Here is a 275975-nt window from a genome sequence, read left to right on the forward strand (position 1 = left end):
TGTACCATGACCTGGACTGTACTCCTAACTGCAGACAGCTTACTTACAAATGTGTCCGTCCCACCAGTCACAAGAGAGAGGACCGGCAAGTTGGCAAATGGATAAAAACAAAACTATCTTCGCTAATGGGGCGGGGGGGGCGGGTGGGAGGCCCAAACCCCACATATGATGGGTTAATAGAATCTTGCCCATAAAGAAGAAGAATCACATAATTTTTAATCCTGTGTTAAATGTATTTCAAGTCTCAAGTACCGGATGACAGGAATATTTGACTCCTGAATTTTAGAACTAATACATTCTACACAAAACCACATACAGTCAAGATCCTAATTTGTTACCCAACTTGTGTAAAAACTGCTAATTCCATACAAACATCCTTTTACTTCTTTAATATAAATCTATGCACCAGTTTTTAAATATTTGCCATTAGTTATTTGGTTCAGAATATTGTGAAAAATTCAGCTAGGAAATTATTCATAAAACTGTATTCTGTATTCTTTTTTTATTTTTCAAACAGCAAGTGTCCACATTTAAAATGCAGAATTTGCAAATATAAATTAGTCTAATAATTCATTTAAAAATGAAACAAAACAGCTTCCTGTAGTATCACAATACATAAAATGGTATTATAAACCCCCAAGTGGTAAGGTTAACTACATGACAACAATGCCTGAAGCTGTGAAACTCATTAAACCACTTAATGAATAATAGGTCAGTTTGAAGAACATGTCTATGTTCCATGACTATGCATGAAACAAGCTTTCATTGTATTATAAAGGCTCAGCAATTCATTCATATCATAATATGGGGTCAAGCAAGATTTTATTTTTACAATGACAATTTAAAAAATGCATTTAAACAAACAAACAGAAGTCCCCCCGATTGTTTAAAAACAATTCTATTTGGAGGGTAAAATATACTTTAAAACATACCGACTTACCAGATTTCAATTGTCAGGCTGCTGACTACTGATGTGAAAGTTTGTATTTAAAAATATCACAAATATCTTTAACAGTGAAAATTTCAATGTGATAAGTTTCATTGCAAAGCAATTTTCACCTGAGTAGATTTTGAAATTTAGTGCTCATATATTTGGGGGGAGGTGGGGAAGGAAAGACCCACTTGTATAAGATACTGAGTTTACAGCTGATTCTTTCACACAGATAATCCAGGGGGTTGAAGAAACATCTGCTGTGACCTTCCCAGGACACATGATGCCCCTCTTTCTCCTGGAGATTTGTTCTGACATTATGAATTCTCAGTATCCATAATATTTCCACTTAGTTACCCATTCAAGCATAGCAACCCAATTCATTCAGTTTTATACAACAGTGTCTATATTATGTACATGTTTAATTATCAATAGGAAATAGAAAATAAAAATTTACAGTGACTGAGAAAAGGGTCAGAAAACGGGATAGGAAAAGTAATACTGTATAATCAGAATATCCTATATTATCCTACCAGTTTTAATGACAGGGTTTTTCCTTTATTAGTTGAAATACAAAGAAGGCATAGGGGATCCCAGGAAAATAACACTATATATCAGAAAATTCAACGTGCTCCACCATCAGGATTTCCATCACACATTTAATTTCTTCTGTACAATTTTTATAAACGTGTTTGTCTTTTCAAAATCATCAGATTTCCAGATTAAATTCAGCACTACACAGTATGCCCTTGAAGTAAAATGAGGTTACCTGCTTTATTTGGATACCAAGTTCCCTTCCAGACAGCATTAAAATAAAGACAAGACTACACAGATAAAATCCAGTATAATTCAAATCCAACAATGAAAAATTTCCCCCATATTGTTGCAAAATTCGTTCTACTGAAATGCTTTGCTACAATAATAAAAAGCATACATTACATATAAAAGATACCAGTGTACTAAAAAGTGACAGAAGTGGACTAGCAAATCCTTCAAAGCACATTATATAAATGACTAGCATTTAAAAACATTTCTCCTATAAAATGTAGGTCATATACATTTATAAATTGGCGGTTTTATTTCTAAAGCAGTGATGTGTGTGTTCAAATAGTTAGCTGTTCTGTACAGTATAATATCTACTCAATTCAAACTACAATAGGTTTGTCTTTCTTTGTATTGAAGTTGAATAAATTCATCTGATCAGCTGAGAAATCAAGCTTGAAAAATAAGTATCTAAAAATCAAAGTAGAAAGTTGAGAATTATTGAAATGTAGCTATGAAATATGAAGAGAACTATTTCACAATGGAGCTGAAGTCACCTCAAAACTTATGGGCTTGAATCTAAAACAGAAACAAATATTAAAATCCAAAGCAAACCACAAAGTTAGGTAGCAGTACAGAAGCAGGAAAACAAAACAAAACAAAACAACACACCCCCTTCCTTCAGTGTGATGGGCACTAAGTTTTGCGGTCTTCCTCCATCTTGCAGAAGAGTGGTAAGGCCATTCAATGCTTAGTGAGAGTGAGTACAGATGAAGTCAGATTTAGCCTGTCTCCCCTGCAACTTCAATTATGCTGTGTAAACAGTGTTATGTTCCAATAGGAGGAACAATGGAATTTGCTTATAAAAACTGATTAAAGATAATCATTATTAAATGAAATAAGGATAATTAATAACTCTGAAATGTTTTTAGAACTTTCCTGATGCTACTTGTAAAGTTAGCACTGCTATGTATTATTGCTTACATACAGTACAACATCATATGCCTTCTAACATAAAGCAGTACTGTGATTTGTTTGTACATATTTACAGATTCTTAAAAACAAGCTGTAAAAACATTACATACTTTCAGACAATACAAATTAGCACATTGGTACTCACTTCAAAACAAATGGAATGCATAACATTAATAAACATCATAAAGGAAGACTCACATAAAAGTCCTTGATTGTCAAGACACGTTTATATATAAACTCTAACTGTGCAGAATTAAAGATTCAATCATAGGTACATCCTTATTTGATGAACCATATTTACAGCATGGTATTGCATAAAAAAATAAAATAATGTTTACAGGGTTTTACTTTTTTATCCATTGGATTAAAGAAAGCAACAAACACAACAAGAAATGTTTGTCTGCTTTAGTTTTGTTTCCTACCAAAGTTTAAGTGAAAAAAGGAAACATACGGTTTTATTTGCAGAATATAGCAAAAACAACTGGAAAATTATTTCCCTGAAATAAAGCAATTTGAAACGGAAAAAGTTTAAATTAAATTGCAGTGTCAAAAAGTTTCTCATTGATTATAATAGTGCTTCTTCAAGTAATTCTACTGTGAAAAAACAAGTTCTAGTTAAGATGTTCTATGTCTAAGAAATGTAGTACTACAGTAATGCCTACTTTTAAAGTTTCCCGGCTTTTTTTTTTTTTTAAACAGCCCTTTAAAAACTCAAATTGATAAAATGAAAGAAGTGGCAAAAGATCTAACCTAGCTGGCACTTGCAAGTTTCTCTCCCCTGTGGAAATGAAAGCCTACCCTGAGCACAAGACCTCTTTTGCCTCTCAGAAAGAGAAAATTACCCAACCACTGACAGTCCTCAGCCAGAGCTAAAAGGATGGGTTTCTATGGTATCAAGTAGAAAATCTGCAAGTAAATCCAAAAGATTTAAGAGCCACCCAAATATTCTGAACCAAATGAAATATGTATACAATAGTTAAAAGAAAAAAAAAAAACCCACAAGCTTTTAGAAGATGTTCAGCAGATATTACCTCATCTAACACGATCTGTTTCCAATCTTCAAACGTTAAGAGTAGGTCCTAAGTGAAAAAGCATACTTCACTCACATTGACCCGAAGTTTAATGGTGTGTAAGAGCATGTTTTAATAGAACAATTTGCTCACTGATAGAAATGAGAAAAACATATTGCAAAAGGGGATCTCATATCCTCAATATTTTGATCTACGGCAGCACAAAAGGCTACTTACTTGTACTATTAATGCCCAGATAGAAATGAAGGAACTTTCTAAACTGAAGCTGGGGAAACCCAAACTGCTGAGATGTTTATCATATGATGATAATATAAGGTAACTCTGGTAGGCATTTAGAATTTCACAGTAAGAGAGTGATGACTACTATACTTAAATGGTGAGTCAACAAGTTATGCCAAAGTATCACCTTTCTCAAAAATGCTTATAATGTGGTAGAAAAGTCTGCCATTACGTAGATTTAAAGAAATGTGTTGAAGACAGGAATTCAACACCTGAAATTCCGCTTGCATAACTACCATTTTCAGAGGCCTTCCTTCCTTAGCTTACCCTAACTGCTCAGCAATAGAGTCACATTCTAAAAACTGTGCTGGTGATGTTAAAGCAAACATAAAACTGTATACTATACCAAGAACTACATCAAGTTGTTAACAGAACAAAATTTTTGATCAGGCTCAAATAAAAATCAACTCAGGAAATAAATGCCTATTTTCAAATAGTAGTATGAGAAAAATACAAATGCCTATATAGGATGAGCACAGTTCCATCTTTAACATCTCATCTGAATAAAGGCTTCTTGCAATTGCGTGATGTGTAACCCAACACACACCATTCTTAAAAGTCAATAATGGCAGAACTTAAATATCTACTTCAAAGAAGTCTAAAATTCTTGAGAAATCTGGCAGCAAAGAAAGCTGTCAAATAGGAAAATTAATATTTCAAGCAAAGCTTAATAACCAAAGCATAGAGGAAACCACATTAAACATAATTTATACTTATTATCACAAAACACCAAAATATTCAAAATAAATGTAAAAGATGTTAAGGGTGGTGGGTATTTCCTTTGTTCCCTTTCTTTATGAGAACACTCTGGGGATACCATTAAATAAAAGAAAAAAATAACTTAAATGTATAACATTCTATACTGAAATAAAGACTGCAGATCTATATAAGGGCCAATATAAAAGGTTAAAGTGGAAATTAGCAACAATAAAGTTTCACCTTCCAAGGATATTAATTTTAGATTATCATTGGTGCTACATCAGTATGTGCATCATGACAAAGATGTTGGAAATTAAAATAAACAAAAAGTTGGAACAAATTAAAGAGGATAGTAAAATCAACAGAACTAATGTTATTTTCCAAAAATTAAAACTGTCCAATGTGTAACTCAAACCGTCAATTCTTTAGAAAAGTATATATATGTGTTTATATAAAAGCACTATTTATTGTACCATGCTGTATTATTTTAAGACAAAGTATTAAAAAAAAAAAAAACATTCGTGGTATAAGGATAAAGTCTGTAGTTTATTTAGATTTTGAAATGCAACAAAAAGTTTCCGATCACTCATCTAGCTGAAAAAGAAATTGTAGTTACTAGAATTAGTAAACACTTTTGGTTTGTAAAATTGTAATGAGCAGTGTTCATTAAAAAGTAATTCAAGATAAAATAAGCAATTAAAATGCCCATTTCTTTAGTTTCTCTGGATACTGTTTAATTATCCAATCTATCAAGATTCTAGAAAGAGAAGGATTAAACCAGGTTTTACAGTTCCAAAGATACCCAATTTCCTTTTATTGCCAAAATTAAAATAGTCAATTATGAGATGATTATGACACAACCATATCAAACCTAAAAATCTAATTTTTTTTTTACTTTGAGAAATCAAAAATACCAAATAGATTCTAAGTGCTCTATGTTAACTGAAGTGTATATGTAAAGTAAAATACAATTAAGCTTTAAAACGTGGAATATACATTTTGTGTAAGCATTATGTTCTTGGGAATGTAATCTACAGAATATCTTTTTACTAAAACTTCAAAACCTTGATACCTGCACATGAAAAATCATAAAAAATATCTAAGTACAACTGTACAAAGAAACTGACACCAATATGCATACTTCCATAGAGAAGTGAATGCTTCAACAGTTACGTATTTTGGTAAAAGTTTTGAAAGTATGCATATTTTAAAAGTAATTAGGCTTTTAAATAGTGGAGTCTTAGACTATCAGATTTTTATTATTTTTTCTCAAAAAAAAAAAACATGTCAATATAATGCAAAATGAAAATCAAGGGTATATGGCATTATCATTCTTATTAAAAGGTGGTTTCTTGGTTTCTTTTTTTCCCCCTATAGGACACACTAATTTATTTAAGCCATAATCTCTTGACATTTAAACTTTTAAGTTCACTCTGTCTGTAAAGTATACTCAGATTCCCTGCTGAAGTGCAATGACTATGCTGAAAAACTTAGAAACAGTATGAGTAAATTTCACACAATTACTAATCTCCTAAGAATGTACAATGTTATCAGTTAGGAAACAATTGTGCGAAAGTCTTTTTTTTTTCCTTTTAAACTCGGTGTAGGTGGAATAGCAAGTTTCTGCTCTAAAACAAGTAATGCATTGCTTCTATAAAGGTGACAACATGTAAGGCAGTTCAAAGAATGCTGACTAACCAAACAAAATGCAGTTATTGGATTATCTTGCTATTCATATCAGCTTAACTGGTTATAGCTCATTGCTCTTAAATCTGTACAGCACTCCATTTTACACAGAGTAACCCCACTCTTGATTAATCTGTTCTAAAGTGCCAGTATTATTTACACATTTTTTTAGCCAAAAGTCTGGCCGGTTGTGGCATCAGGTGAAGACGTCATCCCAGCTCTATTATCATTTACATTCACCAAGGGAAATTCTGGAAATTCAGCACTTGTCCCTGGTCCCCGCAGGTTCACCTGTCCATTGGCAGTGCTAAACTGAGTAGCTATTCCAGCTCTTGATCCGTGATACGGAGCGCGGAAGGGCTGTTCAAAGGAGCTCATTTGGTAAGCTTGGTGGACAGGCTGAGCCTCAGCTTTTTTCTGAGAAGTCACTTGATCCAAGAAGTCCTGTGTGGAAGTGGCAGAAGCATGGTTTGTCTCATCACCTGAAAAGGGAAACGAGTGCTGTGAATCACCAACTATGAGGCCAAAGTGGGACTTATCTGGAGTTGTTCTTAGTGGAGAGTTCATTCCTGATCGGAAGCTGTTGATGGGCATGGCTGCATAGACTTGCTTGTCTATGGAGGAGAACGCTGGCGGATTTGGAAGGGTCTGGTTGTCAGTCACAAAGTTAAGGCTCGGGCTATTCAAATAGGCATCATTTTGGCTAGTTCTGTCCAAAGCCTGCTGCAGAAACTTTGAGTACTCCTGCAGCATGTTGGCTTTATCTGACGAGGATGCTTGGGAGCTTGATCCAACATTCTCTGCCTGCGTGACCTCGGGGACTTCTGAGGAATTTATGGATATGCTAGAAGTCACCTCAGTGTCCGCAACACTGAACGATATCTCATGCTGTCCGTTAGCTTTATGGGAGTAATGATCCAAGAGAGTCTGCAGTACCTCATCCGGAATAACGTTCTTGTCATGGTTACTCTTAATCTCCACATTCAGCGCCTGTGAATCTAATATGGACGCCGTCGTGCTTTCATCAATGACACTGGCCACCGCCGCTTGTGTTACAGAAGGCTGGGAGGCGATGGTACCCACGTTCAGCGCATACTCCCTACTATTGTTACTTGCTGCCTGAAGATACCGCTTCTTCTTCAAAAACTGCATGGCATCGTCATAGTTGGTGCTGCTGTGCACAGGCTTACTGGGCCCCTCTTGCAAATTGTCGACCTGATCGATGTCAGCATTGCCTTCTGAGTCCAGCAAAGCCTGTTTATCCACAAGTTCAAAAGCGTACTTTGAGACTTTACTCTCTTCGTATGTGGATAAGGGTGAAATGGTTTGATTTTGCTCCAGTGGCTGTTTCAGACTTCTCTTGCTATTGATTTTTTTGAGAACCAACTTAGGTGGATGGATTTCTCCTGATGCATCTTCTAAGTGCGATCCCCCAACCGAAGAATGTGGCATTTCCACGGCGTACTCTGCTACCATGTACTCATCCTTTACTTTAGTACTTGAAGAATAAAGAGGCAAGTAATCATTTTTGTCTTTCTTCAGGTCAGATTTGTCCAAAGCACTCTCTTTGTCCATCCCAGATGACTTTTTCTCAGTTTTTTGCCTTTTCTTTTTTGGCAGTGAGTTATCTTTTGGTGATGTAGAAAAGCCAGAATCTTCCTCAGATGTCAGAAGGCCACCTTTGATGGCACATCTGTTTAGTTTTTTGTCATGATTTTCATGGCACATACGTTTATGTTTCAACACACGATCTGTTCTGGAAAAATACTGTCAAATTCAGATTTTTGGCAGTCAGTTTTTTGTTTTAGTTTGTGTTTTTCGTCAAGCAAGAAAAGAAAAGAAAAAAGTAATTAATATAAAGATAGATAGAGGTAAAATAATATAAGTAATTCCAAACTAACTTGTTGAGCCAGTTGTTTATTAGAAATCTAATCAGAAGCAGCTGGGATGGGAAGTTCTTCAAATAGTTCTAGTAGTCACATTTTCTAATTTAAGAGAATTATTTTATAATTTCATGTAGAAGAATTTCAATGTCCATCATACCTCAACAAAGTGATTTTTAAAAAACCCAAACACCAAAACCAAACATTTCAAATCACTCCTTACCTGTAAACAGTATTCACACTGGTAAGGTTTTTCTCCACTATGAGTTCTCTTATGCCTTTCCATGTGATATTTTTGTATGAATCTCATACCACATTCATCACAGCGAAATGGTTTTTCACCTAGTACATGATATAGAAAGTTTAAAACAAAACAAATATTGTAAAATAATGAATTACTTTACCACAAGAATCTCTAAAGAATAGCTCTTTAAAACTGTCATACTCTCCTCTTTTCAAGTGAAAAAATTCTTCCTATATTAAATACATCTTTCAATTTAACTTGTAAAAAATATTTTGCTTTACAAAAATAAAAGACTGGCACGTGCCACTGGAAAGAAAAGTCTGAAAGCAGGCATACTCAACTTCCCTACCTTTCTATTGTATGTGTACATAACATACTCTTTCCATGGAGAGCAGCAGTACCAGGAATTATAGCAATGTGAACACCGTTTCAGTAGAGTAGCTGACACTTTTAATCTTTTTTATTCAATCATATAAAATAATATTTTAGAATTTTTTTTTGAAAAAAGAAAATGTTACCCATATATAGTCCAACACAATTCTTGAGTACACCTTTTCAATTCTTCATTTCTTTTCAACAAATATTTGTGGTTAAATGAAATCTGAATCCTAGGAAATATTCTTAAAAATCTAATTTATTAAAACATAAAAGAACTCAAATTAGAGACTAAGTTTCAAAAGGTTTGTTTATATTCATCCTTTTTCTTAACTCAAACCAGCATTTCTCATGTCCTTTTGGGGAATGAATCAAACAGTACTGCTAATCAGACACACAACTCCTGCCTCACCTCCTCCATTTTATTTTTAGACATTTCATAAGGTCTTATTAGCTGTAAGGAACCATAACTATGGAGATCTAAAGTAGTTTTTACTGATAAAACCACAGTAAACAGAAAGGTGTGACAGTAAGTTATCTTGAATAACACTTTTTTGGGAAGCTATTGTTTCATACATTCAACAAAATCTCACTGAATACTTCCCCTCTACCCATAACCTTGCTATAGGAGATTGAAAGTGTAAGATTCATTACTTGGCTTCAAAGAGCTTATAATGTAATTTGGGAAAACAAGATATACACATTATAAAGAGACAATTAACAAAACTATGTCCAGCTCCAGTTTACCTTTACAACATTGTATCTCACTACTCTTAAAACTTTTCCTCCAGCCACATCAAAATACCTATCATCATCTTGAGCTATTCTACCTCTGCTGTGGATTCATGCTGCTTCTTCAGTCAAGAATGCCCACCTAGGGTCGCCTGGGTGGCTTAATCAGTTGAGTGTCCAACTCCTCATTTTGGCTCAGGTCATGATCTCAGGGTCGTGATGGAACCCAGGACAGGCTCTACACTCAATGTAGAGTCTGCTTGAGATTCTCTCTCTCCTCTCCCTCTGCCCACCATTCCCTGCGCCCTATGTACTACTCTCTCTCTCTAAAATTAAAAATACATTAAATCTTAAAAACAAAATAAAATAAAAAAAAATCCACCTCTCTGTTCAGGTGCCACATTTCCTTCAAGTATCAACCCATATCCTCTGGGAGCCTTTGCCCTATTCTTCCAGGGAAAAGGTATCTTTATTTTTTCTAAATCTCCACAGAACTTCACCTGTGCCTCTACTATAGCACTCATAAATGTCATCCCTATAATTATTTTGTACATCTCTATTCTACTAGATCACGTTTCTTTTGGTCAGAATTTGAGTCTAAATTGTCTCTACATAGCTCAAAATACTTTGTGCAATTTTTAAATGCCAAATGAATGGCATAAATTATTATTACAGTGATTACTAGGAAAAATGTTACTGAGCCTGGTATGATTTGGAAAAGTTTCTTCCAAGTGTTAGAATTTAAAGTGAATAGCACTTTTAAAGAGACTATCTGCGATTAAAGCCAAAGAAAGAAAATGTAGAGGAAAATAACAAGAAACTGAGAATTTAGTTACTATAAAATGTCCAGGAGAAACGGTACCTAAGAAGAGAATTCAATTGGTGACAATTATTTGAAAATTTTCAAGAATGCAACTTCTGTTAAAAAACAAACAAACAAACAAACAAAAACTTTTATAATTGCTATCAAGTTACCAAATTGTAGGGTTGAAAGAAACTTGTGGTGGTTTTCGAACTGGGTCCCCACAAAGATCGCAAAGGGTGACGCTGGTGTGGCAAATGACTTTAAGCATGCACTCAGATTTCAGGACATAATAATTCCACTTCTGTATACTGGGTTTTAAATAAGCACTCCAAGGATTCAGAGGCTAGATTTAGAGCTTAACACAACTAATTGAGACCAATTCACTTATTTCACAAAAAAATACTAAATTCCAGAAAAGTTAAGGCACTTGGCCAAAGGGTTAATAAGTGAATAACTAACGAAGTAATGGAAGCTGGGAAAGAAGACCACGTATTAAGAAAGTTGGGAAGTGAAAAAAATGAAGAAAAGGAGATGAGAAGTAACAATTAGGAGGCAATCCAATCAAGAGCAAGTATTGATAAGGCTGGGGACATTGATTTATCTGAAGGCAGAAAGGAAGGAGCCAGTGAAAAAGAGAAATGAAATACTAAACTTAAACTGAAATATTATGGTTAATAACCAAAAGAACAAGATCTCAGAAGGTCTAAGATGAAAAGCGAAAGAAAGTACAGGTTATATTTTGGAAAAAAAATAAAGCATATTTCCATATTTCTTTGAAATAAAGAATGTAGATGATAGAGCTTATCAAGGTCAGAAGTTAAAGTCATTTCTCAAAAGTGAAAAATGATAGAGGAGAAAATTAGTGAACTGATTAGAATTCAATTAATTCTGCATAATATTCATGGACTAGTAGATTTAATATTGTTTAAGATGGTTAATAATCTCCAAGTAGATCTATAGATTTCAATGTTTTATTTTTTTTTTTTATTTATTTATGATAGTCACAGAGAGAGAGAGAGAGAGAGAGAGAGAGAGAGAGAGGCAGAGACATAGGCAGAGGGAGAAGCAGGCTCCAGGCACCGGGAGCCTGACGTGGGATTCGATCCTGGGTCTCCAGGATCGCGCCCTGGGCCAAAGGCAGACGCTGAACCGCTGCGCCACCCAGGGATCCCAGATCTATAGATTTCAAAGCAGAAATTGATAACCTGCCTAAAATTCATTTGTAAATGCAAGGGATACAAAATAGCCAATAACAATCTTGAAAACAATCTTGAAAAATTAAGTAAGAAGACTCATACTTCCTAATTTCAAAACCTAATACAAAGCTACAGTAATAAGTTAGATAGTGTGGTAATTGGGTAAGGACAGACATATAAATCAAAGAACCAAACTGAGAGCCCAGAAATAAACCTTTACATTTATGGCCAATTGATTTCCAACACAGGTGCCAATACACTTCAACGGAGGAAAAATACTCTTTTCAACAATGATGCTGGGCCAATTTGATGCCCACATCCAAAAGAACAGAGTTGTACCCCTACATCACATCATATACAAAACTTAACTCAAAGTGGATCATAGACCTATGAGAACTAAAACTATAAAACGTTTAGAAGAAAACATAGAAATATCTTAACCCTGGATTAAGCAATGATTTCTTAAACATGACACCAACAGTCCAATCAACCAAACAAAAATTACAATATATTTCATAAAAATTAAAAATGGTTGTTCTTAAAAAAACACTATCAAGAAAATAAAAGGGAAAATAGGCAGCTGCTGTGGGAAATAGTCTAGCAGCACCTCAAAATGTTAAACACAGAATTATCATAGGACCCAACAATTCTACCCCTATATATATACCCAAAAGAAATGAAAACAGAGACTCACTCAAACAGACCCTTGTGCCCAGATGCTCACAGAAGCAGGATTCATAACAGCCTAAAGATGCAAACAACTCACTGTCCACCAGCAAGCATTATGAATGCATAAATAAAATGCGATATATACACACAATGATATATTATTCAAGTCATAAAAAGAAATGAAATTATGATACATGCTACAACATGGATGAACTGTGAAGAAATTACGCTAAGTGAAAGAAGCCAGGCACAAAAAGGACAAATATTGAATGATTCCACTTAGATGAGGTACCTGGAGTAGGCAAATTCACATAAGTAGAATAGAGGTTACCAGGGACTAGGAGAGGGAGGAAAGGAAATTTATACTGTTTAATGGTTAGAAGGATTTTTTGGTCATACAATATTGTAAATGTACTTCATGTTACTAAATTCTATCCTTAAACATGATTGAAATGATAAACTTCCATGTTATGTTGTCTTGTTTTTAAAGTGAAAAGATAACCCAGGTAATGGGGTAAATTACTTGCCAATTATATATCTCATAAGGGAAGTGCATCCAGTATATGAAATGAACACTTACAAAAAAGACAAATAATCTAATAGGCAATGGATCTGAACAGACACTTCTCAGAAGACAGGCAAATATCCAAGAAGTACATGAAAAGATGCTCAACATCATTACTAATGAAGACTCAAGAAATGCAAATGAAGACCACCATGAGATACCACTTCACACTCAATAGGATAGTTAAAAACAGATAATCAGAAATGTTAGCATGGGTGTAGAGAATCTACCCATATTCTCAAGACACATTTGCAGTTTCATCTTTTACATTAAATCTGATGTACTCCGGGTTCATCCTTAAGTTCATATGACTGACTAGTTTTCCCAACGCCATTTACTGAGAAGTTCTACTTTGTGTGATCACTTTTTTTTTTTTTTAAATAGACACAGGCAAAGGGAGAAGCAGGCTCCATGCAGGGAGCCCAACGTGGGACTCAATCCCAGGTCTCCAGGATCACGCCCTGGGCTGAAGGCGGCGCTAAACCACTGAGCCACCAGGGCTGCCCTTGTGATGGCTTCTTTATCAAAATCGTATACTAGTTCCACAGGTGTCTTTCTAGACCTTCTACTCTATTATGTTCCATTGGTCTGACTATTCATATGCTAGAATGAAAATGTTATGACTTTATAATACTCTTTATCATCTGGTAGGGCTTATCTCCCTCATTGTTCTTGTTTTTGTTTATCCACTTTCTGTATTATTTCATAATTATCTTGTCTAGTATTTGGGGTGGAGGGAAGGGACAGCTGCCTGAAATGTTTATGTTAACTTATAAAAAGAATTGTATCCTTTAGGATGTTGACTTTTCTCATCAAAAAAAACGGGGTGGGTGGGTGGAGGAGTATGCCCTCCTCCCATTTAACCAAATTTTGTTTCGTGTCCTCAACAGTGTTTTAATGATTTCTTCATATGGGGTTTTCTACATTTTGGGGGGATTTTCTACATTTCTTGTGATATATAAACAAGGTACTTTTTTTCTGTTACATCTTCTACTGTGGGTGTATACAAATATATGGTTTTCTATTTTACTGAATTTATTAGTTGGCAATAATTTTTCAGTTGATTCTCATGGGTTTTTCAAGTATAAAATAATATTGGTTGCAAAAATAGGTTTTTTTGCCTCAAATGTTTTTCTTTTGCATACTTTTGCTACCTGTTTTTCTCAAACATTATAATAAAAAGTAATAGTGATTGATAATGTGTTCTCTATCTTATTCCTGACTTTGATACCAAAAGGAAATCTAAGTCAGAATCCAAAATATGGGGCGCCTTGGTAGCACAGTCAGTTAAGCATCCGACTCTTGGTTTCTGATCAGGTCATGATCTCAGGGTCCTGGGATGGAGCCTGTATGAGCCCCTGTACTCAGCGTGGAGTCTACTTGAGATTCTCTCTCCCTCTGCCTCTGCCCTTCCTGTTTGTGATTTCTCTCTAAAATTAATAAATCTTAAAAAAAAAGGAATCTAAAAATGTAAAATAGATTTTAAACAATAGTGAGCCAAGTAAGCACTACCTTGACTTATAAACATTGTAGTCGGATTTTGAACTTATAAACCACCATTATCCAGCTACTTATTGAAAATAAGTGTTCTAGAATAAAAGATCAACAATGGAGATTACATTAAGCACATAAAGACGTTACCAAATCAACTGATTCTATATCAAATCCCATATGCTGCGTTCCATAAAAAGAAAGAAACCCATCATCAGCTTATTTTCTTTCTTATTTATGGCATTAACTTCATATAAGACTGGACAAATGCACATCAGCTTTCTTTTCTTTAAAAGAAATTAGCTAGGGTATCAAATGATGAAGAGCCACTCTCTCAAAAACATATTTTTATCATTAAATTTTTTTTCCTAATTTGCCTTTTTACATTAACTACAACCTACATTTTTATTTCATATACATTTAAGAAATATGATATAGGTGCTCTAATGTGGACAAGGAGCATAACAGAACTTTTAGGCAAAAAACCCAGATAGTGCGACTCAAAATTAGTGAAATTTCAGGTAGTTATCTTTTCTGATTTCAGCTATCAATTAAATAAAGACAAAAAACAAACGCTACAGTTCTAGGAACACAGCATGAAGTAGTCTCCCTCAAGTACTCTATTTTTTAAAGTGTCATCTTAAAAATACATAGGAAATATGCATTCTAACCTAGAATACCTGTCTTATTTATGTCTTCATTCTTAACATTTTACTGAGTCACCTACTACGTGCCAAGCACTTGCTGGGCACTCTTACACTTAAATCAACTCTAGTCTTGTCAATTAAGTACACTGTCCCCATTTGCCAGGCTAGGAAACTTTTGCCCAAAGTCATGGTATTAATAAATCAGGCCCAGGAACAAATCCTGATGGCATTCTTTCATCTCCAAAAAAGCCCATCAGCAACAAATGCATCTACCTCATGGTTTCTCTCAGAGCAATCTCAAACTGTGGATCAATAATATAGTAAGTTGCATCCCAGGCTTTCATCAGTTCATTTAGCAAGTACTAAGTGTCTGTCAGTGTCTGGAAATGATAGGAAAACAAAAGGAGTGGAATGGTTGGGATCTAGGTCTTCTTGTTTTTTTCCCACACTATCTGGTAGTTGGTAAGTTTTTACAAAGGAATATACCACCACAATCAACACAATGAATTCATCTAAAACCACAAAGTTTCCTGTTACTCTGTATAATCCCTTCCTCTCGCCCTTGTCACTCCATTCCCCCTTCTCCAGGCAACTGATTATCTGTATCCTGTCCCTATAGTTTATGTTAATTATTATTAGGAATATTTTCAAACATATACAAAAAGTAGAAAAGAATATACTCATGTGCCCATCACTCAGCTTTAATATAATTACCAACACTCCAGTCAATTTTATCTAACTCTTCCCATTATTTCTTTCTTTCTTCTTTTCTTACTTTAAGCAAGCAAACTTTTTATTGGAGTATAACAGCCACAGAGACATTAAAGAAATCATAATCACAGCTCACTGAATTTTCACAAAGTCCACTGACTCCTTTAACTAGCACCCATAATTAAGAAATAGAACATTACTAACATCTTCTAAGCACCATATGAAGCCTCACCTGGTCACAATCTCTCAAAGATAACCACTAACACCAGAGATTAGTTTTGTCGTTTAATAAACTATTACGGAAATCTTAAAGGGTGCAAAAAAGCACTCAGAAGATACCATTATCATATTCTGAAAAGAGATTTATTGAGCTGTAATATATCCACACAAAAGTATACAAATACATAAATGCAGTTCAATGAATTTTCTCAAAGAGAACATACCTATATAAACAGCATCCCACCCAAGTAACAGAATATTATGAGTACAGAGCCCTTCTATTCCCTATCCATCAGTAATCACTATCCTGATTTCTAGTACATAACTCATTTTGCCTTGTTTATGAACTTCAAGTGATTGGAGTCATGCAATATGTATTCTTTGGAGTCTGGCTTCCTATACTCAACGTTATGCTTTTAAGATTTATCCAGAACACCATGTTCTGGATTCTGGATTCTGTCATAGGAGTGTACTTGGATTTATTGATTCAATTCTTGATGGAAATCTGTGTTGTTTTCAATTTTGGGCTATTAATAGTAATGCTGCTTTAAGGTTCTTGTACTTGCCTCTTGGTATATATATGTACACCATATAAGCATAAAACTAGGAGTGAAAACGACAATGTCTAGGGTTTGTGTATTTGCAGCCTTGGCAGATACAGTTGACTATAGTGGATGTCCCAATCTACATACCTGCCAGCAGTATATAAGAGTTCTAAATGATCCACATCCTTTTAAGTACTTTGAACAGTGTGTATTTTTCATTTTAGCCAATCTAGGGTGGTTCAAGTGATATCAGATTGTAATCTTAATAATCTTTCTTATGGGTAATGAAACTGAGTACCCTTTCGTATGTTTACTAATCATCTGGATATCCTTTTTTGGTGTGTTAAGTGACTGCTCAAGAGTTCTCCCACTCTTAATATTAGCTTATCTTTTCCATAATAGATTAATAGGAATTCTGTACATGTTAAGCTTAGTTTTCACTTTTTTTTGTATTTATTCATGAGAGACAGAGGGGGAGGGGGAGAGACACAGGCAGAGGGAGAAATAGGCTTCATGCGGGTAGCCTGATGTGGGACTTGATACTGGGACGCCAGGATCACGCCCTGAGCCAAAGGCAGACACTCAACAACTGAGCCACCAGGTGTCCCAGTTTTCACTTTCTTAATGTAGCCTTTAATGAAAAGAAAGTCTTAACTAATGTAGCCCAATTTGTCTATTTTTCTATCATGAGTAGCGCTATCTATATCCCAGCTGAAAAAGGTTATAGTCGTGTTTTTTTTCCCCTCTGTGATATTTTCTAGTGGTATCTTCTATTTCACTAACCTTCTCTTTCATTGTCTCTATTCTTCCATTAAGCCTATGTTATATATAGTCTGTATATCAATTATTTTTTTCAGTTCCAGAATTTTCATTTTCTTTTTTTATGGATTGCAATTCTCTGGTAAAAAAATCCCCATCTTTTTTGCCTATTTTCTATGCCTTTTCTACCATTTTCTTAAACATATTAGTCATAGTTTAAAATTTAAAGTCCTGAGGCAGCCCAGGTGGCTCAATGGTTCAGTGCCACCTTCAGCCTGGGGCCTGATTCTGGAGACCCAGGACTGAGTCCCACGTTGGGCTCCCTGCATGGAGCCTGCTTCTTTCTCCCTCTCTGCCTGTGTCTCTGCCCCCCCCACCCCGTGTCTCTCATGAATAAATAAATAAGATCTTTAAAAAAAATAAATAAATAAAATTTAAAGTCCTTCTCAAATAACTATTATTTCAGCCACCCAAGAAATTTTTATGGTTTCTATTTTTCCTCTTACCTTTCTGTGATTCTGTGCTATCATTTGGTATGCACTGAACGCAAAACACTATGTATGAAAAACTATAGAGGCTCTGGATGATGTCAATGTCTTTTAAAGAGGGTTCACCCTTTCTTCTGAGCACTTAATGTAGGGGCTGATAACCTAAATCCCCAAATGGATTAGGCCAGCTTGAGGCTGGGTTATTTTATAGCAAGACCAAGATTCTGGCTTTTCAAAACAAATGCTTTCTTCTCTTCTCCATTTCCTGTCAACTTTTAAAATATGGTCAGTGACAAGCAAACGGTCTTACTACTTTAAAACTTAGTAGCAACTACAATACTTTTACAATAATATTTCTAAAATTTTACATAATCTGTTTTAATAGTACCAAGTCTCTATGAATTTCATTATAGACTTTTAGATTATTCACTGTGAATGAGGATCTTTGCTGAGATTGTGCCATTTATTTAACATATAATGTGGTAAAAGCATTTTAATTGCTGCAAACAAAGCATGAATCTCACTAATTACTTCTATAAAATGAGAATAAACACAAATAAGTTACATGTTAAAAATATTTTCCAAGGTAATTTATTTTCCATGTGATGTAAACTAAATTCTTTTAGTGCTTCAGTCTGGTACTAAAGATTGACTGATATGAAATAAATACAGTTTAATTAGTTTTTAAGATAATAGATACTACATTAGAACACTTATATTATCTGCTGCATACAGAAAACTATTCATAATATTCTTTAAAATATTAAGCTTATGCTCCATATTAATAGGCAGAAAAATGAAGCCTAATATTTCTACCTAATTTTTAGCTTGGATTTCTGTATATTTCAGAAAATAACTAATGTAGATTCATTACCATTTTATTTTTTTCTTATATTAGACTTAGAAATATGAAGTTAATAAAAAAGAAATATGAAGTTAATATTGCATATAAAAATAAAATTAAATGTAACATTTTGAAAAATACCAAGAAGTCTTTCAAGAAAACAAAGAATTTTCCAATCAATTCAAAAAAACAAGTCTATGGGAGAAAAAAACTGCAAATCACATATCTGATATTAAATAAATACATAAAGAACACCCAAAGCTCACAGTAAGAACAAACAATCCAATTTTTTTAATGGGTGAAAGAATCAAAGAAACACTTTAACCACTCCCCCAACTATGTACATTTGCACACAGATGGCAAATAAGCACATGAAAAAATGTTCAACATATTTGGTCCTTAATGAAATGCAAATTAAAACCACAGTGACAGACAAGTGCATGCCTCTTAGAATGACTAAAACAAAGAAATATGACAATGCTAAGTGCTGTCAAGGATACAGATCAAATGGAAGGCTCATAAGTTACTACAGAAAGCAAAATGTGATGTAATACTTGGGAGAACAATTTAATGGTTTCTTAAAAAGTTAAACATACACTTAAAATATGACCCAGAATTCCACTTCCAGGTAGTTTCCCAAGTGAAGTGAACACATGTTCACACAAAAGCTGTAGGCAAATTTTTATAGCAAACATTTATAGAAGCTTCATTCATAAGCACCCAAAACTAGAAACAACCCAAATATACCTCAGTTGGAGAATGAATGAACCAACTGTGGTATAACCATACAATAGAATAGTACTCAGAAGTAAAAAATAATGAAATTCTGATGCATCAACAAAATGGATGACTCAAATGCACTATGGTAAGTGGAAGAAGCCAGACTCAAAGATTATCTCCCATATGATTTAATTTATAGAATATTCTGAAAGAGGCAAAGGATAGGAATTGATGAGGGTTTAACATGAAAAAGATACAAGGAATTTGCAGGAGTGACAGAATTGTTCTATATCTTTTTTTCTCTTTCTTTTTTTGAGAATACAAGCTGGGGGAGGGGGCCCAGGGAGAGGAACAGAATCTTAAGCAGACTCCATGCCCAAAAAAGAACCAAACACAGGCTCAATCTCAAGATCCTGAGATCATGACGTGAGGTGAAATCAACAGTTGGATGTTTTAATCTACTGAGCCACCAGGCACTCCCTCACCCCGCTTTTTTTTTTTTTTTTAAGATTTTATTTATTCATGAGAGACACAGAGAGGCAGAGACATAACATAGGCAGATGGAGAAGCAGGCTCCCTGTAGAGAGCCCGATGTGGGACCCAATCCCAGGACCCGGGGATCACGACCCGAGCCAAAGGCAGATGCTCAACCACAGAGCCACTCAGGTGTCCCTCACCCTGCCTTTTTAAGTAGGCTGCATGCCCAGTGTGAATGAAGCCCAATGCAGGGCTTGAACCCCCCGAGATCAAGACCTGAGCTGAGATCAAGAGTTGGACACTTAAACCAACTGAGGACCTCATGTTCTGTATCTTGACTGTGGTAGTGCTTACACAAATGAATATATTTATACATTTGTATATGTAGTATATACGATAAAAACAGTAAAGCTTATTATATGTAAATTGTACCTTAGTTTAAAATAATTGAAAGAAGTCTGAAGTCAGGAAAACATACTTCCCTTAAGATGAAAAAGGTAATGAAAATTTAAACTATCTAAATGTTTATCTATACAAAACACTGGAAAAATTCTCAGCTATTTTGCAAAATGAAATAAATCACTATTATTAGCCTGTCTTCCTCCAAAAGATCGAAACTTTCCAACTCACTGATGAATACGTAAGGTACTAGGAACTAACTGAAGTTCTCTTTTGATTATTTTTACTTTCTCGGTGAAGTAGGAATCAGGTAATCAACTGAAAGTGAGAGGGTAGGAGGAAATGTTGGGAGGTTTATGAAAATAAAGAAGGTATGGAATATTGTTTGGGAGTAAGGTAGGCAAGCTCTTTCTGTAAAAGATCAGATAATAAATATTTTAGGTTTTGAGAGTCCTCCAATCTCTGTCACAGCTAATCAACGCTGCTACTTGTAGGGAGAAAACAGCCACTGACATTCCATAAAAAAATGAATAGGACTATGTTCCAATACAATTTTAATTACAATTAACAGGCAGCAGGTGGAACTGGCCCAAGAGCTGCAACATGGACTCTATGTAGGTGAGCGGTAGATTGAATGGACTAAGGAAATACATTATTTCAGCAGGCATTAAGGACCCCACTTAACAGTTAAAGTGACCCTAATTCACTATAGCTTTCTGTTTTATTCCTGAGATGGAAAGAGTTAAATTTCCCAAAGCTGTGATTTAGCCAAGTGAGTACTCTGTAGAGAGAGAGCAAAAAGCATGAGTGTAAAGCAAGAGAGTGATTGTGATAAATGAAGATAGAATTTAAACTGGAAAGAGGTGATGAGGAAAAGGAAAGCTACTGAAAAGGGGTAGAATCACCAGAGTGTAGGTCCTAGTAGATATAAAAGATTGTTGAAACCTAAGCACAGAAGGCATCAGCAGAAGTGATAGGAGGTGGTGCCTGGAAAATGAGAAACTCAAATCATGAAGAGATTAAGGTTTTGTAGGCACTAGCCTATGATATGACTAAGAGCGAGACAGAATGAACGACAAGGTCATCAACAAAGCAGAGGTCTAAGAACTGAGATGGTAGGACTTCAAAGAATAAATTTTGACAGCAGTCAGCAAACTAGTCAATAAAGAGCCAGAGAGTAAATATATTAAGCTTTGTGGGCAAAGAGGTAAAAATCAAGGATATTGTATATATATTTATATAACAAAAGAGAAAAAAACCTTCATATTTTTACTGATGAGATTCCACATTTAAATGAGAGTAATAATGATGATAATGATAACATAATAATAATAGAACATAGAATTTTGACCACACAGATGTACTAATGAGAAGACTGGAATTATGTTTTATGGGAAGAGGTAGTCTATCACTGAATTGGGTTTCAAAGTCAGTGTTCCCTACCATCAAAGCTGATGACAAATGTTTATCGGCTAATGTTCATCCGTAATATTTTACATATCCTTTAAAACGGTTTTGTCACAAAAATACTGACATTAATCCATGAAAATGTAATTTTAATTAAAAGAGTCACTCATCACTTGGAAGGCATTTATAGGATTCTGTTAGATTCTTTTCTTGATATCTGCCTTTTGCATGCCATTACATTGCAGCTTAATTACTTCCTACTGAAGATGAGGTAGATGAGGTACGGCTTAATGGTTTGTGAAACACGGAAATTTCTTTTGCATCACATCAAGGTCTAAGATCTGACAAAAACATAGTTTGAGGCTGGAAAACATATCTACCCTGTATCTGTGTAGGAATGGAGATTTTGCTTCTTGTAGCTTGTAGCAGCACGGGAAGTGTACAAAGCAGCATTTTGTGATGCAACATTAGCAGCTGTCAAAACAACTTTACAATAGAAGTTTCACTATAAGCACCGTTTTCCCCTCATAGTATTAGGTTTAATTAAGAAACACTTTCAAGTCTTCAGCAAAAGCTAATTTCCAAAGCCATTTTTTAGTGTGGTTGAGAGCAGTTTTTCTCATTCAGAAAAATTTAACCTTAGATCTATACTCACAAACTCCTAATGAAACGTGATCAAATCTAACATTAAACTGTTATACAGTAGGTTAAGTCAGGATATTTGCTTCTGTATCAGACAAAAATTCATGAGAGCAATAATGGTTAAATCCATTAGAGTAAATGAAGATTGCTGTTGACATTACTGGTTCAAGGACACATAATAAATTCAAATGCTTTCCACAAAGTACTGCTCATGTAATACAATGAGTAGCCCAAAAGCTTTAAATGCTTTACATTTTCTCAAGCTTTGTAAATCAGTCCAACTAAACTTTTTCAGCTCTATATATACTTCTCCCACCATGAGCTGGAACACATCTTAGTGAAGTCCACTTTGGATTATACCAAAATAATATTCACATACCATGCAATTCAACCATTTAAAGTGTATTATTCCATTTTGAAAATATTCTTGCCTATCGTTGTTCCACAAAGGCTAATTCTTCAGTCACTTCAAACTTGACATGTTAAGTTTGGTAACATCTGTCAACTCATCGAGTCAAGGAAACCATTTGAAATCACTTGCCTTGTTTTTTAATTGACTACTGATGTTGCTCCATGTAGGATTTTATTTGAAAACCAGGATAATCCTGGTTTATCACAATAAAAGTTTAAAAACCAATAGCCTTTACTACTATAACTCCGTTAGTTGCTTGTGTTTAAACTGCTATTAAATTTCACTTGTACTTATTATTCTTCCTTTAAAACATCTTTCACATCCATTTCATTCAATTTCTAGTCTTAATGCCTTGTTCATAAGTTCAGGCCCTCATTACTTTGCCAAAGTATGACAGTGGCATTCCTAAGAAATCTCATTATAAAAGCAGTAAGAGAAAAAAGAAAGACTGAGATTAGTTTTAGAAATTATTTCCCTATAGGGGGAAAAAACCTAATAGCTAATTAATTAATCTGAAACTGAAATATTGCTGAACAAATAAATCCAGACTGTTAAAAGAAGCGATAGCTTCAACTTTCAATTCAGCACTGCATTTGATATAATGTAAACTTTCTTTATACACAATATTCAGGAACATATTTACCATTCAACAACTGTCATCCAAAATGTAAAAGCAAAGCAAATGTAACAGATTAGAAATACAAACTATGATATGAAATACAAGAGAAGAAATGACCCCAAATGCTATTATTGTGCTAAAATAGTCTGTTACCATTGTCTGTTTCTTGGCTACAATCTTATCCTTTTTAATATCACAAAGAACCTAAGTAACGTCAGTTAGCCACTGACCAAGTTCTCCTATAAATAATAGTCTAAAAAATTAGTCTCAGTGATTAAGCAGAACATCAGGCAATGTAGGTAGGTAGTCTCTACTCCTCCCTGCAACAATCATTCTCTTCTCCACTCCTGCTTAGCAAATCATTTCCTTAATGAAAGCCCCTAAAATGTCTCCTGCCTAGTCCCTAATTTTTTATACCCATGGCTTCTGCATGAAATACCTTTGTATTTTTCACTAAATCCCTACATTTTAAAATAATAACTTTCATTTCCAGGTTCTCAGGAGCCCATCCCCCATTTCCTCCCAATCCTGGCATTAGAAAAATAAAATGTCTTAACAGGCAGGTTTTTCTAGGGATAAATAAGTTAGACCTCAAAACTCAAAGCGTTACTGATCAGGCTCATGATCTCATGTTCCCTCATCAGACTTAAGTCCCTCCCCTCTATCCAATGATAAAGCACTAAAAGGTGATGTAGACAACAACATACCGGACTGAAACTTAAGGATCAAGACAGTTCTTCATTATATAAGTACAACAGGCCTATATAGAGAATAATATGCAGCTTCAAATAGCAATATGTGTTGCTCCTTTTGTCCTGGTATTCATTTTATTTTTTCATAATTCCATCTGTCTTTTTTTAAATTTTAAATAATTAATCTATAATCTAGTCAATTTCCCCACAATAATTAAGAGTTGACTGAATATATTCTCTAAAATAATTTAAAACACATACTGATCTTGCTCAGCAGTTATTCTTCATGCACCCTTAGAACATCAAAATCAAAACAGATAATGAAAAATAGTTAAAGAAGAATCAGGGGGCCCCCGAGTAACTCAACTCAGTGGTTGAGTATCTGTTTGCCTTTTAGCTTAGGGCGTGATCCCGAGGTCCTGACTCCATCCCACATTGGGCTCCCTGTATGGAGCTTGTTTCTCCCTCTGCCTATGTCTCTCCCTCTCTCTGTGTCTCTCATGAATAAATAAATAAAATTTTTTTAAAAATAAAGAAGAAGAAGTTAAGCCCTGTAGAGAATTTAAAGACAGAGGAAAATACATGGTGGTGGTGGTGGTGGGGGTAAATCAATAAAATTCTATTTAATTTGTCTATCAGCTCCTTTACACAGCTGTGATGAAGAGACAGCAGCAAGTCCTGTAAGAAATAGAGTAGGAAGTACTTTCATCAATAACCAATAACACAAACAACATAAAAGCACTACGGGAGATGAAGCTGGAGAGAAATAACTACCTCCTACTACATTAGGATGTCAATCCTATGATATACAGTTGTTTCTTTTTTTTTTTTTTTATACAGTTGCTTCTTAACAGTGTCACGGAAGCTCAACTCTCTCCAAAAAGATCTACAGAAGAGTAAAACAAGTTATAAAATATGTAGAAGCAGTTACTATTAACACATCTGCCTTCAAAGAATGTCAAAACATTTCCATAAAATTCCAATCAGAGTTGAAAATGATAATAACACTTAAGAATTTTTGAAAAACAAACTCTTCAGAGATAACAACTAAGGATCTTAAAAGTACTCAGAAAATAAGAATGAATGACCTTGATAAGTAAATTTAGATTGCCTTAAATATTCTAAATCCTATTTCTTCATCCTGTACCCATACAGTACATTTCGTCACTCTTCTACCAAAGGCCAAAATAAATTACATGAATTCTGAAACTAAATGTCATTAGAAGTCAGTCAAATGAAAAACTTTATCAACAAATAAAAAAACATTTCTGTCAGCCAATTCAGACATCTGAAAACTTAATGAATTTAGATGTGAAAAGCATGAATGTTGGTCATCCACTCAACTGGTTTCTAGAATACTAAGTAGTAGTTGTTAAAAAGACAGCTTCAAATATTGGAGAATCTTGGAGGTCTCCAAGATTGAATTGTGTTTGAATTCAAGGAAGTAATTGGGTATTATTTTTCCAAAAGAATTTGTAAAACAGCATCAGATCCAGATACAACTGTCTTAATGCTTCATCTTCTGTAGAGTGTGAAATAATAGGGGTACAGGGGGGTTAGGGAAAAGCCCACATTAAAGAAAGGCAAACTAACAAAAAAATAACTTGTCTTGTTCTAGACGGACATTTTCTAAAGTAACTGAAAATGATTTAAAAAATTATCAAAACAAACAAAAAAATCAAAACTGAGAAATCGCTGCCAGAAGTAGCTTTCAAAAAATTTAGGAAGTTCTATGCTATGTGTTAACTTAAATGTGGGGAGTCCTCTTTCAGCTTTTTTCCTGAAAATTAGTGCGTCCTATACTGTTCAAAAATGAAGAGGATCTAAAGTCCAAAACACATAACTTTGTTTCACTGTAATAATCAATGGTTCCCAAGTTTTGTCTACTTCTCACAAACTGGTCAAAACTGAAGCAATATCACATTTCTTGAAGATTAGCAATGTCATTTGTTTTATTTTTATTTTTTTTTTAATATTTTATTTATTATTTATTTATTTAAGTCACAGACAGAGAGAGAGAGAGGCAGAGACACAGGCAGAGAGAGAAGCAGGCTCCATGCACCAGGAGCCCGATGTGGGATTCGATCCCGGGTCTCCAGGATCGCGCCCTGGGCCAAAGGCAGGCGCCAAACCGCTGCGCCACCCAGGGATCCCAATGTCATTTGTTTTAAAAACTTTTTAAAATACCTGAGTATAAACTTAATTAATAAATTTGCAATTTTCTGAATTATTCTTTATATTATTATAGTTAACAAAATATTCTTCCAATATGGCATTTAAATGCCCTGATATTTTAATGCTTACAGGATCATAAATTAGGCACTCCTTAGCCTGGCATCAAAATCAGACAACAGAATTCTAAAATCAAGCTTTCTAGTCTTATCTCTTCATCTCCACTCTTACCTCCCCCTTTTCTGTTCTACTCAGAATGGTTATTTACACACTGTCCATCTTGTCTTTGTTTATTCCTTATCAGGTGGAATGTGTTCTTACTCCTCCTACATCCACAGACTTCATTTCAGGTAGCTGTACCCAATCACATGCAAGCTGTAAGCCTAGGTCCAGGAGTGGGGCTCTGCTCTTAGTAGAAAAAAATAAAAACCTTCACATTTAAAACCAAAAGTTTTTGGGACACCTGGGGCGGGGGGGGGGGGGTGTGTGTGGAATCAGCGGTTTAGCGCCTGCCTTCGGCTCGGGGCCTGATCCTGGAGTCCCTGGATGGAGTCCCGCGTCGGGCTCCCTGCATGGAGACTGCTTCTCCCTCTGCCTGTGTCTCTGCCTCTCTCTGTCTCTCATGAATAAAGGAATAAAATCTTAAAAAAAAAAAAAAAAAAAAAGTTTTGGGGAGCCTAAGTGGCTCAGTCAGTTAAGTGTCCAACTTTTGATTCACCTCAGGTCATGATCTTAGGGTCATAAGATTGAGCCCTGCATCAGAATCCAGGCTGGGCATGAAGCCTGCTTAAGATTCTCTCTCCTCTTCCTTTGCTCCTCTCTGCCTTTTCTCTCCCTTTCTTTAAAAAAAAAAGAAAGAAAAAGAAAAACACCCAAAAGTTTTTGTCAGTCAACTCTAAATTTCCTTCTTCTTTTTTTAAAAGATTTTATTTATTTATTTGAGAGAGCAAGAGACAGAGCATGAGTGAAGCCATAGGGGCAGAGGGAGAGGGAGAAGCAGATTTTCCCCTGAGCAGGAAGCCCAATGCGGGACTCATGATCTGGGATCATGACCTGAGCTGAAGGCAGACTTAACCAACTGTTGGTTCAATAGCCTTTCAATAGCCTAACGGTTAAGGGCATGAACTTTGAAGACCTGGATTGTGTCATTAACCAGTTGCACACACTGGGGCAAGCACTTAAATCATTTTGACCCTTAGTTTCCCTATCCACAAAAAAAAAGAGTAACAGTACCCCCTTCTCATAGGACTGCTGTGAGGATAAGGTGAAATAACTTATGTACTGTGTTAATTCAGTGCTTGGCACAGAACAGGAACTCAAATTTATTTGAGTATTATTAGGGTTATGATACTGAATTCGTAAGAATTTCCAGCTTTTTAACTAAGTTAAAAGTTTCTGGTTCTTTTAACTTAGCATATCTGACACACTGCTTGTTATCCTGTTATCTGGCATCTGAAATTGTCTTGATAGCTGTCAGATTTCTAATTAGCTACTCTCTCTGTTTCTGAATTTATCAACTGCAGATCTGCTTACCTACCCTTGTCCAAACACATTCCCAACTTCAGTACACCCCAGATTTTTCTCCTGGTCCTGGCTTCATCATGTTGGGCTCTACCACCTATAGTTCCCAACGATGACACTTAACTGCCATGTAACACACAGACTACAAAGTCTAAATCCAACCTCGCAGGACTATGTAAGTTCTATGTCTTCCATGAAGCCACCAAACTGAATCCTCACTGGTTTATTTCTTCTGAACACCTAAAGCACACGTTGTCTGTGCTACTTGTATAGGATGTGTCAAATTGTGAGTCATGCAGCTCACATGTTTGTTCATTCAGTAATGGTACATAAATAAGAATGAGACCACTTCAAGAGATTCACAATTTGTTAAACTAGAGACTTGTCAAAACAAATGATAAACTCCTTTTTAAACTACAGACACTTATGTACTAACAATGAACATCTCATATGGATTTGAGAAGGGGTAGTCACATAAAATATAAGCACTTAATGGAAAACCAGGCAACCTTCCTCATACAGCCTCTGGTTCCCTGTATTTTAGCACTAATGTAAAATGTTAAAATGGAGATGATTTTCAGAATAACCTCTCTGATCTTGTGTGTAGATGTATGAGCTGGGTATGTGATTACTTTTGTATCTTTACGGAGATATTCTGTTATACAGTGTTAAGCTTTTACATGTATTTTATGTGTAATCAAAGCTTTTAGTGTGAATTATCAATAGTTTTGCAGAGGAAAAAAAAAACGGTTTCTGAATGCTTTGTTAAATCAGACAATGTCAGTGACAGCAATCTGTAGTTCTCTGCTTAATCTTTCTTGGCAAGCTCTGTCCATGCTAGCACTATCTAGGTTCAACAATCACAATGCCAGCAGCTCCTAGTACCGGCAACATCCTCAGTAGCACAAACAGCATTCACTCAGTCCCTTCATCTCCACGAAGAAGATAACTCTAACTAGGTCTGTAACACTTTCTTTCAGTAAGATCTCCCTATTAAAGCTCATACACTACAGATTAGGGATTCAAATAAGGAGAGGAAAACCGTAAGTTACATTAATAACAAGTATAATGAAGGAAATAGTGTTGAGCTAACTTAGTCAAGGGTGAATCAACATTCTTACTCCACTCCACTAGCCCAACTGGTTTAAAAAAAAAAAAAAAAAGACTATTGTGCAGCTTTTTAACATGATTGTGAATAAAAGTCACAGTCAAGAGGAAAAGCAGATCAACATATGTTTTCAGGCATAAAGAAGTGTTAACTTAGGAGACACATTTTCCAGTGTTTCTTCCTATATTTGTATCTATAGAATTGTATACATTAAGAACTAAAGCATTTTTTAAAAAGGGGGGGAGAAACTAGTGAATATGAGTTAACTATGAATGATTTATTTTCAAAATCCTCTTCATTGTGCAGAGCAAGATCATTCTATAAAATCTTCCTCACATGCAAAGATGGCTCATAACATTTTTACCAATAAAAAATTATGCAAACTGCCATACAATAAAATACAACCATAATTTGCTAAAAGAGTCAGACTATCAAGACAGGTATTCTGTGGCTTACTATTTACAGGAATTTAGAGAACGAATATCAAATTAAAATAAAATACTGAAAATTGTATTAGGTTCTTTACTCCTCAAACCCACACCTCCTCGCCCATGGCAATAAGACTGGCATTTTCTTAGGGTAAAATGGTGACAAGGTGACTAAAAAGAATACAACTGGATATATGTCATTCTAATATGTAGTCTATACGATTGGAAGTTGCAAAGGAACAGGCACCTTAGATAAAATAAAAACACCTGATCACATCATAAATCTGCCAGTGACAATGAATGTTTAATCCCAGTGTGTACCTGACCCTAAACAAAATGATCAATTAGATTTTTATCTTCAGGGACACCTGGGTGGCTCAGCAGATGAGCGTCTGCCTTTGGCTCAAGGCATGATCCAGGGGTCCTGGGATCAAGTCCTGCATCGGGCTCCCCGCATGGAGCCTGCTTTTCCCTCTGCCTGTGTCTCTGCCTCTCTGTGTCTCTCATGAATAAATAAAATCTTAAAAAAATTTTTTATCTTCAACCATGGCTTCAAGTCTTCACCTTCTCACCCATATCCCCAAACATACCATAAGTAAATCTATAATACATTCACAAAAAGATATAAATCTCCCATAGTTGCCAAAAACAGCAGTCCCAAGAATATTTGCCCTTTTCAATGCCTTAGGCTAAAGGAATAAAGCTTTAACCAGAATTTTAGGCATAGCCTCTGGATGCAAAAGTACTCTCCCTTAAAATGACATTTCGGAAAAAAAAATTTTTTTTTCATAGGCTAAGCCAAATTTTGGAAACATAATTGATAACCTGTCCAGGCTGAGTTTTAAAATTTTCTATTTGAAAACCAAATCAAGCTAGGTTCTCAGTTTTCAAAAGCCACAGATTGCTTGACTGCTGGCAAGAGTAGCCAAGTAGGTAATGATTTTTAGTCATGTTGCAAATGGAGCAGAGTACAGGCTTGGGGGCTGGGGAGACTGGAGGAGACAGTACAATATATATAATGAGACCTAAAAGAATGAGGCAGGCAGTTAAGGAAAATGGAAACTGTACGAACTAGCAGTTCTTCTCACAACAACTTTGAGAAGAACTAACTATTGTGATGCATTCTTCTAAACTAAGAACCTACGGAGAGAAAGCCTTAACATGGGTAAACTTTAGAGCACTACGCCCTCTCCAAAAATGAAAGCCATTTAAAACATGAAAGAATAGTAAGGACTGAATAATTAACATTGAAGAACATATACGTGGTTCTAAATATACACACCTTCAGATAGGTATAGGTTCTAGTTATCTTGATTACAAGACAAAAATACCTTACTGTCCATAGACTGAGAGTCCATAAAAGGAACCAAGAAAATGAAGAAGGAAAGCCAATTCCCTTTTTATCAGCTCTACCTGGGGCATTGTGGTGACAGTGAGCAGTGAAGCAAAACTGAGTCTCCATAAGAAACCATCAGTGACCAGTTAAGGAACCACAGTGACCGGTTTGCCCTGGTTCCTCTCAATTTCTTCTCTCCTTCTAACTGTATTGTCTATAACATGAAAACCCCAGCCTTTGCTTCCACCCCTTTTAGATATTCTAAACCTGGTTATGGCTTAGTGGCATAGCAAGAAAAACTCAAAAAGATCAAAAGATACTGTTACGCTCCTAGTCCCATTCTGCAGTTAGTAATTTCACATGTGTACCTGGAGTCACAGATTTAGACTGGAATCTAGCTCCATCATATATATACTAGATTATACACATTTAGAAAAGTTTCTCAACTTTTTGTGTGCTTATTACTTCTTCATCTAAAAAAATGAAGATAGCAATAGCTCCTCTCAAGCTTAATGTGAGAACTAAATGAGATACTAACAAAACATTTAGGACAATATCTGGTCTTAGTAAATCCTCAATAAATATTAACTATACCAATTATAATGTTTATATCCAAGATACCCACCCTGGCTTAGCACTGTTGTTTTTACAGTGAGGTTACAGAATTGTGACCAGCACATTAAAAAAGAATTTACTAGAACAGAACAGAAAATAGCAGAGTGCAATATGGGAAAGTACTGTTTCAAAATCTTTTTTGTCAGACCCACACAAACTCTCTCTCTCCCCTCCTCCTCTCTCACATGCTGCTGTCTTTCTCTCAGCTGAGCATCCTGCAGTCTTCCTGTGTCGCTTTCCCTCTGTAACCTTCAACAGCTAACACATCTGGCTCTTGCTCAAGGGCACAAGAACATGTTGTATAAAACTCTACAACACTCATCACACTGTGCCTGTTTATATGTATGTCTCTCCCATTAGAATATAAATTCCACAGAAACTATTTTTTTTTAAATCTATTTCTGATACCTGAAAAATACTGAAGGCTCAGTAAATTTTTGTTGAATGAATGAGTAAATCATCAAAATCTAATGGTATTAAAAACGTGCAAAAATTTTTAACTGCTTTATCATTATTGGATCAGGTTTTATTACTGTAAAGAAATATAAATTTAGCTGTTAAGTCACATAAAATCAATAAAGTTGGTCTTCCAAAGTGCCTTTCCACCTGGAAGTGATGAATAAACGTTTACTTAAGAAACTGAAATAGGTGTTGTACATAATAATCTTTGAAAAGTAGAACTTTACTTAAAGCACACGGATGTGCTGCACAGTTGAAGTTGTACTTAAGGAGACCAGCCACATTCATGCTTCTTTATTAGGGACAAAGAAAGGAAAGTGATTAGATGGAAGAAGTTGCTTCTTTTACGTGACAAACTGTCTAGGATCCCCTTTCACAGGTACTGTAGGGACCATGAGAACACATCTAAATAACAACAATGGGCAGGTTCTGAAGTACTTAATATAGAGAAATATGAAGAACTTTCATATTTTCAATATTCATATATCACCATCATTCTCAATTCTACTTAAATGTAAGAATCAAAGTAATACAAATACACCAACTCTTCTTTCATTCCATCACAAAAAGGCAAAACACTAGAAGTAAATTCTAAAGAAACACTTTTCACCATGCTTACAAACATCAAAGTCAAAAGCTGACGGTCTACTAAATCAAGGTTACATATAACACTTGGTTATACACTTGTCAAAAAATTTGTCAAAAAATAAAACAAAATAAAAGTCTGCTCTAAAATGAGACTTAACTTTTTAAGGTATGGGTTCCTTTAAAGTGATCTTCTGAAATACCTGTTTCTAAATCAGTACTTAGCTAACACACTAAAAGCTCCAATTTATCAGGATTACAACTTTCTTAACACAGTAAAATATATACATAAAACATTAGCACTTTGCTTCTTCTCCAGACTAATGAAGAAGAATGATAGTTTTACCTAACCCTACACTTATTAAATATCTTAGGAAATAGCTATTTCACAAAAATCTCCTTTTGTCATTTCAAATATATTTTAAGCTGTTAGGAAACTCTATTTGAAAGTAATTTACTGGGCTTGGACATTAAAGCCAAGTCTTAACAGTTGGGACTGATTTATTGAAAGAAAAAATAAGAGTTGTGATACATACTCTTAAGAAATAAAACCGGTAACAGTGGCAACACTCTGCTGCTATTTGTTAACCATTCTCTCCTGTATTTGGAATGGGAATTTTAATGACCCTAGGAAGGGTGGCAACACTCACCAGTATGAATCTTCTCGTGTCTCTGTAGCAGGTACTTCTGTATGAAACGCATGTCACATTGACTACATTGAAATGGTTTTTCACCTTAAAATAATTTCACATCCACAAATTAGTTACTGGATAAAACACAGTTTATAGTGACTATTTCTGAGGAAAGATAAATCTTAGAAGCCCAAATTCTGGAAAATTCCAAATTATCTACACAATATTTTTATACTGTTCGTTAATTTAATACAATTTTGCTCAATTTTCCCCCACAATTATAAAATTCACATTCTCACAATCACACATAGATTAAATCAAATCCGCTCTATATCCAAAAAAAAAAAAGAAAGAGAGAAGACAGGAGAAGAAAGAAAAAAAGAAAGGAAAAGAAAAAAGAAACAATTTAAAACAATGTAAAAATCAGGAGACTAAAAAGGGCTCTGGGTTCTCTACTGTGTTTTAAAAGGCTCCTCTCTCTTTTTATCTGAAAAAAGACCCGCCTACCTTGTTCTCCATGGCTAACTATCCCTTTATATGCCCTTTCAATTATTTTCTCTGGAACCTTCAGAACTTTCGAACATCTTCCTCCCCCTCCCCCCGCCTTTTAAAAAAAATCTTGACATCATTCTTCCTCTGCTAGAACCTTTCCTTCTAAGTATTCTTGAGGTTTGCACTATGCAAACAAACTTTTCAGAGATCCTAAAACATTCTCACCTTATTACTTTTTCTCCTTCCTTTCCAACCATAACTTCTGAAGAGTAGTTTACTTCAGTTCTCAAATTTTCCACCACGTGCCTGTGCTTTAACCCTTATACTCTGCTTTCTTAAAAGCTATGTGATCTCTTTAGTATTTATTCCAATATTTTTTTCCCCCTCAATTCTCTATCTTCCCTGCTGGTTGTGTCATTGCTCATCACACCCTCCCTTGAACTATTCTTTTAGCTTTTGAGACACTCTATTGCCTAGTTCATTAAACCTACCTTACTCCTCTATCTTCCTCACCCCACATCCCTTAATTTAACCTACATGACTAGTCTGTTTCCCCAAGGATCTGTGATTAGTCCTTAGTTCTCTGCTCTCTACAATGTCATGGTCTTAATGATCATTTTTTAATATTTGAAATTCATATTTCTTAAATTCATATTTCGAATTCCATCTGGACGTCTTGTAGAGAAAAATAAATGTTGACAGGCTTTTAATAATACATTCTTTAACTGTTTCTCTAGCTGAAAAGAACACATTAAGCCAGATAAGTGTCCAATTAAGACTAATTAATTTTGCACATCCCTGCTCACTGTTTCCTCATTTAAAGTTTTTCCTGGTTTCCTTCTGACATTCTGGCCTGTGGTAATCTCTGATTTAAAATGCCAGGTTAGCTACAGTCTTAGAAATGAATGACATTTACACGAGAAGGTGAAAATAGCAACAACAATAATCTTAATGGCTATAAACCCATTTTAATTCAAGAAATACCTGTATGAATGAAGACATGTCTCTGTAAGTGATAGTTCGTTCTAAAGGCAGCATTGCAGTGCTCACAAACGTGAGATTTAGGGGTTTTCAAACCAAGTGATCCATCCTCATTTATTGTAAGGATCTAGTTTAAAAAAAAAAAAAAAGGTAAAAACAAAGAAGTTTTAAAAACAATACTAACCTATAAAAAAGGTAATGCCTTTTAATGCAAATAATGGTCACCAGAAATTATGAAAATTTTTTCCCTAATCTTGAAAAGGCTGTTAGAATAATGTTATCATTAACTGTAGAAAAGTACAATGTGACTCAGTAGTCTGTCCCCTCTTCTCCAAAGGTAATCTCTGACAAGAGTCCCTAAATGCTCTCTGCTGGGGTGATGATAATTTTATTTTCAATTTCAAATTCTCACATAGGTAGGACAAAAGTTTTATGCTTTGGATAGACATGCGGTAAATATCAATCAGTACAGGACTGGCTAAATCATGGAAAATGAAAGCCATTTATCATTATGTGGTTATAAAATTAAATGAGAAAGCTCCATATATACTTATATGGGAAAAGCTCCAGGATTTATTAAGTATGAAATGCAAGGTTTAGAATACAGTACATAATTTTGCAAAGTTTTGTGCATAAGAAAGTACATCCAAGGATACACATTTGTATATGCATAAAAACTATTTAAGAAGGACACACATGTAATGCATAAAGCCTCCGTTTGTGATGGCTGGGAAACTTGGCAGAGGGAAGATAAAGTGGAAGGGGGACTCTATATTGTTTATACTTAAACACTTTTCTGAACCATATAAATGCTTACCTATTTTTTTTTTTTTCTGACTAAAGAGAAAAGAGCAACCTAAGTTTTCAAGTCATCTAGCAAAGAATTTGAAATCTGATTCAGTCTAGGATCTCTAAGATTATTCATTCTAGGACTACTAAACTATTGTTGAGCAAATTCCTAAAAACATTTGCTGGATAAATAGAATGGGTATTGGAAGGAAGACAGGTGACGACAAATCGTATCTTCCTGGGCTTCCTGAGGTTAATATTATGGGCCTGGTCAGGATAGTGCCAGAGAGAAGCTCACCTTTGGGTTTCACGTATTCCAATTTCTCAACCATTTGTTCCACATCCAACATTAAATTGTCTCTCTCATCAGGCACATGGCAGAGTAAAAACAATCTTTTTTTTTTTTCTCATTACTGAGGAGACTTACAACATGTCAGAATATGGCGTGAAGATAAGCAGCAAAGAAAACCAGTAGGAGATCAGATCATGAGGAGCATGGCAAGTAAGAGGGAAACAATATTGGAGGTGGGCACATGTAGCACAGGAGCTACGAAACTGTCTCCCACACAGGATAGAAAAATCTAGGGAACATCTCGAGAAATACAAAGGCCTGTGGAAACTGATTAGGGCCTGTAAACACACAGCTATGATCCCCTTCTCAAACCTAGAAAAAAGGAGAGCTAAAAGGGAAAAGTCTTTAATTTTTGAAACATTTTTTTACTTTAAACTCAAGAAGACAACTCAGCCTGTACTGTATGTAAATCAATGGTAATTATTATGCAAATTATACAGGATATTTGGGTTCTGGGCAAACTGCCAATGTGACCAACAATGCTTCAAAGTCTATGCACCAGAGCCATAAAGAGAAACATTTGGCACAAGAATGGAAGTGGGTGTCACAGCTTCCTGATGAGAGTCAGTGAGAATAGAAAGTTCCATCCCTGGCCAGTCGGTTTAAATTTTTTGATCCCTCTAAGTCACAAAATAATATGCAAGTTAACACTGTACAAAACAAAAAAACATAAAATCTTTCCAAAGAAGATTCAAAATACTTCTAACATAAAACAAATCACAAAAAGATGTTAAACATTTTATATAAAACAGAACTAGAACAAGATAGCACCAGGTATTTTTTCACATATGTTGATAACAAATAAGAAGATCCAAGTGCCAAAACACATGGCAGCTCAGTAGCTTTCTGTGGCATAGCAACTGCGAGGAGAGTCTCTGTAAGGAACAAATGTGGCCCAAGTTACTTAATGTGAAACGGATGTTACCCCTGACTGTACAAAGCCCTTTTATGAAGAGTTAAGGAGTTCTAGGTCATTGTTTTCTGGCAGTGGAGGTAATGCTGCCTTTCACTGTGGATTCAAGCCTTAAGTCAAGGTGGATTTTATGGATGAAACAGCTAACACTGGCTTGTGAATAAAAAGACTGAAAAATCTAGCATATTTAAACGTTCAAAGACAGAAAAATCAAATTCTTAGACATTTTATATTTATTTATTTTTAAGATTTTTATTTATTTATTCATGAGAGACACACACAGAGAGGCAGAGACATAGGCAGAGGGAGAAGCAGGCTCCCTGGAGGGAGACTGACAGGGAAGCCCAAGGTGAGACTCAATTCCAGGACCCCAAGGATCACACCTGAGCCAAAAGCAGATATTCAACCACTGAGCCACCCAGGTGTCCCAACATTTTTATATTTACTATTTCTTTCCCTTTCTCTTTTTTTAGGCCAGAAAAACATATATTTGTATTATGGACACTGAATAAAATTCATCTTGTCTCAGAAGAGCACTAGTGGCTCTTCCAATGTGTAATCTGTTTTAAATATAACCACATGATTTTGTCTTTTTTTTTTTTTTAAGATTTTATTTATTTATTCATAAGAGAGAGAGAGGCAGAGACACAGGCAAAGGGAGAAGCAGGCTCCATGCAGGGAGCCCAACATTGGACTCAATCCCGGGTCTCCAGGATCAGGCCCCGGGGCTGAAGGCAGGAGCCAAACCGCTGACCCACCCAGACTGCCCGATTATCTCTGCCTTATTCACCACTATTACTCCCAGTATCCAAAATGGTGTCTGAAACATAGTGAGACTCTATAAAATGTCTAATGATATTGTTGCCTGCTACCTATACCAAATACCGTCACAGCTCACCACTTTCATTCTTTTTAAAGATTTTTGCCAAATGTGATAATTTCTCAAGGTGATAATTCCCAAAACTTCAATTTCTGGAAGCCACTAAATAGTGCTATAGAGATGTGCCTATACAAAGAACAAGGCCCTTAGTGGATAAGAAATGGCACATTAATATAAGCAAAAATTTTTTCCTTGGCATAGCCGTGGTTTCCTTTCTTGTTCACACCCTTTCAAGATCTTTGAGTAGAATGTGATCTACCTGTTAAATGTGTTTGCCTTAGAGATTAGCAATCTCATTTGCTACTAAACCAGTACCATGAAATACTTTTGCTTTTCTTTTTCCTCTCAACACATGAACATTATTACAACTAAAGACTTTAAATTTTAAGGTTTAAATCCTAAGATGCCTGCTATAATATTTCCACATGATTTATCTTACTTCCTCTCATTCCTACTTTTGGAGAAATATGGTATATTATAAAGACCAAGAAATCAGGTTTTATCAAGAGTGCAGAAATTAGTAATAGTCTAAACAGTACTTAACATATTTGATTTTCTTAACAGTTTATAAATTTAAAACACAATTTTTCAGTAAAAAAATTTAAAACCAAATGGAACTCTTCAATTAATGTGCTTTCTTAACTTCATGGTCTATTAGTAGATACATTTTTTGTTCTGAGTCAAATCTATTACCAGCTAGCTACTATATACAGTGATGACTGTCTTAAATAATACATCAATTTTCATAAGGCAAAGCACTAACAAAGCTTTATGAATTTAGAGATTTTTTACTCAAGTGTCACTGCTACTGAAGAACCTAACACCCTTCAGTGAGAAAAAGTTTTGCTGTCTAAAAGGCAGAAATGACTTTCTCCATTCTCTTTGTTACATACTATTAACATTATTAAGGTATATTTTAAGGTAATGATTATTGGTTTTATCATACATTTTCAACCTAAATAATCTAAACCACCAAAACCTAAAAGACAATGTAGAGGAGATGGTTTAAATTTCTCATGTATTCTGAGTCAGCTCACTGCAACTGGGGGTAGAGAATGAGATCTTCAAAAATTCTCTTTATTTTTCAAATCCAATTAGAAATAAAAGAACAAAATAAATAAATAAACAAACAAACAAATAAATAAATAAATAAAAGAACAGTGCCATCCCAAAGACATACAACAAAATAACATAGCCATAACTGTCCACAGCAATAACCAGCACAACATCTGAGCCTCCTGGTCACCTCTAATATCCCACCCTGGCACTGTCAGTTTAATTCTTGAAGATTTTCACTATCTCTCCATACTAGATTTTACACATTACAAATTTCATTTTTAAACAAGCTTTTGACAGTTCCAGAACACAAAAGTCACTCTATTGTAAGCATGGTACAACTACTAATACTCAGCATAATAACCCTGAGTTTTGGAAAAGGTCTTTTAGGTTTCCTATGTATTTGGCAAAAAAAGTATGTGATATTTTTTTAAAAAAGATTTACATCAAAATGTTTTAAGTTAGGATTCAGTTTTGTGAATCCTAATATGTCTTTCTCAATGAGAGATATTAGTAAAACCAACACATGACTTTGTCAAAGTCAAGTTATAGGTAATTTACCCAGAATACATAACTCCCTAAGAAAACCGGAGAAATAAAATACTAATACACTACTTTACTTTTATCTTCTTCATTTTTCTCTTAAGTAGTGTTTTGTACTTCCATTCCCCATATCTTACAATCAGTTCTTCAGCTTCAAAGTTACTTCTTCCACAATCAAGTCAACACACAGAGAAAATATGAAATATGCCTGGTATATCTATTTCTCTATATCCTTTAATTAAGTTTTCCTCATTTATATAGTTCAATTTAAGATCTTTTTGATATCTACATCGCAAATCTTCTCTGGGAACTAATCGTGTATAATATATTGCTAAGAAAGGACTCTATATAATTTATAATCTATTTGATTTGTGGAATACTTTGGTCATTCTTGAGTTCAGCAGAACTCTGAATAATCAATTCCTACTCAGACCGTGTAAAGGGTTAAACAAACTACAGCTCCTTTCTTCCCACCTGATAAGAAATTCTGTACATAATAGGCACCCAAACTGCTGAGGGAATGAAAAAGGAGATACATTTCAAAATAAGAAACAAGGAATTAAAAGTACTCTGCTCGATCTCATGCAATTACTAAGACATTTGAAAAGATCCATACAACGTATACAATACTGGATTAAGGTAATATTGTTATATTTTTCTAAAAAAGATTCTTAAAGTTCATTGATGTTGACTCAATAATCCTCACAGAAACCTTCTGTGGTGAGAAACATTATTTCCTAATTCACCTAACAAGTCAGTATCAAAGTCAAGTGGTAAGAGCCATTCCTTACTTCTTATTCCAGAAACTTCTAGTATTGAGACTTAAAATTCTCGGAGTTCCTGAGTGGCTCAGTCAGTTCAGCAGTTACCTTAGGCTCAGGTCATGATCCCCGGGTCCTGGGATGGAGCCCTACATCAGGCTCCCTCTGTCTCTCTGTCCCCTCCCCCTGCTGTGCGTGTGTGCACACACTCTCAAATAAATAAACTCTTTTTTTTTTTTTTTAAATAAACTCTTAAAAAAAGAAAGAGATTCCAAAACGTAAACGTAAATCACAATTGCCTTGGACGCTTTTCAGGTATAAATGGAAACCCCCTCAATAAGCATCCCCAAGGACAGGACCTCAGTATATGTAACTGAAAAAATTCTATAGGTGACTCTAATGAGAGCCAGGAGGAGACCCACTGACATGAATGCAAGAAGAATGAATTAAGTTTACTAAGACTTTTCACGCATTTCTGATAACTTTAGTTCTCCACAGCACTAATTCACAACAAAACAAGATCTCAAAGGGGCAATGGAACTAGGTACAGCAATGTAAAAAAGAATAGCATGTCATTAAGGAATGAGACAACGAAGCAATTAAGCGTCAAGAAAACACTTAAAGTCTACCAGCCAGGAGTTTTCAAGGTAAGGGGGAAAAGTCCTAATATCTCAGTCCTTCCAAAGGGCGCCATTATAATACATATGATTTTTTTTAAACGTTTACACATAACAGATATCAGACTAGACATTATAGTTCAAATGCACTATATTTAAAAAGAACACATTAAAGATCCCCAACAAAGTTAAAATTAAATTAAATTTGACATTTAAAAGGGATAAGATTTTATTATGCAGAAAATTACTTTCATGTTAGCTTAATCCATAGTACCAAATAATTTGACCTAGCTAATATTCCCTAGCTTCACAACTCTCTTCTTCAGGCATGCTGCCAAATGTATTCTGGCAATTTTCAAATACCGAATTTACCTTTGCCATATTATAGAGGCTTAGAAAGCAATTACTGCTTAAAATCCATGGCAGCTAAAGATGACTTAACATCACAGAACTTTACTACAGAGCTGATCCTGAAAGGAGTTACATGGATCCGTAAGCTCTAATATTTTAACTAGAAGTCTATCACATTAGTTATATTTCCTACACAGACCCCCAATCTAATAGGACACAATGATGGCACACACTCAAAATATTCATAATGGCCAAATTCAAGATGTGGGAAAGGTTATGGGGGAGAGTAGAGTCCTCTAAGCATAATAAATTATAATTCTTAGTGAAACTTAAAAATGTTTTTAAGAAATTTAAAACAAGCAACACACTGATTTATAAATGTGAGATAAGCTTTTCTTTCTCTTTTTACAAAAAGCAGAAACCTGTTACTTTAATGAAAAATATCAAGTGTCAATTCTTCAAAACATGCTTGAGAAAATATAAACTCACTGGTTCTGCCTCAAATTCTAAGACTTCAGACACAAAAACTATTTATCCAAAGATTGTAGACCAATGTTAAAAACCATCCACAACCATTCTGTTACATGTAACATGTCATGACAATTTAAAAATAATTGTTTCTGTTATTCTCACAACCTCATCTTCCATTTTATTCCTAGTTATTTCACTCTCCTAAGAATTCCCTAAAGAGACCTCTGCAAAACATTTTCTTATATATACTTTAAATAGGCCAAATCTTTCATCTAGCAATTATATATATACTTACATAATACCATTAGAAATAGTCTAATACATTATGAGTTTATCTACAAATTAGACAAGCAAAATAGCTTAAGACCTCTAAAAATCTGATCTATATTTAGAAACACCTAGAACATACCACCAACTAAAGATTCCAAGTAACACCCTAGTAGAAAATAATAATCTGAGTTTTAGTCAGAATTTTAGGATACAAAAAAAAAGCAAACAAAAAAAAAAAGAATTTTAGGATACCTTATACTCAAGAATAGCACCAGAAAAAAAAAAAAGGTAATATCAAGAAAACTGCAAAATTTTCCAAATATTGTTTTTTTAAAGACTTTATTCCCCATAGATTGGCAGCAAACCCAAAATAACATAATTACTATCGTAATTTTATAAATTCTTTTCCTCAAAACCTTGTATTGTTCTATATATGAAGAACTTGATTTATTCGTTACTGTAAAAAAAACAAAAATATATAAGTCACTGAGAAAAAAGTTAACCCCAAAGAAACAAAGGGAAGGAGAAAGCCAGGGAGGGATTTTACAAACACAAAATATAAAATATAAAATAATTAAGGAAGAAAAAAAGTTTAGTATGGACAGTAACTAAAAAAATTAATTAAAATTTAAACTATAATGAAATGTGCATCTTAAGCCACAAAAAACGAAGTCTCACACTTGAAAGTACAGAAAGACATGCCCTCTGATTGATTCAGTAGCATATGAAGATCTATACATAAATATTTTAAGTGCAGCATTATTTAAAATGAAGGCAAAGAGAAGACAACTTCCAACAGAGAGCAATCACTGAATATGTGATATATCAAAAAATAATACATTGTGCAGCTAAAAAATCTTCACAGACCATTAATAACTTTAAATGTAAATATCTCTTACACACTTAAAAAAGATCACAACATTCAATCAATCTATATACACAAATTTGAATACAGAAAAGGAATATGGCAGAAAAATTATGTTAGTTATTTCTAGGCAATAGGACTATGGGTTATTTTATTCTCTATATTTTTTAATTTTCTATAACAGGTATAACATATATATCCCAAGAGCTGTAGTACGTTGTTAATGTTTACCAACAGAGTAAGGAATCAGGTGGTGGGAAGTGTTTGCTGATATCCATGGTGTAAATATTCTCACTATGGCTAATTTTAAGTTACCAATGATCTTAGCACTTGCTTGCAAAATTCCTGTAAACTTAGCAATCAGCTCTGGCAAGCCAACCAGCTGGCTCCAGCGTATCACTGGGTCCAAAAATAGACATGTTATATAAATGATGATGACGATCTAAATCACAAATGCAAAAACAGGGAGCCATCAAAATTAAAAGGTCATGTTATATTATCATCTTTAAAAAAATCCTTCATCACTTTACTGAGGGAAAGATGAAAATAACTATAAAGATGTAAACATACTATTCAGGGTTCAGAGATTTCCCAGGAATATCAAAATGCTACTTACACTCAACTATTAACTATACTGAAGAGGAAAAAAAGCAAGCAGTTACTACTAGTATTTACTAGGTCACTTATTTATTAATCTATTCACTTACCCATCAAGTATTTATTAAGAGTCTATAGGCTCTTGGGATACAACTGTGAATAAAATGAAGTCCCTGCCCTCATGGAGCTTACATTCTAGTACAGGTATCCCAACCTTTCCCTGATGAATAACTGGTGCTCTGAATTTTCCTGAAATCCTAATATTAAAATAAATAAAACTAATATGAATGAAATGCAAGGTCAGAAAAGAGAGACGTGGAAAAAGAAAATTTTGTTTTTAGAAAAAAGATGGGTGAAAAAAAGTGGAAAAATTAAAACCAATGGCCCACCACCTCCATGCAAACACGCACCCCGATCCTCCTGGTGATTCTGATACAACATTCCAACTTTACTAAGCCACGTGAGATTTTTGTTTGCCTTATGGTCCAGTCAGGTTCCTGCCCTTAATATTAACCAGTAGTAGTTTGGAATTAGTAGGTTAGGGACTACCGTCTTAATATATTCTCTTACTTTTGCAGGAGAACGTTGTTTCCGTTTCTTCTTTTTCTGTAAGTCTACTGGCTCTCTGATTTGTTTTTTGTCTCTCATCAGTTGCTCAGATACATCAGTAAAAGTAATTTCCTGCTTTACACTTATCTGTTAAAAAAAAGAAGCCAATTTTAGAAATAAACAAAAAGTCCATTGTGACAAAGCCATTGCATGTTTAATCCTTTGCTAAGCCTACATATAGGTGTTTCCAAAATGATTATCTATGTATGTGAGTGCAATAGTGTTGAAGAGTTCATTAATAAGAACTAGGAAAATAAGAATCAAGAGTATATAAACTAAGGAATAGACTAAGATTTTACAAAAATCTATCAGGAAAAGAAGATTAGATATCCTGGGAAAAGATTTTAAAACCAAAGAATAAAGGAGAAGCCAGGACAAAGTAAGATCAATTTCACTGCCACATCTAAGGAAACTGATGCTGAAGTTTTAGAAGCACAAAAAGAAGCTTATACTCCAAAAATCAGTAAAATACTGGGCAAGAGAGGGGTATTCAGACTTCACAGTAGGCTTTCTCTCAATTTATAAAATATCATGAAAACAACACAAAATTCTGAAAGGTAATCACATCAAAAGAAAAGTAAGACAAACAATGAAAATTTAATTATCTTTAAACTCAACACTCAGAGTATCTTAGCTTTAGCCTGTACTTTCCTGGCCTATACATCAAACCATCACCGAATGAAGATGTTTATGCATATGGCTTAAGGTCACTGCTATGTTCAAGACAATACTAAATACACAACAAATAAATGCCACAAGATGCTATCCTATCTTCAGATCTCCGTTTTCACAAATAAGAAAGATGCTTGTCCTAAAACAAAAAGAAAAAAACAAAAATGCACCAAGACACTTAGGTCAGTAATGGTAGTGCCAATTCTCATCACAACTGATCGTAGTCATCTGCTCTTTAATACTACATTTTGCATCTATCCTTGAAATGAAACACAAGAACCTTAAAACTAAAAACCTTTCAAGTCAGGTTGCCCGGGGGACTTAGTGGTTTAGCGCCTGCCTTCAGCTCAGTGTGACCCCGGGGTCCTGGGATCGAGTCCCGCATTGGGCTCAGTGCATGGAGCCTGCTTCTCCCTCTGCCTGTGTCTGCCTCTTTCTCTCTGTGTCTCTCTCATGAGTAAATAAATAAAATCTTAAAAAAAAAAAAAAAAAAAAAAAACTTTTCAAGTTAACAGGCTCTGAAACATATTAAACATCCTTGACCTTTCCACCATGTGAGGTTGCAATGAGAAGTCTGCAACCTGGAAGAGGGCTCTCACTCCACCATGCTGGCATCCTGATTCTAGACTTCTAGCCTCTGAAACCGTGAGAAACAAACCTCTGTTCTTTATAAGCTAGAATAAATAAATAACTTCTCAATAACAATCCAGGAAGTACCATGTACCAGTGGCTACATTTTCCAAAACATACACTAAAGGATGGTGCAAAAGATTATAAATATCTTACAGATTCACAGTGTAAAGGTGGAAGGAAGACAGCTGTGTAAAAAGGATTCAGGAGGAAAATGCGACATAAGGCAAGGATTTCAGGATGACAAAATAATGAATCAGAAGCTTTCATAAATTCCTGAGGTGTAGGCAGTATAAGAATCAGAAATCAAAAAGAACCCTGGTACAAAAACAGGATATAAATGATTACTAGGTTAATCATTCTACCAGGTTATAGAAGAGTAATAGCGAATCTTCTTATGGCTTCTTTTGGTATCATTATTTGCAACATAAAATAAAATGGTAAAATCACCAACAACAAGGCTTTGGAATACAGACATGTTACTACCTCTGAAGTGATGTGTACTGAAATAACAAAACTTAGGCTGGGTGTGAGACAGGAGGGATGATTACAGACTATGTAAGCAGCTGCTGAACTGCTCTGCCCCATTTTGCAAGGGCACCAAGAAGTAATTCCAACATTTCTGTCAGCTTCTAAACTGTAAAAAAAAAAAAAAAAAAAGAAAAAGAAAAGTGAAAAAGAAAATGTAGGCATGAAGCAGTAAGAAATAGAGGGATTCCTTTTAGCAAAAGTGCTGAGTATAAAGCAAATTCTCAATAAATTCTGCATTTAACAGATATTCACAAACCAAGGAAGAGCCTTTATGTGTAAACAGTGAAAAGAATTAATCAATGTATCTAAACTTTTCAGTTATCTCTACATATATAGAAAGTGGTATATGTACTAGCATTTTCAAATGTAAGGCATACTTTTAACATTTGAAAGCACAGCCTCAAACCTAGAAGTATCAATGGATTGAAACACTGTGAAGGTTAGGCACACAGGAAGTTACATTTTCAGAATGTATCAACAGGCTTATTACCCATAAATGGAATAAATTAATCTCTTCTACATATAACATAACCACACACTAAAGTATACACATCCAGCCTAAGGTGCTTAGAAAAGATGGAGGTAGCTCCAAACATAAAGAGATGGATAGGTATGATGATAATAGTAAGTCAGCTGGAAAGAATGAGTCACAAAAAGTCTGAGAAAACCTAAGTCTTCTTTGGCCTTAAGAAGACAACCATAACCACATGTTCTTATAAAAATGTGAAAACTCTTTTTTAAAGTAGGCTCCACAGCAAGCATGGAGCCCAGCATGGGGCTTGAACTCATGATCCTGAGATCCAGACCTGAACTGAGATCAAGAATCAGATGCTTAAACCCACTGAGCCACTCAGGCACCCCAAAACATAAAAACTTCTTAAGCATGATAAAAGAGACCATAATTCATCGATGTTGTTTATTCATTCCTTTGAGAACTATCTTTACTAGAAAATCAAGTTCTCAGTGTTATTTTTCACTTAAAATAAACCAAAGTGTAATTAATCAAAGCAGCATCTACAGATACGTGATATCTGAAAAGACTAGTTTGCTGGATTTTTGAAACATTCATTAGAGCATCAAGGAAATCAACAGACTAGGAAATATGTCAAATTAAAAAAAAAAAAAAAAACAGAAACTTTGGTTTCTTCCTTATCACTTAAGCTTTACCATTCCACCTCATCCCGTGTATAACTTCTTCTCAGATGAGACCTGAATTTCAATGCTATTTTCACTACCAACCCAGACATAGCATCAAACTGTCAATCACCCATCCTCCTATCCTTCTTTCATAAGCTCTGACAAACTCACCTAAAACCTGAAGCCCCCTCTAGACCTCTCCCTTTGAGACTAGGGAAGTGGTCAGGGAGGACTCCTATGTCATACCTACCTTCCATACTCCTCTAACTTCCTCCCCAACACTTTTAGAAGAGGTAGAGTCCTTGCCCCTTGCCACAGCCCAAGCTGGTACGTTCTTGCTACTTCTAAAATATACCTATTAAATTGATGTTTTCCTCATTTTTTATTGCTCTCACTTCATTCTCCTGATCTTAAATATAAAGGCAATCTCTCTACAGGGAAAAAAAATCCTTCCCTCGATTCCTATGATCACTAGTACATCAAGCCCAGAATCCACAATGACTCTTTCAAGACTTTTTTCATTTCTGGCCCCCAAATAAACAAACTATCCTACTTTTATATTTATTTTATGCACTTGTATCTTATCTTGATATCTATAAGAAAGATATTCTTTGGTATTTCCCATAATGGCTTATTTATTCGTGCAACAGCTACTAAGTGCTTGCTATGTGCTAAACTCAGTCTTAATTTTTGTTAATAATTTAACAAAAGCTTTATAAATTTACTAAAATTCTAACACGTACAGAGCATAATTCTAGATACTGAGAATATATTCAAAATATAATAAGGTCTCTTTTTCAAAGGCCTTAAAAATGTACGTGGGGAGTTTTGATGCATTACAAAAACAAAATGAAACAAAACAAAAACAAAAACAAAAATCCCACATCTAGCAATTTAAGATAGTACATGTTAGACTCAAACTAAATGAATGCTACCAGGAATAAGGGCAGGAATCAAAGGGAAAATTAATGAGATTGGAAAGAACCACAAAAGGCTTCATGAATGAAACAAGAGACTTAATCAGAGCTACAAGTGTATCATATATACATACTCCTTTTATTTTTTCCTTCCAAACCTGCTACCCTTCCCAACTTCTTCCTTCCAGATTCAATAATCTTAATAAGTGATATAACAAATGTGAAATATACTAAAATAAATTTGCCAGATATAGTGTGTGATGAATAAATATTTCATTTGGGTTGCACATTTTAATCTACCCTCTACTCACAACTCCCAGGTTAAGAAGGATCATATTGGATTCTTCCTTTTCTTCATTATCAGTTTAACCTACATCCATATCCAGCAACACTCTAACTTTATCAACCTTGTTGTTTTAAGGCATTATCATCTCCCCCATATACTCTCCCATGAAAAAATGGATATAAAATTGTTTTTTGGGGATGCCTGGGTGGCTCAGTCGGTTAAGTGTCTGTCTGCCTTCGGCTCAGATCATGATCTCAGAGTCCTGGGATCCAGTTCTGTGCCAAGCTCCCTGCTAAGTGGGGACTCTGCTTCTCCCTTTCCCTCTGCCACCCCCTCTGCTCATGCTCTTTCCCTCTGTTGTGATAAATAAATAAAATCTTTACACACACACACACACACACACACACACACACACCTGTTTTCCTGTCACCTCCCTAGTGAGGAATCTACAATAGCTCCTTGTTGCCCATGAAATCAATTATACACTCCCCAGCTCAGCTTTCAAGATTCTATATGATCTACTTTACAGAAGAGACTTAGGTCACTTGGCAGAAGTAGGTGGCCTTACCACCTCTCCTATTTCTGGAGCCACATGATTCTTTCCATTTTCAATTTCCTCTCTACTCTGTGCTACTCACTCCATTCTTACCTATCTCCAAAACTCTGCTGCCTTTCTAAAATAATCTCTATCACAGCTACATCTTCTCTGCCCAAAAGCACACTTACATTTCCCCTATAAAATCATTTCTCGTGAACCAAAATTTTTCTCACCCAATTTCCTTCTTCTGGCTAAACTTTTACAAAGAATAATCTCTAATGAGAATATCGACAAGATAACTGCTCCAAATTTAGAGAAATGGTTATTCCTGAGAGTAAAAGTACACATCCATATAAAAAGGATATATTTATTACTAGAAGGGAACTGATTCAAAGTATTACACCCAGGAAGCAAAATCAAGTGTTTGAATGTAAAAAGAAAGATTTAACACAATTAACTGTACTGCAAACATACTGTCTAAAGAATAATGTCAGCAATATTGGGGAATATTCATGGAGTCCGGAAAAAGAGAAAATTAAGACCAAGAGTGTCTGTGTGTGTCTGTGCGTGCACGCGCATGTGTCTATTTCCAAGATAGTTTTGGCAAGAAGAGTTAAGTGTAACTGGTCAATAAGAATATTTCTGACTCCAAGCTCACCAAGTCACAGAATAGGGCAAGGAGGGGAAGCAGCACATGATGGAACAGGCCTGTGTGTGATCCATGAACTATATAACCCTTACTTCTGCCTGACCCAGGATTGCATTCAAAATTTTGAAGGGAGCTATATTTATCAGAGTTTGACAAAGTCCACAGTTATCTTTTGATCTTGAAGGGTTCAGGGATCCACTGTTCACGGCAAATATTCTAATACTTCTTATGATAAATCTACATTTTGGTTGCTATGCTAGCAACTTAAAAGCTACATAACTGTAAGATGAAGTAGATGAAGTGCTCAAATCAAGCTGTCTTACCTAATACAGTGCTGACTACCCCCACCCTACCTGGACATTCCATTCTTTCAAATTCCATTAAATTTCTCTTCCTCATGGAATTTCTTCTCAATCCATCCTTCTAGTATATAACCTTCGTTTTGTAAGAGTTTCAGTAAATCTTTATCAATGGTTCTCAAAGTGTGGTACAGGGACTCCTGAAAGTCCCTGACACCCTTCCAGGTTGTCCAGAAGATCAAAAATACTTCCATAATGATACTGGCTTTTTTCCACTCTCCTCTCATGAATACACACTGGTAGTTTCCAAAAGCTAACATGTGCTGTCACCACAGAGTAAATGTATTAGCAAATATGAGAATCCAGTTATGTTACAATAAGCCAGATAATATACATATTAATAAAACCGCAAAATACATTCTTAACTTTTTGTTTTAGAAAACAAGGTTAAAGTCCACTAGAAATGTTGTATGTTATTTTTCGTAGAACTAGAACATACAGTACTATGTATATGGAACAACAAAAGACCCCGAATATCAAAAAACAATCTTGAGGAAGAACAAAGCCAGAGGCATCACAATCCCAGATTTCAAGATATAATGCAAAGCTATAGTAATTATAACAGTATGGTACTGGCACAAAAACAGACACATAGATCACTGGAACAGAAAAGAGACTCCAGAAATAAAATCACAATTATATGGTTAATTGACCTAGTGACAAAGAAGGCAAGAACACACAATGGGGGAAAAATCAGTCTCTTTAATAAACAGTGCTGTGAAAACTAGACAGCTACATGCAAACAATAAAATTGGACACTTTCTTACATCATACATGAAATTAAATTCAAAACAGACTAAAGACCTAAATGGGAGGTATAATACCATAAAACCCCTAGACAAAAACATAGGCAGTAACCTCTTTGATATCAGCTGGCCAAGGAAACATTTTTCTAGATATGTCCCCTCAGGCAAGGGCAAAAGCAAAAATAAACTATTAGGATTACATCAAAATAAAAGGATTTTGTACAGCAAAAGAAACCATCAACAAAATGAAAAGGTAATGTACTGAATGGGAGAAGACATTTGCAAAGGATTATGTCTGATAAGGGATTAATAACCAAAGTATATAAAGAACTTATACAACTCAACTCAAAAAAAAACAAAACAAAAAGCCCTACAAATAACCCAATTAAAAAGCGGGCAGAGGATCTGAATAAATATTTTTCCAATGAAAACACAGATGGTCAACCGACACAAAAAGGTGTTTGCTAATCATCAGGGAAATCCAAATCAAAACCACAATGAAATATCACATCTGTCAGACTGGCTAGAATCAAAAAGGCAAGAAACAGGAAGTATTGGTGAGGATGTGGAAAAAAACTCTCATGCAGTATTGGTAGAATATAAATTGTCCACTGTGGATAGGAGTGTGGAGGTTCCTCAAAAACCTAGAAAGTGAAATACCTTACAATCCAGTAACTCCACTACTGGCTATTTACCCAAAAAAAGCAAAAACACTAATCTGAAAAAATATATGTACCTCTATGTTTATTGCAGCAGTATTTGTAATAGCCAACATATGGAAGCAACTTAAGCGTCCAATAATAGGTAACTAGATTAAGATGTGCTACATGCACACATAATGGAGTATTTCTCGGCCATAAAAAAGAATGAGATTGTGCCTTTGCAACAATATGCACAGACCTATAGGACAGTATGCTAAGTAATATAAATCAGAGACAGAAATAAAAATACCATATACTTTTACTTCTATGTGGAATCTAAAAAACAAATGTACAAATAAATCAAAAATAGCAGAAACAGATCCATTAATAATAGAGATAAACTGGTGATTGCCAGTGAAGAAGGGGTAGGAGGATGGCAAAATAGGTAAAGGGAGTGGGAGGTACAGGCTTTCTGTTATGGAATGAATAAGTAACAGGGATAGAAGATACACCATAGGGATTATAGTCAGTGGTACTGTAATAGCATTGTATGGTGACAGATGGTAGCTACGCTTGTGTAAAGCACATCATAACACACAGAGCTGTCAAGGATCACTACACTGTACACCTGAAACAATGGTACACAGTATGATACTGTGTGCCAACTACGCTTCAACAAAACAGTAAATTAAAAAAGAAAGATAGCCTTTGTTAGGAAGTAAAAAAATACTGCAATTGGTGGATGGCAGTTAGCTAATGATTTGCCCATATAATCTTTTAAAAGGTTCTATGTTAACTTGCAATGGGATGTTATTTATAAATTAATAAATTAAAATTTTAATTTCTCAAATGATACATAATGATATATATAACCAACATAAGCAAGAGTTGTTAGGAGCATTCAAACGTTTTTAAGAGTCAAAGAGTCGCAAGATCAGAAATTTTGAGAGCTGCTGACCTAGGTACACCTTAACTATATACTTTGTTCCCTTCCTCCTCTCCATTCAATCTCTTTTAATACAGATACCTGGACTCCACCGACATAAGGAAAGTAGTATAGAATGTGTTTGCATGCATGAGGCAGCAGACATACATGTATTTCCTAGTTTTGTCCACTGAGATTACCAAGGAGCAAGGACGTTTAACACACCTAGCACGCAGAATTTAGGTTCTAAACACTATTATCCAAATAAGAGAAACTGAGGCTCCTTGGAAAAGTAACTGACTCCAGAGCTCGGTGGAACAGGAGAAACAGAAGATGACCCTGGAACATCCAGACACTAAAGGGTCAGAAAAAGGATGGACAGGTGTCAAAAGGACATGAACCAATCTGGAGGAGCTCTTGGCCAACAAAGCTGGAACAACTTGAGCAACAAAATAAACACCACAGTACTGGATTGGAACTCATAGAATAAAATGAATATCCATACTGATGTAAATTGAAATAACCGAAAAAAATTAATAGGGGAGAAGGGTTAGCTACCATTAACACAAATACAGCAAGAAGGAAAATACAAGATAACAATTAGGCAAACACCACATTAATAACTACGACCAGCAGGGTCCACTAATGGATGCTTAACATCAGTAGGTAGAAATTTGAGGAGGTATCAGATATTTTTTTAATAATTTTTTAAAAAGATTTTATTTATTTATTCATGAGAGACACAGAGAGAAAGAGGCAGACACACAGGCAGAGGGAGAAGCAGGCTCCATGCAGGGAGCCCCATGCGGGACTCAATCCCAGGACTCCAGGATCATGCCCTGGGCTGAAGGCAGACATTAAACCTCTGAGCCACCCAGGAATCCCAAGATATCAGATATTTAAACAGACTCAAAGATATTTTTTAATTACAAAGGAAAAAATCATGACCTTATAGTGAAAAAAACTGATACTACCTCAACAAAGAATCAATCAACCACCTCAATCAAATAATCAAGATATTATTATTATCGCCAGTAATAAAACATATCAACATTTTGTACCAACAATCCTTTCGGTGGGGTTGTCAAAAATGAAGAGCTTCAATCTGATCATGAGAAAATATCAAACTCGAACTGAGAGACATTTTACAAAATAACTGACCAATACATCAAGTATCAAGTGTCAAGGTTATAGAAGACAAGGAAAGATTGAACTGCTTCAGAATGGAGATTTAAGAAGATGGAAAAACTAAATACAGTGTAGGATCTTGCACTGAATCCTTGAACAGAAAAAGAGCATCTGGAGATAAACAAATGAAATTCAAATAAGGTCTGTAGTTTTACCAACAGTAAGTTCCTGGTTTTGTTAACTGTAATAATGGTTGAATAAGCTTTGATATGAGAGGAAGCTGTGTGATGGGTTTATATGCACTCTACACCATTTCTACAACCTTTTTATATATCTAAAATTATTACAAAATAAAAACTTAAGAAAATTTCAACTTTTCTAACTACAAAAATATTTAACATTCCAAAGTTACATACTGTATACATTAAATACGTATAGGTCTTTTGTATATCAATTATTCCTGAATAATGATGTTTTAAAAAGTCATTAGCATTTACATGGTCTTCTAAATTTGTGGTTCCTCCTCCTCAGCGTGATAAACAAAGATTCATCTACCATTTACTGCGTGCTAGGCACTGTCCACTGTCCTAGGTTCCTAAGTGGTAGGGAGGGCAATGAGGAGGGAGGGCAGCACATGCTCTCTAGCCTGTACAGTCTATTGCAGTTCATCTCACAATTAACACTATTTTCATCCCATTTTAAAAATAAGAAAACTAAGGCCCAGGAAGGCTAAGTTACCTGTCTAAAATCCCCCTAATTAAGAGGGGAAATCAAAATTTATACTTATGTCTTCAAAATCTAGCAACTGAAATCTTAACTGCTGTGATCTGTGAATTAATTATTACCTCATGTTACCAATAAGAAAACTAAAACTTGAGGGAAGTGTCTTACCTAAGCTATTATATATCAACACTAGAACTTAAACCAAAATCTTGTATCTTTTAGTCCAGTGTTAGTTCCATTACTATAACAGCTTCTTAATAAATCAAAATTGTTAAAACTTATTTTAAAATAACTTTTACAAGAACATTTTACTTTTCCAAATATGAGCTACAGTTTGCTTGCTGACAGAATATGGAAAAGATTTTAGCAGTTCTAGAATGGCTACTATGAAAGGGAAAGAAAATGATTTTAACTTTTTGTTAAGTGAACAAAACATCACCAATATTTGGGTAAACCAAATATTTGAGTTTTCAATCCTAACTCTCCAATTACTATCTGGCTGAACTTGGCTTCCGGGAGTAGTATGGAAAAACAAGAAAAGCCTAAGTGGGGAGTTAAAGGAAATACAGACTAATTCCAAAAAATATCACTAGCAGTGTGAGCCTGAACTAAAATTAAGTCACTTGGAACTTTTTTCAACTATAAAATGGAGGAAATAATCCTCACGGAATTCCTGCAGAGTTAAAAGAGATTATGTATGTAAAGTATGAACTACAATACACAGCAGTAGATAGTAGACAAATTCTTGATGCCACTAATTATCATAATCATTTCTTTATCTCTTAATCATGGTAGTAATAATATCCAGCTTATATACAACAGAAAATCAAATGAGATTACATCAAGAGAACCTTGAAAACTTTCAAGTTCTAAACAAACAGTTATGGTTATTAATTATTATCATACAATTACAGATGTCTAACTGCTTAGATACACAAAGGGTTACCAATTTCTACAGAACATCTCCACTTAGACATCCTATTATCTAAATCAGTGTTTCACATCAGAACCTCCTTCCAAATTCTCTGCCTTTCAATACGCTATATTACCTCAGTCTCCTGTTTAAAGACCTCTTTTAATTTTCTTCTCCACTGCCAATCCAAGACCAAGTCCACTTGTTTTTTTCTCCCTCAACATCATTTACAAATCTAGAAAGTATATTTCCCAGTTCCCACTCTAGATCATTTATAAAGATATTAAGTTGGAAATCTCAAAAACTACAAGGAAGAATAACTGGTGAACTATTATGGACTACAAATTGACCAGGATATATCAAGACTCTTAAGAAATCTATACTAAAGAAATAATCTCACATGGCAACAGTGTCTACATATAACATAACAGCATTCTTTATGATAGTAGAAACAAAAGTGCAAACAGTCTAAATATCCAGTAATAAAGACTGAGATATATTAATTACAACACAACTATTTGACATTATACAGTTATAAAAAATTTTAGTTTGGGATAATTTTAATGACATAGTGAAATGCTCATGGTTTGATTACTAACATGTAATTATGTAGTAAGTATATTTTACAATTTTATACCAACACACAAATACATATGCAGCAAATTTTATACAAACACAAATACATACACAGAAAAACAAAGAAAAAGGAAACACTAAAATGCTAACAGGGAAATGTTAGTAGTGATTATCCTAGAGTAGTGACAGTACAGCAATTTTTTGCTATCTTCTTTATAGTTTTAGAATTTTTACATTTCCTCAACAAGTATGTGTTACTTTATAATCTTAAAAAAATTAAGTCCAGTGTTAGTATAAATCCCTAGTATTAACCAAAGAAAACCATCTTTATCATTATCTTAACATATTAAGTTGTTCTAAGAACTAAAATATTAAGCCAGCAAAGTGAAACTGAAAAAAATCTCTACGGGTGAATGGGGGGGTGGGGGGAAAGCCATCAAATAAACCTTGATCCCTATCTCACATCATCAGCAAAAATAAATTCCAAACAGATTATTAAAGCTTCTAGAAGTTAACAAAATAAAGTATCTTTGTGACTTTGGGGTAGGCAAGAATTCTTATAGAAGATACACAAAACACTAACCAAAAGGAAAATTCTTATATATTAGATATTATTCACATTAATTTCTATGTATCAAGAGTAAAAAGGCAAATCAGAGTAGAAAGATAAGAGATATACACGAAGATATATATAAATATCTCCAACAAACAGATAAAGAATTACTACAATTCTGTAAAAGAATAGAAAAATGAACAAAAGATAAACATGTGCCTTACAAAAAAATAATTATCCAAATTGCCAGTAAGTGTGAAACAAAAAAAAATTTGCTACTTTTCAGTGAAACACAACCTGAAATCACACTATAATACTACTACCAAACCAAAATGGCTAAAATTAAAAGGAATGACAATACCAAGTATCAAGAATATGGGCAATTAATATAAATTGGCAAAACTACTTAGAAAATTTTTGCCACTACCTACTAAAGCTGAATATATAAATATCCAAATTCAATCCTAAGTACATAACCAACAAAAATGAGTATATACATGCACCGAAAGACACATCCAAGAATATTCACATCAGTATTTTTAACAATAGCTCACATCCTGAAACAATCTAAATGCCTATTATACTAGAATAGGTAAATTTTGTTATATTCACACAACTGAGGCTTATATAGAAATAAGAATTCCATTACATGCCACAATGTGGATACATCTCACAATCTGAACCACGAAATCAGATACTAGAGAGTGCACACTTCTATTTATAAACGTATAAAATCAGGTAAAACCACCAGGCCATGCTAAAAGTGTTATGGTAGCAGTTATTTTCAAGAATCAGAAAAGGGTTGTGACTAAGATAGATAGAAGACAAGGAGGGCCTCTTAGATGCTAGTAATAATGTTCTATGCCTTGATCTGAGCAGTGGTTACTCAACAATGTTCACTTCTGAGAAAATTCCTCACTTACAATTTCTGTATGTTTCTGTATGTTTTATATTTCAATAAGAAGACATATGCCTAGAGAGAGTGTTACAAATGTGCAGATACATACAAATAGATATAAACACAAGGAACATGCTTATGTATACAGGCATGATCCTTTCACCATTATTACTTCATTCAAACAAATCTAATAGTAACATAAATATCCATCAATATTACCTTAAATAAGGCACACCAATTACTGGTCATTAAAATAAATTTTATATTCAATAACAAAATTTTTATGTGTTTTAAATGAACATAGCTAACCTCAAAAGCATACAAATAGCATCACCTAATATATATAAAACAAAATATATGCATATTTTCATAAGATACTTTAAAAACATATTATATAGAAATAAATATACATACATACACACTCTGCATGTTTGTTTATAAATTAACAATTCCCAGAAGGATATCAAAATAAGTAGGTATCTTTTGGGAATTAAAGTAAGTGTTGGAAACATTTTTTACTCTTTATTGTGTTCTAAATGATTTTAATCTTTACAATGACTATGTTATCATTTATAATAACCTACATCATACTATTATGAAAAAACCAAAGTAGGTATCTCTGAGGCTGATCTAGCAAAGCTGACTCTATAGCCTTGTCCATTATTATTTTCAATTTGGGTACTACTGTTGTAAGCAAGAGAGTATAACGCTCATTCAGTACCACTGTCTCATAATTCCAGATCAATTAGATATCAAAGATCAGACAGGACTATATTAAAAGATGTTATAAAACTGGCTAGGTTATTAAAGTCATCTAGAGGGACGCCTGGGTGGCTCAGTGGGTAAGCGTCTGCCTCGGGCTCAGGGCGTGATCCTGGAGTATCAGGATCGAGTCCCACGTGGGGCTCCCTGCAGGGAGCCTGCTTCTCTCTCTACCTGTCTCTGCCTCTCTCTCTGTGTCTCTTGTGAATAAATAATGAAAAATAAATTAAATCAAATAACTTTAAGAGCATGGGAGGATTCTACAAAATATACCAATGTGAGTTAGCTTCCTAATACAACCTCTTAAAAGAGATACCTTGACTCATCTGCTTATCAAGTAAACTGAAATAATAAATAAGTAGTAGTATGACTCACACTAGAAGAAACTATGAAGTACAATTATTTACACCATGTTTTCTCCTCATATATTGATTCCTATCAAATATGGCATTTTCTAAGATCTATATAGCCTGTGAATAAAATCTCATTAAAAAAAAAACGACATAAATTACCAACTCTTCCCCTTAAAATAAGCTCAATTAATGAATCTATTTATGAAAATGATATCCAAAGAGTATGCTGAAGTAAAAAGTATTTGAATGGGAAGAATAAAAACACTTCTTAAAACATAGAGCCCCAATAGTAGCCAATGCAATCACCTCAAAAGACAAGGATCCCAACAGCCAACGAACATAACAAAACTACTTCTAAATCCCTCAGATGAACTCTAAAAGAAAATGGTAATAAGAACTGGCTACAAGTAATAAATGTTAAAAAAAAAAAAAAAAAGTATACAATGTAATGGGGATAATAAGTGGGGAGTTAGCTAGAAAGAGAAGAAACATATCCTACCAATGACTAAGCAAATAAATATGAAGGCAAACAGATTTGTTACCTCCCGGGATGCTTGTGAAAGAGCATTTGTCACCAATAAAAGCAAGCCAATTCTGGAATTCAACCAGAGTACAAAAAATATGGAAAAATAAAAAGTATCTTAAAATCACTGAAATGGGTTAGTTATTTTTTCTTTTTTTCTTTTTTTAATAAGAGGGAAAAAGGTACCCATTACAAGACAGATACTCAAATTGCTACATCTGCATATTAGGTTTTTATTGACTAGAATAAGAGGCATATGTGAAAATAACTATACAATCCTTCTGAAATAACAGGATTTAAAGGAATTTAAAATCTAAAAAACAAACAAACAAAGGTCTTATACCAATGGCCAAATACATTTTGAGCTTCCCAGGCCATTAAACAAAATAATCATAAATATGAAATGCATGAAAGTATTCCTACAGTTTTGTTCATGCTGTTTTATAGCAGATATTCATGACTAAAATAAAATGCTACACAAATGAAGTATATTTTTTCAGGAGTTATAAATACCTGAAATACTTTACATTTTATTATATCATTCTATGACTAGGACATGATTTTTTTATAGCTCCTCATTTACAAAATCCTCTTGCTCAAGTGATATAATCCAACAGTTTTCTAAAAAACAAATGTGGCATATAGCATTATGAATTACAACTTGCTCCAATTTGTCAACACAAACATGTCTTTAATCTTTATTATGCTTGCCATCAAACTGGAAAAATAGGGGGATCCCTGGGTGGCTCAGCGGTTTAGTGCCTGCCTTTGGCCCAGGGCGTGATTCTGGAGTCCCAGGATCGAGTCCCATATCAGGCTCCCTGCATGGAGCCTGCTTCTCTCTGCCTGTGTCTCTGCCTCTCGCTTTCTCGGTGTCACTCATGGATAAACAAATAAAATCTCAAAAAAAAAGAAAGGAAGAATAAAGACCATAAAGAGCTAAGATTTCTCAATTCCTACTGAATGAATATAAGAATTAAAAGAATGAACCAAATACTTTTTCCACTTTTCTAAAATAAATTTAGTTTGAGTTAAAAAGCTTTCTAGCACAGTGTTTCCACTAAAATTTTCTGCAATGTTAGAAATAACCTAAACTGTTATTAACAATCATTAACATTAATTAACCTAATTAATTAACCTAAACATTAACCTAATGTTAATAACCTAAACTGTTATTAACAATCTAAGAAAACTCAAAATTCAACTTTAGTTTTTAGTTAACAAAACAATATGAAATAAAGTTCTTTGTGGCTTCCAAATGAAGGAACAAATAAAAGAAGAAAATCACTAATACGCTCAATATTTATTTTTACAAGTCTTCAGCACAGAATCTAAAAAGGATGAAACACCTTATAACTTAAGTTTTCACACTTTTGGGGACCTGGGCCATATCATTCTAGATTAATGCCCCCTCTTTAATTCAAAAATATATATTCATGATCCCAAGACCTCCCTTCACCATTATGCCACATTAGTGGGAATGGCTAAGTAAAAATAAGTGATATGACTTCTTGTGTATGTTGTGTTGTGGTCTACTATCAAGCAATGTTATACAAATCCTAAATTCTGCTCTTTGGTATATGGTATGAGACAACTTTTCATTGACTCATTCTCAGAATGGACTCAAATTTACCTAGGAGGAGTAGCAGAACTCAGTTACAAATTATCCGTACATGTGGAATATGAAACAGACATTTAAGAAGTATTAGAAGAATAAGAAGTTAAGAAAAGTTCAAAGTATACTGGTAAATGGAAACAGTAGATAAAACAGCATGATCCTATGTCTGGTGTACATATCAAAAAAGCACAGAAGTAAAAAAAAAAAAAAAAAAAAAAAAAAAAAGGCACAGAAGTACATATACCAAAATGTTAGGAGTGTATAGCTATCTGGTGTTGGGAGTATGATAGGGTATTTATCATATACCTATATTCACACAAAAATCTAATGAATGTTCACAGCAGATTTTTAATAGCCAAAATATGTAAACTAAAATGTCCTTCAGTAAGTGAATGGTTAAACTATGGTACATCAACACCATGGAATACTATTCTGATAATAAAAAGGAACTAAAATAAATAAATAAATAAATAAATAAATAAATAAATAAATAAATGGGAGCAAGTTACTAATAGGCACAAGAACTCAGATGGCACTCAAAGGCATTTGTTAAAGTGAAAAAAGTCAAATCTCTAAAGGTCATACACTACGTGAGTCCACTGATAAAACATTCTCAAAATGCCAAAAACAGAGGTGGAAAATGAATCAGGGAGAGGATAGCCAGGGGTTAGAAATGGTGGAAGAAGTGTGACCACAAAGGGGTAATACCACAGAGATCTTTGTCATGATGGATTGATTCTGACTCCTGACTGTGATGATGGTTATACATACCTACATGTGTGATAAAGTATACAGCATGGACATATTATAGCAAGGTCAGTTTCCTGATTTTGAGACTGTACTATAATTATGTAGAATTTAAGCACTAGAGGAAACTAGGTGAAGGGTACATGGGACCTCTCTACTAATTCTGTAACTTCCTATGAATCTATGTAGTTTCAAAATTAAGTTTAAACCAAGTAAAAGGATAAATCTTTTCCCTTCCTCCCTTCCTCTTCCTGTCCCTCCCTCTTCACCTGCTCTCCATGGACCATTCACTCCTAAAGCCATAAGCTGAAGCATCACTAAGTATGAGATCCTGGACAATATAAACGGGCATGTGCTGCACAAAGCAAGATGTCAAGGTGTAAGCAGGGTGAAGAGGTTCTTCACAGAAGACAACTCAGGATGAAGTGCCAGAACTCAAGCACCATAAGGGTCTACGTTATAGGGGAAAGGTAGCCTGGAGCAAGATGTTGGAAGCTAAGTGAGGCGAAGAAGGTACAAAGTGTGAGCATGGACCAGCACAGTGAATAAGGAGGACTCCATATGGTGATGAGGTCCAGTACAAGTTGTCAAAGCACACGCAGGCAGGAGGGTATGGACTTCCATGGAGTATAGTAACCTTGACAGAGGAAGAGGGCATCTACACAGGAAGATGGAGTGACAAATGGTTTACACAGGGCAGGTGGGGGAGATGAGATCAATAAGGAAATATATTAATGATAAAGAAAGCCAGGTTTCTCACTGTCTGAGAAGAGTTATAAAATATGGAAGAGAGAACCTAAAACGTACTCTCTGGTAATGGGCTGTAATTGGAGGGATCAGAGTGATTCATAGTTTTAGAATACTGATAGATATAGAGATAATTACAGGTAGAAGGGTGTGTGTGTGTGTATATATACACACACACACACACACACACAAATGTATATAACTATATAAATACATATATTCTCTGGCTTTGTTCCCTGACAGGCCTGGAAGCAGCTGTATCTCAACAGCAATGAGCAGCACATTAGGCACCCAGATCTTGCCTTCTAAAAGCCATTCTCCACTAAAATGAACTAGGGCTCCTTAAAAAATGCTGATTCCAGTGGTGAAGCAGGAAACGTGTAAGTCGGGCCTAAAACATCTTATGACAGAAGGTAAGGATGTGCTAAAAAGATTGATGGGACATGTCAAAAGAACATAGAAGTTAGCTTGAAGAAGCTCCAAAGGACCAAATCTTAAGCCAAGCATTAAAATAATCACAGTAATAGAGTTTCACCAAGTTAATAATACTCCTAATCCCATTCTGATACAATAAACAAATTAAAAACTGTAATGAGGAATAAGATTAACTTTACAGTGACAAAATTTGCCAGATGCCACTTTACTCAACTTATCAAAGTGAACCATCACAATGGGGCAAATAAAAATCACATGCCACATATTAGAAATGCAATGCAGAAAAAACACAGCATCACTTTTTGCAATATACGTCCCAAAGATAGTAACTTAAGTACCATTAAGAGGAAAAATCAGATAAACTCAAACTGAGAAACATTCTACAAAAGAAATGGTCTATAATCTTCAAGTATCAGGATCATAAAATTTAAAGTGAGGAACTAATACAGAGTAAAGAAAACTCAAGAAACATGTCACTTAATGCAATATATAGTTTTCAACTGAGTCATTTTACAAAAAAAAACTTTAATAGATGGAACACAACTAGATCAGTAAAGGATAAAAAAGTGTTGAAGACCAATCTAAAATATATAAATAACTTATAAAACTCAACAAAAACCAAATAATCCAAATAAAAAATAGGCAGAAAATATGAACAAACATTTCTCCAAAGAAGACATACAGATGGCCACAGACAAATGAAAACATGTTCAGCATCAGTTACCATGAGGGAAATGCAAATCAAAAATACGAGTTATCACCTCACACAGGTCAGAATGGCTAAAATCAACAACACAAGATACAGGTGTTGGCAAGGCTGTGGAGAAAAAGGAACACTCGTGCACTAGTGGTAGGAATGCAAAATGGTGCAGCCACTGTGGAAAACAGTATGGAGGTTCCTTGAAGTTAAAAACAGAACTACCATCCAGCAATCTCACTACTGGGTATTTACCCGAAGAGTACAAACACACTAAGTCAAAGGGATACATGCTGCCCCCCTATGTTTGCTGCAGCATGATTTACAATAGCTGATTAATGGAAGCAGTCCAAGTGTTCATTGATTGATTGATGAATGGATGAAGAAAAAGTATACATATACAATGGAATGTGATTCTGCCATAAAAAAGAATGAAATCTTGCTATTTGCAACAGCATGGATGATTCTAAAAAGTATAACGCTAAGCAAAATAATTCAGCCAGAGAAAGACAAACACCATCTGATTTTACTCATGCAGAATTAAAGAAAACAAATGAAGAGGAAAAAAAGAAAAAACAAATCAAGTAACAGATTCTTACTTGTATCAATATATTAAGTTACCAGAGGCAGAGGAGTGGAAGAAGGGGTTAAATAAATGATGAGGATTTAAAAGGGTTACTTTGATTACTGATGTATGAATTGTTGAATCACTATACTATATACCCAAACTAATATTAACTGTGTGTTAGTTAACTAGTTGGAATTAAAATAAAAACTTTAAAAGTGTCGAAAACCATAACTAGGACAAAGTGATCTACTTGACATTTATATAATAACCTACCCAATAGTTTCCAAAATACACATTCTTTTCAAGTGAGTATAAAACATTGACCAACTAACCATATATTGAGTCCTAAAACAAGTCTCAATGAATTTAAAAGGACTGAAATCATACACTGCACATTCTCTGACCACAACAGTTAGCTATCAATGACAAAAACTTTGAAACATTACAAGCTAAGCAAAAAACTTCTAATTAATTCATGGGTCAAAATGAAATCACAAAGGAAGTTTATAGCTCAAATGCTTTTATCAACAATGAAGAATGACCTAAAATAGTCCTCTAGCCTACTTTAAAAGGTAGGAAAAGAAGATCAAATTAAAAACAAAGTAAGTAGAAGGAAGGAAATAAGAAAATAATAAAGATGAGTTAAAGCTGAAATGAACAGGGCACCTGGGTAGTTCAGTGTTTGAGCATCTGCCTTTGGCTCAGGACGTGATCCCAGGGTCCTGGGATTGAGTCTCGCATCAGGCTCCCAGAGGGAGCCTGCTTCTCCCTCTGCCTGTGTCTCTGCGCCCCCCCCCCCCCCGCTCTGTGACTATCATAAATAAATAAAAATTTAAAAAAAAATAAAAATAAAAATAAAAATTGAACTTGGAGGGACGCCGGGGTGGCTCAGTGGTTGAGCGTGTGCCTTTGGCTCAGGGTGTGATCCTGGAGTCCTGGGGTCATGTCCCACATTGGGCTCCCTGCATGGAGCCTGCTTCTCCCTCTGCCTGTGTCTCTGTCTCTCTCTCTCTCTGTGTCTCTCATGAATAAATACATAAAATCTCAAAAAAAAAATGAACTTGGAATTTAAAACTTCTCACAAAGAAAACTCAGTACAAGATTAGCTTCGGTGGTGAAGCTATCAAATATGTAAAGTAGAAATGTACAATTCCTACACCAACTCTTTCAGAAAATGCAGTAGGAAATACTTCCTAACCCATTTATAAAGCTTGCACACCCAAAACAAAGATATTGCAAGAAAATTAATATCCCTCATAAATGTACACTTAAAAACTATTTTAAAATGGGCAGCCCTGGTGGAGCAGCGGTTTAGCGCCATCTGCAGCTCGGGGTGTGATCCTGGGGACCCGGGATCGAGTCCCATGTGGGGCTCCCTGTGTAGAGCCTGCTTCTCCCTCTGCCTGTCTCTCTGCCTCTCTCTTTCTCTGGGGCTCTATGAATAAATAAAATCTTAAAAAAAAAAACTACTTTAAAAAATTAGTTAACTGAATCCAGCAATGTATAAAAAAGATGACACATCATGACCCAGTGCAGTTTATCCCAGGAATACAAGGTTGCTTTAATTAATACCATGTAAAAATCAACATTCACCTTAAGATAGTAAGGAGAGAAAAACAAAATCATGATCACTTAATAGATGTAGAAAAAGCATCTGATGAAGTTAAATTATTTTTGTTTTCAAAACAGCAAACTTGAAAATTTCTTCAATGTAACAAAGATCATCTATAAAAAAACCTACAACTCAAATAATTCAGTGAAAAACTGAATGCAGTCCCCTAAAGATAAGGAACAAGGCAAAGATGTCATCAATTCAATATTGTACTGAAGGTCCCAGTCAGTACAACAAAACAAGAAAAAGAAGGTATACTGGTGGTAGGGGTAAAGGTGGGGGTGCGGGAAAATATATTAGAAAGGAAAATGTAAAATGCATGAACAATATGATCAGACATATGACTCTGAATAAACCTAAGGAATCAAGAAAATGACTACTAGAACTTCTATATACATGTAACAGTCACAGGATACATAGTCAATATAAAAAGAATCAACTACATTTCTATATACTAGTCATAAACAATTAAACATTGAAATTTTTTTAAAATGCCATTTACAATAGCATCCAAAACACGAAATACTTAGGGATAAATTTAACAATGTATTTCCAGTAACTCTACATTGAAAAGAACAAGGCTAAGATAAATTATAGATAACCTACACAAACATAACAATATACCATGTTCATGGATTGGAAGCCACTATTATTTAGATGATGTTTTTTATCAAGTCAATATGTAGAATCAATGTAATCTCAATAAAACCCTACTTGGTTCTTTTTACAGAAACTGAAAGGCTGATTCTAAATTTCATATGGCAATACAAACAACCTCGAATGGTCACAAAAGTCTTGCAAGAACAACAAAATCAGAAGACCACAATACCTGACTTCAAGATTTACTATGCAATATTCAGCAATTAAGACAGTGTAATGCAGATGCAAAGACAGACACTAGATCAAGCAAAGAAAATGAAAACCCAAGAAAAATGGCTTAAATTCTATAAAGATGTACCCAAAAGAAACAAAAAAAGGTCTTGTACAAGAATGTTCATCACTCAAGCAGCTTTATCCATAAAGACTGAAAACTAGTCATAACATGAGCATAAAAGGGGAAATGAATAAACAAATTTTAGGACAACAACACAAATAATATTACTCAAAAAAAAAAAAAAAAAAAGGAATAAACTACTTACTGATACACTCAACCAACATGGAAAAACCAAAAACACTGTGCTGAACAAAAGAAGCCAGACCCAAGAATGACATACGATTCTATTTAAAGTTCTCAAGGGTATTGATCTGGAAGAAACAGACAGAAATCCTCTAGGATGACAGAAATATTCTGTATCTGGATGGGCTGTGGGCTATACAAGTCTATGCAGCTGTCCAATACACATACCCACAGACACACATATACATGTTTTTTCACTCAAAAAATATTTGGCTGCCTACTATAACCCAGGTATTGAGAACACAAAGTTAGAAGGCAGGATGTGGAAGAGCAACCTTATAGTCCTGCAAGCAAAGAAATGCAAAATGTTAGTTATCATAATGAAAACCAAACAAAAGAGAAGTCTTTTAAGATGAGAAGTAAAAACCAGTAGATTGCTAATCAAAGAATATTTCAAGTATATACAACATATACAGAAGTAATAGAGGGGATCCCTGGGTGGCTCAGTGGTTTGGCGCCTGCCTTTGGCCCAGGGCGTTATCCTGGAGACCCGGAATCAATTCCCACGTTGGGTTCCCCGCAGGGATCCTGCTTCTACCTCTGCCTGTGTCTCTGCCTCTCTCTCTCTCTCTCTCTCTCTCTGTGTGTCTCTCATGAATAAATAAATAAAATCTTTAAAAAAAAAGAAGAAGAAGTAATAGAAAAACTCATAGTGGAGCTGGGCAACTAAAGTAATTTGATATGCTTAAAGTATGAACGGGGAGAGAAGCTACTGAACTACAACCTAAGGGGTTGTTAGAAGAGATCTGATTATGATTATGCAGGCTCTCTCTGCCTCTGCAATAGGCTGTATTTTAGCTGTTTGGCAACAGGAACCTTTGAAGAAGTATTCATAGGGAAGTGAGAAGTATAAATCTCATTTGGAAAGATCACTACAGAAACTACCTGAAATACAGACTGGACAAGTCAATCTATATTTATAGGACAGTCAGTCCTATTAAAAGACTAATGCAATCTACAAAGGACTTCATCAACAGCAAAACACACAATCTTCTCAAGCTCACGTGGAGCACTCACAGACCACTTTCAGAACCATAAAACACACCTTAACAAATTAAAAAGAACAAAAATCATATGATATATGCTCTTAGACCACAAAAGAATTATTCTCGAAAGTCGTAACAGAAAAATAGCTGGAAAATCCTCTAAACACTTGGGGATTAAACAACACACTTCTAAATAATATGTGGATCAAAGAAGAAATCTGAGGAGAAATTAAAAGATATATTGAATTAAATGAAAATAAAATTACAATTTATCAAAATTTCTGGGAAGCAGTAAAAGCAGTGCTTACAGGGAAATTTATAGCATTGAATGCATATATTTGAAAAGAAGATCTAAAATCAATCATCTAATCTTCCCCCTTAGAAAACTAGAAAAGCAAATTAATCCAAAATAACAGAAGAAATTATAAAAATTAAAGCAGAAATCAGTGAAACTGAAAACTAGAAATCAATAGAGAAAATCAAAAGCTGATTTTTTTTTTAAGATTTTATTTATTATTCATGAGAGACACAGAGAGAGAGAGAGAGGCAGAGACACAGGCAGAGAAGTAGGCTCCATGCAGGGAGCCCAATGTGGGACTCAATCCTGGTCTCCAGGATCAGGCCCTGGGCTGAAGGCAGCACTCAACCGCTGAGCCACCTGGGCTGCCCCAAAACTGACTCTTTTAAAATAGCAGTAGAATCAGAAAGCCTCTACTGGGGTCTGGAGAAAAACAGGGAATTGTTGTCCAACAGGTATAGCGATAACTCAGTTGGTTAAGCATCTGCCTTCAGCTAAGGTCATGATCTCAGGGTCCTGGGATCACAAGCCCTGCATGATGCTCCCTGCTCAGCAGGGAATCTGCTTCTCTCTCTGCCCCTCCGCCCACTCACATTCTCTCTCTTACTCTTTCAAATAAAAAAAAATAATCTTTAAAAATAAAAAATAAAAATATAACAAAGGAATATTATGAACTCTATGCCCACAAATTTGATAATCTAGGTGAAATGGGATCAATTCCTTGAAAGGCACAATCTGTAAAAACTCACACAAGAAGAAATAAACAATCTGAACAGGCCTGTATCTACTAAAGAAATGGAGTCAGTAATTAATAACCTTCTAAAAAAGAAAGTAGCAGGCCATATGTACTCACTGGTGAATTCTATCATACATTTATGGAAGAAATTATACCAATTCTCTACAATCTCTCCCAGAAGTCAAAAGCAGAGAAATACTCCTAGATCATTCTATGAGGCCAGAATTACTCTATTTTAATCAACATCAGATACGAAGATAGTACAAGAAAACTAAACCAATGTACATCATGAACATGGATACAAAAATCCTCAACAACTTATTAGCAAAATGAATCCAACAATATATAGTACGAATTACATACCACAACTGAGTGGGATGTACTACAGGTATGTAAGGGTGGGTCATCATTCAAAAATCAATTATGTAATGCATCACAAGAACAGACTAAAAAAAAGGTAAGGCCACTGCAATAGGCTAGGTAAAAATTGGCGAGCACAGATATTAGAACACAAGTATTATTCATTCATTCACACAATGTGCCAACACCCAGGATGCACTGGAAAATAAGACAAAACTCATGCTCTCCTAGAGCTACAATCTATGAGAGAGACAGACCCTTAACAAGTAACCACAAGTCCCTATTGCAGGAACTCAACCTAGACTGAACAGAAGGGGAAACGTGGATAATGATGAACCACTAACTAGATTAAAAAATACAGAGCAGGTATGGCTGAGGGGAATACTACAAGCAGGATGTATGAAGGTTCTGAAGCAAAAGAAAAAGCAATAGTGTATTAAATATACTGAAAGAAATCCAGGCTTAATATCACAGAAAGAACAGAAGAGGATTACATTATGGTTATGGTTTTGATGGTCATCAGGAAAAAATAAAAACACAAGGATGCAAAAGAGTCATGGGTGCCTACAAGAGAACACATTAGTGATTAAACCATGACATCTAGGATAAACAGGAAAAACTAAAGAGCTGATATAGTTTTTAAAAAGATAATAAAAAAAATACAGACACTAGGAACTGCCAAGTTACAGAATTTGAAGGAAAAAACTCTCGTGTCTTATCTTTTTCTAGTTATGTTCAAGATTCAATCTTTCTACTCTTCAAGGAAACCCAGAACTTAAAACAAAATCTTTAAAATTTAATCACTTAAAATTTAATACATAGTAATCCTGACAGAGAAATAAATTTCATCCTGGAAAAGAGAAGTTTCTAAACTGTATAGAATACAAAAACTTAATTTTGCTTTTTCAAATGTGACTTCTGTCAACATTTAGTATACCTACTCAAGAACACTCATTTGAACTATTAAACCTTTAAACATTTTCTGATATTTCCTCAATGATTTGAAGTATTACTTAACACAAAATTAATTATGATTCTAGCTATAAGTTATATTAATCTTATAAAGGAATTACTTACAGGGACATTAAGTGCATACTGTAGTCCTTGAGGAAGTCTTTCATGTGTTTCCATCTGCTCTTCATCATTTTTCACTGTCTCCTCATGGACCATGAGTTCATCATGTGATATCATATCCTGTTGTCTCATTTCACTTTCTTGTAACACTTCATCTGCAGCAAGGATCTCCTGGTGAGGCATACTCCGGTCTTGAAGTACTGACTCCTGCAGTTCCCCAGACACGGTAGACTGGCCAGACACTCCACCCATTACAACCATTGCCCTGGAAGACTGCATTTCGTCTATGCCGCCACATTTAAGAAATAATCCTTCCAGTTTGTCGTCAATGTTCATGCTTAAGTATAACTGCCTAGAAAGACCAAGTTTGGCAACAAAGCATAATAAATTAGTTTTATATGTCTACTTGATTCTTTTTAAAATTTTAATTATGAAAGGTACACACTTTAATAGAAAAATTTTATTCATGTAATTCAGTATTCATCTCCAATGTTAAAATTACCAAGGTAAGTTTCCAAGGCTGGTAGAGTAAAATGCAAATTTTCATTTTTGACATTAAGGCATAAAATCTTAACCTATATCATTATGAAAAATGAGTATGACATAAAGCAAACTGGAGATAGCTGTAACAAAGGAGTCATATCTTTTAATATAGTAAAATATCTTTTTAAAAATTTTTGAAGTGCATTCATTAATAAATAGACAAATCACCATCAGGCAAATCACTAAATATATAAAATATATAAAATAATAGCCACATACAGTAGTAATAAAAAATGAACATTAAAACAGAACTACCATATTTTATCCACCAAGATGGTAGCGCCTCTCTAAAAAAAATATGTTCAATGTTGAGGTAGGTTAAAGAAAAAAAAGACACTCATTTACTAACAGTAGGAGAATAAATTAGCTCAACTATTTTCAAAGGCAATGAATGCATCAAAAGCCGTAAAATATGAAATATTCTTTGGAAATGGAAATACATTATGTATTCAACAAAATGAAGCTGGTTAAAATATCTTCATTCATACATTATGTTTTAAACTATAGTGATGGCTGTATGACTTGGTAAATTTACTAAAACTCCCTGAATTGAACACTGAAAATGGGTACATTTTAGAACATGTAAATTATATCTCATAGTTTTTCTTAAAAATAGAAATCAGAAGAATAATAGCTACCTTTGGAGGGTTGCTATTGATATTAGGTAGGAAATGGGGGGTATCTGAAAGCTGGCAATATTTTTTGAGTTGAATTCTGACTGCACAGGTGTGCACACTTTGTAAAATTTTCAAGTCGTACATCTGCAATATGTGCAAGTTTCTGTCAATTATACTACAATGAAAAGTTAAAGTCTGCTGAAACTCAAAAAACAATGTATACAGCAATAAAAGTATTCTTGAACAGTATTTGAAAATGTGGGAGGATATCCCAATATATTAAAGGAAATACGTGTGCGTTTGAATGCACATAGGTTTATCTAAAATGCTAACAATATTAACATTACCCCTGGGTAGTGAAATTGTTGGAAGTTTTTTCCATATTTATATTTATCTATATCTATAATTTGAAAACTTACTATAATAGAATTTTATTTTTTATGCATGTTTTTAAATTTGTTAAAATGAAATAAGTGATACTTCCATTACTAATATAATCTTAAATAGAGCATGATTAAATTTAATAGGTCATAAGAACTAGACGTTATCAAATAATAACATTACCTTATTTATTCATTATAGAAAAGACACGCAATATTAAATCTGCCCTTCTAACTCATTGCTGTAAATTCAAATTCCACTGTGTTACCCTAGGAACTAACATAATAATCAGAAATCCAAAGAAATTCATCTTAACAAAGGTGAAAGCACTGTCACAAAGTTTGTTTTCCAAAATCAATTTCTATTGTCAGCCTATGTAAAATTAACACACATACCTACCCAAAGGGAAGGGTCCATAAGTAGTAAATGCATTAACTAGGTTTCAGTTTGGTCACCTCTCTCCTGAATTAATCAGGTAGGTTACGGTTACTATTTTGATCATAGCTTTCAGAGGTAAAAAAAATGATCAGTTACATTCTTATATATTACTGAAATTTAAATACTCTTTCATTTACTAAGGTTATCATTTACTGAGAAACCTGTACTTAAATGAACAACTCAAAAAAACACATAAACAGCTAAGTAAAAACATACAAAAATATAATTCATACTTGCTAATCTTATCTTCCCTGGTACCAGGTAGTATCAGTCTAGAATACATAAAACAAAGAACCTACAATCTGATTTTACTTTTCAAAATACTTAAGTAGAAAACTTGAAAAAGCTATAGGCCAAAGATTTTAAGTAAATCACCAAAAACTTGTTCTTTTCTAAATATTCTATTTATCACAGTTCTTAGAAGATAAACTATCCCACAAGTAAGTGAGACATGAAGTCTTTACAGGGCTAAAATTTACTTATTCTGGCCATTTCTTTGGAGGTTCTTACCAAGTCAATTACATTCTTCTCATCTATTTAACGTTTTCTTAAAGAATGTGGAAAGCAAAAAAAAAAAAAAAAAAAAAAAAGCAAAAGAATGTGGAAAGCCCCTAACTTAAAAGGGAATTATGTATACAAAAAGCCACCCTTAAAAAAAAAAAAAAAAAAAAGCCACCCTTTACTGCAATTCTTCATTGCTGCTATTGTCACATACACCATTATTAAAAACAAAACACAAAAAACTTTTAAGGAATATAGGAGAGGTCAAAGACGTCATTAAAAGGTCAACTTAAAGAAACTGACTTAGTGCAGAACTTAGTTTGAAGAAAAAGTAGCCCGGTTGAAGCTGACCTGTTAACCCCACACAAGGTCTACATTTCCCTAAAGCAAGGGTCCCCAAACTCCACTGTTTTTGATCATGCACCTCATCGCTTTTTATAAATTGAGCATATCCTAGGGATGCCTGGGTGGCTCAGCAGTTGAGTGTCTGCCTTTAGCTCAGGGCATGATCCCAAGATCCGGGACTGAGTCCCACATCGGGCTCCCTGTGAGGAGTCTGCTTCTCCTTCTGCCTATGTCTCTGCCTCTTTCTCTGTGTCTCTCATGAATAAATAAATAAATCTTAAAAAAAAAAAAAAGAAAAATTGAGCAGATCCTAGTATATGCATACTATTTAAAACTATACCTCTAAAATATTAACATAAAATGTACATATGAACACAAACATTATATTTTAATTTTTTTACTAATGTTATCCCTAACATGAGGATAAAAGAGTTAAGTACTGGGCAGCCTGGTGGCTCAGCGGTTTAGCACCACCTTCAGCCCAGGACGTGATCCTGGAGACCCGGGATCAAGTCCCACATCAGGCTCCCTACACGGAGCCTGCTTTTCCCTCTGCCTGTGTCTCTGCCCCTCTCTTTCTCTGTGTCTCTCATGAATAAGTAAATAAAATCTTTAAATAAAATAAAACAATAATATAAAATAAAATAAAATAAATGAAATGAAATGAAAAATAAAACCCTAAGTACTCAAGAAGTCAAAGTACTTTGAGGACAGAGTCTATTTTGAAAAAAAGGCAGGCTTACATTAAGTGCCAGAGTGAGGGACTTGGAACAGGAAGATACCACACTTCAGGATAGAAAAAGTAAATGGAAAAGGGGAAAGATTGTAAATATATGACAAATATGATCTCTTCAAAAAGTTTCTTGAAAAGAGGCTATAGACACAGAAAAAGGAATCTCTCTCCCTTTTTTACATATAGTTTCTTATTACTATGACCCCAAATTAAGCCATACATTTTAAGTAATTGGCTAGCCAAGAAACTGTTTTGAGAAAATTATTTCCTTGAAATACAAGAAGATGCTAAGATACAGATTTCATTATCAGTGAACACTACTCTGACAAAGGTTTAAAGCAAGCCTTGGAAATATCTATCAAAATGAAAACCGCACATACCCTGACCCAGCAACCTCACTGCTAAGAATATACACAATCCTATAAAGTAATTCATCAAAATTAACTAAAGATGTATGTACAAGATATCTGGTGCACTTTTAGTGGGAAAAGACTGGAAACAACCTAAGCATCCACTGACAGATTATCTCTTAATCATGATTCAACCATACAATGAACACACATGGTCATAAACGGAATGAAGACACTGTATGTGCTGGGTGAAAAGTTCTCCGAGGCACATTACGTGAAACAAAATCGAGGAGAAGATAAAGTGGCCCATACTTGTATCACACATCTCAACTAGTAACTGGGCAGTGTAAGCTGGACAGGAAATGAGATAAGGCTCTCATACAATAGTTAATTTCACCAAGTTTATGGTAAAAGGATAAAAGGACAAAGCCACACTAAGAAAAATGATAAGACCTTTTTTTTTTTTTTATTGTCCTTGAAGCTCTCTTACATACACTTATATAATCTTTAACTTTCTCCCTTCTAACTCCTACGTGGTGGTCTCAGGCAAAACTCTCATGTGCTTCACTGCACATTCAACAGCTGGAATACAACAAAAGATCCCATGCTCAAGAGTTAACACAGGCTACTTCCCTTCTCTAATTTCAGCTACTTTCAAGGAGGATCAATCAGGTGTAAAGAAAGGAAACTGATGTAATCAATCTACATTAAAATGCAAATAGTTAAATGTCTCTTCTTCCTGCTAAACTGTCAAAAAGGCCACTGCTTTTTGACCCAAATAGCTACACAATTAATGGAAATTCAGGTGTTAGGGATATTACACAGCAGAGAGGAAGAAAGAAATAATGCTTCCTTTAAATCATGTCACTTACATGAAAGCCTGCTCTGGAAGAAAAAAAAGAAACAATTTTTGTTCCCAGGAGCCTCTGTCCAAGGGGCAAAAAGAACGGCCTGGTGGAGTAATAAAGCAACCAGCCACCCTGAGTTCTTTGCAATGACATATTCTTTTTTAAGGGGCTGTGGGCAGCTGACAAAGTATAAAACGTCACAGCTGTTAAGAACCAAGACAAGACAGACAATGACGTCCTAGGGCTAATTCAGCTAAAGAGCCCTCTTTCTTCTGAAGTTTAGAGTTACCCAGAAAAGGGATCATTAAAAACTAGAATACAGCAAAAGAGAGGGAAAAAGGAAAAGGCCAGCCCACCTTGGGCCAATTTCTCCTAAATTGCACTTTACCAGATTACTTCAAACTGTCTTCTTTTCCCCCTTCTAAGTTTTATTCTTCCCTCATTTCCATCACTCTGTCAAAAAAGCTGACAGATACAGCAATAGGCATATTTAGGGGGCCATAATACAGTTTCTTGCTCCACCCCATGGTCCCTCGCCCATACACTCCTTACCATCCTTTCCTACTGAAAAACGTTTGGTTCAGCTATGTAAAAGTAATTCAAATTGTGGTCAAGTAGGTAACCCCTAGTCATTTAAACCTAATGGCAATGCTCTACTAAAAGAGAACATAAATTACTAGCCATCACTGTCTCCTGTCTTCCAGAAGAGACAGCTGACACTCCTTGTCATCACCTTCTAATTTAATACTTCTAATCAACTGTGTGCAAGCAATTAAAAAGTAAGCTTTATAGATTTATAAGATGAAATAGAGTAAATAAGCTTTGAGTCAGGGTTTTCAGTAAGAAATTAAACACATGGACTTTTAATTCAAGCATCTGTGATCATTATTTCTACTCTAAGCTGAGGGGACTGTTTGGGCTAACTTTCAGAAGACAAAGTTAACAGAAACAAAACATATGGACAAGTTGGCCACTACTACTCATTTTTAATCAACTATGCAAAGCACTTAAAGCAACTACTGATTTAAGGGAGTTCTATACAATTAATAAGAAAAATATCTTTCTAAATTTATTAATAGGTTTGGGTCTATACTATAAAGTTCAGAGATTATCATAACCTGGAGTAGGAAGGGCAACTAGTATGTGTTGAGGATCTACTACATGTAAGACAATGTGCTGAGTATACTTACATACATTTACATCACTTAACATGTGTATAGTAACATTCAGGACAATAATAGTATATCCCTATTTAACCGATAAACTGGGGTTTTCCCCAAGTCACGTAGCTAGGAGGTACACTGGGATTTCAAAACAGGCTTAGCTGGTTTAGTGCACTTTTTGCCACACTATACTAACCTTCGCTACTTGAAAAGGCTCTGAATGCATTAGGAACTCACAGAACTCCTCTTCTCACTCACCTACTCTGAGGCCACTCTGTCACCATTGCTCGGCTTGGTAAAGCAATCCAAGTCTCCTTAGCTGGCTACTCCCACCTCATGGTACCATGGGAGAACTTTGTGACACAAAATAGCTTTTTCTCTTTTGGAAGAAATGGACACTTCCTACATTTGCTACTTTCCCACTTCCATCTATTACTCACATCTTAGTAAATTTCTCTTATTCTTTTTTTCATAGGCTTACATATACCGTCTTAATCCTTCCATTGTCTTCAAATCTTTACCAAGTTACTTCAGGAAACCCTCTTCCTCTTACCTCCCCATTTTCACTTGGAAATCAAACAAAATAATCCTAACCATGGTTGATAAATATATGAGTGGTTCTAAAGATATACCCATATGAAAAGAAAGAGGGTTGTACGTTTTAAGGTGAAACTGATTTGTAAGACTCCTGTCATAATCCTCTAAAATTTTTGAAAGCAGCTAGTTCCCGTTCAGAACATACACAAATATTCATCTGCCACTTTATCACCTTTAATTAAATCTTGCATTCAAACATGAAAGAAATATTTCTCACTTAAAAATACTCCTTTTGTGTTTTATTTATTTAGTTTGGTTGAATTATTATTTTCCATCCAACTTTTACTGAACAATGTAGAGCTTCCAACTTTATGAATTAAAACAGATTATAGTGGGCAAGCTTAGGAATTAAAAATTATTCTTTTCCATGGAAAGAATAATTTCCAACTCAAAATATCCCACCCCCCACGCCCAAATCAACAATATCTCTGCCTTGTACCAGAATCCATTCAACCTATAAACTTCACTTGGAGGCAGAATTACTCAAAGAAACCTATTCTGGAACAGTAGAAAAGCTAGGCTTTACAAATTACTTCTGACCCAAAGCATGTTCAGCAAACTCCTTGTTGTCTGAAGGATGCCAGTTGTATTAATTTGGATTCTAATATTTCTAACCCATGTAAGGGGTCAGTGAGGAATTATACCTTAAAAATAGCATTGGAAATACAGATATCAATCAGCCTCAAGATCAACTGGTTAGACAAAGCAAGAGACAAAGAAAACCATGATCAATATGGAATTAACAATTTGCCCTGATCATTCTTATGAAGTTTCCTATTTTTTCATCCTTCAAAAGAATCATTTTATCTATACAGAGAATGTTTCATCTCTAACTTAAAAACAATGCTTATTTCTTGTGTAAGTATATTCCACATTCTGAAACCCCTTCAGCTACACCTTTATGTAACTACCGTTTTGCATCCATAAAGCATTATCTTGTAAACTATGCTCCTTGATGATTTTTAAATTACTACTTGTTCAAAATATTATAATAGTATCATTTATGACAATGACAATTGGACAAAATGGCCTTTCTGATCAGTGCTAGCAACAATAAGACATTAAATAAGAGAAAGTATAGGCTAAGATCCATCATTTCACACAATATAACAAGAAAAACCCCTGACCCTTTTTTAACCACAGAAAAATAATTTGTAAATATTTAAGTCAAAATTAACAGGCATTTCTATATGCCTGCATCCCCCCTCAAATAAAGTAGAATCTAAGTATATTCTATATTCCAAATACCCATCACTGATGTCTTCTAAAACAATGTTAACAAGAAAACAGTGATGTTTAAAAATATTAAAACATCAAATTTTTGGCAACTCATACTATTTAAGAAACAGCTATAATTTATCTTGAAGGGGGAAGGGGTGGTAAACAAAAAAAAAAAAAAAAAAAAAAAAAAGGTCCAAGCAAAACAGAATCCTACATTCTGTTGGATCTAGTTTTTTCATTCACCACATCTTATGCCAATATCCACAATTCAAACATTAACATTAAAAATACTCTGTTAGGAAACTATGAATTTTCTACAGTCTTGTATAATAAAAGGAGTAGCAAAAAGACTTCTTAAAACAAACTTCCCTGTACACTATGAACATTAAACACCTAAGTTATTTTTATTATGTACTACATAGTAACCAAAACCCATTTCAGAACAGAGAACTGTTAACTATTAATATCAACATGTTTTAAACTTAGATAAATGCTCTCACTTTAATAATACAAACCCTGTTTGTTAAGTACAGAACTATGGATGCATTTTTACCTTCATTACCAAAAACACCTATAACATCTTATACTATTCAGTAATAAACTTAAATCAAGGCCTACTATAAAATGCTGTATACAAGTACAGAAATTTATCAAAACTAGCTGTTATCTCCAGTTTCTTAAAAAGGGTACCAAAGGTAAAATATGCTGACATAAAACATGGTGGCAAACTGACAACTAGTTTCCAATTCTTTAATAAATTCTGTAATAGAATATATAGTATTTGATACTTGTTTCAAAATACAGTATTTAAAGCAAGACAAGAACCATAAAAAACAATGTATGATGAAATATTTGTCATCTAAAAATAACTATCTCAAGTGTGTAATGTCTTAGAGAATAAATTGTTCTAATCTTATCTCAACATTTAGAATAACAGACTCTTTAGAATTAGAAGGAACTAGTTACAGATCATTTTGCTCTACGTGTATCCAAAAAGATCCTCCTAGCCAAGGCCCCCACCCTTGTTTTATTTTTTTAATAATAAATTTATTTTTTATTGGTGTTCAATTCCATCCTTGTTTTAGACTTTAAAATATTAGACACATCATTTCAACCTATTGGCAGTTCAACAAAATGAGGAATTATCTCAAGTCTATTTTAACTTTTAATACCTTCTGCCTAGGTCTCTGCCTCTGTGTCTCTCATGAATAAATAAAATCTTTAAAAAATATATTTTAATGTTAACCTAAACTAGACAAATAGAAAGTAAATCTGATATAAATCCTAGTATAAGAGACAACAAATTCCTCCTTCTTCCCCACCAACCTGTTTTCTCCTTCTTACCTAATAGTATGGCTACCAGGTAAGACTCATTTCCCAGCCTCCCTTACAGCTGATTGTAGTCATGTGACAATGTTATAGCCACTGGAATATGAGTAGAAATAATATATAGAACTCCTCTTAAAGGGAAGGAAATGTACTTCCTTCTCTCTGCTGACAGACATAACAGTAACCATCTTGGACCCCAACAGAGAAGCCACATATTACGAACAGCAGAGCAAGCCGGGGCGCCTGGGTGGCTAGGTCAGTCAAGTGTCTGCCTTTGGCTCAAGTCATGATCCCAGAGCCCTGGAATCAAGCCCCACCTGGAACTCCTTGCTCAGTGGGGAGCCTACTTCTCCCTCTCCCTCAGCTGTCCTCTTGCTTGTGCTTGCTCTCTCTCTCTCAATAAATAAAATCTTTAAAAAAAATTTAAAAAAAGAATATCAGAGCAAGATAAAAATGTCCAGGTCATGATTCTGGAGCTTCTAAAAATCTCAGTACTGTTTACACATGGACTTTTGAGTAAACATATTTCTACCTTTAAAGCCTCTGTCATCACGGCCAAGTCTATATTTTAACTAATACCTCTAATATAAATGATTAATGAATTATCTACGTGACTACTTCCTTAGGGTAGACAAACTTACAATTATGTACAAATGTACAGTATGGTATGTTTTCTTATATTTTAAAAACTGTATGCCAAACACCATTAAATTTTACTAACAGGTCTAATTTCCCCATGTATGAAAACAGAGTTTCCATGGAAATTCTGAAAAATTTAATGTAGGTTTATATGTATTAATGATGGGTGGGTGAAAAATACAATACCCTACTGAGAAAAGGGTTAAAAGAGAAAACAACTTCCCACTTAAATTTCACTTCAGATTACATAATAAGCTACACATATTTTTCTATGCTAAACTTAAAATCTAAAATGATATCATTATTCCTCAATTTTCTCTTTAACACTGTTTTCTCAAGAAAAAAATTTAAAATCCCAAGTTTCTAACAGATACAAACACCAAACCATAAACTATACAAAAATCAACATGAAATTTTATCACCAAAAAATGGTTTCATATTTGAAAAAAATAATTCATTCATAATTATGAAAAACAAGTGGTGACATTACCTGACACTAAGGTAAAAACGAAGACTTCAAGGAAGGGAATGCTGTAGAGTTGAAAAAGAAATCATGGTTGAGTTTCTACCTTTCATAAGTTTCAGGGACCCTCAACACCACCTTAATCACTTATGCCATCCAAGTCCTACAAAAGAAAAGAAAAGAAAAACATACAACAAAATACATTACTTATGAAGGGAAAAAATACTGTAAAAATACAACATGGAGAAACTGGTATGAATAATGAAGTGATCATTCTTTGTAAAAAGGAAGCTAGGTCTGAATGACCAGTACAATAACTTGCTTTTAAGTCTGAAACCAGGAAAATAAAATAGGTAAGTAGTAACTAAAATAACCTTGATCTTATAAAGAATAATTTGCCTAGGTGCACCTGGGTGGCTCAGTCGGATAAGCAGTCAATTCTTGATTTTGCCTCAGGTCATAATCTCAGGGTCCTGGGACTGAGCCTCCCCCCCGCTCCCCCTCAGGCTCCATTGTCAGCAGGGAGTCTGCTTCTCTCCCTCTGCCACTCCCCCTTCTTGTGAAGGTATGCACGTAAGCTCTCTCTCTCTAAATTAGTTGTTTTTAAAAAATTTTTTAAAGAATAATTTGCCTAAATCTGGAGTCTACAGCTTCAGAAATATGTGACATTGAGGAAAGTTCAGAGACATATAAAGTTCAGAACACATATAAAACTAGAAAAGATAGGATCCCTGGGTGGCGCAGCAGTTTGGCGCCTGCCTTTGGCCCAGGGCGCGATCCTGGAGACCCGGGATCGAATCCCACGTCAGGCTCCCGGTGCATGGAGCCTGCTTCTCCCTCTGCCTGTGTCTCTGCCTCTCTCTCTGTGTGTGTGACTATCATAAATAAAAATTTAAAAAATAAAAATAAAAAATAAAACTAGAAAAGAGAAGCAAAAAAAGAAAAAAAAAAAGAAAAGAGAAAGCAAAGATTAAAATACCATTTAATAGTACTACTCATACCTGTTTTGCAAAGTCTATGAAAAGGGAAGCAAACACAATACCAAGCCTTACAAATAACAAATAGAACTAGTCTGTACAGAATATGTATTTATTCACCATAGAAACAAATACAGTTGTAAAATTCTGTTAAATATTTATAGAAACATAATCAGCCAGGTCATCTCTGACAGGAAAAGGTGACAATAAGATGAAGCTACTCAATCAACAATCACGGGGAGATGGTATACCAGATCCAAAAAATAAAAATAGAGAACATGAGCTATACACAATAAATCTTCCTGACAGTATTTCTGAGCACAGTAACAGACACAAGAGTTTATGGAATTTCCTACCATATAGGTCTTTATTAAAAGTTATTAGATTCCTGGGGTGCCTGGGTGGCTCAGTGGGTTAAGCATTTGACTTTTGATTTCCATTCAAGTCATGATCTCAGGGTCATGAGGTCAAGCCCCATGTCAGGCCCTGCACTTAGTGTTCCTTTCCCTTTTGCCCTCCTCCATTAGTGCATAACTCTCTCTCAAGTAAATAAAAATTTAAAAACCAAATAAATAAAAAATAAAAATATTAGGTTCCTATTTGTCCATAAGTTTATAATACTCCACAGGAAGCTTGGAGACCAGATGACATATAAAATATTCTATGACTTGAAATCAGTTTTTACAATAGTGTAAGGCAAGAAGAATGGTCTTTCTCACCTAAAACAAGCCAGTAATATTTCTATCTTTGAACTTCTTGAAAGTATAATATTAATTCATTTTTTAAAAACATTTCAACACTGTATCCATATTTGTTTAAATGTTTACTTATTTGGGGTGCCTGGGTGGCTCAGTCATTTAAGCATCCAATTCTCGATTTAGGCTCAGTTTATGATCTTAGAGTTGAGAGACCAAGCCCCACATAGGGCTCTATACTGGGTGTGAAGCCTGCTTAAGATTCTCTCTCTCTTCCTCTCTCCTTCTCTGCCTCTCCCTCATCCCTCTCTATATATAAATAAGTAGATTTTATTTTGGCCAAAAGCCTATCTGGAAAAATAGACATGAGTATTCAGGAAAATTCTGAAATGGAAGGATACAAAGGGATGAAGAGTCCCATTAGAATTTAAACTTTAAAAAAATATGGATACAGGGGCACCTGAAGGCTCAGTTGGAAAAAGCATTCATTCAACTCTTGATCTCAAGGTTGTGAGTTTGAGCCCCAAAAGTTCAGTGTAGAGATTACTTAAAAAATAAGGAAGGGGCAGCCCGGGTGGCTCAGCAGTTTAGCACCGCCTTCAGCCCAGGGCCTGATCCTGGGAACCGGGATTGAGTCCCACATCGGGCTCCCTGCATGGGGCCTGCTTCTGCCTCTGCCTGTGTCTCTGCCTCTCTCTCTCCCTCTCTCTCTCTCTCTGTCTCTCATGAATAAATAAGTGAAATCTTAAAAAAAAAAAAAAGTAAACTTTATATTTAAAGATTTCAAAACATCTATAATGTGAAAAGAATGCATATTTTAAAATTTTTTAATTATGAAAATAAGAGATTCTCAATAAATGTACGAAAATTACATGGAAGAACAACACTGAAAGAAAACCTGAAATTGAAGAGTATAGTAACTAAAAAAAATATTTTCTAGAAAGGCTCAATGGCAGATTCAAAATGGCAGAAAATCAATGACCTTTAAGATGTATCTACTGAAATTATCCAATATGAAGAACAGAGAGAAAATAAGTTGAAATAAATTGAACAGAGCCTTGAAGACCAATTAATTAACATGCTGGAGTCCCAGAGGAGAGAACAGAAAGGACAAGAAAAAAAGATTTTAATAAAATATTAGCCAAAACTTCCCAGATTTTATTTTAGTAAAAAGACATCAAATCTACAGGTCTGAGAACTTCAGTGAATCTCAGATAAATACAAAAAGATCCACACCTAGACATGTCATAGTCAAACTGCTGAAAGCAAACACGAAGAGAAAATAACACAAGCATAAAGAACCATCAATCTGATTAACAGCAGATATTCAATGAGAAACAATAGAGGCCAGAAGATGGTGGAATGACATATTCAAAGTAATGAAATAAAAAAGCTGTCAACCAAGAAAGTAGCAGAATCATCCTCCTATAACGAAGGCATAACAAAGAGTATCTCAGGCAAAAAAATGCTGAGAGAATTTTTTTGCTAGCAAACCTGCCTAACAAGAAATACTACAGGAAGTTCAGCAAGCTGAAAGTAAAAAGACAACAGATTTAGATACCCAGGAAAAAAAGAAGAGCACCAGAAATGGAAAATATGTGGGTTAAACTAAAGGACTCTATAAATATATTTTTCTCATTTCTTCTCTCAACATCCTTAAAAGACCTAAGAATGTATGGCAACGATTATAATATGGTATTGCTGGATCCACAGTATATATAAATATAAAATATATACAATAATAATGGCACATTAGAGGAGGGAGAAAATGGGGCTGTATTAGAGCAAAGTTTCTGTATTTTACTGACAGTGAATTAAAGTTAATATTAAGCAGATTGTTAAAATGCATAATGTAAACCCCATGGCAGCCACAAAAAAACTATATTTGTATTTATATTGAATAAAGAAAAAAGATCAATGGTACACTAAAAAACATTTAACCTTGGGACACCTGCTTGGGCTCAGCAGTTAAAGCCTCTGCCTTCAGCTCACAGTGTGATCCTGGAGTCCCAGGATCGAGTCCCACATCAGGCTCCCTGCATGGAGCCTGCTTCTCCCTATGCCTGCGTCTCTGCCCCTCTCTCTCTCTCTCTCTCTCTCATTAATAAATAAATAAAATATTTTTAAAAAATTAATGTAAAAGAGAAGCACTAAAGGAGGCACAAGGGAATAAAAATAAGAGACATATTAGAAAAAATGGCAAGGGCAGCCCAGATGGCTCAGCGGTTTAGCGCAGCCTTCAGCCCAGGACATGATCCTGAAGACCCAGGATCGAGTCCCACATCAGGCTCCCTGCATGGAGCCTGTTTCTCCCTCTCCCTGGGTCTCTGTCTCTCTCTCTCTCTCTCTCCCCCTGTGTCTCTCATGAATAAATAAATACAATCTTAAAAAAAAATGGCAAATGACAAATATAAACCCAACCATGTCCATAATTAAATGTGAATGGTCTAAACAGCCCAATGAAAAGGCAAAGGCTGTCAGACCAGACCAAAAAAAAAAAAATGTTGTCACCAAGAGATATACTTTACATTCATGACTGAAAGTTAAAGAGGGATGGGAAAGGATAGACTATAAAAACAGTAACCAGGGATCCCTGGGTGGCGCAGCGGTTTGGCGCCTGCCTTTGGCCCAGGGCGCGATCCTGGAGACCCGGGATCGAATCCCACGTCGGGCTCCCGGTGCATGGAGCCTGATTCTCCCTCTGCCTGTGTCTCTGCCTCTCTCTCTCTCTCTCTCTCTGTTACTATCATACGTAAATCAAAATTAAAAAATAAATAAATAAATAAATAAATAATAAATAAATAAATAAATAAAACAGTAACCATAAAAGAGTTGGAATAGTTCTATTAATACTAGATAAAGCAGGCCTTAAGACAGATATTACTGAAGACAAAGACAAATATTTCATAATGATAAAATATCAGTAAGCCAGGAAGATATAACAATTACAAAGGTGCACCTAAAAACAGAGCTCCAAAACAATGAAGCAGTAACTGTTCCTGAAAAAATAAAAAACTCAACAACAATTTGAAATTTCAATATTCCAGTCTATATAATTGATAGGATAACTAGACAGAATTTTAGAAAAGATATATAAAACTTGAATCACAGTACCAACCAACTAGACCTAACTGGTATATACAAAAAAGTTCATAAACAATGGAATAATATTGTTTTCAAGCACACACGGAACATTCTCCAGGTTAGACCAAATACTAGGCAACATAACAAGTCGTATAAATTTCAAAGAACGGAAGTCATACAAAGGATGTTCTTGAACCAAAACAAAATTAAATTAGATATCAATTAAATTAGAAACTAGAAAATCCTCAAGTGTTCAGGAATTAAATTTCACACTTCTAATAATTTGAGTCAAATACAAAATTAAAAGAGAAAATAGATTATATTTTTAACTGAATGAAAACAAGAATCTCAAAATCTAAAATGCAGCTAAAATAGTATTTAGCAGGAAGTTTATAATTTCATATATTTGAAAAAAATTTCTCAAATCAGTAATATAGGCCTTCACCTTAATAAAACAGAAAAAGAGCAAAACTAAATCCTGAAGTAGACAAAAGGCAATAATAAAGGTCACAGCAGAAATTAAGGAAATACAAAACAGAAAATTAGAGAAAAACTTGGTTCTTTTAAAAGATCAACAAAATTGACTTCACAAAAATTAAGAGTTCTAAGACTGAAACTAAGATTATGTTATTATATGTTATTATACCTCAAAAAAATTTTTAAGAATTATAAAGGAAGGAATATTATAACAATTTAAACCAACAAAATTACACAACTTTTATGTAAAATGGACAAATTCCTAAAAAGACATGTATTATCAAAACTGACTAAAGAAAAAAAAAAAAAAGGGATCCCTGGGTGGCGCAGCGGTTTAGCGCCTGCCTTTGGCCCAGGGCGCGATCCTGGAGACCCGGGATCGAATCCCACGTCGGGCTCCTGGTGCATGGAGCCTGCTTCTCCCTCTGCCTCTCTCTCTCTCTCTCTCTCTGACTACCATAAATAAATAAAAATTAAAAAAAGAAAAAAAAAACTGACTAAAGAGAAAATAGAAAAATCTGAATATAACAAATAAACAAAGTGAATTAGTATTTTAAAATTTCCCACAAAGAAAAGAACAGGCCCAAATGGCTTCACTGATGAATTCCTTCAAATATTTAAGGAAGAAATACCAATCCCTCACAAACTCATTCACAAAACAGAAGAAAACAGTATATTCTAAAACTCAATCCATGAAGCCAGAATTACCCTGATACCAAGTAAAGACATCACATGAAAACTACTCAATGTCTATAATTATAAAATTAGATATAAAAATCCTTATAAAATATTAGCAAACATATAAAAAGGCCTATCTGTCTTGACCAAGTAGGATATATTCCCTGAATGCAAAGGTGGTTTAACATCTGAAAAACAAGTAAGGTTAATACATTATATTATGAGAATACAGGACAAAAACCACATGGTTGTTTCAAGAGACACAGGAAAAAAGTATCTGACAAAATTCAGCACCTATTCATAATAAAAACTCTCAAAAAACGAAGACTAGAGAGAATAAGTGAGTTCAACAAAGTCACAAGGAACAATTTCAGCAAGTCATAAACTATTAAAGCAATAAACAAAAATCAATTTTATTTTTGTAACGAAATTAGTTTAGTATCACAATTTACTACTATAAATTTGAATTGATTCAAATTTTCTTTCTTATCCCTCAGTAGTCTCAAAATGTTCAAGTAGATTGCTCCCAGACATTTTATCTTTTTAGTTATCATGAATGTCTACTTTTCCTTCCATATTAGTCCTAATGCCTATTATTTATATTAAAAAATTACTTGTGTAAATTAATTTCATAAGCAGTTCCTTTACTGAATTCTCTTAATACTAACAGTATACAAACAAGCAAGCAAAAGAAAAAAAGAAATGATTTCAGACGCATGCCCTTCAAAAACATGGAAATTCAGATATAAAAAATGTGGCATTTCAAATACACAAAAGAAATGCATCATTCAATAATTGGAATGGGGACAACTAGTTAGCCAGCTGGAGAAAAAGTAAAGCTAGTATTCTACATTTATTGTTTAAACCAAATATATTCAAAATAATATATTGAGATTTTAAGCAATCTAAACCATAAAAGGCAATAGAAAACCTGTATCTCTTTTCATATCATAGTTCACTGAATCTAAAACTACCAATCTTAAGCTACATGGCTATTTTATGGATTATTAAGAAAAAAAATAATAATGTCAACCCATGACAAACCAGTGATTCATGTCTTTCAGAGATGTGACAACACAGAGGAAAAAGTGAGTCCTGTAACCAATGGTGAAGATCTTTTAAACTGTACACAGAAACCCTCAGCCCCAGCCATAAAAGAAAAGATCACTAAATTTAATCATAAAAAATGAAAACTTCTAAAAAGGCAAAAATAAAATCAAAGGATAAGCAAAAATTTGGTGAAAATAATTTGCCTAACAAATGGCTAGGGGCTCAGCACATAACCAGAGATCACTGAAAATATACATATGGCCAATAATAACGGAAAAATGCTCAAGCTCACTCATGATGAAATTCTGGAAAGCAATACTAAACAACAAAATACTGAAAAATATTAAAAAGTTTGACACTAACTAGTGTTGTCACAGAAATAGATTCCTGATAAAGATTTTCCTGATAGAGATTTCCTATCAATAATCTTTAGTTAAGGGATCCCTGGGTGGCGCAGTGGTTTAGCGCCTGCCTTTGGCCCAGGGCGCGATCCTGGAGACCTGGGATCGAATCCCACGTCGGGCTCCTGGTGCATGGAGCCTGCTTCTCCCTCTGCCTATGTCTCTGCCTCTCTCTCTCTCTCTCTCTCAATCTCTCTCTGTGTGTGTGACTATCATAAATAAATAGACATTAAAAAAAAAGATTAAAAAAAAATAATCTTTAGTTAGCCAATTCATGCACCTAATTATCAAATGTACACACTCTTTGGCCCAACAATTTTTCCCTTAGGAATTTATACTGCAAATTTATTTCATTTAATTTTTTTTTTTTTTTTTTTTAAGAGAGAGAAAGTATATGTGAATGGGAATGGAGGAAGGGCAGAGTGAGAGGGAGAGGATCTTAAGCAGACTTCACACATGTAGCCCAATGTATGGTTTGATTTTATGACCCAAGCCAGAATCAAGAGTCAGACACTTAATTAACTGACTGAGCCACCCAGGCACCCCCTATAATGCAGTTATATTTTAAAATACATGCAAAGACATGCCCAAGAGTATCCAACATACTACCATTATAGCAAAAAAACTAAAAATCTAATTATCCCTAAATAAGTTAGTAGTTCAAAAAAATAATAATAAGTTAATAGTTAATTTGATTATGGTATATCCAAATACTGGAATAGTACACGGAATGAAATGAGAAAGAATGATATGCAAAAATATAAAGTTAACAACAAAAAAGGCATATTGCTTATGTATGGTGTGATCTCATCCATGTAAAGAATGTGTAAATACAGGTATACATATAAATGTCTGCATATATATAGAAAATGTCTGATAGGATACACACATACAACACACACACACACACACACACACACACGTTAACCCTGAGTAGGAATATGGAGGGTCTTTTTAAAAAATCTTGTAACATTCTCTATTGCCTAAGTGTGTAACCTCTTACAATAAACCTGGATAAGGAGAGATGTTGAACATGACAATTACTAAAATATATGGAAAAATAAAGAAATCTTAAAATAGGCCACTGTTAACTATTATTTTCACATTCTCATTTTTAAAAAAGATTTTATTTATTTATTCATGAGAGACAGAGAAGCAGACACAGGCAGAGGGAGAAGCAGGTTCCCTGCAGGGAGCGCAGGACTCGATCCCCGAAGGCAGATGCTCAACCACCGAGCTACCCAGAAGTCCCTTCACATTCTCATTTTTAAGGAATTCTCAAATCAAAGTTTATGAGAAACTTTAGAATTTTTATGATCATTAAAAACCGACATGAGACTATGTGCCATTGACAGATATGTAAATACCCTGAAAACTGTTAAATATTTAATTTTCTTTCATTTATCTGAGGATAAATGCACAGGCCTAACATATGTACCAACATAAGCCAAACAGAAAGGAGAATCATCAATCTTCCTAAAATAAGGGAACTGGGGCCTAAAAAAAAACACATGCAAGTAATCTAGTAAAGTGGGAAAGGATAATGATCTAAATCCTATAAAACCATTAACATTAACTCTTTCAATGTAGATATTCATAATCCATATATAGCAATACCATGCTCGCTCGCTCTCTCTATACACACACATATATATATTATTCATGCTTATATGTAAGTGGGTATAAAAGGAAAAGGGATTGTCCAATAGATACAGAGTACTATCCAACAGTTGTGATCAGTGCAGTTCATAAGCAAGCACATGGGCATCTATCACAAGTAAAAATTAAATATTGAGTAAAACAATGTTGGATTACCCCTATGTTAGACAAATGCCCATCCCACCAGATTACTTGGCTCAAATTCCAAGCTCCTAATTCCACCCTCTATCCCATAAAAGGACAACATACAGGTTACCCTTCAAAACAATCAGGATTAGACATATTCTTAAAGTCAAGTAAAATAGCAGTATCTATATATGCTAAATCTAACAATTTCTTTCCATAGTAGATACTGTTGGAGTAAATAAAATTAGTAGTAAATGATATTCCAAGGAAATGAGGAGACACTAATTGGACTTTTCCTAATTTAATTTCTAGTTGAGGACTAAGATTTCTTTAAAACCCTGGCAATAACCCAGAATTATCTTAAACAATTTGAACAAAGAAAGTACAAGTGGATTGGTGGCTCAGTTGGTTAGGTGTTCGACTCCTGATTTTTACTAAGGTCATGATCTTGGGGTCATGGGATCAAGCCCTGTGTCGGGCTCCACACTTAGCAATAAGTCTGCTTGAGAATCTCTCTCCCTCTCCCCTTGCCCCTTCCCCAGTTTGTGTGTGCATGCATGTGCACACACGCTCACTCCCTCTCTATAAAATACATAAATACAATCTTTAAAAAAATAAAAAATAAGTAAACACAAAATGTGTTTCATTAAAATCTTATGTTGATACTCTACATTATTCAAAGAGTATGTTTCCCAATGAAACCCCAAAGTAATGTTTCCCTCAGCTCAAAAGTCTAACTACATTAATATAGTTTTTAAAAATACGAAAACATTAAGTATTTAAACTTTCAAAGCAAAGGTATTTAATAATGCTGAAATGATCTATATATTTTTTTTAAATGCTATGCTATATAAACCTTTTAACAGAGACTAATAAAGAAAGTTAATACCCTGTGTTGATACTGCACTGATACTGGACACATACAATTTCTTTTATGTAACTGTAGTATTTTTTCCTAGCATATGAAATGAAGATAATGAAGACTGAAAACTGAGATTTAATTAGAAACAAAGAAGAGGCCAAACACAATTTTTTAATTCAGAAGTAATAAAATTTATATAGTAGCCCTAACACATTTTTAGGGATCCATAAATATCAGGCAAATCAATAAAAGCTATAAATGAAAGGCAAAACAATTAAAGAAACTTTAAATCTTTAGAAAATAACCAATATATTCAAAGTTGTGTTTATATCATTTTATCAAGGGATCACAAACATGACAGCATTTTCTAGTCCCTCAGCCAGTCAGTAGCTTTGTTAGTAAAATAGTTACAAGCCAAAAAAATCCATTTAAAAAAAAATTTATTTATACTAAGCTCTTAATGGCTGGCTCAAAGTTTTGTTTCCAAGAATTCAGAAAAGCATATATGCCACCTTCTCGATTATATTAATTTTTTGAATATGTATTTGCCATAAAACTATACTATTGTGGTAGACATTATTAAAAACAAGTAGAGCAAAACTTGTACTACACGGTTATTCACTATTCTATGCTCTTCACTTTTAGAATTTTTAATTCAGAATTAGAATTTCTAAAGCTATAGGAATAGTGTAACTTGAATAGAAAAAGCATGGCAAAGTATATACAGGAAGTAAAAATCTCTTCAAATTATATATTTTAGCATTACATTATGAGTCTCTTTGAAAGTTGATTGGATATATTTACTTCACAATCAAGACATTATTACATACGCCATCATCACAGAATATGGTAAAATCTACAGACTGGACAAATGTTTTCAAAATGTTAATATTCTGTTGAAAACATTTTCACAAAAAGCCTACTCATCTTCTTGCATCACTTTTTATTGAAAGCCCTAAATTAAGTCTCTCATACATCAAAGAACATAACTAGACTTGTTAAAAGAGAATGAAACAAAAAAATAAAACAGTAAAGTGATAAGGAAAAGGAAACAAGTCTCTCTGCCACACATGCATGCACACACACACGTATACACAAAATAATATAACCTCAAAGTCTAAATGTGTAAACAGAAATTTGGAGTATCATTCCCATCACCTTTCCCCTACCACGGAAACATACAATTTCCTCTAATTCACCTACCACAGTCTGTCTCTGGAACCCTAATTCATTTAGCATCATCTACCAATTTCACTTCTCCTTCCAACTCTCTATCATTCCTCCTCCTCTTCCACACCTCTCCTATCAAGCTGAAACTAAGGCCCTGTAAGTACAAAAAGAGATAATAGAATAAAATACAGTTACTTGGACAACCACCTAAAGGTCAGTTATGATCTTCCTCTTCCATGCTTCTCTCCCTCACATCAGGAGTTAGTGAATATTCCTTCATAGCAATTCCTCTGATTTAAGATTTTGCTGGTTAAATATTCTCTAATTATATCACTTGTGCAGATATAAACAGTGAATTAAGACTAAAAAATATGTTTTAAAGCAGGAGCATTATATTTATGCTATCAAGATTTTTTTTTAACTTTTATTTATTTATGATAGTCACACAGAGAGAGAGAGAGAGAGAGAGGGGCAGAGACATAGGCAGAGGGAGAAGCAGGCTCCATGCACCGGGAGCCCAGCGTGGGATTCGATCCCGGGTCTCCAGGATCGCGCCCTGGGCCAAAGGCAGGTGCCAAACCGCTGCGCCACCCAGGGATCCCAAGATATTTATTTTTAACCAGTCAATGACAGATGTTAATAAATCCATACTCTACTGTAAATAAGATTTTTAATTTTACATGCTATGAACCCAAACACTTACTTAAAAATTAAGGTGATTTTTCTACCAATACCAATTTTAATAACTATGGCACAGAAAGAAAAAAAATGAAATACTTTGCAGGAACCATTTAGCTATTGTCCTTCCATTATTTAGTTCTGAAAGACTGGCAACATTCCTATATATCAGCAAGCGGACTGATTCATTAATTAAGCCAACATTTTGTCATTAATTGAGTTGGCATTCAACCACCCGATATGCATGTACAACATGCTACCTAAAATGCATAAGACATGCATAAACATCATGGTCTCCACCCACAGGAGTTCATAATTTAGCGAAGATGGTAAGTATACATACAACAAAGTGTAATAATAACATGATATGGGCTATAAATGATGGTGAAGCAATTTATTATAGAAAAAAATCAAAGCAGAGAGCAATCACAGGTGCCTGGGTGGCTCAGTCAGTTCAACATCCAACTCTTGATTTCAGCTCAGGTAGTGAGATTGAGTTCCATGTCAGGCTCTGCAGTTAACCTCGAGTCTGCTTGAGATCTCTCTCTCACTTTGCCCCTCCCCACCACTCATGCTTGCTTGCTCTCTAAATAAATACATACATACAATCTTTTTTTAAAAAAAGGCAGAGAGCAATCAATTCTCCTTTGTTACCAAATGAAAAAGAAGTAATATTTTAATGATGATTCCACATTTAAAAATGCAATGAATATATGCTTCAGACTTTGCTTAGTCCTAGTTTTTTGTAGGACTTTGCAGGTATTAACTTACTTAATCCAAACAACAAACTTATGAGATTGATACTAGTATCACTCACATTTTAACAAGAGAAAAAACTGAAGGGTTAAATGACTTACCAAAGGTTTTAAAACTAGTTAGTGGCAGAACCAAGATCCTTATAATGATCTGTAAGGCCCTCCACAATCTGTTGTGCTATGGTCTCCTCCTCCTCCTCCTCCTCATCACCACCACCACTACCACTTTCACCGCCTTTCAGACCTCATCTTCTATACTCTCCCCTCTGTTCACTCCACTTGAGCCTCACTAGCCAGACCTCTTTATCTCCATAGATCTTCTAAGCACGCTACTGCCTCTAGGCCTATTGTACTGGCTGTTCTAGGCCTGGTACACTTCCTCCCAGAGATACTCCTAATTAAATCTTTACCTACATCAAGTCTTTGCTTAAACATTATCTTATTTAAGAGGCTTTTTCCTGCCATGCAATTTGAAACTGTAACCTGCCACCACATATACTTACCCAATTTCCCTTTTATCTGTCATATTCTTGCATAGTAGTTACCACCTCTTAACATACTATATGCAATCTATTTGTTTATGATTTTATCATTTTTCTACCCCCAACTATAAGCTCCACAAGGGCAGGAATTTTGTTTTGTTCAATGATCTATCTTAGGTGCCTAAAACAATGCCCTGCACATAGGAGATATTTAGGATTTTTAATGATTATACAAAGTGTAACTCCAACGCAGAAATCAAGCTCCAGAATCTTAACCACCACACGACACTATCATAGGTAACAAAACTAAAACATCTAGAAAAGTCACATTAACCTAATGATGCAGCAGAACTTGGTATCAAAACCAGTCTAGTGAGATTTTGGCAATACTGCCCTTCAACTTGGGAAACATCCCCAAAAGGGCTCGAAGATTCAACCTACTAATGACTGAGTCTACTATAAGCTTTATGAAACCTTGTATCACGTACAAAATAATTCTTAGCAATGTAAAGAACCATTTAATCCTACCTAATTTCCAGTCTTTCTTTTAAAAGAATGCTAATAATGAATTTCAGAAGTACTGTTGGAAAAGCTACAAAAACTGTTTGCACTTTACAATAGAACAGAAGAAACTTTTTTACTTTTTTCATATACTTCACATTTTCCATGCTTAGTTCTACAAACCTAGGCAACTTCTACTCATTAAGTATCTTCAAAGTATATCCGGATGTTGTTTGCTGGTGTATTTCAGCCTACCCAATTGTTTCAACTGTCATCTTTGCCTAGAAAACTAAGATTGCAAAAGATGAGGTTTTATGAATTAATGATCAAAATCCAGAAAGAAACCCCTTAAGAACTGTCAAGAGTATGAATTTCTAAGAAATAAAAATATCAAGAAATATAGTAAAAATTTAGCTCTCTTGTAAGTATTTCATTATATCATGTACCTTAAAGGTTACTTCCAAATATAACCATTCCAGGAAAGCCATTCATTGATAAAAACTATAATTCTTGGTTAATTACCTCTTTTAAACCCCATCTTTTTAAAAAAGATTTTATTTATTCATGAGAGACACAGAGAGAGAGAGGTAGAGGGAGAAGCAGGCTCCATGCAGGGAGCCCGACATGGGACTCAATCCCAGATCTCCAGGATCATGCCCTGGGCTGAAGGCGGCGCTAAACCGCTGAACCACCCAGGCTGCCCCTAAAATTCCATTTTTAGTTTTACTGAAATGTGAATGCTTACAAGATTTTAACTATTGATGCTCCTATATTGTAAACATGGATTTTTAATTTTACATGGTTAGTCAAGTTCTAGTCTTAAATTAGTTCTTTTGTGATTTAATGATACTTTCTGAATGATGTGTTAAAAAAAAAAAAAAAAAAAGCTTGTTCCAGGCAAGAGATTTCTATGAATATGATTAGAATTTCTACACAGTACCAAACCACAGACATATGTGTTTTTAAATTTACACTGGCTGCGTAAAAAATTAAAGTTATTAGAACTCTATGTGAATGATGGTCTAACAGTGTATTTTTCATCACCAGATCTTTCCCCAGTAGGAATGACAGCCCAACAAATTCAAATCAACCATCCTAGAAATTACCCTGTTCAGGTCCTTCTAGAACTTGGACATTTCCATTTCTACTCTCAACAAAAATGAGGCCAATATCTTATAAACTTTGCAATTAATGTAGCTAATCCAGTTAGTTGAGGATGAAAATCCTACAAAGGAGTAATCAAATTCTTAAAAGAAAACTGACCAAAGTGAGTAAAATAAACCCATGAACTGAAAATGTTCACCTGCCCTTGACCTTTTCAAATTACCTAAATAAACACTTGTCAAACAAGAAACCAACTGTCTACGACAAGCATTTTTATAAACTCCTTAGACTATACATCGCTAGAGAGAACTAACCTAAATTACCTGTTGAGGAGAGACACCTCCCAAAAACGATGACAACTATCAAGGAACTATGTAATCTTTTCCCAAATTTTACTAAAAGAAATTCATTTTTAAGATTGGTAAACCACACTCTCAGCCGGTAAAGCCTTCCAACTCTGGGTTTCAGGTCCAGTTGTGATCTCAGGATCCTGAGATGGAGTGGAGTGCTGTGTGTCAGGTTCCATGGTGGGCATGGAGCCTGCTTGGGATTCTCTCTCTCCCCCTCTGCCCTTCCCCCTCCCACACCTGCACAGTCTCTCTCTTAAAAAAAAAAAAAATTAGTAAGTAAAATTACGGGAAAGTTGCTTTACTTTTACTTGTACATAAATTTTTACTAAATGTACATCAATTTGTAAACAATCATATTTTATACAGTGATGATCAAGATCACTCAAGCAAATTTTCAAATGATCTCCTCAAAGATGGTACAAGCATACTCTGGTAAAGTACTTCATGGTATACTAAAGTGCTTTCACTTGTTGCATTTCATCTGACCCCCTATAGTTATCTAGACAGGTATTATTGTTTATCTCCGAGGTTCATGGGATTAAGTACCCAAGTCCTTCCCAAGTTAAAACATATTTAATGTTACCCTAAACAATATCCTGGGAGGGACCCCTAGGTGGCTCAAGCAGTTGAGCGTCTGCCTTTGGTTCAGGGATCGAGTCCCACATGGGGCTCCATGCGGGGAGCCTACTTCTCCCCCTGCCTGTGTCTGCCTCTCTCATGAATAAATAAATCTCTAAAAACAAACAAAAATGTCCTGGGAGTAAAAAAAAAAAAAAAAAAAAAAATGTGTGTGTGTGTGTGTGCACGTGCATGTGTGTGCATACATATAAACACACATGTGAAGTATATAAATGAACATAAAAATTTAAAGTGCTATCTACAATAGTTACCATATAAACAGAAAATTAAATGCATCTGAGTTTTGTAACACAAAAATTATTCCACACTAACTAAAGAAATCCTTAAAAATTATAGTATCCATTTAAAAATTAAAGTTTATTTACATTTGATTTTTTTGTTTTATAAACAAAAACGTTAAAAAATTAAGTCAAAGATAAGAAACTGGAGTTATTACCTCTCATAAGAAATATAATTAAAAACTCTCATTTAAAAACTTGCGAAAGGTCCACAAAAAGCCAGTTCATTCATCTTGACAATTTTCATCTTAACACCACAATCATTTTTATCTCTGTCTAGAATGCATGCCCAGAATTACACTAGACACAATGTAGAGGTATGCCCACACATAAAACAAATGGGTTTTTTGTTTTGTTTTGTTTTAAGATTTTATTTATTTATTCATGAGAAACACAGAGAGAGAGAGGCAGAGACACAGGAGGAGGGAGAAGCAGGCTCCATGCAGGGAGCCCTACTTGGGACTCATCCCCGGTCTCCAGGATCATGACCTGGGCCAAAGGCAGACGCCAATCCGCTGAGCCACCCAGGGATCCCCCTGTTTTGTTTTTTTAAAGGAGAAAGAAGTTTACTGAATACAACACAAGGGAGCAGCAGGCAGGACAGCAGAGGAGAGGCTGTCTGCAACAAATGGTTTTTAATCTGATTAGGAAAACTGATGATTTGCCATCAGAGTCATTCAGAGAATACCTCAAAAAGTGGCTGCAAAGGAGCACAGTGATTTCTCTGTAATTGTAGTAACTATATTAAGTTTGAACAATTCATGAAATATGTTTGTGAGGCTTTTTCTAAATAGAAGTCAATTTAGCAAGTCAACTCATCATTTAGAAACACAGGTTTATGCTAAAGTAGAATGGGCATTTTCTTATTTGGGCCAATTTACTCTCACTTAGAAAAGTCGGAAATTTCTGCCCTTTTCAATCTATGAATCAGAAACAGATTAAACTGGTTGCATAATACAAGATTTTCAGTACTGCTCTGAAAAATGTAATATATATTTAATATAATATACCACTGGAATTATTAAACATCTTAGGTGCAAATAATTTATTAAACAAACACACCTTTGAAGAAAATATTCAGGATTTATAACCTCATTTTAACTAACTACATAACAAAATTCTGTTTATGTGACAGATGCCTAGTAAAATAGCACATATCTATTCCCTGGCACCGTCTTTAACAGGCTAGGGCTGACTTGCCAAAAACTTCTTAGGTGTCTGATATTCTGATTTATAACCAAAGCAAGCTTTAATATAGTGCTTAAAACTTCACAAAGCACATATCCATATACCATTATTTTCAAAACTGATATAACCTGACTGGAGATCATGTAAGTTCACAAAAATTAAGGAACTTGAACTCCCACTCTAGACAAGATGGTGCAAATCTGTTTTTCCCTGCCCCTCCTCACTATGCACAATTATAAACCACTGAAATAATACAAGAGACAACCAGAGGAAAACTGAAAATGGTAAGGAGGCAGTGAACCAGTTTGGGACAGGAAGACAAAAAAAAAAACAAAAAAATAGCAGGGTGTTTTTAGTCCCCACCCCCAACAGAAAAAGGCAATCCAAACTGGCATTTCCCGACCACCAACTTAGCAACAGAAGGCAGACCAGATAGTCACATTCCTCCCCCAAATTAAACTGGAGTCCCTCTACAATATAAGGAGGAGATCCAAACAGAAGTCCAGCCAACAACAAAGACCAGGGGAAGAAATTTTTCCTTATCCACTTGGCCTGAGCAACCGGTTTTCCACCTAGAGATACAGAGACAAGCAGGCAAAACTGAGGAACACAACCAGAGCAAGCAGCTGAGTATAAGCCAAGCCACTCCTCCCTCACCCAGAGACAGGGTGGCAGGGAAGAATGCGGAGACGCTGTATGAATAGTAGAAGGATCCTACCACAATCCTCTCCCATCTCAAGATACCAGAAACCCTGCATGGGGAAAACTCTTTTGCTCCCTTAGGCAGCACCAGCAAGGACTAGTGGGAGCCTAGCAGCATCGGATCAATTAAGGTGACCACAAAGGCTCTGAAAATTAAACTGCCACTGGAAACACAGCCTATAAAAGTAGGCCAAAATCTGTATGCTAAACCTAATAGGGTATGTCTGCTAAAATAAAAATATAAATAGCACCCAGAGCCTCCTAACTAATAGATAAAATAGAAATGACTCAAGACGTCACAAAGTGAGGAAAGATTATCAACTAAGGCCAACACAGAGATGAATCAGACACTGGAATTATTTGACAAGGATTTTTATTTTTTTATTTTTTAAGACTTTTTTTAAAGATTTATTTATTTATTCATAGAGAGAGAGAGGGGGGGGGGGGGCAGAGACGCAGGCAGAGGGAGAAGCAGACTCCATGCAGAGAGCCTGACATGGGACTCGATCCTGGGTCTCCAGGATCACGACCTGGGCTGCAGGCGGTGCTAAACCGCTGCACCACCGGGGCTGCCCTGACAAGGATTTTTAAAAACTGTAATAAAAATGCTTCATCAATCAATTATAAATTTTCCCAAAACAAGTGAGAAAATGGGAAACCGAAGCAGAGAGAGTTTATTTTTTAAAAGCAAAAGAAAATTATACAGCTAAAAAATACAGTAAGAAAAATCTGAAGTCACTGGATAAACTTAGTACAAACGTGGAGATGACAGGGAGAATCATTGAACTTGAGGACAGAAAAACAGAACTTACCCAACGTGAACTATGAAAGAAACAAGAAAAAAAACCACCTAAATCTTGGGTAACTGTAGGTCAATAACAAAAGATCCAACATTCATATCACTGGAGTCTCAGAGATAAAGTAGAGAGAGGAGGTAAAACAGTATCTGAAGAAATGATGGCTGAAAACTTCTCAAATGTGGCAAATACAAACTTACAAATCCAAAAACCTGAGTAAACCCAAGACAGGATAAACACAAAGAAATTTACACTAAGATACACTATAATTAAATGTTCAAAATTAAAAACAAAAAAAACTTTGAAGGCAGCAGACAGAAACAACATACTACTTATAATAGAACAACAATGCAAATGACACCAGATCTCTCATCTGAAATCAGAAAGACCAAGAAAAGAGGCATATACTTTTTGAATACTGGAAAAATAAAGAACTGCCAACCAAGAATTCTATATCTAATGAAACTATTCTTCAGGAATTATTAAACATTTTTTTAAAGATTTTACTTATTTATTCATGAGAGACAGAGAGAAAAAGAGAGAGAGAGAGAGAGAGAGAGAGAGAGACAGGCAGAGGGAGAAGCAGGCTCCATGTAGGAAGCCCGACATGGAACTCCATCCCAGGTCTCCAGGGTCAGGCCCTGGGCCGAAGGCGGTGCTAAACCGCTGAGCCACCCAGGCTGCCCCGGAATTATTAAACATCTGTTTAACAATCCATTTAAGCTGCTACAACAAAATACTACAGAATGGGTGGCTTATACACAACACTAGTTTATTTCTCACAGTTCTGGAGGCTAGAATTCCCAGATCAGGATGTTGGTATAGTTGGGTGAGGCTCTCTTGCAGGTAACGGAATTCTCTTTGTATCCTCACAGGGCAGAAAAGGGCAAAGGAATTACTCTCTGGCTTCTTTTATAACAGCACCAATTCCAATCATGAGGGCCCCTCCCTCATGACCTCATCACCTCCCAAAGGCCCCAACTCCTAATAGAATTTCAGTGTATGAATTTTAGGGAAATGCATTCAGACCACAGCAAGGAACAAATAAACCATTTTTACAAAGCATTCCCAAAACAAGAAAAACTAGAAGAATGTGTCACTTGCAGCCATACTTATAAGGACTGGTTGAAGAAAACATTCCCAACAGGAAGAAAAGAACTATTGGTATACAACAGATTATCTTTTCCATCATTAGTTTTATAAATCATACTTGATGATTGAAACAAAAATTGCAACACCATTTCATACCTAAGACAATTATGTTTAAAACTTGAGAAGGTAAAGGGTAATATAGAAGTTTACACACATCTGTTGACGTTGTAATCTGCTGATATCAGCAGACGGTTATAAATCACCCTGGGTAATAACTACAACAACCACTGCAAAAACTACACCAAGACAGTCTCAAAAACATTGTAAGTAGATCTTCTACACATTATAAAAGATGGGATCCTAAAGAATGTTCCAATAATCTGCAGGAAGGCAAGAAAAGAGAAGCAAAAACCAAAAACCAAAACAAGCAAAAAAAAAAAAAAAATTGCAGCCATAAGTGATGACACATCAATAATCACCTTAAATGCAGATACCCTAAGTAAACTCATCAAAGACAGACTGGCAGAGCAGATTTTTTTAAATGGCCCAACTGTATGTTGCTAACAAGAAATCTGATAACATATGCTGAAAATAAAGTAATGAAAAAGCTGTAACAATACTTTTCAGAAAAGCACAGTGGCTATATTAAAACACAACCAACCAACAGAATATAAATGATATACAGTTGATCCTTGAACAAATCCCTCACCCAGACAAAAATCCATGCTTACCTTTGACTCCCTCCAAAACTTCACTACTAAAGCCTACTTGTTGACTAGAAGTCTTACTGGTAATATAAATAATACATCAACACAGAGTTTTTTATCTTACATGTAGTATATATTCCATTTTTACATAAAACTAGATAAAATGTTAGAGAAAATCATAAAGAAAACACACTTACAGTACTGTAAAAAATCCATATATAAGTAGACCAGCACAACCCAAGCCCATGTCATTCAAAGGTCAACTGTATACAGAATACCCTACCCAATGACAGCCTAACACACTTTTCAAGCACCCAGAGAACATTTACCAAGACAGACCATACCCTGAGCTACAAAACAAACCTCAACAAAATTTTTTTAAAAAACATTTTATTTACTTCTTCATGAGAGACACACAGAGAAAGGCAGAGACACAGGCAGAGTTTGGAGAAGCAGGCTCCCTGCAGGGAGCTTGATGCACAACTGGATCCCAGGACCCCGGGGTCACAACCTGAGCCAAAGGCAGCTTTTCAACCACTGAGCCACCCAGACGTCCCAACCTCAACCAATTTAAAAGAATTAAAATAATAGAGTGAATTCTGTGACCATAATGGACTTAAACTAGAAATCAGTAACAGAAAAACAACAGAAAAACCTCGTAACACACAGGAAAAAACCAAAACACTTCTAAAAAGTTGATACATCAAAGAGGAAATCTCAAAGAAAAATTTAATATACACAGATACATAAAAATGAATGAAAATAAAAACGTCAAAATTTGTGAAATGCAGCAAAGCATTAGTTTAAAGGAAATTCATAGCACTAACTGCTTACATTAGAAATGAAGATCTGGGATCCCTGGGTGGCGCAGCGGTTTGGCGCCTGCCTTTGGCCCAGGGTGCAATCCTGGAGACCTGGGATCAAATCCCACATCGGGCTCCTGGTGCATGGAGCCTGCTTCTCTCTCTGCCTGTGACTATAATTAATAAATAAATAAATAAATAAATAAATAAATAAATAAATAAATAAATAAAATATTAAAAAAAAAAAGAAATGAAGATCTCAAATCAATAACCTCATTACCTACCACAAGAAACTAAAAAAGGGGGGGGGGGACATAAACCCAAAGCATGCAGTAGGAAGGAAATAATAAAGAACAGAAAATGAATGCAACTGAAACAGGAAAATGGAGAAAATCAATGAAGCAAAAATTTTAGGTCCCTAATACGACTAACAAATAAAAACAGAAAAGATACAAATCACCAATATAAGGATTAAAAAGAATTATCATTGGGCCACCTGAGTGGCTGAGTCGGTTGAGTGCCCAATTCTTGGTTTCATCCGACTCTTGGTTTTGACTCAGGTCATGATCTTGGGTCATGGGATCTGGGATTAGACTCCATGCTGGGTGCAGAGCCTGCTTAAGGTTCTATCTCTTTCTCTTCTCTCTGGCCCTCCCTCCATGCACACATGTACTCTTTCTCTATCTCAAAAAAAAAAAAAAAAAAAAATTCCAAAACTGGTTTAACATCTGAAAATCAAGTAATATAAATAATACACCCTATCAACAGAATAGGACAAAACCTTTATCTTTTTGTAGATCATCTCAGCAGATGAAGAAAAATGTGACAAAAATCTAACCTCTTAACAATAAAAACTCCCAGGACATTAGGAATAGAAGAAAATTTCTTCAACCTGATAAAGGTCATCTATAAAAAAATCTAACAACATTATACCTAAGGGTGAAATAATTAATGCTTTCCCCCTACAATTGGAAACAAAATGTCTATTCTCTCTTCTTTGATTCAACACTGTACTAGACATTCTAACAAGGAAAATTAGGCAAGAAAATTAAATAAAATGCATTCACAATGAAAAGGAAGCAGTAAAATGCACCTCTATTTACAGATGACATGATCTTATATACATAAAATCCTAAAGAGTATACTGGGTGGCTCAGCAATTGAGCATCTGCCTTTGGCTCAGGGCGTGATCCTGGAGTCCCGGGATCAGGATCCAATCCCACATTGGGCTCCGGGCAGGGAGCCTGCTTCTCCCTCTGCCTAGGTCTGTGCCTCTCTCTCTCAGTGTTTCTCATGAAGAGATAAATAAAATCTTTAAAAAATAATAATAATACACTAAAAAACTACATTAATCAAGACTGTGGTACTAACAGAGGAACAAACATATAATATAGATCAGCACAACAGAAAATCCAAAACTAGACCAACAGATAATACAATTCAATGGAAGAAAGATAATCTTTCCAACAAATAGTGCTGGAACTACTGGACATCCATCAGCAAAAAAAAGTCTTGACCTAAAATCTCACAACTTTATATAAAAATTAACTCAAAATGGATCATGAATTTAATGTAAACGTAAAACTACACAACTTTAGATGAAAACACAGGAGACATCCTTCAGGACTTAAGGAAAAAGGTTCCTGGACGTGGAACCAAAAGCATGATCTATAAAAGAAACCAGACTTCATCAAAATTAAAAGCATTGCCCCTGTGAAAGAACTTGTGAAGAAGATGAAAAGATGAGCTGAGGACTGAGAAAATGTTTTGCACACCATGTCTGATAAAGTCTTATATCTAGAACATATAAAGAACTCTCAAAACTTACTAATAAAGAAATAAATGTATTTCAATTAGCAAATGAGAAAAAGGCATGAACAGACAACAAGTAAGTTCATATGAAGATGTTCAATATCATTAGCCATTAGGGAAATGCAAAATTAAAGCCACAATAAAGCATCACTATATACCTAATTAGAACAGCTAAAATAAAAAATAATGATAAAAACAAATGTTGGCAAGCATGCAGAATAAGTAGATCTTTCACACATGGCTGATGAGAATGTAAAATGGAACAGCCACTCTGGAAAAATAGTTTGGAACTTTCTTATAAAACTAAATTTGCCCTTGCCATATAACCTAAAAAGCTCACTCGAGCATTTATTTCAGACAACTGTTCACAAAATCCTGTACATGAATGCTCATGATCACTTTATTTCTCAGTAACAAAATAGTAAATATACCCAAAGTCCTTCAAAACATGAGTTTTGGGGGGGGAGGGGGGGAATCCCTGGGTGGCTCCGCGGTTTGGCGCCTCCTTTGGCCCAGGGCACGATCCTGGAGTCCTGGGATCGAGTCTCGCATTGGGCTCCATGCGTGGAGCCTGCTTCTCCCTCTGCCTGTGTCTCTGCCTCTCTCTCTCTCTCTCTATGTCTGTCATGAATAAATAAATAAAATCTTTTAAAAAATGAGTTTTGGTTCAATGAAGTATGTGTTAATATATCATTCTTGAAATAACAAAACTAAAGAGATGGAAAATAAGATTGCAAAGAGACAGAGAGAGGCTTTGGGGTGAGATGCAAACATAAAGGAGTAGCATGAGGGGTTTTCTTTGTGGAGATGAACAGTTCTGTATCCTCACTGTGGTGGTAGTTAAATGAACTTTTATACATGGGGGGAAATGCAGAGAACCACACAGGCACACAAATGAATTCAGGTTAAATAGTGCAAAATGAGTAAATCCGGCAGTTAATAGTAAGATTAATGTATCAATGTCAATTTCCTTGTTTTAATGTCTTACTAGAGCTTTATAAAATTTGTCACCACTGAGGGAAGCTGGGTAAAGGATACATAGGATTCTACTAATTTTGCAACTTCCTGTAAGTCTATAATTACTTCAAAATAAAGTTTTTTTTAACAAATAATATGAAAGGGGAGAAACTGGGTAGAGGTATAGATGAAACAAGAATGGCCATTAATTGCTAATTGTTGAAGCTAGTTATATGGAGGTTCACGATACTGTTTAATTTTTTATTTAAAATTTTCAATTTTAAAAAGTTAATGAAAATATAAAAAGGTCATATATCAAAATATTAACAGCAGCTTCTCCAGTTGATTTTTTCTTTTCATTAATACGGATTTCAATTTTTTTTCTATAAATTTTTTATTTAAAAGTTTTTAAAGAAATCTTTGTTTATAAGATCCTTTGTCGGGACACCCGGGTGGTTCAGTGGTTGAGCGTCTGCCTTTGGCTCAGGGTCGTGATCCTGGGGTCCTGGAATCAGGCTCCCCGCAGGAGCCTGCTTCTCCCTCTACCTATGTCTCTGACTCTCTGTGTCTCTCATGAATGAATAAATAAAATCTTTAAAATAATAATAATGAGGGATCCCTGGGTGGTGCAGCGGTTTGGCGCCTGCCTTCGGCCTGGGGCATGATCCTGGAGACCTGGGATCGAATCCCATGTCGGGCTCCCGGTGCACGGAGCTTGCTTCTCCCTCTGCCTATGTCTCTGCCTCTCTCTCTCTCTCTCTCTCTCTCTCTGTGTGACAATCATAAATAAATAAAAATTAAAAAATAAATAAATAAAAATAAAAAATAAAAAATAAAATAATAATAAGATCTCTTGTCATTTTACTCATTTCAAAAAAACACTACCAAAAAAAATTTTTAAACATAAAAAGAACCCACTGATACATATTCCTCTGACAATACACTGCTCAATTTAAAAATATTTCATCTAAATACTCAATTTATATTTCATCCAATTACATTTCACCTGAAAGTTCCAGTATCTTTTTCTACAATTAAACCAAAGGATCCTGCTAGAACAGATTGACAATTAGCACAATAACTCATAGTTATAGGCAACACTTCAAGACACCCAAAGATGATTCCACTTTGCAATGCTGCCTAAGAGATCATAATTAACTTTGAATTGTTTTAAAACTGTATTTGGTCCTTTTAAATTTTCCAAACACTTTTTTAAAAAGCAGATGCTGCCAAGTTTACAACAGTTACAAAACCATGCTGATGAATTCAACAAACACATGGGAATCTGAAAAAGTAACAATTCACTAACTACTGAGAGTCTCACCATGCAATTATTTTGTAATTCAATTATTTATACGTATTTGTATACCAAGCAGAAATGATCAATACTATTTCTCTCAGTACTAAAATTTTAATTAAATAAATTATAATAAAAACGAGAGACTTGAGCTCTGCTTTATCCATGAGAACGCGTATAGGTCACAATCTCTCTGAAACCCCATTTCCTAATGTACATACCAAGAGTTAAATTTGTTAATCTTGCAGCTCCCAAACCCCAAGTACTGATTACCTAAAATATATCCATAACCTTTGACCCGTGATCATTCTAATGACAACTTTGGAAAAAAGTTTATAACAATGTGATACAGAGATTTCAATCACATTATAAATAACTTTTATAAATTTAAATTATTTGGGAGAATGTTATTCTCAACCTGAAGTCAGGGTTTCCACCTGCTGGATACCAATAGAATCCCCCAGCACTGGCAACCAAAAATGTCTCTAGGGGTTGCCAAAATCACCCCTGGTGAAGAACTATCGTATTAAATTATTAAAAATGTCCAGGTTCTTTGGGAGATGGGAAGGAGGAAGAAGAAAGATGGGTTTTGTTTTTGTGATACAAGAGGAAAGGGATAAGAAAGGTTAGGAACGAACAAAACAAAAAAGCCCAACTGCAACTCCTATACTATGAAAAGGTACTGCTTCGGGGGATCCCAGGGTGGTTCAGAGTTTAGCCCCTGCCTTTGGCCCAGGGCCTGACCCTGGGGTCCCGGGATTGAGTCCTGCATGGGGCTCCCTGCATGGAGCCTGCTTCTCCCTCTGCCTGTGTCTCTGCCTCTGTCTCTCTCTGTGTCTCTCATGAATGAATGAACAAATAAATAAAATCTTAAAAGAAAGAAAAGGTACTGTTTCGTAAAAGGCACACCAAAACACCTGATAACCAAATATTGTTGTGCGAAGCTAATGCAGTAATAGGGAGAATAACAGTATATAAAGCTGAGAAGAAAATCCACAGGTATTCCGTCTCTACCTTTTCAGGCATCTTCAGTAAAAAAAAGAGCCAAAATTTTTTGAACCAGAGAGTAATGAACTTAACCTAATTCCTCTTCTCCCTAGCATTTGTGAGGCTGAACATTCACAAGTTACCTGCTATTCTCCAGCCAGAGAATACCCACGTGAAAAAGTTAATTACAATAAGCATCTATTTTAATCAAGTGTAAATGGGCTACAAACGCCGAGAAAGGTTAGCCTCGAGGAATATCCTAAGGTGCCTTTTGTAATTCAAAGAAAGGCCGAAGACCACGTGGAGAACTACCTTTAAACGTTGCAACAGAAAATCAAACGTTCACACATTCACTTTCCGGCTCTTTAATACTCACTACGAAATCAACTCCGCCTGCATTTTGCACCAAACAGAAAAATACCCAGTTTCCTCAGTCTATTCTCGGATAGGTCACCAGACTGGGAATGAGAGACCCAGAGTCTATTCCCGGTTGCAAAACAGACTGGTAATCTCAAGCAAATTATTCACCCAGGTTAAGGTCCTGCACCCGAATCATGCTGACAATCCTGAAAATCTGCCCAGAAACAAGCACCGCGGAACCCAGGGCTTCCTCCTGCACCAAGGGACAACTGCAAACGTATTTTTAGCTATATTAAATCTAAAAATCTGCATAGGATTTTATTTATAGCAACATTTAACATAGCTGAAATTTCACAACTGAGCGGTGCCTTTACCATTACCCCCTAGAAGATTAATGCTTTAAAAAAAAAAAATCACGCCGTGCCCAATTTTGCAAGACTCCCTCTATATGCAAACTACACAATCATAATTATGTAAAACCAAAAAAAAAAAAAAAAGCTGCTTTTAATGGACGGTCTGGGGACGAGGCTCCAACTGTTGCATTTCCGGAGCGCACCCCGCGGTGGTTCCCGACGCGGCAAGAAGTCCCGGGGGCGGGGCGGGGCGGGGGCGGCCGCCTTACCGCGGCTCGCGGGCCCCCCTCGCGGGCCCCCCTCCCGCTCCCGCCCCCGCTCCCGCTCCCGCCCCCGCTCGCCGTGCGAGTCCCGCCAAGGGCGCCGCGCCGGGCGGGGACCACGGGGACCACGGGGACCGCGAGCCCGAGCCGCCCGCAGAGCACGTGCGGGAAGGGGGCGGGGGGCGGGGGGCGTGAGGGACGCCGCGGCACGCGCCGGCCGCCAGCTCGCAGGGCCGCGACCCGGAAGGCGGGTGTCGCGAGGCTGCCCTGCCCGCGGAGCCCGACGTCCCTGCGCCCCCGCCCCCGCCCCCCGCACGCGGGCGCTCACGCACGCGCACACTCACAACAAAGGGAGCCGGCGAGCCGCGTGCGTGCGTGCGGCGGCGGGGCGCGGGGCGGCGGGGCGCGGGCCGGCCCCCCCCTCAGGCCAGCGCCTCCTCAGGCCGGCGCCCTCCTCCTCCTCCTCCTCCTCCTCCTCCTCCTCCTCCTCCTCCCCCGCCCCCGCCCCGGGAGGCCTCAGCCCCTCCCGCCCCGAACCACCGCCGGGGAGGCCGCGTCCCGCTAAGGCTCCTCACGGTAAGACACGACTCGGGAACTCTTGCTTAGCCCTTCCGCCCGATGCTCCACACCGTACCTCACTCGTCCTAAGTTTTCCCCTGCCTTCCGGTTTTTGACCTATGTCCCCCCCAAAAACACGATCTCCCCCAAACCGCCTCTCCAATGTTACTCTTCAAGTTCACTCTTCTGGTATAAACAAGCTTCCTCACGAATTCCTTCCATGACTTCTCCCACTGACCTACTCAAAACCTCTCCACAATGAACTTTTACAGTTTACATCAGCTCCCACCAAACCGACTCCTGGCTCTCTCAAAACTGCATTTCGTGGCGTTCCCTCATTCCCTCCGAGCTGATGCTCTCCAACTTAACACACAAATTTGCCCCAAACTGCCCTCAAATTTTGTGAACCAATTCCAGAGAGGCTACTAGTCCCTGAAAAATCCATTTCCCAAGCATATACCCCCAATAACCTGACAGTGATCTTTCCAAACATTCTCTACCACGCCAGTTACCACTCCCAACTCAAGACTACCATTTCCATTTCCCCAAATTATAGAATCTAATCAAATTAACACTCTATATCATTAAATGTATCTACACACGCAGGCGTGGATGTGTTGACACACACATAAAGGCCCCTACAAAACATCAAGTGTGTAGTTCATCCTAATCTCTGGGATACCGGCTCTTGTCAAATTTACAAGGAAAACTCCTTGATGCCAACTAAGATTTTCAGGCATCCAACCTCTATCTTGTGAAGTCACTTAATCTGTGAAATTAATACAATTACCAGTAAAACCGTCTCTCTCCATTTCCACTACAATCATGCCCAATACCTTCCTTAAGATATCCATCATTCATCTAATCCGCGAACCCACTCAGATATTCAGAATATACTCTCACTCAGAGGCCAAGCTATGTCAGAGGCAGGTCCTGGTAAACCACTCCAGACCAAATCAGGCAGGTTACAGCAAAAACATGAAATGGTCAAAGTGCCCTCCCTGGACTCTCTTAGGCTTTTCAAAGTTCCTGGTCTCCATAGGTCCTTCATCATTAACTTTGGTGACTGACTAAATGTAGAAGGGATGGAGGGGGAGAGTGATGAATGACCTAGGACTAGATTCTGGAAGGAATCCTGAAGCAAAGCTGCACTTAGGTGGAACAGCAGTAACATGTATTTTGTGTCTTGTCATATTTGTCTCACTACCACTAAATATGCTCTCTCTGAAACGTGCGTAACATCAAAAACAGGGAGGCCCAGAAAGTATTCTTTGTTCAGAGGGTGAAAGCATGACTTAATCACATAAGGAATATAATACAAACGCAAAGAGTTTAAAGAATACAGCATTGGGCCAGTGAATGGTTTAAAATGTCAGCTGCCAGGACCACAGCAAGGCACTGGTGGAGAATCTCAAAAACCACAGTTGGGTCAGCACTGAGAGTCAAGCCTTTGAAAGTACAAGGGAAAAGTTGACAGACAACAAAGTGATAAAAATGAACACTACTGCAGAAGTGGACAAGCAAAAGTTTGAGAGCAAAGACAAAGCCAAAAAATAAAGAGCCTGGTCCAGGTCTTAAATACCATCAATGGAAGATGATGAAGGCTTCAAGCACTGGGATTTAAAAACAAATCAAAACAAAACAGTTTAACTATATTTTGTTTTTGGAATTGGCAATACAGCTCCTTTAAACATGTTCAATCAATAATAACTACAAACAAGCCAGGGAAGCATGTTTAGAACTGTACATCTGGGACTTAACTTCTATATAGGTAGTAAGTGAAATGAGAAAACACAACCAGCCTCCTAAGAACACTAAGAAATATATGGGAACTTTCCAAAATGCTTGGAAATGCGCTCCTTCCCACTCTCCCACACCAGCCTCGGCCCTCTCGCTGGCTGTAGAAAATGGTGAAAGAAACCACTTCCTATGATGTTGGGGGGGGGGGGGGTCAAACCCAATGCCACCCAGGAGGAATTGAAAAAGGCTTATAGGAAATTGGCCTTGAGTACTACCCTGATAAAGAATCCAAATGAAGGAGAGAAGTTAAAACAGATTTCTCAAGCTTATGAAGTGCTCTCTGATGCAAAGAAAAGGAGGAGAAGAGGCAATTAAAGAAGGTGGAGTTGGTACTGGTTTTGGCTCCCCCATGGAGATCTTTGATATGTTTTTTGGAGGAGGAGGAAGGATGCAGAGAGAAAGGAGAGAGAAAAATGTTGTATGTCAGCTCTCAGCAACCTTAGAAGATTTATATAATAGTGCAGCAAGAAAACTAGCTCTGCAAAAGAATGTGATTTGCGATAAATGCGAAGGCCAAGGTGGTAAGAAAGGAGCAGTCGAATGTTGTCCCAATTGCCAATGTACTGGCATGCAAGTAAGAATTCATCAGATAGGACCTGGAATGGTTCACCAAATTCAGTCTGTGTGCATGGAGTGCCATGGGGAACGGATCAGTCCTAAAGATAGATGTAAAAGCTGCGACAGAAGGAAGATAGTTCGAGAGAAGAATCTAGTAGAAGTGCATATTGACAAAGGCATGAAAGATGGCCAGAAGACAACATTCCATGGTGAGGGAGACCAAGAACGAGGACCGGAACCAGGAGATATTATCATTGTTTTAGGTCAAAAGGACCATGCTATTTTTACTCGACCAGGAGAAGATCTTTTCATGTGTATGGATATACAGCTGGTTGAAGCCCTGTGTGGCTTTCAAAAGCCATTATCTACTCTTGACAATCGTCATCAACTCTCATCCAGGTCAGATTGTCAAGCATGGGGATATCAAGCATGTGCTAAACAAAGGCATGCCAATTTATCGTAGGCCATATGAGAAGGGTTGCTTCTTAATCATCGAATTTAAGGTAAACTTCCCTGAGAACGGCTTTCTCTCTCCTGATAAACTTTCTTTGCTGGAAAAACTCCTACCTGAGAGGAAGGAAGTAGAAGAGACTGATGAAATGGACAAGTAGCACTGGTGGACTTCGATCCCAATCAGGAAAGATGGTGCCATTACAATGGGGAAGCATGAGGATGATGATCATCATCCTAGGGGTGGTGTTCAGTGTCAGATCTCTTAATGGGACCAGTGAAGAATAACACTGCTGCTGGCATTTTATATGCAGTAGTGAATGAGTGAAGGACTATAAGGATGCTGAAGTACTTTCTACAACCTGAGCTTCCTCAACTCCTAAAACCTTCAGCCGCACTTCAGCCACCCACACACATAAAAAAAGGAAAATAGAAAAAAAAAAAAAAAAAAGGAAAATAGGTCATCAATTGGAAGTGCAATACCTAGGATTATCATTCAGAGACCTTCTTTTTTGTTGTTTTTTAAACCACAACTACTTTATAGTTCTACACCTGCTCCTTATATCCTTTTGGCTTCCCTAGTCTCCCTTCACAATTTAAATCTGTCCATCAGCCATTTACTACTCCCTTTCAGAATATCATGACCTTCCATTACATTGACCATGCACCTCCCCAATGACAATCTTCACCATCTGTTTTCTTTACATCCGCACACTGGGTGTCAAGTGCTACCAGAAAGCTATGAAATCTTCCATGGCTGATTCATTCTAAATGTAATTCTCTATTTCATTGACTAATCCAAGTCATTTTCATATTTAAATCTTTAATCCCATCAAAAACTCAATCTCTTCCATAAAATTCCTTCAAATCACACCTTCTCCACCTGTAATCAAATCCTCTTTACAGCTTCTAAAATGCTGTATCTTCATCCATCTGTTACTTCTTGCCTCTAGTTTTGGAAAAAGAGCTGTTGTTCCTCCTTCTTAAAATAAACTTAATACAATTCCTACATTCAATGTTTCCATATTCTCCCAACCCACTCAGTCCTTTACCTCCATGCACTGTGGTCTCTGAACTGCTTTCCTGAAGACCAAAAAACAATTGTATGTACCAAATCATATGACCCACCACCCAAGTCCTTATCCCCTCTCTGGCAAGGACATGTGAACGACCTCTTTTGTTTTATGTCACTGTACCACAGTATTCTACTGTAGTCTCTCTAGTTGCTGCTTCTGTCTCCAAGAAGCACTGGTCCTCTACTTAGGCCAAATAGTGGATATTTTCCCCAAGTTCTGTCCGGTAGCTTTCTCTAATTCTCTCCCCCTTCAGCGTCTCATCCCTTAACATTGCTTCTACATTTTCATTCCTCATATGGATATCCTCCCTCAGCTCCCAAAAATAACCTTTAAACCATCCCCCTCTGCTACAACCTAATGTATTCCTTAGGAACTGGAATATGTGATGATTTCTTTTTACCTGTATTCTTCAATCATTGCTTCAATTAATACCTTAATTATTAGTCCAAATAACTTTATTGCCATTATGACGCTACCAAATCCAGAATTAGTGGTAGCTTCAATTACCTAACTCGAGGTACATATTCCCAAGTCTCTACTGGACCTCCTTCCTCAGTTGAATCCGGTATTTCTAACTCTGGCTAAGTCAGTCCCCTTGCATACTTCCACTGGTGCCTCACACACTGGTCATGTGTCTTAAAACCAAAGTAATTATTCTTCCCCACCAAAATAGTTCTGCTAACTGATCCAATAATTTTTATTAATGGCACTACCATCCTCAGTTACCCAAGAAAAGCCCCAAAATTTTCCTTCTCTTTCTCTTTTCCTCTAGTTCCCCAAAAGCCACTTGCCATCAAACCTTCAATTCTTTCTTCTATATATCTCATTTCTTTTATTCCCACTACCACCACCAAAACTTAGGTTTTCAACACTTCACACTTCTGTCATAGCCTTTTGACTTGTCTCCTAGTCACGAGGTTCTCTTCATTGCAAAAACAAAACATAACGAAACAGGTCACCACATATGTCTTCTTAAATCACCTCATTTCCGCATCAAAAATCATCAATGGTTCCCCAATGCAAAGTTAAAAATCCTTAGACTTCCAAAAAATAGAAACTAGCCAACTCTCCAATAATCGTGAAATGAATAAATACACTGTGATATGTTCATAATAGAATCCCACAGAGAAATGAAAAAGAATGAACTACTGCTATATGCATCATGGATGAATCTCACAGACATATGCTGAGCATAAGAAACCAGACACAGATGTATGATACCACTAATAAGAAATTGAAAAACAAAACTACTCTGTTGTGATAGAGATCAGAATAGTACAGCTGACCCTAAACAATGCAGAGGTTGGGGAGCCAACTTCTCCCCACAGTGGTCAAAAATTCAGGCGTAATTTTTGACTCCCAAAAACTTTGCCAATAGCCTACTGTCGACCAGAAGCCTTACTGATAACTATAGATTAATACATATTTTGCATGTTATATGTAATATATACTGCATTCTTATAATAAAGAGAAGAAAATATTAAGAAAATCATAAAGAAAATACAGTACTATGCTGTAATTATCAAAAAAATTCCAGGGCAGCTCTGGTGGCTTAGCGGTTTAGCGCCGCCTTCAGCCCAGGGCATGATCCTGGAGACCCAGGATCAAGTCCCACATCAGGCTCCCTGCATGGAGCCTGCTTCTCCCTCTGCCTGTGTTTCTGCCTCTCTGTCTGCCTGTCTCTCATGAATAAATAAATAAAATCTTAAAAAAAAAAAAAAAATTCCACTTGTAAGTAGACCTGTACAATTCAAACCCATGTTGTTCAAGGGTCACTATAGTTACTTTTCATTGAGCGGGACATCAACTTAGAAGTGACAAACGAGAGAGCCTTCCCAGGTGTTGGAAATGTTGAACTGGATGGCGGTTACATAAAGGTCTACCTACAAAAACTCACTGTCTTGTAACCTTAGGATTTCAGCACTTTATGTAAATAAGGTTGTAACTCAATAAATATTTAAAAACCCATTTAGACTAGATTGTGATGTTTCCTCTACTTTACAGCCTTATTTCCCTCCATTCATAACATGAACCCTAAATTCCAGCTCATCTAGACCACCAAACCCTAAAAGCATCCGCAACTTTTCTGTCACTCATTATCACACTCCCTCTTTTTGGAATACCAACCCTCACCACTTGCCTGCTATAATCCTTTAAGGCCTAAGCTACACACCAACTCCTCTCCAAAGTCGAACCTGCCATAGGTACTTCTGTCATGGACAGATGTGTACACATTTTTGTCCCTGGATAAACTCCTGAAGAAAATGATGTCATTTATAAACATATATCCTTCACAATGCCTACCATGGAACCTTGTGCACAGTATATACAAAAATATTCCCTGAAGAAATTATTGCAATCCCGCAAAAGCACCCTTCAATCTCACCCCTCCTTCTCAAACCAATCCATTACTGTCTCCATTTGCAAATCACTCCTCTGTTTACGTATTTAATCATTCAACAAATAATTGAGGACCTGCTATATGCAATAAACTTTAACTTCCCACTCAAACATCCCCCACTAACCTACCCCAACCTATATTCCATTTTCAGTTGCTGCCTTTTGAATCTTACCACAGCTCTAAATTTCCAGTCATCCTCCCCTCCGCTCACCGTCCAATCACATTCTCCCCCCTCATTTCTAGTCCTACTGCTATCAAACAAATTCAAGCCCTTAAGTTTCTCCAGTGGCCTCCTAACTGCGTTTCTCACCCCCCTCAATCTTACTATACCACCACACTGCCGCCAATCTCCCCTGTACAGTACAGCTATCATCAGATGAAGGTATTTAATATACAGGCTTTTATTCCATTCTCTACTCAAAAAAGTTGAGTAGCTATACGTTAATGATACATGAACGTACTTTAATCCTACGTTAGCATACTTTAATCCTCAAATCGTCACCATAACCCTTGCCAGAAGGTATAATAATTATCAATTTCTTGATGAGAAAGTGGAGTCTCAAAAGGAAGTAATTCTCTCCATAATAATAGCACAGGTAAAACAGAAGGGCCAAGACTACAACCTAGCCTGTTTGCTTACTAAGCACAACATCAGATCAAATACAAACTACTTGGCTTAGCTTCCAAGGCCATCCATTTCCTACCCAACCCCACTGACTCTTCCTACCTTTTATCATATTATGGCCTATTCACGAACTCTGTGTTCCAAGCTATAAGTTGTGATCAATTGTTTAGTCATGAAATCAGTGTGTGAGCGACAGCCACCTTTTTTTATTTTTTACTTTTTTGCCAAACAGAGCAGAATGGGAAACATACGCGTGCATCCAGCATGGTAAGGGATATGGTTATTGAAGCTTTTTGTTTTATACATACACATATTCATACATGCATTTTATTAGCTGAAGATGTGGATCATGGTAAAAAAAAAAAAAAAAAGTTAAACACTAACTCACTATTTCCCATAAATCCTTGGCTTTCTCACCTCTAAGTCTTTGTTTTTGCTAATCCCTCAGACTGGAATGCTCACTTTCCAGATATTTCTACCAGCCAGAATCCTATCCATCTCTTCAAAGACTAGCTAAAATACCACTTGCATGCCATTAAATGTAGTCCCAGGTTTTCCCCTAGTCAAATGTTTTTTCCTACCTTTTAACTTGAGTAACATCGTTTTCCTTCTATGTTGATCATAGTGGAGTTATTTGTGCACAAGTCCAGCTCCACTACTAGACTATAAATCCCAAAGGATTTATTCCTGACTACACTGAACAATGCTTTTACATATAGCAAATGTTCATTATCTGTTGACTGAACTCACCCCATCATTTTCTGAAAACTGTTACAAATCCACATCATAAATAAATTCTGCTACATTCTAAACTCCTGTTTATTCTTATCCTTCAAATTGTCTTACCATCTTCCTCCCAAAAATAACCATTTCAAGTAATCCTTTACACTTTCAATCTTCTTTGCTTTGCACTAAACATAAGCTATCATATATCAATAATCTTGTTCTTCTTTCATAATCATACTTTCCGTGGGATAACACCTTTCCTTCTCCATCTGGTTATCCTCCACTTTATTCCTAGTTTTCTAGCATTCATAATAATAGACCTTATATTTTTTAAACAGATTCTTCTTTCATTTTCTCTTCAACTAGACTTCCTCAATTATTTCAACTCATATTATAGCATACATTTATCTGTCAGCCCCATTAAATCCTTTGCAGAAAAAAGGCAGGTTATGAATAAATAAACTGAAACTATCAGAAACATAGATCATTTAGAGCTCCTGAATTATCTGATATTTTCTCATTCATTCAACAAGCATGTGTCTACTAGACATATGCCCTCAATTCTCTGACTATTCTATTCTGTAATTCAGAAAGCAGATTTGAGAAAAGCACGCAGGAAAATGCCAGGATAGCAGAGCCAAGTTGACTCATGCTCTTCACTCACAGAGACCAAGTAATTTGTGGGGTACAGGCTCATAAAAGGAAAAACTAAAAGTTACACTAGACATAGATGGAAACAGACCCCCTCCCTTCGTTGTTCCAGGGAGCTCAAAATCTACCCAGCAAAGGAGAATTTGAAGAGGAACAAACCAGTAGGAGTAGCTAAAATGAAATAGGCAGAAAGCATTTAGACAAAAATAGATCCAGACTCTAGGTTCATTCTAGGGCTGCAAGAGAAATTTGGAGCAATTTAGTTCCTCTCCTGAGATCCCTAAGGAATCCTTTCAGATATCTAGCTAAAGTATGGTACACTTAAATCCTTTCCCCAAACCTCAGCCAATATTCATTTCTCCATTCCCTGAACTCCTACAGCATTTACTGTCCATAAAACTCATTTGGGATCTTAACCATAAACCATCCTGTTCACAGTAATCAAAGTGTTTGTTAACAAATAAACCCAGAATTTATTTACATATTAAACTCAGTGAGACCCTCTGGGAGGTACCACTAGCCTATTTATTCACTCTAACCATCCAACCATCTGATGCACTTCACCAACATTTATTCGATGTTTGACTACCTACAAGTGAAACGAACACCACTGCTCAACATATTTCCAACTTCCTCTCAGAGTGTTTTCCAAAATCAGTTAAGTCAACCAAGAAAACCATTCCTATTTCTGTGACTAGCTGAATTTAAACCAAAACTATTCTTTATTCACTCTATTTGCTATTGATAGATCTTCAGCATTTTTTTTTTTTTTTTTTTTTTAGGACTTTAGTTATTTATTTGAGAGAGAGTGAATGAGAAAAGAGAGAACACAGGCCTGGAGAAAGGGAGAGGCAGAGGGAGGAGCAGACTCCCCACTGACCAGGAAGTCCCTGTGGGACTCCATTCCAGGGTCTGAGCTGAACCCACTGAGCCACCCAGGGTCCGATCTTCAGCATTTCTAAAAATCAAATCTTTCAGACTAAAAAGATTTGTCACCAATGAGACTATTCAGTGTAACATTATGCCTCCTATTATTTATAACTGTGCCGTTCTGAAGGGATAATGAACTCTGAGGGTAGGGACCATGTTTAACCCACCTTTACAAGTCCAGTCCCCCCACAACACACAACAGGCACTAAATAGATAAATTCATAGAAGGTGCTAGAGGCTCAGAAGGGAATTCAGAAAAAGTGATCCAAAAAAGTTCTGAATGCTACTAGTAAAAATGACTACCAAAATACATAAATTCTCCTCTGGAGGCATACTTTTGATTTGTTTTTTTTTTTTAAATCAACTTTTTGAAATCTTACACTATTACTAAATTACTTCATAACTGTCTTTCTCCGCCTAAAAGAATAAAAATACTATAAATTCCTTAAGGGAAGAAATTTCACCTAACAGTTTTTTATTATCATGCCAAAAATGAATTAAATCAGACATATTCTTAAAACAGCTAAGTCTCTAAGCAGTCATTTAGGTAAGAAAATCCAAATTAAACCAGTCACCAACTCCAGATCCAGATTTCAAATTTACTTCAGATTGGTGTGCCTGGGTGGCTCAGTCAGTTAAGTAAGTGTCCAACTCTTGATTTCCACTTAGGTCGTGATCTCAGGGTCATAAGACTGAGCCCTGTGTGAAGCCTGTTTAAGATTATCTCTGGGGCGTGGGCGCCTGGGTGGCTCAGTCAGTTAAGCATCTGCCTTCAGCTCAGGTCAAGATCCCAGGAGTCCAGGGCTCCCTGCTCAGTGGAGAGTCTGCTTCTGCTCCTCCCTCTACTCCCACATTCCTTCCTTCCCTCTCCCTCCCTCTCTCCCTCTCATCTCTCCCTCATCTTCCCCCCACCTCCTTCGCAGGTATGCACATGCATTCATTCTCTCTCTCAAATAAATAAATAAATAAATAAATAAATAAAATCTCTTTTTTTTTTAGAAAAAGATTCTCTCCCTTCCCTCCCCGCCATGCTCTCTCTCAAAAATAATAACAATAATAATAATTTACTCAGCTTAAACTAGCCTCAGATCAGACAAGAATCTTTGGTCCCACCCCTTCAATGTTTCAGCAGGATTTTTCCAGTCCCATTCTAATCCATTCTCTCTTCTTCCCTTAAATCTAAAGGCTTCAGCAGTCAGCTATCCCCTTTGTCCCTCACTCTCTCAAACACACAACACACACACAATTTCGTCTACAGTACTCCCATGGTACTTAGCAATTTGACACAGTCCCATTATTTTAACTAACAGTGAACACTACTTTCTATCAGTCATTCAACAGGTATTTAATATAAGCACTTAAAAATCAAACTGTTGTGAGTTTCCCCATAGATAAAAGAAAGTCTGGGCTCCAGGGTAGGTTAGTAGCCCTTTCAAAACAAGGAGAGAATAATTCCCATAAGCAAATACAAGATTTAGCAGTATATAATCTGCATGTGAATGCTGTTCTTATCCAAAGTAAGGATTCTCCAGAGGTGAGGTTACTTAAACAAGACTTCTGAAAAGGGGAGCAAGTTTTCTTTCTATTCTCCCCATCTGTCGACAGACTTATTTTGTTGGTGACGTTAAACCTCACACCTAAATTTCAAAAATCGGTATTTTATGAATCAACCCTAAAATATGAGCAGCATACTTTCTTCCACCATTATTCCCACCATATTAGTGACTTAAATATGCAAATTTCCTTGTAACTGCCACAAACCTCAGTCTCACCACTGTAATTTTAAATCTCTTTCACATCAACTATATCCAAATGTCCTCAGAATCCTTCACCCTTTCTTTAGCCTCCTACAAAATTATCACCACCTCCATCATACCCTGACCTTCATCCTCTTCCCCCTTTTATCACATTTCCCCATCCCTCCCTCCCTCCCTCCCTCCCTCCACAAAAAAGGAAACACATTATCCACACCAATTTATTCCTTCCTAAAAACTCCTGTAATAATTGCCACAGAAGCCTGGAAAGAACAATCAAGGGTCATTTTAATCCATTCCCAGATTCCCCACTCTAAAACTCTCCAGAAGACCGTCAAAGAACACTGCACAGTCGACCTGTAACTAATTCCAAGATGAACAACTATCATTGCCGAGCAACTCCTCCTCAGATCTGTAACCAGGAACCCTTATGCGGCAAAGATGTTGTTTCCCACAACCCAATGTTTCTTACAGGTCCATCCCTTAAACTTCACTTTACCTTCTCACCCAGTCTATTTCCAGTCAAATTTTAAATGCTCTCTCTTTAAGCACATTATCTAAAGATGTAAAGAGAGCTAATAAAAAAGGTAAAATAATAACCATCAAAGGCTTGAAAGGAGGAAAATGGGGATAACAACGCCAGCGACACAAATCCTTTCCATTCATAGAAGTCTTCTGACTCCACAATGTCATTTTGATCAATCGAGAAATAACAGTACACGCACATTACCCGCAGACCTGAGGAAAAGCATGATAAGAACTACAAAAATTAAGTAGTAGCCTCTGGAAAGTGGGACCACAATAGACGGGTGAGACAGGGGCTACTGCTTTTCATTATAAGCTCCCTCAGGACAATTTTACTTTTTAATTATGTATGTATATTATTTCATGCAATTTAAAAGGGAATAAAAATAATAATGACATGCTATACTTAAGTCTGTTAAACTTCAAACATTAAGTGATAATATACAGTGCAGGTGAGGGGAAAGAAAACAGACCCTCTCATTCTGTGATGACAATAAAAGTGGTTATATCCTACTATATAATATGCTGAAGCCCTTGAAGAGAGTAAACCTAAATGTACTGACAAAAGTTTTCCAAATAAAAAAAAAAAAATCTTGGATTATTTCCATTAAAATTTTTTTAATAAAAGCCCCTCTCATCTCTAATGCTACATTCTCAACCTCCTTTAGATACATTTGCTAAACAAACGAATCACTGAATTTTCCCATCCCTGTCCCAAATTTCTTTCCATCTTTCCCATTAGTCCCTCCACCCTCTATCTACTTCCAGAAAATGATTTTTTTCATACCACCTTCCCCTCAGTTGAATTAATATCACAGTGTAATGTGTGGTCTTTCTTAATAATAAAAAGTGAATGATTTTTCGGGTAGATCTTAAAAGAGTACGGGTCTAGCCTCTATTTGCCTCTTGAAAATCTGGTCTGGTGGAAGCTCAGCAAATCCAAGAGGCCCTGGTTCAGTTCCTGATGTGGAAATGCTAATACTCCCTGTAACCTGGCTCTAGAATCGTGCAGTCTCTTCAGGTTCCCCTAGACCTCGAGACAACCAGTCCTGACCTCCTTGCAACCCAAGACCCACACAGATATTCTAGATCCTCCACTCTGCAGGCTGATGCATTTTCCTGAACACCACAATGCCCGCCTCAGTGAGAGTACACATTCAGGAGCCGTGAATGGCAGAAGGTCTCCCACCGGCCTCGGAGTTAGGGAACCAATCCATTCGGACTAATCTGAGCTCCAAATGCAGCCTCCAAAGAAAGGCCACCGTGCACCGACCCCCCCCACCCCACCCCCCTCCTCCACCACCACCACCACCACCACCACCACCATTAATTACAAGCCTGGGTACTGCGACCCAGGGCGGATAATATGGCATCAGTTCTCCTGGACCAGATAAGCTGAAGAAGAAAACCGCCAAGTCAAGTAATTTCCATTCCAGCGTTCCCGTTCACCCGGCCTCTAGCAGATGACAATACTTCCAAATTCGCTAAAATCTAAACTCCTCGCTCAGGGAGGGAATCCCCTGCAGGCCAGGCGTCTCCTTACCGTCTGTTTCAGGAATTCTCCCGGTCACCGGCGGCGCAGGTCTGCGAGGTCCCAGACCAAGACCTACGGGCTCACGTCTGATGGTCAGTGACCCCCGAGCACTGCGGGGCCGCAACTTACCAGGTGTCACCTACGGGGGAGCCCCAACAGGTCCAGAGCTAGGCCGCCCTGGCCCGTCTGGGGACGTCCTGGGTCCCCGGGCCAACCTCTGTTAATCCCAGCACTACATCTGTCTACGCTATCAGGCACTCTCCGCATAGTCTCCGGCGCCGAGCACTTCCTCTGGCTTCAATCGCGGTCCTCTCTATGCGCGGAAACTCCTGGGGTCGCCTCCTTCCCTCGCCTCGCGAGCGCCTCGGCTCCTTGCAGGGCGGCAGGCCCGCCGCGGCCGCACAATGAGCGCCCCCGGGCTCCCCGGGGCACCGTCCGCGCCCGCCGCGGCCCGCGGCCCCCGCCCCCGCCCCCCGCGCCCCGCGCCCCGCGCCCCGGGGCACGCTCGGGCTGCACGGCCGCTGCGGCCTGCGGCGCGGAGGGCGCGGAGGGCGCTGCACCAGGCGCGGCGGCCCAGGCCGGCGGCGGCCCCCGGCCCTGCACACCCACGCCCGCAGCCTCGCGCCCCGGCCCGGCCGCCGCGCCGCCCCCCGCCGCCCCCGCCGCCGCCCGCCGCCCCCCGCCGCCCCGGGCCTGGCCGCCCCCCGCCGCGCCCCGCCGCCCCGGCCCGGCCGCCCCCTCCCCTCCCCTCCCCTTCCCCTCCCCTCCCTCCCCCGCCCGGGCCCGGGCCTCCAGGCCCAGCTTTACCGCGGGCGGCCGCCGAGTCGCGCGGTCCCCGCCTGCCAGCGGCCGCAGCTCCAGCCTTCCCCGCGGCCCGGAGAGGAGGGCGAGGGGGGAGGGGAGAGAACTTCGGCTGTGGCAGCTCCGGCGACGGCTCCCACCCCTGCGCCTTTCTCCTCTTCCTCCCCCTCCTCCTCCTCCTCCTCTTCCTCCTTCTCTTCCTCCTCCCAGAGCAGTCGAGACGCAGACATGCCGCGGCTAGAGCGCCGCCGCGGTCGCCGCCGCCGCCGCCCGCGCGGTGCATTGTGGGACGCCTCGCGCCCCGGCCGCGCTCGGCGCGGCGCCCGCCCTCGGCGGCCCTGGGGGCGGGGGGGACCCGGCGGGGAAGCCCCGGCGCCTGCGTGTCACTGCGCCCCAGCCGCGGGGCCGCCGGGCGGGCCGGGAGGGAAGGCGTCCGAGCGACCTCGGCCGGGCCGGGCCGCCTCCTCTCTCCGCTCTCACCTCCCGTCCCCCGGCCCACCTGCGCTCGTGGACCCCGCTCCGCAAACCGGCCAACGCCGTCGGGGCCCGCACCCCGGGAAGCAGGAGGTGAGAACCACCCGGCTCCTGGGCAGGTGCTGCGCAGGGCCCCGCAGGTGTGCATCCCCCCCGGCCCCCCCCCCCGCGCTTCACCTGGGCCCCCTCCCCCGGAGCTTCACCTGGAGCCCCCCCCCGCGCTTCACCTGGGCCCCCCCCCCGCGCTTCACCTGGGCCCCCTCCCCGGAGCTTCACCTGGAGCCCCCCCCGCGCTTCACCTGGGCCTCCCCCCGCGCTTCACCTGGGCCCCCTCCCCCGGAGCTTCACCTGGAGCCCCCCCCGCGCTTCACCTGGGCCCCCTCCCCCGGAGCTTCACCTGGAGCCCCCCCCGCGCTTCACCTGGGCCCCCCCCCCGCGCTTCACCTGGGCCCCCCCCGCGCTTCACCTGGGCCCCCTCCCCCGCGCTTCACCTGGACCCCCCCCGCGCTTCACTTGGGCCCCCCCGCGGCGCTTCACCTGGGCCCCCTCCCCCGCGCTTCACCTGGACCCCCCCCGCGCTTCACTTGGGCCCCCCCGCGGCGCTTCACCTGGGCCCCCTCCCCCGGAGCTTCACCTGGAGCGCCCCCCCCCCCCCGCGCTTCACCTGGGCCCCCCCGCGGCGCTTCACCTGGGCCCCCTCCCCCGGAGCTTCACCTGGAGCCCCCCCGCGCTTCACCTGGGCCCCCACCCTGGCGATTCACCTGCCCCCCCCCGCGCTTCACCTGGGCACCCCCGCGGCGCTTCACCTGGGCACCCCCCTGGCGATTCACCTGGGCCACACACACCCGCGCTTCACCTGGGCCACCTCCTCCCAGCTTCACCTGGGCCCCCTGGCGATTCACCTGGGGCCCCCCCAGCTTCACCTAGGGGCACCCCTCCCCCGCCCTCCCCCGGGGGCCGGCCAGGCAGACGGAGCTGCAATCGCACCGCCGCCCCTCCCCTGGGGGGTCCTTTAAGTGACCTCAGCCAAGCCGTGGCCCTCTCTGAGGACGCCCTCCTTCAGCTGAGGCTGAGCACCCGGCCTGAGCCGGGCCTGAGCTGCTCCGCTCGCCTCGCGGGGACGGCTCCAGCGGCTCCTCTCTGGTCCCCACCTCGGGCAAGGTGGACCAGGCCCGCCGCCTAGACCTTGAGGGATCCGGAGCCTCGGAAACTCACCACGGGACGAGGCGCCTTCCTCGCCGTCTCCTCCGAATCCCCCGAAGATGTGTTCAGCATCCCTCTGCGATCCGTAACCGTAAGGGAAAGGAAAGGGGTCACAGTGTCTGTGCGACCATTTCTGGAGTTCTCCTTCCCTCGTCCACGCCCACCTTCCCACCCCTTTGCCAACTGCACGTTCATTGGAATAGTGCTTTTTGGCGAAACTCCAAACTCCCGCATTCTGCGCTTGAGATGGCACTGAATTAGATTAGTGTCTGCAAGGTTAATGTTCCCCCAGGCCGAGCCTTAGTAAATCGGGAGTTTACAAACAGCGGAGGCCCCCGAGGTTCAGCCTAATTTAGACACAGGTAACTAAGAAGAGCACGGATAAGCCAGAGTTCCAGCATCAGCTCTCCATGTGATTTGTCCAGTCGAAAATACAAATTTTCATAAGATGATGGTGCATCTCGTGAATGCTAATTGCAACAAAGCAGTGACACAAGGTAAGGCAAGAGACAGTTATCTGGAGGACAGCCTTCTGGCAACTTCTAGCATCTGCAATGACATGGAATTCAGATGTTAGAATATAAAGCACCTCTGGCAGCAAAGAAACAGACTGAATATTAGGTAATAGGAAAACTAATAACTGAAAAAGTATTGAAGGCCTGGCAGTCCCACTCAGTGGGTTAAAATTGGTTAGTTTGCCGTGAGGAGTAGATCTAGTTCTCTGCTCAGCACCACAACAGAAACAATAGAGAAACAATTGCCTAACAAGGGCCGACTAAAGAGCACCATAGAGGTATGACATCAGGAGTGATGATGGGGGGACGCCTGGGTGGCAGTGGTTGAGCGTGTGTGCCTTCAGCCCAAGGCATGATCCCTGAGTTGTGGGATCAAGTCCCACATCAGGCTCCCTGCATGGAGCCTGCTTCTCCCTCTGCCTGTGTCTCTGCCTCTCTCTCTCTCTCCCTGTGTCTCTCATGAATAAATGAATAAAATCTTTAAACAAAAAAAAAAAAAGAGTGATAATGGGGACCAAGTTTATGGCTTTTCTAAGTCAAACTTCTGGAAATATTTCTCAGCCCCAATTTGCTTCTCCATGCCCCTCTAGCTCACCTCCCCAAATGCCAGTCTTAGGCATTCAGCCTCCTTCCTTTCCTTTTTTCCTTAAAGTTTGAAAATAATTACAGACTCGCAAGAAGTTGCAAAAATACTACACTCATATTTACCCTTTACCCAGCCTCCCCTAAAAGTGACATAAAGTTCAAATAAGATGTCAAAACCAGGGCAGCCCGGATGGCTCCGTAGTTTAGCACCGCCTTCAGCCCAGGGCGTGATCCTGGCGACCTGGGATGGAGTCCCACGCCGGACTCCCTGTGTGGGGCCTGCTTCTCCCTCTGCCTGTGTCTCTGCCTCTCTCTCTGTGTCTCTCATGAATAAATAAATAAAATCCTTTATTTAAAAAAATGTCAAAACCAGGAAATTGGTGATGGTATATTACCTCAAACTAGACCACAAAACTTACTTACCTTTTTTTCTTTAAGTCTGCATTTGTGTGTGTGTGTGTGTGTGTGTGTGTGTGAAGTCTTATTCCATGTATGGATTTGTGTAACCACCACTACAACCAAGAGCTAGAACTGTTCATCCCCACAAAAGAACTCCCACCTGCTACCTTCTTATATTCACAAATCCACCTCCCCTTCCATACCTCCTATTCCATCCCTGTCCCCTAGTAACTACTGTTTTTCATCTCTATAGCTTTGCTATTTCAAGAGTGTTATATAAATGGAACCACACAGTATATAACCTTTAAGTTTGATGTTTTTACCTAAACAGAATACCCTTGAGGACCAGCCAGACTGTTGCAGATAGCAAACATTCACTTCTTTCTATTGCAAACTAATACCCTATTGTATGTACCAGGGTTTGTTCATTCCCCAGGTGAGGTACAGTTGGGTTGTTTCCAGTTTTTTTGCCATTACAAATAAAACTGCTATGAACATTTGTGTACAGGTTTTTGTGTGAACTTAAGTTTTCATTTTCCTGGCATAAATGCCTTGAGAGTATGATCAGTGGGTCATGAGGTAAGTATGTATTTAATTTTTTAAGAAACTGTCACTATTTCCCAGAGTAGCTATATCATTTTACATCCCCACTAACGATGTATGAGAGATCCAGTTTCTCCCCCATCCTCACCAGTACTTTGTATTATCACCCTTTTTTGTTAACTGTTTTAACTGGTATATAGTTCTCTCTTCCCAAAACTGGCTCCTGAACAGGATGCCAGACATCTCTGTAACTCCTCCTTTCCTTGGTATGCTTTTTTTTTTTTTTTGGTATGCTTTTAAATAAGCATACAAGATCACAGGCCCTTTTTGTTGAAGGATTTCATCATGTATCGCTGTAAAGAAACACAACTCTTAAGGGTAAATTATATTTCTTGAAACACTTAAGTTTATATAGCTTATGTCTCTTTTGACACTCTTTTTGAGATAGCTCCAGGAAACCTCTGTTAAGTGGGCCTAGAAATGTCTTCTGGGAGATGTCCACATTAGACTAAGCTGCTCAGGACACAGTCCACAGGTAGCAAACTTCAATGCCCAACAAGCCAAGCAGGTAACATGAATAGATGACACAAGCCAGATGCAAAGACAATTGACATTGGAGGGACTATGAAGAGCCAGAGCTAATCTGAAGGGCACAGAAACAAACTACTCATTTCCAGCTGATGATTTCCAAGTGGGATGCGAAGATCAGAAAATGAAGAAAAATCAGGAATCTGAATTTTGGGGTGAACTCTCCCAAATATCGGTGTTGGCAACTAATTCCACTTTAAAACAGGGAAGCATGTCAGACAAAACAGGTCTGTGGGTCAGATTCAGCCTACAGCCAGCATTGTATCTTTTTTTTTTTTTAAAGATTTTATTTATTCATGAGAGACACAGAGAGAGAGAGAGAGGCAGAGACACAGGCAGAGGGAGAGGCAGGCTCCATGCAGGGAGCCCGGCGTGGGACTCGATCCTGGAACCCCAGGATCACACCCCGGGCCGAAGGCAGATGCCCAACCGCCGAGCCACCCAGGGATCCCCCACCAGCATTTTATCTTATCTGATGTGGACTAACCCAGAGAAGGCTGGCAGCACTGCCCTGACGGGGAATTCTGAGTGCCTCCCAGGGCCTCTTTCTGTTCCTCTGGTTCTGGAATGGCTTCTTTCAGCCTTGTGCCTCTGGCTTCTCTTGGAAAGGAATGTACCCTCTCTTGTCCCCAAAGACTTCACGAGGTCTTCAAAACCTTCTATACCAACCATCTTCCAAATTTCCTGGACTTCCCAGGCTCAGGAGTATGTGGAAGCACTATCTTCTCTACCCATGTGGTTGCCTGCGGCACAAGCTATTTGTGAAGTCTGTTTCTACCTAATGGGAAAACATGGGCTTCTTTTTTGCAATGCTCTAAATCCATAGCCTTGGGATCCCTGGGTGGCGCGGCAGTTTGGCGCCTGCCTTGGGCCCAGGGCGTGATCCTGGAGACCCGGGATCGAATCCCGCGTCGGGCTCCCGGTGCATGGAGCCTGCTTCTCTCTCTGCCTATGTCTCTGCCTCTCTTTCTCTCTCTCTCTCTCTCTCTCTGTGACTATCATAAATAAATTAAAATTTAAAAAAAATTAAATCCATAGCCTTGTCAGAGATTGGTCCAAAGGAGCCTGCCCCCCACCACCACCACCACCCCGCTACATCTTGTCATTCCTACTAGACCCAGGGAAACGGCTTTTCCTGTTCCCATGGACCATCTTTTCCTGAGACACCTCCCCGAGTTCCTGCTGCAGATCTGAAGGGCACTTCACATCATTGATATGTTCTAAAATTAATGACCAAGATAGGGAAACAAATTAAATGCTCATCAACAGATGAATAGGTAAAGAAAAGGTAGTGTGTATATATGCAATAGAATATTTATTCAGGCTTTAAAAGGAAGGAGATCCTACCATTTGTGACAACATGGATGAACCTAAAGGACATTGTACTAAATGAAATAAGGCAATCACAGAAAGACAGCTACTGCATGATCCCACCTACATCAGCTATCTAAAATAGGTCTCATTGAAAAAAAAATAAAAATAAAAAAAATAGTCTCATTGAAGCAGAGAATACAAAAGTGGTTGCCAGGGGCTGTGGGGCAGGGGAAATATGGACTTGGTATTCAATGGGTATAAAATTTCAGTATGCAAGACAAATAAGTTCTAGGGATCTGCTGTACAACATTGTGCCTGTAGTTAACAATAAGGTATTGTGCATTTCAGAATTTGTTTTCTTAACAAATCTCAAATGTTCGGGGAGGAGGGTGGGGGGTGGGAGTGAATGGGTGACGGGCACTGGGTGTTATTCTGTATGTTAGTAAATTGAACACCAATAAAAAATAAATTAAAAAAAAAACATACTATTGAACAATTCAGAAAAAAAAAAATCTCAAATGTTCTTACTGAAAAAAAAAAAGAGAGAGACAAATAGACAAGGAAACTCTGAGAGGTGTTGGATATGTCTACTCTCTTGAATGTGGTCATGGCACCGGGGTTTGCATGTGTCCAAACCCAGCAAATTGCACTCATCAAATATGTGCAGTTCTCTGAATATTAATCACACTTCAACAAAGCTGTTAAAAAAAACATTTAAAAAACATCATGAATGGCCTACTCTCTCCTACTTAGGATATATAGTTTAGGTGGTAAATCCCTCCACCTCCCTGGAGCATCTGAGTACTGAGTGATGCTAATTTTCATCAGCTGGGAAATAACTATAGTTTTCAGGGATTCAAGGGAAGACATGAGTGAAAAGTCAAGATGCAAAGGAACACAAGAATGAATGAAAAGAAGGCCATAGGGGCGCCTGAGTGGCTCAGTGGTTGAGCGTCTGCCTTCGGCTCAGAGCATGATCCCAGGATCCAGGATCGAGTCCCACATCAGGCTCCCTGCATGGAACCTGCTTCTCCCTCTGCCTATGTCTCTGCCTCTCTCTCCGTGTGTCTTTCATGAATAAATAAATAAAATCTTTAAAAAGAAAAGAAAAGAAGGCCTTGTAACAGAATCATATTGGCAGGAAAGGAAAACATAAAGTCAAACATTATGAGGATAATATCCTATTAGGACCTGGTGGTTAAATCCACAGCTGCAACTAACCCCTCCTGGATTTGAATCCTACCTCTACCATTTACTAGCTTTGCAACCTTAGCAACTTTACTTCTCTGGGCTGTCAAGTGCCCCATCTAGAAAATGGGACTAATAATAGTACCTTCGTCTTAGAGTTGTTAAGAATAGCAAGTATTAATACATGTTTTAGAACAATTTCTGGCGCAGAGTTGAATGTTCTGTATTTTTTCGGATACAGATGGTCCCTGACTTCCAATCACTTGGTTTACGATTTTTCGACCTAATGGTAGTACAAAGGCAATATGTATGCCAGACTTCAAATTGTGCAGTTTGACCTTCTCCCGGGCTAGCAGTGTACAGTGTGATGCTCTCGTGATGCTGGACAGCGGCTCCCGGTCAACCACAAGACCAGGAGAGTAAGCAGCAGGTATGCTTACAACAATTCTGCACCAGGTGACCATTCTGTTTTTCACTTTCCCTACAGTATTCAATAAATTACATGAGATATTCAACATCTTATTATAAAAAAGGCTGTTGTGCTAAACGGTTTTGCCCAACTGTAGACTAATGGAAGTGTTCCAAGCACGTTTAAGGGAGGCTAAGCTACGACGTTCAGTGGATTGGGTGCATTAAACGCAAGTTTCGATTTATAGTATTTTCAACTTACAAAGGGTGTATCAGGACCTAATCCCATCATAAACTGAGGAAGATCAGCGTTATTATTCCTGTTCTTGTCCTTGTTATTGTCACTGCTAAAAGGGACACAAGTATGGTGCTGAACCAAATTTCCTAAAAATAAAATTTAATAGGGAAAAAAAGTCAGTTCCGCAAGTGGATTGAGGCAAGGGAAAAGAGAAACTATACAAGTACTCCCTCAAAGATTATTTCCATGGAGAAGTATTTTACAGAATGTTTAGCATGGGGAATAAAAACGTTATATGATAGCTAGATGGAGCTAGGAAAAAAACTAAGCAATTAAGCTGCAGAGAAAATATGTAACATTATTCAAAGAATTTATTTCTGAGCATAATCTTTGCCTGAATAATTTTATTTATAAGGCTGATGAAATTGGTCTATTGTGAAGATGCTTGCTATTTTCTACTCAGAAAATACCAATAAATTAAGTTCCTACCTCTTCTCTCTCAAAGTTCAAGCAGAATGAAGAAAAATTAACTACTCATATATATTAAAGCTGTGGGTTTTATAAAAAAGAAAGAATGGCAATTGGAAAGTTTTATTATTCTAGAGCTTTCAAAGATTTCATACATTTGCTGACTGCCAGAGTAGTGCAATATAACGCCCAGATGAATTTTTCTTTTTTATTTTTACTATTTTCTTATCATTTATTTTTATTTTTTTAAAAGATTTTATTTATTTATTCATGATAGACATAGAGGGAGAGAGAGGCAGAGACACGGGCAGAAGGAGAAGCAGGCTCCATGCAGGGAGCCCGATGTGGGACTTGATCCCGGGACTCCAGGATTGCGCCCTGGGCCAAAGGCAGGCACTAAACCGCTGAGCCACCCAGGGATCCCCTATTTTCTTATCATTTAAATTAAAAAAACATGTCACAGGGATCCTTGGGTGGCTCAGCGGTTTAGCGCCTGCCTTCAGCCCAGGGCATGATCCTGGAGTCCCAGGATCGAGTCCTGCATGGAGCCTGCTTTTCCCTCTGCCTTGTGTCTCTGCCTCTCTCTCTGTGTCTCTCATGCATAATAAAAAATCATAAATAAATAATAAAAAGCATGTCAGAATTTTGGACTTCCCAGAAAATATTAAAACTACCCTGTCCACTGGAAGGCCTGTGCAATAGAGTGTAGACATTTTCATGTGCTACACTGAACACCTAATACTGTAAACATACTATAATGATAATGTCTCACATGGAAAAAGAGAAAATGCTGGGGTAGCAGTAAGCCATAGCTTTTTAAAATGTTTTTAGTTAAGCTTTGAGGAGAAAAAAGACTTTTCCCCTAAAGTATCATGTATGAACCTACAACACCCTGATCACTTTCTCTCCTTCTGGACTATATGGATAACCTGGATCACCTCTTAGAACTGGTCCTAGGGGCACCTGGGCAGCTCAGTCGGTTGAGCATCCAACTCTTGGTTTTGACTCAGGTCCTGGTCTCAGTGTCATGAGATGCAGCCGGGGTCCTTGCTCAGCTCAGAACCTGCTTGAGACTCTTTCCTTCTCCCTCTCCACTGCCTCCTACTCCTCCCCCCTGCTCAAGTACACACACAGGCTCCCTCCCTCTCTCCCTCTCTTGCTCTCAAATAAATATATAAAATCTTAAAAAAAAAAAAAAAAAAAAACTGGTCTTAAACTTTAGCTGCAGTGGCTGCACTGCTACGTGTGTATACATAGGACATTGCACATTGCACATACCCTTGGATCACCACAGTTTGGCCCCCCTCCCAGCTCCCGCTGTATAGTATGACTAGTTAGCAAGTTGGTGACCTACACAAAAGGAGACACAGCCATTTAATCTCTTGCCAGACATCACCCTCTTAGTGCAATGCTGAACAGGTCTCTCTAAAGAGCTCTTGCTACCTCTGCAGCCAGTCAACTTAATAGTTTGCTTTTTTTTCCCCCTGGGTTTTTGTTTTCCTTTCTTTTCTTTCTAAATGAGGTGTGAAAAAGCTCTAGGTTCAGTTGAAGTTCCTGATGAAGAAACACACCTGAGATTTTTTTTTCAGTGATAAAATCTGCATATTTGTATTTCAAACAATGTTGCCAAAACTTGATGTAAATTCCCTTTTCCTTTTTTCAGCTTAATGAATTCAGCCTAAATCTTTATAACGTGTTCCATGTCTTAAGAATATATGTACATTAACAAACAAACAAACAAACAAACCTGGGCACCTGAGTGGCTCAGTCAGTTAAGCGTCTGTCTTTGGCCCTGGTCCTGATCTCAGGGTCCTGAGATGGAGCCCCACATCAGGTTGCAGCTCAGTGGGGAGCCTGCTTCTCCCCCTCTGCCCTTCCGCCCAGCTCGTGCTCTGTCTCTCAAATAAATAAATAAATTCTTTTAAAAAAAACCAAAAACCTACCCTGTTGCTAAACAATTGTGGACATAACACAGAGAAAGTTTGTTTCCCAAAAAGTGACCATTTTCCTAGCTACCGATGTTCACTATAAACATTTATTACAAACCCACGTATGTGCAAGGCTCAACAAAAGAGGTAAAAAAGGTACAGGGTTACCCTAAAGTTCATCAGCTCTGAGGTAACTATGGTTTGAAGGGATTCAGAGGAAGAAATGAGTGAAGGTCAAGATGCACAAAAGCACAAGAATGAAGTTCTCGGGGGGAAGCTGTGTCACCCTTTCTTTTTTTTTATTTTTTATTTTTTTTTTATTTTATTTATGATAGTCACAGTGAGAGAGAGAGAGAGATAGATACAGGCAGAGGGAGAAGCAGGCTCCATGCACCGGGAGCCCGACGTGGGATTCGATCCCGGGTCTCTAGGATCGTGCCCTGGGCCAAAGGCAGGCGCTAAACCGCTGCGCCACCCAGGGATCCCTGTGTCACCCTTTCTTTGATAGCGATAATTGATGTTGCATAAAGTCAACCATTTTACACTTTCCTGAAGAAAATTATATAGCTATGTAAGCTTCATTCTTCCCTTATGAAAAAGAGGGGAAGGGAGGAGCTCAGAAATCAGCCGATTTGGGCTTTAGTTTTGTTCCTAAGAAAATGTTTCAATGTCACAGCTAAAGTCATTACCCGTTTAGCCTCAGACCCGCTGCCATCTGACTCTGCACGTGTGCCCCGCAGACCTCTAGCAAGGATGGCTCTGGCATCCAAAATCCTGGAGTCCAGGGGGATCCCTGGGTGGCTCAGAGGTTTGGCGCCTGCCTGAGGCCCAGGGCGTGATCCTGCAGTCCCAGGATCGAGTCCCACATCAGGCTCCCTGCATGGAACCTGCTTCTCCCTCTGCCTGTGTCTCTGGCTCTCTCTCTCTCTATGTCTATCGTGAATAAATAAAATAAAATCTTAAAAAAAAAATCCTGGAGTCCAAAGGGAGGGCTCCCAGTCAGCATGGAGCTGGTAATATTTGGGGCATTTTGTTTCAAAGGCCAGAGAAGTGTGCAGCGTATTGGGAAAGTTTTCTTTTTTTTTTTTTTCTTTCTAATGTTTTGGTTGTTTACAAAATTAAACATCAGTTATTTGGAATTTCCATTTATACCAAATATCACAGTCCCCGAGATGCCAGGTAGTAGAGCTATTACAGAAAAGAAATAGTTGGGATGCCTGGGTGTCTTATTTGGTTAGGTGTCTGCCTTCAGCTCAGGTCATACTCTCAGGGTCCTGGAATCAAGCCCTACATCGAGCCCCACATCAACCCAACATCTTCAAGCTCCTTCCTCAGTAGGGAGTCTGCTTCTCCCTCTCCCTCTGCTCCTCCCCCTGTTCATGTGCGCCTCTCTCTCTCTATCTCAAATAAATAAATAAAATCCTTTAAAAAAAAAAAAAGAAAAGAAAAAAGAAAAGAAAAGGCAGCCCAGGTGGCTCAGCAGTTTAGCGCCGCCTTCAGCCCAGGGCGTGATCCTGGAGACCCAGGATCGAGTCCCATGTCGGGCTCCCTGCATGGAGCCTGCTTCTCCCTCCTCCTGTGCTTCTGCCTCTCTCTCTCTCTCTCTCTCTCTCTCTCATAAATAAATAAAATCTTTAACAGAAAAAAAAAACTGCACGTTATACCAACTCTCTTCTATGCAAGACCTACATTAGGACCTGTTCTGGTGACTGAAAGAAATCCAAAGGGGATTTTCGCTTTTACCAAAAAAGGCAAAAAGTGAAAAGAGAGTTCAGGGCTCGTTCTGCAGCGAGCTGTCACCCGGCAGCACGCACCCTTGGCCCCTCAGCCTCCTTCCCTGGGGACTACACCCAACATCTCAGCATCCAGCTGCACAGCTCTGAACTGTGTCTGTGACCACCTGTGCTTTCTCTCGACTTATTCTGTGCATCCGTTAGCAAGATGTGTCCCTAAGATTTCAGAAAGGCCTAAGAGAAGTCATTTTTGGGGGGGTCTGATAATGCTCAAAACTTTTTTCATATACATTTGTGGCAATTGCTTCCTTGCTTTATACCGTTTCAGCTTACAAGTTTTCGAAGGAATGCTCTACTTCCAGATACTGGGGGGAAGAACTGGGCATAATAAAATAACATTAAATGTACTGAAAACACGCATGGGGTATGGATTTTAATATTAATTCAAATATTTGATATTGATCTTATAGCTACTTCACACTGAGTAAGAGAAAGCATGCCCAGATCTGTCTCCCCTCTGTGCTGTAGCTTTCCCTACAAACCCCGTCCTCTGTCACCAGAGGGACCAAAAGTCTCTTAGGCCACAGACAAACATTTTACCTCATTTATGACCTCTTCCTGGGCAGAGAAGAGAGAACAATGTCATGTGAAGCAAAGACATTAGAATTTGAGCCTACCTGTCTCAAATAGCAAAACCAAAGGTAATGTCCCCAGGGCGAGGAACAACCCTCACTGCTGTCACTCAACTATGTTTTCTGAATGGCTGGTATGTGTCAGACTACGTGCTGAGTGTTAGTGACATTCGTTTCCTTGAGAAATTTGTGTATTTGTTTTCCTATTCATTAACCAAATTAATACTGCTTGTCTGGTACCAGACACTTAATACCCGAAGTGCCATGGTAACTACAACACTCCCCCTCCCCAACAGGAGCCGGCAGTCTTCGGTGGGAGCACAAGATATGAAGACGACACTTGCTTCAGGGGGATGCACTCTGAGCCAGGGAAAAGCAGGGGATCCCAGACCCAGCTTCTCGATGGCTTCTCCCAGGTGACATTCATGCTGGACCTGAAAGGAGGTGACTTGGGGGTTCTGGTGGAGTTCTGGACCAAAAAGGACCAAAAGGAAGCAGAATGCAGTAGAGTCCTAGAGCCAGAGAGCTCAGTGCAATAACTGGGACCTGCCAGTTATTCAGAATGAATGAGCGCAGGAAGTGGTAAAGAGAGACAGAGAGAAAGAAGGGGAGACTGGGCTGGTGGAAAGCACCAGAAAGCACCACAGTGGCTCACAGGCCCAGCAGAAGCATCTAACCTTTGTCCTGAGAGCAGGTTTCCCCCAAAGCACGGCTGGGGTGGCAAGGAAGAGGAGTGTAGGCGGTACACAAGCCAACACTTTTTGTTGATGTTGTTGTTGGTAGTTAGTAGATTTAATATGCATTTGAAAAATATATGACTCATGCATCTGACATATCACTTCTCTTAGATTATTGCTTAAGGTGAGGCTGAGTGACAAGAATGATTCAATTCATAGGCAAAATATTAAATATGATCTATTAGAGTTGGTACATGAATAATCATAAATGACTGATGTTGGGGAAAACAGCCTAAGACCAAGAGAGTTCCAGGGGAAGATTTCATGCAGGGAAGCAACCTGAGCCGACTTCCGAGTTGGAAGGAAGACTCTGGCTGTAGAGAATGCTAGAGTAGCATTTGTCAAACCTCCACTTACAGTCCAGACTCTGAAACCAAGTTTAAAGCTGTAACTGGCAGGGAGTTTCTCAGTGAAATATAATGGGATCGAATAAATAATATCACACAATATCACATATAACACGACACACACGGATACACATACTCGCAGTGGTGTGTTCATTTGTTCATTCACTCAAGTACTTTGCACAGAGCATATACCATACGCGAGGCACATAGAATCCAGCTGCTGAACACGATAGCGTCCTTGGGCTCACAGGGTTGACACATTGGTGAAGCGAGGACACAATGAGACGGCAACCAAATACATACATAAGACAATATTCTTTTTGCAGGAAATTTTTTTAAAGATTTTATTTATTTGAGAGAGAGAGAACAAATGGATGAGGAGCAGAGACAGAAGCAGACTTCTTGCTGAGCAGGGAGCCTGATGCATTACAGGCCTCAATCCCAGGACCCCAGGATTATGACCTGAGCCAAAGGCAGACACTTAACCAACTGAGCCACCCAGGCCCCCCTGGTGTGCAGGAAATTTCTACATACAAAAGACAATTTAAAAGATGGTATGCTTTTGGTTTTTTTAATTGAATTTTTTAAATTTAATTTAAATTCAATTTATTAACATATAGTGTATTACTAGTTTCAGAGGTAGAGTTCAGTGATTCATCAGTTGTGTATAACACCCAGTGCTGGGATCCCTGGGTGGCGCAGCGGTTTAGCACCTGCCTTTGGCCCAGGGCACGATCCTGGAGACCCGGGATGGAGTCCCACGTCGGGCTCCCGGTGCATGGAGCCTGCTTCTCCCTCTGCCTATGTCTCTGCCCCTCTCTCTCTCTCTCTCTCTGTATCATAAATAAATAAAAAATTAAAAAAAAATAACACCCAGTGCTTATTCCATCAAGTCTCCTCCTTAATGCCCATCACCCAGTTACTCCACCTTCCCACCCACCTCCCCTCCAGCAACCCTCAGTTGGTTTCCTGGCTAGGAGTCAAAGATGGTAAGATTTTAAAGGCAGTAAATCCAAGAGAGGAATGTCAGCTCCACATAGGGTGTTTCTCACTCTGTGTCTCAAGATTAGAAATAGTGCCCAGAACATAATAGCTGCTCAAATATATCAGTGGAATGAATGAATGAGAGATTTTGTTGGTTCAACTTAAGGAGTAACAATAGAAATTAAGAGAAATAGGGATCCCTGGGTGGCGCAGCGGTTTGGCGCCTGCCTTTGGCCCAGGGCGCGATCCTGGAGACCCGGGATCGAATCCCACATCAGGCTCCCGGTGCATGGAGCCTGCTTCTCCCTCTGCCTATGTCTCTGCCTCTCTCTCTCTCTCTCTCTCTGTGACTATCATAAATAAATAAAAAAAAAAAAATTAAAAAAAAAAAGAAATTAAGAGAAATAGATGGGTTCAGGGCACTAGGGTAGCTCAGTTGGTTAAACATCTAACTCTTGATTTCAGCTCAGGTCATGATCTCACGGTCGTGTGATCAAGCCTGGCATCTGGCTCCACGCTCAGCAGGGAGTCTGCTTGAGATATTCCCTCTCTCTCTCTCCCTCTACCCCTCTCCCTGTTCATGTACTCACTCTTGCTCTCTCTCACTCTCTCAAGTAAATAAAACTTTAAAAGAAGAAATATATGGGCTCAAGGATATATTTAAGAGATAAAATATTTAAGAGATAAAAATATTTAAGAGATAAAATACACAGGGCTTAGTGTGCAAAATAGATTTAGGGGCTGAGAGACAAAAAGAAGAGGAACTGGCCTATTCTAGACATAGTAACCAGAGTGATCATGGGATTTCTCCACTTAAACCCTCCCACGGCTCCCCACTGTCCTCAGAGTAAAACCCAAAACTTTACAATGGCAATCAGGCTATACGTGATCTGACTTGGGTACCTCCCTGACCTCATCTCTAATCATCTCCCCCTCGTTCTCTCTGTTCCAGCCGCACTGGCCAACTTGCTGTTTCTCAAACCCCCTGGACAAGGCTTTGAACTTGCTATCCTCTCTTCTTGAAATGCTATTTTCCCAAATATTCATATAACACAGTCCTCGTCCTTGGAGGTGTCTCCTTCTTCATAAGATCTATTTCTGACCGCCCCCTCTAATACCACAATTCACTCTCCATGGCATTCCTTGGTCCACCTGCTCAGTTCCCCCAACAGCATTTATTGTGATACATATCTCACTCTAACACGGTATATAATTTATTTATTATCTTCATTGTCTGTTTCCCCACAAGACTGTAAACTCTCCTAAAGCCTGTAACACTGCTTGGCACATTGCAGGTGCCCCATAAAATGTTTATTAAATAAAGAAATGAAAGATGACGCTTAGTTTTCTGGTTTGAGTAACCGGGTGGATGGTGACTCACTGAGGCAGGAAACACAGGAAGATGAGGGATTTAGTGGGAAAAAGCAGTTCAGTTTGGGACATGCTGCCTCTAAGTGTCTTTGAGACCAACACCCAGGTGGGAATGACGTTTAGGCAGTTGCATTTATGGGCCTGGCGCTAAAAAGAGGGTCACTGGAATATAAATTCGAGGGTCTCTGGATTACAGATGGCATGTGAATGAGTGTCACTGGCAAGAAAATGTATGTAGAGAAGAGAAGAACTTTGAGAAAAAGTAGGAAGGGAGAGAGACAGCATGGTCGGGAGAACCCGTGAAACAGAGAGAAAGAAGAAACAGGGAATGAGGAGGAAAAACAGGAGTTGTGAAAGTCCGTGGGAAACTCCTTCTAAGAAGGAAGTTATATTAGTTTTCTGCAGCTGAGGAACCATTACCCCAAAACTTAGTGGCTTCAAACAATGCACCTCTAATATCTCACTCTTTCTGTAGGTCACGTGTCCATGTACCACTTAGCTGGGTCCTCCGTTTTAGGGTATCCTACAAGGCCACAATCAGGGTGTTAGCCAAGGCTGTCGTCTCATCTGAAGGGCTGACTGGAAAGGGACCCCCTTCAAACTGTTAGCAAACTGTTCCTATTATTGGCAGGATTCAGCTTTCTGAGAGCCGTTTGGACAAGGGCTCCTCAACTATCTCATCCTTCTCAACTATCTCACAACCCAGGAGCTTGCTTCAACAGAGCAAATGCTCAAGAAGACTCGGGAAAAGTATAAGCAAGTCTTTCATAACTTAACCTCGAAAGTGCCACGTCATCCCATCTCACTTTTGTCTTACTCTCTTCATTAGAACAAAGTTCCCAGGCTCAGCCCACACACCAGGGAAGGGGATTACAAAAGGGAGTGAATACTAGGAGGTGGAGATCACTGGGATCCATTTTCCAAACTGCCTCCTGCAGAAGATATGTCAGCAGTGTTAGGTGTCGAAGAGTAATCAAGTATCCAAGGGATCTGGCAATGAGGGGAAGCCATTTGTTATTTTACAGAGAGCTAGCTTACAGTCCCGTAAGCCAAGGCCAGATCATAATATACTGAGGAATGAATCTGAATAGAAGAAGTAGAGACAGCAATCTGAAACAATTCTTTCAAGATGCTTAGATATGAAGAAAAGGATAGAGATAGGGTGGCAAAAGGAAGGAATGATGGGTTTTTTTTAAAAAAAATTGAAAGAGATTTAAACGTGTTTAAATGTTATTGGGTAGTCATGAATAGAATGGAAGAGATTGTGGTCAGTCAGAGACAAATCACTCAGACAGTTCAATAACGAGTAGAGAAGACCAGTAGTGAGTCTAAGAGAAGATGATGAGGGCCTAGATAATCGCCTTTTATCAAGCCCGTGCTGTGCTGTCCAGGCTTATTGTACTATCTCTATTATCTCACTTAATTCAACTCTCAAAGGTAAGACCTTTATCACCATTGTATAGATCAAGAAACAGGCCTAGAGAAACTAACTCACCCAAGGTCACATAGTAAATAAGAGGAGTAAAATTTTAAATCAACCTGTAAGCCAGTGGCTCTCAAAGTGCAGCCCCAGACAAGCAGCGACAGCTAACAGGAACTTATTAAAAATGCAAATGATCAAGTCCCACCCCAGACCAAGTGAATCCGAAACTCGAAACTCGAGGGGTAGAGACCAGTGACTTGTGTTTTAACATGCTCCAGAGAACTCTGAAGTCTGAGCAGCACTGCTCCAGGTACTACTACCTCTCAAGGCCCAAACTAGGGCGGGTGAGAGAATTAGTCAGGAAGTTAAGGGAGAGTATCAAGGTAAAGAAACCCAGGATGCCTTCTAGGTTTCTAGCTTAGATGACTGACAGAGAAATTACCAGAAGAGGGAGGAGGTCTGGTAGAGAAAGATGGTGAATTTAGTTTTGGACAAGCTGATTCTGAAGTTCCTGTAGCCACAGGTGGAGCTATCTAGCAGACAAATAAATATATGTGTCAAGTGGTTGAAAGACAGGCCATGACAGACAGGCCTGCCCCTAATATTTGCAGGGCCTGGGACAAGAGTAGAAGTTACCATACAGGCATACGAGCATCTAAATATTTAAAAGTTGTAAGTCAAACTAACTTATTGTTAAAATATTTGGTCTCTTGGGATCCCTGGGTGGCGCAGCGGTTTAGCGCCTGCCTTTGGCCCAGGGTGCGATCCTGGAGATCTGGGATCGAATCCCACGTCGGGCTCCCTGCATGGAGCCTGCTTCTCCCTCTGCCTGTGTCTCTGCCTCTCTCTCTCTCTCTCTCTCTCTCTCTCGCTGTGTGCCTATCATAAATAAATAAAATTTTTAAAAAAATAAAAAATAAAATAAAATATTTGGTCTCCTTTTACCCTGACCCACATATCTTCATGATGACAAAAACTGTTAAATCATGCATAAATCAATGGCTTTTATATGACTGAACGTTGGCAAAATGGCCAGGACACCATGAGAGTTCTCTTGATCGGTTGGCAGTTAGGATAAGTCATAATAAAATATATACATAATTCATGAATTGCTGTTTATTTCCTCCGTGAAATTTATTTATTTATTTATTTATTTTTAAATTTATTTTTTCATGTCTTCATTTCAGCAAAATTTTCAATAATGTTATAATGAGGTTTTTCACATAATTTGTGTGCAATTGATAGTGTGATTCAAAAAGTTAAAAAAAATAAATGTAATAATATTCAAAGTACCCAAAATTTTAAATAAGTTGTCATTAAAAATGTAAATCAAAGAAATAGTAGTCTTTAAATATCATCCTTCATATAAGTTTCTCAAAGTTCTTTTCTTCAAAACTATTCAAAACTATTAAAATTAAAAAGCAAAATACAAATTATAATTATTATCAACCATTTAAGTCAAAACTACTGGAAGTTGAAAGTTTTAATTTTCTGACAATTTAAGTCTTACTGAATATTTTTATCAAGATAGACTTATTACCAATTCCAGCAATGTTCATTTTTTAGTTATCTTCTGCTGCATAACAAAGCACCTCAAAACTTAGTGGCTAAAAATAATCTCTTAATTTCTCATCATTCTGTGGATTGGCTGACTGGTTCTTCTTTTAGTCTCTCTTAGGGTGGCTCAGCTGGAGCTGGGGGGTCTAGGATGATCTCATTCACATCTGTGAGGCCTTTGCGGGAATGGCTAGGAGGCTGGGACATCTCTCTCTACATGGTTTCTCATCATTCCATAGTCTGAGTGTGCCTTTCTTATATGATGATCGGATCCCAACAGGAAAGCAGAAGTTGCTAGATCTAAGGCCCTGTCCCCAAACCGACACAGTCTCTTCTGCCCTGTTCTACTGGTCAAAGCAAATCATAAGGTCATCCCAGATTCAAGTGGAGAGAAACAGACTTCTCTCTCTCTCTCTTTTTTTTTTATATTTTATTTATTTATTTATTTATTTACTTATTTATTTATTTATGAGAGAGCACGAAGGAGAGGAAGAAGCAGACTCTGTGCTGAAAATAAGTCAATCAGAGAAAGACAATTATATGATCATATGATCTCACTCATATGTGGACTTTAAGCAACAAAACAGAAGATCATAGGGGAAGAGAGGAAAAAATGAAACAAGATGAAATCAGAGGGAGAAAAACCATAAGAGATTCTTAATCATAGGAAACAGACTGAGGGTCCCTGGGGGGGAGGTGGGGGTGGGGTGGGGCAACTTGGTGGTGGACAGCAAGGAGGGCACCTGGTGTGATGAGCACTGGGTATTATATGCAACTGATGAACCACTGACCTCTACCTCTGAAACCAATAATACGTTATATGTTAATTAATTGAATAATAATAATAATAAAAAGACTACGCTGAGTACAGAACCTAATGTGGGGCTCAATCTCACAACCTTGAGATCTTGACCTGAGCTGAAATCAAAAGCGGGAGGCTTAACACACTAAGCCACCCAGGCACCCCTCCTTTTTTTTAAAGTAGGCTCCATACCCAGCATGGGGCTTGAACTCACAGCCCTGAGGCCAAGAGTCCCATGCTCCATTGACTGAAGCCACCAGACACCACAGATGCCAATTCTTGATGGGAGAAATGGCATGAGTGAACAAAGATGGGAAGAATTCTTGGCAGCTATCTTTGAAAATAATGTACCACAAGCCATCTGGTCGGTTATCTACAAAGCCTCACACATGTTATGCCTAGATCTACATATACACAAATTTAAAATTACTCTATTAAATGATAGGATATACGATTAATAATAATGTTTAATATTGTAAAATTCCTCCGTCACTCTGTGCTACTACTGGGGAATACCAAGAGAATCACAATTTAGAATGTGGAGAGTAGCAAGAAAATGATGTTCAGCACTACTGGGAAACACTTTGTTATGCAATAATCTATTATACTCATGCAGTCTGAGAAGGATTTGACAAATTAATTGTCTAAATACTTACCCTGCTCCAATCCTCTCCAAACTCAGAAGCAGCACGTATCTCCAATGTCAGAAGCATAAGTTTGGAGGCAGTTGCTTTTTATTTGAGGAACACAGGGCAAGCAAGGTGGAGAAGGGTTTCCCTGGGACCTGAACAGTGCTAGTTAGCAGAGAGGATGTTTAGAGATACAGGTGACACCATACCTGTGCTGAGTGCTGGATCCTGAACGATAACGGTGCCTAGGGAGTCCTCAATGAATTTACACTGTCTGTGTTTGCACAATCAGGGGCCATTAAAGTACATAATCTAGGGCAGGACCCTCTCGTCTAAGTGTAACGGAGGTGCTGGGTAGGTCCCATTGGAAAGGGGTAACGGGAGATTGAAAGACAGAGAATCCAGGAAGAGTGGTGGGAGCGAGAAGAGTTGTGGGCCAACAGAGATGAAACTCTGGGGAATAGACACAATGTTTATAGAATAGAGGGGCTGAAAAAACCATCAACAGAGAAAGTGACTAAATTATGGCATATTCATTCTATGAACTATTAAGGAACGCCTTTCTCTCATTCTCTCCATCCCTCTGTCTTTGTTTCTCTCTTTCTATATATGAATGGACCAATTCCTAAAGTAAAACAAAATAAAAACAACCAACAAGGTGTTGAATAATAAGTATAAGATTACTTACATAATATTTATTTTTTTAAGATTTAGTTATTTGTTGGAGAGAGAGCTCAAGCACATGAGTGGGGGGCAGATAGAGGTAGAGGGAGAGGGAGAAGCAGGCTCTCTACTGAGCAGGGAACCTGAGCATCTCGGGGCTCAGTCTCAAGAGCCCAAGATCATGACTTGAGCAGAAGGCAGATGCTTAACCAACTGAGCCACCCAAGCGTCCCAACTTATATTTATACCACACACACACCTGCATAGAAAAAGGACTAGGGACGCCTGGGTGGCTCAGTGGTTGAGCATCTGCCTTTAGCTTAGGTCATGATCCTGGAATCCTGGGATCGAGTCCCACATCGGGCTCCCTGCATGGAGCCTGCTTCTCCCTCTGCCTGTGTCTCTGCCTCTCTCTCTGTGTCTCTCATGAATAAATAAATAAAAGTTAAAAAAAGAAAAGAAAAAAAGAAAGACAGACAGACTAGAAGAAAATACACCAAACTGCCAAGAGTTTGGAAGTGCAAAGGCAAATTTTCACATTTTATTCAGCAACTGAGAATAATTTGTTGCCTCTGAACATGAGTTTTCTTTTATGTAAAGCAGAGATAATAGTCACCTTATGGAGTTCTTTCTTAAAAATTGAGACATAATTCACTCACCACAAAATTCACCCCTTTAAAGGATATCACTCAGGTTTTTAATACATTCACCAAGTTGTGCAGCCATCACTACCATCTAATCCAGAATGTTTCGCCACCCCATAAAGAAGCCCTATACCCATTAGCAGTCATTCCCTACTCCCCCCTTCCTTCTAATCCCTGGTGACCCCTAATCTACTTTCTGCCCCTCTGGATCTGGCTATTATGGACATTTTATATAAATGGAATAATATAATATTTCAAGGCTCAGGGCAGCCCAGGTGGCTCAGCGGTTTAGTGCCGCCTTCGGCCCAGGGTGTGATCCTGGGGACCCCAGATCGAGTCCCACGTCGGGCTCCCTGCATGGAGCCTGCTTCTCCCTCCTTCTGTGTCTCTGCCCCCCCCCCTCTCTCTCTCTCTCATAAATAAACAAAATCTTAAAAATATATATTTCAAGGCTCATCCATGTTATACCATGTAACAGTGCTTTATTCCTTTTTATGGCTAAATAATAGTCCATGGGATGAGTGTATCACAACCTGTTTATCCATTCATCAGCTGACAGGCTTTTGGACTGTTTCCATCCTTTTGCTACTATGAATATTGTTGCCATGAAAGTTCCTGTACAAGGTTTTTTTGTGAGCATGTGTTTTCATTTCTCCTGGGTATATATCTAGGAGTCAAATTGTTGAGTCATATGGTAACTCTATGTTTAACTTTTGAGGAACTGCCAAATTCTCTTTTCTTAAGATGTATTTATTTATTTTAGAGAGAGAACACGAGCAGGGGAAGGCTAGGGGGAGAGGGAAGGGGATCTTAAGCAGACTCTGCACTGAGCACAGAGGTCCACGCAGGGCTCGATCTCACGACCCTCAGATCGATCTCATGACCATGTGCCACCCAGACGTCCCTTGCCAAATTCTTTTCTACAGCAGCAGTACTATTCTACACTCCCATCAACAATGTGTGAAGGTTCCAATTGTTCCACATCTTGTCTACATTTGGAATTGTTGGTCTCTTTGAATCACAGCCATCCTAGTGGGTGTGATGTGGTATCTCAGTGTGGTTTTGATTTGCATGTCTCTGACAGCTAATGATGTTGAGCATCTTTTCACACGCTTATTTTCCATTTGCGTATCTCCTTTGGAGAAATGTGTATTTCTTTTGCCCATTTTATTTATTTTTATTTTTATTTTTTTAAACATTTTATTTATTTATTTATAAGAGACACAGAGAGAGACAGAGAGGCAGAGACACAGACAGAGGGAGAAGCAGGCTCCATGCAGGGATCCTGACGTGGGCCTCGATCCCGGGACTCCAGGATCACGTCCTGGGCTGAAGGCGGTGCTAAACCGCTGAGCCACCCCAGCTGCCCTCTTTTGCCCATTTTAAAATCATATTGTTTTTCTCTCCATTACACACTGGATATTATCATATAGGATATATACTGGATATTAATCCCTCATCAGATATGGGACTTGTGAATATCTTCTCCCATTCAGTGGATCATCATTTCACTTTCTGGATAGCGTTTTTTGAAACACAAAAGCTTTTCATGTTGATGAAATCCAAATTATCTCTTTTTTAAAGCTGCATTGATGTCATAGTCTGAAAAATAATGCCTGAGGTAAGGTACCAAGGATTTACTCCTACGTTTTCTAAGAGTTTTAGCTATAAAACTATATGTTTTAGCTCTTACATTTAGGCTGTTGATCCATTTTGAGTTAATCTTTTTTTAAAAAAAAGATTTTATTTATTTATTCATGAGACACAGAGAGAAAGAATCAGAGATGCAGGCAGAGGGAGAAGCAGGCTCCTCGCAGGGAGCCCGACGCGAGACTCGATCCCAGGACCCCAGGATCACACCCAGAGCCAAAGGCAGACACTCAACCACTGAGCCACCAGGTGTCCCTGAGTTAATCTTTACGTGTGGTGATAGGCCATAGAGTTCTTATGCTGATTCTACAAAATGAATATTGCATACCCCAAGGCATATAGTAAGCTCTCAATGACTGGCAGTTAGTATTATTGTTGTATGATTTGTTTTTAGAAACCACCAAACACACAGTAGTTATTGAACAAAATGCAAAGGAAGAGCAATCTTATTATTCTGTGGTCACACCTTCTTTTTTGAGAAAAAAACAATCACTCACACTGATTGCCCACCTTATTCACCATCTTTGGCAACTGCTGCTTGTTTCTGAAGGATGAAGACTTGCCTTAAGTAGAGACTTCACAGCAGAGGCAGTTCCCAAGGGCGCCCCCAGCACCATCCTGGGAAATGGGCTACCTCTGGCACAAGCACAACCCTTCCCAGGGTGACTGCACAAGAAGGAAAACATGCATTTTGACGTAAGCGTGTGTCATGAAACTTCCCCGTTGCATCCTTGGGTTTCCATTTTCACACGATTGTGTATTTCTTCATAGGAGTTTCATGTAGAATTAATTAACTTTTGAGGATTCACCTACTGCCCAGATGCTCTGATCATCTGTACTCCAGCTACCCAAATACGTCAAATACCTTCTCTGAATTTTCCGTATTCCCAGTGGCTCCACACAGGTCTGTCTTTGGGATAGTCTTGCTGAAACCTCAGTGTCTTTGATGGGAGGGTGGGGTACAGTTAGGGTGGGGTAGGGGAAACTTTGCCCCCAGAGTACATTTGGCAATGTCCAGAGACATTTTTGGTTGGGACAGCTGAGGGAGTACTACTGGCGTCCAGCGGGTAGAGACCAGGGACACTGCAAAATATTCTGCGATGCACAGAACAGCCCTCCAAAACAAAACTTATCCAGCCCCAAATGTCACTTGTGCCAAGGTTGAGAAGCCCCAACTAGCTGAGAGGTGATTAGGCCTCCATGTTGGACTAGGGCAGCAAGATGGGATGGTTCTCGAATCAGACACGTCTGGCTTCAAACCCCAGCTCTACCGCTGAGCACCCCTATGGCCTTGAACAAGCTCCTTAACCTCTTTGAGCCTTAGTTTCCTAATCTAATAACACAGCTGATAAATACAACAGTCATCTAATACATACTTAAAATTTTCTAATATATGGAATCTATGACATAGTAACTGGCACTAGCTCACATTAACACAGGTGACAATATCTTTATAAAAATAATACCTTATTTTTTTTGGTCAGGTTTATTGAGTTAATGTGGTGACAGTAAATTCATTTTTTTAAACTGTATAGTTCAATGAGTTTGGACAAATGTACACAACTGTGTAACCACATACAATCAGGGGATCAGTTCCAGTGTGCCCCCAATTCCCTCTTACCCCTTCATAGAAAAAAATCCTTACTACGTTGATCTACTTTCTGTCCCTGTCCTTTTTTTTTTGTCTTTTTCAAAATGTGACATAAATGGAATCACAGAGCATGCGGCCTTTGAGCCTGGTTCTTTACTTCCATAATGCTTCTGTGATTCCACTCTGATTTTGCATGCATCCCGGTAGCTTTGTTCTTTTTTATTGCTGAGTAGTATTCCATAGTTGAATTGTACCACAGTGTATTCATTTACCAGCTGACAGCCTTTGGTTGTTTCCAGCTTTTTGGCTATTTTGAATAAAGCTGTTATAAACATTAGCATAAAAGTCTTTGTGTGGACAGGTGCTTTTAGTTCTCTTGGAATAAACCCGTTTAACGCCAAGCATGAGACTTCTGGGTGCTATGGTGAGTGTACGTTCAACTTGGTGAGAAACCACCAAACTTTTCCAAAGTGATTGTACCAAGTCCCATCATTGATCTGCAACCTCTACAAGCTAGCTAGCACTTGGTGGTGTTGATTTTTTGTTTTGTTTTGCAACTTAATTTTTGTTATCCTAGAAAGTAGGTGGTGGTATTGTGGTTTTCATTTGCATTTTTCCTAATAACTAGTGGTGTTGAGTTCCTTTGTTTTGATTTCATTTTACAACATACAGACCATTTTGGATGCTTTAAGTCTCACAAAAACTATATTAGGTAGGTAGAAATAAAACAGCATGTTCATCCTGAGCAGAATTAAATGTATGCCTTCTCTCCACCCCACCATCTCCAAAGGGACTGCTTCCTCATTTCCCATAAGAAAAGAAACGTCTGGTTTTGGATACTCTCTAGCAACCTCGAGCTGCGGCCAATCTGCGTCATCCTCACTGTGTAATTAGAGGCTAGGTGCCCACGTGTCTCATTTTTAGGATCCTGTGGGCTACACTTGGCCCAGATTAGGTTATACTTTAGGCATTTTGCTGCATATCTCTTCTTTCTCCCTCCATGTTCCATTTCTCAGAAGGCACTTCAAAGAACAAATAGATCTGGGCTGGAGTGAATGAAGAGTCCCACTCTCTGAGGATGGTGGGGTGATAGAGACCTCCATCGGGCACATTCTCGAAGTAGGGAAGCAAAGAAAAGCAAAACCCACCAGCCCACTAGGGCGCAGGGTCCTGGCCTCAAAGCCAGCAAGAGCAAGCTGCCTTGTACCCTAAGGTCGTCAATCCATGGGGATTCCGCTTGTTTCTCTAGGTTGACATTGGCGTGCCCTCGGTGTCTGTAGTTCCTTCTCCGCCTTTTCACGTAGAACTCCCCCCCCCCCCCCGGTTATGGTTTGCCAGAGAAAAGCCAAGATTTGCAGTTAAATTCCAATTTCAGATAAACAATAGATAATTTTTTGGTGTAAGTATATTCCCTGTGACATTTGGAGCTTTCCTTCACTGCCAGTGTTGGAGAAGTTAGCATATTTTTATGAAGGAAGTCAAGCTCTTACTTGGGGAGAGAGACAAGCCCCTATCTGATTTCTGTTAGACCTATGTTTGTTTCTGTTTTGTTTTGTTTTTTAAAGATTTTATTTATTTATTCATGAGAGACACACACACACAGAGGCAGAGACACAGGCAGAGGGAGAAGCAGGCTCCATGCAGGGAGCCCGATGTGGGACTCGATCCTGGGTCTTCAGGATCACGCCCTGGGCCGAAGGCAGACACTCAACCGCCGAGCCACCCAGACATCCCTTGTTTCTGTTTTGTATTTTCTTCAGGGGCAGGTTCTATAAACAACTACTTATGGTCCCCACCACCGCATCAGTCATGACACTTCAGAAGCAAAAAGGACCAGAGCTGAATAGCAGTGACCTACCTTTCATTAACAATTCCTGTAAAAAGGCAAAAGAGCAAAGCTACTTCTGGGCTGGCTCTGTGTAAAGTCAGATGAACAACTGACTACCCTGCCTGTTCGCCTCACGCGGCCAGGGAGGGAAGCAAGCCGACCTCTCCGAAAGGGTCACTTAAATTCATTCCACCAATCGGCCTGATATACATTCTATTGCTTCAACATTAAACTTTTTGAGTTATTGCACTGCTTGCGTCCCCACTAATAGCGAGCCTCCCCTACAGAGAGGGCACAAGAAAATTCAAGCTCACCAGTGTCTCACACAGGTTAACAGGAGGATAAGTGCAAAGTGCAAAAAAAAAAGCAAATCCGATGAGCATAACTTTTAAAAAAATGTATCCGCTGCCTCCTATGCCCAAGTTCGTCTGTGCATCGTCCAAATGCATCCAATTTTACTGAACATACTTAGGAGTGTGTGTTATACAAGTCTGAATAGTTTAGTAATTCCCCCCAATGCTAGTGGAGTAGCTTGGATTTGAATTAGGATCAGTGTCATTCTTGAATTGGGTCCCCCTCCTAATCTACAAGCTCCTATGCCATAATTAACTAGGGGAAAGAAAAACGTCCTAGTAAAAATGCTCAGCAGTGTTGTAGGAAAGACCTCGGTTGGTCAGCCCCATCGCACAAAGCCCGTGATTCCACCAAGTAGGCAGAGGCCACCTATGTGGCTTTGACAGTGACGTGAAAGATGGGTTCCAGGTGCCACGGCCATGGATTGTTCAAGAGGCAACCCTGGCACTCCCGTCAAGTGTCAGGACTAGATACGAGCGGCCAAAAATCATTAACACAAAGGGAATGAAACTATCCTACAGTTTCCAGAGACCAGAGCAGGGAGGAAATGAGGAATCCAGGCAGGCAGGAAAATCCAATCACGTTTCTAGCCACTATGAGGTGACTGTGACTCTGAGGTAATGTCTGGGCCAGCCACGGCTTGGTCAGGGACCGGGACCCGTGTCCTCAGGTGTGGGTGCCAACAATAACAAGACTTACCGCTTACAAAGCACTCTGCAGGTGCCAGGCTCTGCTGCCAGCACCGAACATCTATTAACCATTTAATCCTCACAACGACCCTTTGAGAGAAGTCCTCTTATTCTCTTCCTTTTGTCCATGAGGAAACTGAGGCAGAGAGAGGTTAAATAATTTGTCCAAGATCCCACAGTAAGTGACAGACCCGGGATTCCAAGAGGATGGTCTGGCTTTAGAAAGTCTACGCTCTTCACCAGTCCCTGCTGCCGTGTGCTACGTATCTGCACCTGGCAGGAGGCGGACCCAGGGGCCCTGAGAAGGTCTGCAGAAAGGGGTGAAACTATGAGTTGGAATCAGCTTAGCAAAGGAGGGCACTGAACATGGAGGAGAAAGTCAGTGGAGAATGGCCGTGGTTAAGGGAGGGATAGAGAACGGGAAGCCACTGAGATAGAGAAGGAACCAGCAGAGGGGTGGGGAGGACATCAGGATTGTGTGCTAGCAGGGGAGCAGGAGGAGGAGGAAGCTTCGGGAAGAACGGGCATCTATGGTGCCCAGTGCTACAGGGAGCTGAAGAACAGTAGGGTGTGAGAAAAGGACCCTGGGATTGGCACTTTGAAGAAGTTTGCATCGACACGATGAGGCTTATTCTGTAAGAATATAGATTTGACAGCTGTCATAAAGGTCAGACGACAGTGTCAACTGTATTTCGTCACACAACAGGCCAGCATAAGGAGTTCAGGGCTGGGGCGCATGGGTGGCTCAGTGGGTGAGCATCTGCCTTTGGCTCAGGGTGTGATCCCAGGGCCCTGGGATCCAGTTTGGTGTTGGGCTCCCCGCAGGGAGCCTGCTTCTCCCTCTGCCTCTCTCTCTGTGTCTTTCATGAATAAATAAATAAAATCTTTAAAAAAAAAAAAAAGAAAGAAACAAGGCTAATAAGGCCATGCCGCCTTCGTGGGGACCCATGCCCCTTCCCACTTGTTTTGCTCTGTCATCTTGAGCAAATGGTTTCTATCTCGGGTCTGAAATGACAGTTCCCACTGTCCCTCCACAGTCTAGCCAGGAGGAAGGTAAAAAGGAAAGGGGGATAGCACGCCCCTTCCTTTCAAGGGGTGACGGAAGAGGAAGACGGCCAGCTCCTGGGACACGAGTCTCTATGACGGAGGTGCTGGGTCACTCCTGCAGTTAGATGCATCTACGGGGGGTTTGCAGGGAGCGGATGGGGTGAACCGATAGAAGAAAGTGCCCCCCGAGGAGCTGGGGCGCCGTGGAACCAGGGCAAGTGAGGGGAGTCTGAGGAAGAGCGGAGAGAGAGGGGGGCTGAACAAAAGGGCCAGAACTAGGTAGTGAGTGGGAAAAGGGGGGGGATCAAGAAAGAAGAGAAAGGCCAGCTGCTGGAGAGGGTGCGGACAGCTGGAGAGGTCACGCGGACTCGCTCTCTCTGAAACCAGAGGGCAGGAGAAGGCCATGAGGGAACACAGAGACATCCTAATGTGGGGAGCAGGGAGGTAGCCCGAGCTGCGGCTCGGGTGGCCCCAATCCCGGGCATGAGGGTCCCGGCATCTGCTGGCATCACGCTCCATGGGCCCGACCACATCTGGTGGCTGGAGCTGCCCCCCCTACCGAGTTAGAGCCCTGAGGGCCCTGCTCCCCCTAACCCGGGCGGCTCGCGGTTGGTCTCAGCTGCTGCCTGCTGAACACGGCACGCGGTGCTCGCCCAACCCGGGAAGACGTGATCCACGCCCGGCCCACGGGCCCACACCTCTTCAGCTTCCCCGACTCCGCGGTTACACTGGTTCAGGGCACGCAAGTTCTCCTCCCAGCAGAGTAATTCCTGGCGGGCGGAGTCTGTCCCGGGAGATTCCACTTCCAGGCCTGCTCCCTTCCTCCCTGAAACCGAAGAGTGCGACGTTGGAGACATTGTGGATTTCGCCGGCTCGATCTAGGTCCTTTGCTATGACAGGATTTGTGAGGACCCACTCGAGGTAGATGTCGGCTCCCTCCAGTGTGATAAATAGCATCGGGGCCCCTGGGTGGCTCAGTGGGTGGGCGTCTGCCTTCGGCTCAGGTCATGATCCCGGGTCCTGGGATCGAGTCCCGCATCAGGCCTCCTGTGTGCTTCTCCCTCTCCCCCTGCCCCTCCGCCCCACTCGTGTGCACGCACTCTCTCTCTCAAATAAATAAATAAAATCTTAAAAAAAAAAAAAGAAATAGCATGAATAATAGGTGCGGGTTTTTTTTCCCCCTAAAAGGAAAATATCCATTCAGGGAAGTCCTTTGTGTGTATTCGTTTCCAAATGCCGTCCGTCCCCACGTTTGAGATGTCAGGCAAGCCAGGACAGAGCTCAGGAATCCAGGTACTGCAGACAGGGAAACCACCTGCCCCAACCCCTGCACCCCCGGTTTATGTGTTCATTGTTTCTTGTCTCTGTATTTCAGGATGATGAAGTTCGAGGAAGAAAATCAAATCAGATGTCCCCTTGTCAGCCGTCGAGCCCCCAAAACCAGAAAGTCTTTTATTATAAGGTGATTTTCTGTGCTGCTGTATTCAGGACCCAACAAGACGACTGGGAACTGGGGCTGCCCTGAGTCGGGTCAGCCTGGGGTCAGAGGCCCCTCCTGGGGGACGCTCGGCCCCACGACCCCGGGGGACCCCGGCCCCCCCAGCCTCTCCCCGACACAGGCCCTTTCTGCGGTGAGATGCAGAAGAACATGCTCGCTGCAGAGAGACGCTCTCCAGGTCCAACTACGCCAACTGCAGAAATCACGTCATTTCTGACCACCCCTCGTCCCTCGGCCCGAGGCCAGGAGGCAACGGCGTGCGGCTCTGCCCCCACCCTCGGACGGACCAAGCCGCCTCGGCCTCTGCCCTCCGTGACCCCTCTGACCTCGCCTCCAAGACAAGGCATCTTGAGAGTACCCGCTAGGCCCCGACCCGCTGGCAGGAGCCGACGACAGGTGTGCGGGCGGCCAGGCCGCCTTCTTCTGGCTTCTCGAAGAAGAGTGACTTCTGAGCCGGTGGCTGGGCCACTGCCTCTGCTGCTCGGGGCCTCCTGCAGCCCCAGGCCCCGCCGCTCTCTGCGGCCACCGACACCCACTATTGGTCTCAATCCCTTCCCGCCTTCCAGAGTGTTCCAGGAGCGCCGGGCCGGACACCCCCCCAGTCGCCCCATGTCACCTCTGTTTGTCGCCAGCCCGCACCGCAGAGGGACCCACGGGGTTCCTTCTGCCCCCTGCAAGGGGAGCACTTTCTTACCTTTGCTCTTCGTTACTTTCCACCGACGGACCCCCCTCCTTTTCCGTATTACAGAGACAAGGCACAGAGCAGACCACCCGTTTTCAGGATGTTGACTAGCAAAACTTACAGGGGCAATTGAACCAAAACTACAAAGTGGTAGTTATGTCTAATCCTTGGTACCAAATTGGCGCTAAATCTCGTCTGTCCTTCTCTGACCGCACAGTTCTGGCCACTGGAGATCCACACCTCCTGCAGGCCCCTGCCAGGGTCTCCGCTGCCCCAGCCTGCACCCTCCCGCTCCCCCCCACCCCCAAATCACAGAGAATCCTTGGTACATCTTGATACTTTGTGATACAACAAGGGGTGTTTCACGGCCCTTGCTTGGCTCTGGGTGTCACGTCGTGAGAAGTACATTGACAAATTTTGATAGTTTTGAGGGATCTGGAAACCATCTTACGCCGAGAATGTCAGAGAAACTGAGGACGTGGGCTAGAGAAGAGGGCACATGGGGAGTGGGCCTGGCCGGCACAAGTGCCCCGACACTGCAACAGGGCAGACGTACAGCTGAAGGGGCGTATTTGCTGTTTTCAGCTCAACCCAAGCGTGTGTACACTAACCAGCCACAGGGGTACAGACTGTTCCAAGAAAAGGTAAGTGCCTCTTTATATAAATTGTCCCAGCAAGATTAGCTGACCCTCCAGCAGAGATGTTCTCGACACCATCCTTTTGTCGGGTGAGGGCTTGGCCTTCCCAATCCATAATTGTTTATTTCTATGAAGAAGATGGAGAGAGGGCAGCCCGGGTGGCTCAGCGGTTTAGCGCCGCCTGCGGCCCAGGGTGTGATCCTGGAGACCCAGGATCGAGTCCCACATGGGCTCCCTGCATGGAGCCTGCTTCTCCCTCTGCCTGTGTCTCTGCCTCTCTCTCTCTGTGTGTCTCTCATGAATAAATAAATAAAATCTTAAAAAAAAAAAAAAAGATGGAGAGAGAATCTGGAGGTTTTGGGGTAACCATGAGCCCGTCAAACCTTGCTGCCTGCTTGCCTCTAGACATCAGTCAGCTTTTACCTATTATTATTATCCTTTGAAAATTCTGACACGCTCTCCAGGAATTTAAAATATTCCTTTCTGCAGGATGACACAGCTTTGCCAGCTTTAAATTTTAAACTTCAAATCTGCTTTGGAGCTAAAAGTTTGCTTTTATAGTTTTTAAAGGTTTCTAGCCACAGGAAAGGTGACTTGAACTTTGGAAATTTGCTTTTGAAACTCAGACCTATCGACCAACGTACTGGTGAGCCTGAACGTCCCCCTGGCATGTACACGTAGCCTGTTTGACTTACCTTTGCCCTCCGACAGACTAGGCCTGCCTCCCACATAGAGCAGTGCTTCCTGAATCTGGCTGCGCATCAGCATCACTGGGATTTAAAAAACAAAACAAAACAAAAAGGTAAAGTAAATGACCAGGACCCCCGTTCAGAGCTACTGGCTTAACTGAGCTGCATTGGACTTGGGTGTGGGTAATTTTTTAAATTCTCTGGCCCATTCTAATGTGCAGCCAGAGGTGAAAAGCCGTTCTCAACAGTTTGGGGGCTGCCATTTGAGCCCATGTTCCTCTCAGACATCCCTTCAGATCAAGCCGGTTTGCCTGGATTCTAGAAGCTTAACAGTGCCGTCATATTCCAAGACACTATCCAGGAATGAATGAATTCCTTAAATCTGTTGCTTTGATCCTTAGTGGACCTCATGCCTCAAGTCCAGCAGACCCAACTATGATGGTGGAGGGACAGTGGGGTGGAGGCTGAGGGATGTTTTTACGTCTCTAATGACAAAATCGATGGGGTCAGCATCAAGCTAAACTCAGCTACCAGTGTTCTGAGAGTTTCTCCTGCGTCCCCCTTTGCCAGCACAGAGTTTCCCGATGCCTGGACGAAAATGTCTTTCTCTGAAGCTTCAAAGTATCAGACAAGAGAAAGCATTCCTTTAAGGAAGCTTTTTGACATGCTGATGCACAGCTGTTTATATTCAAGAATAGCTATCCACTCGGAAAATCACATCTGTGCTGACTATCGGAATAGAGCTGCCCATGGGAGCTGATGAGCCAGCAGGACCCATCCTTTTGGATGGTACTAAATCCATATCATCCCCACACAAAAGTAAGCTCCACAGACCTACAGAACTCACAGGTCTTCCCCACTTTTATAGAACAGCACATGACACAAAGAGGGTGCTCAAGAAATTTATTCAACGGATGAATATGTGAATAAATGAATCAAATCATAGTCAAGGCCCAGAAAGAACTCCAGAAGCTATCAAGATTGCTTAAAAATAAATAAAGTATTGATTTCCAAATTCTGGTTTCCCCAGAGCTTCACGGAAATGCTCAGGTCCCCGCAGAGCAAGACCTGAATGACTTCACATGTTAACTTGGAGAGCAACTGGGTGGCAGGACAAACAGGGGTCAATCCATATGAAGCCTTGGATCTACCTCCAAATGCTCAGCCCAAGCTCTGTCCTTGTCAGAGTTTTCTAGCCCCTATCCCCATTGGCCTGAGTATCACAGAGTCCCCCTCCACAGAGCTGCCTCCCTCACCCCAGGCTCCCTGCTATTAACTATACTAACTAACCCGCTCCACTCCAGGGGTAGCCCCTCTCAAATCTACTTCCTGTGCCCCAGGTCTCAAACCCATACCCCCACACCCTTGCACAATTCCAGTTTTAGCAGGGATAGAACACTCTGCCCTGCCCAGCTGGGTGATGCATCACCAAGCCCTCCTCAGAGAAAGCAGATTAGAAAATCTTTTTTTTTTTTTTTTTTTTTTTTGTACCTCAAAAAATTAGAACTAGGCTTGTCCGGCCCTGGCAGTGTTAGCAATCATGTGCTAGAGAAGCATACAAATTTGAGTAAAAAAAGCCAAGCAGCTGCATTCTCTCAATCCGCGGGGCCCCAGCACACACCCCATAGAGAGTAGAGATCCTTTCCTGGAATATGGAATGTGGGACTCAGTGGAAAGATCCTGACCTAACCACCTTTCTCCTGAGCTTTCACATCATCCACCTAGAAGAGACCTGGGCATAAAGGGAAATGTTCACATCCGGTGCTTTTTAGTTTCCCTGTCGGCCCGGCCGCTGCCCACATGACTGGGCTGAGCCGAGCCGTCCTCTGAGCCTCTGACTGGTACAATAAGGAACCTTCACTTTGAGGCTCGCTCAGCTTTCTGATGAAAGGAAGTCACTCTGTCCCCGTGGAGGTGTTGCCCGTGTCATGTGCAGTTGGAAAAATCAGATGCTTGGGCCCAAGAGTTAACGCACTGAATCTCTTCTTGTCTTCGTCACACTCTCTGTTGAGGTTCAAAACGAGGGACTTAAATGCTGGCGACCTAGGCCCTGGCATTACCGGCTTCCCAGATGTCCCCTCCCCGCCGCACCCGTCACACTGCGAAGGCCTGTGAATCTTAATCGAAGAGGGAAATAGTCCAGCAGCTTGATCCGTAACAATAACCTGCGCTCGCGAACTACAGGTTGTGGCCCACGAGGAGCAACGTTCAGATTTCTACTCAAGGGGCCCTTGTCACTGGGGACCGTCATTCCCTCCCCGCTGGTGCCCCGCTCTGGGCCGCTCGGAGGGAGGACGGGGGAAGCGCCCCTCTGTCTGCGGCATCCTAACCTCGGAGAGGTCGGGGCCCTGGCAGGCACCACATTGAAAGTAGCATCTAGTTAGCAGCCGCCTGAGGTAGCTTTCCCCAACTCTCCCCTAAAATACACACAGACACGGAAAAAGATTAAAACTCTAAGTCATCCAGTCATTTAAAAAATATTCGTCTGGCAAGCACTGAGTAAACAGTCGCTGCTTTCAAGGAATTTCTGGTCCAGTCACTATACCAAACTCTGTCTTCCTAACGATTGCTGTGTAACAAACTACCCCAAAACATAGGGGCTTAAGACAACATGTATTTTCCCACAGTTCCTGTGGGTTGGAGTCCAGGAATGGCTTAGCTGGGTGCTCCGGCCGTAGGTCTCTCACAAAGCTATAGTCACCCCCCCATTTTTTTTAAGATTTATATTTTTCTTTATTTATTTATTTGAGAGAGAGAAAGAGAAAGAAAGCACACAGAGGGAGAGAGAGAAGCATACTCTCCGCTGAGCAGGGAGCCCAACATAAGGCTCAATTCCAGGACCCTGGGATCATGACATAAGCCAAAGGCAGGCACTTAACCAACTGAGCCTTCCAGGAGCCCCAAAGACATAGTTATCTTAAGACTCAACAAGGAAGGACCCACTTCCTCACTCATGGGATTGTTGGAGGGATTTGGCTCCAACAAATGGTCGTTGGACTGAGGATCCCTTGGGTTCTTGAACCAAGGATCCCTTGGGTTCTTGAAACATAAGCTTCTCCACAGAGCATATCACAGCATGGCAGCCTTTGAGGAGTTTAAGATGGAATGGAGTAAACCTGGTGACAAGCAGGAGCACTTCTAGATTCCCCACCCATCCCTGCTCACTGCTGAGATTTAAGGGGGGTCTTTAATATCTCATGCCTACCCATCGGCATCTAGACTTTCTTCTTGTCCCTTCCCTCTCTGATTTTCCCATTCAGGTAATGTCATGGGCCTCTCTCTCTCCGTACCAAGAACTATTGTAGGCAGTGAGTGAACAAAACACATTTCCAATTCTTAAAGAGTTTACATTCCCATAGAGAAGATAGATAATAAATGAAAAATGTGTAGTGGACCAGAGGATAGGCGTTGTAGAAAAAATAAAGCAGAATAAGTGGGGAGAAAGTGCTAAGGAGTGTGTGTGTATGTTATGGGAGGTTTTAATGTGAGAACTGAGCAAAGCAGCACAGGAAGGTGCAGGTCTCGGGGTGGTAGGGTGCTTGGCATGTTCAAGGAACAGCAGTGAAGTCAGCGGGGCTGGAGCCAAGTCAGCGAAACATAATAGACACAAGGTCAGAGGGGTAGGTGGGTCATGGAAAGTAGTGGAGTTCACTGCACAATACTTTGAAAGGCTTCATAAACCACATTAAGACTTTGGATTTTCCTCCGAGATGGGACACAATGGGCAGATTTGGAGAGAAGCAGTAAATGTGATCTATGTAAGACCGCTTGGTTGCTAGGTTTGAGAACAAACAGTAAGTGGGGCAAGAATAGAAGCCAGAAGAGCAGTGGCAAAACTACGGAAATAATCCAGGCAAAAGTGGTAAGAAGTGATTGGATTCTGGATATATTTTAAGGAAGAACAAATAGGGTTTAATGAAAGACTGACTATGGGATGTGAGAGGAAAAGGGGGCATTAAGGACAGCTCTAAAGCTTTTGGCCTGAGCAACTGGTGCCATTTATAGGGAAGAGGAGCACTGGAGGGGGAGCAAGATGGGAAGGATTTAGAAATCAAGAATTCTGTTTCAAATATGTTAATTTGAGATGCTTATTAGACTTCCAGATGGACATGTCAAGTAGGCAATTGGATAAATTAATCTGGCATTCAGGGGAATGATTCTGAGCTAGAGATAGAAATCTGGGAGTCATCAGTTTACAGACATTATTTAAAGAAATAAGGCTTGATGAATTCACTAGGAAGTTAGGGTAGATAGAAATGCAATCTGAGAACTGCTCCCTGGGGCACTCCGACATGGAGAGGAGGATGACGGGAAAGCAGCAAAGAAGTAGCTAGGTGGGAGGAGAATCGAGAAACAGTGGTGTCCTGGAAAACAAGCGGAGAAAGTATTCCAAGTTTTTGGATCTTCCTTTTGTTTTTCAAATCTAATGTGCATAAAAATCACTCTACAGGGTTTGTACACAATGCCTTATTTACTTATTTTGTGGGAAATTTAAAGGATTTTCAAGGCACATTTTGACTTGGCTTGATCTTAGCTTGATCCCCATGTACTGGAAGGGCACAAGCACTGTGTATTAGAGTCAAGTGTCAGGAGGCTAGTTCATTGAATGTCTTTGGATTATTGCAATTTTTTAAACTGTTCACTGAAGAGAATATCAGATGCGGAAAATTAGCAGGCTAGTATAATCATATAAAAGCCTCTAGGGTATTCCTTTTTAAAAAAAATATTTATTTATTCATTCATTCATGAGAGACACAGAGAGAGGCAGAGACATAGAAAGAGAAGCAGGCTCCTCACAGGGAGCCCGATGTGGGACTCGATCCCCTGACCTGGGATCAGGACCTGAGCTAAAGGTAGATGCTCAACGGCTGAGCCACCCAGGCATCCCCCTCTAGGGTGTTCCTATCACCCAGTTCAACAATGATCCATTCACGGCCAATCTTGTTTCTATTATATTCCATTCACTACCCTACCCCCAATACCATTTTTTCCCAAAACCTTTTGAAACAGACTCTCAACAGCCTATCATTTTGCCTATAAATATTTTAGTATGTAACTTTAAAAATAAAGACTTTTTGAAAAAGATTTTATTTATTTGAAAGGGAGAGCACAGTGGGGAGGAGCAGAGGGAGAGAAAGAAGCAGGCTCCCTGCTGAGCAGAGAACCCTACTTCCAGGCTCCCCACCCCATCCCAGGACCCTGGGATCACGACCCGAGCTGAAGGCAGACACCCAACCAACGGAACCACCCAGGCGCCCCCAAAAATACAGACTTTTTTTTCCCCATTAACACAATATCATCATCAGCCAAGCAGTTAATATAATTTCTTAATATTGTAGGAAATCCCATCAGTGCTCAGATTCTCAACCGTCTGATAAATATGACTTTTTAAAACAATTTGACTCAGGATCCAGGCCATACATTGGGGATGTGTCTTTTTAGACCCTATACTTTCTCCCTTTCCCATTATATGTCCTCTGGGAAGTTATTCGTTGAGGGGAGAGGGGAGAGCTTCCCTCAGTCTGGATTTTGATGATCGCATCCTCGTGTTGGTGGTGGTGAGATGTTTAACATGTTTCTGATCTTCTGAATTTCCTGTAAAAAGGGAATTGAATCTAGAGGCTCGATCAGGTTTGTTAGATTTTCTTTTTGGCAAGACTACTTGATAGATGCTGCTGTTTTCGTCCACCAGGAGTCCCTTCAGGTCTGCGGGCATCTCTTTTTATGCGATTGTTAGCAGCTGCTGGTGATTGAAGTCTAGATCCATTATTACATTACGGGTCGCAAAATGATTATAATTCTATCTTTCCTTCTTCATTTATTGACTGTAATGCTTCTATAAAAATAAATTCTCTACAATCTGTATTTGGTTTCTCAGTGATACAGTTCATACAGGAAAGGCAATATAAATGCTTGATTTCCTACCTTGATTTAAAATAATGAGTTGGTCTCTAGCACCCTCCCACAGAGACCAATCAGGGCTTGGAGGGGGCGGTAGTATCGTGAACTCACGGATTTAATTATGTGATGTGTTTCCATCCATTGCAACTATCCTGACAGAGGTTCAAATTATCCGTTACTGGCATTGAAAGCCCCTTCGAATCAGTTCCTGAGTCCTTCGGATGCATATAACCTTCACTATCTGGTATGACGAGAAGTTCAGGTTTATTTTGTATGTTTCCAACCTAGACCTGGAATCAGTGTTTTCCCCTAGAAGCCTTGGTTCCTTTTCATGGAAAAGGAATTGAAGTTGTTATGTACCATATGGGGTCACAGAATCAAAGAGCCAGGCAGTAGGTGTTGAAGATGTCACCTCAGTGAGCAAAGCTGTACTAGAGTCCTCTAGAACTCAGAATTTGACTGGAAACTATTCACACCAACCTCCTCTCAAGCTGTTGATCTAAGAAAAGGATGCTATTATCTCCCAAGCGAGAGATAATTGTTTCATTCAATCCAAGTAAGTAAAAAGAGAAAAAAAATGGAGCCTATGAAAAAATGCTACTGAATAAGAGAAGGGACATATCCCTTCCTCCCTAACTAACGAACAAGAAGAAGGGACAAATTCCTGAAAATGCAGGCTACTGCAGGATGAAAAAGAAAATAGAGGGAAACTGTTTAGCATCCTTGATACAATGGAGGAAGAGCGGTCTTTCACAAAACATGAGCAGACAGCCACAGGATGAAAACAAGCTGAGAAGAAAAATAACAGAATAAATAGAAAGGTAGACGCAAGAGTATAAGAATTCTCAGGGAAAACTAAAAACACAAGAGCAAAACCATGATCAGACTCCCTGTATGCACTACTGTCATCCTCACCTAACAGTGTATGAGAAACATCTTTCCAAATGTCACTGAATATTTTTTTTTACCGTGATATTCCTAATGACTGGACCGCATGGGTAATTCAATATATGAAGGGTCATACTTCATTGAACTTATCCCTTCATGTTAGAAAATTAGGTATTTTCTAGGTTTTTCTGCCATTTTGAGCAATGTGAAGAGGACACATCTTTGCATGTCTTTCCATGTATTCAGTAACTGTTTACCGAGCATCTAATGATGGGCTCAGGGCCAAATGCTAGCGCACATGGTGGTGAAAAAGATAGACATAGTTCCTGTCTCCATGGACCCTGCAGTCCAACAGGGAAACAGGGCAATTAAGAAATTTCAACAGTTTTACAATAAATCATAGAGAAATTTTATAGTCATAACGAAGCACATGGCCAGGATGCCTGAACTACTTTAGATTTTCCTGAGAAAGTGACATTGAATCTGAAAGCTGAATTATGAGAGGAAGTAAGCTAAGGAGAGTGGTGTAAATAATACCTTAGAGCAAAGGAACAGCATGAGTGTAAAGAGAGTAAGGCACACTCGAGACAAAAGAAATTCAGTGGCAGGTCACAAAGGGACTTGTCTCTGAAGGACGTTAGGCAGGGAAGTGTCACGGTCAATGTTTTTGTGATAGAAGCAGCACTCTGGAACACCGTAGACACTGGGTTGTAGTGTAGCGTGACTAATGTAGGGAGGCCATTTCCAAAGCTGCTCGGCAGGCCAGGCAAGAAAGGGCAAGTGGGCTTCCAAAGAAACAAATGGACTTTGGAAAACATTTAGGAGAGGCTGGTCCATTTGATGTGGGTGCTTAAGGGAGAAGGACTCAAAGCTGGATCCCAGATTTCCAACTTTAGCAGCCAGGTGGTACCACTTTCTAGTAGCAGGAAAAAGAAATGGGAGAAATGACAGATTCAGTTGGGCAATGTTGAGTTTGAGAGTCCTACGAAATTCCGAAGTAGAAATGTCCAATATGCAGTTGGACATACAGATCTGGAGCTCAGGATCTCTCCTGAGACCAGGACTGGAATTCTAGATTTGGGATCCATCAGCATGTGAGTGATCATCAAAGCTTTAGGAGTGTTTACAGAAAGAGAGAAAGAAAAATAATCTAGGACAGACCCCCGAGGAAGAGTGCCAACATTTAAGAGATGGGCAAAGGAAAAAGATACTTAGAAAGGGTAGGCAGAGGGATAGGAAGAAAACCAGAAAACATGCAACTTTATATAAGCCTGTGTCAAGAGGAAGGATGCGGCTAATAGCACCAGATAGTTCAAAGAAGTTAAGAAAGACAAGGGCTGAAGAGACTCCATTGGGTTGAGGGACCATCTACACACCACAACAAGGGGAGAGTCTGGGGCGAGTTGGATGTGGGAGCTAGATTTCACAGACATGAGGCAGCTGAAGGTGACGAAGCAGTCAATCTCATGCATGGCTTCTGGCCCAACTTGAGAATCACTGTCTTTTACTCAAGGCAAGCTTAACCCACCCACGTTTATTGTCCTAATGGTTTTGTTTGGGTTTGCATCTTTCATTTTGTTTTATGCTTTCTAGTTCTTATGTTCCCTTGCTATATCGTTTCTATTTTTTTCTGAGTACACCATTGTGTTTACTATTATCTCTCAGAGTAAACTTTTATTTTTTTTTAATATTTTATTTATTTATTCATGAGAGACACAGAGAGAGGCAAAGACACAGGCAGAGGGAGAAGCAGGCTCCAAGTGGGACTCGATCCCAGATCTCCAGGACCCGGGCCGAAGGCAGGCGCTAACCCGCTGAGCCACCCAGGGATCCCCTCAAAGTAAACTTTTAATTCTACTCAGTAGGGGAATGAGGACTTGAAGCCAGCCAGAACCCAGCGGAACCAGAATCTAGGGTCGAGTCCTGGTCACTGTGTTGTTACACTACATCTCTTGTGACCCAAAACATCCTCATACACAATAGCAAATTAATTTGCCCTTGAGAATCGTTACACCAGAAGGGGAATCATTTCACTTCCAGAAATATACGTTCAAGAACAAATCAGAGGTTTATGCACATAGGTATTCATTGCAGCATTGTTTATGATAGCAGAATAAGTGAATGTACATAGATTTTCCTTTTTTTTTTTTTTAAAGATTTTATTTATTTATTCATGAGAGACACAGAGAGAGGGAGGCAGAGACATAGAGGGAGAAGCTGGCTCCATGCAGGAAGCCCGATGTGGGACTTGATCCTGGGACTCCAGGATCACGCCCTGGGCCAAAGGCAGATGCTCAACTGCTGAGCCACCCAGGCATCCCAGATTTTCCTTTTTTAAAAAAGTAATATCCAAAAAAATAAAAAAATAAAAAAAATAAAAAAAATTAAAAAGTAATATCCATCAGCTGTTCCTCTTTAGTGCTTGACTTGTCTTTTAGTCTGTGTTCATGGCTTTTTGGTCTTACACCTGAATTCTGGTTGTAAATTGATCCCATCCTTTTTAAAGCTGATTGAAAAAAAAGATTTTCATTATAATTTGTGCCCCACTCTCTTCCTGAGTAGGCTGTTTCCAACACCAAAACAAGACTTGACGTATAGGACAGGAACAGCTCAGAGTCCATCTGAAGGTGGCAGAAGGAGCAGGCATTTGCTGGCATCAGAGTTGAACATATTATAAGATCTAAGAAATTTGGTTTTAAGATTTCTGGCAATGAAGCAAAAAAGAAACACAATAAGTTACATAATTTTCATTGTCCAGTATGACAAAGAATTCTAACGAATTCTTCTGTGGAGGCAGCTTTCTCTGGGGTCTAAGATCAAGCAGCCATTGATTATGCAAATCCCCAGGTAAAGGGTATCGAAGCACCCTGCAGGCTATCTGTGACGATGTAATTCATAACAGGAAGTGTATATTTGGTCTTCATCCCCATTCCTGGCTCAGAGCTGCCCAAACCTTTGGAATTTCCTGAACTGGAAGAGAAAGAAGAGCATGTTTTGTTGTAATATTTGGTCTCTTGTCCTCAGTTTCTGAAATCACTTCAGTCAGAGCCAAGGGGTGAAACGAGGGTCTTGTTATTCACAACAAGTCCCTTTCAACCACAACCGACTTTATGTTACTGCGGTGACTTTTGGAAATCACCTAAAGATGGGGGGCTGGCTACCAAAGGAGCCAACTATCGGGGGAGAGCTTTTAGTCCCACCTCCCGACCTCGAGGAGGGGAGATGGATGGAGGGTGGAGCAGTTGCCAATGGGCAATGATTTAATCAGCCCTGTCTGTGTAATGAAGCTTCCATAACAGGTCAGAAGGACAGGGTTCGGAGAGCTTCTGAGTTGGTGAACATTTGGGGATCCAGGGAGAGTGGTTTACCCAGAGAGCATGGAAGCTCCATGACCCCTCCCATCCCTTGTCCTCTGCATCTTTTTCTCCTGGCTGCTCCTGTTCTATCCTTTCATAAGTAACCAGTAATCTAGTAAATTAAATGTTTTCCTGAGTTCTGTGAGCCGTTCTAGCAAATTAATTGAATCCAAAGAAATATGGGCAGCCCGGGGGGCTCAGCGGTTGAACGCCTGCCCTCAGCCCAGGGCGTGATCCTGGAGTCCCGGGATCCAGTCCCACATCGGGCTCCCTGCATGGAGCCTGCTTCTCCCTCTGCCTGGGTCTCTGCCTCTCTCTCTCTCTCTCTCTCTCTCATGAATAAATAAAATCTTTAAAAAAAAAAAAAAAGAAAAAAAAAGAAACTAGAAAAGGGGGGATCCCTGGGTGGCTCAGTGGTTTAGCGCCTGCCGTAGGCCCAGGGCATGATCCTGGAGTCCCAGGATCAAGTCCCACATCGGGCTCCCTGCATGGAGCCTGCTTCTCCCTCTGCCTGTGGCTCTGCCTCTCTCTCTCTCTCTCTCGAATGAATAAATAAAATCTTAAGACAAACAAACAAAACAAAAAAAACAAAGAAAGATAGCTGGAACCTCCAATCTATAGCCTGTTGGTCAGAAGCACAGGTAAGAACCTGGACTTAACCTGGGCTAGTGACTGAAGTGACAGGATTGGGGGTGCAGGGTGGAAGGGTTACAGTCTTGTGGGACTGTGCCCTTATCTTATGGGGATCTGACACCATCTCCGGGTAGATAGTGTCAGAACTGGGTTGAATTGTAACACCCCCAGGTGGTGTTGGAGAATTGCTTTTTGGTAGGGGAAACATATCCCCTACACACCCACCCCCCGGAACTGGATGCTCAGATCCCTTACTATCTTTAAACAGTTTATTTTTTTTATAAGATTTTATTTATTTATCCATGAGAGACACACACAGAGAGAGAGGCAGAGATGCAGGCAGAGGGAGAAGCAGGCTCCATGCAGGGACCCCGAAGTGGGACCTGATCCTGAGATCCCAGGACCATGCCTTGGGCCAAAGGCAGGCACCAAACCGCTGAGCCACCCAGGGATTCCCTCTCTAAACAAGTTATAAAGAAATCCTGTTAAGCCCATTTGCCTGAACGGCTCTCTATGAACCTGCCATAAACATACAGGGCAAGAAAGCTGCCCTAACCTCGGGAACGTACTTATGCGAACAGCTGAGAGGCAGGGTGCAGGTGTTTTGTCTTCTGGTCATATTTTGTCTTCCTCCCCAACGTGGAGCTCTACCACCAGCAAGGCACTTGCAGATCCTGTGCTTCTTCAAGCTTTGCCATGAAAGCACCCTCACGTGAAGACGAGCTGGGGGTGGGTGAGAAGAGGTTGTAGCCCAAAAGGGCCAGCTGTAAGCTAAAATTTCTTTGAAGATTTGCAATTTATATTTAAAATTCATGTGAATTTTACAGTCTGTTTCATAATGTGTTATACATAAAAATGTGTTTCCCCCTTAAAAGTTCTAACAAAATTGGTGCTCTGGGAAGATGGGCTATATTTATCCTATTTGAGGATCCCTTGCCATGCTCCCCACCCTGACAGACACACCATTATTTTAATTTGATGTTGGGCCAGTGCTCTGAGAGTCTAGTAAACTGTTTCTTTCCAATATTAGATGTCTCAGAACAGAACATCATAGATTTTTCTCATATACAAAGGGTCTATGTACATTCTACTTGACAGGTGTTTTTTTAAGTTGACAAAACAAACAAACAAGGAGCTCTAACGAGAGGTCTAGGCCTATGTACTAGTTGTAAATTCTTCTCTATTTTTTGAGGGTTGATTGCATCCACCAAAAAGATAGGACCAAAGGGAGGGTCCTAGCCCTCTCAGAGTGTGATCTTATTTGGAAATAGGATTGCTGCAGGTGTAATTAGTTAAAACGAAGTCACGCTGGAGGAGTGTGGGCTCTAATCCAATATGACTGGTGTCCTCATAAGAAAAGGGACACAAAGGGAGGACAACCATGAGAAGATGGAAGCAATTGCGTTGATGCTGTCACAGGCCAAGGAACAGCTGGGTCTCCCAGAAACTGGAAGAGGCAAGGAAGGATCCTCCCCTATAGACTTTAGAGGGAGCACAGCCCTGCCAAGACCTTGATTTTGGACTTCCAGCCACTGGAACTGCTAGAAAACAAATTCCTGTTGCTTTAAGCCACCCAGGGTGTATTACTTTGTTGCAGCAGCCCTTGGAAACCAACCCATCAATTATCCTCAAATTGTCAAGAAAGTTTCATTGAAAGTTTGTAAGAAAGAGCTAACATTACCCTGTGACTATTTATGACTTTTGGACTTCCTATACAACCAGCAGAGCAGGCCAGCGTTGCACACAGTACAAACATCAAGAGTGACCACGCTGGGCAAGAGCCAATACTTACTTCTCAAGAAGGGGTTTTTAATCTCCAGCATTGGTGATTAACCATGACCTATCCGAAGTCCCAAGGAAAGGATGCCTGGGTGGTGGACACTTGGTGGAACTGACCTCACTAGAATAACAAGGCTCTAATGAGAGAGTGGAGATCTCCAGTTGGCATAGGTTTTTTTTTTTTTAAGAATTTATTTATTTATTCATGAGAGACACAGAGAGAGAGAGTGAGAGAGAGAGAGAGAGGCAGAGACACAGACAGAGGGAGAAGCAGGCTCCACGCAGGGAGCCCAACGTGGGACTCGATCCCGGGTCTCCAGGATCACGCCCTAGGCTGAAGGCGGCGCTAAACCGCTGAGCCACCCAGGCTGCCCAGCATAGGTTTTCTGTAAGAGCAAACACAGTTCCAGAACTTTGCAGCGAGTCATGTATCCTGTAATCTCAGTGCTGTTCAATTGGCCCTTTCCCTGGTGAGGACTCCTGGGTAAGCTAAAGCAGCTCTGGAGGAAGGGATGTCGCTGTGCAAATCCTCTAGCTGGATTTAGGACTAGGCCAGGCCATCATATGTGTTTGTGGAAGGATGAGGGCCCAAGATCATTCGGGAAAAGATGTGCTGTCCTGAAATTGGAGACCACAATCCTCATGAGCAAGACTCTTAAGAGTGAGGCCATGAGTAGGCCAATAGGCATCTGAAAGTTCCATCTAACAAGGAAGAAAATTCGTCCTTGTGAAAAAGTAGCTAAGCAGATTCTGTCCATTTTATTTATTTATTTATTTATTTATTTATTTATTTATTTATTTATTTATGATAGTCACACAGAGAGAGAGAGGCAGAGACACAGGCAGAGGGAGAAGCAGGCTCCATGCACCGGGAGCCCAACGTGGGATTCGATCCCGGGTCTCCAGGATCACGCCCTGGGCCAAAGGCAGGCGCCAAACCGCTGCGCCACCCAGGGATCCCCAGATTCTGTCCATTTCTTGCACAGAAGAACTTCAAAATGGCTTCAGCGGTACAGCTCTCCTAAGAAAAATTTCCTCTCAATGAACCATCAAAATGAGTAAGCTACAAATTGCACCCCTAAAGAGCTAAAAGACGGAGCTGTTGGGTACCATTTTTAAAGGGTCATTTAAACAGGGTCGACACCAATCTTGAGCCTACACAGGCTGGCTGGTGGAAAGCCCCAGCAGGAGGGAAGGTTGGATGTTTGGTCTCCAGAGCCCGCCCTGCAGGGCTGTTGGCGACCAGCCGCTGCTTGTCTTTACCAAAGGTTACTGGTCAGGGTCCTATCAAGTAGGCCTCTCCTGCAGCTAGGCCGCTCCCCCAGTTCCGGCAACTACTGCGTCCGCTGCCACTTCAGGTTGGGGCTGGTAAAGCGGGCCTGAGATGCTTCACCCTCCCCTGTTGGTTTCTGCTAAGCAGGAGCAGGAGGAGGTCAGGCCCGTGGCTGGTTCTGTCGCAAAAGTCTCCTCAACGTCTCTTCTGTCTACGTCATCTTTCCCCTGCTGGGCCGCTGACTCCAGGGCAGGCCGATGAGGCTGCCACCAGGTAGAAAGTGACTAGGAAAAAAACCCCACAGAGAACTGTACCTTGTTCTTAGGGCTTCTCCCTGCAAATGACACTTCTGTCCGTCCTTCACAGATCAAAGCAAGTCACAACGTATCAGTCACGTGTTGCTGTATAACAAATAACCCCCAAACTTAGTGGAAAACAAGAAACATTTGTGGTCTCAAACTGTTTGCAGGGGTAGGAATCTGGCAACAGCTTAGCTGGGTTTTTCTGGCCTGAGGTCTCCCACGAGACTGCAGTCAAGACGCCAGGGCTGCAGGTGTCTGGAGGCTGGACAGGGCCTGGGGGATCTAAGGTGACTCACTAACACGCCTGGCATTGGTTGTGGGCGGCACACCATTGTTCCTTGCCACATGGGCCTCTCCGAAGTGCTGCTTGAGTGTTCTCCTAACATGGCAGCTGGCTTCCTCTGGAATGAGCAAGTCAGGAGAGAACCCAAGAAGGAAGCCCACAAGCCTTTGTTGAACTAGTCTCAGAAGTCAGATACCATCGCTTCCAGAATATTCTGTTTATTCTAAGTGAGTCATTAACTCCGGCCCATACCATATGGGCAAAACTAAGCCCTACCTCCCAAAGGGGAGAGTGCCAAAGAACATACGGATGTTTTCAAACCATCACCCATGCCTGCACCTAACTGTGGCCAGATGAAGCACAAAGATTGGGGGAGGGTGCCAATGACTAGAAGCATCCCAGGAGATTTTATTGGCAATTTAAGAGTTAAGAAGAAGGGATCCCTGGATGGCTCAGAGGTTTAGCACCTGCCTTTGGCCCAGGGTGTGACCCTGGAGTCCCGGGATCAAGTCCCACATCAGGCTCCCTGCGTGGAGCCTGCTTCTCCCTCTGCCTGTGTCTCTGCCTCTCTCTTTCTCTCTCTGTGTCTCTCATGAATAAATAAATAAAATCTTAAAAAAAAAAGAGTTAAAAAGAATCTGGATCCAAGCTTTACTGTTATGTTTATATGAATATATGAATCCTTGCTAGATGAATCTTGGGGTTATGGTATTGAAATATCATTTGAACCCGATCTGGACATCCTTCGGAGTGGGGAAAGGGGCAGTGCGACATCCACACTTCCTTGACACGATGTCATTGCCAGGGCGGATCTCCTCTGGGAGGAAGAGGTTCTTCAGCTAAGAAGATGGATTATTAAATGAGGCCCTAGGCAGGAGGAGGGGGGAATCCACTTTTCCCCCAACCAGCCTCATTGTCTTGACCTCAGACTTCGCAGGTAGAGGTGGCCGAGGTGGCCCAGGTGGCATCCACCCTCCCAGCCAGGAGGTCTGGGATCAGAGAGGAACTTCTGGAGAGTCACAGGTCCGCTCTGCCTGGTGAGCCAGATGGCTGCTCCCATATTACTCTGTTCATTTCTCGTGTGTTCGCCCCGAGCTGTCGGCAAGACCCGTTCCAGTGGGCGAGGCGTGTCTCAGCTCCCGGATCGTGAGCGAAGGGTGACGGATGGATCCACAGCGGGGGCATCAAGGGGGAGCTGTGCGCGGGAGGCGGGGGCGCTGCTCCTTCACTGGCAAGAGCGTCTGCTCTCGTGAGGGGACCCTGCAGCTCGGGCTCGCATCGCACTACCGTGGCCGGCCTTCCCGGGCCACCGCTGCCCTCGCTGGCCCCGCGACCGCACCGTCAACCAGAGGCCCGGCCGGGGCCACTGAAGGCCTTGCCCCGGCGCGCAGCCCAAGGCCGGTCGGCGACAGGTGAGCGCCACCGAGACCCAAGGCAGAGAGAGACAGACCTCCGTGCCAGGGCCGCAGGGCCACAGGGTCGGAGGCAGTTTTTTTTTTTTTTTTTAAGATTTTATTTATTTATTCATGAGAGACACAGAGAGAGGCAGAGACACAGGCTCCCTACGGGGAGCCCGACGTGGGATTCGATCCCAGGTCTCCAGGATCAGGCCCTGAGCCAAAGGCAGATGCTCAACGGCTGAGCCACCCAGGGATCCCTGGAGACAGCTTTTTGATCTGATCGATCCCACGCCCGACAGAGAAACAAAAACCCTTTCTACCCCGAAGCCTTGCCCAGGACGCGGGTGAGCTTGCTGGGGAACTGCTCCTCCCCGCCACCCGCTCCCCCCCCAGAGCAAGGTCAGAGGAAGAACCTCCTGCGGGACACTTCGAGCCACGCGGGCCCCGCTGTGGCCTTGGACTGCAGGGTCGTGGCCACGTTCCAGCTGTGGAGCAGCGGTGTAGACCCGCCGTCTACCCTGGGCTCATCGTGGTACCACTCGCTGATTGTATCTGTAGGACGGACAAGCTTGGTTTGTGACTAAACTGGGTTGTTTTTTGGGTTTTTTTGGCCTCCCAGTGCCCTTTAAGCTTCTCTTCTGCTACAGGATGAAAACGGAGCCGCCTGAGCCCCTGTGCGCCCAGGTGTAGGCGAGACCCCGCCTGCAGTCCTTAGCCCTGAAGGGCATCACCAGGAGTTAGAGTCCTCCCCCCTCTCAGCAGCTGGTGCCACTGCCTCTGGGAAAGGCTCCTTCCCTGACCCACTCCGTCGCCCCCACCTCGCCGGGGGGCCCATCAGCAGATGAAGGAGAGGGCGGAGGAGGGAAGCGGCGGTGGCTCGCTGGGCACCCGGGCACCCTGGCCCCCGGCACCCCGGGGCTGGGCTAGAGCAGACCTGCTGCTGCGGGTGCTTCTATGGGTCCTGCAGAGACTCTCACCCCAGGACCCTCCTCCCAGAGTTCCCTTGACCCGCAGGTGCATCTGCACCCTGGGTGGCCTCTTGTGCCATCTCACCTCGAGCCTCCCGCTGGGACCCCGTGGGCTCCCTCCTGCGTGGTCGCTTCTGACCCGCGGGAAACACTCCCGCTCGCCTGGATGATCCTGACGCCAGCAAGCCCCGGGTTCTGCCTCCAAGCCCTGAGCCAGCACGACTGTGTACCCCACTGCAGAGCAGGGGGCAGCTCCAGGCTCCGCACACCCCCTGGGCTCCAGAGGCCTGGTGGTGTGGCCGTGGCCCCGTCTACAAAGATGCCACCATCTGCCTTTGCACGCGGCCCGCTCGCCCATCCAGCAGAGGCACCTGCTCGCCTGCCAGAATCTGAGCTGGCCTGAGACTGCTGCCCCAGCAGCATGTGCTGGAAGGGACCCTGTGGGCTGGGCCCCGAACCGGCCTGGCAGCCCCCTTCCTCCCTGTGGGCGCTCGGCCTCCATGCTGTGAGGAAGCCCAACGCCACACGGAGAAGAACCCGAGCCCCCAGCCGACAACCCGGCTGACCCCCCAGCCAGGGCTCAGCGCCAGCCCACGGCCAGGTCACTGGGTCACTTTGGAGGCGACACCGTGCAGAGCAGACTGTCCCCCCTGAGCCTGGCCCAGGCTGTAGGATCACGCACAAGTCAACGGTCGTCATGGTCCTTCGGAGGCTCTGGTTTTTGCAGCGCTTTGTTTTACAGCGACAGGTACAGAAGCAGCAGGTGACCCCACGGAGCCTTTGTTGGAGGTGAAGTACCCGGCACCCCTGGACCTCCCGGCCAGGATGATGGACTGGAATCCCCCCTCCCCACCCATCCGCCTGGGGAGTCCTGGGAGGTGGGGCCAGTCTTCCAACTTCTTGGTGGATCCCCAGAGGTGGAGAGAGCTTTCCCGTGAAGGCCCCGCGGAGGGAGACGCGCAGCTGGGGGCGCTGCGGCCTCGCGACCCCGGAGCCCGCACCTGGGCACCTGGGCACCTGGGCACCTGGGCACGGCGCTGCGGCCGGCAGTGGTTCCGCCCCGGCCAAGCCTTAGCAGCCCGAGCCCGCTGAGGCCGAGCCACCGTCGGGGAGGGAGTGGGGTCCACGCTGGGGCCCCCCAAAGCCACGCGAGTGCATCTGCCTCTCGGATGCTCACGCCGCTGCGGACCTCACAGGCGATGAGCCGGGCGTACCTGGCGCCCCACAACCGCGCCCCCGCCCCCCGCCCCCCGACTTGCCGGGGAGGGGCCTGCGCGGCGGCCTGGGGGCGGGGCTACGGCCGACGCCCCGCCCCCTCGGGCCGGCCGCCAGGTGGGGGCGGGGCCGCGCTGCCCGGCCGCCAGGTGGGGGCGCCCCCCGCGGCCCCCGGGCTGGGCGCGCCACGGAGCCCACGGGAAGCTCTCGCCGACGGCTTCAGGGCTGGAGACCTGCGGAGCCGAGGGGTGAGCCGGTCGCCTCCCAGCCCGGCCATCGGGACCCCGCGGCGGCACAGGTGTCTCTTCCCAGGTGCAGAGCTCAGCTCCGTAGGGCGCGGGGTCACACGCACTCCAGCAGGAACACAGCACCGGGACGAGAGCCAGGGTGCACCCCCTTGCTCGGGCGCCCCCCGACCCCACCCTGGCCCCGGACACCCAAAGCCAGAGCCGGGACGCGGGCCTGTCTGGGGGAGGTCCCCACGCTCGGCCACAAGCTAGCGCCGTCCCAGGTCTCAGGGCCGAGCCCCTCACCTCAAACGGCTCAGGGTCCCTCGGAAGGTACCAGGCGGGGTGCCACCCCAAGAGCGACAGGTGCACGGAGGGCGCACGGAGGTGCACGGAGGGTGCGCGGAGGGTGCACGGACGATGCACGGAGGGTGCGCGAAGGGTGCACGGACGATGCACGTAGGGTGCGCGGGGGGTGCACGGAGGATGCACGGACGATGCACGGAGGGTGCACGGAGGATGCACGGAGGGTGCGCGGAGGGTGCACGGACGGTGCACGGAAGGTGCACGGAGGGTGCGCGGAGGGTGCACGGACGATGCGCGGAGGGTGCGCGGACGATGCGCGGAGGGTGCGCGGACGATGCACGGAAGGTGCACGGAGGTGCACGGAGGGTGCGCGGAGGGTGCACGGACGGTGCGCGGAGGGTGCACGGACGGTGCGCGGAGGGTGCGCGGAGGGTGCGCGGAGGTGCACGGACGGTGCGCGGAGGGTGCACGGACGATGCGCGGAGGGTGCGCGGAGGGTGCACGGACCGTGCGCGGAAGGTGCGCGGAGGGTGCACGGACGATGCACGGCCGGTGCACGGAGCAACACATTTCTCCCAGGCTTCTTGCCCACGGGCCTGCGGCGAGCGCCCCGGGCAGCTGGGATGCCCCCCAGGAGCCCCAGCCCGGCGCTGATGCCCTCCTTGCTCACCTGCGCCCCCGAGCCCCGCGACGCTACGTGGTCCTGAGCTGCTCCGGGTTTCAATACAGAAGAGCACCCCAGGGCGGGGGCGGCGCGGAGGGGTCCGGCCCAGCCGGCAGCACAGGTGTGACCTCCGGCCTCGGCCCCGCCCCCCAGGGCTGCGGGAGGCCCCGTGCGGCCTGCGCCCAGGCAGCTGCGGGGGATAGAGCGAGACTGTGAAGTTCCCGGGTCCTCGCGCTCCCCGGTTGCGTGATTGTCCCGAGAGCAGTTGCAGACATTTGCGCTAATTAGTTAATTTGATTGTATGCGCGCCTTGTTAGGGCCCAAATTCAATCTACAAATTCCTGGCAGCTCCTATGCAAATGAGCAGAACTCACCCTCCCCAGCCTTCATGGTTTTGCTTTTGGTTTTTAAGCAGCCCCCACAGCCCATGAACCTGCGCGGGGTATTTCCTTCTCATCTTCAAAAAAAAAAAAAAGAAAAGAAAAAGTGCTTCTGATTCATTAAGCACCTAATTGCACAACTCTTGAGGAACTCTTGAGGGAAGTTCCTACTAAAATTGAAAACCAGCATCCAGTGGGCCCCTCATCACTTCCACCCTCATCAACTGCTCACGCAACACTGTGCAGGGCTGACTTAACTGCCCTGCCCTGCCCCCTGCCCCTGCCCTTCGCTCTTCCTTGCAATTTCACTGTTCTCCCTGGGCCCATTGCGTCTGGGGAAGGGGTTCCAGGCTGGGTGTCAGGAGTGTGGGCTCAGCCCGATGGCTGGCGGGAGGGGGGGGGGTAGTGGGCAGCCACTTACCTCCCTCAGGCTTCCCTTCCCTCATCAGAACTTAGAGGCAACAGGACGGCTGTTTCTCCCGAAGGGAATGGGCAGGAATGAGGGTGGCCCTTAGGCCTGGGAGAGCAAGAGCCTCCTCTGCAGTATTAGGGCCCCCACTTGGGTTTTGGGAGGGCAGGGAGCGCTCTGGTGATGCGGGTGAGTTGATCCTGCCTAGAGGAGAGGGGTTCCTAGCATCACTGGGCTCTTTTTTTTTTTTTTCTTCTGCCAGCAGGTGCAGCGAGGGAAAGTCCCAGCCTGGGGGAGGGGGGGGCTTCTCTTCCTGAGCTATGGGGGAGACTAGCACCGGCTGCCCAGGGCCTGTGTGTGGATGAGCTCAACGGCTCAGTCTCCCCAAAACACCGGCCGGCCCACGCTGCCCGGTGCTGCCCGTCCTGCTGCCCGGAGAGGACTCCTCGTCCCAGTCCCGGCCCCAAGAAACCCCTGCGGTGAGGGAGGCAGGCCTCGGTGGCCCACGGCTGCCTGAGGGGACGCAGCCTCACACTCGGCTGCCGGCCACCTCAGCACAGCCACTGAAGGGTGGCCCCTTGGACCTGCTCCCATCTTCTCAGAGGTCAAGTGACCAGGACTGCGAAGCACCCCGGGGTCTCCGATTGGTTTCCTACTATTAGTGTAGGATGCTCTCCTTTTTAAAAGAGTTATTTATTTATTTATTCATTCATTCATTCATTCATTCATTCATGAGAGACACACAGAGAGAGGCAGAGACCCAGGCAGAGGGAGAAGCAGGCTCTCATGCAGGGGCCCGAGGCAGCACTCGATCCCGGGACCCCGGGGTCACGACCTGAGCCGAAGGCAGAGGCTCAACTACTGAGCCACCAACAAGCATCCTTCTTTTTTTTTAATTTTTGATTTAAACATTTACCTCTTGAAAACTTTATTAAAGTACATTAGACAAATAAGGGGAAGGCACTCTTAATACGTAGTGTATTGGCTGCTTGGAATCACTGATTTGCGCCTTAAAAGATAGAGTCTTATTTTCATTCAAGCTGGTAAAGCAAGACATCTAGTTATTTGAGAAAATTAGACTCTCTTCTTCCTTCTGAGCTGGTATAACAAAATACCACAGACTAGGTGGCTTATAAATAACAGAAATTCCTTTCTTACCGTTCTGGGTACCAGCACGGTCAGATGCCTTCAGGGTTGCCAACTGCCAGCTCTTTGCTGCATCCTCGCCTGGCAGAAGGGGCAAGGGAGTTCTGTGGGGTCTCTTATATAAGAACACTAATCCCGGGTCGTCTGGGGGGCTCAGGGGTTTGGCATCTGCCTTAGGCCCAGGGCGTGACCTCGGGGTCCCAGGATCGAGTCCCACGTTGGGCTCCCTGCGAGGAGCCAGCTTCTCCCTCTGCCTGGGTCTCTGCCTCTCTCTCTCGGTCTCTCATGAATAAATAAATAAATAAATAAATAAATAAATAAAATCATAAATAAATAATATATATATACACACACACACATATAATATAAGAGCACTAATCCCTTTCGTGAGGGCCCCAACCTCAGGACCAGCAGTGTCATCTCCTAATTCTGTCCCGTGGGGCATTAGGACTTCGATCTATACATGAGCTGGACACGACACTGAGACCATGGCACAGACTGCGATGCTCTCTGTGGGCGCAGCAGCAGCAGGGGGCCGTGATCTCACGCTCTCCCTGACTCCTTAAACTGAACCACAGCCAACGTTACTGAGCACTGAGGCCGGCGGGCCGGGCACGTCCTAAACATCTGACGTGCGCTACTGTGTCTGATGCGACATCTCTGCACAGTAGGTGCTATATTAGCCACACTCTGCACCGAGAAAGCGGGCTCGGCCCCCTAGATAGATGACCTGAAATCACAGAATTTCTAGAAGGTGGAGCCAGGGGTCAACCCAGGCCTGAAACTCCACTTCAGAACCCCTGGGCTGCAGCCTAGGGCCTGCCCCCGCCCCCCCAGAGCCCCCAGCAGGGACACCCTTCCCCAGGCACGAGGCGGTGGGCCGCTCACAACCAGGGACTCCCCTGGGAGCAGCTGGGTGCCCAACCCTGGACCATCCGGGCAGAACCAGCATGTACTGGAATGTTAACAACATCCCTGTTATGCTCTATTTCTGTTGAAATATAGTACAGTTTGACAATACGAGCGTGTGCTTGTGTTCAAACGGTTTGAAAAATATGCTGCTGATCAAGCGGGGGAAATCAGAGAGCAAAACCCTCAGGCTTGTTCAGGAACTCTAAAAAGAAAAAAATTCAAAAAAAATTTTTTAAGGATGCAGAAAAATCTCAAACTGTAACTGGAAGGCTGGGGAAATGATTAGAGGGGGTTTGTGGGGTCTTAGGTCAGAAAGAGGCAGGTCAGGACGCCCGGGTGGCTCAGGGGTTGAGCACCTGCCTTGGGCCCAGGGCGTGACCCCGGGGTCGTGGGATCGAGTCCCCCTCCCTGCAAGGAGCCTGCTTCTCCCTCTGCTTCTCTCTGCCTCTCTCATGAATAAATAGATAAAATCTTTAAAGAAAAGAAAAAAGAGAGAGGCAGGTCCTTCCTCCCAACCATGGATGTTAGTGCGTGGGGATGGTCTCCCGAGATCTGCGAACCCCCAGGAGGGCCCAGACCAGAGGCCCGGGCCCTAGCCCCCCGCCCAGGTGGGCCCTGCAGCCTCAATTCCCGCCGAGGTGCGTCGGGGTCGGGGTGGGGGGGGGTAGCAAACAGTGGGCAGAAAATTAGGGCGCATCATGCAGGTGCGGATGACTTAGGAGCACTTTCCCCTAAGGGATTTTATTGATGAAATCTGGGCTAGAAGGGTCCAAGTTCAAAGGTCTGTTTATTATATGTTTTTTTTACCCCGAGAAATGTGGCTTCTGGGTTAATGTTTATTCTATTGAATAATCCAGTTTTAAGCATGTCAATAAGAGCCGGTGCTGCTTTGACCGGCTTGGGGGGGGAAAAGGCAGCTTTAGCTTTGCCCTGGGTTCAGGTGGCTGCGAGCGCCTGGCTCGTTGGGCACACTGCCACCTGGCGGCAGGTGCGAGCGGCGCGGGGCGGGGCGGCCCCTTAGGGCTCCTCTCTCTGATTTCCAGTTTCTGCACCTTCACATGGAGACCCTAATACTTACCCTGGGGTGTGGGGGCGGGGGGCGGTGTGTGATGATCAATGAGCTAACAAATGTGTAGTGCATAATGCATAGTACATGGTTTGGGGTTTTTCAAAGATTTTATTTATTTATTCATGAAAGACACAGAGAGAGAGAGAGGCAGAGACACAGGCAGAGGGAGAAGCAGGCTCCATGCAGGGAGCCCGATGTGGGATTCCATCCCAGGACCCCAGGGTCACCACCTGAGCTGAAGGCAGACACCCAACCACTGAGCCCCCCCAGGTGCCCAGTAGATGTTTAATAAACTGTAACTTCTTTAGTCTTATCGGAAAAGAGCTTGATATCCCCATATGAGTCTCTTCTCATCACTTGCATCCTGACTCCAGGGAGAAGCTGCAGAGGCCACGGAGCCCACCTTGGTGGCAGTCGCCGCCAAATCAGAGGCTGAGATATTGGCAAGTTGGAAGGGATGGGCGAGTCTAACAGGCGATGTTTAGCAGAGATCATTAAAGTTCTCAACGACGTATGTTGTCCACTAAGTGCACAGACATGAGGGATGCCCTGTTGTCAAAGACCAAGCCAAACACACTGAGGGATTTTAGGAAAAGATAGTTCAATGAGCGTCCGTTGGGTGATTTTGCCCTGAAAATTCTAATTTGACCCACAGCTGTGAAGAAGCAACACGCATGGTAAGTCATTAAGATGTTCGTATGCCATGACTTGGTAATTCCACTACTAGGAATCTACCCAGGGGCAATAATCAGAAATAACTGTATACAAAGATGCTAATCGCAGTATGATTTATAAAAAGTGAAAAACTGGAAACAGTAAATGTCTAATAATAGTGGACCAGTTCATTAAATTCTGATTTCTCCATATGGAGTATCCATATGTGTCCTCAAAATTTTCCAAGGGAACGTGCTCATTATATAAGTTGAGGGGGAGGGGTAAATCAGGATATAAATGAAAATAGAGGATCATAACGTGTGGATAAACGTTTCAATTCAATGAAACATAAGAATTAAAAGCCTGCCTACGCCTAATGGGATGGCTTATCAACTTGTGTAATATATGAACCGACAAAACTATAAGGATGAGTTGGCAAGTCCCACAGTGAAGTAGATTTTAATACGCCTTTCTCAGAGGTTGACAGATCAAGCAGATTGAAAAAATCAGTAAGGAAAAAGGTTTGAACCCCGCAATTTAAAAGCTTAATAAAATGGTCCTACGTGGTGTACCACACACGACAGCTGAAGAAGGCACGTATGTTCTTTTCAAACGCACCTGGGACATTCCTAAAACTTGGCCACACACACACTGAAACCACTAATTTCAGTGCCTGGTGCTAAATTCTAAGACGGGGGAGGAACAGGCAATTTTAGGAGCCAGAGGCTTTGGGGTTAGAAGCTCAGAGACCTCCCAGAGGTTACGGCTAAGATGGGTTTGCAAGGATGGTTCTCCGGGTGAAGGAGATGGAGCTGGGGCTGAGCCCCCCGCAGTGAGCAGCAGCAGCAGGTCCAAGGGCACCGAGACTGCCCGGAACATCCCTTGCCCTCCACGGAGCCAGGCTCTCTGAGCCCGCTTCCAAGCAGCGGCCCTGGCCTGCATATCCAGGGGCCTCACCAAGAGCTTGGTTCAGTTTCCTTCTCTACCAGGAGGCGGGGGTGGGGGGGCTTCAGTTACCTCCACGCTGGGGCACGTCCCCCGACAGGAACATGAGCTGAACGCGAGAAGAGGCCACCTGGAGCTGGGTGAGCCCACAGCAGGAGGGAAGGTCACCGGACTCCCGAGGCTCTGCCGGCGACGAAGCCCCCCTGGCCCTCCTCCCCGGGTACCCAGCGCGCCTGCCAGGGCTCGAGGCCGGTGTAGCCCTGCTGTGCCACCCGGCGGGCCCGCGGTCCCCGGGCTCAGGCCACCTGTTAAACGCAGGCATCCCTGGCTTCCTGCTTGTCGCACCCAGGTGTCGCATGCCCAGGCTCCTGTTAGGCAGGGACTCCAGCGGTGTCTGCGACAGTAACTGTCCCAAGTCCCTGGATGGTTGACATGCAGCGTTCATCCCAAATCCTCTTTTCTTTCTTTTTTCTTTTTTTTCTTTTCTTTTCTTTTCTCTTTTTCTTTTTTTCTTTTCTTTTCTTTTTCTTTAAAGATTTGTTAGAGACTGAGAGAGCGCCCGGCAGAGGGCAGGGGCCGAGAGAGAAGCGGGGAGCCCCATCAAGACTCCAGGACCCGGGGTCACCCCCCCCCACCGCAGGCGGACACTCCCCGGCTGAGCCCCCCAGGCGCCCCTGGAAACTTCGTTGCAGCCACCTGCGTTCCCAGCCACTCAGGCCCACGGGCTGGGGAGACAGGGCCGGGCCGGGCACGCTCGGGAGGGAGCCCTGCCCCGAGGCTGCAGCCGGCGGCGGTGTGACTGCGAGCACGTCCCTTCCCCTCTCTGGTCCTCTCTCCTCATTTTCAAAATGAGACAAAATCATCTCCAAGCTCATTTCCTTTTTCTTTTTCTCTCTGTAAGTTCATTTCTAACTGAAGATTCTGGGATCCGATCGCTGGAAGACCTGGGTCTGTTCTGAGGGTCAGTGGGCAACACCCTTAGCCAGAGCACCTCCCGCCCTGACCACGGGAAGGAAAGGAGGGCGCGGCCCTGACCTTGCGGAGGCTTCACAAGGGGCCGCCGCCACCTGGAGCAGCAGCCCCCCCCGCCCCCACCAACCAACCAACACAGTGACGCGAAGGGGACACCGGGGTTTCCCTCAGGCTGGACATTTGCGAGATGCGAGGAAGTCCTACTGCGAAGCCAGGCCTCCGGGTGCGTCTATGATGCGCCCACCCGGAGGGAACCCCGACAGGTGTGGAGGGACGTGCACACCTGTAAAGGGCTGTTTCTAGAAGGACACACGGGAAAGCACAGCAGCGGTTCCCTCCGTGGAGAAAACCAGGGAGAGCGAGGGGCGGGAGGTGAGAGGGAAGGACGCAGCTTCTCTATGTAGGCCTGTCGCACGATTTGGAAAACAAATTTTTTTCTTTTTTTACCACTTTAATATATTAACTTAAAAAACATGTTAACACTGTGGAAATGTCGTGAGTACGCATCTCACGATCTGAAAGGGACGGTCAGGGATCCCCGGGTGGTGCAGTGGTTTGGCGCCTGCCTTTGGCCCAGGGTGTGATCCTGGAGACCCGGGATCGAGTCCCACGTCGGGCTCCCTGCCTGGAGCCTGCTTCTCCCTCTGCCTGTGTCTCTGCCTCTCTCTCTCTCTCTCTCTCTCTGTCTGTGACTATCATAAATAAATAAAAAATTTAAAAAAAAAAACAAAAAAACTTTGAAAGGGACGGTGAGCCATGCAGCACATTCTGATTCTCTTCGTGCAAGACGTTTCCCGGGGCCTCCTTGAAGGTGGCAACAGCCTGTTTCCATTGCTCAGTCATCCAGCTGCGGCCGCGCCTGCCCCACTCGCGGGCCCCAGGCGCGGCACCTGCACCACGTTCGCGAGGCCCGGAATTCCTCTTCACCGCACCCTGGGCGTCCTTGTCATCGTCTTTATGTTAGATCTCCTGTATCCCGTACCCCATGGCTTCCTGATCCTCGGTCTGTGTTCCTGTTTTATTTTTATTTTTTTTTAAGATTTTATTTATTCCTGAGAGACACAGAGAGAGAAGCAGGCCCCATGCAGGGAGCCCAACGCAGGACTCGATCCCGGGTCCTCAGGATCAGGCCCTGGGCCGAAGGCGGCACCAAAGCGCCGACCTACGGGCCGCCCCACGTTCCTGTTTCAGTGAAACATCCCTCAGTAGCTTCTTGAGGAAGGGTGCCGAGGGCAGGAGTTGTTTTAAGAGCCCATATTCAGAAGTGTCTTTGTTCCGCCTCCCACTCCACCGACAGTTTGGCCATCGGGTTGGCTACCGTGTGTCCCCAGAACTCTGAAGGCATCACTCTATTCTTTCTTGGTGTCCAGGAAATTTTTCTTTGGAGAAGTCTGATGCGACTCTAGTGGCGATTCTTTGCATCTATTAACTGTTCGCCCGGATCATTTCACTAATGTGGGGTTTCACAGTAATGCGCAGTGGTGGCCCCTCGAGCATACGCAGGAAAGGTCAAGACCTGGACGCACAGCTTGCCGTTTCGTTCCCTAACTGGAAGCCCCTACCCCCCACCCCTTCACCCACCTTGCCCATCACCCCACTCACTTCTCTGACAACCATCAGGCTCTGTTTCTGCTTTTTGCTCACTTATGAGCTTTGCCTCGTAGATGCCACGTATGATCTAATTGCTCCTGCTGCAGACGGCCAGCCAATCCTTTCCTCGCCCTTTTTAACTTCACTCAGATCCTTCTCCCTAGTAGGCCCATTTCCTCTAATTCCTGAGTCTCTCTGGGATTCAGTTGTGTAAATCCGCTTGTTTCTCAGTAGTAGCCTCGGCTGCCGGCACGGAAGTTTCAGTGGCCACCATTTTGCTGAGTCCTTTTATCTTACAACATTTGTGAACACTTATTGTACACACTTGTATTTTCTTCCATTGCCTTGAATGGTACTTTAAAACAAAAAACTTGGGCACCTGGTGGCTCAGGTCATGATCTCGGGATCCTGGGATTGAGCCCTGCTCAGCTTCTCCCTCTCCCTCTGCTGCTCCTCCTGCCTTGTGTTCTGTCAAACAAATAAATAAAATCTTTAAAAACATTAAAAACAAAACAAAACTCCTTACTATCATCTTAGAGAAATTTCAAGAAGGCATGAAGAGAAACTCATGTCTGAATGACTGTATTAATGAGAAGTCTTCCATGATACTTGATGAAAGCCTCTGTAGTACTATGTTGGTTATCACCATATTATTTTCAGTCTTAATTTTTTAAAAATATTTTGTTTATTCAGTCTTAATTTTTTATCATTATTACCCATCTACACATCTTTATATCATTAAGGTTTCACATGTTTTAAATTTAGCTTTTGATATAAACTCCTAAACTTGGAATTAAGAAATCAGTGTTGCCTAATTTTTTTTTATTTTTTTTTCTTTTTTTTTTCTTTTTGTATAACTGCATTTGCTAAATAACTGCACCTAAACAGGTCTGGATTTGGCCAAACCATTAGCTTAATAGCTAGTGATATTTCACATTTTATATCTATCTATCTGTCTCTCTATTTGACAGCTGGCTACTCAAAGTCTGACCAGGAGCACTAACGTTAGCTGGAAGCGTGTTAGAAATGCACACCGAGGCTCCACGCCAAACTACTGAATCAGGAGTCTGCGTTTTACCTAGATTCCCCCAGCGATTCACCAGCACACGGCTTAGGTTGGAGAACTAGTCTAGTATTTCCCCGCAGACTGCCCCATTCTGTTCCCCCCTCCTCTCACACTCCTCGTAGTGCCGAAGGTACTTTCTTGTCAAATATCTTGCAGTTTGAGCATCATGAAAGTTACCTTTCCCGTCCTTCCCCCGCCCCTCATGGGTCTGTCCCAGAGCCTCTCTAGGTTTCTTGACACTAAAGTCCCTTGCTTTTCCAAAAGAGGAAAAAAAAAAAAAAGCTCCAGAAAGTCCAGGCTCTGAATCCATGCTAGTCGGGTTCAAACTCTGGCTCTCCCGGGTACTAGCTGGGGGACCTTAGGGAAGTCACATCACTGCACTGTGCCTCAGTTTCCGCTCTAGTAGTAAGCATTTGATGCATGTTAAGCTGTGTCCTCTGAAATCAAGACCTTACTTAGCAACTGAGTTTTTAAGATTTTCTCCTTGTCTTCTGCTGAGTGGTGCTTCTGTCACATAGTTACATAAAAGGGATGTTTTATGCATTTGGGCTTTTTGCCGCTGAATCAACTAGTTTCACCTTCATCTGGGGATGGTTTTATGATTGTCTTCTGAATCAATAGATGCGCTAAACCTTCTGGACTTGGGATTGCTCACCTGATGAACACAGTCTCTGAGCTTCAACGATGGGGCATCCATCAGCTTCAGAGTTCAACAAATATTGAGGAAAAGGATCAGCAATGAGCATAAGAAGCAACAGGGGATGGGGATAGTTTCAGGAAGGTTGGGGTGAAAGCTGGACAAATGTCAGCAATGATGGGACAGACGGAAACGGGGACATATACCGTGTAGTGCGCTGTCCTGTGATGGACTTGACGTTCCCAACATTATAGATGTTAAACTACAGCTTTTCCACAGGTGCCCTTTATCAGAGTACGTTGCCCTCTATTCCTAGTTTGCTGAGTTTAGTTTTTTTTATTGCAAAAACGATTTTTTTTTCGAATTTTAATCCTTAATCTTTAGTGTAACATTGCTCTTAGTACGATGCTGACGCCAGTTGTGCAGAAAGGGCTCCGGAGAGATGTGCACAGCAGCGCACAGCTGCGGCTCTTCTTCGGTCTGGAGGCTCCAGGGCAGCCCATACGGCTCCGTCAAACACACCCCCTAGGCCTTGTGTGTGAGGGCGGGGCGCTCCGCTCCTTGACGGCCTCAGGCCCCGGGCCAGCTTCTCAGCAGTCTCTGCAGGGACAGGCTTCTGTGTGTTCTTGGCAAGTTTCTCAGTCGTAGAGGGGTCATCTCGGAGATCAATTTGGGTCCCGACAAGCAAGAAAGGAGTCTTTGGACAGTGGCGAGTTACCTCAGGCACCCACTTTTCCTTCACATTTTCAAATGAGGGTGGAGAGGCCCCTGAAGACAGGCTAGAAATACGTGTTTGTGGCTAACTCAGCGGTCGTGGTCTGCCATAATCCTCTTGCCCTGCAGGGTCAAAGTCCAAGGGTACATGGCTCTCACCAATCCTGTGACTGCATAGTTGACAAAAAAAGTCGGTACACACTCAAGACGGAAATTTGCGTGTTGTGTAGGATACCAGGAGACATGTTTTACCAACGGCACCATCGCCCACGACGCACTTAATTGTCTGCATTGCTGGAACAGTTGTGTATCCACTTTAAATATCTCAAATTCGATGATGACCTCAGCTTCTCTGCCGGGGCGTTTGGCAGCACTGCCAGTTTGCTGAGTTTTAAATCATAAATCAGGGTTGAATCATTTTTTCTTACATACATTAAAATGATAAAATACTTCTCTTTATTCTGTTAAGATGGTAGGTCACAGTTATTGACTTTCAATGTTAAACCAACCTTGCATTCTGAGATAAACTCTACTTGATCATGATGTGCGATGCTCCGATTGCTGGGTACAAGTAGCTCATTGTTTAACAATTTCTGTGTCTATGAGGATATTGATGTGTTACTTTCTCTTCTTGAGAAGTTCTTTGGCCAGTTTTGGTACTGTGGTAATAGTGTCCTCATTAAAATAAAAGGGGGGGAGGAAGTATTCCCTTTTCCTTATTTTCTGAAAGTTTGAAGCTTTTCCTTCCCTAAATGTTTGATACAACTCATCAATAAAGCCATCCAGACGTGCACTTTTCTTTCGCAGGAATATTTTTTATAATAAATTTCTTCGGCATAACGTTATTCAGATTTTCTATTTCATTTTGTATCAGTTTTAGTAAGCTGTATTTTTAAAAGGAATTTGTTGGCTTCATCTGATTTGATTTAAAGTTGCCCATAATATTCCTTGTTATTCTTTTAGTGTAAGATCTGTAACATCTCCCATCTCATACTTGATAGGAATAATTTGTGCTTTTTCTTTTTCCATTGAGGTTTGCTAGAGGTTTGATTTTATTAATCTTTTCAAAGAACCACATTTTGGCTTTATAACTATTTTAATGCCTTTAATTTTGCTCTTCCTTTCTTCTATTTACTTTGGATTTAATTTGCTCATTTTTTCAATAGCTTATTCCTTCCTTTTAAATATATAGGCATTTAAAACTATATAATTTAGGAAGAAAGTATAATATCACGGATTTTACCTTTTATTATTTTATTTCTCTGGGCTACTCACCCTTGAAAGAAATTCCCAAATCTTTTTTATAGGGAAAACTTTTTATGAGAAATCAGTAAACTCGACCCAGGGGGAGAGTATGCATATAAATCTAAAGAATGATTATAAGGATATAAAAAGCCTAGCATTCTTGTTACATAACTCTTGGTTTTTCGTTCCATTCCAAGCTGGGTGTGTGTTTATTCTAAAGATGCTTGAATTTTAAGAACCCGCAGTTCCTGTTTTGGATGCTATGTTGTAATTACCAGTGACTCATTCAGACATACTCAAGTTTTGGATGTAAATGAAGGTTAAGTATGACTTCAGTTAATTTTAATGCTTTGACTATACCAACTGCATCACTAGTGCGCTGTCAAAATGAAATCTTCCTCTGTTACTATTTACATTAATGTAATGAGTCATTTTTCTTCAGTCATCGCTTTTATTTTTATATTTAGCTTTGAAGATTTAAAGCTCATCCTTCTTTAATAATTCATTTTAGCATTCTGATTTTTAAATAGTGAAAAGGGTTATTGCAGATTATTTTCTTTATATTTATTCTGCATAGTCCCAAAAATGATCTCCATCATAAAATTTCTTGAAGAGTTTGTTTGGGGGGGTTGCCTGGCTGGATCAGTCGGTAGAGCATGCAATTTTTTTTTTAAAGATTTTATTTATTTATTCATGAGAGAGAGAGAGAGGCAGAGACACAGGTAGAGGGAGAAGCAGGCTCCCTGCAAGAAGCTTGCTGTGGGACTGGATCTGGGATCTTGGGATCGCGCCCTGGGCCGAAGGCAGATGCTCAACTGCTGAGCCACCCAGGCGTCCTGAGCATTCAACTCTTAATCTCAGGGTCATGAGTTCAAGCCCCATGCTGGGCATGGAGCCTACTTAAAAACAAAACAAATAAAAGAACAAAAAACAAGTTTAAGAGAGTTTTTTTAGGTTGTTTTAAAGAATGATTTGTGCTGGGGATCCCTGGGTGGCTCAGCGGTTTAGAGCCTTCCTTTGGCCCAGGGTGTGATCCTCGAGTCCTGGGATCGAGTCCCACGTCGGGTTCCCTGCATGGAGCCTGCTTCTCCCTCTGCCTGTGTCTCTGCCTCTCTATGTCTCTCATAAATAAATAAAATCTTTTTTTAAAAAAAAGAATGATTTGTGTTATCAAAGGAAACTTTTAAAAAAATAAACCCAAGTCAAGGTATTGCTAAATAAACATACAACCCAAGTGAATATTTGCCTGTTTTAGAAAAAATATTTTTCCTAATCCATCTTTTAAAACATAGGTAACAATGGCCTTCTCAAATTAAGTTAGCTAGTAGAAAAAAAACTAATACATTTTACATTTAGTATAAGGTTAGTTTCCGGGAGAAGGCTTTTAATTTTTTATTTCATGAGTTGTGAGATGATATAATTCAATGGAGTGAAATGAGTACCTGCAGATGATCTTTGCTTCTAACAATTTTTTTTTAAAGCAGTAAAATTTTAAAAATTGAATCTCTTTTCAGCATCTTATTTTTTGAAAAACCCAACGTTTTGGCCTAAGATAAATGTACACAACCAAACACTTCAAAATAAAATATGGCATGTATTATTTTCTCACAGGGCATCAGATACTAATATATATAGATCATTTTGTTAAAATAAAAAAATCACATGAAAATCAGCACAATACTTCATTTATTTATTGTATAAGTTTGGCAAACAGCACAAAAATCCAGCAACATTTTAAACGTGTAAAAAAGTCCAATGCTGAACAGTACTGGGGCTTTTTCTTACATAATTAGTAATAATGAGAACCCATTTAAAATACTGCAAAGCTAGCAAAATGAGGCGCTTGGCTTCTGAACATATACCGCAAACATACACACACATACGCACACACATACACAAACAATATAATTTATCTTTACAAAAATTACAGCCAAGCAATAGAAAAGAAGGATGTTAATAATGAAGATACTAACACATATGTTCACTACATATATCTTATACATTGAAATGCTACATCTTGTACCCTGAAATGCCATGTGTAGAGAGCCAAGCAGAGTAAATTTAGGCTCATCACTGAGGTTAAGAATTATTTGAAAAGAATTTAGTGCTTATAGGTAACATATTCAATTAAAACTTTCTATATAGCAATTCCTGGATCATAACAATGTGTTCCACTATATATCTGAGAAGTTGAATCTTCTTTGTTGGCAGTATAAAATTTCTGACCAGTATCAAAATTCTGGTTAAACCCATATTGAAGGCATTTTCTAGTGTATGCAAATGTTATAGGAGGCATCAATGAATGTGGGAGAAAATCTTAGATTTCACACTAAGTTTCTGCTGAGCTTTGTCAAACCAAACAGCTCAACTATAAGGCAAGAAAAAATAACCCCCTATAACAGATTAGTGGGTCTTACCAAGTAAAGATAGGAATTCAATCTTAGGGAAAAACTCCCTACATAAACAGATCAGAAACAATTGGCATTGAAACAAACAAATTACCTAACATCTTAACATTCAGTCATTGGTTCAGAAGCCTGACAAACAATCTATTGGTATATATTATCAAATTAACTTTTTGGAATCAGCACCAGTCCCCAAAACCTCAAATTATAATATTTAATATTCATTAAAATACATCCTTTTTTGTGCTATATGAACACAACTATAATCAAATTAAAGAAAGTTGAATCTATTCAACTTCTATATTTTTGTGTATACTGGGTAGCAACTTAAGTTTTTTTTAATTTACTTGTGCTTCTGTTCTGGGGCACTTTGATTGAAGAGAAATTCGTTTCACAGGATTACATCTTGCTAAAGCATTCCTTAGCATTGGTCCAAACTTGAATTCCCTTTTAAAAAAAATTTAAAATAAATAAGTAAACTTTATTTTATTTTTTAAAAATATTTTATTTATTTATTCATGAGACACACAAAGAGAGAGAGAGAGAGAGAGAGAGGCAGAGACACAGGCAGAGGGAGAAGCAGGCTCCATGCAGGGAGCCTGACATGGGACTCGATCCCGGGACCCGGGGTCAGGGCCTGGGCTGAAGGCGGCACTACACCGCTGAGCCACCCAGGCTCCTCAATAAGTAAACTTTAAAATAGGATTTTGGACGAATTCTGAAAGCCAGAGTATTTGGCTTCCTGGTATAGTAAATTTCACTTTTTGGAGTAACTAACAAGTCCAGCAAAGATGGCACTATTTTTCTGGCAATGGCTAATATAAGTCAATGTCTAATGCTTCTGAAAAAAGTAAGAGAATCACTTGCATAGCCTATCTTCAAAATGAGAAAGAGCTACAACAACTTCTTTTTTGGAAAACTGAGTTTTTCAAGGTTCATAACATAAATTTATTTACTCATATCATGTTTGCATCATTTCTATTTGTAAACCAAACAAGTTCTCAGGCACTTTCCCTATGTAATACTTGAAACAAAAGAAAAAAAAAACATTATTAGTTCAACAATAAAAATGAATAGACTTAAAAAAAATTAATGGCTTATTAAGTTTTTAGTCTAACAACTAATGTTTTGATAAAAACCAGTAACAGATTAACTTATCAAATCCTTCTCAGTGGTCTTAGCAGGCTTTAGCACAAAGTTAATATGATTGATATAATATACCTAATATGCCTCAACAACATAAAATAGTAAAATCTAACGAAGTGGTAGAAACAAAGGTATTTTTTTTAACAAACAAGATTCTCCAATAACTGCTAATTTATGAACAACATTTTAATACTTAAACATTAAAGTACGTCAAGGCTTCAAATATTAGAAAAAAAATCAAGAATGTTTTTATTTTTTTCCTCCTGATGAAATACAAAAAGCAAATTTATAAATGTCTCAGACTGGCTCAAGTACTAATAGAGTATCCGTTGTCAGAAAGGATAAGAGATCTTATGCGCTGCCATAGGAAGACACCCACGAGACATCAAATGAGCAAACGAAAACAACACACTAGCACGTAACACAGTCCTGTTTCGGTGGGGAAGAGAAAAGTGTATATTTTCTAAACGATTGTGAATGTATAGAGGGGAAGAATTTTCACCTAATATGCTTTTGAATTTTTTAAATTTTTGCAATGAGAGTATGTTATTTTTGTGATAATTTTTCTGCTCTTTTCTTCTACTAATCTTGGGCTTTGTTCTTTCTCTAGTCCCTTTTGATGTAGTTAGATTGTTTGAGATTTTTCTTGTTTCTTGAGGTCGGCGTCTAACACCATAAATTTCCTTCTTTGTTTTTTTTTTTTTTTTTTTTTAATTTCCTTCTTTGAACTGCTTTCACTGTGTCTCAGATTTTGGACCACTGTACTTTCCTTTTCATTTGTTTCCATGTATTTTTTAATTAACTCTGTGATTTCTTCACTGACTCACTGGAGGTTTGGTGACATGCTGTTTAGCCTCCACCTATTTTGTGTTTTTCCAGTTTTCTTCTTGTGATTGATTTCTCGTTTCACACAATTGTGGTCAGAAAAAAATGGTATCATTTCAGTCTTCTTAAGTTTTATTGTGCTTATTTTGCGGCCTAATGTGTGATCAATCTATCCTGGAGAATGTTCCATGTGCACTTGGAAAGAATGTGTATTCTGTTGTTTTTAGATGGAATGTTCTATATATATCTGGGGCCAATGTGTCACTCAAAGATACTGTTTCCTTAATTTTCTGCCTCAATGACCTATCCTTTGATTAAGTGGGGTGTTAAAATCTCCTACTACTATTGTATTACCATCAATTTCTCCCTTTACGTCTGTTAATATTTACTTTATGTATTTCAGTGTTCCAGTGTTGGGTAAATACTTAAAATTGTTATTTCCTCTTGTTGGATTGACCCCTTTAACATGATATAGTGTTCTTTTTTGATATAAGTACTGCTACCCTGAGTTTTCTTCCCATTTCCACAGAATATCTTTTTCCATGTGATAATTTTTAAAATTTAAAAAGATAAAATAGCTTAAAAATCAATCAAGTATTTCTTAAAAGCCTCAGTCCTCCTTGATTTAACAAATTAGAAAATCACTATCAAAAAGGTTGATGAAAATAACTTAGAAGTGATCCTGACTTTTAAGTGCTGATAATAATACTTTTTATATAAAATATGTTTTGGTTTACTACTACTACAATACAGCCATTTGATTATATTCAATTACCACTTTGGATAGCTGACATTATAACAAAGTATGGCATATTTTAAAAGTTAATATACAAGTAAAATAAACAGAATATAGATACCCACATTATTCTGAGAAAAACTAATAATCTTATCTTCTTGTACTTAATTTTAAGTTTCTAAAAAATAATAAAAAAAAGAATACTGCAGATTTTCAAATATAAAAATCTTTTCAACTTAAGGAAAAGAATAAACATGATGAAACTTTATAGTATTGTTCTTGGGAAATAAGGTATACACATTTTTCTAATCTCATGTGAGTGAAGTATGGTTTACCATGGTTATCTTAGGACACGAGGAGACAAACAAGACATCCAACAGTATATCCAAATACACCTACAACGGTATTTTTTTATTCAGAAATCAATTTCTAGCACTCTCAACCATCCTACCCTAAGTAAAGTGGGGAGAATAGTTCTTTGAGCCACTACATTCTACTTTGGAAAAGCAGCAAACAGAAGATCACAAGGGACTTAGATCACAAGACTCTTATATAAGAGTCTTTTATAAAAACAAAATAAAAACAACTCTAAAAAAAACTTGTCTTATCTGATCTTTTAGACCTCCTGAGATTAAAAAAGGCAGGTTAGAAAAAAAAGACAAAATGTGGAGCAATCTGTGAATCAGGGAGGCAGCAGGAGTTGGCAGGAAGACAGTAACAGATAAAAACATTATCAAGTTGCGGGGCTCTGGGTGGCTCAGTCGGTTAGGCGTCCGACACTTGATTCTGCCTCAGGTCATGATCTCGGGTAGTGAGATTGAGCCCCACGTCGGGCTCAGCACTGAGCATGCTGTCTGCTTAAGATTCCCTCCTCCCCTGTGCTCTCTCTCCCTCTCCAAAGAAAAAATATGGGGGCACTTGGGTGGCACAGTTAAGCATCCAACTCTTGACTTTGGCTCAGTTCATGATGTCAGGGTCATGGGATCAAGTCGCATGTCAGGCTCTGTGCTCAGCGTGGAGTTGGCCTGGGATTCTCTCTCCCCCTCTGCTTTTCCCCTCCCTGCTTGCACACTCACTCGATCTCTCAAATAAATAAGTAAATAAAATCTTTAAAAAAAAAAAAACACTATTAAGCTGTTACAATTATACTCACCTGTCAGCAAGTACAGACGGATCAGTCATGATTTTAACTTCTCTTAACTAACTCCAAAGATCCACTATGTGAAGTAACTTAAACACTTTAACTGAGGCATAAATATGAATTTGCTCGACACAAAAGGAGCCCACATGACCTAGAGTCTAGTATTTACATCTTAAAATATCTTTGTTCGATATGCTATTGCTGGTGATACCAAGTGGAAAGGGCTAGTAGGGAAGTGATGGTGCCTAACCAGTAAACACACATTTTGGTTGAATTAAATCACAGATTGTTTATAGGAGTATGATTTTTCCCTCTAAGAAGGTCTTCATAACTGAAAGAAATAATCTTGCTATATATGATTTACTGAGATAATGCATGTTAAATCTCTTGGTAAGTTGTGAAGTGCTAGACGTATGTAAAGCACTGGTACTAACGAACAGACACATACAGGCAGATCGTGGGCATAAAAAAGGAATTAGAAAAAGATTTAATTATCGATTGATTGATTGGTTCATCAGAGAGGGAGAGAGAGCAAGAGCGAGAGTGCACGCGCGCACACAAAGGGGGGAGGCAGAGGAAGAGGGAGAAGCAGACTCCCTATTGAGCAGGGAACCTGCCTCAGGACTCGATCCCAAAACCCCAGGGATCATGACAACCTAAGCTGAAGGCAGACACTTAACTGAATGAGCCACGTAGGGGCCCCAAGAAGGAATGTTTTATATTTTGTTCTTACATCAGCATTTTAAAGATTTCAGCATTATCAAAACACATATTGAAACAGGATAAGCCTCCATGTTCTTATCATCTACTACGGATATCAGTCATATGAAAAAGACTTACGATGGCAACAAACCATATCATAACCACATTTTCCCCCAAACAACGTTTAAGGTATTTTCCAATCAAAGTACTACATATCACTGTTAGGACAGTATCTTATGCCCCGTCCAAGAACATCATATAATTTAAGTAATGTTGTTGGTATGTATTTTCAAATACAAGATACAATAAACAGGGCATACAAATTTGGAACGTTAGGTGAATGAAGACTCAGTAATTAACATTCTGGTTGTAATATTCTTTCAAAGTTAAGAAACCAGAAAATATTCCAAAGGATGGGGGAGAATTTTTTTTTTCTTTTGAGAATGGGTTCTAAAACAAAAATAAACACCCTGGTTCAAATAAGAGAAATTAGTTTTAAAGGAATTTGTAAGCACTTTTGAATATACTTGTACCTTCACGTACCTTTTTGCACATACTGATCTGCATGACTGCATAGCTTATGAGGGCTTCCTTTAAATCATGGTTCTTTTGTTCTTTGAAGCGTTCAATATCAGCCCAAGCATTTTTCACAAATTCTCTGAAATAAAATGCATAATTACTATTACTCTTATTCAAATTAAGAGGACTATATATTATAAATTCTAATAACCAGTTCTCATTTGCATTGGCTTTTATTTATCTATATGAAGGAAAAAGCTATCGTTTGTATAAGATAGTTCTATTTTTCCCTTGCTAACAATTATACCACAAGAAGAAGCAGAGAGACAGTCATATATTCATCTACATTTTAATAATCAATATTTTTGCCACAAGAATCCCGGCTTCAAATTATTCCTATAAAACAGCTGTCGATGGCTCTCTGAACCGGCTCACAAGCCCAACAGATGCCATGTGAAGTTGCCTTCCAAGGGTCACTGGAAAATATACTTTTTGACAACACGGATTATGTATCACAATTATTATACATCCGCTTTAAATGATAACTAGAGCTTTAAAAATTGTGAGAGGCATTTATTTGTCTTTTTAATTTCATTCATAAAAGTTTACTTCTACTTATTTGTTGCCAGCAGTTCTAAAACTTAACAAAATTCCTCAAAACCAGTGAAACATTCTTGGTCTGCCTTGACCTACTCATTATCAGATAAAAAAACAACAATAAGAAAAATAAGCCAAACAGTAAATTTCTAAATTCAGAAATGTTTATGGAACAATTACATGCCAAGCCCAATGCAAGATGTTGAAACATAAAGATGAAAAGACACAGCACTGACTTGGAAGGGCTCTTGGGTTAGCCAGGGACAGTCACAGAGAACAAGCCACCACCCACAACAAAACTACCCCATGCTCTTGTAGCATGAATCAAGTGCAAGGCTAGGAGTAAGCCTCACAGAGGAAGTAGCACAAGAGCTGGGCAATGAAGAATGATCAGGCTTTCGTTAGGTGATGGAGAAGAAAGGACGAAGGGAATGTGCAAAGGACAGAAATCAGGAGAAGCGCAGGAAAATAGTATTATAAAGTTGAAATTCTTTCTTCTTACTCTTCCCCCCCATACAAAAACTGTTTTTATATAACATGATTTTTAATAATTGAAATTTCTTAGGATTCAATCACTATATTTATTTTATTTTGTTTTTTTAAGATTTTATTATAATAATTTATTAATAAATAAATAATTAATTATATTCACGAGAAACACAGACAGAGAGAGGCAGAGACACAGGCAGAGGGAGAAGCAGGCTCCACGCAGGGAGCCCGACGTGGGACTCAATCCCGGGACTCCAGGATCACACCCTGGGCTGAACGCAGATGCTCAACCGCTGAGCCACCCGGGCTGCCCGACTATATTTTATTTTAAAAATTGACTGATTGAGAGAGAGAGAGAGACTCAGAAGCAGAATCTGCACTCAGTGCAGAGTCTGATGGTGCTCAATCCCACAACCACAATATCATGACCTGAGATGAAACCACGAGTCTGATGTTTAACTGCATCACTTAGATGTCCCTCAATCACTATGTTTTAGAAGAACCAACAGAGGGGCTCCAGGCTGGCTTAGTCAGTGGAGCCTGTGACTTTTGATACCACGGATTTAAGTTCGGGCCCCACACTGGGCGTAGGGATTCCTTAAAAATAAAACCTTAAAAAAAAGCCCTAGGAGAATAGGCTATAATGCAAAAATGTTAATGAAGATGGGAAATGGTATTAAAAAACAATCTGCCATGTAGTACATATGTGTAGCTTTGTTCAACATCTCAGCATTTTTACCTGCCTTCCAGATTTTTAGACTTTAACTGCTGTTCTCCTTCATTTATTTGTTCTTCTAGCACCTTTATTCTGGCTTCTCTCTGCTCTGGAGTTTCTTGACCAAAGAGCTTAGTGGTCATTCCCTTCAGAGAAAATGTTCTCACAGTCTAAAAAGGAAACAGAAACAGGTGAGTGGATAAATAAAATACGGCACATACATACAAAGAAATATTATTCAGCCTGAAAAAGGAGGAGCATTCTGACACAAGCCACAAGGATGAACCTGAGAACATTATACTAAGTGGAAATACGAAAGTCACAAAAAAACAAATATGATATGATTCTACTTAATTTACGCTTTCTCAAGTCAGAAAGACAGAAAGTAGAATGGTGATTGACAAGGGCTGGAGGGAAGGGACATAGCTGACATCTAATGGTACAGTTTCCGTTTTCAAGATGAAGAGAGTTCTGTAGGTTGGTCGCACAACAACATGAATGTATGTACTACTGAACTGTACCCTTCAAAATGGTTAAGATGACCTTTAGTATAACCATTCATTAACCTACGCCCTCAAAAAATTGCTCTTAATTTATATCAATGTAAATTCAATAGCTATACTAAATTTTTTCCCACTATTTTGTAAGTCTGAAATCGTAAGAGCAAAGATTATTTTTTAAACAGAAAAGTAGGAACACCTGGCTGGGTCAGTTGGTAGAGCATGTGACTTGATCTCGAGGTTGTGAATTTGGACCCTGCAATGGGTGTAGAAATTACTTAAAATCAACATAGATGGATAGATACATATATTCATAAACAGAAGAAGGAAAAGAAAAAAACAGGTTAAAAAATGGTTAAGATGACCAATTTTGTTATGTATATTTAAACCACGATTAAACTTTTTTTTTTTTTAAGGTAACAGAAAACTTTTGCCATTTCCCCCCTACCTCAGATAGAAGCATTGTAAGTCTTAAAACCAGGGGGCTCCTAAAAATGATTACTAACACTGGAATAATATAGAATAGTCAAAAAGAAAAAAGAAATTCTAACCAAACTTCTTAACCAAATGGAAAACTTCTGGGTGAAGTTATTAGGCAAGTTATTTCTTTAGAGGTCATATTTTTTTAAATTTCTCTACAACATTAAAAATAGGTAAAATTCGGGATCCCTGGGTGGCGCAGCGGTTTGGCGCCTGCCTTTGGCCCAGGGCGCGATCCTGGAGACCCGGGATCGAATCCCACATCAGGCTCCCGGTGCATGGAGCCTGCTTCTCCCTCTGCCTATGTCTCTGCCTCTCTCTCTTTCTTTCTCTGTGACTATCATAAATAAATAAAAATAAAAAAAAAAATAGGTAAAATTCAACAGGTCACAAAGGAAATAGACCAAACTAAAATAAACAAAAAAACATTAAAATCTGCATAACACACACTGAAATTTGAGTATCGTTCAATAAAATAGGATGCTTTCCCTTGGAAGGAAGCCTCCAGCATCACTGCCTTACACTTCCTCACTCTCTAGAGTTTACTGAGAGAAACATTTTTCCCTTCACATGTAGGAGTACAGAACCATGCTCTTTGAAAATGGCCTGGAAATTTCCCGAGCTCTAAAAATAAATCAAGCCTAGTGCATACATGTTTTGTGGTCAATGGTCTTTTCCCACATGTATCTGTGACTTTTTAGGCATACCAAAATACTTGTTAACTATGAAGTGACTGATAAATGGTGGCACTGTCACTATTTCATTATTTCCAGATTGTATATTCTTAATATAATAGCTACTTTATTCCAATAAAATGGTTGGACAGTAGAAAGCTGATTATAAAAACAATCTAAGGTTCATACCATAAGATACAGAATTTTCTTCGCAAGGATTCACGGTACACCAAAAGCTCCTTCTTAGGAGAGTTGCACTGATTCTAACTGGGTAAGGCTTTTCAAAGTAAGCCAAAATTTTCATCATATACTTTGTAAAATTAAACCTGACAAAGGTCATTATTTCAATCACAAAGAATGTTTTTTCATCTGGACTTAACATAAATGAAAAGACATTTACTACATAGAGCAATGTTGGCAGAATTGTTTTGCTTTAAGATTTTATTTTTAAGTAATCTGTACACCCCATGTGGGGCTCAAACTCACAACCCCAAAGTCGAGTCACAAGTACCACCAACTGAGCCAGCCAGGTGCCTCGGTAGAATTTCTTCCAATGCTATATAATACAATGTTTACTGGCCTATGTATTTATATAAAGATCACAACCCAAAGAATTATAAATTATTACCCTATAAAAGCTACAGACATCTTGAGTATTACAGCTGCAACTCACTCCTTGTATGGCTTGCTGCAATGATATGCACTGAGACCTAAATGGAAACACTCACCCCTGTTGCCAGTTCCTCACATTGCTGCTTTTTGGATGCTAAGTCCTGAGCAGCCATCTCCAAGTCATACTGCATAAGCTCATGTTTCCTGCATACAGCCCTAGGATGAAAAAAAAGTGCTACCATTTAATTTTTGTGGTTTCTCTTTTAACATATTAAAAAAAAAATTTAGGGATAGAGGGGTAGGATTCACAATGTCTTAACAGGCTGAGAACTTGTGCACACAGGATTTTCAGGTTTAAAATGGAGTAGCCCAATATAAAAATTAAATCTAGCATGATGCCTGGGTGGCTCAATGGTTGAGGGTCTGCCTTCGGCCCAGGGCATGATCCTGGAGACCCGGGATCAAGTCCCACGTCAGGCTCCCTGCATGGAGCCTGCTTCTCCCTCTGCCTGTGTCTGTGCGTGTGTGTGTGTGTGTGTGTGTCTCATGCATAAATAAATAAAATCTTTAAGAAAAAGAACTATATAGAATCCACTGTATTCAGCAACTTTCTTTTGCTTGGTAACTTGAAAATACCTTGGTGAAACTCCTGACTACTCAGAGAATGAACAAGGCTAACAATGTGTGGATGTTTTTACACCAGTTACTAAACAGCTAAAGGAAAACAGGTACTCTGCTGTACTAACAGAATTCTTACATTGCTTTTAAAAGTGACAGGAAAATAACCAAAGTGGCTGTGACCAAAAGCCATCTATTCCAAGAAAATTATTCATTTTTCAAAATTGGGCAGAAAAAGTATACTAATTTCTTCTTAAATAGAACTGTGTACCAGAGAATGTTTGGCTCCGTAGGAGATACCATAAAAAGAGAAGACAAAGTGCTGATATTAAGAACGAATACAACCTTAAGAGGATAAGCAGATGTGGAAAAAACCACAGAATAAAAATGGCAACATATTGCCTAGTGACAGGGCTACATACACTCAATCTGTATTTTGCAATCAATCTTCAAACTTAAAAAAGTAGAAAGAACAACATACAGATAGACCTGGAGACTGACGAGTTTTATCAAAATTATGTTTCAAGAACAGGGCTTGTCTTTTTTTTTTGTTTTTTTTTTAAGATCTTATTTATTTAATTATTAGAGAGACAGAGAGAGAGAACAAGCAGAGGGAGAAGCAGGGGGAGAGGGAAAGACAGACACCCCATTGAGCTTGAAGGAGGGAGGCTCAATCCCAGAACCCCAAGATCATGACCACCCAGATGCCCCAAACAGGGTTTGCTTTAAATATCTATGCTTAGCACTCTGCAATACAGAGGAATACAATGAGACCTCATTCAATACCTGGGGGGTGAATTCACTCAAAAACCACCTTACTATCTTTACTTTCTGGAAATGTATGAAGAGAGTGGTGACCAGCCACAGGGCTGCATCTGAACATTTACTATACTTACCGCAATGCTTCTGCATAAAACAGATACTCCTTTAACTGATCTGCATAATGTTCTTCATCTTCCAAAATATCATCTATAGAAGATGCATACCTATTTAAAAAACGATGCACACAAACTTTTATCACAATACAAAGTATTAATGATCAGAAGAAGTGCTATTCAAAGTGTGGTCCACAGACCATTTGCTACCCATCAGTAACAAAAGTAAGTACACAAAGTGAGAATAGCATTCAGAAATATTCATGGCAATGTTTAATTACCATAAAAATTTTACTGAATTTTACCAAAATGTTTTAATCAGCAATGGCTTGGAAATAAAAAACAAACAAAAAAAGGTCCTTCTTACAGGCAGCTTAAGAAGCACCATAAGACTATACTATCTTTTGTTCAAAGGTATTTTATGAAAGGGCTACAAAACCTGTAGAAAAAATAAGAGTTTAGGATAATTGGTGCTCAAATGTTCCTGGCAGCAACTATATACAGTAATGCCAAAAGCTACAAAAAGGAAAAATAGAGTAAAGAAGATTACAAAAAACTTGAGTAGTCTTATTTTATACTAATTTCCAATAGCAACTTCTGTTTTGACACAGACAAACCCCTCTTTATCATCCCATTCTCGTTCCTGGACTTGACTGAGTTCTTCCTTGTACAGAAAAGTGCAACTCTCCACCCTGCTTCTCCAAATCTTACAAGGACATATCTCAGCACCTCTAGGAAATCTTCCCAGACTACTTAAGTCCTTAGTCATCACTCCACTTTTAATCTTTTATTTTTTAAAGATAGTTTATTTATTTGAGAGAGAAAGAGAGAGCACACACACTCCCATGAGTGGGGGTGAGGGACAGAGGGAAAGGAAGAAGCAGACTCCTTGCTGTGCAGGGAGGGCTCAGGTCTCGATCCCAGGATCATGACCTGAGCCAGAGTCAGCCACTTAACCAACTGAGCTACCAAGGTGCCCCCCACCTTCCGATCTTTTATCAACAATTCAGAACCTAAATTTTATCACATGTCTCATGAGTTAGTTTTATTTCTTCAATCATATTATAAATTCCTTAAGGACATGGGTTATACCATGTACTACTTCTGTATGATATAATAGGCAACTTTTTTTTTTTTTCCAAATTAATTCTGATTTGTTAGCATGGGAAGAAAAGAAAAATATACCCTATGTCTCCACACCTGCTTCATCTTCTCTAACACTAACTCCCCAGGAGTTCTTTTTTTTTTTAAAATATTTTATTTATTTATTCATGAGAGATACAGAGAGAGGGAGAGGCAGAGACACAGGCAGAGGGAGAAGCAGGCTCCATGCAGGGAGCCCAATATGGGACTCGTCTCCAGGATCACACCTCAGGCTGCAGGCGGCGCTAAGCCGCTGCGCCACCGGGGCCGCCCTCCCCAGGAGTTCTTATCTTTTGATAAGCAAAATGTTTAATTTTGATAAAGAACAATTTATCACTTAAAATTTTTTTTCTTTTCATGTTCTCTTTAAGAAATCTTTACTAATTTGAAGGTTGCAACAACATTCTCATGTATTTTCTATTAAAAGCTATACTTTTAGCTTTTATACTTATGTATGTGATTCAAATTGCATTAGTTTTTTTTTAAGATTTTATTTTTATTTATTTGACACAGAGAGAAAGAGCGAGCACACAGTAGGTGGAACGACAGAGAAAGAGAGAGGGAGGGAGAAGCGGGCTCTATAAGCAGAAAGCCCAGTGCAGGGACAGATCCCAGGATCCCGGGATCATGACCTGAACCAAAGGCAGGCACTTAACAGACTAAGCCACCCAGGTGTCCCTAAATTGCATTAGTTTTTAGTAACATATGAGATATAGCTCTAGGCTAACTTTTTTTTTCCCATGTAGATAATTCCAGAACCCATTTCTTAAAATGCACTATTTAAAAAAAATTTTTTATTTATTTATTTATTTGAGAGAGAAAGAGAGGAGAGAGTATGAGCAAGAGGAAGACAGAGAAGCAGGCTCCCCACTGAGCAGGGAGCGCGATGCAGAGCTCAATCCCAGGACCCTGGGATCATGACATAAGCCAAAGGCAGACACTTAACTGGACTGAGCCACCCAGGCACCCCGAAATGTACTATTTAAATGCCAGTCTAGGGATCCCTGGGTGGCGCAGCGGTTTGGCGCCTGCCTTTGGCCCAGGGCGCGATCCTGGAGACCCGGGATCGAATCCCACATCGGGCTCCCGGTGCATGGAGCCTGCTTCTCCCTCTGCCTGTGTCTCTGCCTCTCTCTCTCTCACTGTGTGCCTATCATAAATAAATAAAAAAAAATTTAAAAAAAAAAAAAAAAATAAATGCCAGTCTATTTTGGGACTTTATTCTGTTCCATTGATCTGCTTCCCTTTATGTCAATACCTATCTTGATAATTGTATCTTTATAGTAAGTCTTGAAATCAGGTAAGATATTCCAGGTTTGTTCTTCTTCAAGACTATTTTGGCTACTCTAAGTCCTTTAAATTTCCACGTAAGTTTTAGAATTAGTATACCAATTTCCATTAAAAAGTTATCAGAATTTTGATTGGGACTGCAGTTTGGGAAGAATGGACATATTAACACTACTGAGTCTTCCAACCCATGAACACATATATTTATTCTCTTCATTTATTTAGGTCTTTAAAACTTTCTCTCAGTAGCAGTTTTTTTTTAAAGATTTATTTTTTCATGAGAGACAGAGATAGTGGCAGCGACAGAGGGAGAAGCAGGCTCCATGCAGGGAGCCCGATGTTATTTATATATTAAGTCTTCAGTGTAGAGGTGTAGAGGTATTTCACATCTTTCATGAAATTAATCCGTAATATTTTGTTTTGATGCTATTATAAAAAGTATTGTTTCCCAATTTTTATTTTCCAATTATTGTTGCTAGTATATAAAAACTTGTTTTTATATATTGATCTTGTATTCCGCATCCCTGTTAAATTCAGTTGTTAGGGGCAGTCTGGGTGGCTCAGCGGTTTAAGCACCTGCCTTCGGCCTGGGGCATGATCCTGGAGACCTGGGATCGAGTCCCACGTCGGGCTCTCTGCGTGGAGCCTGCTTCTCCCTCTGCCTGTGTCTCTGCCTCTCTCTCTCTCTCTCTCTCTGTGTCTATCATGAATAAATAAATAAAATCTTAAAAAAAATAATTCAGTTGTTAGTTCTATAATATTTTTGGCTGATTCTTTATGATTTTCCATGTAAAAGATCCTGTTAACTATAAGAAAAAAAGATACTTTTAATTCTTCCTAAATTTATGCCTCTTATTTGATTTTCTTGCCTCTTTCTTGCCTGACTAGGACCTCCAGTACAATGTTTACTAGCAGTGGTAAGAGCAGACAACCTTGTCTTACTCCTTGATCTTAGGAAAAAGCATCAGTATTTCACTATTAAGTACAATATTATCTATAAGTTTTCAAAATTTCACTATTAGGTACAATAGTAGCTTTAAGTTTTAAACTGAAGAAATTCCTTTTATTCCTAGTTTGATGAGAATTTTTATTATGAGTGGATGTTCAAATGTTTTTCTACATGTATTGAAATAAATATGCATGTTTTCTTCTTTATTCTACTAATATATGAATCGGACTGATCTTTGAATGTTTTAAATTAACTTTGCATTCCTGAAATAAACTTGTGTAAGTCAGATCTGGATACATAGCGTATAATGTAAAAGTCAGCGAACTTGATAAAAACAAAAGAATCACTAACATTTCACCACTAAACTTTACCTTCGGTTTTACCTTAAATGCTCTAGGTACTTACACATCCATATGGTGACCAGCACTCTGCAGTCCATCCCCCATTTCTTTTTCTATGGCACTCCACTCACTAGGGGAAAAAAAGATAAAACCAAACAAACCATGAATTAGATATGGAATATTATTAAATGGAATATTTCATAAGGTTTTTTCTTTCTAGCTAGCTTTTAGACAATATTGGATTTGGATTTATTTTCTGTGACCCAAATATGTTGCTTTCCCCTTAAGTCTAACAACTAAATGCAGGTGAAAGCTTTAAATTGTTAGTTCAAAAACTGCTATCTGCTGCTGCTAAGTGCAAAGTATCACACAAAAACAGCTTCTGCTTATAGACAACTTTCTCAGCTAGGGTGCCTGTTTAAGTCAATTGTAGAGTTTAAGAAACTATGCATGCTAATCTTGCTCTTGATCTACTTAATCAGAATCTCTGGGGGTATGTATACTTTCTAAAGTTCCATGGATGATTCTGATGAATGCATTTCAGCTAACAACAACAAAAAAAAAATTGTCCAGAAACATTAGATACGCAGTAAAGCTTCAGTAGTTGCACTAAAATTGATGAGAAAGTCTACTAAAACCACAGATCATTTTGTTGTCATTTCTTTAAGATTTTATTTATTTATTCCTGAGAGACAGAGACAGAGACAGAGAGAGAGAGAGAGAGAGAGAGAGAGAGAGAGAGAGGCGCAGAGACACAGGCAGAAGGAGAAACAGGTTTCATGCAGGGAGCCTGACTGCAGGACTTGATCCCGGGTCTCCAGGATCATGCCCTGGGCCAAAGGCAGGCTCTAAACCGCTGAGCCACCCAGGGAATCCCAAGATTTTTTTTTTTTTTTTTAATTTTTAAGTAATCTCTATACCAAACGTGGGGTTTGAACTCACAACCAACCCCAAGATCAAGAGTCACATGTTCTAGCAACAGAGCCAGCCAGGCACCTCTTGTTGTTATTTCTATGGAATGCTTCTCATAGAAATTCTTTTTGGGGAGTTAATTATGTATATTATAGTAAACTAAAAAAAATAAATCTGTATCCCATATCCCAAGAAGTTACATAATTTGATATATTTCCTTACAGTCTTTTTATTTACTCATTTTAATTGGCTGAGATCATATGATATGCAATTTTGTATCATGCTTTTTTCTATTCAGTGTTTTCCCATATTATTAAAACAATTTATTCTAACATTGTTTCATATGGCAACTCAATTTTTTAAAACCATTTCCTAGTATTGCAATTATTTGTAATTTTCCTCCTACCTAAAAATTACATAAGCCTCTTCAATTGTACCATATCAAAGAAAAAAATTTAAACACTATTTTGTTAACATGTAGTGTTTAAACACATTTTTGTTGCTGAAATACCAGATTATATACTTAGTGTTAGAATGCAGAAAATCTCACATGATTTTTAGTACTGTCAAAGCAAAACAAACATAAATCACCTATGCACAATATTATGGTTATGATTAAATAACAAAACAGGTAAGGCTCCCTCTAATAATGTTCTTTCCTTATATGTTTGTAACTATTCTCAAGACAGTAATAGCAACCTTTTTTTTTTTTTTTTTTTTTTTTACTAAAGCCACATTTATAATGCTTACAGGACAACTCTGTTTTTATATACCTCTGTCATCTCAAATTCAATATATCCGAAGCCCTGTTATTCACATGAAAAAGGAGCCTATTCGTTTTGGCAGATGACAAATATAACTAGCCAAATATGAAATGCAGCACAGTAACTGTAGGTTATATGTAAGATTCTCTCTCTCCCTCTTGCTCTGTCCCTTTCCCTGTCCCTACCTCCCTCTAAAAAAAGAGAAAATAAAAAAGAACTAAGAATAGTCCAGATCAAATGTCTACTGGATATCCCACAAGTACTTCATTCATCTAATTAATCTTTGAACACCTTACTATGCACAACCAACTCAAGGCCAACATAATCAAATTTAATTCCTTTGTTTACCAAACAAGACTAAAAACTAGTTCAAGGAAGACAGAACTTACACTTTATCACATATGTATGCCTAGTAATTTATACCTAATAAATACATATTTACAGCTTGTAGGTAAAATGAAAACAATAAGTGAATTAACAAATGTGAAGAGGGAAACATGCTGGATTCTGTGTATTAGCACAAGGCCTCTCCCCTCAAGGTACATATAGTCCTAACCCTCTGCTACTCAAACTGTGGTCTAGCAATAGCATCATCTAAGATTTCATTAGAAATGCAGGATCACAGGGGTGCCTGGGTGGCTTCATTGGTCAAGCATCTGCCTTTAACTCAGGTCATGATCCCAGAATCCTGGGACTGAGCCCCAACTCAGGCTCCCTGCTCAGCGAGGAGTCTACTCTCTCTCTCTCAATAAACAAACAAACAAACAAATAAATAAAATCTTTAAAAAAAAAAAAAGAAAAAGAAATGCAGGATCACAGAACCAATTCCAGATCTACTGTATCAAAATATTCATTTTACATACCTCTATCACCTAAAATTCAATATATATAACTCAAGATAGTTCTCCAGGTGATCGGTATGCCCATTAAAATGTAAGAAGCACTGCTAAAAAAAAAGATTCTTTTTTTTTTTTGAAGGATTTTATTTATTCACGAGAGACACAGACACAGGCAGAGGGAGAAGCAGGCTTCAAGCAGAGAGCCCGACATGGGACTCGATCCCGAGTCTCCAGGATCAGGCCCTGGGCTGAAGGTGGCGCTAAACGGCTGAGCTACTCGGGCTGCCCTAAAAAAAGATTCTAATCTGGGGTTCAAGGTTATGTCTAGGACTGGAAATAGAAAACGTTAACCAGTTTATTGGGGAGAGGAGGAAATCACTAACATACAAGGAACTATTAAAGGGTAGTTGACTTAGCATCAACATTATAAGAGGAATAAGGAATGCCCGGTTGGCTCAGCGGTTGAGCACCTGCCTTTGGCCTGGCGCGTGATCCTGGAGTCCTGGGATGGAGTCCCACATCAGGCTCCCTACATGAAGCCTGCTTCTCCCTCTGCCTGTGTCTCTGCCTCTGTGTGTCTCTCATGAATAAATAAAATTTTAAAAAACCGGGATCCCTGGGTGGCGCAGCGGTTTGGCGCCTGCCTTTGGCCCGGGGCGTGATCCTGGAGACCCGGGATCGAATCCCACGTCGGGCTCCCGATGCATGGAGCCTGCTTCTCCCTCTGCCTGTGTCTCTGCCTCTCTGTCTCCCTCTGTGTGACTATCATGAATAAATAAATAAAATCTTTAAAAAAAAAAAAAATAAATAAATAAATAAATAAATAAATAAAATTTTAAAAAACCGAAACCATAATAACTGAATCTTAAAGTGGTTTAATGAGTAATTGTCACAGATGAACCAACCGTATCAAAAAGGGTCTTGGATCTTTTGTACAATCTGAAGACAATTATGGACTTTTTCCCTAAGAAGGAAAAAAATCATAAACACAAAATTTGGAAGAAACTTCTGACAACCTGAAGTCCATCTTCACCACTTAAGGGGCACCTAGCTGGCTCAGTCAGTAGAGCATGCAACTCTTGATCTTGGAGTTATATACTCAAGCCCCATACTTGGTGTAGAGATTACTTAAAAATAAAGTCTTAAAAAAAGACTTATGAATTATAAAAACCACCAAGGCCCCTCCTACTCCAGCACTTTACAATTCCATTAAAAGTAAGAAAGAAAAAGACTTCAAAAATGCCCAAGCATCAAAATTTAGGACAAGAATTGAAAATATTATTTTTTTTTTTTAATTTTTATTATTATTTAAATATTATTTTAACAAAAATAAAAAGTTTAGAAATAAATCTACTCACCCAATCAGATTTTCATTAGGGATAGAGGTACAGAGGGAAAGTCACCAGCCTAAGCAGATCTATGGTTAATAGGTTTGATGTTTACAGTGCTATAGAAGATTTCATGTAAACATAAAGTTCCATACATACTAAGAAAGGATCTGGAAATCACTCCCTATGTAATCCCAAAATTGGATATTTAAAATCAGGTTCAGAGATCTAACACTGATTATTCCAAGTCAGGCAGCTGTTCAGACGCAGACCTGAGACTAGAATCAACTGCCAATAGTGTTCTATTAATCCCAAACTATGACATTTCCTTTTTTGTTTCCTTAATCAAAAGAATTCTTTACCCCCCCACAATGCATACAACCAAAAAATTAAAAATACATGATCATTAAATTAAATAGATCCTGTGTCTGTGAGCATGCATGACAAGTGCATGACAAGTTTTGTGTATCCATGATCATGTGTCTTTGCACATGGCTTTTTGAAATAAATTTCCCAGAATCCCTTGTAAGGAATTATACCAATTAAATCTGAAAGAGATTTTTTTTATCGCTTCTATATGGATTTATAATCTATGAATTAAGACGAGTATTTTTAAAGGTTCAACTAATAGAATCCACCAATTCAGGCTATGAGCTCCTAACACCTTTCATTAGCTACAAATGCAGTTACCAGGACTGAAAACTCTTTCCCCTCTTTTTTCTAAGTCTTTTTTTTAAAGATTTTATTTTTTCACGAGAACACAGAGAGAGAGGCAGAGACACAGGCAGAGGCAGAGGGAGAAGCAGGCTCCATGCAGGGAGCCCAATGCGGGACTCAATCCCAGGTCTTCAGGATCACGCCCTGGGCGGAAGGCAGACGCTCAACCGCTGAGCCACCCAGTTGTCCCTTTTCTAAGTCTTTTGGAGAGTGAATCCCACCTATGTATTCAGTCCAATTCCGAACAAGTGGATCTGAGTGCTCACTTCGGCAGCACTGAGATCTGGAGTGGATCTTGGAGTTATATATCTGAAAGTTCCTAGCTCAGTCTAAAACTAGTGAAAATAAATGTAAGTCCTATAAAGCACCTGTGGGGAATGGCCCTTTGGCCTATCCTATATCAGATCAAGTGCTGTAATGCAGGGAGAAGCTGTAAAAAGGCCAGGAACTCAAGAAGAGCACACAAAGAACACCTGACCTACAAAAAACAAAACAAAAAACAACAAAACAACAAAAAAAGAAGTTAACAGCAATGTATGACAGAAAATATTATAAAACTTTCCCCATTTCCTTTCTGTGCACCTAATTCCTGCTTATTTCTTCCACATATTTTCACATCAAGTGCATGTAAGTCAAATAAGTGTATGTCTCATCAACTGTCTTAACCTGGACAGTCTTTTTCCACTCACAAAACAATGCATCCTGTTAGTCCATCCTCTCACTCCAATCTCTCATTTAGCAACAAGCCATAATTTTATAAAATTACTTGAGATACAGGTTGAAAAACTTTAATTAAGAAACAAAGCGGGATCCCTGGGTGGCGCAGCGGTTTGGCGCCTGCCTTTGGCCCAGGGCGCGATTCTGGAGACCTGGGATCGAATCCCACATCGGGCTCCCAGTGCATGGAGCCTGCTTCTCCCTCTGCCTGTGTCTCTGCCTCTCTCTCTCTCTGTAACTATCATAAATAAATAAAAATTAAAAAAAAAAAAAAAAAAAGAAACAAAGCTTAGGGCAGCCCGTGTGGCTCAGTGATTTAGCACCACCTTCAGCCCAGGGTGTGATCCAGGAGACCTGGGATCGAGTTCCACATCAGGCTCCCTGCATGGAGCCTGCTTCTCCCTCTGCCTGTGTCTGGCTGGGCCTCTTGGTGTGTGTGTCTTTCATGAATAAATAAAACGAAACGAAACGAAACGAAAAGGAAAGGAAAGAAAAGGAAAAGAAAAGAAACAAAGCTTATGAGGGGAGGAGGGAGGGCACCTGGCTGGCTCAGTGGGTAGAGTAGCAATTCTTAACCTCAGGGTTCTAAGTTTGAAGCCCACATGGGGTGTAGAGATTACTTAGTATCTTTAAGGGGTGGTTCAGTTGGTTAAGCACCTGACTTGTGATATCAGCTCAGGTCTTGATCTCAGGGTTTGAGTTCAAGCCCCACCTTAGGCTCCACTTAAAAAATAAAGGGATGCTTGGGTGGTTGAGCATCTGTCTTTGGCCCAGAATGTGATCTCAGGATCCTGGGATCGAGTCCCACATCGGGCTCCCTGCAGGGTGCCTGCTTCTCCCTCTACCTATGTCTCTGCCTCTCTCTCAGAATAAATAAAAATAAATAAGTAAAAAATAAAAAATAAATAGCCTTAAAAAAAAAAAAAGAAAGCTGATGAAAAGCAGCTTTATATTTCTTCCCTTCTCAAATTTCAAACCAAAAATAACAACAAATTAAGTTTTTTCCCAATTATTTAACACTCAACTTGAATTTTTTCATTACTCTTACAGGTCAGTGGCATTGAAAAAGATAAAAAACATTCCCCTATCAACTGGCATTACTCAGAGATCCTCTCTCACATTCCTGAGTAATACCCCAAACAGTGCTTTTCAAACTGGGATACTTCATAATGGATATTTGAAGCCATACGATAAACATGGCACAATTGTTCTGAAGAATGAATTTTACTTTCACATTTGAGGAGTGGAAAGTTTTACATATATATGTAAACAACTGTAGATGTTTTATGCCATAAGATGCAAATTTAGCATGTACTGATATAACTCAAGCCTTCAAAGAGATTATGCTCTTGCCACAGGTCCTTCCAGCCAATCCCCGGTGAAGCTGGTAAGGGGAAGTAAAGCATGGTACACCAGAACCTGTGTTACCAAGTTTAAGACTTCTCTGCATTTGAGAGAGACTGCTCTGTATCACTCCCCTCGAGCTTTCTAACCAAAGAATCACCTGACTTGTTCTCACCAGAGACACCTGCTTCACTGAGACAGAGGCCAGCTAATGTTGCCTCCTACAACTTAACACTCCTCTGCTTTAGGAACTCTGTATCTTCGCTGTCTTCTCTATCTACCCTTCCCCCCCGGATCCCCCATGCAAAACACAACAGGTTCTGTTTCTCCCCTTCAAGAAAAACCCCTTAAAAGTCTAATTAGTAACTTACTGTCTTCCCTTCCTTAATACTTTCCTTATTCTTAGAATTACTACAATATAACATCATACCACTTAAATAAATTGCTCTCCAAATTAACACCAAAGATTTACTTACCATTTTCCCTTTTTATCAGACTCAATTCCTCTACAGTAGGACTCTAATTTTTTTCTTTAAGTGTTCCCTTCACTTGCTTGACACTGCACACTTCTAGTTCCTCACCAATTTTCCAATGTCTCCCTCAATGGTTCTTTTTCTTTGCCTGATCCCCCAGCCCTCCCTTTTTTAAAAAAAAAAATAATCTCTATACGCAGTGTAGGACTCAAACTCACAACCCTGAGATCAAGAGTTGCATGCTCTACCAACTGAGACAGTCAGGGGCCCCTCTAACATGATCCTTGAACACAAGAGGTATTTCCCAAGGTTTGGCCCTGAATCATTCATAGACTTACTCTAAACCCTTAACATTATTACCTAACTCTACAATTTCCAATATCACTCTATTAAGATTCATCCTTTATACATAATTCATATTCTCACCAACCTCTTACACTGCAGATCCAAATTTCTAGTTGCTTGACAGAAATCTTTTTGACAGAAATCTTTAATTCAAATGCAATCTATCCAAAACAGAACCCTTTCATGGATCCCTCAACCGTGCTATTTCTCCTATATTTTCTATCACAATCTCTCTAGTCACTCAGCTGCTCACAAGTTAAATATTAGTATCCCAGCACCTACCATGGTAGCAGGAGTCCAGCAAATACGTCTACTAGCAACCACTCTGGTTCAGGCTCTTGATCACCTGTTTAAGTTACCTCAACCGTCCTGGTCTCTCTGGCTCACTTTTCATAAAATATTTTAGATCGAAAATGGTTTTCTATTAACTTATTGAGTTGGAAAAAAGACCAAACTGTACAACATTTCATCATGAGAAATTAATGCAAATTAATCTCTTTGAAATTTGATTCAACCAAGTGACCTTTTATCCACTTGTTTCTCAAATTAATACAAGTCCATTTTTCTAGTATAATAAATGTGCTAGCTTTGGGAGTATCTGATTTATGTTAAATTTTTTTTCTTGCTGGTTTTATTTTTTATTTTTTTTTAATATTTTATTTATTTATTAGAGACAGAAAGAGAGAGAGAGAGAGAGGCAGAGGGAGAAGCAGGCTCCACGCAGGAAGTCTGACATGGGACTCAATCCAAGGTCTCCAGGATCACGCGCTGGGCCGAAGGTGATGCTAAACTGCTAAGCCACCAGGGCTGCCCGCTGGTTTTATTTTTAAGCAAGCTCTACACCCAATGCAAGACTCAAACTTACAACCCATGCTCTACGGACTAAGCCAGCCTGGTCCCCCCTATTAACTTTCAAATGAGGTTATTCCCAAGCTTAACTGGAGTTCCACTCTGGGATTATTTTAAAAATCAGGGTGGATGCATGTGCATAAGTCCAAATGCAACTGTAGATAAGTCAAACATAATGAAGAAGATGACTACTATCTATCTTTCTTCCCATTATGCTATTCCTTCACGTTTAGCCATATATTCCTGTTTACATGTTTATAGTATCAATACACTTCTCTTCATTAAAAAATATCTCTTCAACAAATGGCATTGGGGAAACTGGACAGCTATATGCAAAAGAATGAAACTGGACCACTCTCTTACACCACACATAAAAATAAATTCAACATGGATTAAAAAAATGTGAGACCTGAAACAATAAAAATCCTTGAAGAGAGCACAAACATTAGTCTCTGATGTTGCCATAGCAATATTTTTCTAGATAGCTTCCTGAGGCAAGGGAAATAAAAGCAAAAACAAACTACTGGGACTACAACACAATAAAAAGTCTCTACACAGAAAAGGAAACAATCAACAAAACTAAAAGTCAACTGTCAGAATGGGAGAAGAGAGCTGCAAATGATATATCTGATAAAGAGTTAGTATCTAAAATAAAGAACTGATACAATTCAATACACAAAAAAACAAATAATCCAATTTAAAAATGGGCAGAAGACATGAACAGACATTTCTCCAAAGAAGACATACAGATGGCCATAGACACATGAAAAGATGTTCAATATCACTCAATATCAGGGAAATGCAAGTCAAAACCATGATGAGCTATTACCTTGCACCTGTCAGAATGGCTAAAATCAAAAACATAACAAACAGCAAGCGTTGGTGAGGATGTGGAGAAAACAGAACCCTCTGGCACTGTTGATAGGAATGCAAACTGGTGTAGACACTCTGAAAAACTATGGAGGTTCCTCAAAAATTAAAGATGGAAATACCATATGATCCAGCAAATATACTACTGGGTACTCACCCAAAAAATACAAAAACACTAACTCAAAGGAATATTGCAGCATTATTTATAATAGCAAAACTATGGAAGCAACCCAAGTGTCCATCAAAAGATAAATGGACAAAAGAAGACGTGGTATATATATAATGGAATATTATTCTGCCATAAAAAAGAATGAAATCTTGCCATTTGCAATGACATGGATAGAGCTACAGAGTATAAAGTGAAATAAGTCAGTCAAAGAAAGACAAATATCATATGATCTCACTCATATGTGGAATTAAGGAACAAAACAAATAGGCAAAACAAAACAAACAAACAAACAAACAAACAAAAAGACAGAGACAAACCAAGAAACAGACTCTTAACTATAGAGAACAAACTGATGGTTACCAGAGGGGAGGTGGGTGGAGGGATGAATCAAACAGATGATGGGGATTAAAGAATACATTTCATGATGAAAAAAAAAATGTCATATAATCCTTTTTTTAAAAAAAAGATTTTATTATTTATTCATAGACACAGAGAGAGAGAGGCAGAGACACAGGCAGAGGGAGAAGCAGGTTCCACGCAGGGAGCCCGATGTGGGACTCGATCCGGGGTCTCCAGGATCACACCCCAGGCTGCAGGCGGCGCCAAACCGCTGCGCCACCAGGGCTGCCTGTCATATAATCCTAATATTGTCCCAACCTGCATTTAGTTTCAATGTACTGATCAACCAAAGACTTATGGATAATATGCTACTCTCATAAGTTAAATAAATTTGGCTCCATATCTCGTATCTGACATTCAAATAAATTTCAGACGAATCAAAAATTTATGAAACCACAAAAAACATACAAGGAATGAGAAGTAGTTTTGTAATCCATAGTGAGCAAAACCTCATTAAGACATACACAAAAACCAGAGGCTATTGTTTTTGAAAGGAGAAAAATTAATCATCTATATGTAATTGAATGTAATTAATATATTTCTGTATATCAAAAGTCACCATAAGAAAAGTCAAAATACTGGGATCCCTGGGGGGCGCAGTGGTTTAGCGCCTGCCTTTGGCCCAGGGCGTGATCCTGGAGACCCGGGATCGAATCCCACATCAGGCTCCCGGTGCGTGGAGCCTGCTTCTCCCTCTGCCTGTGTCTCTGCCTCTCTCTCTCTCTGTGTGACTATCATAAATAAATAAAAATAAAAAAAATAAAAAAAATAAAAATTAAAAGTCAAAATACATATGACAAAAGTAGGGGAAAAAATTGCAAATCATTTCACAAAGTTCTAATTCTCCCAAAAGATAAAGAACTCCTATACACCAACTAAGAAACCAATTAGCCCATCATCACTCTCAGTGCAGTATGCTTGTCCCTCTCCTTCCTCCTCCTGCTCCTCCTCCCATTCGTGCTCTCTCTCAAATAAAAATCTTAAAAAAAAAAAAAAAAGAAAAGAAACCAGCCCAATAGGAAAAAAAAAAAAAAGAGAGAGAGAGAGAGCAAAAAAGATAAGTACAGGCAGATTATAAATTTTTTTAAAAAGTTTGACTGCATTCATAATTAAAGAAACGCAAATACAACTACAGTGAGAAATCATTAAAAAAAAAAGCGAGAAATCATTACTCATCATCTGTCTGGTAAAGACAAAAGTTTGCTAAAACTCTTGAGTAATGGTGTAAGAAAACAGATACTAATACGTTGCTGGTGAGAGGTTAATAGCTTTTATACAGGTAAATTTGGCAATATCTACCAAAACTACAAATGCAATTACCCTTAGAGCCAGTAACAATACCTGTAGAACCCATAGAATTTTATCATACAAATATGCTAATACATGTAGAAAATGACACGAACAAGAATATTTATTGCAGAAGACTAGAAATCATTAACAAAAAGAAATTAGTTAAGTAAATCATGATCCTCCTTCTCCTCAATAAAACTCAATACAGTTATTTACTGATAACAATCTATCTTGCAGAGCGATTCTTAAGGAAAAAAAATAAAGCAAAACAAGTGAACATAGCAATGTATACAACATGCTCCCTTTTCATTAAAAAAAAAAAGAAAATGCAGGTGTTTGTATATTAATATATTTATAGTTTTAGATTTTACTAGAGGGATACATAAGAAACCAAAAAACTAGTATTAGCTGTCTCAGAGGAGACCTGGATGATTAGCAGACAAGGGAGATTTTCCCCTTGAGCTTTTATTCCTGTTGAATTTTGTGCCATATGAATGTATTACTTATTTAAAAATGTAAAATGGATCATTTTTAAATTAATTCAATCAAAAGGACTTATAATGGAACTTTAACAAGGACATTTTCTTATAAAAAAGATTCGGATAACCACTTCTTAAATGTCACCACCAAAATAAAACACAGAAAAAAATCGCAAAAAGAAAGGTTCAAAAATAACCAAAATATGTAAGCACTATACACAAGTAGATATTCTAAATTACTTTACACTAAAATTACCCCAAGATGGAAAAACTCATCTTGCAAAATCCTTCAGAAATTATAAAGTAACACCAAGAAAGAAAAAAAAAGAAAATCACTAATTCTATAAAACAGTGATTTCTAATGAAATCTTCTTGGGAATTCTCCCAACAAAGTAAAGAGCACTGGTCACTGCTGCAGAGTAGTTTCATTTTTATCTGCTCAAAATATTGGACTTGTGTTTTTTTACACTTTTAAAAAAAGATTTTAATTGTTTGTTTTTTTGTTTGTTTGACAGGGAGAGAGAGACAGAACAAGCACAAGCATGGGCAGGGGGCTGGCAGAGGGAGAGAGAGAAGTAGGGAGGCTCCCCACTGAGCAGGGAGCCAGATGTCCTGGGATCATGACTTGAGCTCAAGGCAGACACTTTGACTGAGCACCTACACGCATCAAGGATTACTTTCTCTTTTCTTTTTTTTTTTTTTTTTAAGATTTTATTTATTTATTCATGAGAGACACAGAGAGAAACAGAGAGAGAGAGAGAGAGAGAGAGACAGAGGCAGAGACACAGGCAGAGGAAGAAGCAGGCTCCATGCAGGGAGCCCGACGCGGGACTCGATCCCGGGACCCCAGGATCAGGGCCTGGACTGAAAGCATCACTAAACAGCTGAGCCACCCAGGCTGCCCCAGACTTCTTACTTTTTATTGAAAGAAATACTTTAAAACAAAAACTTTAAAAACTACTACTATAGGACATCATTTCAAAACAAAACTCTGATTTTTATATCGTAAAGAGCTAGTTATTTGAAAAGACAGAACTGGTATATCTTTAGCGAGACTCAAGAAAAAAGAAAAAAGAGACTCAAAATCAGAAATGAAGGAGGAGAAATAAAAACCAACATCTCACTCACTCACACACACACACACACACACACACAGAAATCAGTAAGAAAAAATTAGTATAAATCAAAACCACAATGAAATATCACCTCATACCTGTTGGAATGTCTAAAATAAAAAACACAAGAACTAACTACAAAAAACCCCCAACACCACAGGTATAAAAAGAATTATGAGAAATTATGAAAAATCATATATGCCAACAAATTGAACCTAGGAGAAACTAGAAAATTCCTAGAAACATAGCCCTCCAAAACTGAATAAGAAATAGAAAATTTGAACAGATTGATTATTAGCAAAGAAAATGAAACAGTAATTTTTAATAATCCCAACAAACAAAAGTCCAGGATCAGATGGCTGCACAAGTGAATTCTATCAAACACTTAAAAAAACAGCTAATACCTATTCTTCTCAAACTATTCCAAATAAAAAAAAGAGGAAGGAAAACTTCCAATTCATTCTATAAGGCCAGCACTGCCCTGATACCAAAACTAGACACTTCCAAAACAAAACAAAAATCTGGTATCTCTGATGAACATAGATGCAAAACCCTCAATAAAACATCAGCAAACCAAATCCAACAATACATTAAAAGGATTTTTCCCCACAATCAAACAGGGTTTATTCTAGAGATGCAAAGGTAGTTCAATATTCACAAATCAATCAACATGAAATATCATATTAACAAGAGAAAGAATAAAAACCAAGCAATCATCTCCATAAATGCAGAAAAAGCATTTGACAAAGTATTACACCCATTCTTGATATTCCCCAGAGAGTACGTTTTTTTTTTTTTCCAGAGAGTGCGTTTAAAAGGAACATACCACAATATAATAAAAGCCATATATGAAAAATCCATAGGTAACATCATACTCGACACTGAAAAACTGAGATCTTTCCCTCCAAGATCAGTAAAGGAACAAGGATGTCAACTTGTACCACTGTTACAGTACTGGCAGTTCTAGCCACAGCAAGCAGACAAGAAAAATGAATGAAAGTCATCCAAAGGTGCCTGGGTAGCTCAGTCAGTTTTGTCTGACTTTGACTCAGGTCATGATCCCAGTGCCCTGGGATTGAGTCTCACATTGGGCTCTCTGCACAGTGGGGAGTCGGCTTCTCCCTCTACATCCCCACCGCTTGTGCTCTCTCTCTCTCTGAAATAAATCAATTTAAAAAAATAATAATAATTTTAAAATGTTTTAAAAGTCATCTGAATTGGTAAGGAAGAAGTAAAAATTTCACTATTTGCAAGTGACATGACACTATACATAGAAAACCTTAAAGACTACCACAAAACTACTAAAACTGCTAAATGAATTTGGTAAAGTTGCAGGACATGAAATTGATATACAGAAAACTACTATATATTTTTTAAGATTTTATTTATTTATTCATGAGAGACACACAGAGAGAGGCAGAAACACAGGCAGAGGGAGAAGCAGGCTCCATGCAGGGAGCCTGATGTGGGACTTGATCCCAGAACTCCAGGATCACGCCCTGGGCTGACGGCAGATGCTCAACCGCTGAGCCACCCAGCATCCCGATATACAAAAAGACTACTTCATTTCTATACACCAATAACACAGCAGAAAGAAAAATTAAGAACCATTTGTAACTGCACTAAAAATAATAAAATACCTAGGAATGAACTTGACCAACAAAGTGAAAGACCTGTCATCTCTGAAAACTATAAAACATTAATGAAAGAAATTGAAGAGGACACACAAAAAAGACATTCCCTATTTATGGCTTGAAAGAACCAATATTGTTAAGATGTGCCATACTACCCAAGCAATCTATAGATTTAACACCATCCCTATCAAAATGTCAAACAGTAGTTTTTCATGGAACCAGAACAAATAATCTGTAAAATCTGTATGGAACCACAAAAGACCCCAAATAGCCAAAACAATCTTAAGAAAGAAGAACAAAGCTGGAGTTATCACAATCCCAGATTTCAAGACATATACTATAAAGCTGTACTAATCAAAACAATATGGTACTGGCAAAAAAACAGATACATACATAGACCAATGGAACAGAAGCCCAGAAATAAACACACACTAATATGGTCAATCTGCAATAAAGGAGGCAAGAATATACAATGGAAAAAAAGACAGTCTTTTCCACAAATGGTGCTGGAAAAACTACATAGCTACATGCAAAAGAATGAAACTGGACTACTTTCTTTCACTATCCACAAAAATAAACTCAAAATGGATTAAAGACATAAACAGGAGACCTAAATCCATAAAACTCCTAGAAGAAAACATAGGCAGTAACATCTTTGACATCAGTCAAAGGAAATATTTTTTTCTAGCTATGTCTCCTCAGGTAAGAGGTAAAAAAAAAAAACTAAAATAAACAATTGGGACCACACCAAAATAAAAAGCTTTTGCACAGTGAAGAAAATAATCAACAAAATGAAAACTCAACCTACTGAGAGAAAATATTTTCAAATGATATATCTGATAAAGGGTTAATATCCAAAACATATGAAGAAGCTATGCAATCCAACAGCAAAAACCCACAAATAATCCAATTAAAAATAAGCAGAAGACTTGAATAAACATTTTTTCCAAAGACACAGATGGACAACAGACACATGAAAAGATTCTCAACATCACTCATCATCAGGGAAATTTAATCAAAAGCACAATGAGCTATCATTTCACATCTGTCAAAACGGCTAAAACCAAAATGACAAGAAGTAACAAGTGTTGGTGAGGATGTGGAAAAAAAGGAATCCTGCACTGTTGGTGGGAATGCAACTGGTGCAACCACTATGGAACACAGTAGGAAGGTTCCTCAAAAAATTAAAAATAGTATTACCATATGATCCAGGGATTCCACTACTAGGTATTTACCCAAAGAAAACAAAAACACCAATTCAGAAAAATATATATGCACCTCTATGTATATTGCAGCATTATGTATAATAGCCAAGATACGGAAGCAACCCAAGTGTCCCTCCATAGACGAATGGATAAAGAAGATGTGAGCTAGATATATATAAATATAAATACAAACCTAGCTCACACAATGGAATATTACCCAACCATAAAAAAGAATGAAAACTTGCTACCTGCAACAACATGGATGAACCTGGAGAGTATAATGGTAAGTGAAATAAGTCAGACAGAGGGAAACAAATACTATATGATTTCACTAATATGCGGAATTTAGAAACAAAACAAAACACAAAAGAGACAGACAAAAAGAAAACCCAGACTCAAATGCAGAGAACAAACTGATAGTTGCCAAAAGAAGGTGGGGGTGGTGGGAAATGGGTGAAATATGTGAAGGGGATTAAGAGTATACCTATCAGATTAGCACTGAAAAATGTAAAGAATTATTGAATCATTACACTGTATACCTGAAACTAATAATAATACTGTATGTTAAGCTTACTTGAATAAAAAAATTAAGTAATTAATTATAACATTACATAAAAAAATAAATAAAAACTAAACTTAAACATTTCAGACCCAGAAATTTTCAAGAATTATAGTTCTCAGGCAAAAAGCTAATTAAAGCTAATCATTATTTTAAAAGTTTATATAATGCTTACCTGAAAACTCGTCCATAATTCCCATGCACTTTATATACACCATACAGTCGATCTGCTACTCGCTGGAATAAATTTTTAAAAGAAATTACTATTTGGTCAAAGTTATATACAGATTACTCTTTTAAAAAATCATCATTAAAAAAAATGCTTAGTACAATAAACTTGGAAAATATGAAAAACTTAAATTTCCCAAAGTCTCATCATGGGGGGAAAAATACCTACTGCGGTCATCGTATTTATGTAATTGCTTTCATTCACACACACAAACACACATACACATATAAATACATACACATATATATAAAAATAAAGAACATATATATATAAACATGTTTTAATTATTGTTTTAGAATTTCCTATATGAAAAGTGATAATATTTTTTATCTAGCAGATCAATATTATTTTTAATAACTATTACATTAAATAGCTGCATAAAAATCCACCTGGCAGTGTAAAAAATATATAAGCACTCCCTGTTGGATATTTAGCTATCCCTAATTTTTTTAGTATTATAATGTCATAATAAATATCTGAGAGTAAAGTTTTTTCTAAATTTCACATTGTTTCCTTATGATAAAGTCCTCAAAGTGAATTTACCAGGGGTAAAAATAAACATTTTCAATTTTATTGATATTTTTATACATAAATGCTGAATACATACAACATACTTCTATGCTACTTTATCAAGATAACTCCTAACCAACACATTAGATATTTTAATAAAATTAGAATTATAATTTAGATCAAGATGAAATATACTTCCTAGCTATTCACACAAATTTTACAAAAGACAAACACCACATACTCTCTTGCAAAGTGCTGTGGACATGAACTGAAGACCAAAAGGTAACCCCACATAAAACCCTAAACAGTAAAAAAAATTCCTACTATGCAAAATAAATTCTTGGTACAGTTTCTAAATGTAAACCCTGAGGAGAAATTACATCCCTGATTCCTTACTCAAATGTGAATAATCTGAGGAATTAAGCATTAACCATACAACAAATCCTACCACTTTCAATACCGTAACTTAAAGTGAATGAACCAGCATTATAAATACTTGGAACAGGTATAAGAGGAACATAAAATGTTTTCCATCCCTCCTTGGTTTGCTCTACAGGAACATATACCTACTAGACCAGAGAGCAGCACACTACAGGACTTCAGCTTGTTTCTATAAAGCATTATAAGAACATTCATATCAGCATTCTTGCTGATATGGCTGCTTTCATAGCAGAGCTAAATAGATTTAACAGGAATCATATGGCCCAAAAAGCTGAAAATATTTACTATCTGGCCTTCAGTAAAAGTCCTCCCATCCCTGCACTAGACTAGGGACAAAGCTCATAGTCTTCATTCTGCTCGAAACACTCCAGAGTTGTCCCCAGAGCTCTCAACTGATTTCGCTAGGATGTTATTTCCCAATTATTTTTTGAGTCCTATACAATGTCAAAGGTTGTTTCTTTTAAAGTTGTTTGCCAAGTAAGTCTGGGAAACACTGAGATAACAAAATTTAATACTTTTCTTTTCTGGAGGACTTTTTAGACTTTAACACCATATATGAATCGTGACTATTCAGAGAGAGATGGTTAGCACTAGAAAACATCATATAGGACTGGCATTCCACAGAATAGAAAATAGAAAATGCCATTCTACACCACTAACTTTTCTAGTTCTTTGTACTTTGAAGATCAAACCTCTTCTTGAAAGTTGAGCATTTTATCATCCACTAAGATATTAAGTATGGAAGAGAGGGAGAGCACTTATTAATAATAACCACCTAAGAACAGAAACTACAAGCAACTTAAGTACAAAATGCAGATCCAAAACAAATGGTCAAGACAAAGTTTGTAAATCCCAAGGATTTAACAGTTTATTCCTTTAAAGTATATCTATCACTCCTGGCACCTGGTAAAAGAGGAGCTTCTACCATAGTAACTAAAACTCTGAAAAATAATTTGGCCCACAGAGCATGCCCAAAAAAGGCAAAAGTCTTCCTACACCGAAAAGGTGAGCTACCTACCCAAGAACTAGACAACAGACACTCAGCAGTGGTTATGAGACCAGCAATATTTCTGGTATCAACTATTCAAGGAAACAAATGCATCTAACCAACTAAAACATGAAATGACTTGTACCTAGATCATTAGGCAGTGGGAAGGAAGATGAAACAAAGAAAAAAGTATAACCAAAAATTATCATTTCTAGAGAAAAGGAAAAGCAAAAATGGCAGAGAAATAAAACAGGAATGATTAAAACCTAAAACCAAATTAATTCATTAGTCATCGGTAATCAAGAATACTGGTATCAGGGTAAAAGTGCTGTACTCAATGGTTTAGTCCAGACTGCTACTCAATTTCATTTCTGTTGACAAGTCTTTCTTTTTGAAAACTGATCATCTGACAACTGACAGGGAAAAAGTGACACCTAGCAAATTCTATGACAGCAGAAGAAATATGACAGATTCATCCCATCATTCTACCCAACTCAGAATCATTTGGAACTGTAGGAATGCCTTTTCTATCCTCACTGAACTAGTAGCTGATTAAATATTAAAAAGGACAGTTTCTGGACATTCTATTAGATGATTCTGAAAATCTAGACATGCATAGCTTTTTCTTTCTTTTGAACTATTCTCCTAAGGATAGCTCAAGCTATCTTTAATGTCAAAGTTTCTGAAGCCTGTTCTCATAAAGTTTAGGATGGGGTGCCTGGTTGGCTCAGTCGATTCTTGGTCTCGGGGTTGTAAGTTTCAGCCCCAAGCTGGGTGTAGAGATTACTTAAAAATAAAATCTTAATAAAAAGACAAATAAAATCTTTACTCCTATTTTTTTTTCTTTTTTTTTAAATAAAATCTTGAGTGCCTGGATGGTTCAACTGGCTACGCATCTGCCTTGGGCTCAGATCATGATCCTGGGGATCATGGGACTGAGCCCTGAGCAGGACTCCCTCCCTGCTCAATGGGGAGTCTGTTTCTCCCTCTGCCCCTCCTGCCCCGCTTGTGCACTCACACACGTACACTCTCAGCTCCCTCTCTCAAATAAATTAATTAATTAAATCTTTAAATAGATAAATAGAATCTTAAGCAAAAAACAAGCCAACAGGGATCCCTGGGTGCCGCAGCGGTTTAGCGCCTGCCTTTGGCCCAGGGCGCGATCCTGGAGACCCCAGATCGAATCCCACGTCAGGCTCCCAGTGCATAGAGCCTGCTTCTCCCTCTGCCTATGTCTCTGCCTCTCTCTCTCTCTCTCTCTCTCTCTATGTGACTATCATAAATAAATAAAATTAAAAAAAAAAAATTTAAAAAAAAAAAAAACAAGCCAACAAAAGGCTTGGGCTAAATATCTATACACAGAATTCTCTTACTTGGGTATTACAAACTCGTTGATGACAAGGTTGTTTTCTTCAAAGGTTCTTTTCGCATATAAATTACCCACCAGTTCTCCCTGGTTGGTTATAAATTCAAGAAACAATTTATCTTAACTATAGAGAATAAACTGATGGTGTTGGGGGGGTATGGGGGGGTGAAACAGGTGATGGGGATTAAGTAATGCATTTATCCTGATGAACACTGGGTTATGTTTGGAATTGATGAATCAATATACTGTACGCCTGAAACTAATATAACATTGTATGTGTTAACTAGGGGCACTGGGTGGCTCAGTGGTTGAGCATCTGCCTTTGGCTCAGGTCAATCCTGGGGTCCTGGGATCCAGTCCCACTTTGGGCTCCCTGCATGGGGCCTGCTTCTCCCTCTGCCTGTCTCTCTGCCTCTCTCTCTGTCTCTCATGAATAAATAAATACAATCTTTAAACTAAACTAAACAAAAACACTGTATGTTAACTAGAAGAAGCAATTTAACTGTTTTTTCAGATTTTTTTTTAAAGATTTTATTTATTTATTCATGAGAATACACAGAGAGGAGAGAGAGAGAGGCAGAGACACAGGCAGAGGGAGAAGCAGGCTCCATGCAGGGAGCCTGACGTGGGACTCGATCCCGGTTCTCCAGGATCACACCCTGAGCTGTAGGCGGCACTAAACAAAACCGCTGAGCCGCCGGGGCTGCCCTATTTTTTTCCGATTTTTTAAACACAAAAATGTCAGCATATATATTCATTTGTTCACTCATTCAATGAATTATATAGTGAGTGTCTACTAAGAGTTGGGCATTATTCCAGGGATTTAGCAGTGAGAAAACAAAGCTGCTCTTGTGGAGCTCACATATACTAGTAGGGGAGATAATGAACAAGTTAATACAGAACACAACATCAGATAGTGTTGCTATAAAGACAACAGCAGTGACAGACTATGACAGAGGAATGCAGAAAATGATAGAAAATTGCATCATATTTTATATAAGACACCCAGGAAAGATTTCTCTGAGGGAGGCATTTTAGGTGAGAAATGAATGACAAAAGAGAATAGGCTAAGACAGGTTCTTGAAGGTGAGGCATGTAGGAAAAGTGATACGGGCATGAGGAAGAGCAAATAAAAGTCCTAGGGCAGAAACAAGTTTGATATGGTTAAACTTTGCCATAATCTTCAAATGTGATTAAATATTAATCACATTTAAAAATATACTTTTAACAGAAAACAAGACATAATCACCATGGTTATCTTGCCTTGTAACACTTTTCTCAATTGTTCTATGAAAGCAATCATGTATACCTTCCTTCGAGCTAAATGATCTGTAACACAGTCTCACAGTAATGACAATCATGTCTCCTCTGGGTCTCACTTAAATTTACTACCTATACTTCACAGATTTTGTGAGTGTTTAACTGTTACACTCTGTTCAATTCACCACTCATCTCGGAGATTTCTAATAAATCTGATTCTAGCAAGTTTGCTGCTTTGTCCTTTAGTTTTCTTCTGGGTTGGAAAAGCTGTTTAAGAACCTCTCAATAGGGATCCCTGGGTGGCGCAGCGGTTTGGCGCCTGTCTTTGGCCTAGGGCGCGATCCTGGGGACCCGGGATCGATTCCCACGTCGGGCTCCCGGTGCATGGAGCCTGCTTCTCCCTCTGCCTCTCCTTCTCTCTCTGTGACTATCATAAATAAATGAAAATTTAAAAAAAAAAAAAAAAAAGAACCTCTCAATAAAAAAAATAAAAAAAAAAAAGAACCTCTCAATAGCTGAAGTTAGTCATGTGAGTGCAAATACTACACCTCTCCCTACTCCAACTACCAGAACTGTTAACCTTCCTGCTAAACAAGGTTTTCTACAGTGTTCTCTGCCCTTCCCTTTGGATGAAGGCCTTTAAAAAGAACACAGCCAGGGATCCCTGGGTGGCGCAGCGGTTTGGCGCCTGCCTTTGGCCCAGGGCGCGATCCTGGAGACCCGGGATTGAATCCCACGTCGGGCTGCCGGTGCATGGAGCCTGCTTCTCCCTCTGCCTATGTCTCTGCCTCTCTCTCTCTCTCTCTGTGACTATCATAAATAAATAAAAATTAAAAAAAAAAAAAAAAAAAAAAGAACACAGCTTTCACAATCAGCCAGACCTCTAATTTTAAATCGATTCTCCAAGGTTTCTAGCATAAAAGACAAAGCTGAATGAATTATTCTTCCAGTCTTCTGGGGGTATCTCTGCCCTCCTCTCCCAACTTTTGACAACAACTGTTGTCTAATTACCTTATCAATCCAGTTTCCCAATATCCCACTCTTGATTCTAGCCTACTAATTCTCACAGGTACCTTTTCTTTTATTAGAAAGTATCTCATAATTTATTTAGGGAGTCTAACAGTATTCTGATGGTTAAACAGGAGACTGAGCCAATAAAGATACACAAAAGGATTTTTCCCCTTATTTTTTTTATACTTTCTATTATAGAAATCTTCAAAAAAACAAAAACAAAAACTGGAACACAGTAGAACATACTTCCATTTCCAACACGTACCTTCAACAATTATTAATTATATGGCCAATCTAGTTTCATCTAAAACCGCCCACTTTCCACTCCTCACCAGTAGACACTCTCATTAAAGCAAATCCCAGATAATATATTTCAAGAGGATTCCAGTCAGTGTAAGTTGTGATCCTATTCCTGGTATGCTGGTGTCTTTCAGTCTTTAGTACAAGCAAGGTCTAAGGGTTCCAGGTCTACCACAGCCAAACCATATGACTAGTCCAGTGATCAGGCCTTGATTTCTAATTTTTGTCATGGCAAACCATTACCCTAAATAAGTTTATTTAGGAAAAATTAAGAGCACAGACACAGGATAGCCTAACACATATAAACTATTTCACAAACCTTTAAAAAAAAAAAGAAACCTTTAAAGTAAAAGGATATCATTACATGTAGATCTAATCTCCCATACTTACTTAATTATATTCCAATACTGAAATGGTAGGCCTTTGACAAGACAACAGAGAAAACAATAGGCTAAAAACTTTCAAGTTGTGTATACCAGAAAACACTCCACATTTTTTTTTTAAATGCAGTTTGGATGAACACCACACCAAATCAGAATGCAATAATCAGCTATTCATGATAAATGCCATCCATTATTTAAAAACACGATTAGGTGAGAAGCACTTCCTTATAAATGTGCATCAAAAAACTCCTGGGGACCACTTACAGCTCTGACTCGAAGAAGATGTGAGATGACAGACTGTAGTTCATCACTGTAGTGTTTTAGTTCTGTAAATCTCCTAAAAGAGGGAAAAAATAAAACATTATTTTTTCTCATGAAAACAATCAAAAACCGAAAAACAAAACAGTAGTACCTGACAATAATGAAACTGATTCTACTGAATCATACGCTGGCCTTAGTACACTCCAATAAAAATTCAAAAAACTTTAAAATAAAACAATCATACTGTCTTTTGATATTTGTCAAGATAAGAAAAGATGTCCTACTTCATAACTTTTACTGTGGAACTGAGCGATAAAACTTGTTTTATGAAAAATTACTTGAAAATATTTATGGTGCTAAACTCATGGTCTCTAAGCTCAATCAATCTGCATGCAGAGGTGAAACCGCTCCCTGTCACTCTCCAACCAAGCTTCACATATTAAACGCGGCCATTAGTAAGATCTCCTGCCAATAAATACATCTACACCTGGTGTTCCTTCTTTGCCCGAGGACCCTCCTTCTCATCAATACTCTAGATTCTACCCAACTCTCTCCCATATTCCTAACTTCCTTTCTCTGTGCAAGCTCCTTCTCGTTAGCGTATCAATTAACTCTCCTATATTAAAATTCATACACACATTCCCCTGACAACACCACCCACCTGTTAACACCTTCTCACACTCAGCCCTCCCACAGGTACAATTTGGCAAGGCATTCTCTCAACCAACAACCACCTCCCATTCACAGTGTAACCCAGGGCAATTTAGATCTGCCTCCAGCATCAGAGTGGAGAAATCCTCCTGACAAACTCACTACCTAGTCTCATGTTGCTAAAATCCAACGATATCCTTTAGTCCTCAGTCTTTCTTGGTCCTTTCAGCAATGTAACAACTGATCTCACCCTCCTCAAAAATGTGTTCCCTTGACATCAGTTTTATTTTCTCAAGATTTTCCTTTTACTCTCTGGATATGCCTGGTCTCTTCTGCAGTACTCATTTCCTTCACCCACCTACTATACCTCCAACTTTAGTGTGCAAAGAACCCCTGAAGTGTTTGTTAGAAACACTACAGAGGGCCTCTCAGCAAGAGCAGGGTGTGAACAAGCAAAACTGTACACAGAAGCCCTAGTGGAACTCAGGAAGCCGAAGGTTTAACAAGCTCAACCTGCAGGATTCAAGATGCTACTGATCCTCAGATTACACTTTGGAAAACACCCTCAAAGTGATAGCGGCACTCCTTAGGGTCCAATCCTGGGTCCTCAGCCATCTTAATAATCAATCTTTCAATCTGTACACTCTTATGTATTCATAAAGCTTCACAATTATAGCATACATGCTACTGAATTCCAAATTTCTACCTTCCGCCCAAATATCTCTCCTAAACACCAGATCTACAAAGCCAACTGACTAGCACACGTTTCTACTGGCTTACATACCCAAAGCTCAACTTATCTTCCCCTATCCCTCCCAAATCTCTCTTCCCCTATGTTCTCCAGCACTCTAAAGAATGAAACCTGGATGCTACCTGTATTTTCTGGCCCTCTCTTTTGCCCCATTCATTCTACTAATCACTCAGTCTACCTCCTAAATATTGCCAAATATTGTCTAAATATTGCCACATAAAAGTAGAAGACTCGGGGTCCATCTCCAAACTGCTCTTTAACTGTCTAGTTTGAAGAAACATATTTAAGTTCTTTTTTTTTTTCAGTAATCTCTACACTGAACGTGGGGCTCAAACTCACAACCACAAGATCAAATGTCGCATGCTCGTCCAACTAAGCCAGCGAAGAAGCCAGTTTGAAGAAACATGAAGCTAGTTATCATTTTGGTAAAATGATACTCAAAAAATCTTTCTAGTTTTCTACATTTTAAGAAAGGACAGAATAAAAGTATTTTAGTGCTACAAAATATTTTAGTAATGGTATGAATAATATATACTGGGCCAACTAGACCCAGTATAAAAAATATATATATAACATATAACATAGCTGGAACAGAGATTCTGTAAATGAAGAATCTGTTTTAACAACGAATGATACAGGGGTGCCTGGCTGGCTCAGTTGGGAGGAGCATGTGACTCTTGACCTTGGGGTCATGAGATCAAGCCCCATGTTGGGTGTAGAGATTACTTAAAAATATGTAAATTGTTTTTAAAAACCCAATGAATGATATAGACAATCCCCTTAACTACAATTTATGGCACACAAATTCCATTGCTAATTATACATTAATTATACACTTAATAAGAACAGGAGCAAAAAACTGCCTTGGTTATATTATTGGTCATATCAACTTTAAAATTTTATATATAATATGGATATTAAAGAAAATTTTACAATCCAAGAACCTGGTTTTGACCAGAGAAGAAAAACAACATTCAATTGATAATATATTTTTCAATTTAATTGACAAAATATTAATTTAAAAAGTTTCCTCTACATGCTTGTTCCTCTAATGAATGTACATCCACCAAAGTCATAAAGCTAGCTTACTAGGTTTTTCAAAGCTTTATTTGGAGTGTGACTTAAAATTGTAGTTCTTTACCTAGAGAACATCTCTTATATACCATGCATGTTATTATAACCCTTAGAGTGGAACCTTAAATGCCTATTATTAAGTGAAAAAAGCCAATCTGAGAAGGCTACCTAGTGTATATGACATTCTAGGAAAGGCAAAACTATGTAGATCACCAGTTGCCAGGGGGTGGGAGAGAAGGATAAATACACAGATCACAGAGGATTTTTAGAACAGTGAAAATAGCTTGGGGTTTTTGTTTGTTTGTTTGTTTTAAGTAGGCTCCCTGCTCAATGTGGGGTTTGAACTCATGACCCAGAGATTAAGGGGCACATTCTCTAGGGAGTGTGCCTGCCAGGCGCCCCAGGACACTGAAAATACTTTGCATGATACTATAATGATGAATACATGTCATTATAAATTTGTCAAAACCCATAAAATATACAACACTAAGAGTGAACCCTAATGTAATGTCTTTAAGTAATAACAGTGTGGTCAATATAGGTTCATCAATTGTAACAAATGCACCATTCTGGCAGGGGACGCTAATAGTGGGGGTGACTGTGCTTGTGTGGGGGCAGAGGGTATATATGGGACCTCTGTGCTATTCACTCAATTTTTTTTGTAGAACTAAAACTCTAAAAAAGTCTATTAAGGGGCACCTGGGTGGCTCAGTTGGTTAAGTATCTGACTGGCTCAGGTTGTGATCTCAGGGTCCTGGGATCAAGCCCCGCATTAGGCTCCCTGCCCAGCAGGGAGTCTGGCTCTCCTTCTCCCCCCCTCCCTCTGTCCCTATCCCCACTCACGTTCTCACTCACTCTCTCTCTCAAATAAATAAAATCGTTTTAAAAATAAATAGGTCTATTAAAAAAAAAAAAACCTCAATGGTTACCGTCACAATTACCTGATTACCAAAACTTTATTTACTTGTATTTTACATTCAAAATTTATATTAAAAACCAAAGGCATTATGTTATTGTGTTCGGATTTATAAAGTCAGGCATAATATGTAATGCAAACCTGGCCTCTGGTAAGAATTTATACCACACAGAAATTAATGCTGAAGGCTTAACTAAAGATATTCTAACAGCCCTCATGAACTTGGTAGCCAAAAAGGGAAAACCTCATCTGCCTGAGCACTTTTCTAACTGAAAAAATTAGCTGAATCAAAGGCAAGGCTAGTTACAGGTCCATTACTGAAGAGCCTGAATTATCCACATAATTCAGAGAATAAGTAAAACCAAATATTAAGAAATGCCTAGGTTGGGATCCCTGGGTGGCGCAGCGGTTGAGCGCCTGCCTTTGGCCCAGGGCGCGATCCTGGAGACCCGGGATCAAATCCCATGTCGGGCTCCCGGTGCATGGAGCCTGCTTCTCCCTCTGCCTGTGTCTCTGCCTCTCTCTCTCTCTGTCTCTCTCTGTGACTATCATAAATAAAAAAATAAAAAAATAAAAAAAATAAAAAAAAAAAGAAATGCCTAGGTTCCATCCTAAGGAAATTTTTTTCTGAATTCACAGACTTCTTTTATTATAGAAATGGTCTCACAAACACTAAACTGACATTAATGAAGTCAAGTAATTATCATATAAATATACCTCCAGAAATTCTTAGTATGCATTTATCTATCAAGTTTTCCTGGTATACAAAGTAGATTAGTATCAAATACATGCATAATACATAATCTTCCTGAGCTTTGGACATATTTGACAGGTAAAGCCTATTTCATATTTAATTAAAATCATTTCTCTCATTTTTCTATCTTCAACAACATTTTAATAAATCTTTCTAGGAAAAAGCAGTGGTTTAATTTTCTAAAACTTTAGTTACTTCCAATCTTAAACTCAATTAAGTTACCAAATCTCAAAATCAGTTTCAGACTGTAAGAGGATTTCACTAAATGTGAATTACTATTTAAAATAGTTAGCAAATAAAGTGCATACATTCAGAAATGAAAAATTAAATACATTGATAGGCACCATTCAAAACAACATTGTAACTGTTATTAAAACAAAACCTTACTTGTCTGGGTTTTTCACTCTGAATGTTGCATTAAGCGCTTTTAACCTGGAGTCTGCCTGGAAAAAATAATTTGTTTACTTAATACAATTACATTTCAGGGTACAAATCCAAACAATTTTACTTTCCCTTTAGAATTAAGATGCTTAATAAATATAGTTTTCTTCATATCATTTGTGTCAAACACAATAAACATATCTTAAAAACAGCTTATTTTTTTAAAATACTACAAAAACAATATTTTAATAAATTAAACTGAACACATGCCATTCAATAATACCAAAGTAAAACAATTATAAACATCAACACACTAACAGGTGTCTATGTATATATACACATACACATATACATATATATATATAGTTCTGCAGTATCACAAGTCAGAATAGGTCATGTGAAAAGTAGTTTACCTTTCTCTAAATCAAGAAAAGCAATGATAAACTAAATAAAACTACTGCTCTAAAGCAAACGCATTACTGCAGGTAGTTCTCAGATGGAATCCAAACCAAATATACACTGTTTTTTTTTCACTGTCATGATCAGTACTTAAAAAAAATATATGGAAATACCTGTACTAAATACTGTAGACTGAAGTAAACCAAGAGGACTTCAAATTACTTTCTAGTTGAAAGAAAATGTTACAAGACAACATAACTTTTTAACTATCTTTTTTCAACTTTTCAATTATTTTTACTTATTCTAAGTAATTGCTCTCAGAGGAACAGAGGGATCAGCATGAAATAATAATTGCATTTTATAAAATTTGAACTTAATAGATCCAAATCCTATCCTAAGTTCTCACAAACAAAACCAGTGAATTCTGACTGGGCACAGAAACTACAGTGTTCATAAAAGGTGGCTCAATCAGGAATTAATTTTATAATGTAGTCTGAATCTCCCAATCAGCTTGAAAATTTTAGATTATTCCAACTTCCAATCCATAATTACATAAACTCCCAAGTTAATAAAACAAACAAGACAAAACAATCCTAGGACTCCTCAAATTACTTGGCAAAGAAAATAAAAACAAATGCAACAAATAAGTTACTCCACAAACTCAGCCTCTTAGAACTTCAGATCACAAGAAATTCAAAAACCTATCAAGAGTATCTATAGAACTTGGGGCAGCCCAGGTGGCTCAGCGGTTTAGCGCTGCCTTCAGCCCAGGGCCTGATCCTGGAGTCCCAGGATGGAGTCCCACGTCGGGCTCCCTGCATGGAGCCTGCTTCTCCCTCCGCCTGTGTCTCTGCCTCTCTCTGTGTCTCGAATGAATGAATGAATGAATGAATGAATGAATCTTTTTAAAAAAAGCATACCTATAGAAACTTAATTTATCACTTATTTCTTGGGATCCTCTTATTTCTAAAATCAGTATTTCACCAATTCTTAACCTTTCTCAATTCTCAAGGGCAAACAAGCTAGTGCATGTGAAAGTCCTTACATATAAAAATACCCATATATTTAAGGTATATATTACTCCTTCATGTTCTTTTAATTCATTAAAATAACTAAACACCAAGTGTTAAAGACTCTATATTCACATACAAAGGTTACTCTTTAAATGATGATGAAATTACATAAAAACTATGAGTAAAGAAGGATATTTTCATCTGTACCTTTTCTGGAATCTCAAATTCTTAACCGCACCAATTTATTTTTTACTTTTAATATCAACAGTTTACCAATTTAGAAGTCATATAAAATGTTAGACGTGAGCATCCTAACCTTTGCTTACCCAATATTCTGTTAGGTCAGGTCCATCAGAATACTCAACTCACAATGAGGGGGGCACTTGACGGGATGAGCACAGGGTGATATGCTATATGTTGGCAAATTGAACTCCAATTAAAAAAAAAATTAAAAAAAAAAGAATACCCAACTCAGCACGCTCACCATTTCACGAGATTTCACAAACCGGAAAGTTGCCTAAAATGTCCCCAAAGCCAGATCTCAAAAAAAGTACCTGGACTATTCCAAACCTAACAGTTTACCAACCCTCTTTCAGATTCCTCATTAAATACCTAAAGAAAACCCCGGTCCATCATTGTTTCATAGAACCTTCCTTTCACTTCCTTTAAAACAGCACTACACCAGGACACCCGGGTGGCTCAGCAGTTGAGCATCTGCCTCTGGCTCAGGGTATGATCCCAGGGTTCAGGATCAAGTCCCACATCGGGCCCCCTACTTCGCCCTCTGCCTATGTCTCTGCCTCTCTCTGTGTGTCTCTCATGAATATATATATAAATATTATATATATAAAAATGAACACTTATTAATTCTCATGAATATTATATACATATAAATTAAAAAACCAGCACTACCTGAAATAATCTTAGTTGTTTACTTGTCTCTTAGTTGTCCACTAGAACATAAGAGCCATTAAAAAGCACAATGTGAAAAAAAAAAAGCACAATGTGTTGGGGCACCTGGTGGCTCAGCTGGTTAAATGTCTGCCTTCAGTTTAGGTCACGATCTTATTCTCAAGTTCTCCTTTAGTTCCCACTTCCTTTTCCTCTCTGGTTCCTATTCCATATTTCACTTTCCTTGTCCTGGATCTTGTCTCCCCTTGGTTATTTCATTTTCTGATTCTTCTCTTCCCCCAAACTTTGCCTAGTAAACCACCACCCAGCTTGGGCCTCCAACATTACTCTTCCCTGGCTCCCAAGTTGACTCCTCTGCACGTTTCTTACTCCTGCCTCAGCTCAAATGTTATCTCTTCAACCATGTGACCCAATTTACCCAGGACAGTGCTGGTTTATGCCTGTTGTCCTAGACTCATTAATAATACTGCCCCTTTTTGCTCTTAAAAGTGTCCCCATTTGGACAGTAAGTTTTATGGTCACTTATCTCAAAATAATCCCTGGGGAAAAAAATCTCTGCTGTTATACTCTTTAACATAGATGATTTAGAACTATTTTAAAGGATATTATTTAAATGTTAATTTAAGGTCTCCAACTACTAAAATATAAGCTCCATAAGAACATGGGAGTTTACGAAGTTTTTCTGCTCATTCATTACTGTTTCCACAACACCTAGAAAAGCACCTGATACTCTGTAGGCACCCAGCATGTGGAGTCACTACAATGGCTCTCTCAGTGTTTCTGTGTAAAACAGAGATTAGCAGAGATTTTAAATGTCCAGACTGTGGACATCAGCATCTCTACTCCAAACAACAGACAGGGTTCTAGATTCCTCTGAGTCAACCTAAAATCATTTACAGTTTGGGTATATGGATGACACTTTCATGTAAGTAATTTATTGAGTTAATGGGAGTTAAAACAATATAATCTTATACTAAGGTAATTAATTTAAATGTTCATTACTCTAGATAACTCTTTCCTCTTTCACTAAATTGGTTAACATGAATATTTATATAAATATTCAAGACAAAAAAAACACCAATGTAAAGCAGTGATGAAACAGTTGTTGCTCATGTTTATATTAAACAAAGCATTGATAAAAAAGAAACTAGAGGGACGCCTGGGTGGCTCAAGTGGTTGAGTGCCTTTGGCTCAGGTCGTGACCCCGGGTCCTGGGATCGAGTCCCATATCCGGCTCTGCATGGAGAGCCTGCTTCTCCCTCTATGTCTCTGCCTCTCTCTGTGTGTCTCTCATGAATAAATAAATAAAATCTTTAAGAAAAAATAAAAGAAACTAGATTTTTGGGGCACCTAGGTGACTCCGTCAGTTAAGCATGGGACTCTTGGTTTCAGCTCAGGCCATGATCTCAGGATCGTAATACTGAGCCCCACATTGGGCTCTGCACTCAGCAGGGAGTCTGCCTGAGTCTCCCTCTCCCTCTGCCCCATTCCTCCAATCTCTCTCTCTCTCTGAAATAAAATCTTAAAAACAAAAAAGGAAACTAGATTTGTACAATTATCTTGCTGGGTATAATAATTACTCTAAAAAAACTTAAGAAATATCTAGTAGGCCAAAACTATATATTAAATTAAACGTGTGAAAAAAGGAAAATTAAAGTAAGCTGACATTTCAGTTTGAGAATGATAATCCAAAAGCTAGGGCCAAAGTCAATTTTTTTTTTAAGTAGACTCCATGCCCAGCACAAAGCCCAATGCAGGGCCTGAACCCACAACCCTCAGATAAAAACCTGAGCTGAGATCCTGAAACAGACACTTAACTGACTGAGCCACCCAGGTACCTGCCAAGGTCAAATATTCTTATAAAATATAAGTATTTGGCCTAATTCAGAACAATCTCATTTTCACAAAAATAGTTTCCAATATTCCCTTTATTTTTTAAAAAGATTTTACTTATTCATTTGATAGAGAGACAGCATAAGCAGGAAGAGCAGAAGGCAGAGGGAGGAGCAGGGGGCTGGATGCAGGGCTCTATCCCAGAACCCTGGGATCATGACCAGAGCCAAAGGCAGACGCTTAAGTGACCCAGGCATCCCTTAATACTTCCTTTACCAACCATTTTTACATACATTAATTACATAATTTATAAACAAAAAGAGAGGTAATATGGGATGGTAACATGTATGTACATGACTCTCATATACATGTTTGCATGTATGCATGTATTTACATACAAGTGTGAGGTTGTCTAAAAAAGATTCCATTTCACTGATGAAAGAACTTAAGAAACACCCACAACAAAATAAGGAATACCATAGGACTGAAGGATTTCCAAAGTCTCTTCATACATCTTATTTCTACTCTATTTCATTAAAAGTCTGGCTTTTCAAATTATTAATACTGCACGTTAAGTATTACCTTTCAAAGGCTTTATAAAAGTGAAACTGAGATTTCACCATAAGGCAACCCAAATATGAAGTATTTTAACTAAACTCTTAAATATCACCTATAAACAAGATTCAAAGCACTCAGTGAATAGCATAGTCTATATAAATGAAGAAACTCAAGAACTTTCTCAAGGTCACCAAAATCATGGTCAAAAACTGGGTTCAAAAAAAAAAAAAAAACTGGGTTCAAAGACAAACAACTGTTAACTAAACTAATGTCTAAATCGATGACTATTACATAAAGAGAAGTCACCAAAACAACTATGCTTTACTTTTCTCTTTTCCTTAATATTAGCTCCTAACATCTTGGACTAGTGCCTAGAAAATCAAAATATAAACATTTTTTAAAGTTTTGAGTTACTTCAAAACCAAATCTAAATTGAAATTCCAGTATTCTGTGTGTCATTAAGTAATGAATTATAGCCAATTCTAATTTTTTCATACAACCTGTCAACAAAATATTTATATATTAGAATCAGCTTGACAGAATTAAATACTTGATTATACTTTCCATGCAGAAACAAAATTTTCTCTTCCTAGTTTTTTTGTGCTACGTTTCAAATACCTATGTGCCAATATATAAATCTCTACGGGGTGTTTCAAAACTATTGTAAAGGCATTTTGTTCTTGTTGCCTAGGTCTATTAAACTTTTGTTACTGTATTACCATGTGAATTCTTTATTGATTTATACATCAATTTACATCACGTTTTTCTACTTACCTGTTCAGTTTACACAAGAGATTGAAAATTTTCAAAACCATACCAACAATTTAGGTTACATTACTTTTGAGGACAACAGGGAGGATAGACAGGAGTTAGGGTAGCCATCACACCATACAATGCTTTTCAATTTTTAGATAACAATTTCATTCCCAAACATGAATTATAATGATTAAATTTGAAAAGCTACATCACTAACAGACACTAATTCAAAATGACTCCTATGCCCACTCAAAGCTGATCATTATGACCCAGTAGACAGAAGAATGACACATGCCTCATCTTTCAGTCTGCTATGAATGGGAACCCTAAGCTCAATTCTTCAGAAGTGTCTTTCATATCTGATAAAGAATGAGCAAGTGTGTGGGCAAGAATGTGAGTGGAAATGGTAAAGACGGAGTAAAAGAAAGATGTAAAATATATGAGCATACTGCAGAAAAAAATCTACAGCTCGTGTCTAAATTACTGTTTCAAAATGTTCCTTCCAAATAGAATGAAATTCATAAATATAGCCTCACTAAATTATGTAAATCCAAAGTGAATTTACAGCGTTTCTTTGAAAACCTTACTAATGACATTAGACCCAAAGTCTATTTCAACATTCACGCATTCAATAAATATTGAATACACAAGTATGCACTAAGTGTGTGGAACTGTGCTAGGAAAGGAACTTGTATAAAGGAACTTGTCAAATTATTTCATACAAATATTCTCACCTTCAGTTGAAACCCAGTTTCATTCACAGTCTCCTTCCAGTTACCTTCCTAAAAAAAAGTTAAAGTTAATTTTAGAAATCATTGCAAAATAAACCCATGAGGAATACCCAAATTAAATAAACTACATATCTATCATCCTGTTTTGTTTCAGGGAAAATGGGAGAAAGGTTAAAAAGAAAGAATTCATGTCAAAATTAAACATATAATCCAGATTCCAAGATTACCAAAAGACAGACCCAAGATTTTATAGATCTGGGCTTCAAAAAACTAAAGACTAACTTTGATTATCATTTAAGGGATGCCCCAAAATACCATCTTTAGTATCTTTAAGTATAAAAATGTTAGCCGGGTGATGTCACTCAGTAATTCTGAAATTTAAAACAGATTAAGAAACACAATTAAATGCATATACATTAATAAAACTGCTCCAAAGAGATACTTAAGCCAAAACATTCTAGAGTTTAAAAGGAAAAAAAAAAATCAAATGAACTTTTTAAAAAGACTATAAAAATAAAAGAAAAATACCTGTGTTAAAAACAAATAGAAGATTTTGTCTCTACAAAGGATGGGATGCGAGGCAACTCTCAAGAGAAAGTTTTCTAAACCAATCCTTCGTCTTTCCACAAAATCCGGGTCCATGTTGTCAGCAGAGAGTTTATGCCAAACAAATTCTGCCTAGGTAAACAAAACAATCATGAAGACTCGTCTCAAGGCTAAATACTACTGAACTATACTGCTATTTCATTTCTTACCCTTTTTTCTGGTAGAGGTGGCACAACAACATGTGGATAGTAAACTAAAAGGTAGTTTCTCAACAATTCAAATTCACTATACCGCCTCCATAGTGAGTCTGTTAAGACACTTTGGCCATCAGTGTGATCAACTGACCTGAAAAGGAACAGCAAAAGATCTCTGTTACTTTTAAAAAATACAAATATATGCACACAACCTCCATTAAAATTTGTACTCCGTTTACTAAATGCTTATGAATCAGGTACTCAGTAAACAACCTTTTCTAGATTATCTTTTTTAATCCCCTTTTTAAATTATTTATTTATTTATTTATTTATGACAGTTACACAGAGAGAGAGAGAGAGGCAGAGACACAGGCAGAGGGAGAAGCAGGCTCCATGCACCGGGAGCCCGACGTGGGACTCAATCCCGGGTCTCCAGGATCGCGCCCTGGGCCAAAGGCAGGCGCCAAACCGCTGCGCCACCCAGGGATCCCATCTTTTTTAATCCTTATAACCACCCTGTGAAGCAGGGATTATTATCCCATTTTGCAGATGAGGAAGAGCCATTCTTGCTACAATCACAAAGATCTCTGGATAAAGCACTCAAATCTATCTGATTCCAAAGCCCTCACTTCTACCCACTTTTCCTTCTGTTGCAGAAAACCTATTTGTTGAACTCCAGAGAAATAGTCCTTTTAGAAACATTCTAAAAGCCTCAATGTATAATAATTCAATTTGTGTATAAATATTGATTTTACAATACAGTAAAATCTGGCTTAGCTACTATTTCATTAAATAAAAACTATTTTTAACTACACTTCTGCCACAATGAGCCAAAAACATTTATGCCACAGTCCAAGACACTGCAAAAACCTCGATTCAAAATTATAAATGCATCAGATGCATCCATGAACCTGGAAATATCCTCAAAGGCAAAACGTTAACTCAGAAAGGGCAGGGGAAAAAAGATTTGTAAAAATTCATTTCTAGTCTTATCTTTAACATAAAGAACTATAGGCAATGCCATATGAAAAAGTTCAACTTCCAGTTGGGAGAAAGTTTGCTTAAAATCACACCAAGGACATTTGAAGTTATTTTGACTTTATTTTGACTACTTAACATTTCTATTAACATAATCATTGTTAGAAAATATCAGTCTTCTGGGATCCCTGGGTGGCGCAGCGGTTTGGCGCCTGCCTTTGGCCCAGGACGCGATCCCGGAGACCCGGGATCGAATCCCACGTCGGGCTCCCGGTGCATGGAGCCTGCTTCTCCCTCTGCCTGTGTCTCTGCCTCTCTCTCTCTCTCTGTGACTATCATAAATAAATAAAAAAATTAAAAAAAAAAAAAATTTAAAAAAAAAAAAAAAAAAAAAAAAAAAGAAAATATCAGTCTTCTAAACATTATCAGGGCCTTCTTACTTTCTAACTGGTTGCTTGATAATCTCAGGCCCTCCAAAAAATACACATATCACCACAATGTACATTTGTATACTAGGGCATAAAGGCACAGAAGCTAAATCAGTCTTAATGTAGTCTTAAGAAAGTATATACATCATGCCATGCTAAGCACAATAGATGTTTAGTGTTTTTATCATTTATATATTAAGTTTGCCACTAAATTTCCTCATTGCCTATCAATAAAAAGGAAGCAAAATATGACATTCAAACTGTACAAATGTCTCCCATGGCACATAGATTATTAAATCGTAATCTTTTTTTTTTTTTCGTAATTCATTTTAAAGAATTAACCCAAACATTAGCCAAAACTAATACTATTCCAATTCAGATTCTCAAACTGTTAGCTCAAAAATATCTGGGTTAATATCAAGTTTCAAATTATTCAAAATTATTATCAACAGAACCCACATCTTACTAATAAGCAAATTAATGTAGATTAATATATAGAAATACACCTATAAGGCTGTTAGAAGACCTGCTTAAGTGATTTGGTTTTCTTCAAAGGCCATTTAAGGCAGTCTAGCCATTGGAGACTGATTAACCTCATAAAGAAGGCTTACTCTAGACCCTAAAAGTAACCCATTTATCCAATCATTCGACAAATATTTAATAGCACATAACTGGTTTTACATGTAGTATTTAACGCTCACAATACACTGTATCACTAGCCCCATTTTACAAATCAGAAGACTTAAGTAATGACATCATACTGCCTCCAAACCATCAAGGCATTCTTACCTATTCTAAAAGAGGCAAATTTTTTTTAAAGATTTTATTTATTTATTCATGAGAGACACAGAGAAAGAAGCAGAGACACAGGCAGAGGGAGAAGCAGGGTCCTTGTGGGGAGCCTGATGCATGACTTGATCCTAGGACCCCAGGATCACGGCCTGAGCCAAAGGCAAACGCTCAACCACTGAGCCCCCCAGATGCCCTAGAAGAGCCAAATTTTTATCTACCTTAAAACGGTTTCAAAAAAAAAAAGGGGGGGTTCATACTTAATGAAGAGAAAAACATAAAATCTCTGGAGAAATTAAAAACCAGTGACTTTAGCCTTATTAATCTTAGCCTACAAAACTGTAACACTATGGACTTTCTACTTCTACCTAAAGAGTAGGTAGGTAAGCTAGATGATAAAGTTGAACTTTTAAATATCAAGGCTCAGGGATGCCTTGGTGGCTCAGTGGTTGAGTGTCTGCCTTTGGCTCAGGTTGTGATCCTGGGGTTCCGGGATTGAGTCCCGCATCGGGCTCCCTGCAGGGAGCCTGCTTCTCCCTCTGACTGTGTCTCTGCCGCTCGCTCTGTGTCTCTCAGGAATAAATAAATAAAATTTTAAAAATATATCAAGGATCAATAATATTCATATCTGTCCAAGATTATCTGCATAAGAATCCTATGTGATTAAATTCAGAAATTTGGGGCAGCCTGGGTGGCTCAGCGGTTTAGCACGCCTTCAGCCCAGGGCCTGATCCTGGAGTCCCAGGATTGAGTCCCACATCAGGCTCCCTGCATGGAGCCTGCTTCTCCCTCTGCCTGTGTCTCTGCCTCTCTCTCTCTCTCTCATGAATAAATAAAATCTTTAAAAAGTAAAAAATAAGAAAATAAAAAAAATAAAAAAATAATAAATTCAGAAATTTGAGGATTCTGTAGTTGTTGAAGGTCAGTCAACCATAGGGATACTGTACTTATAAAATAATCTATTCAAAAACCGTATTTCTCAAAGTGAGTATCCATATTATAGGAAATAGGCAGAATTTCTTAAAATAGGGAAACGACAAATCATAAAGAATAAAGATAAATTTGGCTATCTTGAAATATAAAGCCTCTGTACTTCAGGCTCCCGGCATGGAGCCTGCTTCTCCCTCCTTCTGTGTCTCTGCCTCTCTCTCTATGTCTATCATAAATAAATAAATAAAAATAAATCTTAAAAAAAAAGATAATTAAAAGTATGATCCAGGACGCCTGGGTGGCTCAGCAGTTAAGCGCCTGCCTATGGCCCAGGGCATGATCCTGGGGTCCTGGGATCGAGTCCCACATCAGGCTCCCTGCATGGAGCCTGCATCTCCCTCTGCCTGTGTCTCTGCCTCTCTCTGTGTCTCTCCTGAATAAATAAATAAAATCTTAAAAAAAAAAAAAAAAAAAGTATGATCCATGGTCTACCTGTATAAAAAACATCTGGAGCTTTGGTTAAAAATGTAAATTCCTGGACCTTACTCAAAACCCTGCAGCTTAAAAATGCTTCAAGTGATTCCTATGTACTTTTAAGTTTAAGAATCACGGTCTTAAATTTATGATTTCATGAAAAAAATTGTGGAAGATAAATAAATTTATAATGAAATTCAATGGTGAAAGTAAACCCAATAATTCTCCTGTGTACCACACATTTACCAATGATCCACTTAAATATTTATTCAGAGGATAGCTACATTACTCAAGTATGGTCACTTCTAACCCTGTTATAAATTATGATGCTCTATTCAGTTCAAAGTCAAAAGTGAACAATTATAAGTCATTCTAGAGTATTCAAATCAAGATTCTCTTCCAGCAGTAAAAGTAATCAACAGCTAATTTCATTGCTCAATTGGGTGATAAAATAACACTAAAAATAAAAATATCCTTTTTAGTTTTATATTTAAGAACTTATAGAACAGTGACTACAGTTAATACTGTATTGCATATTTAAAAGTTGCTAAGAGAAAATCTCAAGTTTTCATTACAAGAAAAAATTTTTTATAACTATATGGTGACAGACATTAAGTAGACTTATGATCACTTCACAATACATACAAATACTGCAATGTAATGTTGTGTATCTGAAACTATTATGAAGTTATATGTCAATTATACCTCAAGAGTAAAAAGAAGACAGGAAAAAATAATTTACTGAGAAAGCTAAAGTTAACACTAATTTCTAAAGTATGATTTTTTTCAAATGGCTAATTTAACTTTAAGAAAGAAAAAGAAACAAAACCCTCTAATAGGACCAAATTTTTTTAAATCACTTTAAAAATCTCTGTAAGGGATGTCTGGCTGGCTCAGTCAGCAGAGCATGCAACTCTTGATCTCAGGGTTGTAAGTAAAGCCCCATCCTGGGTGAAGAGACTACTTAATTAAAAAAAAATTTTTTTAAATCTCCGTGACACACATATATAGATACATATGTCACAAAATGACCTAGTTTTGGTAGCAGAATGTGTTAAATAGGTGATTTAGGAGTGCACTTGTGAGGAGCACAGGGTGATATATGGAACTGCTGAATCACTGTATTGTATACCTGAAACCAACATAACACTGTATGTTAACTGGAATTTAAAGAAAAACTTAAAAAAAACAAAACAAAACCAAAAGTGACCTGATTTTAAAAAGACTGACCTTACCTCTTACTGTTCCCAAAGTTTCTATTGTACATAAATTTTCTCTCGTTTTGGGAAGATTCTTTCTCTGTTGTTTTTTTATCTTTTTGGTGGAGGAAGGAAAACTACACTTACAAAGACAACTTTCAGAACTGCTTATAGGTTAAACATTTACCAAGATTTTAACTCTGTGTAGAAATACAGACCTGGAGAAAGCCTTAAAAAGTCACAGTGTTCAGCCTTAAGACAAGCTCAATTACTTTTGGTAAATCCATGGAAATGTGGGGCTTAAAAATTTTTTTCCTTTAAGAATGTATTCACATTAAAACATGGTTATATCTATCTATATCTGGTAGTTTTATTTTATTTTATTGGTTGTAAAAAAAATCTCACATATGTCTATATTTTAACTGAAAGCATTTTTGCTCAGTCTCTGCAGAGAGAAAGGACCAGTTAGTATACAACCTTTACATAAACTGTTTATAACTAGCAAAATAAGGGATCCCTGGGTGGCTCAACGGTTGAGCGCGTGCCTTCGGCTCAGGGTGTGATTCTGGATTCCCAGGTTCAAGTCCCACATCAGGCTCCCCGCATGGAGCCTGCTTCTCCCTCTGCCTGTGTCTCTGTTTCTCTCTCTGTCTCTCTCATGAATAAATAAATAAAATCTTCAAAAAAAAATAAGAGTCTTATCTTGACTTTCTCTACACAAAACAGTCTAATTCCTTTAACTTTTTCCTTATGAGGTAAAAGACAATTTTCCTGGTGAGTTTTGGTTTCTTACTCTACAATTTACTCTTTTCAATTTTATCCCAGTTTAAAGTTCTAGTCTCAATCAATTCTTTCCTGTTAAATTCTTAATGACTTAAACCATAATCTCTCCTTCTCTCCTCCTAAACTTCTCTGCTAACCATCTTACTTACCTAAGTCCACTTCATGCATACCTGGGAACCTGGTCTCCTTTCCCAAAACTGTTATATCGAACAACAAAAATTCTACCAAAGCATGTGTCAAGTAACATTTCCGATCCCAAAAGTATTCTACTAACCTTCTCTCTACCTCCAACACAAGTGCATTAAAATACAGCTATCAAGAATCTTCTACCAAAAGACACAACTGTTTACCTGCTATAAAGTAAAGAAACAGGGGTGCCTGGGTGGCTCAGTTAAGAATCCATCTGCCTTCAGCTCAGGTCATGATCCCAGGTCCTGGGATCAAGCCCCACACTGGGCTCCCTGCTCAGCTGAGCATCTGCTTCTCCCTCTCCTTCCCCCCACTCATTCTCTCTCTCACACAAATAAATAAAATCTTAAAAAAAAAAAAAAAAAAGTAAAGAAACAGGGGCACCTGGATGGCTCAGTCATTTGGGTATCTGACTCTTGATTTCAGTTCAGGTCATGATCTCAGGATTGTGAGATTGAGCACCTTGCCAGGCTCCACACTCAGTGTGGTGGGATTCTCTCTCTCTCCATCTGCCCCTTCCAACTCAGATGCTCTCTTTTTAAAAAAAAAAAAAAAAAAAAAAAAGAGGGGGATCCCTGGGTGTTCAGTGGTTTAGTGCCTGCCTTTGGCCCAGGGCGCGATCCTGGAGTCCCGGGATCGATTCCCACGTCAGGCTCCCAGCATGGAGCCTGCTTCTCCCTCCTCCTGTGTCTCTATATCTATCATAAATAAATCTTTAAAAAAAAAACAATATCTAAAAAGACAATGACCTATAAACAATTCCATTATATAACATAATCTGCATCAATAGCTACCAGACAAAACTTTTTCTATCTAAATCTAGGCCTAATTCTTATCACCTACCTTGTTTCAATGAGGTAAGCAGTATATGTTTCCTGCATGTTCATGGCATTTCTTCCAGTTCGCTTTTCTGCTTCTGAAACACTAATTTCTATCTTCTTCAACCAAAAATTATTTTCAGTCATCTGGGCAAAAACAAATGGAAGAACAATAATAAAACTTTAAGACAGTATTTGAAAAAAAACAGCGACTGTAATAAAATCCATTATTGGTAGGTATTTCAAGCAAATTTCTTCTATTTCTTGAGTTGCAAAGTCTTGCTAAATGATAATAGCAAATGATATATATCTCATTAGCAGCATTTTGTAGCATATCAAACTCTTCTAAAAGCTATTTTAACATGTATTACATATTTAATTATTAAAACATAAACATTTTGTGTGACCAAGAATCAATCAAAAAAAAAAATCAATCAATATAGAAGTGCCTAAGAAAAAAAATCTAAAAACATTTTATACAAAGATGAATAATCCTCAATACTAAAATCTAGGGATGGATTGGTGGCACAATGGTTAAACATCTGCCTCTGGCTCAGGTCATGATCCTGGCATCCTGGGATCAAGCGCCACATTGGGTTCCCCCAAGGGAGCCTGCTTCTCCCTCTGCCTGTGTCTCTGCCTCTCTGTGTCTCTCACGAATAAAGTCTTTTAAAAACAAATTAAAATCTAATTTTCAGTTTTACCAAAGTCGAATCTCAATCTCTCAAAAAGAAAACACTATACATGTGCCAAAAGGCAAGATTTTCAGATTAAATTTAAATACAAAAAAAATAAAATAAAATAACAGAAGTCATTTTAGATTCAACTTTAGTTTTATTTTTTTATTATATCCAACTTTAAATTCGCTAAACATTTTGGCAGTGGTTAATAAGCTCCAACTGTGAGACAGCAGCAAGTTTAAGAGCAGACCCCTTTCTATTCCTGCTAAACCATCCCCAGGCTTATGCTGACGAACCAAAAAGAACAATACACATACCCCTATTGGTTCAAAGGCTGTTATGTGTGCAAAGTGTGCCACTGAGGAAGGTTCTTAAAAATGCCAGCTAACTCCAAGTATAAACAAGGAAGACAAAATGAGACCATGTGATAACTGCTCTTTGGGTTTTTTTTCCCTTTGTTCTCTCTCAGAATTCAGAGGTGGGTTTTAATAAAAAATACTGCACTACATTCTAGCTGGGGGCAATTTGTAAAGACAAACATGAAAAACTGATATGAATGGAACCATTTTAAAAGGGAGCCAAGTGACCACTACAGAGAAATGGCCTTATTCCTCTGTTTGTACCAGGCAAAAACCTTTGGACTAGGCAAAACAGTAAATGTTTTAAGCAACTGCTTGATATGTCAGCAGGAGAACAAGTCCACAAGATTATGGACTTTCTGAAGACAGAATCTGTAGTAAATCTGTATCTGTAGATACTGTAGAATCTGTAGTAAAATAATGTATAATTAAGAGTTTAGCCCTTTTTTTCTCTTAACTCACGTACCTGCCCCCATCCTTTCTTTTTTCTTATAAAAGCTCCTTACTTTCACCCTAGAAGCAAGATACCATTTGGGTTTCTACTGAAACTGTATTCCCCAACTGCAATTCTTTGATCCCAAAAAACACTTGTTTGCCTCCCACTGTGGCTCTTTATTATGAGGTTAACAAGAGACAGAAGTAGAAAGTAGAAAGACAGAAGTAGAAAGTAGAAGTAGAAAGATGGATGCATCAAAACATAAGAGAAAAAACTATAGTAAAACCCATGGTGATGATTTATACAGAAAATTAAACCCATGTGCTATATAAGGAGAGAAAAAAGCTATGTGATACTATAAAAAATTAAATGATGAATAAATTAATGATTTAAGTGCCCCCAAAATGCTGAAAAAAAAGTGAGAAGATAAAAATGCTAAACGATGATAAAAAGGACAGAGAACTAAGAACCAACCCAATGAAATTATTAGTTGAAAAACAGAAATCACTCAGTTGTCAAGTAAGACATTTTTATAAAGTATAAGCTGTATGTTTAGGTACTGAGAGAAAACAAAGAAGTATTTCCACCAAAAGAAATTTCAAGGGGCACCTGGGTGGCTCAGCTGGTTAAGCATCTGCCTTCGGCTCAGGTCATGATCCTGGGTATTGGGACCAAGCCCCACATGAGGTTCCTTGCTCAGCAGGAAGTCTGACTCTCTCTCTCTCCCTTTATCCTTCCCCCCAGGCTCATGTGCGGACTCTCTCAAATAAATAGAATCTTTAAAAAAACAAAAGAAAGTTCAAGAAATCATATAAGCACAAAACACCCAACATCATGTTTATGAAGCCCTCGATGGTTGAGATACACATATAATTATAAATAATAACTTTGGCCCATAGCCAAACACTTTGATTTACCACCATCTACTCCAGTGAAAAATCCCTCCAATATTGTAAACACGACTGATAAAGCAAATTATCTCTCCAGCCAAAAAGATAATGCATATGAGTCATGAATTTACCCTCATGCCATCCAATTACAGAGAAGGAAAAAAAAAAAAAGAATAAAATCAGCTAAAGAATGAAAACAGGAACACAACAATAACAACGTTAAGGACTTGGAAGATGATATAAATTGCTTATCCTCTCAGTAAAGCGCAGAAAGTGCCAAGAATAACCCAACTAGAAGCATAATTGTTAGGATACATTCAACAAATTTAGAGATAAGACTGACGACTGGAAGATGAGCCAAGGGACATGTTTTAAAGAGAGACAGAATCAGTTTAGATATATTCAAAGCAGATTTCTCATCAGAGTAAAGAATATCATTCAAGAAAGAGTGATGCTATACTCTGACTCAAGGAATAATGTCCCAAATGTAGATGTTTGACATGTGAGTCACTACTTTCTACCTAAGACTAAATAAATAAATGTGGAAGAGGGACATACTTAAAAGACTAATGAAATTCTTTATTTCCAACTCAAAGAATGAATACTCAAAGAAAATGAATACAATCCATTTAAAGTTTTAAAAATGTTGCAAACCATTAAGAAACAAACAGTAAAAAGCAGATAAAAGTGATAAAAAGAAAAAAAAGTGATAAGAACTATAAGAAACTATTAATTCAATAAACATGTCTTAAGTATGTACCATGCCAGTCATTAGCAATGGAAAGAAACTTGATGCCTGACACTTCAGGAGTTCACGGCTTGCATGAAGAATTCTTAGCCCGCATAGTGACCTTCTTTAAGATTAAAGACAAAATGAAAGCTAACCTTTAATATAACTTTATGGATTAAATATTAAGAGTCAGTATTTATAGCATTTGATTTAATTTTATTTAAATCACACACTAAAAAAATGTTTATTGTTACATTGAAAATTACAGGAAAAAGATAAAACCGGCAAAAAAAAAAAAAAAAAAGGCCAGTTGAGATGGAGGTTGAGCTAATCAGAAAAGAACAATGCAAAGAAAAATAAAATATATATCTGGGCAGTAAAACTGACAGTGCAAGAAATCAAGTCAGTAAAAATATGACATAGTTGAGAAGCTTCCACAGAATGGTGATGGAAAAAAAAGATCCAAAAACAGGTAAAAATGATTTAAAACAATTAGAAAAACCCCAAAGAACCAACATTTAACTCATGTTGGCTCTTAAAGAGAAATTAGAAGACAAAGAACAGAAATAATGATCACCAGGGTAATTTAAAAGAAAAAGAAACAAGCAAACAAAATCTTTCCTGGACTGAAATAAAGTTCTAAGTTTTCAAACTGAAAGGCATGTGGTTCATGTAGAATGAACTGGAAAATTTAAACATCCCAACAAGACTAAGGCAGAAAAATAAGAAACAAGACCACCACAAAAGAATAAATATCAAATCTGCCTTAGACTTCACAATAAATCCCAAATGACAAAGGAGCATCATGCACAGGACATGCTTGAAATCTTTAAACATATTAACATACTGTTCCTTCAAAAATCCTAGCAGGATTTTTTGTAGAAACTGATAAACTATTCCTAAATTTATATGGAAATACAAAGGATCTATAATAGCTAAAACAAGTTTGGACAAGTTGCAGGACTCAATTTCAAAACTTTTTAAAAAGTGAAAGTAACCAAGACAGTGAGTATAGTACTGGCAAAAGGAAAATCAATGGAACAGAACTGAGAATCCAGAGATAAACCCTTACATTTAAGGTCAATTGATTTTTTTTTTTTTTAGGTCACCTAATTAAAAAAAACACACACACACACAAAGGCAAGTCAGTAGTGAATGGAGAGTCTTTCAACATATGGTGCTGAAACCACCAAAGGTCTATATGTCAATAAAGGAAAAAAGGGATTCCCTGGGTGGCTCAGCGGTTTAGCGCTTGCCTTCGGCCCAGGGCGTGATCCTGGAGTCCCAGGATCGAGTCCCACGTCCGGCCCCCTGCATGGAGCCTGCTTCTCCCTCTGCCTGTGTCTCTGCCTCTCTCTCTCTCTGTGTCTCTCATGAATAAATAAATAAAATCTTAAAAAAAAAAAAAAAAAAAAGGAAAGAAAGAAAAAAAGATTTAGGCCATTTAACTCACAGTATAGGCAGAAATTAACTCAAAATGGCCCAGATATAAGAGCTAAAACTGAAATTTCTAGAAAAAAATCTAGGATTTTCTAAGAGAATCTGGGAGATTTTTCTCCTAGAAAAAATATCTTTTTTCTCCTAGAAGAAAAATCTTTGTGATCTTGGGATATGCACAAGTTCTTAGATATAATACCAAGAGCACAATCCATAAAAGAAAAAAGGGATATACTAGACCTCATCAAAATTAAAACTTTTACTCTTCAAAGGACACCATAAAAGAGGGGTACCTGGGGGGCCTGGATGGCCAGTCAGCTAGGCATTACTTCAGTTCATGGTCTTGTGGTCCTAGGACTGAGCATTACATTGGGCTCCCCACTCAGCAGGGAGTTTGCTTCTCTTTCCATCCCTCCCACTGCTCGTGCATAAGCACTCTCTCTCTCTCCCTCTCTCTCTCAAATAAATCTTTAAAAAAAAAAATTAAAAGCTAAAGCAAATTTCATGTTGTATGTAGAGATTACTGAAAAAAGAAACTAAAAAACCAAACATAAATTGACCACATAACCCATTAATTACACTCCTACAAATCTTAACTCCAGAGAAATGCAAACATACGTCCACACAAAGACTGTATATGGGGGGCAGCCCTGGTGGCGCAGCGGTTTGGCGCCGCCTGCAGCCTGGGGTGTGATCCTGGAGACCCAGCATCGAGACCCACATAGGGCTTCCTGCACGGAGCCTGCTTCTCCCTCCACCTGTGTCTCTGCCTCTCTCTTCGCTCTCTCTGAATGAATAAATAAATCTTTAAAAAAAAAAAAAAAAAAAAAAGGCTGTATATGGGTGAATGATCACAGTTCAACTCAATTCATAACAGCTAAAAACTGAAAACAACCCCAATATCCATATAATAGTGAATAGATTAACAAAATGTGATATATTCATACAATCAAATATTATACAATATTAAAAAGGAACTCATATATGCTATAACATGGTTGAACCTCAAAAATATTGTAAATATAAGCCAGACTCAAAAGACAACATATTGTATGATTCTATTTGTATGAAATACAAAAAAACCCAAATTTATACAGAAAGCAGACAGTGGTTACCTATAGCTAGGAGTGGGAAAGGAGATTAACCACAAAGGAAAGAGGGAATTTGGGGGGATGATAGGAATGTTCTAAAACTGGATTGTGGTGATGGTTGCATAACTCTAAATTTACTAAAAATTACTGAATTAGATACTTACGAGTGAATTTTATGGTATATAAACTATACCTTAATAAAGTTATTTAAAATAAAATCTGAGTCCACTGAAATAGACAAATAGAAAGTCTGATGAGGAACAAGATATTTTCAGTTCCAATGTATGTCCTACAAAATATTAATTACAAAAGGGTCAAGAGAAACTTGATATTGAAGATGACTGGAAATAAAAGTGATTCCAAAGTACTGGGCAAATACAAATCACGTGTGAAACTCTTAAGATGCAACCAGAACACAGCATCACTTTCGTGGCAATTTCTGCAAAAGCAGCATAACCTGAATTTAATTATAAGAAAACATCAAGCAAACCCAAATTGAGAGGCATTCTACAAAATAACTGGTTTCTAATCTTCAAAAGAGTCAAAGTCACCAAAGCAAAGACTAAGAAACTCTGCCAGACTGAAGGAGACTAAAGAGACAACACAATTAAATGCAATACATGGGTCTGGACTGGATTATTTTGCTGTGAAGAAAACTACTGGAGCAACTGGCAAAATTTAAACAAAGTTTGAGGATGAGATAGTAGTCATTCATCAATGTTATTTTCCTGATTTTTGATGGCAGTATTGCGGCTACATAGGACAATGTCCTTGTTTGCCCCTAAATACAGAAAGGTTTTTAGTAATCTCTATACCCAACGTGGGGCTCAAACTCACAACCCCAAGATCAAGAGTAGCAGGTTCTACTGACTGAGCCAGCCAGACACCCCTCATACTGAAAGTTTTGGGAATGAGATGAGGGAATATGATACTGGTTCACTATCAAATAGCTCATGGGAAAAAGGATCTTCATACTGCCCTTGCTTATAAATTTGGTGACACTTCTGTAAGTTAATTTCAAAAGTTTTAAAATAATCATTTTATGCACATAATTTTTATTTCAGTTATGTTTGGGGGGAGAAAAAAACAAAGATACATGCCTTCCAAATCATTACGGAGGATAAAACCAAAGAAATTATCGCCCACAAAGGAAAAACGCAAAAATAAAACCAAAATAAGAAAGTATGAAACCTCAGAGAAGAAAATCAACTAAAAATAAAGCCAGTTAGGATAATGCAAATGTTTTAAATTCCCTATGGTAAAAGAGAGAAAGATCTAAAATATAACACAAGGCATAAAAATTACAACATGGACACACACGAGTAAACTGAAATCAAAAGAAATCAGTGTAGCATCAGACCAAGTAAGTAATCAAAATAACTGGAAATCAGAAAAAAATAAAAGTTGATGATTAGAAGAGCCAAGAATCAATTCACCCTCAGATTAAGGGCCAGTTTGCCAGAATTTGAATCCCATCTCAGCCACAGATTAGCTGTGTAACTCTGGGCTAATTTTTTAATCTCTCTGCCTCAGTTTCCTCATCTGTAAAATGGGGATAAGAGTACTTACCTCATAACATTAGGAACATTTAATGAGTTAATGGAGGTAAAGAGTTCTAAAAGTTGCCTGGGTTTAAGTTTTTTTAATTATGAAAATAATATACTCTTAATGTATAAAAATTGAAAAATAAAGGAAAAGTTACGTAAATATTAATCATTTGTATCCCACAACCCAGCAGTAACCAGTTAATATACTATTGTTGGTGTACTTCCTTACAATCTTTTTTTCTAGATTTGATGCTTCTGTGTTACTGAAACAAATCAAAGATCTTAAGTTTAACAGCTACCCAAAGAATTTACTTTCCTTGGTTAGGGTATCCATCTACAATGGTCAAATGTAGCAGGTAATATGTTAAAAATAATGTCTTTACTTAGCCTAAGAGTAAACCTTATCAGTTATAGATACTAAGAAAAATACAGTTAAAATACATGACCTGTTTTCTTGTGCTTTTTTATCTATAAAAATATGTATTTTAAAAACAACAATGGGGATGCCTGGGTGGCTCAGTGGTTGGCCCAGGGCCTGATCCTGGAGACCCGGGATCGAATCCCGCATCGGGCTCCCTGCATGGAGCCTGCTTCTCCCTCTGCCTGTGTCTCTGCCTCTCTCTCTCTGTCTCTCATGAATGAATGAATAAATAAATCTTTAAAAAAATATAACAATAATTTATAAAACATTAATTTTTATTTAAAATAAAATATATAAGGGGCACATGGGTAGCTCAGTCAGTTAAGCATTTGTCTTTGGCTCAGATCATGACCCCAGGGTCCTGGGATGGAGCCCCGTATCAGGCTCTCTGCTCAGCAGGGAGCCTACTGCTCCCCCTTGTGCCCTGCACCCTCTCTGCCAAATAAATAAATAAAAACTTTTTTAAAAAGAATAAAATACATAAGGCTGAACAATTTTCCAAACTGAGTCACAATACATTCATGGTTCATGATATCAATTTGTGGTTTGTGATCATTATTTCTTTTTAATAATAAATAGAAGAAGGGATCCCTGGGTGGCGCAGCAGTTTAGCGCCTGCCTTTGGCCCAGGGCGCAATCCTGGAGACCCGGGATCGAATTCCACGTCGGGCTCCCGGTGCATGAAGCCTGCTTCTCCCTCTGCCTATGTCTCTGCCTCTCTCTCTCTCTGTGTGTGACTATCATAAATAAATAAAAATTTAAAAAAATAAATAAATAATAATAATAATAAATAGAAGAAGGTCAGAGGGTACTACATGAAGTAATGATCAAGTATTGCCTCCTGGAACAACACTTACATATAGAAGGATATGTATGTGATTAGGATGTAGAAATTGTATTTTGAAAAAAAAAAATAAAAAATAAATTAATTAAAAAAAAAGAAATTGTATTTTGTACTGTGAGTCACCTTTGAAAAAAATCTGCGTTAAAAAAAAATCTGAGAGCTACTGAGGGTAGAAAATGAGGAAAAACTTTTTTTTTTTTTTAAGATTTTATTTATTTATTCATGAGAGACAGAGGGGTGGGCAGAGACATAGGCAGAGGGAGAAACAGGCTCCATGCAGAGAGCCCGACGCGGCACTCGATCCCGGGACCCCAGGATCACACCCTGGGCTGAAGGTGGTGCTAAACCACTGAGCCACCTGGGCTGCCCGAGAAAAAAAGTTCTCGAATGTGATTTAATCACCTGCTACTGAACAGGTATATTCTGTAACTACGCCTGTATATTTTCTTTTCCTTTTTCATGCTATTCTCACCCGCACAAGCTTCAAACCTTGCTCACACTCAGAACTCTCTGCCGCCAATGGTGAAGATGTTGTGGCACCAGTTGCACAAGAACTCTTTGCCCCCACGGGTACTCCCAGGCCTAGAGTGCACTCCCTGAAAAATCACTCATGACTCCCTCAGGCAATGAATTTTCTCCGGACAAACACTTAACTCTCAATGCAATGGAATCTTCTGGCCTGAAAAAAGTTCTCTTGCTTCCATTCCCTTGCTGTTTCATCCCTCTTCTGCCAGGACTAATTGCTACTTTCTTGGAGGTTGGATTCCTCTCTCATTTTTCCATTTTCTAAATTATTTTAAATAGACTGACAATACTTTAAAAGAAATGCACTCTTCCCGACAGGGGAGAAAGTATGAAAGGAAAAAAAAGAGACTTCTCATCCAACAATGGAAAGGAAAAGGACTGAAGGACTCACAGAAAGAAAAATAAGACTACAGAAGAGCTGATAGCAGAATTTTAAAAGTCTTGATTAGTGACATTTAAAACCAAAGTAGATTTGAGATTCAGGCAGTGATTGTTTCTATTACATCTTTGGGTTTTCAAAGTTACCCCTCGGGGCAACTGGTATAAATTACTGCTCAAGTCTGTAGTCAAAAATAATTACGATGAGGCAAGCTTTCTGCATCTCCACACACCATCTGCACAGATATTTTTGTGGTACAAAACTGCTTGATAAATCCACACATCTTTCACCCTTTTTCTCCTTAAAATTGCAACTTAAACTAAAACACTTAAATCCAGTATCGAAGCAATGAACAAATCTATTTTTAACTTTTTTTCCTTGGAATGAAGCAGCATGGCTTACTGGAAAGAGCACTGATTCCAAAGCCAGGACGACCTGGGCTCAAATCCCAGCCATACCACTGACTCACTTGTGACCTTGGCAAAATTACTTCTCTCTGAACCTCTGCTTCCCCATCTTTATCTGTCTTTTGGGGGTAATTTACAGATTTTTTTTTTAAGATTTTATTTATTTATTCATGAGAGACAGAGAGAGAGAGGTAGAGACCCAGGCAGAGGGAGAAGCAGGCTCCATGCAGGGAGCCCAACGTGACACTTGATCCCGGGACTCCAGGATCATGACCTGAGCTCAGGTTTAGACCGCTGAGCCACCCAGGGATCCCCAAATTACAGAATTAAATGAAAAGTAGAGCTTACTGTCCATTGCACACACAAACAACAAATCTAACTTATCTTTCTGCTCAGACCACAGTCCTATCAATAACAGCAATAACATGGTAAAGGTTATTGCAATACTTCTCAACTGGAGAAGAGGAGATAGAAGAGGAAAGAGTAGGGGCGCCTGGCTGTCTCAGTTGGTACAGCATACCACAGCTCTTGATATCAGAGTCATGAGTTCAAGCCTCATATTGGGTATGGAGATTACTTAAAAATAAAATCTTAAAATAAATTTTTAAAAATTAAAAAAAAAAAAGATGGAAAGGGAGTAGATGACCCTCTAGGGGTGGACTTGGGGGTTTTGACAGGAAGGAGACAAAACATACAGTATAAGTGAATGTATGTGTTTAAACTCAATTCTGAAATAATTGATTCTGAAAATATTCGTCCAAATGGACTAGACAAATCCATTTAGAATCACTAAATTAGGGCAGCCCCAGTGGCGCAGCAGTTTAGCACCGCCTGCCGCCCAGGGCGTGATCCTAGAGACCCGGGATCTCTGCATGGAGCCTGCTTCTCCCTCTGCCTGTGTGTGTCTGTGCCTCTCTCTCTCTCTGTGTCCTGTGTCTCTATGAATAAATAAAATAAAAATCTTAAAAAAAAAAAATCACTATAGGGAACTGCTTTAAGAAACCCCATATGGGTGGCTCGGCAGTTTAGCACCACCTTCGGCCCAGGGTGTGATCCTGGAGCCCTGGGATGGAGTCCCATGTCGGACCCCCTGCATGAAGCCTGTTTCTCCCTCTGTCTGTGTCTGTGCCTCTCTCTCTGTCTCTCATGAATAAATAAATAAAATCTTAAAAAAAAAAAAAAAGAAAAGAAAGAAAGAAAGAAAAGAAAGAAAAGAAAAGAAAAGAAAGAAAAGAAAAGAAAAGAAAAGAAAAGAAAAGAAAAGAAAAGAAAAGAAAAGAAAAAAAGAAAAGAAAACGAAACGAAACCCCATAGGTTGGGGCGCCTGGGTGGCTCAGTGGTTGAGCATCTGCCTTCAGCTCAGGTGGTAATCCCAGGGTCGGACCAGAGCCTGCTTCTCCCTCTGCCTATGTCTCTGCCTCTCTCTCTGTATCTCTCATGAACAAATAAATAAAATCTTAAAAAAAGAAAAGAAAAGCCCCAGAAGTCTGGTCACTGATGAATGGTACATTTACAAACATTTTCCTAAAATGTCAGGTAATACAATTTTTACTGTAGGATAGCATCTTTGGGTTTTCAAATATCTTAAAGTGAATATACATAAGTTTTTTAATGAGGTATTTATAATCACTTTTAAATTAAGATAAACGGAGTTTATACTACAGTTGTGACTTCATGTTAATTATCTAAAGGCTTTCACCAAAAAAAATTACCAAAAAAAAAAAAAAATCTTTAAAAAAATGTTAAGTAATCTCTATACCCAACGCGAGGCTCGAACTTAGAATCATGAGATCAAGAGTCACATGCTCTACCAACTGAGCCAGCCAGGTGCTCCAACAAAATTTTTATCATCATAATCAAATCAAAATTAAACTCATGATGTTGTCAACGAAAGATGTGATCCTTGCCTTTTTAAACAATCTAAAATTGCTTTTCCATATACCCAAGAGATTGGCAAACATTTTAAGGTCTGAAAATATTAAGTATTGATAAAGACAGAAAGCATCAGGCACTGCTGATGGGAAAATAAACTGGTAAGGGATTTGGTATCACCTACTAGAGTCGAATGTGCTAATAACCCACAATCCAGCAACCCCACAACTAAATCTATATTAGACATTTGCACCCAAGACATATGGAAGAAGTTAACGATAGTAATTTTTAGAAAAAGCAAGGATCTTGTAATCATGTCTGTAAACACAAGAAGAAATCAACTGCAGAATATCTATAAAATGGCAGACGACAGAGTTGTGAATATAAATGAATTAAGCCACATTTTGGATGAATCCCAAAAACATTTAGAGCTAAGAGGAAATAACAAAAAAGTTGTATCACTTACGTAAATTTCAAAACCAAGTAAAACTAAATAATATGTTGTTTAGGGATGCCTGGGGGGGATGCTAAGTGGTTGAGTGTCTGCCTTTGGCTCAGGTTGTGACCCTGGGGTCCTGGGATCGAGTCCCGCATTGGGCTCCCTGCATGGAGCCTGCTTCTCCCTCTGCCTGTGTCTCTGCCTCTCTCTCTCTCTCCGTGTCTCTCATGAATAAATAAAATCTTTAAAAAAAAAAAAAAAACGTTGTTTAGGGATATATATGGTAACATATATAAGAAAAGCAAAAGAACCAGTTAATACAAAATGCAGATTACAGGTTACCTCTGTGGTGGAGGGAGTAAGCTGTAACCCGGGAGAACACAGGAGGGCTTCAGTTATTTTGTGGAATAATTACTTATTATTTTGTGAGATACCTTCTCTGCAAGGATGATGTACTTCACAATAAAAGTTCTTTATTTTGTTTTGTTTTGTTTTTTTAAGGGGAAACACAAAAACTAAGTCACAGATGGAAATGCATAAAGAGCAAATCACGGGGATGCCCGGGTGGCTCAGCAGTTTAGCACTGCCTTCAGCCCAGGGCCTGATCCTAGAGTCCTGGGATCGAGTCCCACGTCCGGCTCCCTGCATGGAGCCTGCTTCTCCCTCTGCCTGTGTCTCTGCTTCACTCTCTGTGTCTCTCATGAATAAATAAATAAAATCTTAAAAAAAAAAAAAAGGCAAATCATGTAGGAGCCGAATTTATGAACTATGGAATACACATACTTCTCTCACATTTAATATGCAATCCTGACCTTTCCACAAATAATTCTACATTTTGGGGGAAAAAAATTAAATGAAAAACTTAAAATTCACCCAAAAAAGTTTTCATGGTGACCTATATGCACCCACATTTCCCCCAAGAAGGCCAAATCTTCTAACTACTATGTATGAAGTTCCTGGTTATCTGGTCTCTATAAACTTTTTAAGAGTCTTTCTAGGGCAGCCCAGGTGGCTCAGCGGCTTAGCACCTGCCTTCAGACCAGGTCGTGACCCCGGGGTCCCGGGATCCAGTCCCATGTCGGGCTCCCCGCATGGAGCCTGCTTCTCCCTCTGCCTGTGTCTCTGCCTCTCTCTGTGTCTCTCATGAATAAATAAATAATTTTTTTTTTTTTTTAAAGAGTCTTTCTAGTTACATTCAGCAAACGAGTGCAAGTCCCCTTTATCCATCTACCGTAAGAACGGGCGGCCTCGTCACAGCTCCAACACCTGCTCCCGGGGCCAGGCGCGCACCCGTGTACCCCGGCCTACCTATCCCGCGTTCTGCGTGCAAACACCCTCGCAACCCAAGCAGCCACAGACACAAAATGCTGCGTTTTCTCGTCTCCTCACCCAAGGAACACCGTAGCTGCCAGGGGCTTCCCAGGGCAGGCACAGGGCCACGGACGACCGGCCTCCACCGGGAAGCACCGGGAAAGGCGGCCCCGGCCTCCAGCGAGGAAACTGCGGGCAAACGCGGAGTTTGTTTAACTTGTGCCTCTTCTGGAATCCGACAGTCGCTTAATTCCCTGGCGGCGGCGGCCCCGAGCCCACCAGCCTTTTCAGGCCCCCACGTGGTCCGCGGGCCCCTTCCCTTCCCTTCCGCCGCCTCCGCACGACCAGAGCATCCCCCGGGCCCGCGCTCCGCCGCCGCACCTGCTGCAGCCCGGCCGGCCCCGGGGCCTCCACGCGGCCGACCCTTCCTCCGTCCCGCGGCTCAGGGCGCTCCCCGAGGCCCCCCCAGCTCCCCACGGAGCCCCCCTGCTCCCCACGGAGCCCCTCTCCCCGAGGGCCTTGCTCCCCACGGAGCCCCCCCTCCCCGTGGCCGCCCTCCCCATGCAGCCCCCTCCCCGAGACCCCCTGCTCCCCACAGAGCCCCCCTCCCCACGGAGCCCCCCCGCACTCCACGGAGCCCTCCTCCCCACGGAGCCCCCCTCCCCGAGGCCCCCCCAGCTCCCCACGGAGCCCCCCTGCTCCCCACGGAGCCCCTCTCCCCGAGGGCCTTGCTCCCCACGGAGCCCCCCCTCCCCGTGGCCGCCCTCCCCATGCAGCCCCCTCCCCGAGACCCCCTGCTCCCCACGGAGACCCCCTCCCCACGGAGACCCCCTGCTCCCCACAGAGCCCCCCTCCCCACGGAGCCCCCCCGCACTCCACGGAGCCCTCCTCCCCACGGAGCCCCCCTCCCCGAGGCCCCCCCCCCCCGCTCCCCACGGAGCCCTCCTCCCCGAGGGCCTTGCTCCCCACGGAGTCCCCCTGCTCCCCACGGAGCCCCCTCCCCGAGGACCCCCCCCCGCTCCCCACGGAGTCCCCCTCCCCACGGAGCCCCCCCGCTCCCCACGGAGCCCCCTCCCCGAGGACCCCCCCCCCGCTCCCCACGGAGTCCCCGTCCCCACGGAGCCCCCCCGCTCCCCACGGAGCCCTCCTCCCCGAGGGCCTTGCTCCCCACGGAGCCCCCCTGCTCCCCACGGAGCCCCCTCCCCGAGGACTCCCCCGCTCCCCACGGAGTCCCCCTCCCCACGGAGCCCCCCTCCCCAAGGGCCATGCTCCCCACGGAGCCCCCCTGCTCCCCACGGAGCCCCCCCTTCCCGAGGGCCTTGCTCCCCACGGAGCCCCCCTGCTCCCCACGCAGCCCCCTCCCCACGGAGCCCCCCTCCCCACGGACGGAGCCCCCTCCCCGAGGCCGCCCTCCCCACGGAGCCCCCCTCCCCACGGAGCCCCCCTCCCACGGAGCCCCCCCTCCCCAAGGCCCTGCTCCCCACGCAGCCCCCTCCCCACGCAGCCCCGGCCCCGAGCACCCGGCCCCGCCCGGCCACCGCGGCCTCCCCGGCCGACCCACCGGCGCAGCCCGCTAGGCCCCGACACCAGGCCCCGCGCCGCCGGCCGCCCGTCCTCCTCACCGTGCCGTCCGCGGGGCCCTCCTCTCGGGCCCCCTCCTCTTCCTCGCCGGCCGCGGCCTGCAGCCCCGCGTCGGGGAGCCCCAGCGGCTCTAGGGGCGCCGGCTGCAACTGCCGCGGGGCGTCGGGAGGTGCCTGCTCCATGGCTGCAGGTCGGCGCGGCGGCCCCACTGCGCCTGCGCCGCCGCGCCCCCGCCCTCCTGCCCGCCCCTCCTGGCCCCGCCCCCTCGTGGCCCCGCCCCCTTCCCGGCCCCGCCGCTGACCGCCCGCGGGCGGAGAGGCTCCCGGGGCAGGAGCTGCTCGGCTGCTGAGCAGGGGGGCGGGAGGGAGGGGTGCGGAGGGAGAGGGGGTGAACACCGAGGGCAGCCTGCACCCATCGCGGCTGGCCGGTGCGACAAGAAATGGGATCTCAACAGAAATCGAGGCCGCGGTCTCACCTCCTCGCCCTCCGCCTGCGTCTCCCGCCCGGCCGGTTCCAGCTGAAAACTTGTAGCAGGTGGAGTAACACGTTCAGCAAAAAGGCAGCGCCTGCGAGTTTTTGGAGACAAGTGAAGAAGCGGAGCGCTTGGCACAAGCGGTGCTTGAAATCTGTTGAGCTTCATGAAGCCCTGGAGATCTCTGATCATTTTCTTTTTTTTTGTTTTTTGTTTTTAAGATTTTATTGATTTATTCATGAGAGACACAGAGAGAGAGAGAGAGAGAGGCAGAGACACAGGCAGAGGGAGAAGCAGGCCCCATGCAGGGAGCCCGACCTGGGACTGGATCCCGGGACCCCGGGGTCACGCCCTGGGTCGAAAGCAGGCGCCAAACCGCTGAGCCCCCGGGGATCCCCCCTGAGCATCTTCTATAACCATCTCTTACCGAATTTTCAGAACCCACTTCCTTGACAAGCACTCACCATGGTTACCTAAGGGGAAATGCTCACTGGGTGCACCAGGCTGTGTGGTAGCTCGGGTTCCTTCCATACCAAGTCTGGTCGTCAATTTTTCAAGGACAGAAAGTGATCTTTCTGCCCAAATCCTTAGCTGTTTCAAGCTGTGACATTCCATTTGCTCTTCCTGGATTGCTTTTTCTGCCCCATCCCTCCACCCGGCGAGTTTCCCATTCATCCCTGAAACCTCAAGTCATAAAGTCCAAATGCTAATATCACTTTGTTAATAAATGGGTAAAGACCTTTCTCGTATTATTTTACAATTTATTTACATGTCTATCTGCCCCAACTGGAGTTTGGACTTTTTTTAAGGCAAAGGACCTGTCTTTTTTTTCCCACTCTCTGGCCATTTACTCATCTTTCAAATGGCATTTTGTCAGTTTATCAAGGATTACTCATGCTAGGCAAATTCTCAGGAAACATTTTTTTTAAAGATTTTATGGGGATCCCTGGGTGGCTTGGCAGTTTGGTGCCCGCCTTTGGCCCAGGGCATGATCCTGGGGTCCCAAGATTGAGTCCCATGTCAGGCTCCCGGCATGGAGCCTGCTTCTCCCTCTGCCTGTGTCTCTGCCTCTCTCTCTCTCTCTCTGTGTGTGTGTGTGTGTGACTCATGAATAAATAAATAGAATCTTTAAAAAATAATAATAAATAAATAAAAATAAAAGATTTTATTTATTTGTGAGAGGGAGAGAGAAAGGGCACACAAGAGTGGGGAGCAGCAGAGGGAGAGGCAGACACAGGCACCCCACTCAGAACTCTGGGATCGCTACCTGAGCCAAAGACAGATGCTCAACCAGGTGAGCCACCCAAGGCACCCCAGGAAACATTTTTTTTAAGATTCTATTTTTATTTATTTATGATAGACATAGAGAGAGAGAGAGAGGCAGAGACACAGGCAGAGGGAGAAGCAGGCTCCATGCAGGGAGCCGGACATGGGACTCGATCCCGGGTCTCCAGGATCACACCTTGAGCCGAAGGCAGATGCTCAACCGCTTAGCCACCCAGGCGTCCCAAACATTACTATAATTTAACATTATTATTCTCTATAGTTATAAATTTTAAATATTTTATTTATTTATTTATTTATTTATTTATTTATTTATTTATTTAAGACAAAGAGGAAGAGAACACAGGTAGAGGGAGGGGGACAGAGGGAGAGGAAGAGGGAGAAGCAGACACCCCACTCAGCAGGGAGCCTGATGTGGAGCTTGATGCCAGGACCCTGGGATCACGACCTGGGCTGCAGGCAGATACTTAACCAACTAAGCCACCCATGTGCCCCAAGATTTTATTTTTAATAATTTCTACACCCAACATTGGACTCAAAACCCCGAGATCAAGAATTGCATGCTCCACTGACTGAGCCAGTCACACATCCCTCTATAGTTACCAATTTAAGTTGATTTCAAGCTTTACCTTTATAAACAACACTGCCATGACCATCCCTCTATATAATATCTTTGTGTACCTAAACTATTAGTTCCTTAAGCTAAATAGGAATTGGGAGATTTTAAGAGAAATTGTATTTAAGCTTTGATAGTGCATGAGGAATTATTTCTGCTCTATTATAAAATACAATATTCCTCAAAAATTATTATTTGTATCCACTAGATAATATGTCTCACCTTTGGGGCTGCCTATAAGCTAACGCTCTTTTTGATAGAGATAATAACTAGTGTTTAAAAAGCCTAGGGTAGGGACGCCTGGGTGGCTCAGAGGTTGAGCATCTGCCTTTGGCCCAGGGTGTGATCCTGGGGTCCCGGGGATCGAGTCCCCACATTGGGCTTCCTGTGAGGAGCCTGCTTCTCCCTCTGCCTGTGTCTCTGTGTCTCTCATGAATAAATAAGTAAAATCTTAAAAAAAAAAAAAGTAAAATCTTAAAAAAAGCCTAGGATAGGAGAAGAGGTGGTGTCTGCAACTTCTTCACCATCTTTTGCACAACCTGCCATGCAGTTTTATGGGTTTTTTTAATTTAAACATTTTCTTAAATTTTTATCTTATTTTATTTTAAAATAAAGCTCCATGGGCAGCCCCAGTGGTGCAGCGGCTTAGTGCTGCCTGCAGCTTGGGGCGTGATCCTGGAGACCTGGGATCGAGTCCCACATCGGGCTCCCTGCATGGAGCCTGCTTCTCCCTCTGCCTGTGTCTCTGCCTCTCTCTCTGTGTGTGTCTCTATGAATAAATAAATAAAATCTTTAAAAATAAATAAATAAATAAATAAATAAATAAATAAATAAAATAAAGCTCCATGCCCAATGTGGGGCTTGAACTCATGACCCTGAAATCAGGAGTCACATGTTCTACTGCCTGAGCCAGCTAGGCACCCCTGGCCTGAAGCTTTTTTTTTTTTTTTTTTTAATGTATATGGCATTTTAACATACATTTTCATGATGCTCCTTGCAAGAGAAACATTATTTCCCCCATTTCACAGGGAAAGAAGCAGGCTTGGGTAACGTTTGACACACAGCGATCAGATAAGGGGAAGACCTGAGATTCAAACCCAGACTTATAGGACATCAGTATCCAAGCATTTGGGCCATGCTGCTCTGCATGGAGGAGAGGAAGAAGAGAGACTCTTCTGGGAAAGGAGGAAAATAATTGGCAGAAATTGAGGTTTGATTTCTTACCACATAACCTAGAGGTAGAAGTATATTTCTTTGGAAGATAAAGGAAAAGTCACTCTATTCTGGCTGATACAGGGAAAGCCCAATGTTAACTCTACAGACATTTTGGATACAGATGCTCCCTATTCTTCAGATCGACAGAGTAAGCATAGCCACCCCCCCACACACACCCCTTACTGAGGGAGGGCTTGAGGTTATTCCCTCCAGGTGAATGGGAAAGGTCTCAGGAGGAGGGATGACTCGCCAGGCTGGCCCTAAGGATGAGTCAACCTCTGTGGGGACACATTCCCCACGTCATCCAGCCAGAGGAACTTCAGTCTCCTTCTATCTGAATGGTGTGATCTATACTTCCACTTTGTTATGAATTTAACAAGTATGTATTGAGCTCCTGTGTTAGCCAAAGAACACCATGGAACACCTATTCTCTGCTCCTCACCATCCAGGTTCGGCTACCCACTCCCCGAGATTCCCCTGCTATCTTGCTGGCCACCCAGGGTTTCTGAAGGTCATGTTCTTCTTCCTCCAAAACTACAAACAACTTCTCCTTCAACCCTGACCAGCAACCAGCCCCAGCCCCACCTCATCTCTCACTTTAGTGTCAATGTGGATGACATTCATCCTTGCTCACAGCATAATATCTAATTTGCCCTTTCCCATTAATATTACCCCCTTCCTTTCTAGCAAACTCCCCATTGTGTGAAGCCTCCTTTGGGAACCAAGTCTTAGTATGTTCCTTCCAGGCTGTCACTGCAGTTGAAGAGCTCCGACTCTTCTTTTGCTACCTGTGGGCAAATTACTTCAACTCAGCCATTCGGATTCTGAAAGTCCCGGAACTTTGAATCTTGGGTCAAAAGGGATGCTGGAGATTAGAGTCACCATCGGGCCAGTCATGGTGCAAGGGTCACATTGTTCTCAAGCCATGAATTTCCTGTAGGTTCTGTGCCGAGTCTCCAGAGCTACCCTGATTCTAAAATTTTCTACCCCCAGATCACCTGCCTTAATTCTGTGAGTTCCTGATCCTTTCCAGGATTTTCTCTGTTTGATGTGACTAGTATTTGGTTTCTGTTTTATGCAGCATAGAGCCACGACTGACAGAGTGAAGCTCCTATCTATTCAACTAAGCACGCAATAAATATTTATTAGACACCTGCCCAGGCAATCTCATTGTCTGCCAAAGTGATCATCTAAACTGATTCATGGCTGTATGCCTGTGGAGAAGATTGGAATATACATGCAAAACCTATAGAACCTACCCTAAACCCCTATGGCTTGAAAAACTCCCTGAAAATTCTACAGCAAGCCAGGCACTAGAATTTTCAGCAGCTAAAAATCGTGAAAGTTGCCATGGGATAAAATATTTCTCCCCAGGGCATCTGGCTGGCTTTAGTCAGTAGAGCATGAGACTATTGATCTCAAGGTTGTAAATTCAAGTCCCACACTGGACGTAGAGTTACTTAAAAATAAAATATTGGGAAAAAAATACTCCTCCCCCCCTCAGATTATTTTTCTATAAAGATTTTGTTTATTTATTCATGAGAAACACATAGAGAGAGGCAGAGACACAGGCAGAGGGAGAAGCAGGCTCCATGTAGGGAGCCTAGCTCGGGACTTGATCCTGCAGGCTCTAAACCACTGAGCCACCCAGGCATCCCCCTCTCAGATAATTTAAATACACTTTGATATAGGTCTTCTGAAGCAAATAGTTGTTTACAAGCAGGAAACTGAAACCAAATAGGTTGAAAGGGAGCTCTGTGGCAGGTCATCGGCCAAGGCGCTTTGGCATAAGTGAATCTAATGGTGTCCATCAGCTAATATGGGTAACAGCCTATCTACAGGGTAAATAGGATGTTTTGCAAGCTCAGAAGAGCCTGGTGAATGACTCTAGAAATGGAGGGGGGGGTTATATTCATAAGCTATCAGACCACCCAATCTTTATTTGAAATCTAGGGCTTCCTAAAAGTTCCTAAGGATTTATTACCTGATTCTGAGTGTGTGTGTGTGTGTGTGTGTGTTTTGGGTTTTGTTGTACTTTCTTTTTCAAAATCATACATCAATCGATTTGGGTGTTTTGTTTTTGGAGATTTTTTTATGACTTCTTTATGACTTCTTAGACAGAGGTCATAATTATTCCTCTCCCCACCATCCCAAGTAAATGTGTAGAGAGTCTGCTCTGAGAAGAATAAAATAGATCCCATTCAGGGGAAATTAGCCTAGAGGTTGCAGCATTGCCGCCAGAACAAAATCTCATCCAACTATGTTTGTTTATTCTGAACAAATTTAGTAGGAGGAGAGATCTAGGTACATGCATATGTAGCCACTGTTGTAACAGCAGGAACTGTTTTATATGATGAGACATGCAGACACAGAAACGAGTGCTATCAAAGAAATTTTTTAATGCCACAGATCCCTAAAAGCAGGAGGCACAGCAATCCCAGGAATAGGGACCAGAGAGAGGCAGAGTTAGGGGGAAACACCTAGGAGCCTTTATTGTGGTATCTGTGGGAAGAAATGCTGTCGCGGAGTATAAAAAGGTTTAGGATTGGCTAGCTTAAATAAATTCAGAGGGCTCCGGGGCTATAGGGGTTTCCCTAGTTGTCTGGCAGCTGGCCCTGGGGTGGTTAGGTAGGAGAACCGTGGCCTGGGGTATAGGAGCCCATAAAGGAGATGTTTGCGGTACGGACTCTGGTTTGGTTGGTTTGCCTTGAAGGGTAAGCTAGAAATTGGCTAGCCCTGGGAGGAGCAATCTCTCAAGGATCAGCAAGGTCCCCACGATGTTAAAGCACTAAAAATACAGAATAAAAAAGACACTATTTTCACAGACACACAAAGACACAATACATTCACAGACACACAGACTTGCACTAACATTTACAGAGTCATAGGGTCACATACGTAGTAACTTATCGGTCTACAAAAACATAAAATCCCAATTAGATTAGAAGGAAGTTCAGAAGAAATCAAGTCCACCTTGCTCCCTGATGATACACTTCCTGCCAACAGGAAGGGTCCTGCCACCATAGGGCTATCCAGACTAGGGTTGGTAAACACCCCATGGACGAGAATTGCACTATTTCTTTTGATCATTAATTTTACTCTTGCTTCAGAAACAACATCATTTTTAAAATTCAGGATCTCAGTCAGTTGAGCACCCAACTCTTGATTGCGGCTCAAGTCATGATCTCAAGGTCCTGAGATCCACTCCTCGTCCACATTCAGCAGGGAGTCCCCTCCTGTCCCTCTCCCCCTACGTGGGCGTGTGTGCATTCTCTCTCTCTCACAAAAATAAATAAACCATAATATCAAAATCCAGAAACAATCACTATCGCTATCTTTTGAACAGTCTTTCCCCACCATGGACATGTACACAAATAAAATCCATAAAAATAAGAATAGGTCTTGTACAATGTTTTGGGGCATCTGGGTGGCTCAGTCAGTTAAGCATCTGCCTTCAGCTCCAATCGTGATCCTGGAGTCCTGGGGTCGAACCCTGCATGGGGCTCCCTGCTCAGTGGGGAGTCAGCTCCTCCCTCTGCCTCTCCTCCTCCTCATACTTAAATAAATAAATAAATAAATAAATACTTTTTTAAAAAATAAAACAATAAAAAGTCTTGCACAATGTTTTGTATGAAATCTTTTTTTTTACCCTTAATACTGTGAACACTGATACTCACTCGGTCTTGCCCTTTGCCCATATAGGAAGCTGGATCTAAGAACAGAGGGTGCATAAATCCCCACTTTTAACAGACATTGCCCAAGTATCCTCTGAACGGTGTATATATTGTGTATCTTGAGCTGTCTCCAGAAAAACTTCAACCACTGTTAGCTCATATTTTGACAGATCTATTTATGTAGCCTGCATTTATATTCATAAAGGATACTGGTCTAGAATTATCTTTTTTTTTTGTAATTTCTTTGTCAAGTCTTGATATTCAGGTACTACTGGCTACACAAAATGAGTTCAGAGTGTTATGTTCTCTATTTTTTAATAAAGTTTGTGTAAGATTAGTGTTACCTCCTCCTCAAATTTCTCGTAGATCATCACTGAAACAGTGGGTGCATGGAGCTTTCTTTGTGGGGAAAGTTTTGATAATTAATTAAAATTCTTCCATAATAGATATACGGCTGTTCAGATTTTGTCTCATTTTGTGTCAGTTTGGGTAAAGTTCTACTTTTCAAGGAATTTGTTTCATCCAAACTTTCAAATTCATCTGTATAAATTTATTATATTTTCTTATCCTTTTAATGTCTGCAGGATCTATACATAACTCCTTTTTAGTTCTGATATTTGTATTCTGTAACTTATATTCTCTTTTTTTTTTTTTTTTCTTGGTCCATGAGGTTAGGGCTTCACAACTTTGTTGCTGGTTTTTTCAAAGAACCAACGTTTGGCTTTGATCCTTTTCTCTCTGGTTTCTCTATATGCATTTCTGTTCTTTGTTATTATTATTGTTACTAATTAATTTATTTTTCTTGTCTTGGGTTTACTTTTGCTTTAGTTTCTTGAGGTAGAACCTTAGGTCATTGATGATAAACGTTTCTTCTTCTTCTTTTTTTAGTAGGTTCTACACCCAACATGGGTCTTGAATTCACAGCCCCTAGATCAAGAATCACCTGCTGTACCAACTGAGCCAGCCAGGCACCCCAAACCCTTCTTCTTTTTTAATATAAGCATTGAAAGGTAGAGGTTTCCTTCAAGAACTACTCTAACTATATTCTACAAAAAAAAGAATTTTAAGCAATCTCTCTGTCCAATGTGGGGCTTAAACTCATGAGATCAAAGTCTCATTCTCTACTGACTGAGACAGCCAGACACCCCTTATATTCTATTAATTTTTTTGATCTATTAATTTTTTTAAAGATCTTATTTATTTATTCATGAGAGACACAGAGAGAGAGGGGCCCAGACACAGGCAGAGGGAGAAGCAGGCTCCATGAAGGGAGCCCGACGTGGGACTCAATCCCAACATCCCGTGATCTGATCTGAGCCCAAGGCAGATGCTCAAATGCTGGGCCACCCAGGTACCCCTAAATAATTTTTTTTTAAGTATGGAAAGTCACCCTTTGGTATCCTTCCAAGTGGGAATGGGAGTCGGTGGGAGGAACGTTCTTTATATACTCATCTCTAACATTTGAAATGTTACAATGAGCATCAGTTGGTTTTTCCATTAAAAAGCAAGGCATTTAAAAGAAAAAAAGCGGGCAGCTAAAGCTGGTGGCAGAGGGGAGGCCCGCGTACTGCCCTTTCATGGCTCGCTCCCTTTCTGTGGTCACGGTCACGGTCACGTTGGGTTCCTGGAGGAGGAAACAGAGGGACAGACGTGGAGAGCGCAGTGCTTAGTCGTCCCACAGCTCTCTCACCACGCTGGGCCCTCCCTTTGAATGCAGAAGCCTGCTGGCCAAGAGCAGTGGGAACTGTTGCCTTGGGATATATTTTCCTTCCAATATATTGATCGAGCAGAGTTGGAAAAATATGATGGTGTAGATGCTAGAAAGTCTACCCTTGGCTTGGGCCAGGCCAAGCTGGGCTTCTGCACACACAGAGGAGCTATCGGCTCTCTTTGCCGGACTGTGGTTCAGTCGTACGGAGACCCACAGCCTCTCGTAGGACTGCACTGGGCGCTGAGAAGTTGGAACAGAGAGCATCATCGACAGATCAAAACCCGTGCAGGCTAGTTTGAGGCAGCCCTTAGAGGAGTCGGGGAGCACAGGTACAGAAGGAACATAATGCGTGCGGTGGAGGCGCAGCTGCGGTCTTCAGCGCGGGTAAGTGGATTGGGTGCAGCTCCTGGATGGACGGTAGGCCCTGGGGGTTGCGGAGATGTTGCTGCATGTGCCCCAGGACGTTAGACCCACAGGTGGAGTGGGAGCTGTTGCTCGGCTCGTCGGGCCAAATGGGCCTTTAATCTTTGACCGAGGACTTGGTGGGACCCACGCAACATGCCTATGACTTCCACAGGCCTGACGTGCTTCCGGATTATCGGAAAAGTGGATGGGAAACTCCCCATGCAGCGCTACCCCGGCGCCCCGGACCGCTGCTGCTGTGTCTACCGCCAAAAGATCCAGGGGCAGAAGGAGGGAAGTGATAAAGGTTCTACCTTGAATGATTTTGGTCTCATGATCTTCCCCTCACCCTGCTGTAGGCTGCTCCAGAAGCCTCTCGCTCAGCTGCTGCTGAATGACTTCCTTCACGACCAGAACAGAGATGACAATCGTGTCGCCAGTGGCCTGGAAGCCTTTGGGGATGTGAAATTAGCAGATGCCTGCCCCGACGGAGACGTGGCAAAGGCCTCTCTGGAGCCCAGAGCTGAGCCCCTCAATCAGAAAACAAAGGCATCTTTGCTCGTGTCCAATCAAAATGGAAATACGGACACATCGTGTTTCTGGCTCCCTCGGTTCTGTTCCAGCTCAGCCCTCCCCTCAGCAGCTGGCAGGAAGGAGGACTGGTGTGTTCTCTCACGGTTCTGCCTTGGCTGCCTCCCTGTGTCCCCTCGGTCACGCAAGATGCCACACCCGGGGCTGCTCCTGATAAGACAACAGCCAGTTTAGGTGACCTCAAATCGGGGCTTGGCTCAAGAACTTGTGGGGCAGCAGATGTCTTTGCTGAGAACACGAAGCTCGGGGAGGACACTCGTCACCTGGTCAGGGGTCAGCAGACTCCCTCTTCGAAGGGACCTGGTACCTCGTCGGAGTGGACGGAGGCACCTATGCCCGGCGTCCCTTGCCCAGTGGCGATACTCTGGGTGAAGGACGAGGGCCCGGACGTTCCAGCGCAGCCCCTGAGCACATCCACGTCCTGCCGAGAAGGTGCCAGGCCTCCCCGCCCGGCAGCACAACCCGGAGCCGCCGTCCCTAGGGAGGCCTACTTCCACCTCGACGCGGGTTGGGGTCGGGGTCGGGGTCGGGGCGCCTGTATGGGATCAGTTCTGGGAGCGGGACGTCTGGGGACAACTGTGAAGGATCACGTGTCGTGTAGCTTTTATGTGACTGACATGAAGCCTGGAAAACTATCGTGTTCTTGGCAGAGTCTCTGCCCAGTTTGCTCGCCCGCTTCCTCCTGTGGTCCAGCCGGGGCCACACGCTCGGGAGTGATGCTGAAGGGCTCCGCGCGCCTCCTCTCCGGCCATTCGTATGCGTGAGGCTTAGCCTCCAGATGTGGTGCCTCCAGATGTGGTGTCATGAACCGTGTGCTTCAGGCGAAGAAAGCATCAGACGTTTGTATTTTGAACCAACAAGCTTACTGAAAGTACCTGTGGTTTTTGGAAAAAAAAAAAAGTTTCTAATTTAGGGGATGTAGTCTTAAAATGTGCTATGCACATACCCTCTTTAAAAATGGCAAAAAAATAAAAAATAAAAAAAATAAAAATAAAAATGGCAAGACAAGCACACTCTTTTTTTTCTATAATTTATAAATCTTCAAGAGGGAGAAGAGTTGGGACGGTAACACTGCTTCTAGAAACTGGAATGCTGCTTCACATGCAGGCCGGCAGTGTCGAGTTATTGTAATGACCTCTGAACGGGGAGATGCCAGCACCGAGCAGACGTCTGGTACAGACAGTCGTGGTACACGGACTGAGGACGCAGCTCTGGGTCTGCTTCGGGCTCGCTGGCCCAAGGTGGAGATGGCACTGCAGCGGTGTAAGGAAGTTGTTGCAATCCTTCTTTGCGCCATAAAGAATAAATAAAACATTTTTTTCTGGCTGTTTTTTAAAATTTTAAAACAAAATAGAAGGATGGGGTGCAGGACATTATTAGGTTACCTGTAATGCTTCAGTGCTCTTTTCTGGTATCTTTTCAATGAAAAGAAATAGAAGGGGCAGCCCGGGTGGCTCAGCAGTTTAGCGCCTCCTTCAGCCCAGGGCCTGATCCTGAGACCAGGGATCAAATCCCATGTCGGGGCCTGCTTCTCCCTCTGCCTGTGTCTCTGACTCTCCCTCTCCGTGTCTCTCATGAATAAATAAATATTAAAAAAAAAAAGAAATAGAAGGACAACCCAAATTTTATATAGTATGACCAGCCAAAAAAAGTATTCCATTTCAAGGTTTGGGAATAGGATTTATAAAGCATTTTTTCAGACTTTCACCTTAAAAAAAAAAAAAGACAACAAAAACCATCACATGAAATGAATAAGAAGACTGGTTAGACAGTTTTGTAGATCTTTTTGGTGCTGAACTACGACATGAGCCTTATAGACTGTAAAATAGAGATAGCTGGAACTAATGCACAGAACTAAATTTTTTAAACTTTATTTGCTGTTAAATTCTGTGAAATTTCAGTTATCTAAAATAAACATACACAAACATGAACTGTAATGTTTCAAAGGGCAAGGTAATACATAGTTTGTAAAATACTCTTGTCTAATATTAACTAGTGGTATTTTGATTTGTACAGGCATAATTTCTTAAGATGACTTCATTTTAACATCCACTGATGTAGATTAATAATATAAGTTCACATTTAAGATTAATGGGAGGGATCCCTGGGTGGCTCAGAGGTTTAGTGCCAGTCTTCAGCCCAGGGCGTGATCCTGGAGATCCGGGGATCGAGTCCCGCGTTGGGCTCCCTGCATGGAGCCTGCTTCTTCCTCTGCCTGTGTCTCTGCCTCTCTCTCTCTCTCTCTCTCTGTCTCTCATGAAAAAATAAAAATTTTAAAAATCTTTAAAAAAAAAAAAAAAAAGATCAATGGGAAAATGGTGCATGTAATACTTTCACAAGTATTGCGAGTTTGGTATGTTTCAAAAAGAGTAATTTAACTTTTGGGTGTCAGGAAATGGGTTTTCCTCAAAATCCATTCCCAGCAACGGGCAAGCCTCATAATATTGGCACAGAGCATTAACTGTACACCTTATTAACAGTGAGGTGAATAACTTTGGATAAAGTTTTAGAGAAATAAAAAAAAAAGAAAAAAAGCAATGATGATATTATGTAATAAGCATAGGAACACAGAGGAGCCCTCATCCAAACAGGAATGGTAGCAAGAGAAGGAAGAGGGAAGAATTTACGTAGGTCAGGAGGTGGAGTGAGTGGGGTGTTAAGGGTCATGGAAGCACCGTGGGAGAAGCACTAAGGCATGAAACATATATTTTGGGCAAACATGATATTATCATGTCCCAGAGTACGAGGACGAGTCATACCGGGAAATGATGGAGAGATGGCAGGAAATAAAAGAGATGGCAGGAAATGATCCATTTAAGCACAACCATTAGGCATGGTCCAGGCTCGCTGGTTATCAAATATTTAGCAAATAATATTAACTGAATTATATAGGACAAGTCTCTCCTTTTGGCCTCAGAATTCATACTCAGCTGCACGCTTCAATTCACCTCCACTATTTTTTTTTAAGGTTTTACTTATTTACTCATGAGAGACAGAGACAGAAAGAGAGAGAGAGAGAGAGAGAGGCAGAGACACAGGCAGAGGGAGAAGCAGGCTCCATACAGGGAGCCTGATGGGGATTCGATCCTGGGACTGCAGATTCGTGAGCTGAGCTAAAGACAGACACTCAACCACTGAGCCAGCAAGGCATCCCTGTCTCATTATCTCCATCTCTCTCTCAAATAAATAAAGTCTTAAAAAACAAAAAAAGGTAGTCCTTTAAAACAAAACAAAAATGGCTTCAGCTTCTCAACTCCAGTCCCTAGCTTTCCTACTACCTTGAGCCAACCATGATAGGATTTTTCCAGAATTGGAATTACTTGTTTTTAGAAATATTTCAGCCTGGTATCTGGGCTGCACAATATCATCCCAATTTGGAAGAATCTACATACAACGCAGGCTACCTAAAGGTCTGCTCAGCAGAACAGGTCTAAAGGGAGTAAGTATAAATTTTCCCCAAAGCTCACCTAAATGGAAAATTCAGTTTCAAATGTTTAAGAGAAATGCCTATTTTTAACAGTAAACTTGATTAAAATTATAAAAAGTCAAAAGTTCTGATGGGCCAGACCTTACAGCTAAGAGCTTGCCCAAAGTAATAGAGTAAATACTGAAACCTAAGATTTCTGACTCCCTGCTTAAGTACTCTCTCCTTTATTGCACTTGAGGGTAGTTCTGAAAACCAGGACAATTGGAAAGTAATCATGGGGTCCCCAGGTAGCTCAGTTGGTGAAGCGTTTTTGGCTGAGGTCATGAGCTCAGGGTTACAATTTCAAGTCCTGGGGCTCCACTTGGTGGGGAATCTGCTTCTCTCCCTTTCTCTCTGTCCCTACCCCAGCTCGTGAGCCGTCTCTCTCTAAAATAAATGAATCCTAAAAATAAAAGAGGAAAATATAAAAAAATAAAAAAAATTATAACAACTGTGAATGGAAATATAAATCTCAAGTTACCACTGCTTTTAAATAGCCCAGGGAACATGGATACTCTAGCTCTGAGCCCTGTTTAACTAGAATCTTACTATAACAAAAATAAAGTTTTTCAGAGTACATTCTCTATGATTACATTGTATGAAGTCCAAGATAAGCAAAACTAATATTCTGTGATAGAAATGAGAACAGTTACCTCTGGCAGGGTGGAGGATTTGACTACAGGGGGGCCTGAGGGAACTTTCGGAGTTAAGGGAAAAGTTCTTTTTTTATTTTTATTTTTAAAAGATTTTTTATTTATTCAGAGTGACACAGAGAGAAAGGCAGAGACATAGGCAGAGGGAGAAGCGGGCTAAGAGAAGAGTTCTATATCTTGATTTGATGTGGGTATTACATGGGTACATACAATTGTCAAAACTCACTGAATTGTACACTTAAGGTACATACACTTTATTAATAATACATTAAACCTTGATTAAAGAGAACTTGAATGAAATTCATTTGAAAACCAAGTGAAAATTGCTTACTCTGAGATGCAACTTTTGGCCTAATACAGAGCCAACCATTCGTCTACTTTAGTCCTTTGAATACGTATGTGATTGGTTCACCAGTGATTCATTATTCACCAAAGGAAGGAAGGGCTCAATAAATTTGGAGACCTGGAACATCTTTGTGTCATTTCTTCAGTACGTCTGGGCTTTGCAGGAATTCATCAAGCTTTTAGCAGTGATCTGCTCTCACAGTTGGCATGCTAATACTTTGTATATTTGAGAGATGATTTGCAGTTAAAGCATTTATTCATCCATCACCATGCTGAGCTTCAAAACACCTTATATAAGGCAGGTAAAATAAGTTTTGTTATTCTTCCTTTTACAGTTTGTGAAAGTTAAATAAAAAAGATCCCACAGCTATTATTTTTTTAAATTCATAATCGTCCCTTGTGTCCTCCCCCACACCCCCACCCAGCTATTAAAAGACAGAGCTGAAATGTCAAGTCAGGTTCAAGGAATTTGAAATTAGATATGTAGAATTTTTTCCACTATTTCATTGCAGAAAAATCTAGGTCTCTCAGAGTAAGAACTAGATTCAGAATGACAATACTGTGACTTCCAGGAACACAGTGAATTCAGTATCATAATGCAGGCAAGCAAGGTACTCAGGGTGCAAAATTTAAGAAGGTATCTCTCAGGTTAGGGCACGTACCAATCCTTCTTGGATGTTAACATAATCTTGTTGTTACCAATTTAAATATAAAGAAACTCTTAGAGGTAGGTTAGATGACTAATGTCTCATAAATGGAAAATAGCAGAACAAAACATTAAGAAGGGGACTTTAGGGAGCACCCAGGTGGCTCAGTGGTTGAGCATCCGCCTTTGGCTCAAGTCGTGATCCCAGGGGGGGTCCTGGGATTGAGTCCCGCATCGGGCTCCCTGCAGGGAGCCTGCCTCTCCCTGTGTCTCTCATGAATAAATAAATAAAATCTTAAAAAAACAAGGTAGGGCTTTAAGCTTCAAATTCTACTAGGGCTACTCTTCAATAATGCTTTGTGATTTAGCCATAAGGAGGATTAAGACCATGAGGTTTTTAATTTATTATACTTTTAATAAACAATTGACCAAATGGCTTTCAAATTCAAATGCAAACTTGGGCAACAATAACCATCCAACAATTCCTTTATTTTTTTTATTTTTTTATGATAGTCACACACATGGAGAGAGAGAGGCAGAGACACAGGAGGAGGGAGAAGCAGGCTCCATGCTGGGAGCCCAACGTGGGATTCGATCCCGGGTCTCCAGGATCGCGCCCTGGGCCAAAGGCAGGCACCAAACCGCTGCGCCACCCAGGGATCCCCATCCAACAATTCCTGATTAAAAACTCTCAGCAGGGCAGTCTGGGTGGCTCAGCGGTTTAGCGCCGCCGCCTGCAGCCCAGGGCCTGATCCTGGAGACTGGGGGATAGAGTCCCATGTCAGGCTCCCTGCATGGAGCCTGCTTCTCCCTCTGCCTGTGTCCCAGCCTCTCTCTCTCTCTGTGTCTCTCATGAATAAATAAAATCTTAAAAAAAAAAAAAAAAAACCTCTCAGCAAAGTAGGAACTGAATTTCCTCAAACTGATACAGTTTCTATGAAAACTCTACAGCTAATGTCATACTTATTAAAGACTGCTTTGCTCTAAGATCAGGAACAAGGCAAGATGTCTGCTCTCTCTACTTCTATTTCATTTTGTACTGGAGGTTCTAACCAATGCAATAAAGCAAGAAAAGCAAATAAGGCATTCAGATTGGAAAAGAAGAAAAAAAACTGTCTTTATTCAAAGATGACGAGAACTTCTATGTAGAAAATTATAAGGAATCTACGGAAAAGCTATGAGGGATAATGAGTTAATAAGCAAGGCTGTAGGATACAAGCTCAATCTACAAAAATAAATTGTACTTCTTGTATATATTAGCAACAAACAAAAACTGAAAATGTTATTTTATTTTTAAAGATTTTATTTATTCATGAGATACATGGAGAGAGAGGCAGAGACACAGACAGAGAGAGAAGCAGGCTCCAGGCAGGGAGACCGACATGGGACTCAATCCTGCGTCTCCAGGATCACACCCTGGGCTGAAGGCGGCACTTAACAGCTCAGCCACCCACGCTGCCCTGAAAAAGTTTTAAAATGTCATTTATAAAATTAAAAAATATAAAACACTTAGAGATAACGCCAAGAAATGTAAACCTGTATAATAACCACAAAATATTGTGAGAGAAATTAAAGAAGACTGAAATAAATGGAGAACTACACTGTATTCACAGTTCAGAAGACTCAATGTTGGTAAGATGTCATTCTCTCCTAATTGACCTATAGACTCAAATAGCAACAAAATCCCAGCAGGCTTTTTTAATAGAAATTGACAAGCTTATCCTAAGATTTATATGGAAACACAAACTAGAATAGCCAAAACAACTTTGAAAAAAAAAACAAAAACAAAAACAAAACTGGAGGACTTAACACTATCTGACTTTAAGATTATGAAGCTAGGGGCAGCCCAGGTGGCTCAGTGGTTTACAGCGCCTTTGGCCTAGGGCCTGATCCTGGAGACCTGGGATCGAGTCCCACGTCGGGCTCCCTGCATGGAGCCTGCTTCTCCCTCTGCCTGTGTCTCTGCCTCATGAATAAATAAAATCTTAAATAATAAAAAGATTATGAAGTTATAGTCATGGAGATAGTGCAATATTGGTATAAAGAGAGACAAACCAATTTGATGTAACAAAATAGGGTCTATAGTAGACCCACACATTTATAATCAGTTGATTTTAGACGAAGGTGTAAAGGTAATTCAATAGATAAAGGATAGTCTTTTTTTTCTTCAAATATAATTGATATACAATAATCCTATTAGTTTCAGATGTCCCTTATACTAATACAGTATGTTTTTTTGTTTTGAAGTTACTTAATTCAGTTGCTTTTCTCCTCTGATGTGTTGCTCGGGAATGTGCTTTTAATAGCTTCCAGAAAAGGAAGGACAAAATTGTCTAGGACAATTGCTAGGACAAAATAGTTTTAAAATGTTGCATGTCAGTTTTGTCTTTTGGCTGGGGATAAAATTCTAGGCAAAATTAGAGGTATTTTCCTTTTGCTTTTGAGCTTTCAGTAATGTTGAGAAGGGTTCTCTTTATTTTTAGCATTAGGAAATTTCATTATGATGTGCTTTGGTTTGGGCTTTTTTTTTCCTAGTAGGCTTCATGCCCAACATGGGCCTTGACTCATGACCTTGAGATCAAGTCACATGCTCTACCAACTAAGCCAATCAGATATTCCTGTTTTATTTTTCCCTTACTGTGTAGGATATTCATGGCATTTTCATCTGGATTCATGTTACCCAGCTCTGGAAAGTTTCCCTGCCTTCTACATATATATGATTTTTCAGTATTTTTCTTCCATTGGTTAATTCTTTGAATCTCAGTTACTAGCTGTAGGTTAGATTTCCTGGATTGCTCTTCTAATTTTCATATTTTTCGCCTATGTCCAGCATTTGTCCTTTTGTTCTCTTTGCTGAGAGCTTTTAATCTTCTAGAACTTCTGTTGTGATTAATTTGAACTATCATATTTTTAATTTTCAAGACCTGTTCTTATTCTCTCAATAGTCCATTTTATTTTTAAAAATTATTTTTGGTGGGCAGCAAAGTTTCTGGAGTGATAGTCAGCAAAGTTTATTAAGAGTACAAAGCTCCCGGGAATCCCTGGGTGGCGCAGCGGTTTAGCGCCTGCCTTTGGCCCGGGGCACGATCCTGGAGACCAGGAATCGAATCCCATGTCGGGCTCCCTGCATGGAGCCTGCTTCTCCCTCTGCCTATGTCTCTGCCTCTCTCTCTCTCTCCCTGTGTGTGACTATCAAAAATAAATAAAATTAAAAAAAAGACTTATAAAAAAAAAAAAAAAGAGTACAAAGCTCCCGATGAGGGAGGGGACCCAAGAGGGTTGCCCCTGAACAGTCCCCTTTAAAGATAGTATTTTGAGAGGTGGCTAGGTGGCTCAGTTGGTTGTGTCCAACTCTTGATCTCAGCTCAGGTGTCAATCTCATAATTGTGAATTAAAGCTCGACATTGGGCTCCACACTTAATGTGGAGCCTACATAAAATATTTAAAAAGATAACATTTTACTCATGTTTCATAGAAGTAAGATCATCGCTCAAGTCAGATTTAATTTTTTCTGAATTTATTTCCTACCATTTTCCAAATTGTTTCTTCAGATTTTTTTTCTGTTTAACCATTTTTATTCATGTTGGAATCTTTCCTCAAATGTCTGATTATTAGCAGTTAAAATGAGATGTCTAAGTGTCTATATATACAGTCTTTTGGTGGGAAGATGGATATGTAGTTTCTTGGTGAAAGGGTAGAGGATTGTATCTTAGGAGCTGCTGACTTGGCTTTAATTAACAGGGTTGTCAGCTGAGAATTTTTTTTTTGTTAGTGGGCCCTCCAAATATATCTGTAGGACTTTTATCTGGAGTTGTGCTCCCTAAGAGTATTTTAATATCTTGCCTAAAGGTATAAAGCCTGACTGCCAACATTTTGGGAATAGGACAGGGGAAGGGTCTGTGAGGTCTCATCCTTCAGCATGTAGACTTTAACTTGTTCCTCATTTTATCAACTTATGTTCCTGAATTGGAAACCTCTCTGGTTCACTCTCTCTAGTCTTATAGGGTAGAACAAGGGTTAGTCACCTAGTTGCATTGTTTGGGGCTTCTTAGTAGACTTTGAGCTAAACCCCCCCTTTTTAAAAAAAAAACATTTTTTTAAAGTAAGCTCTACACCTAATGTGGGGCTTGAACTCATGACCTCCAAGATCGAGAGTCGTATGTTCTACTGACTGAGCCAGCCAGATGTACCGCCCCTCCCCACAACCTCTCATTTTCACTTCAGTGATCAACTGTCTTCCAAAGTCTCTAGGTACCATGGTGCCTTTCTGGGATTTGGAAAGACCAGGTAGCCTTGCCCATGTCAACAATACATTCTCAGGAACTTAGGTTTTGGTTTCTTCCTTCACCTAAGTCTTAAGGGTAGGGGTAGTATTTGTCACATCGGAGTCCAATGCACTATCTGGCCCCAAAGGAACACTTAACAGATGTTTGTTGAAGGTCTAGCTAAGTGAATTGAAGTGAGTACAACTTTCCAAGCAATAATCTCTTCATCTGCAAAGTTGGCACAGTCATCCCTGACTGTAATTTCACAGTGTTACAGTGAATATCAAATAGAAAAAGACATATGAAAAGGCTTAGTAATAATGTAAAAAAAAAAAAAACAAAACAAAAAACAATGTAGCTTGGTTTTTGGACAACAAGGGATTTTATGCCACTACAATATATATTTTATTAGAATTTTCATTTTCTTATTTTTTTTTAAGATTTTATTTATTTATTCATGAGACACACACACACAGAGAAAG

General features: G+C 39.6%; 4 protein-coding genes and 3 pseudogenes across 8 annotated transcripts; 4 read left to right on the forward strand and 3 right to left on the reverse strand.

Moving 5' to 3' along the window:
• Nucleotides 1-805: 805 nt before the first annotated feature.
• ZNF148 (zinc finger protein 148) lies at nucleotides 806-120895 on the reverse strand. Of its 5 annotated transcripts, none has more exons than XM_025474672.3 (8): nucleotides 120670-120895; nucleotides 79018-79153; nucleotides 68826-69174; nucleotides 43269-43394; nucleotides 34237-34360; nucleotides 32779-32862; nucleotides 8470-8588; nucleotides 806-8130 (listed from the first exon to the last, which is right to left on the reverse strand). In XM_025474672.3, exons 3-8 carry the CDS (start codon nucleotides 69156-69158, stop codon nucleotides 6532-6534), a joined length of 2385 nt encoding a protein of 794 aa, XP_025330457.1. In that variant the 5' UTR covers nucleotides 69159-69174; nucleotides 79018-79153; nucleotides 120670-120895; the 3' UTR covers nucleotides 806-6531. The 5 variants fall into 5 exon arrangements, with proteins under 5 accessions (XP_025330457.1, XP_035565775.1, XP_025330459.1 ...); XM_035709882.2 differs by lacking the exon at nucleotides 120670-120895 and adding an exon at nucleotides 119992-120261; XM_025474674.3 differs by lacking the exon at nucleotides 120670-120895 and adding an exon at nucleotides 119872-120261.
• Nucleotides 106865-115899, forward strand: LOC125754216 (dnaJ homolog subfamily A member 1-like; annotated as a pseudogene).
• LOC112676871 (basic salivary proline-rich protein 3-like) lies at nucleotides 120892-134712 on the forward strand. Its single transcript, XM_049105487.1, has 2 exons — nucleotides 120892-121230; nucleotides 133176-134712. The coding sequence occupies exons 1-2, from the start codon at nucleotides 120892-120894 to the stop codon at nucleotides 133416-133418; spliced, it is 582 nt and encodes a 193-aa protein (XP_048961444.1). The 3' UTR covers nucleotides 133419-134712.
• Nucleotides 134713-150307: 15595 nt separating this feature from the next.
• On the forward strand, nucleotides 150308-152304 carry LOC112641176 (SH3 domain-binding protein 1-like). Its single transcript, XM_025418031.3, has 2 exons — nucleotides 150308-150488; nucleotides 150571-152304. Exon 2 carries the CDS (start codon nucleotides 150832-150834, stop codon nucleotides 151480-151482), a length of 651 nt encoding a protein of 216 aa, XP_025273816.3. The 5' UTR covers nucleotides 150308-150488; nucleotides 150571-150831; the 3' UTR covers nucleotides 151483-152304.
• Nucleotides 152305-180263: 27959 nt separating this feature from the next.
• LOC125754233 (cell division control protein 42 homolog) lies at nucleotides 180264-184682 on the reverse strand (annotated as a pseudogene).
• Nucleotides 184683-185305: 623 nt separating this feature from the next.
• SNX4 (sorting nexin 4) lies at nucleotides 185306-256375 on the reverse strand. Its single transcript, XM_025474668.3, has 14 exons — nucleotides 256195-256375; nucleotides 241230-241351; nucleotides 234632-234767; nucleotides 234405-234554; nucleotides 233880-233927; nucleotides 227681-227736; nucleotides 223151-223223; nucleotides 216574-216635; nucleotides 200455-200520; nucleotides 196692-196781; nucleotides 195294-195393; nucleotides 192936-193081; nucleotides 191135-191249; nucleotides 185306-186488 (listed from the first exon to the last, which is right to left on the reverse strand). Exons 1-14 carry the CDS (start codon nucleotides 256333-256335, stop codon nucleotides 186441-186443), a joined length of 1353 nt encoding a protein of 450 aa, XP_025330453.1. The 5' UTR covers nucleotides 256336-256375; the 3' UTR covers nucleotides 185306-186440.
• Nucleotides 256376-262410: 6035 nt separating this feature from the next.
• Nucleotides 262411-266700, forward strand: LOC112641557 (hydroxymethylglutaryl-CoA synthase, cytoplasmic-like; annotated as a pseudogene).
• Nucleotides 266701-275975: the final 9275 nt, after the last annotated feature.

Source organism: Canis lupus, chromosome 33, assembly GCF_003254725.2.
Source record: "Canis lupus dingo isolate Sandy chromosome 33, ASM325472v2, whole genome shotgun sequence".
In the NCBI taxonomy this organism is placed as follows: domain Eukaryota; kingdom Metazoa; phylum Chordata; class Mammalia; order Carnivora; family Canidae; genus Canis; species Canis lupus.

Coding starts and splice junctions, on each gene's coding strand:
- LOC112676871 (XM_049105487.1), top strand. CDS start 120,892: ATGCCGCGGCTAGAGCGCCGCCGCGGTCGCCGCCGCCGCCGCCCGCGC. Junction 121,231..133,175: donor CGCACCCCGGGAAGCAGGAG/GTGAGAACCACC, acceptor CCTCCCCAACAG/GAGCCGGCAGTCTTCGGTGG.
- ZNF148 (XM_025474672.3), bottom strand. CDS start 69,158: ATGAACATTGACGACAAACTGGAAGGATTATTTCTTAAATGTGGCGGC. Junction 32,863..34,236: donor ACATGTCTTCATTCATACAG/GTATTTCTTGAA, acceptor AATTATTTTAAG/GTGAAAAACCATTTCAATGT. Junction 8,589..32,778: donor ACACGAGAAGATTCATACTG/GTGAGTGTTGCC, acceptor ATCATGTACTAG/GTGAAAAACCATTTCGCTGT.
- LOC112641176 (XM_025418031.3), top strand. CDS start 150,832: ATGCAGAAGAACATGCTCGCTGCAGAGAGACGCTCTCCAGGTCCAACT.
- SNX4 (XM_025474668.3), bottom strand. CDS start 256,335: ATGGAGCAGGCACCTCCCGACGCCCCGCGGCAGTTGCAGCCGGCGCCC. Junction 200,521..216,573: donor AATTATGGACGAGTTTTCAG/GTAAGCATTATA, acceptor TTTTTCCCCTAG/TGAGTGGAGTGCCATAGAAA. Junction 195,394..196,691: donor TTTTATGCAGAAGCATTGCG/GTAAGTATAGTA, acceptor TTTTCATCCTAG/GGCTGTATGCAGGAAACATG.